Genomic DNA, 243,169 nt, shown 5'->3' on the forward strand with positions numbered 1-243,169 from the left:
GAGCGCGCCGCCGCTTGAGCCACATCCCCAGCCCCAGCCCCCTTGTTTTTAACATTTTTTATACAAAAATGAGGTGGTGGACTTACCTAGTGTGCCCAAGGTTCTGGGTTTGATCCTCGATGCCACAAATAGGTAAATAAAAGAAAATCTCTAGTTCCCCATAATGCTTCTTACTCTCCAGATAACACACATTCTGCTCTGAGAATGTTTCTTTTTATGTTTGTACAGTACTGGGGATTGAACCCAGGGGTACTTTACCACTGAGCTACATCCCAGCCCTTTTTATTTTGCCCAGGCTGACTTCAAACTTGCCACCTTTCTGTCTCAACCTCCAGGGTCACTGGGATAACAAGTGTGTACCACCATGCCCATCTCATCTTTCACTTGGTAGTAAAACTCTTTGCTAAAACCTGACTTGTCCTTTTTTTTTTTTTGCACTAGGAATTGAACCCAGTGCTGCTTAACCACTGAACCACATCCCCAGCCCAACACACCCCTAGCACCTTTTATTTTTTGAGACAGGGTCTCAGTTGCTGAGGCTGGCTTTGTACTTGTGATCCTCCTGCCTCAGCCTCCCAAGCTGCTGAGATTACAGGCATGGGCCACCACTGCTATCACAGTTTTCTGTGGAACAGAGGTCTCTGCCTGTGAAGAAACCTCCTCAACCCTAGGGTAGCAAAACAAAAATACTGCAGTAAACATTCTTTTTTTAAATATTTTTTTAGTTGTAGATGGACACACAATATCTTTATTTTTTATGTGATGCTGAGGCTTGAACCCAGTGCCTCGCACCTGCGAGGCAAGTGCTCTACCACTGAGCCACATCCCTAGCCCTAGATCTGAGCTATTTGGAAGGCTGAGGCAGAAAGATTGCAAGTTGCAGTAAACATTCTTGATGAAACCGTTCTTTTCCTCCAAGGCCATTCCCTCAGGATGCATCCCAGAAGGAGGACATCACTGAGCCAACCAGACATGCCCAGGTGTGGTGTGAACCCCACTGCCTGGTTGAGAGTAGCAGCTCCTGTTTTCTGCACTCAATCTCTCTCCCTTCTTCAAAACCAGCGACCCCCCTTACAAGGAAACACCATGCCAAGTGAGGGTCTCAACTCAAGGCTGCAGACACCGCCAGCAGACTGATCCTCTCACATTAGGAGGAGCAAAAGGGGGCCTTAGTGCTTGGAACCTGTCCTCCCAGAACTCGAGTGTTGGATTCACAGCTCCCCAGGTGGCAGTACTTCTAGGTGGGGCCTTTGGGAGAAAGCGAATCCTTGCCTTGGGGAAGGAAGCAGTCTGTACCAGACACCAAACCTGCCAGTGCCTGATCTCCACTTCCAGCCTGCAGATCCTGGAGAATTAAGTAAATGTCTGTTGTCTGTAAACTGCTCAGTCTCCGGTCCTGTTCAGCAAGACAGGACTGAGCCTCATCAGGAGACATCGCAGCCCACTGCACTGCAGTTCTGTATGGCTCTCAGCGCTGGGGATCAGATCCAGGGTTTTGTGTATGCAAGTGTTCTACCACTAAGCTAAATCCCCAGCCCTAGAATCTTAGAAATTCTGGGCTGGGGTTGTGGCTCAGTGGTAACCGCTTGCCTGGCATGCATGAGGCACTGGGTTCAATCCCCAACACAGGCCAGCATGATGGTGCACACCTGTAATCCCAGCAGCTCAGGAGGCAAGTTCAAGGGCAGCCTCAGCGATTTAGCAAGACCCTGAGCAATTTAGCCAGATTCAAAATAAAAAGGGTTGGAGGCAGGGAAGGCCTGGGGCAGTAGCTCAGTGGCAGAGCATCTGCCTAACACATGAGGAGCACTGGGTTCCATCCTCAGCACCCCATAAAAATAAATAAAGGGGCTGGGGCTGTAGTGCTTGCCTAGCATGTGTTAGACACTGGGTTTGATTCTCAGCACCACATAAAAATAAACAAATAAAGGCATTGTATCTACAACTACAATTTTTTTTTTTTTAGTTGTAGTTGGTATCACAATACCTTCATTTATTTTTATGTAATGCTGAGGATCGAACCCAGCACCTTGCACATGCTAGGCAAGTGCTCTACCGCTGAGCCACAACTACAAAAATTTCTTTAAAAATAAATAAAAGTATAAAAGGGGGTGGGGGCCGGGGAAGTGACTCAGTGGTAGACCACCCATGGGTTTAATTCCAGTTCCAAGAAGAAAAAAAGAGCCTGAAAAACAACAAATGAAGCTGTGTCTCAGTGGTGGAGCGCTTGCCTAGTGGCATGTGAGAGGCATGGGGTTTGATCCTCAGCACCACATAAAGGTAAACAAAATAAAGGCATTCTGTCCATTTACAACTACAAAAATAAAAAAAAACAAATGAACTAAAAATAAACAAGAAAGAAATAGTGTGTGGCACACAAGCTAAATCTGAGCTATTTGGAAGGCTGAGGCAGGAAGATTGCAAGTTGAAGGCCAGCCTGGGCAATTTAGCCTGTCTCAAAAAAAAAAAAAAAAAAAAAAAAGACTAGGAATGTAGCTCAGTGGTACATTTCCCATGGGTTCAATCTCCAGTACCAAAGAAAGAAGGGAAAAGAAAAAGTAGAAAAAGATTCACAATACAACCAAGGAAATATTGACCAGACATTTAAGATTTTTGTAAATATTTTTGATCGCTAAACCAGGTACCTGTTATGTAAAAAACTCCAACTGGGCATAGTGGCACACGTGTGTAACCCCAGCTACTTCGGGGCAGAGGCAAGCAGATCCCAGGTGAGGCCAGCCTAGGCAACTTAGAGAGACCCTGCCTCAAAATAATTTTTTTTTTAAAAGGGCTGGGGGTGCTGGGGATATGGCTCAAGCGGTGGCTGCTCGCCTGGCATGCGCAGGGCGCTGGGTTGGACCCTCAACACCACATAAAACAAATGTTGAGAGCCACAGCCGAGTCAGGATGGCGCCTGGCATTGCCAGAAGGAGTGGTTGAGAGGTGACGCCAGCGAGCCATTAAGATGACGATAATTAAGTTAAGCTGTGTATAATTGCTGTGACTGGAGGATGCTGGATGGAAACGGGCTGTGTATTCAGTTGTATAAAGACCCCTGAAGTCGGCAATAGGGCGGCTCCTCCTGAGCCCGGAGAGAGCTCAGAGTTCCCCGGGAGTCTGCGTGGAGTGCCAGTGGATCCTGTTTGAACCTACAAATGGCTCCTGACCTCCGGATTTGGTGCCCAGCCAGACTGCGGGCAAATAAAGATGTTGTGTCCACTGAAAACTAAAAAATAAATTAAAAAAAAGAAAAGGCTGGGGTGGGCTGGGGCTGAGCAGTAGAGCACTTGCCTAGCATGTGCCGGGCGCTGGGCTGGGCTCTCAGCGCTGCGTATAAACAAACATCTACTGATAACTAAAAAATAGAGAAAAATTTAAAGGGCTGGGGTGTATCTCAGCGGTAACGTACTCAAGTACTAAAAAACGAAACACCAGAGTCCCCGCTATTTGGAATGGTTTGTCACAGAGCAGCAGACACCTGAAGCAGGCGAAGATCGGCGAGGGCCCTTCTCATTAGGAATAAAAATGCAGGCTGAGGCAGGAGGATCGCCAGTCCAAAGCCAGCCTCAGCAACTCAGGGAGACCCCGTCCCGGGGATGGAGCTCTGAGGCTGAGTGGCCCCGAGCTCCATCCCCGAACCCGCGCCTCAAAAAACAACACTGCTGACATTCACAGGTGGACAGCGAAGGCCGAGGTCGGGGACCCGGCGACGGGGCGCCCACAGGCCGCCCTGAGGGACCGACGCGCGCAGAGGCTCTGGGCGGCGGCTCCACGGCACCTGGCCGGGAAGCGGCAGCCGCGCACCCGACGTCGGGGCGGAAAGCGAGGCCACCGGCGCCAGTGTCCTTTCCGGGCAGAACACGCAGTCGCGCGCTGTGGCCGCTCGGGGCCGCTAGGCGTGGGCGTCAAGCAGGCCGGGGGCCGCTGGGAGACCCGAGCCCAGAGGTGCTGCGCGGCCTCCAGGGGGCCGAACCCCGACGCGGGGCCACGCCGGCCATCCCCGCGGCCCGGAGGCGGAGGCCAGGCAGCTCACCGAGGCCGACTCTGCCATCACACCAACAGGGCTGGGGTGCGGCTCCGTGACGGGGGGCCCGAGTTCAAGCCGGCACCTACAAAGGGAGGGCCCAACTCCCTCCAGCTGACCCTAGGTGGGCGTGGGACAAAGGGACAGAGTCGCGGGCACCGCAGCCACGGTACAGAACGGGCCGAGGATGCGGGCCCTGAGCGCAGGGTCGCGCCCATTCGAGGCTACCCGGGCAGGGCGGGAAAGTGCTGCTCTCAACCGACACCGCCCACGCGAGACGCGACGGCGAAGCCAACGCAAGATGGCGGGCGCACAGCCTTCTGCGCACGCGCGCCGGCCCCGCCCGCGGGAGCGGAAGTCGCGTGACCCCGGAAGTAGCCGTCCGGGCGGCGGGCGGCCGACGACGTTCGTCATTTGCTGCGGGAGGGAGTGCTAGCGCGGCGGTCGAGCCTCCGGTGAGTGGCCGGCGGCGCGCGGCGCGGCGAGGGGAGGGGCTGCCTTTGTGCCGCCGCCTGGCCCGCGCAGGGTCTCGCGGGCGGCGGCAATGCGGCGGCGGCGGCCTCCCGGCGGGCGGGGCGGGCCGGGGGCGCTGCGCAGGCCCCGCCTGTGCGGGCGCCTCTCTTCGGGCCGCGGCGCGGAGGCTGGGGTAGGGGCGCCCCCAGGGCTGCACGCCGGGCCTCCGGGGTGGGCGCCCGCCGCCTGCTCCCGACGCCAGGCCGCGCCCCGCCCCGCCCCGCCCGGATTGCAGGCCCTGCGGAAGCGCGGGCCGCGCCCAGGGATGCTATCGCCTGCGGCCACGTTCGGGCGGCGTCCGGCGGCGTGCTTGCGGGAAGCGGTGGCGTGGATGGGCTCACGGGCCACCCCCGCCTCGCGAGTCCCGACGGCCCTATATTACCGCGTTTAGGCCCCTCCCTGGGCCCGAGGAGGGAGGCGCTGCGCCCCGACCCCTCCGTACCCCCTCGGAGATTGCCGAGTGGGATTCCGGGTGTTCTTAGAGCCCCTGGGGGCTGATCGGTGCCCAGGCCGAAGGAGGCTCGTCTGCGACAGCGCTGTCGCTGCTTGGTTGGCACCGCCCTAGGCGGCTGCTCCACTTGTCCGAGGGTCCTGAGAAGACTGATCCTGCAGCAGTCCCAAGTTGTAGCCAGGAATGGTGACGACCTCGTGCCTCTTTGGGGCCTGTGAGGTCCGGAGGTCCCGGACATCCGAGCTGTAGCACAGCACATGTTTGCCTGCACGTGGCTCCGACAGGGAGCTTCCCTCTTCGGGGCTCTCAGCCCCAGGGCTCAGTAGGGATCCCTTGGGTGAGGGCCTGGAACTTAGAGGCATAGCAGACAGTAGGGGTTTAGTGTTGGCCCTCCAGTTGGGTCTGGGGTCTGTGCCTCTGCTGGGGAAGGAAAGATGTGCCTTTATCTCCCCGAGGAGCAGGCTGCGTTCCCATTTAGTCTCCTGCTTGGGGTGGGGTCCTTTCAGAATGCCCCCCTGAGCCGGAGGGGCAGGTGGCTGGTGAGTCTGAGGGAGCAGCCCCTGCTATTCAGACTCACCAGCCACCCCTTGTCCTGCTTCCTGCACTCTGAGGCCTGGTACTGTCCAGGCTGTCATAATCCTGCCTACCCACAGGTGTCCCATACCCAAGCTAGAGGTGAGCATGGCAGAACAGGAACCCACAGCCGAGCAGCTGGCCCAGATTGCAGCTGAGAATGAGGAAGACGAACACTCAGTGAACTACAAACCCCCGGCCCAGAAGAGCATCCAGGAGATCCAGGAGCTGGACAAGGATGATGAGAGCCTGCGCAAGTACAAGGAAGCCCTGCTGGGCCGCGTGGCTGTCTCTGCTGGTGAGTAGCCCCTTGGAGTAGGGACAGAGTGGGGGCCCATCAGAGCAGCAGCTCTCCTGCAAGGACACCTGTCACTCTGCTTAAGCCTCTGCTCCACTCCACTGCCTGCCTATCTGCTGAAGGAGAAAGACCTAGTGGGTGGGAGTGGGGCTCCAACTTGCTGTCTTTCCCCAGACCCCAACGTCCCCAACGTCATCGTGACTCGCCTGACCCTGGTGTGTAGCACTGCGCCAGGCCCCCTGGAGCTGGACCTGACAGGTGAGAGGGGGAAGGGGACACTGAGGTCCCTGGGTGGGGCTGGCTGGCACCCTGCTGCTGCCCCTAAAAATAATTTCCTGTAGCACAGGGGCCCTCTGGTGGGGCATGCAGGAAGTGCAGCGAGGTGCTACTGGAGGTTCTGCTTTGTGTTGGGGGGAGGAGATGGGAGGGGGTGGGAGTGAGGGAGCTGGACAGTCGGCTGAGCCTCTTCCCCAACACAGGTGATCTGGAGAGTTTCAAGAAGCAGTCCTTTGTGCTGAAGGAGGGTGTGGAATATCGGATAAAAATTTCCTTCAGGGTAAGGCCAGGACTTGGGGAGGCACTGGGGGAGTATGGCTGGAGAACCTGGCTGACCTCGCCCTGGGTTCCTACAGGTGAACAGAGAGATCGTGTCAGGCATGAAGTACATCCAGCACACATACAGGAAAGGTGTCAAGAGTGAGTAAGGGGCCAGGTGTGGTGGTGCTCAGCTGTAATCTTGGTAACTCAGGAGGCAAGAGCAGGAGGATCACAAGTTTGAGGCCAGCCTCAGAAACTTAGCAAGACCCTGCCTCAGAATATTTTAAAAAGATCTGGGGGTGTAGCTCAGTGCCTCTGGGATCAATCCCCAAGACTTGGCGGGGCATGTAAGAGCGGGCAGCTGTGGTCTTCCCCAGAGGGCCATTGGCACTGGTGACCGTACCCTTTCTTGTGTTCTGCAGTTGACAAAACTGACTACATGGTGGGGAGCTATGGACCCAGGGCAGAGGAGTATGAGTTCCTGACGCCCATGGAGGAAGCACCCAAGGGCATGCTGGCTCGGGGCAGTTACAACATCAAGTCCCGCTTTACAGATGACGACAAGACTGACCATCTGTCGTGGGAGTGGAATCTCACCATTAAAAAGGAGTGGAAGGACTGAGCCCCTGCCAGGAGGCAGGCAGGGCAGACGGACAGACGGACATGTCCCACCCCACTCCCCTCCCCATCCCAAACCAAAGTGCTGACAGGGCCCCTTCCCTGCCACCATCCCACCTGGCCCACAGGAAGCTCCTCAACCCTCCCTCTCCCACCCTCCCGCCTGCAGGCCCTTGTGGTCTCTAGTGTCATGTTGCTGCTTCTGCCTGTGCAGGGGTGGGGGGGCATCCAGCCCAGGCCACTGCCCCCTCTGTGTCTTGCCAGGTTCTTTCTGCCTGTCCTACCCCAGATTCTGGCTTTTAGGGAGTGGAGCACTGTCCAGGTGCTCAGCCCACTTTGTCTCTGCCCAGTTGAACTGGGGTACATAGTGCAAGCCCCTGCCAGCTGGCCTCTGCCCCACCACTCCCTGGCCACTTCATCCATTGCTGTCAGTCACCGTCTAACCATGATGCCTTAACATGTGGAACGTGTATTGGGGGGCCTTCACTAACTCTTAACTCCCCCTGTCTGCATGAGCATGTGGTCTCCCCTGTCCCTGCCCTGTTTGTGATCTTGGTGACCCAGGGAGGCCTGGGGTGTGCTGCTGCCCAGCCTGCCAGGGCCTAGGAAGCCCCTTCCCCTCTCTGGACTAGGGTTTGAGGTGATGCCAGCAGTTTGGGGAGGGCCAAATTGCCAAACTCCATGCCTCCAGCCCCATCTGGGAGGCAGGTATGCTCACACCTCTGCCTTCTCTGACCCAGGAGGCACTGCTCAGAGCCCTTGAGGGATAAAGCCAGCGGCAGAGCCTTACTTGTCCCACCTGGGCCCTGTGGCCTGGAACCTTGTGCCTGGCCTGTCAGTATTTATTGCCTCCATTTGTGCCGTCCTCTGGGCTGGCTTGCCTGCTGCCTCTGCCCCGGCTCTCAGTGCCACCATCCTGGGCAGGCCCTCCTTGGACCCAGCCAGGACAAAAGCGGGACCAAGCACACACAACTGTTGGGAGCTGTCTCCTGTGCCTCCCCTCCCTGTCCCCGTGTGGTGTCTGCCAGGCCCAGGCTTCGACAGGCAGAGGAGCCTCCCCTGCTTCTCTTCCGACCGGGAAATAAACACCCTTGAAGGAGACTGGATTTGCTGCTTGGGGTTGCGGAAATTTTGTGATCCTAGCAGGGAGGTAAAGCAGAGGCCCCTCGGGTCACAATCCCTTGTTAGGGGTTGAGGTCCACCACTCCCAACCCTGTGGGGATACAGCTAACTCTAGTGAGAAACACAGAATTCCCCTTCTATCATATCACCCAAGCGCCATAAATCCAGAACCTCTAAGAAAGCCGAGTGGTGGGTAGCCCACCATGCATTTTGCTAACATAGTGGTAGCTTCCCCTCCATTATCCACTGAGGCCCCATGTGTTGCTCACATGGCACAGCCCAGGCATCTCAGGAAATGTTCAGTTCTGCTGAAGGGGGGGAACACAAGAACCCCAGAGAGACCCTGTGTGGGGCTGCCAGATGTTGGTGAGAGGCTGAGGCTGGTGCAGGATGGCAGTCCCCCATTGTAGTCAGGGTCCTCTGAGATGGAAGGGCCAATGACCTACATGGGATTGAGGGGACCACCACACAGCAGGAGAGCTGCTGGGATACCCTGAAGGTTAACAGGCTGCAGATTGGGAGCTTCCCACCTGCAGTGATCTCATTCCATGCACCTGTCCTGGACAGATAGGGTTAGACCAACCACCAGTGACAGGAATCACTCCAGAAACTCCCCTTGGCCTGATGCCAGCTTTGAAACCTGTCCTCTGTGTCTGTGCTGCTCAAGAGAGGCGGATTCTTAGCTTAGGCAGCTGCTGCCACAAAGCCATCTGACCCTGCCTCCGTGGACCCATATAAGTGTTGGTGCTGAGCAGTCAGGGATCCTTGGCAGGAGCTTGTTGCCAGTTAGTCCAGGAGATGCCCACTGAGACCCACCTCAGGCTGCTAGCCACCTTGGTCATCCTTGCTAGGTTCATGTGAGAACCAGAACTGACCTGGAGCTGGCCCTCAGCAGGATGGCCTACCAACAGCAGGGAACTGTAGGAGTTGGCCAGCCAGACCAGGAAAGACCTTACCCAGTCTCAGAATGGGTTCTGGTCCAGCTGAATTGACAGGCAGGGTGAGGCAGTGCCCTGAGGGTTCACCCAGGCTGACCATCTCAGCTCAGAAGGAATGGGCGCCTAGGCAGCAGCCTTGGGCACAGGGGCTCACACCTCTCCAGCTCCTTAAAACGTTCCATCTTATTGCCAGCAGTTGTTTATTGGGCAAGGACTTCTGAGGCTCACATCAGGCCAAGAGGCTTGATCTTTTTGCTCTGGGGTTTTCCAAGCTTGTTAGACATGTGAACTCAGACCCTGAGTGCCAAGTTGTACAGGCACATGGCCAACAGCCAAGACTTTGCTCGAGCTCCTAGGGGAGGATAACAAAGTTGCACTTGCAGAAGGTGCATGACGTGTCTCAAGTCCCAAGTCTAACCTGATCCTCCTGGTCCCACCCTGACCTGTTGTACAGCTTGATGCTGCTCCAAGGCTGGCCTCCCAGGTCCACAACCCATGCCCTCTTCTCACCTCCCTTTATCCACAGGCCCCAGAAATCCCCAAGCTTCCACCTCCTCAGCATCCACAGACAGGCCCTTCTTCTGTGAAGAGGCCATAACTGGTGCCAGCTGAGGTCAGGATCTAGATGTGACCAAGCAATCGCCAGGTACTGATTTACCACCACTGCCCTGCTCTCTCCCGCACGCCTGTCTCAGAATTGGGCACAGAAGCCTAATACAGCAAAAACCTGCAGCCAGTAGCCCTCTAGGTGCCCATGAACTTGCTGGTGACCCCTTTACACATCTAGCAGGATAGCAGGTGCAGGCTAAAGGAAGCTGTGTTCTAAGAACGCTTGCTTTTTTTTTTTTTTTTTTTGGTAGCGCTGGGGATCAAATACAGGGCCTTGTGCGTGCAAGTATATTTGAGGCTGGGAATGTAACTCAGCTTAGTAGCAGAGTGCTTGCCCAGCATATACAAGGCCCTTAATTCACTCACCAGTAACACACACACACACGCCAGGGAGGGGGTGGTTGAAAGTAGCTTTTTCCCCTCAGTACTGGGAATTAAGCCCAGGAGCACTGACCACTTAGCTACCTCACAACCCTTCTGATTATTTTGAGATCAGGTCTCACTAAATTGCCCAGGCTGGCCTGGAATTTGCCATCACCTACTTCAGGTTCCTAAGTCCCTGGGATTACAGTTGTGCACCACTGTATCCAGAGAGGGTAATAGTAATCAAAACATGTTGACTCAGCAGGAAACCATGTTTAACAGGTAACATACTCTGAGTGTGACACTCCCTGGAAGATGTCCAGAAGCACCTATATGGCCAGTCACTGCCCCAGGGAAGGCCGACCCCAAGGACATACTCCTTGAAGGCCTGAGCACAGGATGAGTGACCCATCTCATCAGCCCTCTGCTCTGGGCTGAGGCCTACAGGTATTCAGACAGGGTGGCCTATATCCAGGGAAGTAGAATGCACTGTGGGTGCCCAGGGGTCTCTCAGGCCTCCTGCGGGGCTCATAAGAACCAACTTTGCTGTACCTGCTTAAGTTGAAGAAGGCTGATTCAGGAAGGACAAGGTACCAGCAAGAGCTAGCTGCCAGGGTAGCCATGGCAGCATGATCACCTGGGGGGAGTGCTGCTGGATGCCCTGATTTTCATAGAACATCAACTTAGCCACAGCCACCTAGGCCACAGAACAGCAGCCCTGCTCTCTGCTACTCTGGCTGGGCAGTTCCCCAAACTGAAGCGTGTTCAACTGCCCTTGGCACGAGCCACTGTAGGCCCAGAGCCCACCTTAGACGGTAGAGTCTAAGCTACTTTGATCCTTGTCTGATCTGTGCACCTGCAGTGGCCTCTGCTTGTTTCTGGTGATGTAGATGTGCACATTTCTTCTTCATAGTTTATGTTCTGGAACTAAGATGCCTTCAAACCATCACGAGCTAATCCACAACAGTACCCTAAATCCCTTCACTTCCCATCAATGGACAAAATACTAACCTCCACAGTTAGAAAATCTGAACTCAAGTCTTTTGTCTTGGGCCCCAAATCTTGGTTTGTAAAACAAGTCAAGGCAAGCACAAAAATAGACCAGTTCATCGGATCTGAAGCAGTCATCACCCCACAGTGGCATTATGAAGAGCTGCAATTCAGTGGAAAAGCACCTGGTCAATCCTATTGAACTGGGGCGCGACACTGGTTCATAGTCCGCCAGGCCTGAAATGTCACACCTGGGAACCTGGGAAAGACCCATGCTGGTCTCCATCTTGCAATATGGGTTTCGGCTTCCACAGTTGCAGCAGTTTCAGGTATGAGCTACATGAAGGTAGCACTGGGTCTTGAAGGCAAGGAACTCACACTCCAAGTGGAGTGCCACGCAGGAAAGGTGAGATGCACACTCTCAAGAACAAGTCTCTGGGGGCTGGGGATGTGGCTCAAGCGGTAGCGCACTCTCCTGGCATGCGTGCGGCCCGTGTTCGATCCTCAGCGCCACATACAAAGATGTTGTGTCCGCCAAAAACTAAAAAATATTAAAACAAACAAACAAACACAAAAGAACAAGTCTCTGGGCAAGGTGCCCACGCCTGTACTTCCAGCTAAGTGGAGGGCCGAGGCAGGAGGACCACAAGTTCGAGTTCAACCTGGACAATTTAGCCAGATGCCGTCTCAAAAAGGCTGCGGGCGTAGCTCAGTGGTAGAGCATTTGCCTGGCATGCGCGAGGCCCCGGGTTCCATTCCCAGTTCCTCCAACAAACGTCCCCACACGCACCAAGCCTCAGAAGTACAAGAACACCCTCCTGTACTTCACCCTCCCGACCATCGGGACGGGGCTCGGCCGGGCGCATCTCCGCGGGGAGCTGCCCCTTGCTGCTGCTGAGCGCACCAAAGGGGCGGCGGCCGAGGCCACGCGGGCAGCCCCACAGACACCGGGCGTGGGCCTCGTGTGCGACTTAAGTTCCTAGGAGCCACGGAAAGAGGAAAACGCCACTTCGACAGGCGGCCAAAACCGCGCTACCGTCGACGGGGTTGTGTCCCGCCCGCCCGCCCGGCCTCCGGGTCTGGCACGGACCAGCCCTCGCTCGGAGACCGCGGAGATGCTCGGAAGCGGATCCGAACCGCGCCACCGCCCGCTGACCCCGCAGGCGACACAGGCCTTAAGACCGCCGCCTGGCCCACCCCGCCGAAGCCGCGCCAAGCACTGAAGGTGCCCACCTGTCGGACCCCACGCCTCTGCAGGCGCTGCACGGGCCGCACGCGCGACGGAAATTGCGTCAGCCAGGCTTCCGGCCGGCAGTCCGGGGGCGGTGCCCGTTACGGACACGCGGTCCAGTCAGAATGCAACACGAGGGGTTTCGGAGGCGCAGGCGCAGCTCCGCCCCGACCCGGGACTCCGCCTCACTGCCACGTTCGACGGAGGGACGCGCAGGGTGCGCGCGAATCTCGGCCAATCAGAAGCCACAGAGCCCCGACAGCCGAAAGAAGTAGCCATTCCAGAACCGCGAAAGGTGTGGATGAATATCACCAGTCAGAAGTCGAGGGAGAGAAAGTTCTCCGCTCGGAGCCAATCAAAATCTGGAGAGCGGAGCGAGCGCGAGCGCCGCGGCCAATCCTGGATGAGGGCGAGGAAGGACTCCGTAGCGTTTCCGACTCCGGGGCCGGGCCTGGCATGGGCGACCAATCCGTGCACGGCGAGGGCGGGCCCCGCAGCTCGCCGGCCAATTGGAGGGCCCCTAGGGGCGCGTGCGCGCGGCGGCTGGCGCGCGCGACGGGTTATTGGGCGCGTCCCCGGACCAGGATTTATAAAGGCGAGGCCAGGACCGGCGCGCGCTCTCGTCGCCTCGGCTGTCCCGGCGGCGCCAACCGGACCGCCCCGCCCGCTCCGACGTCCGACATGCTGAGCCGCGCTCTGCTGTGCCTGGCCCTGGCCGCGGCGGCCCGGGTGGGCGCCGACGCCCCCGAGGAAGAGGACCACGTCCTGGTGCTGAGGAAGAGCAACTTCGCGGAGGCGCTGGCGACGCACAAGTACCTGCTGGTGGAGTTCTGTGAGTGGCCGGCCTGGCGGGCGGGGGGCGCCGCCGCGGTGCGGCCCTGCGCGCGGCGGGCCGGGTCGGCGGGCCTGCTGGCTGTGCTGGCCCGTGGCCGCGCCGAGCTCGGCCTGGCCCGTCGCGGCCCGCCCCTCGCCGGACGCGCCTGCTGTCAGCTCGCTGCCCCCGGCCGCCCGGAGGGCATCCTTCCTGCCCGGATTGGAAGCGTTCGCGTCCCGGGCTCCTCGAGAGTGGCTGCCCGGCGGAGAGCCAGGGAGCTGTCTTTGTGTCCGACGTCCACATGGCAGGAACCCTCGGTTAGCTGGGGGACGCTGGACGGACCTGTGTGAGCCGTGGCAGACCCCACAAGCCGGGCTCCAAGCCGGGTCCGGCTCTGCTGATTACTCAGCTGGACTGACCCAGAAATGCCCAGCTCCTGCCCGCGCCACCCTTAACCTGCCCTGGCTTTCCTGTCGTGTAGCCAGTCCGTCTGAGGCTTTTGCTTGTTAACAAGTATTTGGGCTCCCACTGTCTCTGGGCTGGGAACCTTATGCCACCACATCTGCTACCCTTCCTTGGCAGATTGTGTTATCCCCACCTATAAAGAACGGTTTTAGATGAGAATGTGACAGGTGCAAACTTCGCACAGATGTGTGTCACATACTCATAAGCATTTTTTGGTTGGTGTAAGGTTGGGCCATCAAACCTTTGACTTGTCCTGGGTTCTTAAAGGGAAATCCTAGGGACACATTGGTCGTGATGGCCTGCAGGTTATAGGAAGTTACCAATCTAGAGGGTGTGTCTTCCTGTGCTGGTGGTGACGGAGCAGAACAGGGATGGTGTTGGTGTGTCGATCGTTGATGGCCTCTGTCCTGAAGTTGCCCAAGAGCAGCAGCTATCAGCTCAGCCTCCTGGGTTAGGAGGCCTTATCTTGGTGTGCAGATAAGGTTTTTATGAAGGGAAGAAGCAGTGGGACGGGATCGAGGGCTGCTTTCCAGTGTCCCACTTTCTTTTCCAGATGCCCCTTGGTGTGGCCACTGCAAAGCACTGGCCCCTGAGTATGCCAAAGCAGCTGGGAAGCTGAAGGCAGAAGGTTCTGAGATCCGACTAGCAAAGGTGGATGCCACTGAAGAATCTGACCTGGCCCAGCAGTATGGCGTCCGAGGATACCCCACAATCAAGTTCTTCAAGAACGGAGACACAGCCTCCCCCAAGGAGTACACAGGTGTGACCGCGGTGCAGGCCTTGGAGGCGACCTAACTGAAAGCTCATCCAGTAGTGTATCTGAGGTGGGGGCCCGTTTTCAGGGGCTCTGGGGGGGACTGTGTTTGCAACTGATCCACACCTGAGGGTCCTGTGAGGAAGTTCTCTCCCTGGAAGACCCTCTCAGGTGGAGCATGCTATGTCTGATGGCCTCTGGGGGGCCTGCTGGCAAAGCTTGTCTGGAGATGGACTAGAAAGGGGTGACAGCCACCACACTCAAGCATCCAGGCAGGCCCTCAGCTACTGTCCTGCCACCTCCGGGGCAAATCAACAACTGGTGGCAAAGAAGCGCTTTCTGGTCTCAGATCAGTTCTGCAGAATGTCTGTCAGGCCCATGTGCTGAGCAGCCTGAAGCTGCCCGTCCCAGGGTCAGCAGAAGTACCGTTCAAGCAGTCTTATCCTAATCAGCATCAGCCACTCTGGTTGCCTCACTAGTAGACCCCACTATTTTTTTGGTACCAGACATTGAACCTGGGGTGCTTAACCACTGAGCCCCAGCCCTTTTTATTATTTATTTATTTGGTGCCAGGAATTGAATTGTGGGCACTCTGTCACTAAACCACATCCCCAGCCCCATTTTGTATTTTATTTAGAGACAGGGTCTCACTGCTTAGCACTTTGCCATTGCTGAGGCTGGCTTTTTAGTTTTTATTTTTTAGTTGTTTATAGATCTTTATTTGTATGTATGTGGTGCTGAGAATCGAGCCCAGTGCCTCACACATGCCAGGAAAGTGCGCTATTCCTCAGCCCCAGCCCCTGGGTCCCCACTTTTCAATGTGTGTTTAATCTTGCAATAGGGGGTGCCTTGTCCAAAGTTACCATCGTTCTCCACCAACACTTAGGTTTTGTAGATGAGACACCTGCTCCTAAATCCACTGGTAACTGCCAGCTCAGCTTTTTGTAGGCACTTGGCTGAAGAATCCTTGTCATTCTTGGGTGGAGCAGCACTTTGCCAGGTAGTCACACCCCAGGAAAGGAGGGGAGAGCAGTTTGTTGGCCTCCATCTGGCAGGAGCAGGCCTCTTTCTTATACCTGTGTGGCCTCCTGGCCTCCTGGATGGCATGCGGATACATATTCTTTCTCTAGTTCTTACCAGTCAGGGAAGTGGGTAAGGCTGGCCTTAGAAATAACTGGCCCACCAGGGAGTGTCAGAAAGTCAAGTTGAGCCTGTTTTCAAGGAAGGAGACCTGGCGTGGAGGTTGACATAACTAACCACATCTCAGGACTGGGGATATAGCTCGGTTGGTAGAGTGCTTCTCGCACGCACAAGGTCCTAGATTTGATCCTCAGCCCCCCACACACACACCAAAAAAAAAAAAAAAAAACGCCATATCTCCACGACTCAGCTTGGTATGAGAGTACTATGGGGAGAAAGTGTATGTGAGTTTAATGAAAAAAAAAATTTTTTTAATATTTTTATTTTAGTTATTGGGGATTGTTGAACCCAGAGGCACTTTATCACTAAGCTATATCCCCAGCCCCAACCCACCCACGTCTTGGGGTTTTTTGTTTTTGTTTTTTGTGGGAGGGGGGGACATGGTCTTACCAAGTTGCCTTGGCTGACTTTGAACTTATGGTCCTCCTGCCTCCGTCTCCCAAGTTGATGGGATTACAGGTATGTGCTACTGTACCCAGCAGAGTTTAACCAATTTTAATGTCCAAGAAAATTTAGAAAATGCAAGGAATTAGAAAAGGAAATCCTACCTCCCAAGGATGACACTCTTCCCTTCTTTAAGCATAACTGTGTTCTCAGGAAGTGGGTGGCCAGGGTATAGACCTACCTGTGGAGAGAACAGCTTGTTCTAGGGGTCAGTCAGGTGTCCTCAGCCTGCTGGGTGGAGCTCAGGCGAGAGGGTGCCAGGCATGGTAGGGGCACCCTGTCTGACTCTGGAACCTGCCTTTGTTGGGGTGCAGCTGGCAGAGAAGCCGATGACATCGTGAACTGGCTGAAGAAGCGCACGGGCCCTGCTGCCACCACGCTGCTCGATGGTACAGCTGCAGAGTCCTTGGTGGAATCCAGCGAGGTGGCCGTCATTGGCTTCTTTAAGGTAGAGCTTCAGAACTTGTAATCTGCTGTCACTTTTGAAGGAGGGGTCCCCATGGCTTGGACACTGCAGTGTCGGCTTTGCTGCTGTGCCAGGCAGGCTCCTGGGTGTCGGCGTGCAGCACCTCTTGTTTTCCTTCCGTTACAGGATGTCGAGTCAGACTTGGCCAAGCAGTTCTTGCTGGCTGCAGAGGCCATAGATGACATACCATTTGGGATTACGTCCAACAGTGATGTGTTCTCCAAATACCAGCTCAGCAAAGATGGGGTGGTCCTCTTCAAGAAGGTGAGTGGCCCAGGGCAGTGCAGGCGTTGCTCTGCAGGGGGTGCTGTTGCTTTTCTTACTGCTGGAGGCCTGTGGCTATCCTGAGTCCTGTCACAGATTGGCAGAGCCGGACTACAGGAGCCACTCAGTGGCCTTTGGACTTTGGAGTCTTTGGAGTGCAAGGCCTTTGGCCAGCCTCCCATGTTCTGGACCTCCTAAAGGACACAAGGGGAGTTGCTTTTTACTGGTAGCTTTTTTTTTTTCCACTGTGGCAAAGTTGATTATTTTACTTTGGGGGGGGGGGGCGGTAGCAGGGATTGAACCCAGGGTGCTCTTAACCAATGAGCCACATCCCACCGTTTTTTTTTTGTTGTTTTGTTTTGTTTTTTGTTTGTTTGTTTTTTTAATTTTGAGACAGGGTCTTGCTATATTGCTTAGGCCTTGATTGGTCACTGAAACTGGCCTCAAACTTGGGATCCTCCTGTCTCAGCCTCCATCATACCCAGCATTAACCATGCCCAGCATAGTTAAATGGCCAATTTGGTGACATTAATGGTGATCACAATGGCGTGCCACCATCACTGCTGTCTACTTCAGGTCCTCACACTAGATGGAAACTGGTGTGAACTCCCTGGGTATGTTCCCACTGGACAGGCAAAGCTGCAGTTCCTGGGCCTCCCACCTTGGAAACTGCTGATTCTGACTCTGTCCTTTCTCTTTGTAAGCCAAGTGTCCTTGAACCGAGTCTGCCTATTACAGGGATGCAGCAGGCTCCTCGTTGCCCGTTGTTGCCTGTGGGTTTGCTTGGAGCACAGCTGTACCTAGGTGTGTGTGCTCCGGGGTTAATGCCATCCAGGTGGCAGAGTGCACAGGGAAGAGGGAGAGGAAGCTGTATGAGAAGGAGACCACAGGAGCAGAGTAGGTGGGTGTCCTGGGTTGGGGAAGGATCTTGGAGTGCTGTCCTGTTCTGCTCCCAGCAGGAGGAAGCCTGCAGACAGTCGACTGTTTAGGAAGGATGCAATGTTGGGGGGAGAGGCTGCCTGGCTCCGTGCTGACCTTGTGTTTATGCAGTTCACCTATGAAACAGTTCTCAGGCTGGGGCTGAACACCTTGCATCTCCAGACTGGGGTGAGGAGGAGGAGGGCCCCTCCTAGCAGCTGCAGCTAGGGGGTGGGGTGTCCTTGCTCTTGGCATTTAGCCATTTTGCTAACTCCTTCCTCAAAAGAACCCCAGCCAACTGACATGCTGTACTCAATAGAAACCAGGGGGTAGAGCTGCTGTGTCACAGACACATAGTGACTCTTTGACACTCAACTAGAACGGGAGAGTGCAGAGTGCAAACACTGCGAGAGAAAGTCGCCGATGTCCTGAGTTGGAGGTTGAGGGACAGTTTCTCTGAGGCCTATAGGAACCTGCGGATTCCACTTTCAGCTCCATCCACCAATCTGCCCCTGGCGCTGTGTCTGAGTAGCCATGTTAACCCTGGATGGATGGCGGTGGCCATCACATATCCTTGTAGGCTAGGATGACAGTTGCTTATTCTTGCCTTTGAAGAATGAAGTACATTGAGGCCCCCTATTCAGGCTGTTGGTGTATAGTTAATTTTTTATTGGGGGTTTTTTTGGTTTGTTTTTGTTTGTTTTTTGGTTTATAATCAAACCTAGGCCACTTGACCACTGAGCTATATTCCCCAGTCCTTTTTGAGACAGCCTTGCTGAGTTGTTGAGGCTGGCCTCACATTTGTGATCCTCCTGCCTCAGCCTCCCAAGTTGCTAGGATTACAGGTGTGTGCCACCATGCCTGTGATTCTTTAGTACTCAGCCGTCTGCTCTCCACTAGGCTGGGCATACCCTTGGATCTGGTGCTGGCTAGTGGGTGGCAGTTTTCCTTGCACAGAGCCGAAGACTTGCTTCCTGGCAGTCCTGCCGAGGGGGTCAACAGGGGACACGTCTGAGGTTGGACAGAGGACGTGGTGCTAGAGTTCATCTCGGGTTTCTGGCTATTGCACTGCCCACACCCACCGCTTATGTCTGGTTTATTTATTTACTTATTTATTTATTTTTGCCTTTGTTCCTCCTCTGCAGGCTGCTAAACCCACTTTGGCCAAGTGAACTGGGTCTTGCTCTCTGCCTGGGGAACTGTCCTAGGCCTGGCCTGTGGAGCCAGAGGCCTCCCTTCTAGCAGGCCAGACTCTGAGGCAGCCAGCTGCGCCTGCTTTTCTGTCTTCCCTGAGGAAGACGGGGAGAGCTGAGTTGGAGAATCCTGGCTAGGACTGGTGGCCCTGTTTGTTATTTTGTTTACTTTTTTTGTCTTGGGGATTTAGGAGTGAGGGTGGGGCCAGGGGCCTCTCCACCAGCCTGCAGCATCTGCCTTTTAGTGAGACCTTGTCACTGTGACCTGGCAGGACTGGTGTCCACAGCCAGAGGTGTAAGTGGGGGCACAGAGGTCTTCACTCGAGGCTCCTGGGCAGGCCTCTCGCAGCCACCCCCCAGCTGAACCAGAGCAGACGGTAAAAAATGGGCTAGACATGGTGTCGCACACCTATAATCCAGTCACTCCAGAGCACAAGGCAGGAGGAGCACAAGTTCAAGGCCTGCCTGGGCAACGTGTCAAGACTCTTGTTTCAAAATATTAAAGAGCTGGGAATGTGGCTCAGTGTGCCGCTGGGCTCAATCTTCAGTACCCAAAAATAAGAAGAAAGTGGACAGTGACCACGTTAAGTGGCCACATTACCAGGAGGATTTGCAGCCTGGCACAGATGCTCAGCTGTGCTCTGAGGTCTCAGCATGAGCCTGTGCGGGTGACAGCTGGTGCTCTGGTGGGAGCAGAAGCCTCATTCTGCAGGTCAGAGTGCCCTGTGGCTCAGCATGGCAGGTGAGGGGAGCAGTTCTTGTGGACCTGGGCCAACAACCCCCTCAAGGGGCTTCTTGGCCTTTCCACCCCATCATCCTCTCCGCGTTTGCTGATTTGGGGGACATAGAGCATGCCTGGAAGCCTCTGACCCGCAGGCTCTGGTGGGGAGTGGCCCACAATGTGGAGGTGACCTGGGTTTAGCACCTTTCCAGGGCTGAGTTGGAGGGTCTGGCTGGCACAGGCCTCCCCTGGACGTAACCTACCACAGGAATGGGAAGTGGCCAGTAAGAAAAGCTGAGTGCTGTCAGCCCTCCACATCCTCAGACCACCCAACCTGGAACAGAACCGTTCACCAATAAGCCAGGCCTGTGGTGCAGGCCTGTCTTCCAGTGGGAGGTTAAGGTGGGCGCAAGAGTTGAGGCCAGCCCAGGCAACCCAGCAAGACTCTGTCTCAAATACAAAACATAATGGTAAGCCCCCTCCGCCCTGCACAGGGAGCAGCAACATGTGGTTATGGAGGTGCCTTTGACACTGGATCTGCTCAGGGCCAGGCTCTGTGAGTGCTGTCCTGGAAGCTGGAGTTGAGGAGCCTGAGGGACTCCCTCATACTCGACTGCTAGAGGATCTCAGCCTATGGGCCTTGGTGGAGCCTCTCGCACGGGGTCCTGCAGTGACTTCTCAGCCTGTCTTGGCTGGCTCGGCTTTGCAGAACAGCAGCCTCCCTTGTCTGGCCTACAGGGACAGGATCTAGTCATTCCTGTGACTGTCCTGCCACACATGCCCTTTTGGGGGGCAGCTAGAGGACCTGGAGGTGTCACACCTGACTTCTGGACAAACCAGGACTTGCTGGTGGCCATGGTGTAGTGGCTGAAGCTGGTCCAGGCTGTCGGGGAGCAAGCATGTTCTGCCCTCATGGCTGTGTTCTCGGTCGCTGCCTGGCTGAGCCCAGGAGCCTGTGGCCGGCTGGCTCACAATCCCCCTTCTGTCCGCAGTTTGATGAGGGCCGGAACAACTTTGAAGGGGAGATCACCAAAGAGAACCTGCTGGACTTCATCAAGCACAACCAGCTGCCCCTGGTCATTGAGTTCACTGAGCAGGTGCGTCTCTCCCTCAGGCTCTAGCGGGAGTCAGATGGTGCAGGTGGGCTCCCTGGACATGCAGGAGGCACATTTGTCACTGTCATCAGAGTATTCTGTCAAATATTATCTTGTGGCTTAGACGAAGCAATTCTATGTGTGACACAGACAGCCCCAAAGATTTTTGGAGGTGAAATCAAGACTCACATCCTGCTGTTCCTGCCCAAGAGTGTGTCTGACTATGACAGCAAACTGAGCAACTTCAAGAAAGCCGCCGGGGGCTTCAAGGGCAAGGTGGGCCACCTGGGGATGGGTGGCTTTCCCGGGTAGTCAGGGCCTCTGGACTTCGTTGCTCCCCCTTGGGGTCTGGGTGATGGGGTCCCCTAGGCCAGGCCTTCGGCTCGAGGCCGCCTGTGGGCCAGTCTCAGTGCGCCTTTTCTCCCCCAAGATCCTGTTCATCTTCATCGACAGCGACCACGCCGACAACCAGCGCATCCTCGAGTTCTTTGGCCTGAAGAAGGAGGAGTGCCCAGCCGTGCGGCTCATCACCCTGGAGGAGGAGATGACCAAGTACAAGCCGGAGTCGGACGAGCTGACGGCAGAGGGGATCACAGAGTTCTGCCACCGCTTCCTGGAGGGCAAGGTCAAGGTTGGTGCCGGGCCCACTTGGGCGCATGGCTGGCCTCGGGGAATGTGCTCCGCTCCTGGACCCTGGGCCCTGGTGTCTCAGGCTTCACCTTCCAAGCCTGGAGATCCTGGTACCAGAGCCCACACACAGCCCTGGCAATCCTCGCACTGCAGTCCCGCCGCGCACAGAGGTGGCCTCAAGGCTGCGAGGGTAACCTCATGTCCTCTCATTGGGCCGACCTTGACGGCTCCTCTCCTTTCACCAGGCTCCTGGCACTGTTCAATCTGGCGCCCTCGGAGGACAGCGTGTGCCTCATCCACGCCAGGGGTGGGTGTGGCAGGGAGCGCTGTGGACCTCTGGGCAGCGCTGCCTCTGACCTGCTCTATTTGCCCTCTAGCCCCACCTGATGAGCCAGGAGCTTCCTGAAGACTGGGACAAGCAACCGGTCAAAGTGCTGGTTGGGAAGAACTTTGAAGAGGTGGCTTTTGACGAGAAGAAGAACGTCTTTGTGGAGTTCTGTGAGTGCTGTGTCTGGGCCCTGGGTGGTCTGTTGCTCAGGCAGCTCGCAGGCTGTGCAGAGCCAGAGGCAGCATTTGCAGGTGGCTCCTGGTCCAGGGTGGACCCTCAGCCCAGTCTTCTTTTCAGATGCCCCGTGGTGTGGTCACTGTAAGCAGCTAGCTCCCATTTGGGACAAACTGGGTGAGACGTACAAGGATCACGAGAACATCGTCATCGCCAAGATGGACTCCACGGCCAACGAGGTGGAGGCTGTCCGGGTGCACAGCTTTCCCACGCTGAAGTTCTTCCCTGCACGTGCAGACAGAACGGTGCGACAGCCGTGTGGCCAGCCTTGGGGCTGGGAGAGTCCTGTCCCCACACCATTTTGCGGCCTCTCTGTCCACGAAGAGCTGGGGGCCAGGAAGGAGTGGGGCAGGAGAGGCCTCCAGGGACCCCTCTTTAAGAACCCCCCTTTCTGCACCAAGGGGAAGCTGCTGCCCCTTGGGGTCTGGGAGGCCTAGGGCTGGCTCCATGTCCCTGGCCCTTGTCTTCCACAGGTCATTGACTACAATGGGGAGCGGACCCTGGAGGGTTTTAAGAAGTTCTTGGAGAGCGGTGGTCAGGATGGGGCAGGAGATGATGATGTGAGTGTGGTCATGTGGACCCTGGGCTGGCTTCTGGGGACACAGGCCTAGGTCCACTTGGGAGGTGCGAACTCAGACTTTGACTTGGGAGTGGGGAGCCCATGGGAGGTACAGCTGTGCCTCCCAGGCCCCTGGCGCAGCACCCTGCAGGGTGACTTTGAAGACACTTGTGAAGTCTAGACCTTGCTTAGGAAGTCTCAGCTGCAGGCCACAGGGCCCTCACATCCCTGCTGACTTGGGCTCAAGTGTCCCACCACTGGCTAAAGCCCACCATTGCTTAACAGATGTGACCACTTGGTTACTCTGTGGGGCAGGCACCCTGCTGGCCCCAGGCTGGACAGTGGATTTGGGCTAGTCCTCAGAAGCTCAGTCTTGTCCACATGAGCTCGTGGCCAGGGGTGGTGGTGGTAGTTATTCTGGGGGAGGTGGAGGGCAAGTCAGGAGAGGCTGGTGGGGGTGGGAGTTAGTGACTCTGGTGGCATTTGAGGCAGGGCGTGGAGGGTATAGTCAGTGTGAAGTGGAGAGTGGGAGCAGGTCTGTCCTGAGGGAGCCACTGTGGCTGCTGGGGGTGGATCTGGATCAAGGTGACAGCAGGACCATGCTGCTGACACCATCAAGTGTCACCAGTGGCCATACAGCAAGGGACCGAAGGGCTGAGTCACCCAGTGCTCACTGCGCTGGGACTTTTCCCCCCACTGGGATGTCCCCGCCAGGAGGCCTGTGGCCACCTCCAAGTGCTACACTGCCTCCAGCCCTTTCACCACCCTCCCTCCCACACCCCAGGACCTAGACCTCGAAGAAGCTGAAGAGCCAGACGTGGAGGAGGATGACGACCAGAAAGCTGTGAAAGACGAACTGTAGCACCGCAGCCAGACCTGGGCACCCCAACCACACCTGGTGGGCCGCGCTCCCGCAGCCCAGGCCCTCTGCGCCGACCCTCACCTGAGCAGGGAGTGTCATCGGAAACCCAGGGACTCATTCTAACACGCGTGTGCACCTAACCTGTCTCCTTGCTTTTCAATGTTTGGAAAGGGATTATCTCCAGGCAGCCCATCCTGGTGGGCCCCTTTTTTTAAATTGTGATGTACTTTTTTGTACATGGTTTTTGTCCTGAGTGCTCGCTAAAATGTTTGGGATCTCACACTGGCAATCCCTTTCCTGTTGGAGAGGTTTGTGCTCTCCATCTGTGAGACTTTTAGACATTTTTCGACATCAGGGTATTTGCTCCACCTTGGCCAAGCCTCCTTGAAGACCCCTGTGCCCTATGTGGGGAGGGACAGATCCACTGGATATGGTCACTCTCCATGCACGTCGTGCCAGTGTGGCCACGACTGAGCATGGTTCTTAAAATTCTTGGTTAAATGGAGACCTCTGGATCCTGTCAGGGATGCCTCACATCTAGACAAGGGCACTGTGGTTGCCGGCTGCAGGGCCCAGGACAGGCCTGAACAGCTCACCTGTTCTTCCTCAAGCAGGGCTCCCACCCTATCTCAGGCGCTCCACGCTGACTGCGGGTTCTGTTGCAGCATGGCTGAGGCCTACACAGGCAGAACCAGGCCCTGGGTTCCCAGGCCAGGAGACAGCCGGGGATGCCGGGGCTGAATCACATGTTGACCATTCTTCGGGCATTTCTACCACAATATTGGAATTGGACACATTGGCCAAATAAAGTTGAAATTTTACTACCCGCTGTGGCCTCTGCTGTATTTCTTCAAGTCACAGGAGCTGGGCTAAAGAGATTCAGCCAGCTTTGAGGGGCCACTGTTGTCACGACCTCTGTGTTGAAGTGTCACAGTGCAGAAACAGCTCAGGCACAGCTTGGGGTTACCCAGGGCCTGAGCACCTGCAGGCGGCCAAGCAGGGGCGTGTTGATCTGCCCATGGACCAGGGCCACGATGTTGACTCGACCTTTGTGCAGCTGCCCTGGCCACCAGGGACATGCTGGCCATCTCATCCCCTGCCCTCACCTCAGTGATCAGACAAGAATTTGGGTGGATCAAACCTCAAGAAGAGGTAAGATGACGGACTGGGATTGTGGGGCACTGGGCTCGATTCCCAGCACCACATTAAAAAAAAAAAAAGGTCCATCAACAACTAAAAAATATCTCAAAAGAAGAGGTAAAATGGACACGTTGTCATGATTATTAACCAAACCTTGATAGAAATAAGACGGGACGTTCGCTGGGTTTTACACTGGCCTGATGCAGCAGTGCACACTGGTACTCCCAACTTGCAAAGTTCAACCAGCCTCAGCAACCTACCCTCAGAATTTAAAACAAGGGGCAGGGGACTGTGCTGGGGATTTGGCTCAGTGGTAAAGCACACCCCAGTTTAATCTCTGGTACCAACAATAAATTTTAAAAATTTGACGTGCTTGTGGGTCACATACAGGAAAAGGACAATTGGAATCCACTTTGAAGACAATGGGCTATGGGGCTGCTGAGCCTGGCCATCTTCCCCTACCCACTCGGGTACATCAGGACCTCTGTAGGACCACACGGGAGGGGCATGGCAGCATCTGAGGGAGCCCAGCACAGCCTCCAGCAGGCTTCTGTCCCACACTCGCCAGGTGGCCTGCTTCTTGAAGGAGCCTTCAGCACCACCAGCCTCCTGGTCCCCCCTACTCATGCCAGTGGCCCTGTAGAGCCCTCAGATGTGCTGGTACAGACCCAGCTATTGGGCCAATGCAGGGCTCACTGGGAGTATGATTCTACACTGGGCACCTACCCAAGGGCACGGTGGGTGGGCAGACCCCCACGCCCACCCTTGCAGTGCTACACAGGCCCTCACAAGCCCAGGGCCCCTGCTTGTGTGCTGTTGTGCAGTACACAGCCGGCAGGTGATGGAGACTGGTGTCAGGTCCTTGGGCACACTGGCTTGCCCAGGCACCCATGGTCCTGACACTGCCCACTCCAGCCTGTCCACTTTGCTGGCTTCCGGGTGGCCCATGTTGGGGGTGGTTTCCAGCCAGTTGGGCTTCAGGTGCCTCAGCAGGGTTTGTGGGCTGTGCCTGGGTCCTGCCCACACAGTGGGGTGCATCTCCATTGTAAAGTAGGCACAGGCAATTGGAGGGGGTGAGAGGACACTAACTGCCCCCCAAAATGTGAGCTGAGGCCCTGGAGATGTGACTCAGGCAGGAGCCACGGGGCCTTTGGGGGAAGGCAGGCAGCAGGGCCAGAGCAGGGGGCCATCTCCAGCCACAGCTGAAAGGGGTGGGCTACGCTCCCTCTCTGAGGGACAGGGTGTGGGTGACCCTGCTTCCCAGCTGTGCAGACGCTTGGTCTCGGGATAGAATGTTGGGACCAGGCGGCCACCATCACGCGCTCCTGGGCCGAGAGTGAGTCACGGATACCTTTCCCCTTCGCAGAGGCAGCTGATGAGTGCATTCCTGGGCTAGGCTGTGCTGAGGCTGTGGGGTGGTGTCCAAAACCTCTCTGGCTGGCCAGTGGATTAGCAAGGCAAGCCTGAAGGCTCTGGGGGAGGCAGTGAAGGCTTAACAGTCTGGGACTTCCCAATCCCTCGCTCTCTCCCCAGATGACCAGAAGCCACTGAAACCTAAAAAGCAAATGCCAGGCTGATGGTGCTCACTGCCCCAGGGTCCTCTGGCCTCAGAGCCTTCCTGGGAGGAAGGACTACAGCCTGCCCTGGGCCGCCACCCTTCAGCATGCCAACTTTCTTTTTTCTTGTTGGTACTGGGGATGGAACCAAACCCAGGGGCGTTTTACCACTGAGCCACATCCCCAACTCTTTTTGTGTGTGTGTGGTGCTGGGGATCGAACCCAGGGCCTTGTGCACATGAGGCAAGCAACCTACCAACTGAGCTGTATCCCCAGCCCCCTTTTATTTTGAGGCAGGATCTTGCCAAGTTGCTTAGGGACTCAGTAAGTTCCTGAGACTGGCTTTGAACTTATGGTCCTTCTGCCTAAGCCTCCCCAGTCACTGGGATCATAGGTATGCCCTGCCGCACTTGGCAGATGGTAACCTCTTTTTTTTTTTTAAGAGAGAGAGAGAGAGAGAGAGAGAATTTTAGTATTTATCCATTTTTTTTTTTTTTTTTTTTAGTTTTCGGTGGACACAACATCTTTGTTTGTATGTGGTGCTGAGAATCGAACCCGGGCCGCACGCACGCCAGGCGAGCGCGCTACCGCCTGAGCCACACCCCCAGCCCCAGATGGTAACCTTTTTGCATAAATGTTTTAATTTGTCCTTGAAAAAAATTGAAACTTAAAATCATGCAGACCAGGTCACTTTTATCACAAGTTCATACCAACTGAGACAAATTAGGGACAAAGCTTTTCATTTCACCCATGATAGCAGAGGGTCCTCCCCTGCTGAGGTGCTCCAGGCAGCCTCTGGGACTCAGGATGCAGACACATGATTCCCAGCAACTACAACAAAAGCACATCCATTCCTCTAGGGAACCTGTGGTGACTGAGAGGCCTTGGGGACCAGTCCCTTCTCTGATCCACACAGAAGCCTTCAGGGCACTGGTTGCAGGATGAGCCACTTGGGGTCCGACTTGGGGCTGCCAAACAGGCTCATCTGACCCATTCAGCTCAGTCCTGTCCAGCCTGAGGCCCAGAGCCTGCTGGAAAGGGCCATTCTGGGGCCCTGGTCAGCGCTGGACAGAGGCATTTTCACCTCACTGTCACCTTTCTTTCTCTGTTAGGGTTGGAACCCAGGTCCTTGCCCAACAAGCCAGCTGGCCACCGGGCAGAATGTTTAGTCTCCTGGCTTCCTGTAAACAAGGGAGAAGAAACTACTGACTCTTCCCAGGTGGCCAGGAGTCACGACTGCCTAGCACTCCCCGAGTCCCTGAAAATGCAGCACCCAGGCACCACCCAGCAGGGTCCCCACAGGTCAGGCCTAGACAGGCTGGGTGTGGGGTGCAGAGTATGCAGCCCTGTGTGAGGCCCAGCGGGCACGGCGGCAGGGAGACGCTGCCAGGCAGGGTGGCCTGCAGCCTGTGGCTCAAGGCTTTGCACCTTGAGGGGGTCCGACACACCTGTTGACTGGACTCTGTTGGCTGGGGCCCAGCTAATGATGGAGCACTGCCTCTCCTCCCTGCCTGCAGGGCTGGCCAGTCTCGGTCCTGTTATTTAGGCCTCCAGTGGCCACCTGGAGCATCTCACCAGTGGGATGTTGAGCTTCGTCTCCGACTCATGTCCTATCCCCCAGTACCTTGGAATGTGACTTTTTTGGGGGGAGAGGGGCAGTATTTAGGATTGAACTCAGGAGAACTCTGCTGCTAAGCTATATCCCCAACTGTGCTTTGATATGGGTTTTTTGTTGGTTTGAGTCAGGGTCTTGCTAAGTTGCCCAAACTGACCTTGAGCTTGCATCCTCCTGCCTTGGCCTCCTGAGTCCCTAGGGTGACAGGCGTTTGCCACCATGCCCAGCTAGAATGTGAAATTATCTAGAAACAGGGTCACTGTTCCTGTAATTGGTTAAGATGAGGTCACACTGGAGTAAGGTGGCCATAAGTCCATTATGGCTGCTGGCCCTGTGAGAAGGAGATTTAGCCAGGTGCAGTGGTACAGGCCTGTAACCCCAACAACTCAGGAGGATGAGGCAGGAGGATCAAAAGTTCAAGACTAGTCTTGGCAGCTTAGTGAGATCTTGTCTTAAAATAAAAAATAAAGAAAGGCTCAATGGTAAAGCACCCTAGGTTCAAGGCCCACCACAGCCATCCAAAAAAAAAAAAGCGCGAGGTACTGACAGCCTGCGAGGGCTGGGCTGAGGGTCACACCACCCCACATAGTCCCTTCACTAGGGACACAGACTGGACACCACCTTCAATGTGAACAGTTTCTGGCAGCATTCCAGAACCCAGAGAAGGTATGGCAGGCAGTGGAAATTGCGGGAGGGAGGGCTGCCCAGGGCAGGCAGGATCCTGGTGTTGGAGCGCCCAGCATGGGGAACAGGTCCATGCAGACAGAGCCATCAAGGCAGCTCCCAGGAAACCACAGCACCAGAAGCTGATGAGGAAGTGACAGGTGGAGATGGCTAGGCCTGGCCTCCCCCACAGCAGACAGACCAGTGCTCCTCGGATGTGGGGAGGCCCTCCCTCTCCAGGAGGCAGAGGCCACTCATCCCCAGGTGCTTGGGCCTCCTTACAACCTTGGCACCTACCTTGCCCTTGAGCCCGCATCTGAGGCCTTCTTCATGGGCCCTGTCCTTCTCCTGCCCTCTGTTAAAGCACCTTCTAGGTCCAGCTGTGGGGCAGGGAGCGGTGGCCAGGAAGGATCTGACCCCTTTGGCCGGACACAACGACAGGTGGGCTGAAAGATGAGCCACCAAACATGATCCGGTGCGCAGGGAGGGGGCAGCTCGGTTTCAGCCTTCTCGTCCACAGGCATGACCACGCAGCTTTATATAGCTCCGCAGACACTATATAAGCCGGAAGCAAAGTCTCATCAGAAGAACCTTCACGCTGACCTGGTCTGGCTGGAACACTCCTCACCCCAGTGCAGTCGGGTCCCCAGGGGGCAGCCCACCCCAGCCCCCAGGATGCCCAGCAGAACAGTCCGATATACCCGCTACAGCCCCCGGCAGCGGCGCCGGCGACTGCTGGCTGACCGAAGTGTGCGTTTCCCTAATGATGTCCTCTTCTTGGACCACATCCGCCAGGGTGACCTGGAGCAGGTAGGGCGTTTTATCCGGACTCGGAAAGTCTCCCTGGACACCATCCACCCCTCAGGTGAGTGATTCCCAGAGGGATTGGCCATGGGCCTGTGGGGATACTGGGGAAGGCCAATGTGGAGGACTCCAGCCTTGACCCCTGCCCTCCCACCTGCACAGGTCTAGCTGCTCTGCATGAAGCAGTGCTCTCTGGAAACCTGGAGTGTGTAAAGTTGCTGGTCAAATATGGGGCTGACATTCACCAGCGTGACGAGACGGGGTGGACACCTCTGCACATGGCCTGCAGTGATGGGTACCCCGACATCGCCAGGTGAGAGTGGGACCTGGTGCAGAAAGGTCCTGGCCCAACCTCTCCAGGCATCCACTGGTCCCCAGGAGGTGGGTCCCCAAAAGACAGCTCTGATGGTGCAGGCATGAACCCTAAGGGTTGTCCCCTGGCACCCTGTTTCTATCCTGTGTTGGCCCGTAACAAACTGGAAAGCTGGCTGCAGCTTCCAAAGGGTCAGGTTTCCTCCTCAGCCTGAGTGGAAAAACAAACAGGTGACCCAGGGCTCTATGCTGGGGTGGAGACAAGCATGCTTCAACCAGGGCTGCCCTCTGCATCCAGGTACCTCATCTCTCTGGGGGCAGACAGAGATGCAGCCAATGACGATGGTGACCTGCCCTCCGACCTCATTGACCCGGACTTCAAGGACCTGGTGGAGCTCTTCAAAGGAACCAGGATGGACTGAGTTGGAGCTGCACTCCAGGGCTCCTGCCTCCTGGAGAAGGGGCCTGCACCCTGTTCCAGGGAACAGGGCATTCTTCATTTGTGGCTCAGGGCTGCCACTGGGCTGGCCAGGACTTGTCCTCAGGCGCGACCCCTGTCCCCTACACCCATGTCTCTGGCTTGGCTTAATCACCAGGTGAAATTATTTTGTGGTGCTGGGGCTCAAACCAGATCCGCACACGTGGTAGGCAAGTGCGCTGTCACCGAGCTGCGTCCCCAGCCCTCTAGGTGGATTTTTTATTGTGACACTTTGTACTTTTTCAATAAACGTGATTCCCAAGCCTGTGGTGGTGGCCTGATTCCTAGGGTCCAGGGCCGGACGCTCAGCACCCTCGCCGGGCGGGGCCTCCCGGGGCCCCTTCGGCCCGACTCCCGGCTCCGCTCCTGCTTCCCGGTCGGCGCGCCCGCCGGGCCCGCCACCTTCCGGGGCCGCCCCCCCCCGCCTCGGCGTGGTCACGTGCCCTCTGCGCCTGCGCGGGCGCCACTTCCGGCCGGCCCTCGGGAGGCGGCGGCGCAGCGGGCGAGGTGAGGCGGGCGCGGCCGGCTGCGGGTCTGGGCCGCGGGGCGGGGCGGGGCGGGCGGCGGGCCCGAGGCTGCTGCCAGGCTGCTCCCGCCGCGCCCCCGGGCGGCAGCGAGTGGCCGGGTCCGAGGCGCGTGGCGGGCAGTGTCCGCGCGCGGCGGCGCCGCGGGCGGGTGCAGACAGGGCGCCGGGCCTGCCGCCGGCCCCGCTGGCCCCGCTCGGCCGGTGGTCGGCCCCAGGGGATAGAGAACTCCGAGGGGCAGCGGCGGCTCAGAACTGCAGAGGGAGGAACGCGGCCTCCGCACCGCCGGCCCTGCTCGTGGACGCCCGTTGTCACTTTGCTGGACAAGAGTACCACCTGGTGCCGCGTCCCCGGCTCGTGGCCGCGAGGGGAGCGGTCTAGGCGCGATCCGGCCCCCGCACTCACTCTCGCCGTTTCCGCCGCTGCCTCGCCCAGGACGCCTCTGAAGCCCTGGGTCCCGTGGAGCAGGCCGCTTCCGCCGACGCCCCTCGCAGCCTGCGGTGGACGGCCAGAGCGAGCAGAGGCAGAGGGATGCCCTGGGCATCGGGCCTGTCGGAAGGCCAGGACCCCGCCTTGGGGTGCCGGCAAGCGTTGAGGCATGCTGCAGGGGGCTGGGGCCAGCCTCAGCATTTGGGCTCACCCAGCTGCTGACCCGGGCAGGATGGGGGTCATCAGGTGCCTTCTTGCTGTCCCAGCTGTAGGTACCAGAGCAGTGTGTGCAAAGCACCTTTGTGTCTGCTGTGACCACGCAGTCTCTTCAGTACCCTGTACTTTTCTGGGTGGTGGTCATTACCAGTGGGCTGGCTCTATCTTCTGATCTGCTCAGAGCTGTCTTGTGTCCTGCTTAGTAATCAACAGCATCCCCTTTCATTCTTAAAAGTGTCCAATTGGACAAAATGGTGAGTGATGACCTGCTGTGGTTCTGTTGGTTAAGGAGCTGTGGAGACCTTGTTTGAGGCAGGGGCTTTATGTGTTACTCCAGATGAGGATGCTGAGGCCAAGAGGGACTTTCCTGGAGGTGGCAGAGGAGGGATGGACAACCTCTGGCCAGGGTATTTCTGGCCCTGTGGGCTGCACAATCAAGACTACAAGCAGTTGAGTCCTGCACAGCATGTAGACTGGAAGGTCACTTGCTCTGAGGGGTGGCAAGTGGCAGGCAGTTCTGTGGCAAAGACTGCATTTGGATTGGGGTGGGGGTGTAGCAGTAGGTGACACCTGAGAGAACATGAAACACCTGGGCCTTGGGCTTGATGGCAGAAGAGGCCATTGGCATCTCTCTGGTGAGTGACACGGAAGGTGTCCAGAATGTCCCCAGCTCTGGGAGGCCGATGCAGCAGGGCTGGACTGAGTGTCCGCAAGGTGGGGATAATGAATGGAGGAAGTCTGTTGGTGGAGGGACTCTGGAGTTCTCAGGTCTGAGACACTGCTTGATGAGCTTCCTCTTGTTTCATGGACTGTAGAGAAAAAAAAAAAAAAAAACTGCCAAACTTTGACATCTTAGCGATTGTTAGATACCACCCAATTTCAGAGTCATGAGGGAAAGATATCTTAGAATTGCCATGCATGATTCATGCCTGAATCCCAGCTACTCGGGAGGCTGAGGCAGGATTGCAAGTTCAAGGCCAGCCTCAGCAACTCTGCGGGAACCTGTGTTGAAGTTAAAATTCAGCAGGCTGGGGGTGTCGCTAGTGGTGGGACGCTTCACTCGCATGTGGGAGGCCTAGGTTCAACCTTTGGCAGCACATAAAGAACAATTGCATGTAGGCTGAGGTGTTGGGCCTCAGTGTTGAGGAAATGATTATGGAAGAGAGAAGGCAAAGTCAGGGAGGGATGCAGAGCTTGCCCCTCCTCCTCCCCTGGTGGTGGCCCCAGTGGCGTGGAGGCCTGGGAGAGCTGTGCTGAATGGGCTCTGGAGACAGCCTTCTCCCTGGCTGCTCACTGACAGCCTCTCCTTCCACCCGTCCCTGTCCCTTGGTCTGCCTGGACAAGACCACCACTCACTGCTTAGGCTGCAGAGCAACGGGCTGCAACCTGATAGCTCTCTGAAGCCTGGAGGGATTTTTGTGTGTGTGCTTTCTGGCACTTCTGCTGCCTGAGCCATTTTCCCCCCGCCCATTCCCCTGCTGTGGTCCCAGGCTCAGCCCCCTGCCTGTCTGCGTCTTCAGGACCCTGCTCATCTGGTGTTATGCTTCCCTCAGGCCTGGCCAGTAAACATGCTCAGGTGTCCTTACTTGGCCAAACACAAACATCATTGCCAGCCAGGCTGGTGCCAGCAGGGGGACCCAGGTTGAGGGCATGGCATTTGTGAAAGCCAGGCAGCCACTGGAGGCTGTGGCCACCGAGCCTGAGGCTTCACTGGGAAGGGAGGCACTAGAGGAGGGTAGGCTCGGAGGTAGGAGTCCCTGGACACAGCAGTCGGCGTGGGACAGCAGGCCTTCTGGGCCCTGGGAGCTGAGGCGGGGTGCTGAGTGCCTCCCTTCTCTGAGGCTGTCCACCTGGTCTTACTGCCTCATCAGGCCCACAGGGCTTTCTCTGTGCTCTGGCATTACCAGGCTGGTAGCCTTGGAGGACCATGGGCAGAGAGCCCCTGGAGTGCAAGAAAGCATGAGCACGTTGGGGGCGCACAGGGTCCTGGGCCCCCTCAGCTAACTGTACCCTTTTTGTTCTTGTTTTGGTGGTGGGCTATGTTCACTTGTGCCACGTTCAGTCGATGAATCATTATATGACCGCTTGGCAGCTAGGGCGGGAGAGCCCAGAATGTCAATCTCCTGCCCTTCATGAGGGGCTGCAGCTGTGTGCTCTGGGCTGCGTGGAGCCCCTCACCCTGGGGATGGGCGGGTAGGGTTCTATACTACAGGCCCCCTTCTGGGGCTGCCTTGTCCCTAGCACATGGGTTGCATCCTGTGTGGACCATATGTCCACAGCTGGCCACCCCCAAAATAGAATCAAGCTGTGAAAATCCCCTGAGCTGAGACTAAACTGGCAGTACCCCCCTCAGTCTTGTTCCCTGGTCAGGTCTGGCAGCTCCCCACTGCCCCCGTCTTGATAGGTCTGTTCCTGCTCACAGCCCAGCCCGAGGGGACCAGGCAGCCTTGGGGCCTCTGGTGTGTGCGGGCTCCTCATCCCCATTGTGCAGCCAGTAGGGGGCACTCAACCTGGCGCTAAGAGAGGCCCCTGCCTACTGATGGGGCCGAGCACCAGGCCATCTCACTCTCTGTGTCCTGCATGTGTCTGACCTAACCTGGTGCCCCTAACCTCCTCCAGCTGACCCTGCCCCAGCCTTAGGCTGCCCAGGATTGCTTGGAGCCCACTGGCCACCCAGGGCTGGGCCCTATTCTGTTGTGTCCCCTGGATGGTGACAGGTCCACATAGTTTGACCACAGCTTAGAAGGAGGCAGTGGACATGCCTGCACCCTGCCCCTCTGCTGGAGGGGTCATGCTCTGTCCCACTCCTGTGTTCTGGGGCTTCTGTTTCAGAGGCTGAGGGGATCCTGCAGCAGAGCACCAGGACCAGAGGACCAGCTATGACCAGGTGTGTTCTGGGCAGCATGATGGCCCTCACCCGGGGTGAGAGTGGGCCTCCTCTGCCCTGCACCCAGCCTCATGCTCTGTCCTCTCCTAGTTCCCCCGTCTCCAGAGTCGTCTACAACGGCAAAAGAAATAGCAGCCCGCGCTCGCCCACCAACAGCAGTGAGATCTTCACCCCCGCCCACGAGGAGAATGTGCGCTTTATTTATGAAGGTGGGTATGCCTGTGCAGGGGCTCCTCCTCCTGGGAATGGTCAGCCTCCCTGCTCTGCCCCAGTGCCCAGGAGCTCCCTTGGGCCCTTTCCTGCCTCCACGTCACCACTCTGGGTGTTGGTGCCCCATCAGTCCTTCCAAATCTGGGGGGAGGGAATGGCAGATTGAGTGACAGGGGACACTTAAAAGCCCTAGAGGAGGGTGAGGGAGTAGGCATTACCCCAGAGGAGATGGCCTCTGCAGCCTGTCCTTGGCAGCCTGTCCTCGGCACTGGGGGTGCTAGGGAGAGGAGGGAGGTGTGGAAGATGGGTGCCCCCAGCAGTTGCTGACCCAGAGTCGGGGTGGGTGGAGGATGTGGAAGGAGGGCTGAGCCAAGGCCAAGCACTCCTGGGAAGCCAAGCTGGGTCAGATGGGTCGTCTCTGAGAGTCCAGGCCCATGGTGAGGAGTGCTGGGTGCTGGAAGGTACCTTCAGCTGGCAGAGGGAGAGGGGTGTCTCCTGGCTGGCCTCTGCCTGACACTGACCCCACTGCCCTCGCCTGTGGCAGCCTGGCAGGGTGTGGAGCGAGACCTGCGCAGCCAGCTATCAGGTGGCGAGCGGGGCCTGGTGGAGGAGTACGTGGAGAAGGTTCCCAACCCCAGCCTGAAGAGTGAGTGGGGCCATGGGGGGCACAGGACAACCACCTGCTTCCTGCCCACACTACCAACGTGCTCCAGGGGCTTCCAGAGGTGGGGGTGGCCAGGGGCCTGTGCCAGCACTGACCACACCTTTCCCGGCAGCCTTCAAGCCGATTGACCTGAGTGACCTGAAACGCCGGAACACGCAGGATGCCAAGAAGTCCTAGAGTGCCAGCGCCCTCCCCTGGCCGCTGGAAGATGAGGGTGCACTTGATGTTGGCTTCCTCCTGTCCTGCAGGCCTTCCCAGGAGGAGGGAGGGGCTGTGCTCCAGTGGGCTGCAAGCCCTAGGGTCAGCAGAGTTGATGGCTGAGGCCACTTCTCTCTGCGCCCCTCCTGTCCTCTCTGGGGATCTCAAGCTGCCCCTGTCACTTGGAGGGGGGTCTGGCCCTGCCTGCCCCCGCCAGAGGCCCTGACCCCAGTCCCTTCTCACCTGCTGCTGCCCCTCCCTTCTGTTCCTGTGCACTGCGGGATCAGGAAGGAGAAAAGGGGGCCTGTTTCCCAGGTTGGTGGGACTGGCTGGTTTTGTCCTTGAGATGACCAGGAAGTGGGACAAGCACAGCTGCACCTGCACCCAACTTGGGTCCCCCACAGACCTCTGCTGGTCCTCTGGCCTGGACACTTGGGGAGCCTCCCCCACCCTGCCCCCACTGTCCAGCCTCCCCTTCCCTGCCTCAGCTTCAGGATGGCACCAGGTTTCGGCCTGAGACAGTACTGACCTCCCTAAAGGGGTCCCCAGCAACCAGACCCGGCCTGGTGCCTAAGCCCAGTGGCCACAGAGGCACCCTTGGGCCAGGGGTGCCAAGGCTGACCTGAAATGGTGCTGTTGGGCCTGTCCTGGCTCTCTGGAGTGTGTGGGAGGGTCACCAGGGCCCCTTTTTTTCATGTACCCTCTGGAAGCCAAGTGTCTGTGTGGCCCTGGAGCCGGGGGGTCTGTGAATAAACATGGGTGGCACTGGGAGTGGCCTCTTGGCCATCTGTCAGCCCTCTGCCCTGCAGCCCACACACCTGGACAGGGGACTCCAGCCACGGTAGAGGCTCTGCCTCGCACTTCTCAGCGTGAGTCAGGGAACAGGGCAGGGGTCTGAGGGTGTCCAGGAGGGGAGAGATGAGCTGCTCTGAACAGTCAGCTCTTGTCCAGACTAGAGGCTCTCCTGAGGCCATTCTCTCTGGGGGTAGGAGCCTGGGGCAAGTGGGCAACCATCTGCTGCCCTGGACCCACCTTCTATGGCCTGGCCTACTGACAGGGAGTTGGCTTCCCCAGTGTCCACGTGGAAGCATGCTGCTGGGCCCCCAAGAGCCCCAGTTGCACTTGGCCTTCAGACATGGAAACAGCCCTGGAACGCTTCTGCCCCTGAGACAGAGCCAAACGGAAATTTATTTCAGGAACACCCTTTCCCAGAAGGGTATTCCAAGGCTTGAGTGACCCCATGGGCTTCTGGGGGTGGGCTGGGCAAGTCTCCATGGGAGAGGACAGTGCCTATGAGGATCAACTCCACCTTGGTGCCAGTGGCACTCACTGGAGCCAGGTGCCAAGCCACCCCTGGAACATGTGGCCTTGTTAGGCCCTGGGGTTCTGCAAGGCCTTCCATAGAGGCTTTGAGTGTCCCAAGGTGGGGTCACCCAAGCTTGCTACTGGAGAGGATGGCACATGGCGTGCTCGGGTTGCGTAGGAGCACATCTCCACACCCTGTACCAACCAGTGTCTCCGAGCACCCTGGACCACCCAGGTCAAGGCAGTGGACAGGGCAAGCAAGGCCCCAACAGGTGTGCTTTCCACCCCTTGTGTTTGCCAGGGCCCGCAAAGGTGCGAGACCCACCTGCACATGAGGCCTGCTGGGGGCTTCCCACCCTTCCCAGAGGCAGAGGAGTCCTTGAGCCAGTTGCCAAGTCTCCGGCCTCAGGTTCTTTGGTTAGTGCCTACCTCAGTGCCTTGCAACGAGTTCCACCCACTCTTCTTCAGGTGAGAATCTAGTGCCTGTGGCCATGATTTGCCTCAGGTTCCCCAGGTGCAAAGTGAGTTTGAGCTGTGGTGATCTGAAGGCCCCTCCTTGAATGGTCACTGGGCAGTTAGTGCCCGACATGAGCTGGAGACAGCCTGAGGGAGAGAGTGCTGACTTGGGCTTCCAGCCTTCTGGGGCCTGCCCTGGGATCTGGCCACACCCAGGGTTCCTTGGGGCATGCATGACCCAGCCATCTGAGCCTGCACGTCTGTGCCCCCTCGCACACCTTAAGGTCTTCCCTGGCACTCTGCCAGCTAGAGGTCCTGGGCATGGTCTACAAGAACACCTGGGCGTTGGAAGGAGGGCTTGCCACACACCCTCCTGCAGCAGAGCCCAGTGCACGGTGACAGTCCCGGGTTGAAACTGTTGTGGCCTAGGCCAGGGGTGAGCAGGGAAGGGGAGAAAGAGCCTGCCAAGATGTGTCCACTGGGGTCCACCCAGCCCCGCAGCAGGCCCACCAGCCTTCCACCTAGGGCTGCCAGGGACCACTGCAGAGCCAAGTCCACCTCATGCGGCCAGTGTTCCTGTAGCCACAGTGGCCCGAGAGCGCAGGCGTGGTCCAGGGAGCTAGAGCAGCGCTGGGGCAGGTTCACCCCTGCTGTCCACCTCACACCTCCGTTCCTTAGGGCCCGTGGGCCTCCCGCCAGACCAGCCCCCTGCCTCATCTCCCTCCTCCGAGGTGCCTGTGACTACTCCCGCCCAGCCTAGTGGCTCAGGGGGACGGCTGGGGGAGATGAGGTGAGCATCCTTGTGAGTTAGGGTCCGTCCCGTGTCACCTGTGCAGGTTGCGCAGGAACCCACACAGCACTCTTCGTTGGCCACTACGTGGGGAAGTTTTAACTACCCTCATTTACACATCAGGAAACAGTGACCTTCAAGGGAATTTTAGTTGTGGGGCTTTTTTGTTGTTTGTTTTTGTTTATTTTAAAGTACTGGGGCTCCACCACTGAGCCACCCCTTAAGTGTTTATCCCTTTAAGCACTTATTTTGTTAATTTTTTATTTTTGTGGGGGACCAGGGATTGAACTCAGGGGTGCTCTATGACTGAGTTACATTTCCAGCCCTTTTAAATTTATTTTTTCAATTTCGAGACAGGGCCTCACTGAGTTGCCCAGGCTGGCCTCAAAACCTGTGATCCTCCTGCTTCAGGCTCCAGAGCTGCTGGGATCACAGGCATGCACCACTGCACCTGGCTGGGCTTCGTGCTCCCTGCCCCCTTAATTTACATGAACACAATACCTTTATTTTTATTTTTTTAAAGATAGAAAAGAGAGAATTTTTTAATATTTATTTTTCAGTTTTCGGTGGACACAACACCTTTTTTTATTTTTAGGTGTTGCTGAGGATTGAACTCAGTGCCCCACAGGTGCTAGGCAAGTGCTCAACCCCTGAGCCACAGCCCCTGCCTCTTTCTCTTCTAAGTTTACTTATTTATTTTTGTGGTTCTGGCTGCGGCACCAATGCCTGGCCCAAACAAAGCTCTATTGCCGAGCTACAGTCCCCCCTCCCTAGGAACATGTGGCCACACATGTGAGCTTTTGCTGTCCTCCACTTTCCCTATGTAGCTCTTCCCCTTAACTTCAGTTACATCAGTGCTTCGGTTAGGCCTGTTTGTACTCAGCACTGAGCTGTAGGGCAGATGAGACTTGTTTTCTATTTTCTGTCCAACTCTGTTTTCCTGGAGTTCCTAATAAGTTCTGAACTCTGCCCTGTCATTTAATTCTCCCCTGAGTGTGCTCAGTCACTTCCATGTCCTCGAGAGGTCCCCCCAGGCCTCCTGCCAGGCTGGAGGTGCCCTCCCCAGGTTCCATCCTGACTGCTGAGGTCCACCCTTCCTCAGCAGTGCCCATTCCAGGGGGTCACAGGACACACGACTCGCTCACACACATCCCTCTGGGAATGGGCTTCTGCTGCCTGGCCCTACACAGGGGAGCCTGGGAGCTCCCTCTGCGGCACACTCCTTCAGACTCCCTGCAGGAAGGGAGTGGGCAGCAGGGCAGGAGAGGCAGGGGGCACTGAGAGATGAGAGGGGCAGGGCCTCTTCTCTGTGGGCACCTGGCTATGTTGGAGAGAGGGTCCCTCCACTGCCCATCTACAGGACTGCCCATCAGGACCAGTGTTTATTGGTTGATGAGTCCAGCCCTGGCCAGGCCCCACCTCCACCCTTGACTCCAGCAGCCTGCTCCATCCAGTTCCCTTGGGGATGGGGATGGGGCAGGGTTGAAGGAGGACAAGGGGAGGGACTTGGGGTAGGGAGGGCTGTCAGGAGGCCCCAGGAGAGCAACTTACCCCCAAGGCAGTCCCCAACCCTGAGCTCAGCTGCCGTGAAGGAGAATTTGCCCCTCCTGTGCTAACTCGGTGTGGCTTTGTGCCCATATAGGCAACTCGGGCTCCACAGAGAGTCAGGACGCAGGCCTGGGCACCTGGCATGAGAGCTGGCCAAAGCCTCAGGTCAGGTGCCTCAAGCCTCCAGCAGATACAGCGACTTCTAAACCAGCCTCTGTCTGTGCCCTCTGACTTCCCTCCGGCCTCAGGCCTGCAGGCAGGGTGCGGGGAGAGGGCCTCCCTGGGAGGGCCCCGCCTGGCGGGTCATTCTATTTACCTTTCCTGAGAGGCCTCCTGTCCTTTCATCTGCTCCAATTAGCCCAGCTCTGCCTGAGTGGCTCCAGCCGGTGCTCCAGCGGCTGTGGCACTCCTCCCCCAGGGCCCAGTGGCCACCTTCCACCAGCTCCTTGGAACAGGGACACCTGTCTGGCTCCTTCTCCACCCCATGCATGCATACCACCAGGCATCATGGTACCCACTGTAGGCCACCCCGGAGGCTGACCAGTCCCCTCACGGGCTACCACTCTGGACTTGCTTCTGCCCAGCAACGTGGTCCTGGATGGCACATCTAAACTCATGGGTGCAAAGTTACCATTCTGCACCGTTCCTCAGCTTGGACTCAGGGTGCACCCCTGATCTGGACCTCCCACCCCAAAGCACTTCCAGGCCTTTCCTGCATCCAGTCCTGGGGCAGCTCTTTTCTAGCTGGTGTCACCCCACCTCCACCTGGCAGGGAGTGTGCCCACCCACCCCAGGATGGGCCTGGACCGTTGTGGGCACAGCATCTGCTAGGTGACAGGGGCTGTGCAGAGGTTGGGCAGACCCTACTGCTACCTCCACCTGGACCCACAGTGATTGGGAAGCTATTTCTTTCCACTGCAGACACTGTGTGGCCCAGGACGCACCAAGTAGCTAAAGCTCAGGAGCAGAGGCTGGGCTCCAGGAAGAGCAGGACTGAGCCAAGTGTCCGTGGTCCTTCTGTCTCCAGGTAGAGGCTTTTGGAAGACACCCTCTGAGTAAATTGGGTGTTCATGTGAGGCTGTGTGCCTGTGGCCTCCCTCAGCCCCCACTGCCCCATCATATCCCTTTGCTGGTGAATGGTGACCTGTTGGGGGAGTGAGGCCAAAGCCTCCAGAGGGGCCCCTGACCTGATCCAGCATGGGAGGACAGGCACTGCTAGCCACCCTGGGGACCCTTCCAGCTCCCTGTAGAACAGGGATCAGAGGGGCCCCTCCAGGGAGTGCACCAGCCTGCGCCCATCCACCCTGCGCCCATCCACCCTGCCCACACGCACTCGGGCCTTCCCAGCTGAGCCCTGCGATCCACCCAGCCACTACTCAGCTCTTTATTGGAGGACACACCTTTCCACACGCACAGGACAGACCAACAGGCAGGCATGCCTGCAGTTCATGCACAACTTCCCACCACTGGGCTTGTGCCCCAGGGACAGCAGGGGGGACATGGACAATGGCAGCCACTGTCCAGCTGTCCTGCCCCTCTGGCCTCAGCCAGGTGTCCAGTCCTGGGGTGTTCGGTGATGCCCTGTCTGGTGCCTGAGTCCAGCAGAGATTCAGAAGGGGCTCTCAGCCAACTCAGGGAGGCCACAGGCCAAGGAGGTCTCTGCAGAGGGGTCCTGGCCAGCCCCATTGCTGCTGCCACCCTTCACAAGTCGAAGCTTCTCGCAGGAGGGGCCACGGCAAGGCCTAGCTGGGGCCGAGGGGCTGCTGCTGCGTCGCGGGTCCTGCAGCGCTCTGCCCTCGTGCCAGCGCCGCCAGCGCTGCAGCAGCTCTGCCTGTACCTGGGGGAGGGGTCCCACCTGGTGTCCCTGAGCCTCAGCCCCCACACCCTCCCCCCCTCACCACAGGGAAAGCCAGGGCCTGCAGAGGCTGGAGACCCCCACGCTTGTGCTCCCTGAGGACTCTGGGGTCCTGACACCCACTGCCCTGGCAACCATCTCAGTTAAACACAGGAGGAAGGGAAGGGCATATGGGGGGGCACTGGCACCCGTGCCACTCCCTGGCCGAGCCCCCACCTACCTCTTTGCTGAGGAAGCAGTAGAGGACAGCCACCAGCAGGCCCTGGAAGGAAGGGGCAGTCAGGAACCTGTCCCGGGTCTCTGAGCAGGGGGAGGGTGGGGCGTGGGGCTCACCTGGAAGGAGCTGAGGAAGAGGTCAAAGAAGAGCTTGGCGGAGCGCAGGGCCCCCTGAGCCTGCTCATCGGTCACAAAGGCGAAGACCACTTCGTGGACCCCCAGCAGGGGGATGAGGGTCAGGGTGGATCTGGCCAGCCTGCAGGAGTGGAGCTTGAGTGCCCGGCCTGCTGTCCAGAGCCAGGTCAGCCCACAGGCCTTGGTGCCCCCTCTCTGGCATCTGCAGCTCTGTGCGCCCCGGCCACTGCCCACACCCACCGGAACTTGTAGTCAGCGTAGTGCATCTGGCGGGCCTGAAGCTTGGTGATGAGAAGGTGGACCACGCGGACAAAGATGAAGGAGTTGATCTGGGAGGAGGGCCCAGGTCAGGGCCACCCAGGGTCTGTGGTCCCCACTGGGCCCCAGCAGGTGGGCCCACAGCCATGTGGCCCTGGGCTGGCTGGAGCCCAGCCAAAGAAGGCAGCCTGCTGGCAGCCCAGGCCAGCGTCCTGGACAGTGCCGGGGCCCCCACTTCCTCGCAGGCCAGATGCTACCTCTCCTAGGGCTCCAGAAGGCCAAGGAAGGGGGAACTGGGGAGCCCCAGCCAGCAGCCCCTCCTGCTGGGACAGAGGTGTCCCGTTTCCTCACCAGGATGGCCAGGAAGACCGGGGCTCGCAAGATCCACCAGACGCCCATGTTGGTATTGCTGGTCCAGCACCTGCGGGGTGGCCACTCACGACCTGGGGTGCACACAGCCCCCACCCCAAGTCTCTCAGCCCCCCATCTGATTTTGCTGGGATCTACTTCAGGACAAGGAAGGGGAAAGGCCACAGTGACCCCTTGCCCAGGCACTAGGTTTGCACAGAAGCCCCTCCCACACCTCCCTCAGCCGCCCCGCCCGCCCCGGCTGCATGGCCCTCCTTCACCGGCCCCTACTCACTGAATGTTCTCAAACAGACACTTGACCACTGCCCAGGGGATGATGAACAGCAGGGGCGCACCTGTAGGGGGCAGCGGTTGTGGGCCTACAGTGCTGCCTGGCCCGCCCAATCCCAGCACCAGTGGACAGAGCCACTCCCTCACTCACCCCAGCCAATGCCCAGGTAGAGGGTGAAGAAGCTTCGCTCAGGGAAGGAGGCCAGGCCCAGCAGGCCATGCAGGTACACGCCCTCCACCAGCAGCCAGCAGTAGTTGGCCACCACGCCATACTGCATGATCACTGCGGCCACACGGCAGCCGGCCACCGCCTGGGCAGGGCCAGTGTGGGCAGCTGTCAGCACCCTGCCTGCCCAAGGCGGCAGCAGTCTAGGCTGGTCTGCTCTGGCACTCACCCCATCGCTGAGCCAGATGCTGACACTGAGGTCATCCCCGATCTTCTGGCTGTAACGGGTCTTCAGCAGCCAGTCGATGACCAGCACAGAGCTGGCCTTCAGCACAAAGGATGCAAACAGGTTCACGTGGATGTAGTTGCGGGTGCAGTGGAGTTTGCTGCAGGGACAGTGGATCAGTGCCTGGCACCTGCCCTGGGGCTGCCCTGCGCAGGACGGAGGAGGCGGCGTACCTGAGGCCCAGCATGATGGCCAGGGCGAGCAGCAGGGCCCCCAGGGACAGGGAGTAGCCCACGGTGTACATCACCTGGAAGCTGCTGTACATCTTGGCTACCTCCTTCTGTGAACCACAGTGGCTGCTCAGGGCTGGGGGCCACTCCCTGCCTCTGACTGGTCCCACGGTGCCCACCCACCCTGCTGACCTGGCCCTCGAGCTCCTCGTCCTCCATCTGGCACTGGGAAGCGTTGCGCCATGGCTGTCCCCGAGGCCCACGCACCCACTGCCCATCCGGCCCACACTTCTTGAAGACCAGGCGGTGCTGCACTGGGGGGACAGGCTCTGGTCACTCCAGCTCCAGGCCCAGCCCCCCAGCGCCCCCAGACCTTTCAGGTTACCTTTGTGATACCAAGGCAGGTACCAGGGGCAGGAGATGTTGGCCGTGGTATTGGGAGGGGTGTCTGGCCAGCAGGAGTACTTGTCGAAGGTCCTGTTGCAGACCAGGTCTGCAGAGGCGGGTTGGCAGGGGCGGGAGGCTCCTGGAGGGCCTGGCCAGGACCCTTCCGCCGCCTCCTGGAAGCTCCTGAGCTTCCCTCTCTCCTCTCCAGGCCTGCAGCCCAGAGCTTCGGCCTCCCTCACCTGACCACCCCTGACTCCTCCCCAGCTCTCTGCCTCCCTCACCCACCTGGTCTCCAGTCCAGCCTGGCCCTCAGGGCACCTTCCCTTAGAGACCTCTGTCCCAAACCCACACTGGGTCTCCTTTCCCCCACCTTCCTCCAGCACCTTCCCCTGGGGGCTGAACCCCAATTCCATCCAGAGCCCACCCTACGGCTGCCACAGGCTGCTGTCCCTCATCTGGCAGTGCAGGACCCCAAGGTGTGCTCTCTGGCCCCGTTTCTCCCTGCACCAGACTGACCACCAGCCTGTGTCTGCATCTGACCATCTCCCTCCCACTTGCCTGGTCTGGGGGCTTTGCCAGCCATCTCCCCTGAGCACTGGCTGCCCTCTGTGGGCTCGGGGCACTGTGGCAGCAGCCAGGACAGTGAAGCACACCAGTCCTGGGGCCACTCTGCCCTCTCTGTTGGTTCCCACTTTGTGGGCCACCTGGGCACCCAGGACGCCTTCCCGGGAGCCAGCTCCAGGCTGCACAGCCCGGCAGGAGCTGGGGCTCACCATTTGGGGGAGGCAGCAGGCTCATGTTGCGGTGGCACTGGTCACTGTAGAGCTTCCACTTCTCGAACAAGAAGTCCATTACCTGGGCAGAGAGGGCCTGCGGCTGGTGGACCAGGGGACAGCAGCCAGAAAGGACAGAGTCAGAGAACCAGCGGCGGTCAGCACCGGGCAGACTGGGGCCCGCCGCACCGGGCAGAGGCTGTGCAGCCTCACCTGGCAGGCCAGCAGCAGCAGCAGCAGCAGCAGCAGGTTGGGACGCCAGGGCTGGACGGGGGACATGCCTCTGGGTAGCTGTCCCCCACATCTGGCAGGGGCTGCACAACCGGCTCCTTGGGGGTGTTCACAGGTCCCCTTGAGCTGCAGAGGGTCAGAGCAATGGGTTCTAGGGAGAGGCCTGACCCGGGGTCCTGCCCCCCAACAAGCAGCCTCTGAGTCTGCTGAGGTGGAGGACACAGAGCGGGGAGCCGACGTGGTCTGTGCCAGTGAGGGGCCGGAGGAGCTGGAGGTCACTGTCCACCCCGCTAGGCCGTCTGTCTGTCGACAATTCCAGAGCCCTCCCGCTTGCGGGTGGCAGCCACCCTCCACCCTCTTGTGTGGCCACCCAGAGCTCATGGAGGGGACCAGGCCCTTAGCCATCTACTTCCTCCCTCAGCCTGGTGGCCTCAGCCGGGCCCAGCCCCCACCAGCCCCCACCCCACACCTATTCTTAGCCCCTGGGAAAGCCGGCTCACCAGGCAACCTGCCCTGCTTGGGGTGCCGAGCAGGAGGGTGGGGTGCCCAGGCCTTCCATCACTCCTCCCCAGGCCAGGGGTCAGGTGTGGGGGCACAGGCTCAGGTGGTCTCTGCCACACCCGTGCCCCCTTACCCAAGACCAGCATGCCCATGTGACCCATGGCCCTCATCCAAGCTCAGGCTGGGCGTCAGGGTCCCCTGGGCACCACAGGCTGGCTGGCAGCACATTCCTTTGAGATCAGCGCTGCCGGTGACGGGGCCAGGGGACACCCTGCTTCTCTGGGCCCTCTCCCACAGGAGAGGCGGGGAGCTCCCTGGGTCTGCAGGGCTGGGTGGGCCTCACTGCAAGCCTGAAGGCCGTGACGGGCCTCTCCTGGGCACTCCAGAAAGGAGTGAGGAGTGTCCAGCAGGATGGACAGACAGATGGCTGATTGGAAGTCAGAGTGAGGAAGAACAGGGGCGTAGGGATGGAGAGGGGTGCGGCTGTGGCCAAGGTAGGGGTTCTAGGTGGGCCTGGGCACCAGGCTGAGGGGGACAGCCTGGATTTTAACCCTCTGCAGTAAGTCCAGTCCAGTGCTGGGGCCAGCTCGGCCACAGGGCTGCCCTGCCCTTCAGCCATCCTGCTGCAGCACGGCGTTGGCTCACAGCCTGCTGGGGGCTCCTGACCCCAGCTGGAGCCTTGGATCACACAGGGCCTGGAGGGATGGACCCAGGAGTGGCAGGTCCCCAGTCCCTGACCCCTGGGGAGCCATCCAGGCTCAGGATTAAATGAAAGATCCACAGAGTAAAGGGCTCTTTTTTTTTTTAGTTGTCAATGGACCTTTATTTTGTTTATCTATGTGTGGTACTGAGACTCGAACCCAGTGCCTCACACATGCCAGGCCAGTGCTCTGCCACGGAGCCCCAGCCCCAGCCCCACTTTTGTTCCCCTCCCCGCAGGGCTGGGGACCGAACTCGGGGCCTTGTGGGCTAGGCAAGCACTCTGCCACTGAGCTAAATCCCCAACCACCCCTCTTTTTTTAAATTAATTTATTTATAGTTGGTTCCGGGGTTTGAACTTAGGGGCCCTCAACCTCTGAGTCACATCCCCAGCCCTTTTTTTTTGTATTTTATTTAGAGAGAGGGTCTTGCTGAGGTGCTTAAAGGCTAAGTTGCTGAGGCTGGCTTTGAACTCATGATCCTCCTGCCTCAGCCTCCCAAGCTGCTGGGATTACAGGTGTGGCCGTGGCGCCCTGCAAGTGAAGGGCTCTTGCTGGGAAGAGGGCAGCTGGCAGGTAGGTGGAGGAGGAGGGAGAGTTTGGGTATCCCCTGCTCTGGGGTCGCCAAGGGGACGTCTCCTCTTCTGGTTCTGATCAAACAACCCCATCTGCTATTGCTGCCCAGTCTACTGAGCTGGGCGGGGTCAGTCCAGCCAAGAGCAGGCCTCCCATCTGAAGACTCCTGACCACTGTGTCTGGGCTGCAACTGAGGCCCTGGAGGAAGAGAGCTGATGGGTGGGCATGTTGGTGGGGCAGAGGGAAAGGACAGGGATGGCCAGGGTGGATGGACAGTGGAGAGACAGGCAGGGGGCATAGGAGGATGTGGCCTGGGCACTGAGGGAGGGTGGCCCACTCCAGTGAAGAAGGACAGCCAAGGAGGAGACCCCAAGACCCCCAGAACCCAAATTCACCCCCAATCCCTGTTGGGAAATGGGAGCATTCGACACCCTTCTTGCTGACCTCCCAGGGCTATGAGGACCTGAGAAGCTGACTGTGGGAAAGAGTGTGGCTGGCCCACTCCAGGGGCTGCTCAAGCCACCAGGAGCCCCAGAGTAAAGGAAGGTTCAGAGGCAGAGTCGAGGGGACATGGCTGTGCTGGCCCTCGGAGGCCCCTGCCTCTCTCCACGGCAGCTTGCCCAGGAGGAGCATGCTCCATGCCCCCAGACCACCCCACAGAAGGTCAAGCAGGTGGGGCTGGAGACCCTTGAGGACATCCCTCTACACAAGCTCAGTGTCCCAGGCCACAGGCCAGGCGGGCTCAAGGACTCCCCGGCCCCAGGTCCCTGGGCATCAGAGCCCCAGACCCCTCCTCAAAATATCAGAGGCCCAGGCAATCCTCCTCTGGACCCCTGATAGGAATGTGGGAGAGGACAAAAGCTGTCAGTCCTCCACCGCGGGGTGGTGAGGACGTGGGGGCGACAGCTCTGGGAAGGGGTGACGGGTGTGGCTGATGTCCAGCCGTGTGAGGCTGAGGTCTCCAGGGAAGAGGACAGGCAGGTGGGGCTCGGGCCCAAGGGCAAATCATCACACTGCCCAAGTTAGGGTCCCCGAGGCTGGACAACCTCCAGAGGGCAGAGGGCTGTCCCCTACAGGGAAGCTCTGATGGACCTGAACAGCCTGTCCAGGCCCCCACTGTGGGGCAACACGGGTGCCCAGAGACAGCTCTTCAGGCCGTGATGGATATCTGTCAAATGAGTGAGTGAGCAGGAACCTGGCAGGACCAGCCAGGGATATGGAGGTGCCGCTCGGGACTCACACTGGCCGGCCTGGCCCTTTTTCCACCTTATTCCCTCCTTGGCTCGGAGCAGGGTGCAAGGGTGACAGAGGACAGGTCCGACGGCACCCACCCTTCTTCCTTCTTGCCTGTCGCTGGCCCCAGACTTCAAGGGGCAGAGGGTTGGGTCTGATGGCTGGCACACCCGAAGCTGCCCGCCAGTCTGCCGGGCTGCTGCCAGCAGGCTCCTCCCCTCGTGACCTCCTCCGCAGCAAACACATCTGGCCACACAAGCCACCTGGGTCTGACCTGGCTGGTCCACTACTTGTGGGCTGGCACACCCCCCATGCCAGTTCCAGCAAGACACATGACTCAGGTGTTCCTGGCAAGGCCAATGTCACACCAGTTTCCACTGGGGGGGGGCGAGGGACCCCAGATCCAGTGGATGGCAAGGAAGGCAGGGAGTGCCCTTGGTGCCCCCGGATCCGAAGGGGTAGGGAGGGTGTCTCTCAGGCACCCTCCGAGCCCCAAGGAGGTGGGAGGTGGGAGGTTTCTGTGAAACCCAAGCGGCTGGAAGGTCACGGCCTGGGGGCGGGATCAGCCTACTGCTGTTGACAACAGGGCAAGCCTGGGATGCAGGCCAGAGTGTGTTGAGATCCACCCCCAGCCCCCAGGTCCCCAACACAGAAGGACAGCAAAACAGCCCTGGCTGGTCCTCAGAGGATGCCTGGCGCCAAGAGGACAGGGGTCAGTCGGTTCTGAGTGGGGCATAAATCCCCCTGACCCAGAAGAGGGACGGGGACTCCAGAGAGGCTGGAGCAGGGCAGTGACCTGCACTGGCTGCGGGTCAAAGTCACAAGTGGAAGGACAGCCGGGCCAGGTTCCAGTGCCCCTCACCCACCCTGGGAAACCCCGGTATTACTGGGGAGTCCTGGGGAGCAGGGACAGGACACAGTGGGAAGCCGGAGCTGCCTAGGACCCTGTGCCTCGCCCCGCAGCCATCTGCACCCAGGTCCCCGAGGCCGCGGTCCCAGGGACAAGAGTGCAAGAGCAAATATTGAGACCCCTGAACCGACGGTGCTGGACCAGGTGACCGTCCAAGAGCTGAGGGCGCATCCCCGGGGCTGGGAAAGGAGGTGTCCGACGTGGGCAAGGACCTGGGGGACCGCCCGCTCCCGGGAGCCCAGCTCTGAGCCTTGGCGGCGCCCGCCCACTCCCGTGCCCCGGCGGGGTCGACCCGGGCCGTGCCCTCGGGCCTCCCAGTGCTCACCGCGCGGTGCCGCTAGGCTCCCTCGGTTCTCCGCGCGCTCGGGTCTGGCGCCTGCCGCTGCGCGCTCGGGGTCCGCGCCGGCTCAGTCCCGCGCCCGGCGCCTGCTGCGCTCGAACTTCCCGGCGGTGACACTGGGCGGCGGAGGGGAAGGGGGCGGGGGCGGGAGCGGCCGCCGGGTGGGGGCAGCCGAGGGTCCCCGCCCGCGCACCGGCGCTGCTGACTGGCGGCCGGGAGGCGCGGCGAGCGCAGACTCCAGGCCCCCGGAGCGCGCTCCTAAGACCCTGCTCACAACCCCGAGGGCCTCTCCGCCGCTGACCCCCCGCTTGAGACCCACGTCGCTGGACCCTGATAGCAGGCCCTCCGCACAGGCCCTGATCTGGACTGCGACCCCGCGGACCCTTGCCCTGCAAACCTTAATCCCCCGCATCCAGTCCTGTAGGTCCTCGACCCCATGGACCCTGCTTGGTGGATCTGGGCGCTGTGGTGTGGACTCTCCCTGCTGATCCCTGCCCTGCTGACATGGCCTGCAGGTCTGAGCTCCCTGCAGGGACACGTGTGCCAGCGAGGAGGGGGGCGCACTGTCGGGTGTCTGACTCAGGCCCCTTCCTCTTGCTTCATCTGTGTTTCCTGTGGTCTCCCCGCTGTGTCTGGGTGGCCTTCCTGACTCTCTGGAGGGAGTGACCCTTTACTTATCCCCACTGGGCTCCTGGGCGACATTATCTGTCTCCAATCCTTCTTTGCAGGTGGGGGGCTACTGGGGCGCTGGAATGTGAGCTACCCAGGAGGTCTCTGGCCAAGTGATCCCCTAGGTGCCCCTTTAACCCTTTCTGTGCCACGCCCTGGTCTCAGGGCCTTGTTCTGTCCCCTTGAGCCTCCTCCAGCACACCCATTGAGTAGCCCCACTGAGGGGGCCCCCGGCTCCCCGCTGTTGCCCAGCCTGCACCCTGCCACTGTGCCACCCTCCTCCCAGGTGCCTCCCTTCCTGAGGACTGCCAAAAGCTCTGAGACACAGGCTTCTGCCAGACACCCTGGGGGGACATTTCCTCTCCCATGCCCCCCAAAGCCAACGTCCAAGGTGCTGTGGTCCTTCTGCAGCCCCTCTGTCACCTCCCCAGCTCACCTCCCAACAGGCAGTCCCCAGCACCAGCAGGCCTGCTCCTGCCAGGCCTGGGCTTCAGCGTTCCTGCCTGTACGCGTCCTGGGATACCCGGGGTCCTGCCTTCTTCTTGGATCTTTGTGTGGCTGTGGTTTCCAGGATGGGCACCTCCTGCCCCCTCTCCCCTCTCTCTAGACCCCCTAACACACACACACACGCACACACGCACACGCACACGCGCGTGCCAGGCCCACCGAGAGCCCTCTCCCTGACCTGATCCTCTGCGGCTTCACTCCTGTCCAGGGGCTCTCCTCTGCCTCACCTTCCTGGCACCTGGCACTGGCCCGAGGCCTCCTCCTGAGCAGCCCAGTCGTCTCCACGAGCTTCCCTCCCGTTTCTCTGGAATCTCTGCTCTCTCCATTGTCACCCACTGTCCTGGTCACCCCCCACAACTCCCCTGCCTCCAGTCAACCCCCTGAGTCAGTCTTTTGTCTTGGGCCCTTCTCCAGGACTCTACTCCTGCTTTAGGGGGCACTGGAACCCCTGATCCTTCCCCCCATGGCCCCACCCACGGGCTTCTCCATCCCTGACATGGCTGCCCTCCTGGGTGCCTGCAGGGCACTGGGGCTTCGACACTCGGTGCCCTCCGCAGCTGCCCTGCCCGCTGTCCTTGCCCCCAGCCTGGCCCAGCACTCAGGGGAGTTCTGGCCGCCCACACCCCCATTCCTGCCAGCCCATCTGCAACCCCGTCCTGGCCCAGCCTTTTTACTTTGGCTCAGGAAAGGTCAGAGGGTAAAGGTCTCCGCCTGCCCCAGGCCTCCTGTGCCCCCTTATCTCACCCTCCTTGGAGCCCAGATTATGAGCTTTGCTCTTGGGGGACTGAGTCCTGCAGCCTGCGTCTGCCCCTGAAAGTGACCACCCCTGGGACTGTGAGACTCGGGTGGGCGGCATTGCTGGGATGGGGAGCTGGAGGGACTGTCCCACAGCAGGTAGGGGATGGGGAGTGGGCTCTCTCAGCTCTGGGACCCCGACTGTGCTCCTGCCCCCTACCCAGGGCAGGCTCTTCCTGGAGGTCAGGGAGGAGGGCCTCGTTTTCCTGGAGACAGCGTGGGGAAGCCCCTCCCTCGTCCTCCTCCTCCATCACCCTCGTCACCTGGCCTGCAGCAAGAACCCTGTTGGGTGCTTTAGCCAGATCCTCACCCTCCGTGTTCCTGGCAGTAGTTTTCCATTCACTGACCCCCTGGGCAGTCAGTCCCCACTGGCCAAGCTGTGCCCTGAGTCCAGGTGCACACCGAGTCTCTTGGCCTCCGCCACGAGAGCCCTGAATGAAGCCTGTCTCGCGGCCTGGTCCTGGCTGCTCTGCGTCTCCCACTTTGGAGACATAAACAGTGAGAGCTGGGAACGAGGGGGGCGGGGCCTTCCCACGAGCCAGGGGCCTGGGGACCAGGACCACGCCTGCCCTCCACAAGTCCCCTTCCTCCTCACTGAAGGGGTCTCCAGGGAGGTGTCTGCTCCTGAACATGGGGAAAGCTGTGAATGTCCTCAGGGCCCAGCAACGTGGACACTAAGGGGAAGGACAGAGAGAGCAGGGTGAAGCAGACCCGGGGTCAGCGTCCACCCGAGGAGGGCTCCTCCTTCCAGGACTCTGAGCTGCATCAGCACATTGTGGACTGAAGGGCTGGGCTGGACCCAGGGGCACTCCATCACTGAGCCACAGCCCCAGTCTTTTAATTCTGAGACAGGACCCACCCGGCAGGACTGCTGAGGCTGCTCTTGAACTACGATCCTCCTGCCCCAGCCTCCCGGGTCTCTGGGATCATGGCTGAGCCCGCTCCCTGCACGTCAGAATTCTTGTAGAGTTCTGCAGCCAGATTTTCTCCCCACAACTTACATGAACGTCCCCCACATGGATAGGAGGCATCTCCGTGATGCTGGCACGGCAGCTGGTACTGTGCCCTGTGGGTCCAGCAGGGTCTATCCACTGCTCCCAGGCTGCAGGACCAAAAGAGGTGGACAGTGCGAGGCCTGGGCCCTGGGCGTCCAGCTGCACCCAGCACCTGGCCCTCACTCCTGGGTGGGAAGAGTGCCTGGGCGACAAGCAGAGGAGAGAGGGAGCAAGCCAGGGCAGGGACAGGAGGGGACCAGGGAGCATCTGTCCCGACATCCTGAGGAGACAGAAAGATGAAGCAGCCATGAAGCTGGACGGCCCCCTGTCGACCACTCACAGGGCACAGCTGTGGCCCAGCCCCCTGGGAGTCTGAGGCAGGAGGACCCCGGAGTCCAGGCAGTCAAGGCCAACTGGGCAGCAGAGCCAGAGCCCATTACAGAAGAAGAAAGGGGGGTTAGTGCTGGAGATTTGGCTCCGGGGTGTAGGTGAGCGAGCCTCGGGGGGTGACTCCCACCACCCGGGTTGAGATGGGGGAATGAGAGCTGGGTGTGTTCACCCACACCCCAAATCCCAGCTGCTCAGGAGGCTGAGACAGGAGGATCGGGAGTTCAAAGCCAGCCTCAGCAAAAAGTGAAGCACTTAGCAACTCAGTGAGACCCCGTCTCTAAATAAAATACAAAATAGGGCTGGGATGTGGCTCAGTGGTCCAGTGCCCCTGAGTTCAATCCCCAGCACCAAGGGAAAGCAAACAAAGATATAGTATACAGAGGCTGAAGTCTTCAGTCTTGCTGAGAATGTTCTGGTTAAAATAATAATGATGCCAGGCGCTGTGGCACACACCTATAATCCCAGCAGCTCAGGAGGCTGAGACAGGAGGATCATGAGTTCAAAGCCAGCTTCAGCAAAAAGTGAGGCACTAATCAACTTAGTGAGCACTGACTCTAAATAAAACACAAAATAAGGCTATGGATATAGCTCAGTGGTCGAGTGCCTCTGAATTCAATCACTGGTACCCCAAAAAGTAATCTGTCAAAGTGCGAAGTGAGCCGGCACAGTGATGCACACCTGTAATCCCAGCAACACGGGAGGCTGAGGCAGGAGGCTCGTAAGTTCTAGGTCAGCCTCACAACTTGGAAGAACCTGTCTCAAAATATAAAGGGCTGGAGTGTAGCTTGGAGGTTAAGTGCCCCTGGGTTCAACCCCTGGTACCAAGAAAAAGGAGGAGGAGGAGGAGGAGGAGGAGGAGGAGGAGGAGATGTGAAATAAAAGAGAGGGAATGTGGGAAGCTGAGCCCCTGAGGGCTGGAGTTCTGCAAAGGGCCAGAGGATGCCCTGGGGGAGGGTCAGGGAGGACCAAGTCGCTGCCTGGACTCTCCGCACTGCAAGAGCCCCGTGCCAGCAGGTAAACACCCCACAACTGCCTGCTGTGGGTCTCAAAGTCCAGCCAGCCTCTGCCCAGGCTCCCATCTGGGGCTCCACCAGCCCAGGGTTCTGTGTGCAGGGGAAACCTGGGAAGGGGCGGGGGCTACTGTACATTTTAATTGGTCTCCCACTCTCCCCTCTGGACCTCCCGCCGCCCTGGATCTGTTGCTTCTCTGCCAGTGTCTCTGTACCCTTAATGTAACATGTGGATCCACAAATACTATCACATGGTGGGTTTTTTTTTTTGGGGGGGGTATTGGGCATTGAAGCCAGAGTGCTTTATCCCGAGCTATAGCCCCAGTCTTTTGAGACAGGGTCTCACTAAGTGGCAGAAGGTTTCACTAAGTTGCTGAAATTGGCCTCAAATCTGTGATCCTCCCACCTCAGCCTCTGAGTCACTGGGATCACATACAGACACCCACCTGTGTACGAGGTCTTCTTTTCCCCCTATCGTACCAGGAATCTAGACCAGGTAGGCTTTTCCTCTGAGCTTTAGCCCCGGCCCTTTTCGTTTTCATTTTGAAACAGGGTCTCACTGAATTGCTGAGACTGGCTTAGAATTTATGGTCCTCCTTCCTCAGCTGGGAGTCTAGGTGGGCGTCACTGAGCCCAGCACATTGACCCTTCTTATCCATGAGTATGCTCTACTTTTCATTTATTTGGATCTTTAAAGTCATTCAGTAGTGTTTTACAGTGGTCAGTTTATGAATGTTGTGGTTTTTTGGTTAGATTTCTCCCTGTTTCATGATTTTTTGTGTATCATAAATGACATTTTTTTTTCTTTTATTTGCCTCCACTGATTCCACCAAGCCTATTCCCTTACTGTGGTCTGGCCTGATGGTAGGTCAGGTCAGTGGGACAGTGGCCCTTATGCATGTCACTAATTAGATGACCTGGCCTTTGTTGCCTTACTCCTGCTGTTGATGGGAACCTCCTTGCCTTCCCTCACTTTGACATTCAGAGCACTGGGCCAGACCTACATGGTGCCACACCATGGGCCTTCACGATTTCTTTAAATTTCCAGTTGTGGGGCTGGGACACAGCTCAGTTGGTAGGGTGCTGGCCTCGCCTGCACAAGGCCCTGGGTTCAATCCCAGCACCACAAAAAAATAGTAATAAAAATGAGATAAAGTTTCCAATTGCTGGGTGCTCATATACAGAAATACAATTAAAGCCAGGCTTAGTGGCGCCCCTGTAGTCCCAGTACTCAGGAGGCTGAGGCAAGAGATCACAAATTAGAGCCCAGTCTGGACACCTTAGCAAGGTCCTGCCTAAAAAATAAAAAGCTACCCACGGTGGTGCACACCTTTATCCTAGTGGCTCTTGAGGCTGAGGCAGGAGGGTCACAAGTTCAAGGCCAGCCTCAGCAACTTAGTGAGGCCCAAGAAACCAATGAGACCCTGTCTCAAAAAAATAAAAAATTTAAAAAAAGGGCTGGGGTGTGGCTCAGTGGTTAAGTGCTCCTGAGCTCAGTCCCCAGCAGCACAAAATAAATAAATAGTCAATAATAAACCCACGCCGGCCGAGGCTCAGAGAGGAACGCCGCACGGGCTCATGGGAGGCCCCAGCTCGCGCACGCGCTCTCTCACGCACACACGCACATGCGCACACGACACACACACGCACACACATACAACACACGCACACATGCACGTACACACACGACACACACATACATGCACACATGACACACACGACACACACGACACACGCATACATGCACACACATGACACACGACACACACACGACACACACGCACACACACGACACACACGCGCGCACACACACACGCACACACGACACACACGACACACACACGTGCACACACACGCACACACACGACACACACCACACACACACACGACACACACGCGCACACACGCACACACACGACACACACATGACACACACACACGACACACACACACACGACACACACCACACACACACGACACACACGCGCACACACGCACATACACGACACACATGACACACACACACGACACACATACACACGACACACACACCACACACACACACACCACACACACACGACACACACATGACACACACACACACACACACACACGACACACACACACACACACGACACACACACACACACACACGCGCGCGCGCGCGACACACACGCACACACACGCGCACACACAGGACTGACTGGCCATGACTGGTTGTCTCACTCCGCAGCACTTCTCCACCCTGCAGTGTCGGCTGTGGCTTCCTGCTCCTAGACCCTCGGGTTTTCTGAGGACGAAGGCGGGTTTTCCTTCTGTTAGTCGGGGTCACTCCTGGAGGAGCCGTGACCTCACGGGTGGCAGGGGCAGATTCCGGGGCGGGGAGAGCACCAGCTTTTCACCATGAAGAATAAGTGTGGTCCGAGGGGGGCTCTGGGGCTAGGGTGGGGTTTTGGCGGCACCCTACCTCTGAGCTCCACCGCCTCCAGCTCCCGCCCATCGCCCTCTTCTGTTTTTTCCTCTGGTCCTGGGGATGGAACCCAGGGGTGCGCCACCACTGAGCCACACCCCAGCCACACCCCAGCTTCTTCTTTGTCTGCAGACAGGGTCTCTCCAAGTTGCTTAGGGCCTTGCTAAACCCATGAGACTGGCCTTGAGACTGTGATCCTCTGGCCTCAGCCTCCGAGTCGAGTCGTTGACATGGCAGGGAGCAGACCCCTTTTCCTGAACTCTGTTTTGATAGGGTCTAATTCGAGGCCTCAGGCCTTAGCCTCCCAAGCAGACGGGATCCAGACGTGTGCCATCCTGCCTACTCTTTTCTTTCTTTCTTTCTTTTATGAGATGATCTTATAATTTTTCTAATTTAGTTTATTACTATGGTGAATTACACTGATTTTGAAATGTTGTCCGGCCCGGCCAGGCTGGGATGATCGCACCTGGCAATAATGGGTAGGATTTGCCACATTCTATTACGGGTTTTTTGTGTCTATGTTCCTTAAGGACAATTAGTGTGTGATTTTATTTTCCTGTAATAAGGAAATCGCTTTTGGTATCAGGGTGATGGCAGCCCCACATAATGAGCTGGAAGGCTTTCCGCCCTCTTCGTTCTCCAGGGTTTGTGTGGCACTGACGTCACCTCTTCCAAGGCTGGTGGGGAAGCCGCTGGGCGGAGGTCCCTCTAGGATCTCTGTAGTAGATAAAGAGCTGTTTAGGTGTTGAGATACTGCTCCTTGTCACTCTGCCCACTTTTAGGGCCACTAGGAGGTTTGTGGGTTCCTTCACCAGAACTGGGCTCCACCCCGTAGATGGGAGGAGGGACTGGAGGTCCCTCTGCCCAGCAGTGGAGGACGCTGGCCTCCAGCCTATGGCTTCCAGTGGCGGCCAGCTCTGCTGGCCATGGGCAGGGATCAGAGACTCCTTGGGGGATACGTTCCTCCCCAGGCTCTCAGGCTGACAGCCGCTGGCTCCTGGCCACAGCACCATCTAGCTGCCCCGGGGCCCTGCTCTTCCCTGCCTGGAGACAGGGCTTGTCTGGGCAGGGAAGGTGGCTGTGCGAGTTTCTGAGCCCACAGGCACCAGGGAGCTGGGGCCAGCCACAAGGAGCCCCTGGGCCTGAGGTTCTGCTGTGTGCCAGAGTCCTAGGGCTCAGGTGGAGGGGCTGGAGGGGCTGAGTAAAGTTCTCAGCCTGAAAGACAAGGAGGTTGGGGGTAGGAAGTAGCTGCCTGATGAGCCTGGGGCCTGAGTGGGCCCCAGCTCAGGAATCTGCAAAGCACATGATTTTTGACTCAAATCTGGCAGCAAGGTGTGGGTGTCCCCCCCCCAGCCCCAGTGATCACTATGCTTAGACCCTTATTCTGGCTTCTTTCATTCACCCCTGTCCTTCTGGTCACCATAGCTGCTTCCCCTAAGGCCAGGGATCACTGCCCAACCTGAACTCCCCTGAGCCTCCATCTGCAGCTCCAAGGTAAACAGAGTCCACTGTCTCGTTCCTCCACTAAACACTCAGGGTCGCTCCAGCTGAACTGGCTGCACCACATAACCACACAGAGACAGAGAGACCTTTTTCTTTGGGTCCTGTGACAGCTCCTCTGACCCTAGGGTCCCTGGAAAGACAGAGAGACAGAGAGAGAGAGAGAGAGAGAGAGAGAGAGAACGTGCTGAACCCTTTTATTGGGGAGAGGCCATTCAATGAGGCAAGGGGTCAGGTTGCGGGGGCTGAGTCTAGCTTCCTGACGTCTGCTGTCAGCAGGTTGACTGACATCTAGGAAGGCCGTGCCCATCTCAGGAGCTGTGCGGGGGTCATGGCAGAGCGAGGCCTGCCCAAACAGAGGGGCCACATGGGTTCGGCCCACCCTGTGTGCCCAGTGCCCAGAGTCCACGCACTCAGCCCACGGCTGGCTCGCCACATCCACATTCCCATCTCTCGGGGCCAAGGGGCGCTTGTTCCTGTGTGGCAGCTCCCGACAGACCACCCCTTGCCCAGAGCCCCCATTAGACTGTGAGGTCACATTGGGTGGCACTAGCATGGCTTGATTAAATCAGGCCCCTCAGAAGGATGTGGAGGCAGAGGAAGGGCCCAGGCTCCAACCCTGGGTGGGCCAGACTGTGGCCAGCCACAGAGCAGGCCGTGGGGGGCGGCGGCTCTGCTGGGCACAGGGGCTGGGTCCAGAGGGCAGACAAGCCATGGCACCCCCATCTGGTCTTCAGAGCTGGCCCAGGAGACGTGGGCCCCAGAAAATGAGCCAGGCTGGGTAGCACCAGGCCAGGAGGGAGTGACCAGTGCCCTCCCTTCAGTGTGGGGCTTGGGTGTGGAGGGAGGCTGGAAAAGATGGGGAGGGGTCTGCCTGAGGAGCACAGAAGCCCCTGGGGCTGGGCCTGGCCATACGCAGGGTCCCACCACAACATCAAGCCTGTGCCCCTGTGGTGGTGGGTGGTGACAGCCACAGGGCTGTGGGGCTCCCTCGGGTAACTGGCCTGGGACACAGGTGGATGGAGACACACTGGCCACTGGGCAGCACTTGGGAGAGGCGAGCGGGCAGTGGTGAGACTGGGCATCCACTGCTGTGGCTTGGGAGGCCTCGGGTCCCCCAGCACGAGGTCCCAGAGGCCCTCCTTGGTCTGAGTCGTAGGAAGTCCTGACCCAGGGCCTCCAGGGTGCAGAGATGAGGCCTTGAAGAAGTCACTAGGGCGGTCCTACTCCTGTCTGCTGGAGGGGAAGGCGGTAACCAGGACAGACAGGTGCAAAGGGACAGCCCTCTGCAGATGTGGGGAGGAGACGGCCCTTGAGCCAAGGAGGGCTGGGGAGCAGCTGCCTGCGGCACCCTGATCTGAGTTCCAGGCCCAGGCCCCACAGTGCTGGCCGCGGGCAGCTAGCATGGTCCCTGCAGGGGTTCCAAGACAGCCTCTTGGAGCGGGGCGTGCTCAGGTTGAGCTCTGGCTCTGGGTTTGTCCCCATCACCTCAAAACTAACATCAAATGAAGCAGAAGCTTGGCTTCTAGGGGCAGAGGTGGATGCCACGCCTGGCCGCACCCGCTGCCGGCCAGCCGGGCCCAACACAGCCGAGATGCCTGCATCAGCCCATCTCCCAGTGAAAGCCGGGAGCCCGGGCTGGTGGGGTCCGGGCAGGGCAGCTTCTGAAGGTCCAGTGGCCTCCATGGCTGGATCAAGGCTTTGCCTGGCCCGGGTCTTGCCCATGTCTGCCCTGCCTCGCGGAGCTTCTGGGCCAGCGGCTCAGGTGGGGACTGTGGGTGGGGCAGGTGGGACCCAGGTGGGGAGGCCAGTCTAGTCCAGGACATGCCGCACTCCCCAGAATGGCCGGGCAGGTGGGCGCTACAAGACCTCTAGGTAGGGCGGGCAGGGGCTGCTGGGGGCAGAGGAGGCTCCAACCCAGGCGCTTTCCAATCCCAACAGGGACGTCTGGAAGCGGTGCTAATGCGAGGCGGGGTGGCTGCCCGCAGCTGGAGGTGACTGTGGCCTGTGGTTCACAGGCGGCCTTGGCCAAGGAAGGGAACCTCCAGGGACACTCCTGTCACCAAGCAAGAGGAACCCTAGGGAGGGGCTGTCAGCCTCATGAGGAGCTCGGTGTCCTCCCTGACCAGGTAGCACAATGGAGTGACCACTCCATAGGGGGAGAGGCAGCGTGGCTTGGAGTTGGCCCCCAAGGGCAGGACCAGGTCTTGGTGTCCTCAGGACTAGATTCCCTGTTTCTGCTGTGTAACAAGTTACCCCAAAAGCCTTTCCCTAAACAGCAAATGTCTATTATCTGGCAGTTTCTGTGACTCAGGAGTCTGGGGTCCGTGCTGGCCTGGGCTGTGGACCTCTCCAGGTCTGACTGTGGAGGCCATTTCCAAGCCTGTCCCCTGACCAGCATGGACCTCGGGTCCTCTCTGGCTGCTGCTGGAGACAGTGTCTGCCCACAGGGACACCCTGAGAAGGAAGGAGACTCACATACGCTGCCAGCAGGTCCCCAGGGGCAGGAAGCAGAAGGCAGAAGTTGCCCACCACTGGGGTGGTGTCACGAGCAGCTTCTCAGCCTTGTCTGGTTACCAGGAGTTCCCTTCCGGATATCTGCACTGGACCCCGGACCGCGACGTACGCGAACACCAAGCACGAACTCGATTGCCTTTTGAAATGCTGGTTTATTCGCACACCACACAAAGCAATACACGAGGTGACTGGCTCACACTGCACGATCTTACTCTCAGGCGATGAGAGTTGATTGTGAGCAAATACATGGAGTTTCCCTCGCGCTTATATACTCTATATGTTTACAACAAACTTGTTTGTGTCTAACTTATCTAACATAAGCACACTACCTAGTTACATCATCAACTTATCTAACATGGGCATACTATCTAGTCGTCCTATAACCAAAAACATGTTTACAACTAAAAAGTCACTTAGTCACTGCAAAGTCCAAAACAAGTCCAAAACAAGTCCTTTTGCTGATTCATGTTGTTTGTTCATCCTTGATGTTTACTCCTGTCAGGTGGGGAGTGGAGTGGGCATTTAATGGGGACAGGGGTTTCAGTCTAGGCCTGGACGGTGGGCAGCTGCTCAGGTCTTACTAAGATCTTATTAATCTTAAGCTTGTGATCTTCCTGCTTCAGCCTCCAGAGTAGCTGGGATTACAGGTGTGCATCACCCCTCTGAGCCCTAGTGGCTCGTTAGTGTTCCTGCTGTCACCGGCAATCCTATATTTGAACATGTGCCCTATTATTTAAAATGTTTTTGGTTGTAAGTCATCGGAAACTCAAGAGAAATTGCCTTGAAGAGCAAATGGATCACGGCTCTAGATGACTCGACTCCAGGAGAGGCTGCTCAGGGCTCTGGCTCCTCGTCTGGGGGTCCTCTGTCTTCTGCCCACCTCTGTTGGCCTCATCCTCAGCTGCTGCCAGTCTTGCCTTCAGCACCTGCCTGCCACACACACCCTCGAGAGGGAGAGTGTCCCCTACCCCAGACATGAAACCAAGGCCCGGAGTCGCCCAGGACTGCACTAGCGGAGGTCTTGCATCCTGTGCTGATTTGGTCGTGGGCTGGGGAATTCCAGGGTCTGTTAGGCAGGAGGAAGGGGAAGTGGGGTGCTGGGGCTGTGCGTGGGAACATCCACCACTGGAGCCGCTGGCCTCGGGGAGTGGGGGTGGAGCAGGGAGTTCTGTCCCCGAGGTTCCCAGGCCGCGCCTCCACTCCCAGCTTGGGGAAAGGTCGGGAAGACACTTGGCTGGAGTGGGTGACTCAGCAGGGACAGAGCTCTCCCCGAGGAAGGGGCAGGGGTTGCAGCAGGGTGCTGGCCAGTGCCCTCTTCCTATTGGGTAGGAGTTCAGGGCACCTAGATGGCAGAAGCAGGGCATCAGAAGGGAGCCCCTGGAAGATACAACAGGAAGAGGAGCCGTCCCGTGGAAGACAGTCCCATTACCATGACAACTCCACCCGAGGACTTGTCTCCTTGACAACTCCTGCCACAGGTTCAGTGTTTTAAAATGACCAGTGGGATAAAGTGGGCAGTGTTCTAATTAGGTTTTCTAAAGTAACCAGTGGGGGAAAACTGGACCATATTCTAATCAGGTATCATAAGGCAACCATCAGGGACAAATGGGTGAGGTTTTCAATCAGGTCCGGGTAGAAAGAGAAGGCCCCACGGCTCAGCTCAGGAGACACTGGTCTCTAGTCACCGGGGCCTTGAGCCTGCCTCTCCTGCTGGGCCCACTCGTCTCCACCCTACAGGGTGACACCTCCATCTTCACCTCAACAAATTGGAACTTCGCCTGACACTTGGGTGTGTCTTGCTCAATTTGCTCAGTTCTTTGTTCGGGACACCAAGGACCTGGAGCCCAACTGGACACCCTGACAGTAACATTTCTTGGAACCACAAGTCAGGCCCAGAGTGTGGGCCTGCACTGAGGAAGCTCTGAGCCCTCCAGGGGGAGAAATGGGGCCCCAAGTCTGGCCTGACTCTGGCCAGGGATCAGGTGGATCCTCCAGGAAATGGTATCCCATAGAGCCCACAGTGACCAGGGCTCCAGGACCCACAGGGCTCTGAGGACCTGTTCTGAGACAGCAGGGCCACCTGCTGAATCCCTGCCACCAGTGTGGCCCTGCATTGACCCTGGGTGGTCATGGTGGCAGGTCCTGGGATTCCTATCACTGAGGACTCTCAGGATCAAATGCTGGGGGGGGGGGCGGGTGGAAGGTCCCTGACATCAGGCATGTGGGGTCTAGTCCACCTGGGAAACAAAGTGGACCTGAGTGTCTGAAGGTGAGGTGATCTGCTGGGGTCTGCTATGAAACCCTCTGCTGCCCGCTGCTCCCTCAGACCTCCCACACAGGACAATCCCAGCTGGACAGATGGGCCTCACAGTCTGGGCCTCGCAGGCCTGCCCCTTCCTTTCTTCCCTACAGATGGAGCCCCCCTGGCTGGCCCACGTCCTCGCCCAGGGCTGGCCTGGCATCAGGAACCCCTTGGGGTTCTGCCTTCCTGTTTCCTGCTGGCCCAGCGGCATGATGGTGCATCGGGAGCTGCCCTGGATGCAGACGCCTTTAAATCCTGATGCACCAGGTTCTGACCCATTACTGCCTTCAGTCTAGCAGGCAGTGCCAGGTCGCCGTCACGTGGGCGTTACCCACTCAGATAATGAGGTTGGCTCCACGGAGGTGTCACCCACGGGGGTTGAGTTACACTCACCTGTTCCTTTGTAAACCTGACCCCTTGCCTCATTTGAGTGGTTTGTCCCCAGTAAAAGGGTTCAGGACCTGCTCTCGCTCTCTGGCCTGCCTTGCCCCTCTGTGGGAGCTGCAGCTGAGGAGTGATCCCTGAACTCAAAGAAAAGGTGCTTTCTGTGTCTGTATTTAGTCCCCAGATTCATCACGAGTGACACTGATCGGTGTAGTCGTGTGACATGACAATGGTGTCCATCACCAAGTCGGCTGATGCTAGATGCTGGAGATGCTGGTGACCGTGACCTTGATGGGGCCACCTGGCTGGTGGAAGCAGATCTCACCCTGTCCCTGGGGCTGGTGAGTCCAGGATGTCTGGGTCTGCAGGAAGCCTGCCTGAAGCCTGAGTTCTAGTGCCCCTGGACTGGCTGGCCCTCTCTGGAGCTCAGGGGGTCCCTCCTGTCAGGTGGCGGCTAGGACTGGATCCACATCCCAGAGTGTGGCAGTCACATTTTCCAGGCCATTAATGTTGCCAACCAAACCTGGAAAACATTTCAGCCAATCTTCCTTGGCTGGCTCCTCCACTGACCAGCTATAACAGGTTGTCCCTGTGCCAGGCTCTGAATCTGACCCTTCGCATGGACAGCCACGTCCTGGCCCAGGGCTAGCTTGGCATCAGGAACCCCTGCCCCAGCCCAGCACCTCCATCCGCTGGGCGGGGCCCTTCTCTGTCCTGCTCCTCACTGGGTCCCTGGCCAGTCCTATGGCCGCCAAGCCTTCCGGGTGCATTGGCGCCACGTGGCTGCCACCCGGAGGTCATCCGGGGAGCGGCGGGCTGCCCTCACGGCCGCGGCCACCCAGCCGAGGGCCTGGCTGGCTCATTCATCATTCCTGCAGGGACTGTCAGCTCCGCGGGGCCCGGGCAGCCGAGGACCCGGGAAGACGGGCCTCGGTGCTGGTGCTTAGCCGTGCTCCGCGCGGGACTCTGGCGCGGAGACAGCCGAGAGGGGACTTTAGAATAAAGTCCTACAGTGGAGAGGTCAGCGAGTGAGGAAATGCCGTGGTGTGGGGGCCGCCTGGGGGGCGCGCGGGGCCTGGGCGGCGGGAAAGGCGAGGCGAGGGCTGGGGGCAGCCGGCGGGAGCTACGCCGCTGGGGGGACACTTCAGCTCCTTTCCCGGAGGGAGCCGAGGCGAGTGGGCGTGGCCGGGCTGACTGTGGGCGTGACACGGGCGTGGCCGGGCAGCGGAGCCCCTCTGGGCTGAGGGGACGTGGGCGTGGCCGGGCCACCGCGGGGCGCTCGGCGCGTGTCCTCGCGGTGGGTCCCCCCCCTGCTCCCCTGGTGTCCTCGAAACCCAGCGAGGCGGAGACTCCGGACTGCGCGCAGCCCACCCTGTGGCCTCACAAATGCTAGACGTGTGCTTTGCACTGAGCAGATTACTCACCCTTATTTTATTTTATTCCATTCTGAGACAGGATCTTGCTAAGTTGCTGAATTCAAGGCTGATCTCCAACTTGAGCTCCTTCTGCTGCGACCTCCAGGGTAGCTGGGATTACAGGTGTGTGCACCAGGCCTGGCTGGGGGGGTTGTTCTCAAACAGCTTTCTGGAGGCAGTTCAGGGAGCAAGCCAAGGCAGCGGTGTTAGAAGGAGAGGCAGCTGTCAGGGCACCCAGCCCTCCCTCCCCATGAGTGTGCTCTGTAGACTTTGGGGAGGAGGGAGTCTGGCTTCTTGCACTGGCCTGGGCATGAGTGCTTCTGCGGTGTGGCCTGTGTCAGCGTGTCCTTCCTGTGCAAGGCTGGTGTGGTTCATGGTGTGGTGTGCCACAGATCCCATTCCTGTGTTCCATTCCAGGACTTAACACTCAGGTCGCTCCAGGGGAACTGGGCTGCATGAAATAGGGGTCCCTGGAGAGAGAGAGAGAGAGAGAGAGAGAGAGAGAGAGAGAGAGAGAGAGAGAATGTGCTGAACCCTTTTATTGGGAAGAAGCCATTCAAATGAGGCAAGGGGTAGGATTACAAGGGAACAGGTGAGTGCAGCTCAACCCCTCTGGGTGCTGCCTACCCCTAGGGCCACTCCCAGGGCCACTGCTGCATAGACTACAGTGATCTTTCAGATCCCCATGGTGCATCAGGACTTAAATGTGCGAGCATTTGGAGTGCTTAGGGTCTTGCTAAATTGCTGAAGCTGGCTTTGAACTTATGGTCCTCTCCACACCTCTCTCCATGGACACTTGTGTTGCTTCCACATTTTGGTGACCGAAGATAGGGCTGCTAAATACACGAGTGTACGTGGGTGGCTGAAGGAGAAGGACCACAGGTTTAAGGCCAGCCTGGGCAACTTAGCAAGACCCCATCTCAGAATTTAGGGCTGGGGCTGGGGCTCAGTGGTAGAGCGCTTGCCTAGCATGCGTGAGGCCCTGGGTTCAATCCTCAGCACCACACAGAAATAAATAAAGAAGATTGTGTCCATCTACTACTAAAAAAAAGTTTTAAAAATAAAATATGAATTGATCTGGGGATGTAGTTTGATGGTAGAACATACCTCTGGAGTTTAATTCCCAGCACCGCCCCCGCAAAAAAAAAATGTATCCAGCTTTCACATGGACATGTTTGCATTTTTCTTAGGTACAGAACTAGGGACAGGTAACTTAGTTTATTTATTTATGATACCGACGATTGAACCCAGGGGCTAACCACCGAGCCACATCCCCAGCATTTTTTATGTTTTATTTAGAGACAGAGTCTCACTGAGTTGCTTAGGGCCTTGCTAAATTGTTGAGGCTGGCTTTGAACTCACGATCCTCTGGTCTCAGTCTCCTGAGCCACTGGAATTACCAGCTGGTACCACCGTGCCCAGCAGCTTTTCATAACTGTCACAAATACCTGGGAAAAATCAAAGGAGGAAACATCTGCTTTGGCTCACAGTCTCTAAAGTCTCAGCCCATGGTTGGGCAGCTCCAGGGCTTTAGGCAGAACATCCTGGTGGAAGGGCATGGCTGAGGTGCTTAGCCCATGGCAGTGGGGAACGGAGAGGCACAGCCCCACCACCTGCCCACAGTCCATTCAGCTGTGAAAAGGTTGATCCACTGATGACCAGTATAAGGTCCTTGCTTAGCATCCGGGTGGCCATCTTAAGTGACAGCTGCCATTTTTTTTAAAATTTAATATATTTTTTTTAGTTTTCTGCGGACACAACATCTTTGTATGTGGTTCTGAGAATCGAACCCGGGCCTCGCGCTACCGCTTGAGCCACATCCCCAGCCGGGACAGCTGCCATTTTAAGGGAAAAGTTTAGCTTTCCCGCCCAAGGGCATTTCTGAGAAAGACTTACCACTCCCTTGCACCAACCCAACCTTTAACCTCTGGCATTAGGACCCGCCGGCTCTGGTTTCTGAGCCTCCCCCACAAGAGTCCCAGGACTTGAGCCTGTTCCTGGGCCTCTGTCTCCTACAGAGAGGGCCTGTACTGTCAGCTCTGATAAGCTGCCTCTGCTGGTCTCCATCTTGGTTGCTCCCTTCACCAGAGCCCAGCTGGGAGCACTGCCGCACGGGGAACCTTTGGGGGACCCTCCAGACGCCACCTTAGCACAGATTGTTCTGTCCCATGAACATTTAGTCAAATAATAATCGTTCTTTCTCCTCCTTTTTTTTCCTTTGGTCATGCTTGGAACCAAGACCAAAGCCTCACACATGCCAGGAAAGTGCTCTACCACCGAGTCACACCCCCAGACCCAGTTTAGTCAAAATTCCCCCATTAAACTGGGAGTGGTAGGATCTCAGAGAGGGAGACCCTTCACATGGAGCATGACTGGCCACGCCTGTCCTCCAGTTGGATGAACAAACCTCCAGCCATGCATGGTGACTCCCAGGAACTCGGGAGGTGGGGCAAGACGATTACAAATTCAGAGCCAGCCTAGGCAATGTAGGGAGGCCCTGTCTCACAATAAAAAATAAAAAGTTCTGGGAATGTAGCTCAGGGGTAAAGTGACGCTATGTTCAATTCCTAGTACTGAAAATAAAAACAACCACCACCATCAAAAACCTCCATGTGTTCCTGTACGAGACCAACGAGAACAACAGCCTGATCCCTTTAACGCCACCAGATCCAAAGACCCACACCACAGGCTGAGGCTGAATTCTGAACCCCCATATCAAATGACACAGGACTTGGTATTCATGAGAGTGTGCCTGAGGGTTTGCAGTCACTTTCCCTCTGCACAGTCCGGAGCTCAGCCTGGGCGGTCACCCCACTTCTGAGGGGCTGGGGAGATGCACCCTGTCTTGGGTGTCTGTACCTCTGCTGCCTGTTGGTGGATCTTTGCTTGCACTTTTCTTCTGATGCAGCTTGCAGTCCTTTTTAGGAGCATATCCACTCAGGCTGGGTTGAGAACCCACTGACCTTGGAGGGATCTCCTGGGATCCCTGTCCAGTGACAAAACCAGCTAGATCTGGAGCTGTGTGGGGGGGATTTTGGTAACTTTGTGGATAGATACTGTTTTGGTTTCCATGTGAAATGTCTCTGTAAAAGCTGTGTTGGCAACGATCTCCAACGCAGGAATGTTCAGAGGGGATGATCAGGCTGTGAGAGCTCTGACCTCATCAGTGGATTAATCCATTTAAAGGATCGAGAATGTGAACGGATCACCGAGTGGTAACTGTAGGCAGAGGTGATGTGGCTGGAAGAAGTGGGTCACTGGGAGTGTGCCCTTGGGGATTGTGTCTGGTCTCTTGTTCTCTCTCTGCTCCTGACTGCCATGAGCTGAGAAGCTCCCTTCTCCAGTCTCCTGCCACGACGTTTGCCTGACCTCAGGCCCATAGCAACAGTGTCCACTGACCACAGACTGACCTCTGAGATCTTGAGGTCAAATAAAATCTTCCTGTGAATTGCTCGTCACACAGAGCTGACTATCCCATAAGTGAAGACCGTGCGAATGAGAACCAGAGAAGCTGGCTCTAAGGAGCCCAGCCTGATTGGCCGAGGTGGAGAGGCAGGCCACGGGGAGGCTTTAGGGAAAAAGAGAAGGTTCAGGGGAGCCCCGTGGCAAGGTCCCAGCAGAAGTGGCCCCGGAGCCCTGTGGGTTGGGCAGGGGAGGGTATTTGTCTTCCTCTGGTTGGTTCTGAAGAGGGGACTAGAATGAGGGAAGCTATCAGTGATGGATCAAGTCCAGCTGCTCTGGGCCACCCGCAGCAGAGGGTGTGGGGCAGGGTCTGCGCAGCACACCCAGCTGCTGCGTCCATGCTCAGCCTTGACTTGGGTCTGGAACACCCCCCATTCATCGTACCACTCGCACTCTTGGCATGAAGTTGTTGCAGTGTTCTCTTATGGCTCCGTCTTTAATATTGTCTAGAATGTTCTCTTGTGGCCAAGCATGGCTATCCATGTCATGATCCCAGTGACACGGGAGGACGGCAAGTTCAAGGCCAGCTAGGGCAACTTCCTGAGACCCTGTCTCCAAGTAAAAGACAAAAGGCCGGGGCTGTAGCTCCATGGTAGAGCCCTTCCCTGCATGCACCTCAGTGGCCGCTGCCGGAGGGAGGAGGCTTTTGGAGGCCAGGCGTGCCCACTCTGGACTGGGGTGATGTTTGCAGAGCATGCCTATGACCAATAAAACATAACTACGTGCAGTTCGTCGTCTGTCGTAATAAAGTTCAAGTGGTCTTTCTGAACTTGCTCTTGACCCAGTCACACGGGTGGGGCCCCCTAGCTCTCGGCTCTACCCTGTCCAGGAGCTGGACTCTGGGCTTGGCCCCTCTGCAGCTTCAGGCTTGGGAGGGACAGGCACCCTAAGAGGGAGAGGAGGAGGAGGAGGAGGAGGAGAGGGAAGGAAGGAAGAGGAGGGGGAGGGGGACTAGGCTTCTGCATAGGCCAAGCTGAAGGTCCAGATGGAGTCCCTCAGGCCAAGCTCCCATCAGGACCTGAGCTACTGACCTGACCTTCCCGGAACCAGCCCTGGAGGAACAGCGGCCAGACCACACAGGCCACCGTCGACTGGCATGGGTGGAGGTGTCAGGAGGGCCAGCCGGTGGCTGCTTTCCTTTGCTGTCTCCCTGTCTCTGCGTTAGAAAGCAGCTTTGCAGGGATCATGGCTGTTCTGATGCCGGTTCTTTTCAGCCCTCTGTCTGGAACCCCTACCCCTACCCTTCCACTCAGTGCCCCCGACACGCACTCCCTCAGGCAGTGGAGGGCCACCCAGTCCAGGTTCCCGGTGCTCCCAGTCACCACGTGTCAGTTTCGGTTGGCTGGCCTTTGACAGCCCCACACAGCGCCCAGGGCACTCGGGGCCTTCAGTCCTCCACCTGCTCGCACAGCACTGACATTCAAGCCAGAGAACTCTTTCCTTTAGGTTCTTTTTCTTTTTTTTGGTACCAGGGACTGAACCTGGGGTCACTTGATCACTGAGCCACATCCCCAGCCCTTTTTAAAAATTTCATTTTATTTAAAGACATGGTCTTGCTATGATTTGCTTAGCACCTCACTGAGTTGCTGAGGTGGCTTTGAACTTGCAATCCTCCTACCTCAGCCTCCCAAGCCATTGGGATTCCAGGTGCGCATCAGTCTTCGGCTAAGTTCTTTTCTTTCTCTTTGGTACTGGCACTGAAACTAGGGGCGTCGTACCACCGAACACACCCCTAGCACCTTTTATTTTTTGAGACAGGGTCTCACTGAGTTGCTGAGGCTGGCCTTGAACTTGTGGTGCTCCTGCCTCAGCCTCCCAAGTCACTGGTGTGTGCCACCACATAGAAGGGCAATTTCTTGATCTGATGAAGGGGCATGTTCCTTTTTTTTTTTTTGGTGCTGGGGATTGAACCCAGGGCCTTGTGCATGCAGGGCAAGCACTCCACCAACTGAGCTATACCCAGTCCGAAGGGGCATATTCTTTAAAAGGTATAGCACAATAAAAAGCCATAAAGTATAAGAAAGAGACATTTGGTCACACATGGGCAACCATGCACAAATATGTATTGTTTGAAGCATTTTTTTTCATGCCATTGGTTGATTTACAACCACATCTAGCCACTATGAATTCAAGAATTTGACCTTTTTTTTTTTTAATATTTATTTACATTTTAGTTTTTGGCAGACATAACATCTTTATTTGTATGTGGTGCTGAGGATCGAACCTGGGCCGCGCCCATGCCAGGGGAGCGCGCTACCACTTGAGCCACATCCCCGGACCCTTGACCTATTTTTTAAAGAGGTTTCACCTCTTGGAATATTCTTCCGATTTGTTCAATAGATGAATTGATGGATTAAAGTGTCTATTTCTTAAGTAGCTGGTGTCTTATTGTAAAAAATCACGCAGGAAATACAGACCCAGAGTTGTCGTCAGTAACTGCCACTTGTCTCTAGGCACCACAGAGATGGAAGCCAGGACACCCCAACCCAGCTGGGTGCTGTCCAAGCCCGACAAGAGGCACAGACCCAAGGCTGGTTTTATCTTGAAAAAGTACACTCTGCCTGTTTTCTCTTTTGTTGCTTGTGTTTTGCTATCAAATCTAAGAACCTTTTACCAAATATGTGGTCCTGAGAATCTGAGCCAACAGACAATGCAAGCGGCCACACAGAATCCAAGGAGAGACTACGGTGTACTTCAGTGGTGAAGCATGTGCTCAGTGTGTGCAAGGCCCTGGGGTCACCCCCAGGGCCACATAGATATATGCATGTATGAAGAGAACTCTGACCCACCATCAGCCACAACCCAGTCAGGAGGCCAACTGCCCTGCAGTAGCTGGCCCAAGGCGACCAGACTCGGTTAATAACTGACAGCTCCTTAATATTCCTGGTCATGGACCCAGGGCCTCCTGCACGCCAGGCAAGCGCTCCACACTGGGCTCTCCCCGGCCCTTCCCTAACCTCCTGGCTCCTGACTCCAGACCAACCAGAGCAAGCCAAGCGTGCTCCTGAGGCGTCCCACAGGAGGCCCAGCCTCCCTGGTGACAGGGTTCACCTGAGCCTCCCTTTGTCCACTCCAGAGCCTCCCCTCTTCTCTGGCTGCCCCCTTGCTGGGCGAGCCCTGAACGCACAGTCTCCAGGCTCCTGGTGCGTCACAGCTCCCACCAGTAGGCCTCTACTCCACAGGTGGATCTGGGCCATTTCCAGGGACCTCCTGTGTGTGGCCAAGAAGGCAAGGTCCACTGTCCCTGTGCATGTGGGGCACCTGCTGTCCTGGAGCCCTGGCTCAGCTGTTCTCCCAGTGGAGCGCCTTGGCACCCAGCTGATGGCTGTCTTAGTAAATGACGGCTCTGTGACTGGTAAACCATAGAGTACGTGCGCAGGGCTGCAGCGGTGGGCAGCCCAGGGCTGGCAGGCGGGGCAGGAAACAGGACCGGGTGCTGGCCAGCCCACCACTTCTGCCTGGTTTGACTCCCACAGTGGCACTGCCCTCCGACTTGCCCCCACCCCCTTCCTGCTGGGAACTTTGCCCACAGCCCTGCCCTGTGGTTGGGGCCCCTCCCGCCCCACCTCTGCACCCTGCCCTGCAGGGATGGCTGCCAGGCCACCCCACCAAACCAGACCAGGCACTTCCCTCCCTCCAGGGAGGCTCTGTCCAGGCAGGGCTAGCTTCCATGCTGAAGAGGCTGGGGGACGGGCCAGCTTCCCGGTTGGCCCTGACAACCTGACGTGACGAGGGATTCTTATTCCAGGGCTCCCTGAGATAGTGCGAGCAGGTTTTGTGGGGCCAGGCCTCGCCTTGGCTCTTCCCAGGGGTGAAGAAGCAGCGCCTCCCTCTACCCCACCTGCCGCCCCAGCCAGGCCCCAGCTGCAGACCCAGGGAGTGCAGCAGCTTCCTGCCAACCAGGACCCACCAGGCCCTCGGCCCAGGGCACCACCCTGGTTCTGTTGCCCACAGGTGGGACCCCGACCAGCGTTAGGAAATGCAGGAGGGCAGTGCTCGAGGATGGCGTCAGGACTGCGAGCCCTGGCTGGGCATCATCACCTGCAGCGATGGCGACTCTGTCCTAAGGTGCATGGTTAAGAGACATGCACTGAAGCACTTACGTGACAGGTCAGCAGATCAAAGGGTCTCTCTGTGCTGCCCATCTGGCCTTGAGCTCCTGGCTCTTCCTGCCTCAGCATCCTGAGTAGCTGGGACCACAGGCCACACTGCTGGAGCCTGGCAGCACCTCCCAAACTGACATCCCCTTCCCCGACAGGCTGAGACTGCACCCCAGTTCCCCAAGCCTGCCCCGCCCCATGGTTCCAGCCCCCACCTCTCAGCTCCCAAGGTCTCCCTGGTCCCTTCTGGGCTTCCCAGACAACTGGGCAGTACCCAGGGCTGGCTAAAGCGGGCACACCCAGAGAGGCCCTCCTGCCCCACTTGGAGCAGCTCACCCAGCCTGGGACCAGCCCAGTGTTCCAGGGTCCCACACCAGCCACCTGCATGCCGGGGCTCACTCCCCACTTCTCCCTCCTGCTGGTGCTGGGGAGGCTGCCCGACCCCAGTTTCTCTGTCCACGTGTGTTCAGGCAGGGCCAGGTGCCTGCCCCACAAACCAGCACATCCTCCCGGCGCGGTGCAGAGGGGGCCCACGGCCCCTGCCAGTAGTGTGTGTAGGGAAGAGGCATGGAGCAGGTCTCTGTCATTTATTAGGCCCCTGCAGAGCTGCGCCACGGCACCCCTGGATCCACTAGCCCCATCCCGGGCCCAGTGCCAAGGGACCAGGGAGGCAGACCGGTGCCCAACCCCACTGGGGGGAAACAGGCAGCTTTGGTGAGGGTTTTTGGCTACTGGGGGGCTCTGGCGAGTGACCACCTGCCATACAGGGAAGAAAGTCCTGGAGGACACTCTGCAGCACATGGATGTCCCAGCTGCCCCCTCTCTGCCAGTGGGGGCCTGTCTCCAGGCTGCCAGCAGGGGAAGGCGCAGGTGGGCTTGGGCTAACCCCTGAAGGTAGCAGCGGCCTGTTGGTACTGAGAGGTTTTGGCAAAACTGACCAGTAAAGCGGCTGGAGCTGGGTGTGGGGAGGGCCTGGGGCACCAGGGCTGGCATCCTGGAACTGGCCGGTGATCTGGCATCTGGGCTCCTTTCCCTGCAGCAGGTCTCGGAGGGGCACTACCTCTGAGGACACCAAAACTACAGCCCCCTGGTGACACAAAAGTGCCCATGTCACAGCTGGCAAGCCCTGCCCCACCTGTCGCCCAAGGCCTGGGCAGAGGCGACTGGGAGCTGCTCTTCAGGCCCGGGCTGCCACCTAGTGAGCAGGAACAGGGACAGGAGCCCTCCCAGCTCCAGCAACTGGAACACCAGGGGACCTGGGGCCGCCCTCAGCCCAGAATCGGCCCCCTGTGGGGGGAGGGGCAGGCTAAACACCCACTGCGGGTGGCAAGGGGCCTGAGCTGGTGGGGCTCAGAGGGGACCAAGCCCCTGGAGGCAGCCCTGGCCCAGGCAGGGTTGGGAGGCCCAGGCAGCCCCAGTGTGGGGGTGGCACAGTGTGGCCCAGGCTGGGAAGGACAGGAGCCTGAGCCTGCCTCTTCCCAAGGGCTGCTCCTGGGGCCAGCCCCGCTGCCCAGCAGCCTGGGGGTCATCAGGTCAGCACTTTGACACCGAAGTGTTTCCGCAGCTGCTCCAGAAACACGAAGGTGAGCACAGTGTGGGGGATGAGCCGGACACCTGCGGGAAAGAGGCCCTGGGCCGAGACAGAGGCGTGAGGCCAGGAGGCCCGTGAGGCCAGGAGGCCCGTGAGGCCAGGAGGCCCCGCGGCCTGCCACCCCAACGCACCTTGTAAAAGGCCAGTGGTCCAAGCTTCGCGGTCTCCACAGCACAGTGGAAAACACCCTGCAGGAGATGCAGACAGGACAGAGCAGAGGTGAGCCTGGCACTGGCCGGCATATGGCCCCAGAGCAGCCCAGGACAGCAGCCCGTGGTTAACAGGAGCTAGAAGCCCAGGGCACCAGGCCCTGCTGCGTGAGCCCTGAAGGGGCTGCGGGCAAAGAGAAGGGGTCCAGGAAAACAGGACAGCGGGGCGGGAGCGGATGCAGCCTGAGACAGGAGGCCAGCAGGACAGGCCTCATCCCAGGAGAAGGCACAACCCTCCCCCACCCTGGCAAGGGAAAGCCCTGCCTCAGTCCCTCCCATCGCCAGAGGGGACACTGGCCAGCGGCCTCACCTGATACTCCCCCTTGGAGTTCATCAGGCGGGTTTTCAGCACGTCCAGGGGCTGGCACAGGAACGTGGCACATCCACCCTGGGGAGGGGGCTTGTCACCAACTGGCCTGCGGGCACCTCTCATACCCCGGCCCCACTCCAGGAGCTGTCTGCAGGCTGCAGGCTCAGGGACCTCAGGGGACACCAGGACTCATCCTAACAAGTTCCAATGCCCCGGAGCCACTTGTGTGACCCAGAGAGGCAGCACCAGGCTCACCCAGTGCCTCCACCTGCCCACCTCACCTCACAGGGTGCCCTCAGCCCTGGAGGCAGGGCCAGGGACCCAGCCCTTGCTATACCGGGCACTGACCGCAATGAAGCTGGCGATGAAGTGGGTGAAGGTGTTGTCAGACAGGTACCCGGTGCTGAGGACCAGCTGCTTGGCCTGGTCATAGCAGGACAGCTGCAGTGGGGGCAGGGTGGTCAGGGCCCATCACAGCCTCAGCTGGGGAAGGCCGTGACCAAGCACCGGCTCTGCCCACCACCTACGCCAGTGCCACACTGGGGACAGGGAGGCCCAGGCCCAGACCCAGGCTGCAGCCCTGACCACCTGTGCCCACAGGACAGCAGGTGCTCTACAATCCCCCAGGCATGGCAATGGTGAGGGAGGCTGCCCACAAGCCCCACCTTCCACAGGAGCCCTACCTGACCCACGGTGACGAGGGCCCCGCGGCTAGAGGCCATCGTCGCGCCGGAGAACAGCTTCCTCAGACCCTCTGCAGGAGGAAGGCCAGCCCTGAGCACACAGCGCAGCCCGATGCCCACAGCACCCCAGGTCCTGCACACCACTCCCCTCCTCAGGCCCCTTCCCTGGGGTCCCAGGGAGCCGGCTCCTCTCACCTTCACGCGCCACACGGTACAGGCCATCCAGGGCATGGGCATAGCTGCCAGGGACACAGAAATGGACCACCTGAGGCTCACCTTGTCCACTAGCTCCTGGGGGTCCTCCCTAGGCCCTGGGAACTGCTGGGAAACCATGATGGACATGCCCCTGGGGCTCCTGCAGAAGCCTCACGAGGACAGCCCCTCCTAGCTAAGCCACCCTGCCCTGTCTGTCCTGGGGGAGGTCCTGTTTTCCCAGAGAACCCCAGGCTCGGTGTGGCTCCCACCACAGAGGTCAGCACCTGCCCTCCTCCAGGCTGGAAGGCCAGAGGGACACCAGCAAGAAACCAGAAACTGCCTGGGAGTCTCGACCAGAGAGCGAGATGGCTCAGGCTCTGGCCAGGGATACTGCAGGCTGCTGGGAAGGACTGGGCTGCTGCAGCAGGAGGGGTGGCTGCACCCCAACCCACGTCACCACAGCTGGCCACCCTGAGAGCGGACAGAGAGGTGTGCCTGGGAGCCTCTTGGAGGGGGCATGCTTATCTCATGTGCCCTGCTCCAGGGTCTCTGAGGCTCTGGGCCCTGCACACACACCCACAGGGACGCCCGGGTGTGGCTGTCCCTCAGCCACGATCCAGGCTTCCAAGTCCATCCCCAGGTGTGGGCAGGTGTCAGCAGCTGGGGTCCAGCTCTCAACCTAGCAACACTCTTCCCATAAGGAAAGAATCGGGGGGCCAAGTGACTCCTCTAGCAGCCAAGTATGGTGTTTGCTCCCGAAAAACCATCAGCCCCCAACACCTGTTCCACAGGACCCCACAGGTGATGTGGCCTGCTGGAGTCCTGGCCAGGTGGCGCAGGGCTGCCCAGGGTACCCTGCCTAGCCCTGGCCCCTGCTGGCAGAGCCTTACCCACTACTCACTTGCGCCGCTGATTCGAGGGCAGCTTCATGTCGTTCTGCATCCTGAAATGGCAGGTAGGTAGACACGTGGCCTGAGGTCCAGGGCAGGCCCCGGGGCATTCACGCCCCTCCACCCCATTCCCAGACGCCAGGGTCTGAGTTGCCTGCTCCAGGGTGAGCATACTGCAGACTCCAGCAAGCCACAGGGCAAGCCCTGGGCTGTCTGGGGACAGGAAAGGGTACACACAAACCTGACATTGACCAAATCCGCGGGGGTCCCCACAAAGCCTCCGGTTAAACCTGGGGCAACAGAACCATGGGGCCACAACTTGTGACGCCTGGAGGCATCCGCCCCAGCCAGCCCCAGCTCAGCCAGCCGTGCTCACCACTGAAGCCGCCCAGGAGCACCTTGGTGGAGAAGGGGAGAGGCCCCTGGCTGCCCCTGGCCAGGTGGTCCCGCGCTGTCTCATAGATGGCAAATCGCGTCAGGGAGTAGGTCATCTGGGGAAGAGGGCCTGGCTCAGGACAGGGCACAACCCAGCCAGCCTCAAAGGCACGGCCAACACCCTGTGGTCCCTGGGGACATGGAGGGGCTGACCCCAGGCCACTCAGCTAGTGAGCGTGGAACCTGTCCACAAATCTGCGGTTGCACCACCCCCACCCACCTCAGCTCCCGCCCACCTCTGTGAGTGGCAGCCTGGGGTCCAGCCCCACACCCACCCTGGGGTCACTTGCTCCACATACACCTTGAAAAAGGCTGTAAGCAGCTTGAGCTCCCTGGTGTGCCCAGCAGGTCCAAGCTCAGGCTGCCCAGGAGGTGCCCACCTGTCTGCAGAGCGAGGCGCTCAGGCCGTTGTAGAGTGCCAGGACACCGTCAGAGCGCACCACCTGCAGCGCCATGCCTGTCATGCGCAGTTTCACCTCCTGCTGTGTCTGCAGGTGCACCTGGGGCAAGGGGGACAGGGACGAGGCTGTGGGGTGCTGCCTGGAGCCCCACTCCAGCGCTGAGGACCCTTCCAGGAACGACCACCGTGAGACCCCCTCAGAGACCCTCAGCTCAGCACTACCCGTGCCCCATCTCTAAGGCAGGGACAGTGGAGTCCCCCAGGGACTGTGTGCAGGGTGTCCCCGCCACACCTACCTGCTCTGATGGCTTATATCCCATGCAGAAGCTGGGGGCCATGGGCCACAGGCCAGCAGCCAGGCCCAGGATCTCACTCCCCAGGTCCCACCCTTGGCACTGACCTCAAGGAAGCCTGTCCACTGCCAAGCATGGTCCCCCTTAAACTTACCCAGGGGAGCCCCCAAAAGGATACGGGACAGCAAACATGGGTAGGGACCGAGGGGGGCCTGGAACCCAGATCAGCAGCAACACTGGCCTCCCAGGCGGGACAGAGGGACTGGACCCCAGAACAGTGGCCACATGGATAGCAGTCCCCGTTCATGTGACAAGCAACCACAAGGACCAAGCCAGCATGTGGGCAGAGTGAGACAGATCAACAAACTTCAAAACAGTTTCTCAAATGGCCACACCCTGAGGTCCTGGTGAGTAACCCTAGAGGAAAGCTCTGACCATGCTCCCCACTGGTGGGACACTGCTCCTGCCCATCCTTCACACTTCCCTCAATGGCCACCTCCCCTGCTGGCTCCAGGCAGTGTTCTGTAGCAAGAGAGCACCTAGGTGGGGTCAGGGGCAGGGCAGTGACGCCCAAAGGGGCCTGGACAAGGGACAACAGCAAAGGATTCCAAGGTCACAGTCTATCAACACCAGAGGGCTGGTGGGGAGGGGACTGTGGCCATCTGGAAGAGTAGAGAGAGCAGCCCCAGGGAGGTGCCCTTCCAGCCCCACTGCCCCCTGCTGCTCGAGGGCTTCTCCTTGGCCCACAGGCCGGATCCGTGCAGGCCTCTCGGGGCACACGAGTCAGCCCCATCCGTAAGGGGTGGCCAGCTTTCTTACTGATTAAGAAAGCCCACCTTCTCTTTAGAAAGTAGAAGTCTGCAGGCCCAGCAAGGGCCTGGACACCCAGGCACAGGAACCACCCGGAGGCTGGGTTACCAGCCCAGGTCACAAGGGCCAATCCCAACCAGCTCTGGGAGGAGGGGAGAGGCAGAGGGTGGCCAGGCCCGCTGTAACCTGCCCAGCGGCCACCGCGTGACCACAGGGCAGAGCCCCCTGGGCAGACTGGGTACAGCCTCAGGCCCTTCCTTTGTTCTCTGTTGGGGGTAGGGTCAGAGAAACACCCCTTGGCTGGCCCTGGGGAACAAGGGGAGCTCTGTCTTCTTTTGTTCCATAAGCACTTTTTTCAAAGGAAAAAGTGAAGCATGTATACTTCTGGTGCTGAGATGCCCACTCTGCTGGGAGCTGCACATATGCAGGGTCTCCTGGCATCTCTCCAGGGGCTGCGTTGACCAGACAGCCTTCCCGGGGCCTATACACACCTAGCAGAGGAAGTGCCCAAGCCAAGGGCCCGGGTCACCCCACTAACCTAGGCCTCAGCCCTCATTGCCTTTCCCTTCTAGCTCAATACAGTCACCTACCAGGCTGGGGGCAGCTGGGCCCTGGGCCAGGTGTGGGGTGCAGGCAATCTCTAGGACCCAACACCTGTGCATCCCAGACTTTTTTCCCCAGGGTACTGGGGACAGAACCCAGGAGTGCTTGCCTTGGAGCGGCATTCCCATCCCTCTTTAAAATTTGGGACAGAGTCTTGCTAAGTCACAGAGGCTGGCCCCAAACTTGTGATCCTCCAGCCTCAGCCTCCCAAGTCTCTGGGACCACCCACAAGTGTGTGCCACCGATCACGCTCACGCAGGTATTAAAGCGCAATCTGGACAGTCCCCTGCCAAGACCGGGAGCCGGTTGGCAAGTTGAGGGGCCAGCTGCAGAGGGTCTCTGGGGTTTTTCCACCCGGCCGGCAGGCCCAGGCCCTGGGCGCTGCGCAGGGCGACCGCCGCGCCGGCGCCACTATCCTACAGCTACGACCAACACGGGGTGCGCGGCCAGAGCGTCCCGGCGGCGGCCCGGCCGGCCTCACCTTGAGCAGGTCCAGCGGGTGTGTGCAGCAGGCGGCCCCGCAGGAGGCCAGTCCTCCGAAGTACCAGCGCGACACGCGCGCCTCGGCCGCCATGGCCCGATTAGCTGCAGTTCGGCCTGCCCGACCCGGCCAGATCTCGGCCGCTACCGCGACCCCGGCCGCAACCGCCCCGAGCCCGGTTCAAAGTGCCACCGCGCGCCCGCGCCCCGCGCAGCCAATGCGCCCGCGCGGCCCGGGGGCGGGACCCGCGGGACTCCGCCCCGGCGAGAGGGCCTGCGAGCCACGTCCCAGCGGGCGGACCCAGCGTCTTAAAGTGGCCGCGGGGAGGAGCCGAGCCTGGGACTGTCCGACCGAAGTCAAAACCGGGCCCTGACCGAATGACCACCTCCACTCCCTATATCCCGGCTTAAGATGCGGCTTCCAAAATCACTCTGCCATACCACATGCACTGGGAGGCTTGGCCCCTGGAAGCACCCTGGCTTCAGCGCAGCCTGAACTTGCAACCTGCACCACCTGTACCAGCTCATGTGCCACAAAGGCGAGGCCCTCGACCCCCCCCAGCACCCCTCAACCCGCCCACTGTGGAGGCGGACAGGAAATTTCTTTGGAGCCAGCTTGCAGATGAAGTAAAATCCAGGGGCAAAAACAATTAGTTAAGACAATTGCACCACCCTCAACGTCCAGAGCTCGCAGCAAGTGTCCAGTTCAGGCTTTGCTCTGACAGTCAACCCCAGGCAGCCACCCTGGGGGAGGCTGAGAGGTGGGTTCCAGGCCCCAGCAGGAGAAACCAACCGACATCTAGGCTCCCACCTGACCCCACTTCCTAATAGTGTGAGGAAACAGATGTACTCCTGGTTCAAGGTGCACCTGAGGCAAGGTGAAACCCAAGTCCCAAGGTTGCTTTAGGGGTAAGGCTTGGCCACTAGTGCCACCCTATTCCTGCCCAGACATAAAGGTGAGGCACTGGAAAGAAAGCCCTGGTCTCATGAACCAGCCAAACACCCATATAAGGTGACCAGCCTTGTCTGAGGGCCCAGTGACCCTCCACGTGGATGCAGAGCAAACCCCACCATGCCTATGCTAGTAGCCCATGTGAAGATGAGGAGACTGTCTTGTAGAACTCCAGGTGGACTCTGACCCTGCGGTCATGTCCCAGTCAAGCGCTCCTGTGTTTTCAGGTGTGTTGGGAGTACCGCCCACGCAGAGAGGTGTCGGGTGGACAGGGAAGTCACAGGAATTGTCAGGGGGACACCAGATGAGAGTGTGAACTGCGACCCACACCTAGCCAAGGCGGGGAACTGCAAGGAGATGTGGAAATGGATTTCACAGGTAGGACACAGAGTTAAGCAAAGGTGACAGAAGGCCTGGGGCAAGTGGGACCTAGAGATGAGGAATCAGGGCAAACAAATGCACCCAAGACTAGAAGCTCTAAGGTAAGTGGATTTTGCAAACTCCAGGTGTGCAAGCCCACGAGGATTCTCAACTGAATCCTCCAACAGAACATGTTTGTTCATAGGCTGAGGACTGGCTACCCAGCTAGGCCCTGGACCAGGCCCCGTATCCACAGCATGGGGTCCAGGTCCCTTGGCACACACTTCAAGGTGCTCTATATGGGATTTGGAGCCATACAGGTGGCTTAGCAGATCCCTGAGCAGGGGGCCTGTGGGGTGGGGTTGGTCAGTTACGGACTTTGCCCTGTCCTGTTAGACCTCTGCCAACCTGAAGAGAAAGATGCTTGTCTGATCTCTTTCAGGACTTGGTGAATCAACCAAGGTTTGGTTCTGAAGAAGGGAGCTCAGAGCACGTTGTGGTGGCTCAGGAGGCTGAGACAGGGGGATCCCAAGTTCAAAGCCAGCCTTAGCAAATGTGAGGCACTAAGCAACCCAGTGAGACCCTGTCTCTAAATACAACACAGTAGGGTTGAGGATGTGGCTCAGTGGTCGAGTGCACCTCCCCCCAAAAAGAAGGGAACTCAGGATTCCCAGTGCCACCTCCAGATGCGAGGTCCAAAGGTCAAGGCCAAGAGGCCTCCAGGGACGCCTGGGACACACTTCACCAGAAAGTAGTATCACTCTTCTATTTTCAGATACAAGACAGTTCCTTATGGACCACTTACAGTCTGGAGCAGGTGAAAGGGAGCTGGGGAGTCCTGGACTGTGGGGAGCCACTCCAAATGCACACACCTTGGTCCTGATGCACCACGGGGACCTCAAAGATCACTATAGAGTGGCTGGTAGTGCCGTGACTCAGGACTCCAGCTTTTCCCTTGCTTGGATATCAAGGCATGGCCCTAGGAGCAGGGGACGCTCAGAGGGGTTGAGCTGCACTCACCTGTCCCCTTGTAACCCTAACCCTTGCCTCATTTGAATGGCCTCTCCCCAATAAAAGGGTTCAGCGCGAGCTCCTCTTTGTCTCTTTCCATGGACCCCTAAGGTCAGAGGGGCCATCACAGGACCCAAAGATAAAGGTCTTTCTCTGTCTCTGAGTGGTTATTTCATGCAGCCCAGTTCACTGGAGTGACCCTGAGTGTCTAGCTGTGAACATGACACTGGACAATAAAGGGCCTGATCAAGGAGCCACCTGAAAAGGCCCAGGGTGGTCAGGGGAAGGACACCAGCAGACACAACTTGGAGGGACGAGTACCCGAGTACCTGCTATCAGGGATGGCCCCTGCTGGTGAGGTGGGCTGAGGCTAAGGCAATGGCCTGATGTCACGGTCATCTCCACCTTCAAGCAGTCACCCTCTGGAAGTCCAGGAGTGAAAGGCCCCCTTATCTGGGCAGGGAGCCACCAGTCCATACTGACTAGACTATGGGCTCAGCTCTCTAAGATGCAGGGGCCTGTCCCTGAGCTGGGACACTCAGTGCCTTCCCCAGGGTCAGCAGCATGTCTATTTGCACCCAGGCCCAGGCCAGCTCACCTTAGCTGAGGTGAAGCCAGAGACGTGCTGCTGGATACTCATTAACCTGAGGAACTGCCAGGGCCAGAGGGAGACTCCAGGTGGAGGCTGGAGGGCAGCAAGGACACTGAAGGCCCTTGGGAGGGGCCCTCGGGTGATGTTAGGTAGGCTTGACAGAGCCTGTCTGGCACTCCCACCAAGTGGGCAGAGCTGGGTGTGCCTCCCAGGGGCCCCTTGCCTAGCACTATGTTCCCCAAAGGGGGCGCTCTACAATCTATAGCCTCTTGCTCACAGGAAGTGGAAGTCAGCCTATCTAGGGCCAGAGAAGGACACTCACTGTCCCTCTCCCAGTCTTGCTGAACATGGAATTGTCTGAGAAGAGGAAGCCAAGGGTCCTCAGAGCAAGGCCCCTGGCCATTACAGCCAGCTACACAGCAGAGGCACTAAGGGGCCTGCAGCCAGAGGGTGGGCCAGGCCTGTCCAACAGCAGCCACTCAGTTCCTAGCTTGGCCAGGGTACTGCCAGGCCCCTTAACCCAGGCCTCTTCACACTCAGACATCCTGGTGGAGGGGGCGAAGGGGCAAGACCAGTCCTGGGAAAGTTCCGACCACACCACCCCAGGGGCCCTTCGTACCACCCACCCTGGGCACACTACTCCGCACACCCAAGCCTCAACAGTGTATTTTTCTCAGCAGCCACCAGAAGAACTCCTGTAACCCCATACCTTCTGAGGTGGCCTCCTGCGCTCTGCTCAGGCAGTGGCTTCCCTCCCCCACACCATAGCAGGTCCATCTTGTCCCTCCCAGACAGACTGCCACTAGGGCTAGTAACTCCAGCCCCCTGGAATCTCCATCTGGGAGCCTGGTGCTGGGGGTGGAGAGGGCAGGCAGGGCCTTGCCGGGTCCCAGGGACCCCAGTCCATAAGTCCTCAGAGGTGGGGCTATTCCAGAACCACCGTGCCGCCCACGGCTTCCAGGGCCGCCTTTATCTTCTCTGCCTCAGCTTTGGCGACGTTAGCTTTGATTTCCTGAGGCAGGGACTCCACCAGCTTCTTGGCCTGCCAGAGACAGACAGCAAAGTCAAGAGATTTGTGAGCCCTAGGCCACCATACCCAAGCCCATGTTGGAAGGGACCACCCCAGGTAACTGTCAGCTTATGCTGGTCCCAGGGAAGAGGGTTCAGGCACAGGAAGCCCACCTGGACGAGGTTTATGCCCTGGATGTAGTTCTTGATCTCTTTGATCAGTTTCACTTTGTCTACCGGCTTTGCCTCTGTCAAGCGGACAGTGAAATGTGTCCGTTCTTTCTGTTTTGGGAGATCTTCCTCCTCTGCTACCTTAGGAAGCAGAAGAAAGCAGGCAAGGTAAGAAAGGGTGGGGCGAAGGTGGAGCAGCTTCTCCTGGCTACCCCATGGGAAGTGCAGGTGAGCGAGGACAGGCACATTGCCAGCTTCCAGCCCCAGCAAAGTCTGGGTCGTGAGTAAACTGCCTCTGGGGGTCTTGTGACCAACGGATGCATTTCCTCCAGCACAGGCTAGTCAGGGTTTAGACCTGGCTCCTTCACCTAGAAACACTCCATTCCCTATGGGCCACTCTGAAGCCTGCCTCACAGGCCGGCAGAACCCCACATCCCGTAAAAAACCTCCTCATGAGACAGGGTGAGCAACACCAAAGTGCACTGTAGATGTGCAAGGTTCCAGGGAAGTAGTACTGGTCCTGTCCTCAGCCATGCAGGGGCAGGTGCCGATGATGAGCTGGATGATGAGCTGACTGCATTGACCTCGACCTTCACCCAGCAAGACTATGGGACAGATGGGCAATGGTGTTCCTGAGGTGACACACAAATAGCCAGGGCCACCATGAGCACCACAGTGTGAGATGCCCTAGTTTGGGCCTGCTGCCAGGTCATCAACAGCACTCTGTCCATTCTCAAAAGCACTCCAGTTTGGACAATGGATCGTATGACAATCCTACCCTTGCTTTAGGTGTCGGGCCTGAATCTGGCAGCCTTCTGGGTGTTCACAAGTGTTGTTCACAGGGTCGCCAGCAGGCCAGGCAGGTGCTCCACTACCACCTGCACCTCCAGCTAACAAGCCTTTAAAGACACTTCCCAGGTCTGAGGTGGGAGTGTGAGGATGGCCCCCGTGGAATCACCACCCATCCTGAGTGTGGGGTGTTCTGTAGGACCTGGCCTGGTGCAGACCAAGAGACCTGAGGGTAGGGACCCAGATGAAAGAGGCTTATCCCCAAGCCAGCCATCAAAGGCTGGGTTTGGGCTCCTTTCAGAAATACAAACTTGCTCCCAGCTGCCCAGGGGACAGAGCAGCCTGTTACCTGCCCTTTGCCCCCTCTAGCTCCCACTCGCACAGAAAGTCATGCTCTTGCCTGGGAGCCCTCCTATCTGGCCTCTCCTCTGGAGTAGGTGGGGTTAGAGGAATATGTCAACATGGCTGGCTGGGAAGCACACTTGTGACAATTTACCAGTCTCCCAAAAGAGACCAAGACAGGGCGGCCCCCAGGCCTCACCAATCTGTCATCTGAGCTGAGTCTCCCCCTTACCTTCAGGAGTTCATTGAGGTCTGAGATCTCCAGGAATGCTTGGACCTTTTTTTTTAACTCCCTTCAATTTTCCATGATGTTCCCTCCTAATCAAGGACTTCCTTGAAATTTTATAAACTTCTTCCCTAGTTTTTTCCATAGCACTTGCCCCATTTTACCAAGTGACACAAACATTCTTGGCAGGGAATTCCCTGGGTGTGCAGGGAAGCCCACAGTGGGAACCTGCAGAGGTGTAGGGCACAGGGGATGGCAGCTACAGGACCCCGAGATAGGACAAGAGAACTGTGCCACATAGTATGAGACAGGAGGTGAGCTGGGCATACAGAAGGCTTTTCTGTCCAGAACTGGCCTGGCCTTACCTCAGGGGCTGCTGCAGCAGGGAGAGCCCCAGGTATCATGCCACCGGTCGGCATGAGGCCGACATCCTGGATCTTCAAGGTTTTCTGTGGGGACAGAGAACAGTCTCAGTAGACGGCTGTTACACTCCAATTGTACTAATGGGGGGAAAGCCTAGCTTAGTCCTTGGACCTGGGGAAGCACCTCTGGGGATTGAGCCCAGAGCCCTGCACATGCTCTATCACTGAGCCACATCCCCAGCCCTTTTTAAAAATTTAAGACAAAGTCTTGCTAAGTTGCCCAGCCTGGCCTTGAACTTGAGATCCACTTGCCTCAGCTGCTGGAGTAGGTGGGGGTAGAGAAATATGCCAACATGGCCGGCTGGGAAGCACACTTGTGACAATTTACCAAACTCCCAAAAGAGATCAGAGACAGGGCAGCCCCCAGGCCTCACGAGTCTGTCGTCTGAGCTGAGTCTCCCGGTTACCTTCAGGAGTTCGTTGAGGTCTGAGATCTCCAGGAGCGTGAGGCTGGCGATGTCCTGGACGAGTTGCTGGATCTTGGGCGGGTACTCCTTGGGGGCGTTATCCAGGGGTGCCCCCGCCAGCGCCTCACCCCTTCGGTGGCTGCTGCTCCTCATCTGTCGCACGGCACAGACACCTGGCACCTGTGGTCTAGTCGCCCCATGCAAACAGCGTCAGCTCGGGAAGGGAAGGGGGTGCGCAGACATGCAAGCAGGTCCTCCAACACCGGGGCGGGAGACCACCTCGATCCTTGGGCCCAGCCAGGGGTGGGTGGCTTCCGAGCCACCTCGGGTTCCTCTGGGGAGCCCCCGTTATTTTGTGCAGTGACACCACCCGGAACGGCGGGCTTCTGGGCGAGCAAACTCCGTCACCTGGCCCAGGCATTTCGTTACAAGAACCCTTCCTGAAGGTGGGCCAGCGGCCGGCCGCCACCCACACTGACTGCACCCTGGGGACCGGGACGCCAAGGTCGCCTAGGGCCGAGCGGACCCCGCGGCCAGGCCCAGGAGGGTGGCCGCGCGCCCACCGTCCCCTTGCCCGATCGGCCCCACCGTCCGGCCCAGTGATGGCGCCCAGGGCCCTGCAATACCTGGCGAGACGGAGCGCGGAGGCCCGAAGCCCGAGGGGCGGCCCCCACAGGCGGCGGGCGGCCGCCGGTAGCATCGCTCCGGGAGCGAGAAGGTCACACGCGGCTCTGCGCGGAGGCGACGCTCTAGCCACGAGCAGGCGAGCTGGGCGGCCGCTCTAGCCCAGAGGCCTCCAGGCATTCGAGCTGGGCCGGGCCACTCTAGCCTCGGCGGCCCCGAGATTACCCACAAGGCGGCGCGCTGCGCCGCGCAGGCGCAGACTGCCACTTTCCCCCCGCAGGAGACCGGGGGAATCGTCCTGCGATCTCCAGGATCCCGTGCCTGACCGCCGGGGTCTTCAGAGAGGTAAGGGACGCCGCATGAGACTCGCCGCAGAGCCCACCCACAGCGGGCCGCAGCTCCGGCCGTGGCTCCTGCGCCGCAACCAAAACCCAGGTTGTTAGCTCCACTTCCGCTATGGCGTTGAAGGTGGGACCTCCAGGAAGGAGGCATAAGGGCTCTTCCCGAGTGGGTCGCCGCTTCTGCACCTGTCGAATGCCCCTGCCACGTGATGCTCTGCGCCGTAGGGACGCCCCAGAGTCCCCACCTACAATAAGGCTAAGGCCTCCCAACTTCCAGAACCGTAAGAAATAAATTGTTTTTACTAACTGTCCGGCCTCAGGAATTTTGCAATAGCCACAGTAAGCACACGGAAGCAGTGCCCAGCTGCCACTGGGGCTGAGCCAGGGCATGTTGGCCACCAAACAGCAAGTACTTTTTGAAATATATTTTATTTTCTGTTCTGCGTTGGAGGACAGCTGAAAAGCAGAGAGCCTGAAGCCCTCACCCTGCTGAGAAGTGGGGAACCAGGCCTGGATAGCTCACTGCCAGCTCAGAGTGAGACCAGAGCGGGCTGCATCAGGGCTCAGGGTCCCCACTCCAGCCACCTCTTGCAGGTTCCAACACACAGAGCTGAGGACTCTCGAGGACGGTCCTTTTCCTACCCGCTCCCGTCCCCGAGGCCCAGCCCTGGGGAAAGAAGTCAGAGACCAAGACAGAACCAAAGCTGGGAGCCAGTGGCAGAAGCCTGGGCTGAGGGCAGGGACGAGGACTGGGGCTAGAAGGGTCACACGAAGCAAGGGAGACAGCTAGTTAGACACAGGTGGTTTCGGTTGAACTGTAGTGTTACTGTGGATGGTCTGAATCTCCAGCCCAGGGTCAGTCGAAGGAGATGAGCTGGGCCTCACTGCCCTGTGCAGGAGGCCCCTGTGCAGGGGGCTGCTGAGCCACAGGGGGCTGCTGCTGGGGAGGGCCACCCGAGGGTGCCATCTGTGGGGCAGGAGAGGAGAGAGACCTGAGCCACAGTTCCCAGGGGCTGCACTGCAGCACAAGGTGGACTGTAGAAGCCGTCAACATGGTGCACGGAGCCCGGGAGCTCCAGCTTTCACACAGCTCCACGGGTCTGCCGTCTACATGTGAACCTGTCTCCTTGGCTTTCATGTCCTCATGTGTCTGAGAGGACCCTAAGCATGACCTTGTCTCCCCACGGGACTGCAGCCTAGGATGGCCCTACAGCAGTCAGGCGCTCATCCCTAACCCATCAGGCAACACAGGGGAGGTGGACAGGGAAGGGCTCACCTGCTGGTACACAGGCTGCTGTCCTGTGATGTAGGGCTGCTGGGGTGGCAGGGATGCATCTTGGCTGGGGAGGGTAGTCATAAGGTTCTGTGGAGAGTAAGATGAAGCCAGACACTGGGAGAATAGCACCGTGCCCTGACAGATGTGGGGCCTCTTGGCTTGCAGCAATCTAAAGCCCAACACCAGGAGCGTCCTGCCCAGTGCACCATACCTGCATGTTGTATGGCTGGTAGCCCATGGACACTGACTGGCTTCCCATGTAGCCCATGGTGCCTGGCTGTGGAGGCTGGGAGATGGCTGGGAGGCTCTGCGGGGCCTGGGAGGCCACGTTCTGTGGAAGGAAGTGGTGCAATGGGAAATGGGCAGGACCTGGGCCCAGCTGGGAGGGGAGCAGTCTTGTCTACATACCTGGTAGCCTGGGGTGGGAGTGGGCTGGTAGGATGAGTAGGCTGGACTCGCTGTGGGCCCCGCCTGGGCCTGGGGGGCTGCCTGTGCCCCGGGGGCCCCTGCCGGGTACATGTAGGCACTCACCATGCTAGGATCTGTGACAAACAAGATAGATGAGCTGCTTCTGAGGAGTGGCGAGGGCAGGGAGGCTGGACTCCCTTTTCTGAGGTTTTCTTTCTTTTTTGGATGGGGATACTGGAGATTGAACCCAGGGGCGCTTCACCACTGAGCCACATCCCCAGTTTTTTTTTTTTTTTTTTTTTTTTTTGAGACAGGGTCTTTGTAAGTTGCTTTGGACCTTGCTAAATTGCTGAGGCTCGTCTTGAACTTGCAATCCTCCTGCCTTAGCCTCCCAAGTCACTGAGATTACAGGTATGTGCCACTATGCCCAGCTCCTTTACACTTTTTGAGACAGGGTCTCACAGAGTTGCCCAGGCTGGCTTTGAACTTGTGATCCTCCTGCCTCAGCCTCTTGAGTGGCTGGGATTACAGGTATGTGTTACTGTGCCTGGCTCTGAGATTTTTTAGAACTTCATTTATCTTCATAATTTCAAAAGAGGACAATAAAGCCAACAAGGATGGGAGATGGTTCTAAAGTAGAATTAAATAAATGAGCCAGACTGTATTTGAAATGAGAGACAGTCACACTGCAGGAAGTAGGGGGAGCTGATCCTAGAGCATTGAGCCCAGAACCTTGACACCCTGACCTCAGGTCACAGACAACAGGAACTACAGATAAACGCTCAACTCTGGCCAGACGTGGCTTTCCCACTGCAGTCCAGCCTTCATGGGAACAAGCAAATAGATAACTATGTTGAAAACAAAGAAGAAACCCCACACTGTTGGATGGGGGACACTGGGATAAGCTTCTGGTCTCTGTGCAGCATGAGGACGTGTTCACATGCCACACGGCACACACACTTCCAAGTTCATCAGCCAACAGGACTGAGAAGCACAAGCACACCCAGAAGCCAGACCATGGCTTGTAAAGGCCACTCTCCACTAGAAGGAAGCAGGCTGTCCAAGAATGGACAGGTCAAGCAGAGTATGGAGTTGACCTGCCTCAGTCAAAGTCATAGGAGCCAGCCCAGGGCTTCCACAGGCCACCCAAGCTGGTGTGAGCAAAACCAACAGCGATAATGAAGGATTGTCTTCTGAAGGAGGAGCCAGTGAACCCATCTGACATAAAGAACAGAAATGGAGAGGGAAAAGCCCCTCCTTCCACTGGAAAGTCAACGGCACAATTAGGCACTGTCTGCCAAAGGTCAAAAAGAGCCACTGTGACGCACACCTGCAGTCCCAGATACTCAGAGGCTGTGGCAGGAGGATCTCTTGAGCCCAGGAGTTTGTGGCCAGGCCATGTAGCACAACAAGCAATCATACATTCAGGCAAAATTTAGCAAGAACTACTGAGGTGAGGCAAAAAGATTAAGGAGTACAGATATCTGCAGAGTGTTCATCTCCCTCCTCAGACACCTGCTGACGACAGAGGAATAGGCACTGTCTGCAGAGATGCATCCAGAGGCGTCAAGCGGCCATGCTGGGACAAAACAACACACTGTGTCCCCCACCTGACAGCTCCCTCCATGCCAGAAGTGCGGCCCAGAGCACCTTCAGGCAGAACACACCTGCATGGGGCAGTCTGCTCACATGCCAGGGCCAAACAGCCCATGTCTGAGGGATGAATGTCCTGGAGGAGCCGTACAGGGCCTACATGCAGTGCATTGTCACTAGCGCCTTCTGTGATGCCCTCCCAGCCTGTGAGCACACGCCCTAGTATCAGTAAACATGTCTGGGTGAAGGTATCGCCTGCCCCTTACTGTCAAGGCAACTGAGGGCGTGCACATGCGGAGGAAGGAAAAAGCAGACATGAGAAAATGTTCATGTTTAGGAAATCTAAAAAATTATTTGCCTCATTCTCTCAACTTTCTGTTTAAGTTGGGCTAAAATAAAACCTAAAGAAAGCTGTGGTCTGGGGCCACCTCTGCCCTGTGGGTACCTGCCGTGGTGCCAGGCATGCTGGGGTAAGGGCTGGCAGCTGGGGCTGCCTGGCTCATGTACACGCTGTGCATGGGGGAACCCTCCACTGAGCCTGCTGGACTGAAGGTGCCAGGGAAGCTGGTCGGGCCCGAAGGTTGGTAGAGCACGCCCCCGGCTGTGGGCATGGCCTGGAGCTGGGGACAAAGAAGACATGGGGTGAGAGAGAGCCTCAGCCAGCAGGGGTGGGGGCAGATGTACATGGGTATACAGCAGGGGGCAGGTGGGGCGGCACATGCCTGGGCATAGGGCAGGGGGAAGGCAGGCATCTGGGCACGCATCTGGACAGTCTGCTTCTGCTGCTCCAGGCGCATTTGCCGCTCCTTCTCCTGCTCCTGTAGGCGCTGGATGGCCAGCTGCCTCTGCACCTCCAGATACTCCTGTGACAGCCACACGGTGGGCGGGTGTCAGGCAGGCCCAGGACCCCCCCACCCCCACGTGGGGCCAGCCACTGCACCTGCTTCTTCTGCCGCATGATCTCTAGCTTCTGGGCTAGCTGGATCTGGCGCTGGCGCTCAGCCTCTTCAGCTGCCCGGCGTAGTTTCTCGCGGTGTTCCTCACGCAGGGCACTCAGTGCACCCCGGGCATCACGGATCTGTGCCAGCTTGTCCTGTAGCCCCTCATAATACACTGTTGGCAGAGGGTAGGACGGCCCTGACCACTACAGCATAGGGGCAGCCCTGTCAGCATGGGCTCCTGCATTTCCAGCTGATCTCAGCAATCAGCAAGGCCTAGCCCAGCCCACCTCCCTAGGGGCTGCAGGCCCTGGGCTTCTGGGTTGGAGGGGACAGACAGTCCTGTGCTTGGCAGAGTACAGCAAGGCAGAGCCCTTCGCTGCGCTGCGGCCACTTCCCATGGCAGCCCCATGGTGGAGCCCACGGCTTTAGGGAAGGACAGGAGAGGAGCGCTAGCTCTCCTGGGGCAGGCCCTATGTCCAGCAGTGGACAGGGCTGAGCACGCAGCGCTGCTCCAGACACCCCACCACCCGGGAGCTGACAACCTCGAGGTCCAAGGCGCGGGCACCTACACCTGCGCTCATCCAGCTGGTTGAGCAGCTCGAGCAGCTGCGGGTGCATGCTGGTGAGGGACTGGAAGAGTGACAGCACGGCCGAGTCGTTGGTGATGCTGCGGCCCCGCACATGGTTGCTCTTCATGCGGTTGACAAAGGTGGTGACGGCATTCTGCAGGGCCTTCAGGAACTGCTCGTGGCTCTCTTCTGACCCTCCATTCTGGTACTGCTGTTGGGGACAAGGCAGACAGCTGAGCATGGCCATGATGCTGACTAGGCCAGCCTCCCTTGGGCACCGGCCAGTCTATAAGGCCTCAGCAAACCCCCTGCGGAGGTGGCACACGGGCATCTGGACAATGCCTGTTGTGCTCAGAGCCTGGAGCAGACCATTAATTGGGTCTCCAATCTGCTCTACCAGGCAGGCACCATTAGCATCCCTGGTCTACAGACAAAGCAATGAGGCCCAAGGTTGGGCTTCTGTCCACCTGCTCAGGGACAGTCAGGTTGGAGCTGGCTGGGAGCCCCTGCCCTGGTAACACGGGCCTGGTCTGACTCAAGGCAGACAAAGCCCAGAAGCCCCAAGGAGAGGGAGGAACTCCTCTGGGTAGGCCTGGGCTGCTCAGAATATGGGGTTCATGTTAAGTCCACACAGAGTACACAGGTTCTCTTCTGAGAAGCCACATAGGCATAGCACGGCAGGGTCAGAGCTGATATCGGGACTGCCGGTTACAATGGGCCCTGGAGGGAGACATAACTTACCTCACTAAAGGGGCCACTAGAGGGAGTTATGGGCTGAGAATCTGTCTCCGGAAGGGGAGCCTGTAAGAGACCAGAGGGTTAAGGGGGCCTCCATCCAGCCTGCCCTGGACACAAACCCCCGGAGACAGGCACCAGGAGTGCAGAGTGGCCTCTCACCTCAGCCACACCGGCAGGGGCTGCGTGCCCCTCCCCAGGCTGGGTGGCTGGCTCCGTTAGGGGCACAGGCGCAGATGGCGTGGGGCTCTTCCGAGCCTCCTCTTGCTTCTTCTCCCAGTAATTCCGGTTAAGGTACCGCGCAAGCTGCATGGCAATAAAGGGGTCACTTTCATAGTCTGGCAAGTGTGAGAGGACAGCGTGAGATGCAGGGCCCTTACCTCAGGGTCGATGTCTTCAGCCAGCGGTGCTGATGAGTTCTGGGGAGACAAAGAGAGGCCTGAGGGGTCACAGCCAAGAGGAGTAGCACAAGGCTCCCAAGTGACCCAGGCAGGGGCCTGGGTAGTGCCACATGGCCCTGGCCCTGAGTCCCCATGCCATGCCTGCTTGGTGCTGATAGCCATGGCTTTACAGGCTCCCCGTGGTACAGGCGCCAGGGCCACCCTCTCCTCTCTGGGGTGGCACCACCTTAAAGTCTTAGAAAGGCTCTGACATTGCCACCACTGGGCTCTGCAACATTGCTAGAAGCAGCACAAGTGACACCTAGCTGGCACTCCCATTAATTCCCAGGGCCAGGCCAGAACAGGGACGGCCCACTTGGCCCTCACACAGCACTGCCTGGGCCCTGCCGACAGAAGGAAGGAGGAAGCGCCACAGCCGGCCAGTGGTAGGGTTGCTCCTGGCCCAGAGGCCCAGCTGTGGCCCAGACCCACCAGAGCCCAAAGCTTGCACGTGACTTCCCTGACCTGCTGCAGCCTGCCTGATGAAGAGTGAGGCTTGGCCGGAGGAGCAAGGTGGCCCTGTGACCAAGGGCTTTAATGCTTGAGGGTGCACAGGTGTGTGAAGGGACAGGGTCTAACCTGCGGGGCCTTTGTTCATATCCTCAGCCCCCACAGGGAAGCCCCGAGCCAGGACAGCCAGGCCCTTGGTGTCCTCCCACCTGCCTCCCACCTCCCATAAGCAGCATCAAGCCACCTGGCTGGGCACACAGCAGACTCACCACGGGTGAAGAGTACAGGCTGCCAGCTGGGGGTGCCGACGACGCCAGTGGGGTGGGATCTGCCTTGGGATGTGCGCTGTATGTTGACTTCTGTCTCTGAAGCAGAATGGGGAAACAGTGTCACTGGGCGAGCACAAGGCACAGCAAGAGAGGTGGGCACTGCACACACGTGTGGCCCCCAGGCACAGTGCGGGGCACTGCCTAGCACCTCCAGGGAAACTGGGGGTCCCCTCCTGAAGGCTGACTCCCACCACTCACCAGCCTCTCCTTCTCCTCTGCCTCTGACTGCGACAGGGCCAGTGCCAGCTGCAGCTCCTCCTCCTCCTGCAGAGCAGTCTCATCCCGCTTAGGGGGTAGCTGAGGACAGCAGGGCAGGTGAGGGAGGCCCAGGGGAGGGGCATGCTGGGGACTGTGGGGGGACTGCGTACCTGCGACTGCTGTGACAGGGGGCTGGTCAGGTACTCCGGGGGCAGCTCAGTGGTAGAGGTGGACTTTCCTTCTGCTTTCCTGGAGGCAAGATGGGATGCTACAGGTAACTGTCCACTGACACCTGCCCCATCCCCACCAAAGTTGTCAACCACCCAGAGCTTCCTGCACACTATTCCCATGAAGTGAGGACAGGGATCCCACAGGCACATGTAGCCCAAAGGCCATGCTCCAGGGAACAGTAGGAGCAGCTGTGGACCCTGAGCCAGCCACAGGGCACCAGTAGGCGTAAGCCATAGTCCCTCTCCTGGAAATGGTGACTCAAAATCCCACCTGGCCAGAACACCTGGAACTGCCCTCGGTGTCCTACCTGTGACCAGCAGCAGGCCTCATCCCCAGCAGGTTCTAGGAAAGGCTGCAAGACCTTTCATGATCACAGAGCCAGACCAGGCCTTTTCTAGAATTCGACCTGGAGCATGCAGACCTTCTCCAGAGCAAGTGGTGGCTGAGGGCCACAGACTTGCAGTGCATTCAGAATTCCCACAGCAAGGGCTGGGGTTGTGGCTCAGTGGTACAGCGCTTGCCTCGCATGGGTGAGGCACTGGGTTCAATTCTTAGCACCACATAAAATAAATAAATAAAGTAAAGGTGTTGAGTCTGTCTGCAACTAAAAAAATTTAAAAAAAAATAAGATAAAGAATTCCAACAGCACGTGCAGACCCCTCTCCAGAGTGAGCAGGTTCATGTGGACCAGAGAGGGGAGGAGAGGGAAGGGTGAGCAGAGTCAGACAAGTGTGGAGCCCTGAGCCCTCCCGTAGAGGACACTGGTCGGGCTCATGTGGGCTCTTGCCAATCACAAGGTAACAGAGCTTTCCAGGCGTCGTGCTTGGGTCTGAACTGTCCCCAGAGACTGCTGTGCTGAAGGCTTGGGCCCCATGCAGCAGTGACCAGATCTAGGGGCTCTTACCTCATCAATGGATTAACCCATTTAGAGTCCATATTTCTCCTGTGTGTCAGAGCTGGGGATTGAATCAAGGTTCTCCAACACTGAGCTACTAGCCTGGAATTTGAGAGCCTCCTGCCTCAGCCTCCCAAGTTGCAGGCATTACAGGTGTGTGCAACTGTGTCTGGCTGGATTCACAATTTAACAGGCTATTGGGAGATGGTGGAAACTCTAGCAGGTGAGGCCCAGGAGGAGGAAGTAGATCACTGGGGTGTGCCCGAGGTGAGATTTCTGTCCCCAATTACTTTCTCTCTCTCTGCTTCCTAGTTGCCATGAGGTGAGCAGCTTTGCTCCACCTCATGCTCCCTACCAGGCTGCTCTGTCACACAAGCCCAAGACAATGGAGCTGGCCATCATGGACTCAATCTCTAAAACCCTGAGCCAAAATACATCTTCCCTAAGTTGGTTTTTTTCCTCAGGAATTTTGTCACAGTGGCGGAAACCCGACAAACACGGGGAGCGATCTCCAGATCCAACACACCAAGTGTCAAGGTCCACAGGACCGGGGGCAGACTCAGACAGGGTCTCCACCTCATTCCTGGGGTTCCTGCCAAAAATGCAGGTCCTGGCCAGGCACAGTAGCACATGCCTATAAGTGACTAGGAGAGTTGAGACAGGAGCCTCCAAGCCCAAGGCCAGCTTGGGCAATGGAGCATGATGCTGCCTCAAAACAAAAAGGGAGGATGTAGCTCAGTAGTTGAACAATCTTGGGTTCAACCCCCAGAATCACCAAAAAACAAAACAAAAAACCTATAGACCCTGAGCAGAAAGTAAACTCAGACCCAGAGACGTGAGACAGGCCACGATGGCTGGCACTGCAGAAGCATCTGTGTCAGGGACAGCAGAGACTGAAAGTTCCAGGTCAGGGGTGGGGAGGTACAAGGACACATGGAGTGTGCTCTGTGGGCACCAGTGGTGCTTTCAGGGTGATGGCAAAACTGAACCACCTCAGCAGAGCAGGTTTAGTGCCACAGCAAGGTCAGATGTCCCCACTGAGAGCAAGGCTGACCTGCCTCAGAGAAAATCCTCCTCAGGAGACATGTGGGAGCGCTTAGGTACAAAGGGACACGTGGGCCACAATTCACTGCAGATATGTGAACACGTGCACACACAAGCAACGGGAGGGAGGGAGAACACAGGCTGCACAGACCTGGCCATGAGCCCACAGCCGAGGAACACAGGCAAAGGCACCCGCCCCCCCCGCCCCCCCCAAGTTCTTCTGAGTACACCTGCAACTTTTCGCCACACCTACAACTTTTCCAAGTTTTATCCCCAAAAGTTGAAGTACAAATAAACCAAAAACAAAAATAAGCAACTGGCCTGCTGGGGTAGTGTCAGGCGGCTCTGGGGCCCCGCCTGCCCACCTGGCCTAGGGCCTGCCCCTCCCGCCCTCTGGCTGGCATTCCCTGTCCACCTAGGCCTTGAGCTGGGGCACTCAGCCAGAGGTGGGCAGGCAGCCTGCAGAGCTCATGAGGGGACTCACTTGTTCAGCTGCTCGTAACAGGGCTCGCAAACGCGCACCTCCTTCTCAATGCCGAACTTGGGGATGGTGGAGTACTTGGAGGAGCACTTGCCGCAGAAGATCTGTCCGCATGCCCGGCAGTGGTGCTGCGAGTAGGGTGGGGCAGGCCTGGTTATAGGGCTGGGGCATCTGCCACACCAACTGGCCAGAACCACCCTGGACAACACTGAGGCTGGGCCTCAGTCTGGGAGCAGAGAAGAGATAAGGACAAGCAAAACAAATGCCTGGGAGAACATGAAGCCCCTGGAGAAACATTTTCAAGAGACTCAACTTCAGTCACAAGTTTGGGGAATATAAGGGGAATTAAAAACAAAGGTCAGCCAGGAGAGGTGGTGCATTCCTGTAATCGCAGCGGCTCGGGAGGCTGAGGCAGGAGGATCCTGAGTTTAAAGCCAGCCTCAGCAACAGTGAGGCACTAAGCAACTCAGTGAGACCCTGTCTCTAAGTAAACTACAAAATAGAGCTGGGGATGTGACCAAGTGCCTCTGAGTTAAAAAAAAGAAAAAAAAATCCCCAAAGTCAACAGAAAGGGTGCAGGGATCCTGAGGAACAGGAGCTCTGAGTGCAGCATGTTGCTCCAGGATGGCTACTCAGACCTCTACACCCCTCAGGCCAGCCTCAGGGGTCTTGTGAGAAGGGAGAAAACAGCCTCACGTAGCAGAGTGCACATGGGCTGTCACCTGAAGCACTGAGTCAGTCACTCAGCCCTGGCCAGGTCTGTAGCTCTAGGCCTAAGCCTTCTATAAGGCCAACTTTGGCTGAGGGCACTGACCATCTACTACATGGCTGCCAAAACCACCACATTTCAGCAGAAAGGACAGGACTGTGACAATGGGGCAGTGGCTTCAGTGATGACAGGTGACCCGATGTCTGTCCAGCTATGTGAGAAGTTAGCAGGGGCTCGGCCACAGGGCCCCTTTTCCCCTTAGGGCAGGCACTCACCTTGCGGGTCACCACCCCGAATTGCACTCTGCACCGGTGGCATTCCTCAGCGTCCACCCAATCAGGTGCCTATGGGGACAGCAAAACTTAGGACCACACCCCCAGTCCCCACCAAGCTCCCAGAGGTGGCAGAGCCTTCCCCCAGGTCCCACGGACAGGAAAGGAACAAAAGATCTGTGTGGCCAGAGCAGCTGCACCAGTCTGACCCCTCCTAGTGGCCCGAGCCACAGGGCCCAGGGCTGAGCTGCTTCAGATAGGAAGCCCCCAATTGGACTTCTTTCTTTGCCAAAGGCATGGCAGTGACACTTCCCACAGGTTTCCAGCTCTCCTAATATGTTTTCTCTTCTTCTCTGCAGAGCTGGAGATGGTACCAGGGCTTTGTGCATGGAAGGGAGCACTCTCCCACTGAGCTCATCCTGTGCCCTGCGCATTTATGTTAAGTACCCAACAGCTACATTCCAATGACACCATGAACACAGCCCCGTCCCCACCTCATCTTGCAGAGTCACAGCCACATCTTGTCCTCAAGGAATGCCTATATTCCCAGCTCTGGCCCACCCACGCCCAAACAAGACGCAGAGGCCTTCCCTGCCTGGCCGTGCCCCGCCCAGGACTCACTCTCTCCGCAGCAAACATGGCATCACTTTCCTTGAATTCCGGGAAAACGTGTCCTGAGAAAGGAGACTGCAGTCACCTTCAGGTCCCACCCTGATTTAGCTGCTTTCTGACTCCTGACATCCGTTTCTTCAGACAAAACCACCAGAAGACGCCCAAAGCCCTCAGAACCCTGAGCCCAGCTAACACCTCTACATGTATTCTCAAACCACTGCCCCGCTCTCCAGGGCCACAACAGCCAGAGCGATGGAGCCGAGGGGCCCTGACACACCTCAGCAGCCACAGCCCAACCTGAACCCCACCAGTGACTTGCTGCCATACACAGGGCCATGACCAATCCTGGCCTAGCTCTCCTCTGGGTATGTGTCACCTTTCTATCCTTCAGTAGCCAAGTGAGCTGTGACCCCAGGGCCTCAGAAGCCAACAGTTTTTGTTTCCCTATTATGCCCAGTCTCGGCACCTAGGGCAGCCGCCTACAAGGTCTTCCTTGGCCACTCATCCAGCACTGCCCCCCAGGACACATCACTTCCCAAAATGCAGTTGTCTTTTTATCCTGGGGTGGTATGTCCAGAAGGCAGGAGCTTGTGGAAGCCCACTCTCCCTCCACGGGGGCTCTCTGTGGAGTTCCCAGAACACCATCCTCCTTGCTTCCAATGTCAGCCACTCAGTGAGGACTGGCCTATCCTCTTTTGCCCTGCATCTATGGGTCCAGCTGGTTTGACTCTGCCCAGGAGGGTAGCCCTGTGGCTTCTGGAGCAATGTTTCCGCCTTAGACAGGATCCCATCCCCCTGCCCCAACTCACCCTCCACCTTCATGATCTGGTAGGTGTCCTGGACCACTTTGTACTTGGGCTCGTTCCGGAAGGCATGGGCCCAGGCTTGGATCAGGTACAGGATCTTGTTGCGGACATTCACTTCCACTTGCCTCTGTAAGGCAGGGAGGAGTGGAGAAGGTCTTAGGATATTCGCGCTGCCACAGGTCTCAGCGAGAGGAGGTAGCTGCCCTGAGCAGACAGGACTGGCATAGAGGTGGCGGGGTGTCTGGGTGAGATGTACAGGACAGGCACCATCCTGTGCCCAGGTTCCCTGAGCAAACACTTGCTCAGGCCATGACTCTTTAAACCCTATAAGGAGCCAAGGGACTCCCTGGAGCTAAAATGCCCCAAGTCTGAGAGCCTATAGCTGAATGTCTCCTTCCCTCTCCCCACAGACCCAGACTAGCCATGGAAGTCGCTGGCTCCTAACAGTCTCAAACAGCTAGAGTCAACTAGGCCCAGCCACGAAGTACTGCCTCAGGACCAAGGATAGAGGCTGCTTTTGCTTCCAGTAACAGCCTGGGAAATGCAGCAGGCATTGCCCAGGAAACTTCTCCACACACAGTAGAGAGACACCATCTCCACTCAGTGAGCACACAGCCAGGCCTCAAGTCTGGTGCTCTCTCAGGGAGGCTGTGACATCTGACACTGAGGACAAAGGGTAGAAAGCTGCTTCCAGGAGACACAGTGACAGTATCCACACTGGGACTCAAGTATCTCTCCACAACCTGGTCCTCCAGCAGCCACTCCCTCCCCATCACCACCCTGACTCCCCAGTAGAGGGGCAGACCAGCAGAGGACCCCCACAGTACAAACAGAACACAGCAGCCACATGAGGACACCTCCCCTCCTCCAACCAGGACCACATAAGAAACTGGCCAAGGTACAGTAACGGCCTCACAAAAGCCCAGCTGTCAGCTTGGACATGCAGGTGAGCTCTGGGAAGCATGGGTCCAGGATGGGGTCTCCTATGAGACAAGGCCAGGCCCTGGGTCACAGCAGAGGAAGAGCAGCCTTACCTTGGTGGGATGTCCTTTCACCTCAAACAACAGCCACATCACCCCCACTCTGCATCACTATCCACATCACAATCCCTACAGGTGGGCCTGGGGACAACCTCCCAGGGGTCTGAAAAACTTTCCCTTCTCTCCCAAAGGGGGGTATGAAACCCACCCTCTCCAAGGAGCTCCTTCCACTGCTGTCTGCCCTTCTGATTCTCCCCTAGACACAGCTACACACCTGTGTCCCCTGCTCAGATCTCCCCATCTCCACATGGCTGCCGTCCCAAGCCTCCTCTCCAGGCTTCTGCTCATACAAAGCACCACCACCATCGCTGCCATTCAAGACTCAGCCCCAAGCCCTGGCTCTGGCAGGCCTCCCCTGGCACCTCAAGAAAACCAGGAGTCAGCCCTGTGCTCCGGACACAACTGGACTTCAATCCAGAGCCTGTGTCTTCCCAGGTCTGAGCCTAAGTGCGAGCAGTACTGGGACCGCCACTGCTCGCTTCACACCTGCTGCTGCACCCAGTACTGTTCCTGTCATAGATGCCCAGTAAGCACCAGGAAAAGTGGAGTGACCTGCCCCCAACCCTGACTCATGGTTCCTGGGGACGCCTACCTTCAGCAGCTCCTTCAACTCTTCCATGGTCTGCTTGTTAGCTACCTCGTCATGAACTGTCTGGCCACAGTTCTTTACCACAGATTCCATGACCTGCAGACCCCAAGAAAAGGAAAGGTCAGGCCAACGATCAAGGCAGTGTCCCCTCCTCTTCCTGGATGTACCCACCTCCCCATGGGAATGCAGGCCTCCAAAAGGCCTCTCAGACCACCCAGCCTGCCAGGAACCTTAAGTGGCAGCTTCACAGACAGGCAGCAAACCCACATACCATGACCCCTACAATATCATGGCTTGCAGCCACGAACTGAAATTGAGAGCTGACCCTCAGGGCTCATGTACCAACTACAGCCAGAGTACCAGTGGCATCATTTCTTCCCCTGTCACCCCTCAGGGTGACCAAGCTCAGTGACACTGCACACAACTGCACTCAAGGCTAGAAAGGACTTCACCTGTTGCTGTGTGCCCAGAAAGGAGACAAGGCTGCCTGATGCTGGGGGTGGGGACCCTCAAGGCTGAAGGCCAGAGAATAGCAGCAAGGGTCTAGTTACCTCCAGGGCATACAAGGCTACATGTGGATTTTTATCATTGACTTTCTTCTTGATGGAATTTACAGCATATTTTGCTCTGAAAGAAAAAGACCATAGGTAGCAACAGAGAGGCGGGGGGGAAACACTTTCAGCAAGAAAGTTGGGGATATCTGCCTACTGGTTTGGTCCCCAGAAACTCTAAGCAAACATTAACACAACCAAGTATCCCTACGTTGCATGGAAAATCCCCTAATTGTTCAAAAACATCAGAACTCCCAGCATGTGGACCATGTGATTGCCCACATGAGGTCTCATGTGGTCAGCTGAATCCTGGAGGATCAGTGGGTACTCAGGATTGTGCAGGGCTGCACCCGTTTTACAGGACAGACTCTTATCACTTACTGTGTGTCCCCCTGACGGATCAGGTCACAGATCTGTAGGATGGACTCCCAGTCGGTCTCCAGTAGGAGCTGGCTGGTGGCTTTGTCTGAGGGAAAGAGATGTCATTCAGGATTTGGTCTGTGATTCCCTAGGCAGCCCTTAGGCTCAGCAAAAAGGAAAAGAGAACTTGCCTCTTCCCTTTTACACATCTGGACTGAATAGAAAACCACATGAAAATCCTTCCAGAGCACACCATGGAAGGACCATCCTTCCCAAACAAGATGCAAATGGAACGCTGTGACATGCTTGTTACACATTAGGTGCCATTTCAAACACTCGATTCAACCAATTCCCACACAACCCCCTGAGCTAGGCACTTCTATGTCCCTGCAGACAGAGAAAACCAAGCAGGCAGGGGGTATAGCTTGCCACACACACAGCAAGGATTCATTCTGAAATGCAAAGCTCTGCTGCTTCTCAGAAGACTCACTTAGTCCTTCAGAATCCCTGTCATTCAGATATTTTAACCCTTCAACTAGATATTAGCTGAACAAGCCATGGGGAGGCTTGTAACATGAACTCCAGTCCTCTACAAGGGCTCTGAGGAAGGCACAACTGACTCCAGAGGACTCTACAGCTGACACTCTTCTCTCCACATCCGCGTGGCCTCGGACAAAGGCTCTCTGAGGAGCTACCACTCAACTACCGCATCACCTTCCCCAGCACAGAGGGGTCCACTTGGGGACTGATTCAGCAAGCTTCTGATTCCAACCTTGAAGCGCTGAACCATCCCATGAGCATGTGATGCCGGGCCTGCCTGTCCTACGGGCAAGGAATGTTCCATCTGAGGTCTCTGCCAAAAGCACGCTTCAGAAGGAGGCAGCCTGGAGCCGATCGTGACAGCACCCGGGCGCCTGTCCCCAGAAACAGAGCGTTTTCACCAGGAGAAAGAACCACGCACATTAAACACATTCCCTTCTGAAGCTGGCTCTCTCCAGGAGGCTCGGATGGCTCAGCTGGCGCCTCCACCGGGGCGGAAAGGCCTTCTGAACCCAGGGACGCTTTCAGGGCCGGGCGGACAAACGGGCCTGGAAAGGTTCCGGGAGGACACCACCGGCTCCACCCTTGGGGCCGACATGCGGTCACAGGCCCCGCGTGAGGTCTGGCTCCGTCACCCACTTCGAGACTCAGACTCGGCCCGGTCGGCCCCGCGCTGGCGAAAGGGGACCCAAGGCAGGCCCCGCGCCCACCCTCGCGGCGCCGCGCTCGCTGGAGCCCAGGGACGCGCCCGGCCACACCCGAAGCCCGCAGCCAGGAGCCATGGGAGGGCAGCCGGGCGCTGCCCTCGGGTCCTGGGGGCCGCGCAGGGCGGGCGCGTTACCTAGGAGACGCTCGAAGGTGCCGCTGCCTCGCCCCATGGCGACCCCGCTCTGGACCGACGCCGCGGGCGCTCCCCCTCCGCAAGCTGGCGCGCCCCCACTTCCGCTTCCGCCTTCCTGCTCCGGCGCGCGCACCCGCACGTCGCCGCACGCTCCCGGGAGCCGCGAGGAGGCAAGGCCTTCCGGGGGCCGCTGACGCTGGGCGCTGATTGGGCCGCGTTCGCCGCGGCGGCGGCGGCGGCGAACCCGAGAACCAATGATCAGCCCGCAGGCGAGGCCTATCCAATGGGAGCGGGACGGAGGCGGGCCCGGCGCCGTCCGGTGCGGAGCCGCGGTTGCCTGGCTCAGGGTCTGGATGTGTCTGCTGCTGGGGGCCGCGGGCGTCGGGAAGACGCTGCTGGTGAAACGCCTGCAGAATATCCTTCCGCGCCGTGGGGGTGGGCGGGGGCTTCGCGTAGCCCGGAGCCGGGACTCCGCCCTGCGCCGCGACTCTGCCCTGCGCCGCCCTCTCCTTGACCACACGCACAGCTGAGCTCCCGCGACTGTAAGGGCGACCTGGGGGAGCCCCCGCCTACGCTGCCCACGGTAGGTGTCGGCCGCCGCAGGAGTCACCTTTGCGACTGACGAAGCCCACCGGCCCCGCAGAGTGAAGTCGCGGTCGGTGTTGGCGACAGCCTTCGGGATTCCCCACTCGACGAGCGGAGCCTGTCGGGGCCCTCCTTGGGGCGGGCACGTTTCCTCCCCCCTCCGGAGGGACCACTGTCGCCATCGCCACCTGCGCGGACCCCCCTTGTGGGCTCTGGGTCCTCAGAAGTGCCTTCTCCCAGTTTGGTGGCTGGCTCTGCCTCGAGCCTGCGGGTAACGCTGGCGCACTGCTATCGGGGTTTCACGCAGGACGGCGCCTGCATTACTGTGTGTGATGGTTTTCCCTACAGGTGGGTACCAACCTTACTGACATCGTGGCCCAGAGAAAGATTACCATCCGGGAGCTTGGGGGGTGCATGGGCCCCATCTGGTCCAGTTACTACGGAAACTGCCATTCATTGCTGGTGGGTCAGCATGCTTTAAACTTCTTTAGAGCCCTCCGGTCCCTGACCCCACTTGGCATGGAATAGGATTTGGGTTCTCAGGCGGCTGTGCTAGTCAAGGAAGCAGGGCACCAATCTTCTCTCTGGTGTTTGTGCCCCAAAACTGACATTAGAGCACAGGATGGGCTTGCTGAGGCCGAGTCTATTCTCTTTTCTGTCCCTGGCTGTGTTCTACATTTACATCTGATTTCTACACTTCTCTGGTTGGTCCCATCCTGACAAGGCCTGTGCCCTAAATTCCAGGATAGGGAACTGATGACCCCATCAATACAGATTTCCATGTAGACAAAACCAGAAATGAATGACATCCAGTTATCTGTCTTACAGCTCATTTTCCTCTGCTTCTGCCTATTCCCAAAGCCCTCTGTTTAAAAGCCACTGTGGTGGATGGGATGTGGCACAGTGGTAGAGCACTTGCCTAGTACAGTTGAGGCCCTGGGACCAATCCCCAGTACTGGGGAGAAAAGTGGTGGTGCGCTATGTATGCCTGTAATTCCCAGATGAGGAGGTGTGGCCACAAATGTCTTCAAAGCAGGGTGTGACTGATGCTTTTCATCTTCCCCAGTTCATGATGGATGCTTCCAACCCCACCCAACTCTCTGCATCCTGTGTACAGCTCTTGGGTCTCCTTTCTTCAGAACAACTTGCAGAAGCATCAGTCCTGATACTCTTCAATAAGATGTACGGGTTTACTTGCTGAGAGGGAACATGGTGCGGGTCCTATGGAGGAGCTGCCTTAGTGCATGTTTGTTGGTGAAGAGGTGCACCTGGGGGACAGGCAGGTTTTTGGCAGCCATCATTCTAACAAGGCAATTCTTTAACTACAGCGACCTTCCCTGTTACATGACCATTGAGGAGATTAAGTCATTAATCAGGCTCCCAGACATCATTGCTTGTGCCAAGCAGAACATTACCACGTTGGAAATCAGCGCCCGGAAAGGCACTGGGTTGGCCAAGGTGTTGCACTGGCTCCAGGATGAGCACCGAAGCAGCCGGTGACCACAGGGTGGAGAACTGTGCCGGAGGCAGAGGATGGCATTGTTGGGCCTCCACTGGAATGTTCTTATGGGTTCAACAAGGAGCCTCGCACGATAGGGCTCTGTGTGGAGATGCAGCAGTGGGTCAGCTGAGGCACACGAAACTAGAAGCTCTTGACGACTGGAAGAAAAGACTGTGTCCACGGCTGGGAGAAGAGGACTGCCCTGCTGCTGTCCTGGATGGTGCTGTGACACATTTTCCTGCCACCAGGAAATCTGCTTGCCCCAGGGTATTTGGACTGCATAGTGCCACTGAGACCTAGACTCTTGTCTGCAGTAGAAGCTCCAGGCTTCTAGTTTCTCACCCCCGACCCTGTCCCTTAAGACCTCATGGCATGGTGGATGAAGTGAGCCCAAGTCAGAAACGAGCTTGGTTCACTTGTTCAGCAAGTGGCTATTGCTCTGAGGTGCCCAGAGCATGCATAGGTTCTTTCCTATGCAGGAGGCAAGGAGGGGATGGAGGCCTGGGGTCTTGGTGTCCTGCCGGGGCCTGTCACCTCAGCCAAGCCAGCTTGTGGGAGAATGCTTACTGTGCTGATTGGTGTGTCCGTGTGTTCTGAGGCTTCTTAAAACAAATGACTACCAACTAGGGGAGCTTAAGCCATAGAAATTTGTTCTCACAGTTCGGAGGCCACAAGTCCAAAGTAAAGGTGTCAACTGGGTTGGTTCCTTCTGAAGTGCTGAGGGCAGTGTCCATTCCTTTCCTCTTTTCTCTAGTACTGCTGCAGTCCTTGGCCTTCTGTGGGTTGGTTGTGGACTCCCCCTCTGTCTTCCTCTCCTGGGTCAGTGTTCTCTCTTCTTTACGATGTCTGTAATTGGAAATCTGGGATGATACGTAAGCCACCTGCAAAGAACCTTTTTCCAAATAAGGTCATGTTTGCTTGTTCTGGGTCTATGGCCTGGCCATACCTTTGGGGTCAACCACTCTACCTACAATAATTGAATAAAACTCATTCTGAGTGAGGTTGTGAGTTTTATAAAAATGGCTCTGTCTGCTAATTCTTCAAGCCCCTGTAGCCACAGAAGGAACCCAGGGACCTGCTGTCTCCTCCTTGGTAAAGCCATGGGAACAGATGGGGGCCTCAGCCTCTGCACAATTCCAGTTGTTCACTCTGTTGGAGAGAGATCATTATTCAAATGAAGGGCTATGAGCCAGGTATGGTAATCTCAGTGACTCAGAAGGCAGAGGCAAGAGGATCACAAATTTGAGACCAACCTCACAACTTGGTGAGATCTGGTCCTTAAAGTATTCAGGGCCATACTTTGGGTTTTCATGCTGTGGGCCATGATGGCAGGTCCTGGCAGAAGATAGCTACATTTTCATCTGCCATGTGACACTTCCCAGAGGACCTCACCATACTGAGCTGGTGCCAGTATCGTGCCCTTAAAATCTCCAGTTTTATGAATGAACCTCTTCTTAAGTAGTCTGCCTGAGGTATTTCCTTATAGCATCAAAAACTAATGGAGTCCAAGTTGGGCTCTCAGAGGTCCCTCAGGTTCACAGGACTTAGGCAAAGCCTAGTTAAAATCACCAAGTATTAGAGGAATCGCTTCAAAGTGAAATTTGTCCGTTCTTTAGCCGAGGGTGTGAGGATCCCCGATGTGGTGGGAGCACTAGTGGTGAGTTCTGGCCTCCCCCAGGCAGCCCCTGTAGCCAGAGGCCCCTCAGTCCTTCCAGACCCTCACGGTACCAACCCATAGCTCTCACTTAGGCTCAACATGGGTTTTGCAGCAGCATTTCAGAAATAGGCTGGGGCCAGGAGGTCGGCCAAGGAGCTCATGAATAGTCCCCACAGGACCTGTGTGCTCTGACAGCTAATGGTCTAGCATAGGGGGACTGTCACCTTGGCCAGTAATCAACCAGCCCACCTGTTGGTAGAGGGCAGTGAAACTGCGGCCACTCTACATCCCCCCACCAGTATAAGAATCTTCTGAGCAGATGAGCGTGGCCTGAGTTGTGAGGTATCACTGAAAAGAAGTAGGGCTTTTGCCTCATTTCTGCCATAGAGCATGAGAATGTGGGCCAGAGAGGCCAGGTTGCTACCTGTTACTCAGATGGGTCGTGTGAAGCCTCCAGGTCACCAAGCTTGAAGCTCCTGCTTCATATCTTGCTCACGTTGTCATATCATCTTAAATGCTTCTTTAAAGGTGTGGTGTTTCTTAAATGTGTGGTGATGCACGCCTGCAGTCCCAGCTACTTGGGAGGGTGAGGTAGGGGATAGCAGGTTTGAGGCCAGCCTGGGCAACTTAGCAAAGCCCTATGTCAGAATTCTCAAAAGGGCTGAGGGTGTATCTCTGGTGGAGCACCTCTGGTTTTAATCTGTAGTCCCTTAAGTCAGAGGATGCTCCTTTGGCTGGGCAGGAGGGCCATCGCTGAAGAGCTCCTCAGGCAGAAGAGGCGTCCTGTGTTTCAGCAGCCTGTGCTCCTGGCTAGTGCTGAGTTTCAGGCTGGCCAAGTGTGGGGAGCCACTCCAAATGCACGCCAAATTAAGTCCATGGGGATAGGAAAGATCACAGCAGTCTGGCGGGGTAGTGCCATGACTGGGGATTCGGTCTTTTCCCTGGCTCAGATAATAAAGTGTGGCCCCGGGAGTGGCCCTGGGAGTAGGCGGCACCCAGAGGGATTGAGCTACACTCACCAGTTCCCTTGGAATCCTGGCCCTTGCCTCATTTGAATGGCTTCTTCCCAATAAAAGGGTTCAGTAAGTGCTCGTTCTACTTGCTCTGGCACACTCTCGCTCTCCCCCGCCCCCGCCCTCTCTGTCTTTCCACGGACCCCTAAGGTCAGAGGAGCTGTCACAGGACCCAAAGAAAAAAGTATTTCTGTCTCTGTGGTTATGTGGTGCAGCCCAGTTCCCCTGGAGCGACCTGAGTGTGCAGTTGTGAAACGCCACAGCAGAGCCCCACTCCACAGGGCCTAGCACTGCAGCAGTCATTGTTAGGGTCAGAATTGATTTCGTGGATGCTGTAGCAGAGCCAGGGCAGGTTACTTAGAGGCATTGCCAGCTTGGAAGGAGCCTGTACTCCCCACTCTCCTGCTTTTTCCTGTCAAAGGGCAACAATGCAGGCGCTGAGGCCACAGTTCATCATCATGGTGGGTCGGAGGTGTGTCCTTGAAACCTGATGGAGGTGCTGGTTGCTCTCTATTAAGAATGAGCCACCCAGGGCTGGGGATGTGGCTCAAGTGGTAGCGCGCTCACCTGGCATGCATGTGGCGCTGGGTTCGACCTTCAGCACCACATACCAATAAAGATGTGTCCGCCGAAAACTAAAAAATAAATATTAAAAAATTCTCTCTAAAAAAGAAATGAGCCACCCACTGTTTAGCTCACAGAGGGTGACAGTGAACTGCTGAATGTGGGGGGTCCCACCAGGTCCTTTGAGGGGCCCATTGTAGCTTTGTGGGCCTCGGCCCCAGGTGTGTGCCAGCACCTCCTCCAGAGCTGGCTAAAGAGATTACTGCCTACCCTCCTGTGCACGCAAAGCCTCCAGGAAGCAGGCAGGCGTGGTGGCACATCCCCTTAACCCCAGCTGTTGTGGAGGCTAGACAGGATGATTGCAGCCCTAGAGTTCCAGACCACTTGGAACAACAAAGCAGGTTTCTGTCTCAAAAACATAAAGGAAAAATGACTGGCCCCACCCCCAGAACTTGTCACTCGGGGCTGGGATGTGCCCACGTGTGAGCAATTTCTAGCCAGTTCCCCACAGCTGCTGCTCCTACTGGCTCTGCACTCCTGGCAGCCCCTGTTTTGCTTTTTCCTGCCACTGCTTTGGCTGGCCAGTACCTCTTGGACCTGCCAAGTCCCACTGGCCTCCTACAATCACTCCGGGTCCAGCTCTGAAGCCCCACCCTCCACGTTTTCCTTAACTTGAGACCTCCCAGGCAGGCACGCCCTCATCTCCACTCAAAGGCCAGTGTGAGAAGCCCAGGTGAGCCAGGGCTTCAGGCCTCAGTGCTGACAAGTAGCGTGGACGGGGAACCTTCCTTTCCTACCTCTCACAGATTCCTGGGGATGGTACTACAGAGCAGAAGAGACTCAGGGCATGGGGACCAAACCTGGACTTGTGGGTCAGGCTGCTTTTGGCAGTGAACTTCCTTCTCCCACCCAGCACATACCCCTGCCCTGGGGATTGAGCCCCAGCCCAGCCCTTTTACAAAAACATTAAGACAGGGCTGGGGATATAGCTCAGTTGATAGAATGCTTGCCTCACATGCACAAGGCCCTGGGTTCAATCCCCAGCACCACAGACACAGAAATCAAATCAAATCAAAACAAAACAAAAAAAAAACCATTAAGACAGGGTCTTGGGGCTGGGGTTGTGGCTTAGTGGTAGAGTGCTTGCCTAGCATGTGTGAAGCACTAGGTTTGAGCCTCAACACCACATAAAAAATAAATAAAATTAAGATATTGTGTCCATCTACAACTAAAAAAAAAACAAAACAAAACAAAAAAAAAACCACCACAGGGTCTGGCTAAGTTGCCAAGGCTGGCCTCAAACTTGTATCCTCCTGCCATGGTGTCAAACTGATACATGCTCCTCTACAGACCTTGGAAATGAAAGAGGTGTCTGTGAACAGTGGCCAGATTTACAAAACCATTAGCTCCCAAAGTTGTTCACTGGGGTGTCCTGTGAGGTGGGTGAGGATGGAGAGGGTTCACCCTAGCTGTTCTTCATAGGAAGGGTTCTTGCCCTGGGGCTTGAGGGTCTCTGGTCTCAAGCTGTTCTGGGTCCAGGCACCTCGAGTGTCACAGCAGTGCACATTCCAATGGCTCAAGCTGCCCCCCAACCATTGAGGACCGCCCACAAAGGACAGCTGTGGGTCCTCAGTACTCAGCAAAGGACGGCATGACTGCTGGACGCAGCATTGACTTCAAGACCTTTCTGACAGAATTGACTGCTGGAGGAAATCAGTGTGGAGAACACAGCCCCACGTGAGTTTTTAAACAGGGTACTGAACCAAACTCAGGTTTTCCCTTCACACAGAGAGACCAACCCAACCTGTGGGAGTAGGTGGCCTCAGAAGCTCCTCTCTGACCTTCACCTCTTCAGTGGAACATCTGCCCTGGACTGAGGTATGTCCAGCCCTCGCTCCCCAGAGATGCTGGGAGAGAAGGGCAAGTTGGAAAAGGAAGGTGGTGAGATGAGCTCCCTGAGCTGTGCAGTCTGAGCCGTGCTTCCTGGACGACCACGGCCGCCCCTCTGGTGTCTGCTTTTGTCCCCTACCCAGGCTTTGCACACATTTAGTTCAGGGGACTCCTCTCTGCCAGGGTTAAGGACACGAATTCAGACTTGGCTGCATCTGGCCGTGGCTGGGAGACCCCACACAGCCCCTCCACAGGCACGGGAACAGAAGTGCACCTCTTGGATGCCAGGAGGGAGGGGCCAGCAGAGAGGAGGGTTCAAGCATCACCTAAGACCCAGAACCAGAACAGCTGTGATTTTGTCCTGTACTAGAGGAAGCCCCAAAGGGGACTGCCCCAAAGCCTCCCAAGATGGCACTAGTTGAGAAGCCAAAGCAGCACTGAACACCAGGGTTATCTGTCCAAAGCACATTTGGCAGAACTCAGTGCTGCAGCTCATCCTGGAGATAGCAAGAAAAGGGGTCCTCTGCCTGTGTCTGCAGCCAGGGGAGGTTCAAGGTGCTCCAACTTTCAGCGAGGACACAGCGAGGGGCTGGGAGACCCCATACGTACCCTGCATTTCCCACTCCCTCCAGACCCTGGATTTCCACGTGGACACCGTGGGGCAACCAACAAGCCAGTACAAACAGCCCCAAGGGATGCTGCACAGGGCACGGTGGCACACCTGTGATCCCAGAGACTCGGGAACTTAGGCAGGAGGATCTCAAGTTCAGGGCTGGCTTGGGCAACTGAGACCATGTCTTAAAATAAAACTTTTCTTTTTTTTTTTTTAAAGGCCTGGGGATACAGCTCAGTGGTAGAGAATCCCTAGGTTCAATCCCAGTACCGTCCCCCAAAAGTGGCAATGCCACCACCAGGCTGCCAGCAGGAGTACTCAGGCAAAGACCAGGCCCCAGGGCTGATACAGGCAAGCAGTGCCAACTGCTGCACAGAAAGCAAGGAGAGCAGAAAATCCGCCAGACACCGGGCAGAGAGCCAGCCCCCAGACAGCCTGGCCCAGGTGTGGGGAGCAAGATTCTGTTAAGGTCTCTGAGAGGAAGGCTTAAGGAAGCAGAGAGGAGATAGAGTGCCTAATCCAAGACAGTGGCTACAGAGGGCCCATCACATACATTAGGCGGAAGGTCACACTGCTTCCCGTAGACTCGGAAGCCTGTGTCTTCAACAGGACTGTGCCTGGCACTAGCGTCCTGATGCAAACTAGGAAATCCGGTGGCAAACAGTCTGACTTGTGCTTCTCTGGACTGCCCCAGGCCATCAGTGCTGCCAGATGTGCCTCCAAACAGAGCCACCCACTCCTAATCACCCTTACATGGTAAGGGGACACCAGTGAGTTGTCACAAGGTGGCAAAAACACTCAAGAAGGCAATAGCCCAATTTCCAAGAAAATAAAACTTTAATACAAATAAACTTCATTCTGGAAAATGCAAGCCGGGGAAGGGCAACACATAACCAAACCCCTTCTCAAGTTCTCCTTGGCCAACACAGTCTCTGCTGAGCTCTCCGAACCACTTCTCCAGGGGCAGACAGGGAGGTGTGCAGCTGGGAAGACTGCTCACTTCCCAGCAGGGTGCCACAAGGTGCTAGGAAGGAACCCAGGGCCTCACATATGCTAGGCAAGCACTCTGTCTCTGAGCCACACCCTCAGTCCAGACTTGGGTTTTAAGTCTCTCCCAATACACACCATCTGTAGCTGACAGCAGGTGTTCCCTCCTTGGATGCCAGCAGGAGATTCAAACCTGGCAAGATCCTGCTCCACATGGGAGCTCTCACCAGTCCTGCTCTCTAATCAGAGTCTGGGCCCTCTCTCGAGGCCAACCCCATTTCCCAAAGACCTATTATGTGGCTCAGAAACCTGTTCCCACTCTCCTGGCACATGGACAGTCATCTGTCTCCAAACCATAGCTGAGCTGGGGCTCCCCCGCCTCTGTGAGGAGCATTAAGTGGGCTGGGGTCCTGATCCCTACAGACCCTGTAAGGTGGTCTAGGCGCTGCCCGTCAGCCCTGCCCCAGGGTCTGCCTGCTACTTGCTCAGGCTGGCCCCTGCCTGTGTTGTGCTGATGAATCCACCAGAGCCTCTTAAATTCTGAGCTGACCTGAATCAGCAGTTTCAATGAGTAACAGGTGTTTAGAGGCAGGTCATGGGATTGGGCCCACGCTCAAGTGGCCCTAGGTCATCTCAGTCTGGACTCTTGTATTTCAGAATGAAGCTAGGCTCAGGAGCACAATGAGACCTGGCTCACTGGCTGGGTCTCAACCAGGTATCAGCACCAAACTAGGGGTCAATCCTGTGATCACCCCACTGGTGGTCAATACCGAAAGGACAGTCCTTAGGGGGAAGAACAAGAAAAGACCTAGAGACTCTCCTGCAAGGCCAGCCGGCGTGCAGGCCTGTCCAGAGAAATCCGTCTGTGTGGCCTGCCTCTGCCTAGGTGCAGCACCCGCAAGGCAGCTTTCAGGGTCCACACAGGCTCTGGATCTCTCCATCATGGCTGTGCCCCAAGTGTCCTCTGGGTGTGGCTAGGCAGCTTTGGAGGCAATGTGCTCTGCTTTTGCTGCTGCTGCTTCAGAGCTCTGTAGGCCTGCACAGCCCGATCCCGCTCCTCCTGCATGATTCGTTGCCGGGCCAGCGAGATGGTCAGGGGCTGGGACACATTGCTGGGGATCAAAAGCTTCCTCAGCATCAGTGACTTCTGGCAAGGCTGAGGAAGAGAAGGAAGGCTGAGGTGCAGGCTCAGGAGATGGCAAAGGCCACACCTGGTCCAACAGCTCCAAACCCGGTGTAGAGTCCTGAATGAGGCCCCCCATCAGCCAGCACCCACAGGTCCTGGCTCTCATTCCCGGGAAGCCCTCAGGGAAATCCAGCAACTCCTCCTCTCCGTGTACCTGGTCCCCCATACCTGGTCTCTGGTTTCACTCCTCCTGGGCTTGGCGGTCAGCTCTGGGGGCTGCAAGACGACCTCTCCAAACTTTACCGTATCTGGAGAAGCAGAGTGGACAGAGGCCTGCTGCCCACACAACCACCACAGCCTTTGTGCGCTGCCCTATCCTACAGGCCAGGACACAGAACATGGGCTTGTTCACTGGCCCGCTCCCTGGCTGTGAACCCCGCAGGAGAGCATGGGCCCACCAAGAGGGCTGGTGCAAAGAGCAGGCCCAGGCTCAGCCCTGTTGGGAGCACCGTGGACATGGCCACTTGGGAAGCAATACCTTGCAGCAGCTCCTGCTCCAGCCTATCTGCTGCCCTTGCCTCCTTCTTCTGCCGGGCTTTGTCCAGTCGTCGTCTCTGGAAACTGGGAAGAAAGCAGGATGCTGCAGAGTTCCTAACCTCTCAGTCCGCCTGAGAATACAGAGGGCAGCCTGTCCTTGAGGGGGGTGCCTGGTGGCAGAGGTGAGACCTAACCCCAGATGGCCACTCCTCACTCCCATTCCCCTCCTCGCCTCCAATCCACAGTCACCACCAGAGCCTGTTTTGCACCCACCAGGCCTCTCAGGGATTTCAACAGTGGTTCTCAGCCACAAGGAATCTTGACCATGTCTGCAGACATTATGGATTGTCATATTGTTTGGGGCTGGGAGCAGGGACACTGCTGAACACCCTACAATGCATAGGACAGCAGCTCTGAAGAGAACCATGCTGCCCTGAGTGTCAGCTATGCTGTTAGGTCCAAAAGACAGGAAAGTGGCAACACCAGACAAAGCACCTCATCGTGACCCTGAATTTATGGCTTCAGAACAGTTGTGTAGATCACTGAAGCTTCAGGCTATATCTGGGCTGTTTCTGTGATATAATTTTTTTTTGGCTAAAGTGACTACAAGAATCATGAGAATTCAGAAGCAGAAAAACTCTACAAAACCAGAAACAATCTAACTACCCTTTGTAGCTTTTGGAGAAGAATCAAAAAGATGTGACTTGCTGGATATGGTGGTGCACACGCGGCTGCAGTCCCAGCTACTCAGAAGGCGAGGCAGGAGGAGCCCTTGGGCTCACAAGTTTAAGACCAGCCAAAAACAAAGGTGGTCCTCCTCGTACCAGCAAAGAGGGAAAACAGGCAGCTGCAGAAATATTTTCTTAACTTCAACAAAAGCTGGAGTTGGTTCATCTGGAAAAGCTATGGAGACACCTCTCAAAGACACTTGCCTGCTCACAGCAGGCAGGCATGGGGTGGGAGAGCTGGCCCTGGACCTAGCCTGGCTATTGGACCCCTCTGATGCTTTTTCAGAGAAAGGTAAAGATAAAGCAAAGATCTTAGAGTCCAGAGTCCTCTCCCCCAGGTTAAGAAATTGCTATGACCAGGGCTTTAACTCCTGCAATCATGGTCAGGTGGGCAGGGGCTGACCTTGGCAATGAAGTGCTGTCACTGCAGAACAATTGTTGGAACCCATAGCCCCGCCTCCCTGGTGCCTCCAGGTGACCCTGACCCCACCATCCCTCAACTCACGATTTCTTCCGATCAGACTTCTCCTTCTTGGAAGCCACCTGCACTTCTGGATGACGGCTGGCCTGATTCTTACTGAGGAACATCACATGCTGGGCCTCCTGCTCCATGCGCTGGATATAAGCCCCATCAGACTCCCCCTTCCTCTGCTTGAACTTGGGGACAACAATGTCTGGTTCCGTTCCCCTTGCTTCCTTCTCTAAAGTCCTCCTGAAGGCCACCTGAGCTGAGGACAAAGGGAGACACCAGAGGAGCATGGCATGAGGGTCAGGAGGCCCAGGCTCACTTCATCTTCCAAGGTCACAGGAAGGGAAAACAGCCAGAAGACCTAAAATGCCAGCTTGGCCATCCCTGGGTCCTAAATGCAACCCCACAGCCTGCTGGTACAGGTCAGACCCCACCACAGCACAGGTGAAGAAAGTCAGAGACAACTTCTACATCCACTCAGAGCCGTCTGGTTGAAGGAGCCACCCTGAAACAAGTCCAGGAGAGCTATGTGCAGGGATGCAGAGACATACATACAATCCTTTGTAAATGAGTGTGGGCCATAAAATGTACAGCATGAAGGCAAAGATGTGTGGATAGATGGATATACGTTTCCAGGGCTTATACAGAAAATGAACAGTGGTTCCCTTCAAGGGGAGCCAAGGCCACACTTCACTCAAACCTCTTGCAGAGCTGTTTGACTTTACTGTGTGGTGTGAGTGTGCATATATATTATGTGCATAACAAGAAACTTGTACGTGAATATTTGCTTTCACAGCACAGGGTCTTACACATGCTCAGCAAATGTGCTATTAGTAACCTATAATACCAGCTTTAATTTATAAATTTATGCTTGTTTGTTGTGTGGTGCTGGGGATAAAACCCAGGGCCTTGTAATGTAATTGCATTGTTCTACCACTGAACTATATCTTAAATATATCCCCAGCCCTATTCCCTATTTTTTTTTTTTTAAAGACACATTTTGCTGTGTTGCTTGGGGTAGCTTCAAATCCATGATCCTTCTGTCTCAGCTTCCCGAATAGCTGGGATTACAGGTGTATACATTTGGCCTGAGTTTACATATTAAAAATAATCTAACAGCTAGGTGCAGTGTGCACACCTGTAATCCCAGCTACTGAAGAGGCTAAGGTAGAAGGATCACAAATTCAAGGCCTGCCTTGGTGACTTAGCAATATCATGTCTCAAACAAAATACAAAAAAGACTGGGGACATAGCTCAGTGGTAAGGTGCTTGCCTAGAATATGCAAGGTCCTGGATCAATGTAGTGCAGCACAGTTCAAAATGTGCCATCCTGGGCTGGGGATGTAGCTCAATGGTGGAGCACTTGCCTACCATGAGACCCTGGGGTGGTTCCCAGCACTACAAAAGCAACTGTCATCCTCCATTTGGGCCAGTATTTCCTCTACCTGCCCCCCTTTCCCAACTTTTTATTTGACCATCCTGTGGTGAAAAGTCCAAAGTTTACATACAAATTCTAAAACAGCACTATGTAAAATCAGTCCTGTGTCTGGGAAAACAAATGTGTATATACATAAGATACAGCCGGGCTCCTGTGCATTCCTGTAATCCCAGCTGCTGGAGAGCCTGAGACAGGAGGACCCCGAGTTTAAAGTCAGCCTCAGCAACTTAGCAAGGCCCTAAGCAACTGAGCGAGAACCTGTCTGTATATAAAATACAAAAAGGACTGGGAATGTGGCTCAGTGGTTGAGTGTCCCTGATTTCAACTCCCAGTACCAAAGAAAAGAAAGAAAAAAAGAAAATCTCACCGGTTATTGCAGTTTAAAACTCTGATAGATCTCCATCACTTTTAGGAAGAAAAATACCAACACTCCCTCCCATGGCTCTTTGAGGTTCCCTGAACCCGTCCCGGATCCTCTCAAGCTTCTTCTGGAGCCACACTACCACCAACACAGCTTTGGTTCCCGCAACACTGGCCTTTGCTCGGTCCTCCTGCCCAGGCCCTGCGCCCAGAGCACTGCGTCTGGGTGAATTTCCTGACTGCAAGGCTCACACCTAAGCTTGTGGCCACCCAGCAGGGGCCTGTGCATACCCTCCTTTCTCCTCTTCTTGCTGCTGAGAGGGTTCTTCATCTCCTGTCGGCTCCTCATAATCTCTCGGAGCCGGAAAGGGATTTCCTGTTCATCCTGGTTCTTGGGCTTGCAATTTACCACCTTCTCTCCTTTGCTGGGAAGGAGAATCCGGGGGTGAGACCCGCACCAAGAGCAGCCTAAGCAGAATCAAAGAAAGGGAGGCCGGGCCTGTGGAAGGAGTGGCCCGGCCACCGGGAGAGAGCCCACGCTCCCACCCCCGCCGAGGCTGTCCGGTGCGGAAGGCGCTGCGAGGGCCGGGAAGGCCCACAGCCGGCCTCGGAGCGGGAACGAGGCCCGTGCGAAGCCAGGCACTCACGCCCACTCAGCCGACCGACGTTCTCGGAGCCGAGCCAAGCCGGCACCAACGACCCCGGCCCGGCCGCCAGGGGGCGCGCGTGAAAGCTCGCTGACTGGGTCCCCTCCCGCGACTCGGCACCCACCCACGCTGCCCCGGCCGCAAGGCCGAGCGCTGCTGCTGCTGCCCGCGCCGCCGCGTCTGCGGCCGCCCTCGACCGCCAAACCTCGCCGACCCCGCTAAAGCCGCGGCTCGGCGTTCAGCTCCCTCCATCGCCGCTCCTGGCACTTAACCCGTGAAGCCACTTCCGCTCTCCTTACAGCCCCGCCTCACGAGCACCTCTTCCGCTTCCTGCGCGCAATCCCACGCTCATTGGAGCGGCGCGGCTTCCTGGTGGGCTGGGATTGGCCCGCGCGGCCGCCGCTCACGTCTCAGCCCGGCCGCCGCAATGCTGCTTTGGAGCGTAGCGCCTGGAGGTCGCTCGCTAAGCGTCACCGTCCGCCGCTGGGCAAGTACCGGCGGGCGGGCGGGCGGGCAAATGGGGCCGAGGACTCTGGCGGGGGCCGGCCGCGGAGCCCCCCCGCCCCGGTCTGGAGAGGCCGGTTAGCCGTCCCGCGCGTCTGCTGAGCGCCCGCTGTTTGGAGCCCTCTGGGTCCTGGGGCTTGGCGGCGAGGGGGAGCTGAGGCGCCTCGCAGGAGGAGCTAGTAAACGGGTGTAGACTGCCCACGTAGAGTGCCAGGCAGTGACCTGGGCCTCGGGAGGAGACCGACCGAGGGCTGGGGCGGTGGAGCGGGGAGGCCGCCCGCGGGGCCCTGAGGACAGGATGACCGAGAGCCTTGCTTCTCGGGTGGCAGAAACCGGCACGAGACTGATCAGGACGTTCTATCAGGAGGGGCACGGCACACCGGTTGAAGGAGGAGAGGCATCCGTGTGGCCAGGAGCTTGGGGTCTCCCCATTCCAGTCCAGGACTTCTCAGCTAGTGGTCTGAGCTGGGGTCACCACCCCTCCCCTGCCCTGTCTACTGGAGTGCACACCCGGTGCGGAGCTCTGAGCTCAGTCCTCACACCAACCATTCTGTCTGGCTTAGGTATGGGAAAACTGAGTCTAGAAAGGTGAAATAATTTGTCTGAGGTCATGCAGAAAATGGGGAAGTTAAGAAGGACATGGAGCCAGGAAAGCTGAAAGCCCCCCAGACCTGGGGACAGGGAGGCCTTACCAGCTTCCTGCACAGTCATGCTTATCTGCATCCACAGGGTGTGGGCTGCATCCTTCACAGGCGCCATGCGGGAGTGGGAGCCAGTGATGGCCACAGAAAGCTGGAGACCGGCCTTGTGGAGGGGGGCTCCCAAGCATGTGCAGAAGACACCAAACAGCCCAAGACCTCCCTACTCCTTGGGGGCCCCTCAGGACCCCCATACTCTCTGCCACCTGAACTCCAGCTTCCCACAAACTGCTGCATGAGTGGCTGCCCCAACTGCGTGTGGGTAGAGTATGCAGAGGCCCTGCTGCGGCATTACCAGGATGGTGGGGAGCGGGCCCTGGCTGCCCTGGAGGAGCACGTGGCCGATGAGAACCTCAAGGCCTTCCTCAGGATGGAAATCCAGCTCCGCACTCGAGGTGGGGACTGAGCCAGCCTGGCCAAGACACCCTTACCCTGGACAGAGGCCAGTCCATCCGCTTCTGCCTAGGAAGCAGCAGTGATTGTTGTTCACACCTCCTGTCTGGGTTTGATGTATCTGATGGGCTCAGGAGGAACTCTTTTATTGACTTTATCTGAGAATAAATAAAATCTCTCTAGTGGGGCTGGGGATGTGGCTCAAGCGGTAGTGCGCTCGCCTGGCATGCGTGCTGCCCGGGTTCGATCCTCAGCACCACATACAAACAAAGATGTTGTGCCTGCCGAAAACTAAAAAATAAATATTAAAAAAAAAAATTCTCTCTCACTATCTCTCTCTCTCTGTCTCTCACTCTCTCTTTAAAAAAAAAAAAAATCTCTCTAGTGGTTGAACAAGAGACTTTTGTATTTTTCCTAAGGCCTACATTGCCTTCTCAAAGAAAGCAGGTGCAGTCAGGTGTGTTGGCGCACACCTGTAATCCCAGCCACTTGGGAGGCTGAGGCAGGAGCATCAAAAGTTCAAGACAGCATGGGCAATTTAGCAAGGTCCTGTCTCAAAAGAAAAAACAAAGAGTTGGGGTTTCGGCCCAGTGGTGAGTATCCTGGGATTGTCCCAGTACTGCAAACAGAAGAAGAAAGCACTGTGTGTGTGTTGGTACTGCACCTCTGCCAAGCAACACAGGCCTTCCAGCATGCAGGGGTAAGATAAGACCCCATCAATTTGAGTGCCCAAGTGACAGGCTCCCTCAGAGTTCCAGCATCCCCCAAGTCCTGCTGAAGGCCAACTCTGGTTAACACTCCAAGTGCAGCAGCAGAAGGGCCACTTGGGCTTGTGAGGGACTGTGATCACATCCTTGCAGGCAGCCCATCCCTCCATCCACTCTTAGTCCCCTGCTGGGTCCTACCAGGTAGAGACTGTGGACACCCACAGGAGCCTGATCTCTGCTTGGAACTAGTCCTTCCAAATCCACTAGGTTGAGGCTGCCAAAGTAGTTGGGAGGCCTGGGGCATTAGTTCCAATGCCAGCTGCCTGGCACCAGCCTGGTTCTTAGCCACAATCCTAGCCATTGGACTTTGGCCCAGTATAGGGGTTGATCTTGGGGTCCTAACTGACCATTTCCCTCCCCATTCCATAGAACTTTCCCCACCCCAACCTCTCCCACCAGCAGTTCCAATTTCCATGTTGCCAGTGGCCAGGTTAGAACTGGGCTTGAGTGTCTATGCTTATCATTTAGGGAAAGCTGGGATTATACAGTAGCTGCACGGAAGTCTTCCATATCCCAGCTTCATGTAGGAATCTGTGGCAATAGGACTGTGAGGCCACAAGGTGGGGTGCCTCACTAGAGGGTGATTAGACACTGTGGGTTCAGGCTATTGTCTTGAACAGCTGATGCACACCATCCAAAAGCACTGAGTCCTTGCTGGACTCGAGAAACGTGAGTGCAACGACTATTAGATCCTAAACTTGGCAAATATGTGGTCTAACCCAGACCTTATATGGAATGAGAAATGGCCCAGAAATAGAAACAAGTTGCCCAGAAACAGGGCAGTGCTGTGGGATTTGGTGGCCCTACAGTAGTGCACAACATAGAGGGGGTTTGTCTCCAAAATAGAGACAAAAGAAGTCTTCTGCTGGGCACAGTGGCCCATTCCTGTAATCCCAGCCACTCAGGAAGCTGAGGCAGGAGAATGGCAAGTTCAGCCTGGACAACTTGGCAAGACCCTGTTTCAAAATAAAAAAAACAAAGGCTGGGGTTGTGGCTCAGTGGTGGAGCACTTGCCTACCATGCATGAGGCACTGGGTTTGATCCCCGGCACCACATACAAATAAACAAAATAAAGGTATTGTGTCCATCTACAACTAAAAAAATATTTAAAAAAGAAAAAAAATAAGGCTTGAGATATAGCTCAGTAGTAAAGCACTTGCCTGGCACAAGGCCCTGGGTTGGATACCAAGTACAAAAAAAAAAAAAAAAGTGTTTGGAGGGGGAAATGGCATGGTGGTGCTTGCCTATAGTCGCCTCTACTCAGGAGGCTGAAAAAATAATGACTTGAGATGTAGTAGCACATATATATGTATATATCTATTGAATGATGAGGTCTTTTTTTATTTTTCACTGTGCACACATGTAAGTAGGAGTACATACATCCTACCCTGCAGGTTATACAAAACCAGCCTCATTCTGGAATTACAGTGGCAGTCTGGTCAGACCACACAGTGAGACATCCCCAAAGAGAAGTCACTGGCCTTGCCCCTCACAGTGAGGCCAGATCTCTCCTGGAGAATTTGCTGACTATCACACTGGCTCCAACATTGTCTTCATTTTTCGGTCTCCAGGTACCTACCTGCTGGGCATCTGTGAAGTGCCTAGCACTGGACTGGCCCCCAGGACTAGTAGAAAGCCACCTGGCCTGCTCCACTCCAGTGTGGAAGACAAAAGTTAACAAAAACCATCCAAATAAGCACAAGATGTGTGAGGAAGGACAGTTCTAGCCAAAACAGGCATCTGGTCCAGCTTGAGGGGCTGCCCTGAGAAGTGACCCTGGGCACAGAGATCCAGAGGCCCAGCAAGAAGCACCAGGGTGGGGGGAGGGGCACAGGAACTGCATCACCCAGGGGCAGGGCAGTGATCCTGGGTCAAGAGGCAGGAGCAAAGGGTAAGACCAAAGAAGTGGAGACAGGCCAGGTCAGGCCACACAGGCATCGGGGGCCTGAAGGCAGGTTCTTCAGAGATTGTGGCCAGAGCCAGAGCCATCTGTAAGACAGGCCGGTGGCGTTTGGAGGTGGAGTCTCACCCACGGGCTGCTCAGGACCACACTTCGCCTCCTGGTCTCTGGCCATCTTTTAGGCCCTTAACTGCTCCTAAGTGCCTCTGTCCGCCCCTGGTATCCTTGGCGGGATCTCTTTCTCGGGGCTCCAGGCTCATTAGTGGGTGTCAGAGAGAGGAGTCTTAATCCGATCAAAGGCAGCAGGATAAGTGGCTGGACCAGCGCCCTGCTGAGCCAGGTTCAGCCCTGGCACCCGTGGCTCCCTGAGGCCTGACCGGCACCTGGTGAGTACTGACACACCCAGCTGCTTTTCCTGGCAATTGGGCATCTGCCCATCTGCCCTGGGGTCGGGAGAGGTGATGGGCCTTCACCCGCATGGCTGAGGTCTGTGTCTTCAGGAGTCATCCCCCTTTCCCCTGGTCCTTCAGAGAGGACACCCACCAATGTCAAATGGTGGTGCCAGTGTTCCTGAGTCCAGTGATGGTCTGGGAGCTGCAGTTCCCATGTGACCAACCAGCTGGCTGGCACCAACCACAGCCTAAGCTGCCTGGGGCCACTCAGACAGCATTGCCATGGGAACAGCATTTGATAGTTGGAGATCCCTTTGGGCCCAGAGCTGCCCATGGCCTGGGCTGGCAAAGTGGACTGACTGGGCCTGTGCTGTCTAGAAAGTGAGGGATGGGTACCACCAAGGTCACGCAACCAGAATCACCAGGCTTCTGAGCCCTGGTTTCTCCCAGGCTGGTGCTGGCCCCAGGGACAAGGCCTCGTGGAGGGAAAGTAGGTCCCCTGGGATTGGGTGGACCCTGTCATGCCCTCACAGCAAGGCCATGGTCAGTCTTAGCCCTAGAGCTCCAGAAAGCATCCAGCAGTAGCCCAAGGCTGCAGTCAGGTACCCCAACCCAAAAGATGGGGGAGCAGGAAAGGGGACCCCATAAGGTAGTCCCTGGGGCACCTGGGGTCATGGGCAGTGTCCTCTGTCTGTGCAACGTGCACAGCCTCAGCTCCTCTGGCCCTGTGTGGGGCTTTGCAGTTCCCTGGGAGATTAGGAATTTCTCTCTGGTGCTAATAGGCTTAGAGAAAGCCAAGGTGCCCCTGGCCAAGGTCCCTGGGGCTTGGATAGCAGATCTGGGGAGGGGTATCATCAGCCTTCAAGGACATGGTTCATCAAGGCACAGCAGCAGAGGCCAGCTCAGCCACGCCAGAGCCAGGGCGACACTGACCAGAGCAGGCCCCTAGCCAGTGGAAGTGGGCCAGCCTCACTGAGCTGGTGAGGCCTCGGCTTGTCCCTCCATGTAATAGAGCCAGGAGGCACAGGATCTGGTTCTGAGATGGCTCCTTCTCCAAGGGAACCCCTGTCCTCCCATTTTGTGAGCCATTGTTTATCAGCTCCATGTCACAACCCCAAGGGCTGACAATAAACACAGAAAAAGCACACAAGTGACCATAGTCAGTCACGGGTTCGCATTGACAAATCAGGAATTTGGGCTTACATATGATGTAAAGAAATAAATCAGGGCCTGAGGCACAGAGTGACTGTAGGGTAGTGGGCAGGGTAGGCCTTTCTGAGAGGGAACTGGAGCCCTTGAGGGCAGCCTGGGGCAATTTGTCAGGAAGGAAAGGCCAGCGGACAGTGTGGCCAGAGCAAAGGCTGGTGAGCCTAATCGGAAAGGCTTGGAAGAAGGGCTCATTTGAGTTGCATCCCAGTCCTAGCAGGAGCCCCCAGAAGGCCTTCAACAGAATGACATGGTTGGATTCAGTCACTGAGCAAAGGGGAGGGATGCAGGCCTCAAGTGTCTCTAGAGCCACCTGCAGAGACCAAGGCAACAAGGGGTCCTGCCAGGAGGGGCCAGGAGGATGGTTTTGGCATGGACTGGTTGTGTGGGGCTGGATGAGCAAGACCAGCAACACCAGGGATACAGGGAGACAGCCTGAGTTCTGTGTAGCAGTGGGGGCCTCTGGCAAGGCCAGTGGGAAATGAAAGTTCTGGGGGGTATACCTAAGTGGAGCTGAAGGTGTTCCCGGGGTGGGGCTGCTGTCCTGGGCACACCAAAGGATGGCAGGTAGTGCCGTCTCAACTTCTCTGTTCTGTGGGTTGTGACCCCAACAGAACAGGAGGGTTGACCAGAACCCCTGGCTGGTCTGATCTCAGCCTCATGAGGAGTCCAGTTCACTCTGAGGAAATCCAGAAGCCAAGGGTCACTGTCGTGTCTCTGCCAGCCTCGCCATGAACCTGGAGCCACCCAAGGCCGAGATCCGGCCACCCACGAGGGTGGTTGGAGGACCTGTTACCCCCAGGAAAGGACCACCCAAATTTAAGCAGCGGCAAACCAGGCAGTTTAAGAGCAAGCCACCCAAGAAGGGCATCCAAGGGTAAGCAGAGCTGGGGGGGGTCTCAGAAAGCGGTCCCCCAGGCTGCCCAGGAAGGGGAGATAGGGGCTAGGGAGGGGCTCAGCCACCTCGTAACTGGGGACAGGCAGTTTCCAAGGCTCTGAGCAAGCCAGAAATTCAGCCACTGCCTCACCTCAGGGATGTGTGTGCACCCCACCGCCACACTCTCTATGCACACACAATCATGTCACATCCCACGTGCACACGGAGAAGTGCTGCTTTTCATTGTGCAAGGAAGACTGGCACTTAATGCAGGAAAGAGGTTTATTTGGCTCACAGTTCTGGGGGCTGAAAGTTTTCCTGGTAGAGTTGCTCCCTCAAATCAGCCTCCGGTAAAGTCCCCGGGGCTACATCATAGTATGGTGGATGCTGTCATGGCAACGCTGCCAGTGATAGGGACAGATCCCATGGTGAGATGGGACACCAGGCTCCTCTGTTCTGCAGAGTTATAGCCTATTAATCCCACTGACCTAATCCCCTTCCACTAGGCCCCTCTTAAAGACCTACCACCTCTCAATACCTAATTCTGGGGACCCAGCCTCCAGCGCCCAGCCTTCAAGCACAAGCCACATCCCAACCAGACCAGCACACTTGAACACACTGCCCTCTGCCCACCCAAAAGTCCTCATGCTATGCTCTTGCAAAGGCACACACCTGACCACTTGGCTCACTCCCTCTTTGCTGGGCCTCAGCCTGTGTTTGTGGAAGGGACCCCTCAGGCCTAGCGCAGCAGTGGGAGATTGGGGAGGAGACCCACATCTCTGCCCACTGTGCTCCCAGCCTGGACCTGGTCTCCTGGGAGGGCTGGGTCCTGACCTCGGACCACTGTCCCTGACTGTTCTGTCCTTGCAGGTTTGGGGATGACATCCCTGGAATGGAAGGCCTGGGAACAGGTATCCCCATGGCTAGTGTTATGCTGAGGGGTTTCCCATGTCCCCCCAAGGCATGCCTGGGGCCCACAGCCCCAGCAACCCCAGCTTCCCCCAGCTTCTTACCTAGGGCACTGCCCCCCTGGCCTGCCTCTCCCAACATCAAGCTTCAGTTCCCACTGAGTGGGGCTGTTCCCACGGGGGAGCACATTTACCAGGCGTGAGGATGAGAGATCCTTGCTGCCCCTCCCCCTCAGCTGTCCACGAGGGCATGTGGGAAAACAGGGTGGGGGATTCCTGGGCTATGGATCCTCTCTGACCACATGCTTCCTGCAGACATCACAGTCATCTGCCCCTGGGAGGCCTTCAACCATCTGGAGCTGCACGAACTAGCCCAGTACGGCATCATCTAGCCAGACCTTCTGGGGTCCTGGACTCTCTGCACGGCCTGCTGTGAGCCCTGCTCAGGATCCCTGCAGGGGCCCCCAGCACAGCAGGCACCTGACCTCCAGGCAGGGTGATCTTAGGCCCTGGATGCTAGTTGCCAGGAGCCCCCCTCCCCAGGACACCCTGCTGGCCCCCTGGAGACCCTTGCCCACCCCCAAGCCTTCACCTCCTCCTGACTGGAACAGAGAGAGAACCCACACGTGTCCCCCACTGTCAGCCCCATGTGCTGCTTTGTGCAGGTGAGGAGGACCCCCCCTCAGCTCTTCCAGCTGGCATGGGTGGGCCATGGTGGGTGTCGGGAGTCCTGCTTTGCAGTGAGAGAATGAGGCCCTTCATCATCAGCCTTTCCAAAATGACCCACCCTTCTTGTCTCCATACCATAATAAAATGAGCATGTCCCTGCTTGTCTGGGGGCACCTCTTTTGTTAGGTCAGACCCCAGGGTGAGGGCTCTGTTGGCAGGAATGCATGGAGGAAGGCTCAAGGCAGGGGTGGGGCAGGAGGGGCTGGCCTGGTGGAGAGGGTAAAAACCAGGGACAACCTGTCCCACTGAACCTCGGCCTGGAGGCCTCAGACACACAAGCCATGCTGTGTCCCTCACTTACTCCAGGGACCATAGTCAGTGACACATGTGGGTGGTCAGAGCAGGCCTCAGCAAGAAGGAGGGGGTGGACAGAGCCCCTGGCATCAGACACCATGAGGCAGGAGCTCTGTGTCCACCTCACATGGGAGGAAACCCAGGCCCCCAGCCTACACTGGGACTGTGCCCACACAACTAGCACACATCCAGGGTGAGCTGGGGCTTCTACCCAGAGCCCAGCAGCAAGGTCCACACAGCAGGACCCATACTGGCACTCGTGCCCCAGAGGCTGGATGGTTGCACTGTGTGCCTCCTCAGGAGGGCTGAGGGTCGTGAGGTCCCTCCTGCAGCAGTGGCCAGATGAGACTCACAGAGTGCCCTCTGTGATTCCTCTTGCAGGACATCAGACACAGGTTTCACTGCCCCTGGAGATGAAGCCAGGGCAGGGCTGACAGAGATGAGGGAGTCTGGGTGGCTGGGGACTTCCCATTTTGACCAGGTGGTGGCTCCACCATATAAAAGTCCTCACGCAGACACTTGAGATTGGCAGTTTACTGAATGAATATTACACCTCAGCAAGTGGCTTACTCCTCCCCTAAAACAGACTTCTGGCAGAAGCCCGGCCTCACCCTCTGTGGCACCAAGGACCAGAAAGGACCTCAGGGAAGTGCTTGCAGTGAGGGGGTGGGGTCTGGGGGCCGAGCACAGGCAAGGCAGTGTGGAGTGGAAGAAGGGTGGGGGAGGCAAGAACACCCACCAGGCGCTCTTCCCACCAGCCAGAGGCAGACACGCCAGACATAAGCCACCGCAGCCTTTGCCAGGAGCAATGTGACTTAGGTGGGTCCTGGGGCAGCCAGAGCTCAGTTGGGCAGGTGGCCAGTCCAGCTGGCCCTTGGGATGACAGGTGGCAGAGGCCAGAGGCCTGTGGGGCAGTGGCCTGGCCGGGGAGGAGGGGTGTTTCTCTGACCCCCAACCCTGCAGGTGAGAGAGGCCTGGAGCCCTGTCTATACCACAGCCTCTCCTCCGCTCTGCCTGGCAGGGAGGTCACACAGGAACCTGTGCTCACAGGGGACCAGCCTCCACAGCCTCCACGGTCTTGTGAGCAGCCAGGGCCTTCAGCAGCCAGGTGGCCAGCAGGAGTTCAGCTCCCTGGACCACCACGATGGCAATGGCACAGCTGCCCAGGGCCTGGATGTTCCTGTGCAGCCACTGCAGCATCGCAGGCCCGCAGCCCTCCAGGTGCACAACTTGCCCCGCCGCGTCCTCGTCCAGGCGCAGTGCCCCCAGACCACACTGGGTGTTCACCAAAGCCCCGTCTTCCCAGGGACGGATGCAGCAGGACGCAGGGAGGCTGCAAGCCTGCATCCCAGGAGAGTCGCAATTAAAGGACCTGTAAGGTGCACCAAGCTCAGTCCTGAGCAGGACATCTCCTGCGGGCTTTCAAACTCACGTCCACACACACGGGCACTCACACAGGAATGCAGGCCCACATGGGAACACATGCATGCACACACATGTGCACACACACACACACACACTTGCACACGCACATACAACACCAGCTTCCCGGGGCCCTGTGCCTGACAGCCCTCTGCTCTTGCAGGCAGGCAGAGTGGCTGTCCGTCTGGAGGGGACAGTTCAGTGAGAAGGCGGAATGGACAGATAGTGTTTGAGGAGGTGAGACTTCCCTCCGCAGGTGCTGCGAGCTCATCTGAACAGGCAGGGTTGAAGCAGAAGGTGGACAGAGTCCACCAGAGGCTTTCAGAACAGTCTGCACATCTCACGGGAAGTGGCAGCACTGAGCAATGACAAGGGACGGGGACTGAGGGGGGCCCAAGGTGGTTGGGGATCACTAGTGCAGGGGGTCTTCAAGGGCCCTGGGCCTCCCATGGGCATGCAGAGGCCTGCCCACAGGCCTGGCTTTGTGGGGCTAGACCTCATCTATGGGGCCCCTGCTGAGAAGACCTGCAGGTTACACACACCTTCTCATAGGCTGGCTCAGTCATCGATGGAGAGCACCTCACTGTGTGTGTGGGGGTACTCACAGTGCACCTTAGCATCGAAGGGCCCAAATAGTCCTAGAAACTCTTGGGAACAAATGATTAGTGTCCTTTGAGTTCCTCTCTTGTGGCCATCTGTCCTGGGTATCTCAGGGAGGACAGGCACTGTTCAGGGTGTCTGTGCACTGGGGGAAGCTGACAAAATAGATACCCAGGAGCAGTGCACAAAACACTGCATTGAGCCTGGGGTGCAACTCCGTGGTTGGGCACTTGTCTTGCATGTGCAAGGTCCTGGGTTCCATCCCCAGAAGCATACACAAAAAGTAGTGCATCTTGTCCCCAGACAGACAGTTGTTTTGGTTTTGTTTTTTGTGGTACTGGGGACTGAATGCAGAGGTGCTCTATCTGTGAGCCAGATCCTCAGCCCTTTTTATATTGAGACAGAGACTCACTAAAGTTGCTGAATTGGCCTTTAACTTGAGCTCCTCTTGCCTCAGCCTCCTTAGTCGCTGGGATTATAGGCCCTTGCCACTGCACCCAGCACAATGTTTAATCTCTCTCTCTCTCTCTCTCTCTCTCTCTCTCTCTCTCTCTCAATCTCTCTCTCCTTCTTTCTCTCTCTCTCTTACACACACACACACATACACACACACACACACAGGAGGAAAAGCTGTGGAGTCATAAACTAGGGTGACATCCTGAGTTAACCTGAAAGTTACTTTCTTTTGATGTTGAGACAGCCAACTGTTGAAAAAAGGTGAAGTCTGTTGGTGTGGTTTCTCCATAAGGACCCTGTTTCTGCAAAGCCCTGTCTGGACCAGGACTAAGGAGGCCCATGAGCCAGTGGCCCAGAGACCGTCAGGTACCCCTGCACTTCACAGGTGGGGGTGCACATTCATGTGTGAACTTTTTGGAGGTGAGTGTGTGGCTGAGGACACATGAGTGCATATGCTTATACACATGTAAAGCCCAGGAGTGCGCCCTGTGAACCTGTGAGTGTGTGCACACAGTGTGTGGGCACATGTGAGCACATGTAGGTGAGTGTGAGCCCCCGGCCGTGCCCCTCCTCCCCCAGGCCAGGACTCACAGATTCTGCTGCCAGTCCTGGTAGGATGCCACCCCGCAGCACCGCAGCCCCAGCTGGACTTGGTCAAGGAGGAAGCGCAGGTCTGGGCTGTCCTGGTAGTGGGTGATGGCCACCTGCAGGGTGTGCTCCAGCCTGTCCTGCAGTGGGCCCCAGAGGGCTGCCACCAGGGCCCCTGCCATGGCCTCGAGCACCAGGAAGAAGAGGACAGCCCCGCAGAAGCAGCGCAGTAAACAGCTGTTCTCGCAGAGGGCGCCCAGGCAGCCGAGCAGGCTCACCGTGCTGACTGCCAGTGCCCCCAGCACCAGCACCAGCATGGGGTCTGGGGGCACGATACCCCCCCAACTGCCCCCCAGAGACCCCTTGACAGCCAGGCCCCAGAGTCCCACAGCCAGGGCCAGCAGGGCTAGCAAGGAGAAGAGGAAGTTGGAGAGAAAGGTCAGATACTTGAGGCAGCTGTACCCCATGGGGAGGGAGGGGGCTGGGCCTCCCCCCAGGCCTTTCTTCCAGCCTTGGTGCTTGGCCCCAGAAGGACAGCGGCGGCGACTCCAGGCCCCCACCTGGTCCTCCCTAGGTGGAACAGTGTGGCTTGTGGTGGGTGATCTGTTTGTGAGGACGGGAGGCTCCCAGTGGGCAGCATCCTGCAGAGGGAAGAGGAGCTGGTAGACCTTGCTGGCAAGACCTCATGATGGTCAGCAAGGGGTGAGGCCTCAGCAGCAGGAGTCAGGGCGGACCAGGAAGCTGGATGGTGGAGGGAACGGGAGAGAAGAGGCATGGGGGCCTTTAGGCTTGTCCTTCTGGGCTGGGTAGTAGAAGGGACAGCAAGGGTCCTGGTCTGCTGCTTGTGTGGGCCCAGCCTCCTTTAGAACAGAGCAATGACCATACCCTAAAAGGTCTGCAGTAAAGATTCATCAGGGTGGTGCTCAATAAATGCACTTTCTCCCCTTCCCTGCATACTTGTGCAATTCAGGGGCTGACTTGGGCCTTGCCCGGGCCTGACCTTTGTAAGTCAGGCACATGGCAGGCAAGGCTATTTTTTCTGTGTTTGAAACAGATCTGTTTAGGTCAGCAGTGACTTTGTGTAGTCACAAAGGGGGCTTCCTCACCCAGGCCAAGAAAGGCAGGCCCGCAAAGAGAGGGGCCGGTCCCAGTGGCTGCCCTCCTGCCTCCCCCTCTGAAACCAGTTCTTACATCCCAGGATCTATACGGTTGCTTCATCAGCTGAACCCTCACCAAGTGTGGATGCTAGATGGGCCCTGTGGTAGAAGATGCAGGAAGGGACAGGCCAGGGTCTGTCTGCCTGGTTCCCAGGGCAGGGAGAAAGGTAGTCAGGAAACTGGGAAGGTCATCTGTAAGAGGCAGTGCCTTCCAAGGGGACACTTGGCCTTCTAGCAGGGTGCTCAGCCAAGCAGGCAGGCATGAGAGGGGCTTCCTAGCCTCTCTGCTGGGTGAGGGAAGCCCCTCAAGTGTCCAGTTCTGCTGGTGAGAACTAAGAAGCTGTGGCCCGGAGCCTGGACCAGGATCCCATGCCAAACGGTGCTACCAGGGCGAAGCTGTCTGACTGCACTGAGACCTGTGTACTCAAACTTGAGCGGAGCTGAAGAGAATTATTTACCCCCTCCCCGGGGTCCCTGCAAATCAGTAGGAGCAAAGAGACAGGCTGCTAGAGCCCAGCTGGCTGGACTGGTGCTCTCTGAGGCAGTGGGCATCCACAATTGGCTTCAAGGAATCTTTGTCTTCCCCTTCTGCTATGCGCTGGGCCAGACTTGCCCCCAGGGCCACAAGACCTGCCAGAGGCTGGCATCAGACTGAGAGAACCACAGCAGTGGGCAGGGAGCTGGCACCTGATTAGTGAAGCCCCCAACCCTAATTTCGGCAGCTTGTCCTCTGGCGTCTGCCCAAAAAAGGTCTCAGCACACAAGGCTGGGTGGGTTGGGAGCTGGGCAACCCTGCTAGGGGATTCAGGGGGAAACTTTCCACCCCAGAGGCCATGGGCACTGGCTTACCTGGGACAGCAAGGGGCTCCTTTCCCCTCCTTCCATCCCCTGTGCCAGGAGAAAAATCCTTCAGCACGGGAGCTAGCCCAGGCTGCTGGCTCTGCGGTGCCACTGTGCTCCTGGGCTGCTCTGCAAGCTGTGGAGTCCAGGGACTAGGGAGCTGTGAGCCCGAGTCACAGTGGGATCATGTGAGGAGTCACACTCTAGAGTTAGAGCGGCCCCTGCTTGTGCAGGGGCAGATGGTCTTTCTTCTTGGCCCTGAACCCATTTATTTTTTTTTTTAGGTGCTGGGGATTGAACCCAGGGCCTTGTGAACGCAAGGCAAGCGCTCTACCAACTGAGCTATGTCCCCAGCCCTTTGGCCCTGAATTCTTGGCCTGGCTTTACGGATGCCCTCAGCTCTTCACAGGTGCCTGATGAGTAGAGCTGCCGGGGTGTGTGCCTCGTGGCTCTGACCGAGGGCCCTTTTTTTTTTTTATGGGTTTCAGTTTTGCAGTTTCACTGGCTGCTTCCTCAGCTCCCCAGGAGATCAGACCCACAGAAATTGGTTCACAGTACCAATCCCAGTGGACCACCAGAGTCTAAGTGCCAATTTATTTCCCCAGCATATGCATTGCAAGGAAGGAAGAGCTACTTGTCAGTTACATCCTTCTCGGTTGTAAGGTACCAGGTTTACAGTTCCACCCTCTGAGCTTCTCAGGAGCAGGACTTTGTCAGGGTCATTGTTGGGTCCTTGCACCTGGGATAAGCCTGGGCACATATTTACCATGTGGACAAAAGTATATTCTGGGCTGGGGATGTGGCTCAAGCAGTAGCGCACTCGCCTGGCATGCGTGCGGCCCGGGTTTGATCTTCAGCACCACATACAAACAAAGATGTTGTGTCCGCCGAGAACTGAAAAATAAATATTAAAAAAATTCTCTCTCTCTCTCTCACTCTCTCTTTAAAAAAAAAAAAAAAGTATATTCTGAGGCTCTCAAGACTGGATCCCCACCCACCACCAGCTCTAGGCACACCCGGGATTCCCTGGGCTTTTTGGGGTGTGGGAGGTGGAAATGAGCTTTTCAAAGTAATCATGATGGTCCCACAGGTCCTCTGGAAGCCTCAGGGGAGGGGTGTCAAGGAGCCTCCTGCCCATGTGCTTTTATGGCAGGAGGAAGGGTGGCCTGCGGATCTGTTGCACATCCCGAGCCCCCCACCCCACCATGGGCTTCTATCTTTGCCATTCAAGGCTCCTCCTCTCCTGGAACTTCAGAGCCACCATTGTTCTTTTTTGAAGTACTGGGGATTGAACCCAGGGTCCACCACCATTGCCCTTGGTCATCACTTTATAATCCAGCCAAATGGACTGTTTGATGGCCCCATTGACCGCACCTGGGTGCCTTGACTTTGGTCATCCCTGAAGTACCCTTCTTGCACTGTCATGATTGGCAAGAGCTCTCCCATGTTCTCAGCCAGCTTTAGACTATCTCCTCCATGTAGGCCTCCTCTGCAGTCCAGGGAGCAGTAGTCTGCCCTCCAGTCACACATTACATTCTTTCTTATTTTTTGGTATTTGAAATTGAACCCAGGGGTGCTTAACCATTGAGCCACATTATTTTTATTTTTTTATTTTGAGACAGGGTCTTGCTAAATTGCTTAGGGCTTTGCTAAGTTGCTGAGGCTAGCCTTGAATTTGCTCTTCTCCTGCCTCAGCCTCTCAAGATGCTGGGATGACAGGTGTGTGCCACCAAGCCTGGCTCCAGTCACATTTTATATAATTCCACTATGTAAAACATTTACTGTCAGGTTCAGGTGTGGCTCAGTGATAGAACACTTGCTTAGCATGTACAAAGACCTGGATTCCATCCTCAGCTCTACTAAATAAATAAATAAATAAATAAATAAAAAAGAGTTCTTGACATGCTATGACATGGATGAAGCTTAAAAACACTGTAAATTACATAGGTTGTGTGCAGTGGTGCACGCCTGTAATCCCAGAGGCTCAGGAGGTGGAGGTAGAAGGATAGCAAGTTCAAAGTCAGCCTCAGCAATTTAAGGAAGTGCTAAGCAACTCAGTGAGACCCTGTTTCTAATAAAATACAAAACAGGGCTGGGGATGTGGCTCAGCGGTTAAGTGCCCCTGAGTTCATTCCCCAGTACTCCACCCCTCCCAATTTATAACTGACAGGAGAGAGTGGGAAGTAGACACGGAAGGAGAGGTCAGACAGATTCTAGGTGGTTGAGAAAGTGCAGAATCACAACATCATTCAAACAAGATGGACTTTATTCAAAATGTGCTCAAAATCATTCTCTGTGTTGAGCTGGGCTGTGGCTCAGCAGTAGAGCAAGATTGTCTAGTATGTGCGAGGCCCTGGGTTCCATCCCCAGCACCTAAAAAAACCCTATTATTTGTGTTAAGACTTGGCATAGCGCTGTGTCAAGCACCTCACCAGATGTGTCCTCCATCTTGACAACCCACACATCTAGAGCCCGCCAAGCTGCTCCCCCAGCAGGAATCCCAACAAACCCAATGACTGGGCTCTGGCTGGTGTTTCAGTGGGTGACTCTCAGGCAGTCCTCTCATTCCCTCAGTGCTCATTCTGGGTCCAGCCACCTTTGGTCCTTGGCTGCCACCACAGGGCATTAGCCTTCTGCCCCTTCCTTACTGTCCATTCTCCATTCAACCTCCACAAGAGCCTCAAAAATGTAACAGAAAGCAAGTCTCGCAGCCCTCCAAAGGCTTCCCACCATGCCTAGAACAGAATCGACGCCTTCCTATGTCTGACAAAGCTCTTCCTGATAAGCCTCCCCTCAACCCCACTGCCCGCTGGCTGCCTTGCTGGCCCTCATTGTCCTGGACCACCCAAGGGCACCTCAGGCTGCTTCCCACTGCTCTTCCTTGGACTCCTGCCAGCATACTTCGTCGGGGACTCTGCTCCAACCTCCCCTTCTGGGAGGTCTTTCTTGATCTTCTTCTGTTTTCTTTTCCTTTCGATGCTGGTGATTAAACACAGGGACTTGAGTAGACACTCTTCCACTGAACTACACTCCCAGACCTGCCCGTCTTATTTCAGATAGCTTGCACTGTCCCCAGTCTGCTCTGCTTTGGTAGTATTGCAACCTGACATTACAGATGGGCACGGTGATCTGCCTGCTGGTAAGTCCTACCAGGACAGAGGTCTATCACCAGTGTAAAAGTCATACCACACACCGGGAAAGCAATCGGCACATTTTTGTGGATTTGATGAACAAGCCAAATAACTGCTGAAGTGGAAGTTGGAGAACACGTTATCAACACTGACATCGTGATAATAATGACTATATCAAGGAAATTAAGAGGTGGGTGTGGGGAGGAAAGGAGAATAACAATTTAATTTTTAAATAAGTATGATCTGAAATTGAACAATGAGGTTAAAAGGAATGACCTTTCAAAAGCTCCCAGAGACTCGTAACTTTTTTTTTTTCCCATAATCATACACGAGATTAGCTACAAAATTCGCAGGGCCCAGGACATCTGAAAGTTAAGTGTCAAAACGGAGCATGAAATCAAGACCAAGGCCTCCGAGCAGCGAAGACTCGGCCGGTGGACCGCACTGAAGCCGGTCCTGGAACATCTACATTAACTAAAATGCGGTTTAAATTCTCTGGAGTGCTGTTTCCCTCCGTAGAACCCACCGAGGGTTATTCTTGCGTGAGATTTCCGGCGCGTGTCTCTTCCGGGTCTTTACTGTGCCGCCCGCACTGACGTCTCTCAGACACCTGCTGCGTTGAGCCGCGGGGCCTCGGCGGCGCTGCCTGCGCCTGCGCGCGGCCGTTGTGGGGGCCGGAACTCGGTTTCCGCACTGCGCGCCCGGCGGAGTTTATTAGGTGACGCACCGGACGCCGGCGACTGGCTGAGCCGGGCGGCGAAGCTGGAGCGGCGGTGGCGGCGGCGGCGGGAGGCCGGGGCCGGGGCTGAGGCCGGGGCCGGGGCTGCGAGGCCCTTGGGACGGCAAGGGGCGGCGGCGGCGGCCCGGGGCCCGAGCGCGGAGGCCGGAGCGGCCGCCATGTCCGAGAGCATCGTGAGTGCGGCGGGCGGGAGCTGCCGGGATGAGGCAGCAGATTTGCCGGCGCCGCGGCCGGGCCCTCCGCGCCCGCGCTCGGCGTCCGGCCGGCCCTGTCCTGGCCACCGGGGAAGGCCAGCGGGCGCAGGCGCTCCGGAGACCCGGCCGGCGCCGGCGCGACTCCGCGGCCTGCGGGTGCGCCCCTCCTGCCGTCGCCGGGCCCCTCGGGGAGAGCCGGGCCCAAGGCGGCGGCGGGGAGCGCCCAGGGCCTGGCTGCCCGGCGCAGGGCGGACTCGGCCGACGGCTTAACAGGAGTGAGAAAAAAGGGTGATTTCACTTCTGCCCGACGTTAGGGATCGCCAGGCTCCTCTTCCTCTGAAAGTGAAAAATGTCAGTGCAAATTCGAGGGAAAAAACCAGAGAGACCGTCGCTGGTGGACTTGGGGAGTTTCCCCTCCAGCGTAGACGTGGGCCGGGAGGTACAGTCCGGTGGGACAGTTGTGGTCGACCTTACGGAGTATTCGGAATTTCTGGGGTGGCAAAGCAGAGTTCAGCCTTCAGCCCTGGGAAGCCTCTGCAGCTGTGCCGGGTATCCTGAGGCACTTCGGCTCTTCTTTCTGGATGTCTTGGTCTCTGGGAAAATTCAGCTTTTGCATTTAAGGCTTTTCTCTAAGGGTTGCCTCTCCGTCCTTACGGCTCGCTTTAGGGCTCCCTGTCCGACCCCTCGGTGTTTCCCTGCTTGCAGATGGTGCATGAATTCGTGTTCCAAGAGAAACCTCAGAAACACTCCTTTTAAAAATTAAAGTTTTACTGTCATTGGTGACTTGCCTAGAAATAGGTTAGGGTTAACAGATCTACTTTCAGACTTTATATTTAGTTTAATAGAATTTTTTTTACTGAGTCAAAGCAACCTTGTACAGGCAAGACCATTTTCCACTAGTGAATGTAGGCTGGGCTCCCACAGATAGCTTTGTGTGTCTGTAATAGAGTCTCTCAGGTTGTGAGGGATTAAAGTTGACCTTTCTTCTGACATTGAGTTTAGAACTTTAAAAACTTTTTTTTTTTTTAATTTAAAGGGAAGTCTCTTGAAAATCCCTGTGGGAAAAATGAGTTTTATGAAGATTTTTGGGCTGATTTTTTTGAAATTTTTTTATAATACTGGGGATTGAACCCAGGGCGCTTTACCACTGAACTACAGCCCCTGCACTTTTTATATTAGTTTGAGATAGGGTCTTGTTATGTTGCCCAGGCTGGCCTCAAACTTATGATCTTGCTGCCTTGATTCCTGAGTCACTGAGATTATATGTGTTCATCAACACACCTGGCTCATTTTCTTTTTTTTGACACAATCTATCTATGTTGCCAAGACTGGTCTCAAACTCTTGGATTCAGGTGATACTCAGCCTCCTGAGCAAATGGGACTGTATGCATGTGCCACTAAGTTCAGCCTAATTTTCTCACAAACAGGGAAACCTAAGTTACTAAGAGGCTGTGGCCAGGTCTGTCTCTTCTCTGTGTTTTGCTTTGTAGCTGTCAGGGCCTAAGCCAGTATATTCCTCAGTACAAGTTATGCTTGTTTTTTGTTAAACCCAAATGCTGCAAAGCCAAATGAAAGTTATTAAAAAATGAGAAGGTCATTCTGTATAGGAGAGTCTATGTTATTATTAATTAGTTCCAGTGGAATAGACAAAGTCCAATAGACCTTAATCCACTCTGATGTTTTATAGAGTATCCTTGGAAATCTTTTTTTGGACAATGTCTTTTGACTTTTTCTTCTGCAACAGGTTTTTTTTTTTTTTAAGTATAGTGCCTGCTGAGAGGAGAGAGGAAAGAATACAAGGTTTGCGTTTTCTGGCATGTTCCTATGTCTCCCCTCCCACCCCTCAGGGGGTTTGGCAAGAGCTGCCCTGTTTGCAGCAGGGCATGCCAGTTCATGCTCCCTAACTAGAATGGGAGCTGGCACAGTGGCAGCATAATGTACCCTCAGAAGGGCTTGATCACATAAAAATCAGAAAATAATGCCCTTGTCCAGTAGCTGGGCAGTCCTTCTATCCTTTTCCAGCTTGCTATGAAAATGTTTTTAAAAACCTAAAGTTTGGGGCTGGGGTTGTGGCTCAGAAGAAGAACGCTTGCCTAATATGCATGAAGCACTGGGTTCGATCCTCAGCACCACATAAAAATAAAAGATATTGTGCCCACCTATAACTAAAAAATAAATATTAAAAACCCCCCAAAGTTTACAGTGGTGTTTAAGATCTTAATTTCTTTAACTTCACTCTTTTTGTTAAATAAATTAGGCTTTCTGTGATTCTTATATTTGTCAGCCTAATTAATGTCTATGCATATAACAAAGTGAGATGCCAGTTATTTGTTGGGTGTGGTGGCACATGCCTGTAATCCTAGCAGCTTAGGAGGCTGAGGCAGGAGGATCGCAAGTTCAAAGTCAGCCTCAGCAACCACGAGGTGCTAAGCAACTTAGTGAGACCCTGTCTCTAAATGAAATACAAAACAGGGCTGGGGAGAGGCTCAGTGGTAGTGCTTTTGCCTCATATGTGTGAGACACTGGGTTTGACCCTCAGCACCACATAAATATTTAAAATAAAGGTATCATATCCCCCCACCAAAAAATAAAAAAGAATCCAGTCATTCATAGTTTGTGGTGGGTCTTTTGAGTTTTTGGGATCCTCCTGGGACTTTGATCCTTGCTGGGATCACACCCAGCTCTTTCATGTCACTCTGTGCTAATGCAGAAGTATGTGTGCCTCCTGGGCTGGGGCTGGAGTTGGGGCTCAGTGGTAGAGCGCTCGCCTGGCACGTGTGAGGCACTGGGTTCGGTCCTCAGCACCACATAAAAATAAATAAAATAAAGGTATTATTAAAAAAAAAAGACAGCGTGACAGGAGCTGGGGCTCAGACTAGAGCACTTGCCTGGCATGTGTGAGGAAATGAGTTTATTCGTATAAATAAATAAAAAGTCTATCAATAATTAAAGAAATATTAAAAAAAAAGAAGTGTGTGTGCCTCCTAAGTTTGAGGAGAGAAGATTTCAGATGTACCTTTATAAATAAAGATTAAATATTGAACTTGTATTTTTGGGGGTGAAACTCTTAAGGATTTCTCTTAGACTGCTCTGTGTGTTAATGAACCTCATCCCTCTGCTTCCTCCTAGGAAGATTTGAATTGGGTATTGAGGGGATGGCAGGATTTGGTTTTCAGTTTCAGTGACTGCAAATGTAAGTTTTGGTAATAAATCAGGCCTCACTAGGCTGTGCACTAACTGTCTTGTGTCATTTATAACAGATAATTCGTGTCCAGTCTCCAGATGGGGTCAAGCGGATCACAGCAACAAAGAGAGAAACAGCTGCAACATTTTTGAAAAAGGTGTGAGCATTTACCTTAAGCTGCCACCCAGATCACTCAGGCTGAGCATTTACCTTTCAAGGTCCAAGGTCTTGTTCATTGTTCACCCCCCAACTGTTCCCACCTGTGTTTTCTCTTTTCCACATTTCCTCTCTTTCTTAAGCTTTTTTTTTTTTTTTTTTAAGAAGGCGTCTTGCTAAGTTGCTCAGATTGGCCTCAAACTTATGATCCTCCTGCCTCAGCCTCCTGATTTGCTGGAATTATAGTAGTATACCACTGCTATAATACACAACTTGGTCACAACTGATCACTGCTTAAAATGTAGGACCAAGAGCCAAAGTATTTTGCAGGAATAATATTTATGAAAATGAAAATTTGGAGGGGAATTGTTAAAGGGTAATTGTTAAAAATGTGTAGAATGATTCTATTCTGTGTTGTCCTTCAGGGCTGGGGTTGTGGCTCAGCGGTAAAGCGCTTGCCTCACACATGCAAGACCCTGGGTTTGATCCTCAGCACCACATAAAAATAAATAAGTGAAATAGATATTGTGTCCAACTACAACTAAAAAAAAAAAAAATTGTAGAATGATTCCACTGTGTTTCAGGGAAATTAAAGGCATATACATTTCTGTATGAGCACAGAAAGTGAGTCATGTGAAACACCTGGGTGTGATTCCAGCAAGGATCGAAGTCCCAGGAGGATCTGAAGTTTAAGGCCACCCTGGGCAATTTATCACGACGCTGTCTCAAAATAAAAAGGGGCTGCTCTGCCAGGTGTGGTGGCGCACGCCTGTAATCCCAGTGACTCAGGAGATTGAGACAGGAGGATCGTGAGTTCAAAGCCAGCTCAGCAATGGCAAGGTGCTAAGCAACTCGGTGAGACCCTATTTCTAAGTAAAATATAAAATAGGGTTGGGGATGTGGCTCAGTGATCCAGTGCCCCTAAGTTCAATCCTCAGTAACCCCTCCCCCCAAAAAAAGAAAACCCCAAAAGGTACCCGGGTCTTTTTTATTTTGAGATGGGGTCTTATTATAAAAGAGCAAGCTCAGGGCTGGGGATGTGCCTCAAGCGGTAGTACGCTTGCCTGGCATGCGTGTGGCCCGGGTTCGATCCTCGACACCACACACAAACAAAGATGTTGTGTCCGCCGAAAACTAAAAAATAAATATTAAAAATTTCTCTCTCTCTCTTTAAAAAAAAAAAAAAAAGAGCAAGCTCAGTGGTAGAGTGCTTGCCTAGCATACACATGGTCCTGGATTCAATGTATGTGTGGTACTGGGGGTTGAACCCAGGGTCTTATGCATGGTGAGCAAGTGCTCCACCACTGAGCTATATCCCCAGCCCTTTTTTATTTTTTATTTTGAGATAGGGTCTTGCTAAGTTGCTCAGGCTAGCCTCAAAATTGAGATCTTCCTGCCTCAGCCTCTCGAGTAGCTGGGATTATAGGTGCTTGTCACCATGCCTGTCCTAATTAAGTTTATATCACTAATTCCATCTTAAAAGCCAGGTACAGGGCAGAGGTTGTGGCTCAGCGGTGGAGCGTGTGCATAGTGTGTGCAAGGCTCTGCATTCAATCCTCAGCACCATGTAAAAATAAATAAGTAAAGTTATTGTGTCCAACTACAACTAAAAAATAAATATTAAAAAAAAAAAAAAAGGCCAGGATCAGCAGCATGCATGAGGCAGGAAGATTAATTGAGTCTAGGAGCCTGAGGCCAGCCTGGTCAATATAGCTCTCATGGGGGGGGGTGGAAATAGCATATTGTAGGATGTCAGTTGTTGGTAAAGAGCAACAGGCAGAACAAGTATTAATTGTGGACAAGACTACAGCTGACTTGGAGAAGCCTGTGTAGCTCCTACCGGGAGTCACTCCTGACCTGCATCATTTTTTGTCAGAATTTCCGTGATGAGTCTTTTTTTAACCAGGCACATCATTTTGTTTAGTGGGGTAGTTCCATGTGGTAGTTCTGAGTTATCCTCATAATCCCCATCCTGCTTGCTTTTCCTGTGTACTCTCCCGGTCTGCTTCTGTCTGGTGTTTCTCCTTAGCCTGATCTATCTGGACCTGCTGGTGGCACTCTGAGGTTTTGTTGACCTAAAGTTGTTTCCATTTTACCTTGTTTGAGGGTTGTTTTCATCAGATGGAGAATTCTGATTCACCAGGCTTTTATTTCCCCATTTCAAGATGTTCCATCATTTTCTGGTCTCCACTGGTTTCTGGGATTCACTGGTTTGTCTTTGACGTGCCCAGCAATGATTTTCTTTATATTTATCCTACTTTGGTTTTCTGAACATCCTGGATTTGTTGTTTGATGTTTTTTTAACTTTGGTTTTTGGCCATTCTTCTCTCTTTTTTGTTGCTGCTGGGGATTTAGCCCGAGGTGTTTTACCACTGAGCTACATCCCCCTGGGTGCCACCTTGCCTGGTGACCACTTTCTCTTGAACTTCTCTGCCTTATCCTCACTCTTCTCCTGGTGGTCATTTGTGACTGTCCTGTGGCTGCCTCAAGTTCTGTTTGGTTTTCTTTCATTACATCTTCAGATCATGTAGTTTTATGTCACCTCTAGAAAGGTTCCTTTCTCTTTTTGTGTCACCACTTATCTCAGTCTGCCCCATCTGACGGTAAGATCCCTGATGGCAGGGAGGGACCTTGTCTTTTTAAATTCAGTGTTGTGTTCTCAGCACCCAGAACTTTAGCCCAGGAAGGAGTTTCATATTTGTTGAATGAATGGATGAATGTTCCCAGTATCTCACAAAATGCCTGGCTTAGTGGATATTTCTTACTGAATTTGCAGTATTTTGCATTCTTATTTTCTCTCTGTAGTTTGGTTTCACAATTGAATTGAGTTTTTATAGTTGATTCAGAGTAGAAATTAATCTCTTCACTCATGGCTGTGACTCTTGCTCGTTTCAAGCTCTTTTTTTGGTATTAGGCATTGAATCCAGGGGTGCTTGACCATTGAGCCACACCCCCAGCCCTTTTTATATTTTCTTTTGAGACAGGGCTTACTGAATTGTTGAGGCTGAGCTTGAACTTTAAGTTTTCCTTCCTCAGCCTCCTGTTTGCTGGGATTATAGGTATGCACCGCTGTATCAGACTCTTCAGTGGTGTTTGATGGATGGGGTTGCGTATAGTGAAATTGAAACATTTTACTAAATCTCTGTTGTTTTGGGGCTTGTTGTAGGTTGCAAAGGAGTTTGGCTTCCAAAACAATGGCTTCTCAGTGTACATCAATAGAAACAAGACTGGGGAGATAACGGCATCGTCCAGCAAATCCCTCCACTTGCTAAAAATCAAGTAAGTGCTCACCTAGGAGAACACAGGGAACGGGAGGAATCACCACTTCTGATCGACCTGGGGCTGCCCAGATCTTGCCTATCTCCTCACTACTTCAGTTATGGTCCTGCTGACTGCTAGCACTATAGGTGGTGTGTTGCTCTGCAGGTGTGAAGCACTCAGACTGGGTCGCCTGTTGAGTGGGTTTGTTATTGCTTTGGGTTTTTTTGAGATAGGTTCCCTCTGACTTGTTCAAATTGGCCTCAAACTTGCCATCCTTTTACCTCAGCTTCTCAAGTAGCTGCCGTCACAGGCATCATCCCCTGCTCTGGGCTCGGTTGAGCTGATGTGGTTGAGCAGGTTCTGGTTGTGTGTCACCAAGGAGAGGGTTATTGTCTTGGATTCCTGTCCACACTCAGTTGCCTGTCCAGAGGGAAGGACCTTGGAGGCAGCTGTGTGCGGCAGTTACACCTCACCAGCCTGCTTGCTGGGATGGAGGACCTCATCCATGATTTCTTTCTTTTAGTTGTAGATGGACAGAATACCTTTATTTATTTATTTAACTATCCATCCATCTATCTATTTATTTATTTAATGTGGTGCTGAGGATCGAATCCAGTGCCTCACATGTGCTAGGCAAGCACTCTGCCACTGAGCCACAGCCCCAGTCCCCTCGTCCATGTTTCTAATGGTGGTCTTGACTTTCTTGAGGCTCTGTATAGATCTTTCTCCACTGTCTTCTGGCTCCATTTCTGATGCTCAGAGTGCACTGTGATTCTAACCGGAGTTCCTTTCTAGCTGGTGTATATTTTTTGTTCTTGCTGTTTGTTTTTTTTTTGGACTATAGTGGGGATTGAACCCAGGGGCACTCTACCATCAAGCTACATTCCTGGCCTTTTAAATTTTATTTCGAGACAAGGTTTTGCTAAGTTGCTGAAAAGCTTTCCTTGAATTTGTAATCCTCCTGCCTCAGCCTCCCGCATATGTGGAATCACAGGTGTGGGCACCACCATGTTCAGCTCCTTCCAGCTGCTTTTGAACTGAAGATTTCACCTAGGGGCACTTGACCACTGAACCATACCCTCAACCGTCAACCCTTAGAGTCTTGCTGTGTTGCTCAGGGCCTTGGTAAGTGGCTGAGGCTGGCTTTAAACTTGAGATCCTCCTGCTTCAGTCTCCAGAGTTGCTGGGATTACAGGCATGTGCCACTGTAACTGGCTATTTAAATGTAAAACTTGAAAAAAAATTCTTAAGTTGACATAAAAAATTGTACACGCTTATGAAATGTATGGTTTTGTTGTATATATACATTGTATCATTCAATTCAAGGTAAGTATGTCTAGCTTCTCAAATATGGATGATTTCTTTATGATCAGAACTTTTAAAATACCTTCTTCTGGTTTTTTGACCCACCTTTCCCCATCCCTCCCTCCTGCTCTTCCCCAGAGTCTGGTAACCATTATTCTACTGTCCACTTCTATGAGATCAGCTTTTTGTGTGTGATGGGGAGGGACTGGAAATTGAGTCCAGGGCCTCACACATGCTAGGCAAATGCTCTGCGACAGCCACAGTCCCAGCTCCAAGACCAACTTGTTATAATATGTAACATTTTAAACGTATGTAAAAGTAAACAGAATACGTGGAGGAATCCATAGTCCCCTCCCTCAGCTTGAGGGACAATTAATTCATGGCCACTTTTGTCCTATCTGTGCTACTGTCCACCTCCCATATCTTTCATTGTTTGGTGTTTCTCCCTCCTCTCCTTTTATTATTATTATTATTTTTTAATGGTGCTGGGGATTGAACCCAGGGCCTCATGCATACCAGGCAAGCATTTTACCACTGAGCTACATCCCTGCCACTCCCCTTTTTATTATTTAATTAGGTGCTGAAGCCTAGGGCAGTGTGTGTTGATGTGTTTGGGCTTGTTCAAATTGGCCTCAAACTTGCCATCCTTTTACCTCAGCCTCTCTTTGGGTGGGCACCATCACACGCAGGTCAAGATGGAGGGTGCTGCAGCTACTCTGGGGTAGCCCTTTTTATTTTTTATCTTGAGACAGGGTCTTACCTTTTTAAAAACAAACAAACCCAGGATCATCTTGTTGCCCAGGCTGGCCCTAAACTTTTGGGCTGAAACGATCTTCCTGCCAACCTCCCGAGCGCTGGGACTGTAGCTGGAGTCCCCTGTGCCTGGCCGTCTTCACTTCTGTTTCAAAGTCTGGTTTCCTTCCTCTCTGTCTGTTGGTATCAAATGCTCAGGGCCATGCTGTCCACAACTCCTTCCAGAAAATTTCTCTTTTGCTCTTTGCATTTTGCTTCTGCGTGTTTCGATTCAAGCACTGAGTCCTTGGCCTACCTCTCAGTTTTGTGCTGTCATCTTCATCTCTGCCCATGCTTGCTCAGAGTGCTTGTTTCTTTTGTGTCTGTGGGGTTTTAGTTTTAGAGGTTATATTTGACCAAACTTCATCTTGGGGAATTCTAAGAGTTTAATGGCTTTTTTGCAGAGAAGGCTCCTGTTTATTTTTGTGGGCACAAGGGGACCTGTGGAGCCAGGACTCCTCACAACTCTTACCATTGGGTTTTGGCCTAGGTTTCTTCCAGGATGCATGGCCCACTACCCCTGGGACCCTTGGAGGTGGCTTTTTCCATACTGTGTGGAGGGAGGCAGGCAAGATTTCTCTTTGTGTTTTGAGCCTGTGGCTTTCCCCAGTTGTTCAGATGTCCTTCTGATTTCACATGGAAGTTTCAGGCTCAGCAGCCCACCTGGGGCAGGGAGGCTCATGGCCTGTCTCTTGTTGTTCATTGAATGACTGTAGGCCCAAAACCCTGAGTTCCTGATCACAGCCTTGGCCCTGCGGCAGCTCTGAATTGTATCTCCTGGTTTTGTTGGCTGTACTGCTGGATTTTGGACCCCTGGGGATTTCCTTTACTTTCTTGAGAGCTCAGTTTGTTTTTAGGGTATATTTGTTAAAATTTACCTCAAGTCTGGGCCAGGACTTTGTAGCTGGAGGCTGTTTAGGACTTCTTAATGTGCTGTTAGAAACAGAAATCTCTGATTACAAGTTGGTAGTTTTGTCACCCTTGAGTTATAGAGCAAGGCCAAGGCCAGAGCGGCTCCTTCGTGTTTTGCAGTGCATGTATCCTCGGGGTTAGCTCTCCTGGCCACTGCTCTCCCTTCAGGTTGCTCCTCAGTGCTGTGGTGGGCCATCCTGTCAATCGTCTTTCCTGTCCTCCTAGATAGCTAAGTGTCTGCCAGGTGGTTCATGCAGCTTCTCTTCAGGGCTGGCCCTGTTTCAGTGCTGTGCGGCACCTTGGTCCACGTGACCCGCAGAGCTACTGTGAACAGCCTGTGAGTTGAAATGCTCACTGGTCTCTATTCAGCTTCCACAGGTGACCGTGTGTGTCTGTCCATTACACACAGAGTGACAGATACCAGCCATTGCTGTAGAAAATGAGGCTTATAGCAGCAGCCTTGGGAGCAGACTTGAAAGAGCTGCTTCTTGGAGCCACCCCTGTGGGAGGGGAGGCGCATGGCATCTGTTTGTGGACGTCGGTGGGCGGCAGAAGTGTCTCTCATGTTATAGGGAGTATTAAGAAGTCATCTGAAGTCACGATTGGATAGGAGCATCTTTTGTGAGGGGTGTTGGGTGAAAAGAGTATGATGTGAAAGTGGTGCCCTCTTGAAGAGCAGTGACCTTCCCTCCAGTTCTGCGTGTATGTTGAGCTGGCACATGGTGTGCGGGCCCTAACAGAGGGCTGAGGGTGAAAAGGGAGGTGGGGGCTGCATGGAACAAATATGAGGAGCTGCCTAAGGCCTGGGTGACCACAGTGTTGACTCCATTCTTGTATGTAAAGTCACACACAAGATGTGTGTATGTCACCGCTTCTAAAATAAAGTGGTAAGTGAAATTATATTACAGCGGTCCTACTGCTGAAGCATGTAGAGAATTTGGCTGGGTGTGGTGTTGCACACCTGTAATCCCAGCAGCTTGGGAGGCTGAGGTAGGAGGATTGTGAGTTCAAAGCCAGCTTGAGTAATTATATGAGGTTTTTAAGCAACTTAGCGAGACCCTGTCTCTAAATAAAATATAAAAAGGGCTGGGGATGTGGTAGAGTGTCCCTGGGTTCAATCTCCAGTACCAAAAAAAAAAAAATTAATTATGGTCTCTTACTTTTGGAAACTTTGTGATGTAGGAGTTCAGGACAGTGACAGTTGCCTTTTGAAGATGTCAGAGTTTGCATATCCAGGTTGATGGGCACAGCCAGGTGGTGTACAGGACGGCTTCTGCTTTTTGTTTTTTTGAACAGACATGGCGATTTGTTGTTCCTGTTTCCCTCGAGCCTTGCTGGACCCTCATCTGAAATGGAGACGTCAACTTCACTAAGGTTAAAAGGCTTTGGAGCCCCCAACGTAGTGGAGGATGAGATTGATCAGTACCTCAGCAAGCAGGATGGGAAGATTTACAGAAGCCGGGACCCACAGCTGTAAGTGCTCTGTGGAGCCCCCACCATGGTCTACTGGGTCATTAAAGGAAACGCTGCTGATAACATGTCCTGTGTGTGTGTCTGGTAGGAGGTTTTGAGTTTGACCATGTATTTTCAGATTAAAGTTTACTTCATATTATCTTTTTAGCTTTTCATCAGTTGAAACTTCAGAATATGTTCCATGTAAATTTTTTTGGGGGGGATTGAACTTGGGGGCACTTGACCACTGAGCAATTTTCCCAGCCCTATTTTGTATTTTACTTAGAAATAGGGTCTCACTGATTTGCTTAGTGCCTCGCTTTTTTTCTTTTTTTAATTTTTTTTTTTTTTAGTTGTACATGGACACAATACCTTTATTTATTTTTTATGAGGTGCTGAGGATTGAACCCAGGGCCTCACCTGCGTCAGGCAAGCACTCTACCACTGAGTCCCTGCCCCAGCCCTTCAGTGAACTCTTTAAATGTATCACCCTGTAAATGTGATGGGGTGCTGATACTGAAATAGATGTTGAGGTTCCAGGTGCTGCATTAGCAGCTTTTGTGTTTTTTTTTTTTTTTTAATTTTTTTTAGTTGTATAGGGACACAATACCTTTATTTATTTATATTTTATGTGGTGCTGAGGATTGAACCCAGTGCCTCACACATGCGAGGCAAGTGCTCTACCACTGAGCCACAACCCAGCCTGCTTTTGTGTCTTATGTGAGAGAGTCACCAATGTTGCTCAGTTGCAGTTTGCCTGGAGCTACTGGGCAGTACACCCCTTCTGGTTCCTGCCAGGGTCCAGTGCTGACTCCCTCAGGATCTGGGCCCTCATGGCTTTGTTCGAGATCTTTTAGTGTATGTGCATGCAGTGTGTTAATTCTGACCTGTCATCAGTAAGAATGTGCTTTGGGAATAGAATGAAACAGGCATTATTACTTTATGTATGTATGTGACTGTATGACCAATGTGATTCTACAGTATGTATAGTCAGAAAAATGAGAAGTTATATCTCACCTATGTATGATATATCAAAATGTAAGTGCACTCCTCTGTCATGTATAACTAACTAAAAAAAAATATGCTGTTGGGAGGCACTGAAGCCTTCTCCATTCTGAAATGCAGAGCTCATTTTCATTGAAGGATCCTGACCCCTTTAGTGGAATTGGCTTTGCCCCCATGGGACAGTTTGACTTTCCCAGCCGCCTCACCACTGCCTCCTAAACAAGCACATTTTTGCGTTGTATTACATGTGTTGAGCTTCTGAGGTCTCTTTGGCTGTAAGTGTCCAGAACCCTGGGACCATACATCCTTTGTGTTTCCAAATGTGCATGAAGTGGGTATTTTACCAACTTGGGTTAATGCACCACTTTTAGGGTTTTTGCCATATTTGTGTAGTACTAGTTTTCTTCTTTTTAACATTTTTATTGACTTAAGTTGACTTTAAATCCTTGTGTGTGTGTGTGTGTATGCAAGTGCATGTGTACTTGCTTGTGTCCTAGGGATTGAATCCTGGGCTTCCTACATGCCAAGCATTACTTTCATTTTTTGTTAGTGCTGTTTTAAGTGGTTAGATTCTATGAAATTATAGATTTGTTCTGCTGGTTGTTTTTTTTTCTAATAGCACATAAAAACACATAGTAAACTATTACAAGTATTCATGTTTTAGAATTAAAACATGAATTTTGGAATTACTTAAAGTAATCCCTCCTGGGTGGGGCAGCATTTTATTGAAGTGTGGTACACATTTTGGATATAAAGCATGTGGGAGGAAGTAACCCGCACACTGCTGTGCCTTTCTCTGCCTCTGTTCTCCTCAGGTGCCGCCACGGCCCCCTGGGGAAATGTGTGCACTGCGTCCCACTGGAGGTGAGTGTGTAGAGGGAGTTGCCAGCTGACCAGTGACAGCAGTGCTGTCCAAGCAGTTCTTGCTCTCGAGTGTTGTGGTTCAAAGACATATCTGTTACTGTCCTGGGCCTGCTGTGCCCACTTGAGCAGGCAGCACAAAGAGGCTGAACCTATATTTATGGGAGTGACCTTCAGGGGGGATTATGAATGACTAGCGCTTTTGTGTTGCTGTGATGAAAGGGCAGCAGGTACAGGAGCTCCTGGACAATCCTTTTAAAATCTGACACAGAGCTGGCCGTCGGTTTGTGCCTGTCATGGTTTTGATTTACCATGCCCTGAGTCTCACATCTCCCTGTTGCATCCTGGCGAGATGGAGACTTACCATAATAATGCTGACTGGTGATGTCCTGCACTGCACTTAGAGCAGCAAGGCCAGCCTGAAGTTCCTCTGGCTCCATCTCATGGCTATCTTCTTGGTCCTTTGGCGGTGGAGAGAATCAAACCCAGGGCTTCGATATTATACTACTGCATTATATCCCCAGCCCCCTTGTGGCTTTTCATTTTGCAAAATTTTCCTAAAATTTATCTGGTTTAAAAGAATTTTGTGTTCTATTTTTAATTGTTTTTTTGAAAAATTACACTGTGGGCTGGGGTTGTGGTTCAGTGGTAGAGCACACACCTTGCACGTGTAAGGCATTGGGTTTGATCCTCAGCACCACATAAAAATAAATAAAGGTATTGTGTCCATCTACAATCAAAACAAAATTTAAAAAAAAGAAAAAAGAAAAATTGCACTGTACCACTGGGCTACAATCCCAGCCCCGTTATTTTTAAAATCAGGGTCTCTCTGAGTTGCCCAGGCTGGCTTTGAACTTGTGATTCTCCTGCCTCAGCCTCCTGAGTTGCTAGGAGTGCAGACCGGCACCACCATGCCTGGTGTATTTAGTGAGTTAACGAAGGTTCATTCTATTTTTAACTTTTGTGGTATTGGAGATTAAACCTGGAGCCTTATGCACGTTAGGCAAGTGCTCTACATCTAGGCCATATCCCCACCCCTAGAAGTTCCTTTTAATATTGAAAAGATAACTAGCACATAGAGAAGCTTGGTTCTTACCTAGAACAAGTGAGGACCCAGCTCCTGACCCCCTCCCTGCCTAGTAGTGTGGACCCTGACTGCAGAAGCCTTGCTCCCCCTTCTGCCTCCATGTGCAGTGGGCCCTTGCCGCCCCTGCCCTGGTTGGTGTGTGACTGGTTGCTTCTCATGTGTTCTGGCAGCCGTTTGACGAGGACTACCTGAACCACCTGGAGCCCCCAGTGAAGCACATGTCCTTCCACGCCTACATCCGGAAGCTGACGGGAGGAGCCGACAAGTAAGTAGCCAGCCTGGCCCCAGCATAATGTTCTTTTCCGTGTCTGTCCAAGTTGTTGCATATAGCCACTGGGTCTGGGGATGAGAAAGCGAAGATCAGGGCAGGGCACAAGCCATGGGACTGTTGAATTTTGTTGATTGTAGAAGTGGGCATGAAGAGTCTGACCCCCTTCTACATGTCCACTGTTCTCAGAGCGCAGGGCAGACACCTGGCTGGTGGTGGATCCTGCCACCGATCTTGCCATGTGCACAGCACCCTGTGGGTTCGGGTGAGTGGTGGTGGTGGCCTGTTGTGCCTGTGGGTTTGAGTCACTGTCTGCTTTTCAGAGAGATGGCCATGCTGTGGTAGTCTCGGCTCACCCACGTCAGCCTGTCAGCCCTTTCCCCAGGTCCTGTCTCTCAGCTTTGTTTTCAGAGCTGCAGCAGGGACTGATGCGTCAAGGTTGTCTGAGGGCTGTATTCTGGTGCTGCAGGAGTTGTGGTCTACCGGCTTGGCCCGGCGGACAGGTGGGCAGCAGCAGTGGCCAGAAAGGGGTGAACTGAGAGCATTTTGATTTCTTTTAGCCCACATTGGTGCTCATTTGTGCAGCTCCCTCTGTACACTTCTGAACCACAGCAGGGTGCAGTGGACCACAAGGATGGCCTCGTCATTCCTGTCAGTGTGATAACAGGTTGTGGCCGCTGAGCCCAAGTCAGCAACATTTTGTGAAGAATATTCCATTTGCCTGATAGTAGCTTTTTTCTGAAAACCTGCTGACATCCTAAAATGACTTGTTAAAAAGTGTTAGGCCAGGCAATAAAATCCACCACAAATACACTTTGCCTGTCAGTGGGAAAGCTATGGGGCTTCCTCTACTAGAGTTTGGGTGGAGATTTACTGAGATGAGTGGAGCTGCTCAGCCTTTGTCAGTTTGGGTCAAGGAACGCAGCCTCCTTGGGCACGCCTGTAGGGCTGCGTAGCTGCTGAGACATCAGGTGTGTTCTTGGCTTGTGATAGGAGAGTGATAAGTAACCTGGCAGTGCGTATGTTACCTAGCAATTCCGCAAGGTGGATGTATTTCAGAAATTGTGAATGCCAGTTGGGTGTGGTGGCACACAACTGTAATCCCAGCCACTCAGGAGGCTGAGGCAGGTCAGCCTGGGAAACTTAGGGAAACCTTATCTCAAAATAAAACATAAAAAAAAGATCTGGGGCTGGGGTTGTGACTCAGTGCTAGAGCGCTTGCCTAGCATGTGTGAGGCACTGGGTTTGATTCTCAGCACCGCATATAAATAACTTAAAAAATAAAAAGGTCCGTTGATAACTAAAAAAAAAAATCTGTGGATGTAGCTCAGTGACAGAGTGCCCCACCCCTGGGTTCAGTCTCCAGTACCACATACACAAAAAAGAACACTAAACATGTAGTTTTTATTTGTAAAAAAGAAAGTATCACACTGTACACTTTAAATACACGTATAACTTTTTTGTCAGTTATATCTCGGTAAATCTGGGAGGAAGAGGGAAAGAAATTTTAGATCATTTTGTGAATGGGAAGACAGTCCTGACTTACACAGATTCACCCTGGGTTCAGGGCAGGGTCTAGGACTTCTCACTGACAAACTCCCAAAAGTAGTTTTTTTTTTTTTTTTCCCTTTCCAACTAATAGCAGAGTGAAGGGATCACTGTGCTGTACTCTAATTGTGTTTTTCCTGAGTCAGAAGTTTTTGCAGCTGTATAAAATACTGGGCTGGTTTTGTCTCGGCTGCTGCTAAGCTGATGGAGCTGCCTTTGAGTGGCACAGGTTAAATCGACAGCCGCTTGGCCATTATTGAAAACCTCATGGGTGTTAGAGTAGATTGAAGAATAGCAGTAGCTTCTCTACAGGAAGAGAGCTGTGTGTCCCAGTGCAGGACAAGCTGGGCTTAGGCAACTTGCACTGGAGTGGTGACGGCTTGTTCTCCTGCATGCTTGGCCCCAGGGAGTGCTGTTCAGCAGGTGTGAGGAAGCTGGCTCCCATGCCATTCCTGTCTCTGCCAGCTGTCACCACCATCAGTTTAATTCAGTTGCTGTCCCTCAGGGGGAAGTTTGTTGCCCTGGAGAACATCAGCTGCAAAATCAAGTCCGGGTGTGAGGGACACCTCCCATGGCCCAACGGCATCTGTACCAAGTGCCAGCCCAGTGCCATCACGCTGAACAGACAGGTGAGACGGCTTGATTTTCGTGGCTGTGATGTGGACGTCCCCTGGGAGAGGGTCTTCCGTTGGCAGATCCTCAGGCATGTGGGGTTCCTGAGCTGAGGATGTCATCTGTAGAACTTCTAGCTTGTGGCCTTGGTGCAGGAGCTTCATTCTGTTTTGTGGGCTCCCGTAGTTGTGGAATGTTTTGGAAATTTTGTTAAATGCTCAGTGACTTTGCCTCTTAAGAACCTGTTCTGTGGAGGTGTGGGGGCTGGTGAGGGAGCTTCCTGAGACCGCATAGGGATCCTTTGCAGGTTCTGGGGCGAACCTGGCTCAGGAGTGCCGTATTGGCCATGTAGCTCAGCACAGTGTCCTGAGAGTGGCGTGTGCATCTGTCTCTACCACTTCTGCCCACGTCTAGCCCTTCACAGAGGGCCGTGTCTCCTGACTCTGGAAACCAACCTCCTTTCCTCCTCTCCAAAACCATTTTTCACTTTTTGTCCTAGAGATTGTTAAAACCTCCTTTTTTAGGTGAAATCTCAGTGAGATTAATTTTAATTTATTGACTGGTAGTGTGCCCCTACCCTTACCCTGGGCAGATCAGGTTCTTAAAACTTGGGTTTTGTTTTTTGTTGGTTTATCTTTTAAAGAACTAGGTTAAAAAAATATTTTGGGATGGTTTGATTTAGAAAAGCAGGTTTTGGTGGACTGTTTTAATTTCGCCCCTTGTTAACTCTACAGAAATACAGGCATGTGGACAATATCATGTTTGAGAATCATACCGTTGCTGACCGCTTTCTTGACTTCTGGAGGAAGACGGGGAACCAGCACTTCGGGTACTTGTATGGACGGTACACGGAGCACAAGGATATTCCCCTGGGCATCAGGGCTGAGGTGGCTGCAATTTATGAACCTCCTCAGGTACAGTGTGCAGGGTCTCAGTCCCTGAGGGCCATGGGCTTATGTCTGAGTGCTGTGCAGATGACACTTTGCAGAGGTGGCAACTTTCCCCATGTGCCTTGTTACTGGTACGCCCTGCCTCTCTTCACGTGCACGCATGCTTGCTTCACCTTTTGAGTTACTGGAGAGAAAGACTACATCCCAGGTACCTTGTGTTTCTTTGGCCATGGGTGCTCTCTGATGCAGTGAGTCGGTAGCAACTGAAGCAGGTGGAAGTAGTCACAGGCTTGACCCGCAACGCATTGCAGGTGTGCAGTTGCTGTAGCTCTTCTATTTGTTCTGTTTCACCCCTGTTCAGGTGGCCATCCTCTGAGTGATAGGCCAGTTTCAGAGTGACCACAATAACTGAAAACTTGCCACCAAGATAGGGCTACAAAGGGTTTGAGATTTTATTAAACAAAATTTGGAGGGCTGGGAGGTTGGGGCTCAGTGGCAAAGCGCTTGCCTAGCATGCATGAGGCACTGGGTTCAATCCTCAGCACCACATAAAAATAAAATAAAGGTATTGTGCCCACCTGTAACTAAAAAACAACAACAAAAAAATGTTAAAAAAACAAACAACAAAAGTTGGAAATAAAACAAAACCATTTGCACAGTTACAAAGTCAGCTTTACAAAATGGTATATTCTCCTTTACCTGGTTCTCTGCCTCCTTTTGGTCTGACTTTTAAAGTTTGACCTTTTTTTTTTTTTTTTTCCGTTGTGCTGGGCATTGAACCCAGAGGTGCTCTACCACTGAGCTGCATCTCTAACCTATTTTCTTCTTAGACAGAGCCTCGCTAGGTTGTTGAGGCAACTTGCCATTGTCCATCTTACCGTTGTCCTGCCTCAACCTCCTGAGTCTCTGTGACTATAGACATATGTACCCTACACCCAGCTGAATTTGACTTTTTCATGTAAGCAGGTGCACAGGTATACAGGCTTGTGCTGTGCCCCATCTGCTGCCTGCTGTTTTCACCTCACTCCTTGCCAGCCTACCTTTTGAGCCTCCTAACCCAGGGCAGATGCCTGGCAGTCATTGCTGGGATGCATGTTTCAAGGTCTGCAGATGGGACCTGGAATTGCAAAGAGTGTATTTCCTGTGGTGCGTGTCTGCTGTGCTGTGGTCCAGACTGACCCTTTGACTTGGGGTCATCCCCGGCATGCTTGCGTGTCCCTGTGCTGATCCAGGGGTGAATGCATCTTACAGCTGCAGTCTTGTCTGTCAGCAGAACCCATCTCGGGCCGAGCCGCTTATGGGACAATAACTTTATTCTCCAGTGAAGGGATCTCTCAGACAGCATGGACAGCTTTCCTGTATCCTGAACACACCTGATTCAGGACTTGGTGGCGCTCCCAGCATTCAGGCCACACCAGGTTTCAGCACATCACAGCCTCAGGACAGAAGGGGAATGGGCTTTGTTCTTTAGTGGCTATACATCTCCAGGGAGGAGACAAGCATGCCTGTGACCTCAAAGGTGGACACCAATGGAGGTGCTGCTCTTTCAGCCTGTCCTCTGACTCCATCTTCTCCTTGTGATTCCCAATAGATTGGCACACAGAACAGCCTGGAGCTCCTTGAGGACCCGAAAGCTGAGGTGGTTGATGAGATTGCTGCCAAACTGGGCCTAAGGAAGGTATAGGACCTTCTGTCAACCAGGTGGCCTTTGGGGGAGCCTGTGCCCTCTGCTGGGGACATCTAGGTGGGTGGGGTGGCCAGGCCTGATCTGGGATGCATTGTCCTCACCTGTACAAGGTCAGGTGCAGGCTTGACCCATTTGGAAGCTTGCTTGTGTTCCTTGGATGCTGATAGCTTTTGTGATCATCTCACTTAGAGTGAGGTAGGGACATTCCTTTGTGCCTAAAAGTGTGACCGCAGCACAGAAGCCATCTTCAGCTCTGTCAGCCACACTGCCTGGGGGCCATTGCTTGGGAGCTGCATAGCTGTACTGCGTGTGCCTCTGAGGGGTGCCTGCCCCTCTTGGTGTGGCTGTCCTTGTCCTTGCACTTCTTGTCCATTAGCAGACTTCCTGCCTGTGATTCTGGCACCTGATTCTGGAGTCTACTTATTTTCCAGGACAATTAGAGGGCAGGAGGGGACTTTTCTTCCAGAGTCTGTTGATTTGGTTTGGCTTACACTCCTGATAAAGTTTCCAGGAAAGTGGGGTTTGCAGACACACTAGGCAGTGCATTTGAGGTCATTTTGGAAGTTCAGTCTTAATAGCCATGTCAGGGTTATGCTTTATCCCTAGTCAGTTTGGACAGTGAGAAATAATCTGGGTTATTTTATCATTCTGCAGATATGTGGGAAGTCTGGAAATGTAATTTAAAGCCTAGGAAAATTACAAGGTCACAGGGCACTTAGGTCCTACAGCTTCCAATGGGAGACAGTTTCTTTTTTTTAGGTATTTATTTTTTAGTTGTATTTGGACACAATACCTTAATTTTATTTATTTTTATGTGGTGCTAAGGATCGAACCCAGGGCACCGCGTGTGCTAGGCACACGCTGTACCACTGAGCCACAACCCCAGCCCAGGAGACAGTTTCTTAATGTAGTGTTAGGGTTTGGTTCAAATTCTGGAAATTTCTTTTATTCAGAAGAGAAACTGGCCCAGTGAGTTGACCTGTGTTTGTTGTAATCCGTTGTTCATAACATCATGATAAGAGAAAATGTCAGGGGCTAAGGTTGTGGCTCAGAGATAAAGTGGTCACCTACCATGTGTGAGGCACTGAGTTCAATCCCCAGCATCACATAAAAATAAAAAAAATAAAGATATTGTGTCCACCTGTAACTAAAAAATAAATAATTAAAAAAGGGGGAAATGTCAAAAGTTAAGTGTGTTTCTCAAAACACACTTGCTCTTACTAACTTTAGCATAATTTCAGCTGCTTTATGTACTGCCTGGTCACCCTCTACATCTCCATTGCTTTTTTTTTTTGCTTTGGAGCAAAAGCAATGAAGACATAACTGAACTTTTCATTGTTATTCCTTGGGGTATTTTGGGGCATTCTGATGATGGTGACAGTCCCTGGTGCACCCAATGGCCATGCTGGGGAAGGTGGCAGGCACCTCTCACTTGCCCTAAGGGTAGAGGCAGATACTGTGCCTGGCCTCTGGCACTGCTCAGACAGCCTCCCTTAGGCTTGCGATTCAGGAGGCCATGGTGGGCCTAGATCAGAAAAGGCAGGTGCTATTGCTGTAGGACATGCGGAAACGGTACCCTGCCCAAACTCTGGGACTGACCTTTTGGGGTCCCTAGTGGCCGATTTTCAGATGCTGGGCCTGTCCTGGAGCTTGGGCACAGGAGTGCAGTCCCCATTGTGGTGCCCTCTAGTTCTTCTTCTTTTTTTTTTTTTTTTAAGAGAGAATTTTTTTAATGTTTACTTTTTAGTTTTTGGCGGACACAGCATCTTTTTTTGTATGTGGTGCTGAGGATCGAACATGGGCCCCATGCATGCCAGGCGAGTGCGCTACCACTTTAGGCACATCCCCAGCCCCTGCCCTCTAGTTCTTTGTCCTTTTCCCCTTACAGAGGAGTCTAGCCCCAGAAGCTGCACAGTGCTTCTCCTTGTCTGTCTGCTTTGGAGCAGGAACAGTTTTACCCCATCCTGTTGGTCTCCTTCACACTGGGTTCTTGTACAGTGCTGGGCACAGTTGGTGCTGAGCATAACCCTCCACCCCACCCCCACCCCGCCCTTTTTTCTTTCTTTTTTTTTTTTTTTTGTAGTGCTGGGGATCGAATTCAGGGCATGTGCTCACTGCACCATTGAGTAATGCCCCCCAGCCCAGCAGAACCTTTTTTTTTTTTTTAATATTTTTTTAGTTATAGTTGTTAATGGACCTTTATTTTGTTTATTTATTTTCACGTGGTGCTGAGGATTGAACCCAGTGCCTCACATATGCTGGGCAAGCATTCTACCACTGAGCCCCAACCCTAGTCCCCCAGCAGAACCTTTTTAACACATAAAGAATTGAAGTCTGCATTTGCCCAACCAGTTTCTGCTGAGTGGGTTGTAGAAGCTGTGGTGTGGCCTTGGTAGCTTGGTTGGGGAGCCTTTCACAGAGTTGGCCCCGGTGGGGGAAAGAAGGCTCCTGACCCGAGACCTCTTGTGTTTGTTGGGCGGGGCCAGGAGTCTTCTTTTTGTCTGTGGCGTAGACCTTCTAAGACACTTTGCTTTTTTGTTAAGGTTGGCTGGATATTCACAGACCTCGTCTCAGAAGATACCCGAAAGGGTACAGTTCGATACAGTCGGAATAAGGTGAGGAGACTGGGATGTTGGCTAGCCTCACCGCCCTGTACAGGCAGTGCTGATTCACAGTGCTGACTCACATTTCGGGGTCTCTGAACAGCTCCTGTGAGCTTCTAAGTCAAGTAGTTTTCAAGATAACCTTGATAAATCAAGGCCAGGTCTGTGGGCTCTGCCTGTAGAGCCAAACCTACTCCCTGTGCAGACCTTTCTGGGTGGGTCCTAGTGCTTCAGTCTTTTCTGGTAGTTTTGAAGGAGCCACAGTGGCCAGAAATCCTGGGGGTGTTTCGTTGTAGTTTTGGAGATGTTTAGTTTTGGGCATCTGTTATTCTCTAAAGAAGAGAGGTCCCTTTTGACATGATGCTGTAAGGTCTGGCATGCTGCTCCTCTCATTTTAGGACACTTACTTCCTGAGCTCAGAAGAGTGCATCACTGCAGGAGACTTCCAGAATAAACACCCCAACGCCTGCCGGCTGTCTCCCGACGGGCACTTCGGGTCCAAGTTTGTGACTGCAGTGGCCACAGGTGTGAATGGGACAGAGTAATGTTGTCAGTGCTACTGCCTTGGTAATGCATTTTGACCTTCTCTCCAGCTGCTTTTTATCCCTAACTTAGTTGTCACAGGGTTCTGAATAGACCTGAGGGGCATAGATTCCTCCTGTTGTTTCATGGTAACAATTCTGAACTAGCAGCAGCATCTGCAGAACTGACAAAGCCCTGGAATCTCAGCACAGCTTTCCTCCTGTTCAGTACTCTCCTTACAAGTCCAGGTTTACTTTTGTTTGTTTTTGCAATGATGGGGGTGAACCCAGACCTTGCGTGTGCTAGGCAAGTGCTCTGCCACTGTGCTATATCCTCAGACTCTTTTATTTCATTTCAAGATAGGGTCTCACAGTTTCCAGGCCCAGCCTTATGAGTCACTGGTGTTACTGGCGTGCACTACTGCGCCTTGCTTTTGGTCTGAGTTAAGCCTACCTGTGATCCTGTGAAGACCTGCTCTCTGCCCTCAAAGAGGTGTGATAATCCAGTTTTTTTAGTAACTACCCTTTTCCTGGTTCTATAGAAGCACCCCTATGTCCCAGCCTGTATGACATGTAGGGAAGGAACTAGATCCGGTTTCCATTACTGTGGACCTTTGGTAGGAAGATTGCGCGCTGCCAGAATTTTGTCGTTTTTCATCACTGGGTAGAGCCCTGAGTTTTGCACATGGTAGGCAAATGCTTCTTGGCTGAGCTGCACCTCAGCTTATCACTGACAGAATTTTTAAGCTTTGCTATATGTTAGCAAGCTGCAGGTCCTTGATTTAAGGTCCTTTTTTTAAAAAGTGAACAAGGAGTAAGCAACACTGGCAGTAATGCCACATTATGTGGGGCACTGTGGTGCATGCCCGTAAATCAGCAATTTGGGAATTTGAGGCAGGCTGGGGGATTGCAAGTTTGAGGCCAGCTTCAGGAACTTACTGAGACTCTCTCTCAAAATAAAAAATAAAAAGGGATGGGGATGTGGCTCAGTGGTTAAGCACCTCTGGGCTCAATTCCCAGAACACACACACAAAAGTCCCACACCTGAATTTTTTTATAAGTTTTTGCTGTGGTCAAGTGCTGAAGGGAAGGATTGAGATTTTTGGCTGGGATCGAAGGAGGTGGAAGGCCCACAGGGAGTCCTTTCTCATGGCAGGGGCTCTGGTAACTGCTGAGCAGGAAGTGAAGGCGTGGCCAGATTTTTTTTATTTTATTTTTTTGATACTAGGCATTGCGCTCAGGGGTGCTTAACCACTGAGCCATATCCCCAGCCCTTTAATGTATTTTTTAAAAAAATATTTATTTTTTAGTTTTAGTTGGTTGAATACCTTTATTTATTTATTTATTTATTTTTATGCGGTGATGAGGATCGAATCCAGGGCCTCGAACGTGCTAGGCGAGCACTCTACTGCTGAGCCACAACTCCAGCCCCTAATGTATTTTAATTAGAGACAGGGTCTCACTGAGTTGCTGAGGCTGGCTTTGGACTCGCAATTCTCCTGCCTCAGTCTCCTGAGCTGCTGGGATTACAGGTGTGCACCCCTGCGCCCAGCAGCAATTGGTACTTTCTTAAAATTATGGGGTCTGCCACCTTCAATTATAGAGTCACACCTCTTGTTTGGAGTTTGGAAACCATGAAATTTTTGCTTTAGGAGTTGGCACTTACAGAAAGTACTGGAACCATGAGGCAGTGACCATATCAGTTACAGTGAACTCCACAGGCAGCATCCTTTTGCATCTGGGTGTTGCATCATCCCTTTGGGGCTCTGGTGTCCCCCTCTCTCCAGAGGGGTGTGGCTGTCTGTGGCACTGCAGATCTTCTCCTAAAGTGTGCTCCTTACCCTGCTTTAGGGTCTCTTGGCCAGAGGGCAAGTGGGGACCTGTGGAGCTGCTGGAAAATGCACCCTTGCTAGACAGCTGGGTGAGAGCCTCCCAGAAGCTGAGCCCCTGTGGCTCAGGGCCGGTATTCCTGCAGCTGGAGCCCAGGCCCCCTTGACTCTGCCTGCTCTTCCTCCCCTCCCCTTCAGTTGTACACACCCTCTGGTGAACTGGCAGTGTGCTCAATGAACCCCAGGAGTATGTGGAAAGAGTGCCTAATTGGAGCCCAAATCTGAGTTTCAAACTGTGAGTTCATCATTTAGCACACACTTGGCTCCTGGGCTGTGAAGATTATGGACTCTGGTTTCAGAAAGCAGAAATGCACCTGAAGTTCAAGAGCAGCTCACGTCCTTCTACCTCTGCCCCTTTTCTGGCCCTGTGGTCCGTCCCGCCTGGGATGCAGGCAAGGACAGCCAGCCTCCTTGGCCTGCCGACATGGAGGGACATGCACTTGGTGCTGCTCTGTGGGGAAGGGGTGGTTTGTCGTCCTTTCTCAGAAATGGCCTTTGGATGCCACTCATGGACTGATGCTGCTTTTTAAATAGGCTTTAGTTTTACAAATTCAGCTTTCCATTTTTCTCATTCTCAAAAGAACAGGTTTTTTTTTTTTTCCTTTAATGACTACCACATGTGGATGATTGTAAAAACCAATGTGGGTCCACAGTGGCGCATAAGGTGGCTCCTCAACACTCCTCATCCCTCACCTCTACGCTTCCTGAACCAGTGCTTTGTCGTTGTACAACCAGACACACTGTAGAGCTGAGCCTGTGTGCTGCTGAGGTGTTAGGGAATGAGAGAAAGTTGGAGACTCAGCATTTCACTGCCAGCTCTGGTTGGCCTGCTGGGTGTGAAGGTGAACAGACAGCAGCCTGCCTTGTCCGCTTGCTGGGGGCTGGCTCTGCCTGTGCCTTCTACCTTTTCCAATTGCCTGGTCATCAGGTCTGGTTTTTGATACATGTTTGAAAGCTACATGGACTAAATTTTTTTTTTTTTAAAGAGTGCAACAGTGCATTTGATTTCTTTTTTCTTTTTAAAGAGAGAGAGACAGAGAGAGAGAATTTTTTTTTTTTTTTAATATTTATTTTTCAGTTTTCGGCGGACACAGCATCTTTGTTTGTATGTGGTGCTGAGGATCGAACCTGGGCCGCATGCACGCCAGGCGAGCGCTCTACCGCTTGAGCCACATCCCCAGCCTGATGGACTGAATTTCTGTTCTCTCATCAGTAAATTACTCTTCTTTGTTAAATTGAAATAGAGATACTGAGAGATTTTTATTCTCCAGGATTATTAAAAACACTGCCATTGGAGTTGCCCTAGTACATAGCCCTGATTTTTTTTTTGAGAGAGAGAGAGAGAAAGAGAGAGAGAGAATATGAATTTTAATATTTATTTTTTTAGATACAACATCTTTCTTTTTGTGTGGTGCTGAGGATCGAACCTGGGCCGCACGCATGCCAGGCGAGCGCGCTACTGCATGAGCCACATCTCCAGCCCCATAGCCCTGATTCTTGGAGCACATCTGGTGGCAGAGGTCTGCCCCAGGCCCAGATCTTCATTGCCTTGCCCACCCCCAGACTTTAAAGATCTGGGTTAGCTGGTTGGGTTCTTCTTTTTTTTTTTTTTTTAAAGAGAGAGAGAGAGAGAGAGGGAGAGAGAGAGAATTTTAATATTTATTTTTTAGTTATTGGCAGACACAACATCTTTGTTTTGTATGTGGTGCTGAGGATCGAACCCGGGCCGCACGCATGCCAGGCGAGTGTGCTACCGCTTGAGCCACATCCCCAGCCCCGGGTTCTTCCTTCTTATCGGCTGTTTGTGCTCCATGTTTCTAACTTTAAGGTTCTGTGGAGTGGAACTTGGGAGGAAGGGAAAGAGGGAAACATTGGAAGGTAGTGCAGGGGCCATGAGTGTAGGGGCCATATGTCCACCATACCTCCTCACATGAAAGGCAGTGCTTAGGACATTAGCCTTGTGTTGCCGTGCAGGTCTCTGTAAGGCAGAGACTCCTGCATGTGCAGCATGGGTGCAGGGTTTTTTGTACTGAAGGCTGGTTCTGTGTTGTTCCTACACCTGGTACCCTCCCCACCCCAGGTGAGTTCATCTTCTGCCCAGTCTTTTCATTCCGGCACTGAAGCATGTGGAATGCAGAGCTATGTTCATTAACCCCACTGTTGATAAAAACCAAGAGCCTGCGTGCTTGATGACACTAAGCACAACTTTGGGGGTGGCTATTGGGGATCATTAATGTTCAGTGCCTGGATTTCTGACGGACTGACAGGTGTGGTAGTGCCTGTGAGGCTGGGCAGCTGTGGAGGAATGTGCTGAGTCTGGTGCGTCAGCCACCACCAAGCTTCCTGGGACAGACTCCCCAGCATCTGCTTCCTGTGGGTCGGCAGAGAGCAGGCATGGACTAATTCTGGATCTCCTTTGGAAGATTCTCTTTGAAGCTCTGTCTCTTGCAGGTGGTCCCGACAACCAGGTCCACTTTGAGGGGTATCAGGTATCCAATCAGTGCATGGCCCTAGTCCGTGATGAATGTCTGCTGCCGTGCAAGGATGCCCCTGAGCTCGGCTACGCCAAGGAGTCCAGTAGTGAGCAGTACGTGCCTGATGTTTTCTATAAGGTAAGATGCAGTAGTACAAAAGGAATTTGTGCACACAGGGCTCTGAGCCTGCCTGGACTCTGCTCATCTTGTAGCCTTCTGATGGTATCCGTCACTGGTCAGCCGTGATGGCCTGGAGTTCCACTTGTGGATTGAGGCTTCTGTTGCGTTTCTGGGGGTTGTTTTTAGCTACTCAGGCTTGGTGAGGCATTTAATTTGGAGTGGAACCACACAACATCAAACCATACTGTGGCAGCTGGGGTGTCAGTGTCTAGCCATGAGAAGGTGGTGAAAGATGCTTTGGGTCTCTTTCTTGGCTGCCCTCTGGAGACTTCCATCATGAGCATCTTGGCTACTTCAAATCCCACAGTGCACGCTGGTCATCTTCTTTCAGTCTCTTTTCTCTGATTCATTTTGGACAGTTGGTGTTGTTTTCAGATTCATGAATCTCTACTTCTGCAATGTCTGATGTGCTGTTGCCATCTAGGTTGTCTCAGGGTGGTTTTCACTGCTGGAGGTTTCCCTTGATTGTCTGTCTCTCTCTCTTTTTTTGGTACTGGGATTGAACCCAGGGATGCTTAGCCATTGAGCCACAACCCCAGCCCACCCTTTTGATAATTTATGTTGAGACAGGGTCTCAATGAGTTGCTTAGGGCCTCGCTAAGTTGTTGAGGCTGGCCTTGAACTAGCCATCCTCCTGCCTCAGGCTCCTGAGCTGCTGGAATTGCAGGTGTGCGCCATAGTGCCTGGCTTCCCTTGTGTTTTTGATGTTTCCCTATTACCACTTCCTCTGAACACACAGATGCCATTGTGACGACTGTTCCGGCATCCTCATCTACCATTGCTGTTGCCTGTCACTTTGGAGCAGCTCCACTGCCCTTTCTCCTATGCAGTTGCCGCTTTCGGGGTTGCCGCGGCTCTCTGTGTTCAGTCTCTGGTTGTGTGCTTTGTGGGCCATTCTGCCCTGTTTGTGGGGGTATTCATTGTCCTTATGTATGAAGGAGCCAGAGATTCCAGGGCCTCTTCCTGCAGCTGGGGCTCTGCTCTGCACTGTGGGGAAGTAGGTCGTAGCTGTCATCTACATTCCCATGACAGGTGGCTGACTCAGTCTGACTTGACTGTTTTTTGTTTTTTGGTTAAAGCCACCAATTTTTTTTTATTGGTGCTTTATAGTTATAAAAAATGTTGGGGTTCATTTTGCCATAATTATACCAGTATGGAATGTAATCTGCTCTAATCCAGTCCCCCAGTGCTTCCCCTTCCCTCCCTCCTCCCTCCCCCTGTTCTCTTACCTCCACTCTACTTGTCTGTCTTCTTTATGTTTACAGTTTTTCTTTAAATCAGTGCAGTACAGATATGCATAAAGGTGAAATTCATTGTGGTGTGTTCAGATACACACACAGGATGGTTTGGTTGATTGCATTCCTTCCTTTTCCCATCCCTCCTTTCTCCTCCTCAATCCCCTTTCTGTACTCCACGTATCTCTTCTTTATTTTCATGGGATGCTCCTGCCTTTCCCCCTTATTTTGGAATAGCTTCTGCTTATGAGAGAAAGTCTTGGATCCTTCACTCTGTATCTGGCTCAGTTCACTTAGCATGATGCTCTCCAGAGACTTGGCTTTGGTGAGGCCCAGTTGCCCTGCCATCAGAAGTGGGGCCCTCCAGGTTTCCACTTACAGGCATACAGGTTCTCAGGTAACTTGTAAGGTGCCAGCCCACCTTAAGGCTTTATCTCCTTGGCCTGAAGAGGCTGTTGGAGGTGCAGTCTGTCCTTTAGAAGCCTGAGGTTTGTCTGGGCACAGAGGCGCACACTTGTAATCCCAATGGCTCAGGAGGCAGGAGGATTGCAAGTTCAAAGCAAGCCTCAGCAATTTAGTGAGGTCCTAAGCAACTTAGTGAGATCCTGTCTCAAAAATAAAGAATTGAAAAAAAAAAAAAAAGTTGAAAATGTAGTTCAATGGCTAAATACCCTTGTTTAATCCCTGGTACCAAAAAAAAAAAAGAAAAAGAAAAAGTGAAAGTTTGGGTTTGGCTCCTGCTTCATGAAGCCAAAATGGTGAGCATCCTGCCCTGTGCACCCTAAGATTTTGCTGACATCTCAGAGAATGGCGGCATGATTGAAACCCCTGTGTCTTTGACCTTTTCACAATAGCCCTATGCAGCAGCCACAATGTCTGCATTTCTGAGGTGGCCACCGCCAAGAGTGGGGAGAGGGCTTCTGTCTCATTGCCATCGGCCCCTCCTGGTGGTGGTTCCTCATCTGCTGTGTCTCCACGCAGGCTCCGAGCGGGCTGTTGCCTTGAGGAACCCTGCTCACAAGGAAAGCCCCTTCAGTGCCTCTCTCTAGTTCCTAGCCGTGTCTGAGGTCCCTTCTGTTGAAGGAAAATCCCTTTGTGAGCATGCTCTGCCTCTCTGCCATCAATCATTTCCACAAGTCACGGGCGGGGTTCCAGACCCTGTTTGTCGCCCAGTTTTCCTAACCCAGCACCAGTGCCATGCTGTCTTATCACAGTGACTCTGGCTGTCTTGCATACCCGGCTCCCTGCTTCCCCACTCTGCTACTCCAGGGGCTTGATTCTCCTCACCCCAGTGTTCCAGAGCCAGCCTTCCAGGTTGCTCCAGAGGGGACGTCGTCCTCCAAGCCTCGCTGGGCCTCCCAGGGCCTTCTCTGCCTCCAACCCTCTCAGATGTTGCACTGGTGCTCTCCAGTGTCTCCGAGGCTACAGGGTCTCTCTGAGGAGGCTTTGATCCTTGTCATTCCGGATCCTTCCCAGGTGGTGGGAGGCAGGCAGCTTTGCTTTGCAGCTTTGCCTTTGGTGGTGCAGCCCTAGGTTTCTATGCGTGCAGCCATGCCATTCATGTGCTGCAGCCTTGTTTCTCCCTGTCTCTTCTCTTTGGCTTACCTGGTCCCTGTGATTCCCCACACAGTGTCAACAGCAGTTGCTGCCAGCTTTTTATCTTAAAGACTACTTTTTTTTTTTATGTGGTGTTGAGGATCGAACCCAGCGCCCCGTGTATGCCAGGTGAGCGCGCTACCGCTTGAGCCACATCCCCAGCCCCAAAGAACTACTTTTTAGGGTTTTGTCCTTTAACTGAGTTTGCTCTGGGGCTTTTTTTTTTTTTTTTAGGTGGTCACAATATCTTTATTTTTTAAGTGGTGCTGAGAATCGAACCCAGTTCCTCACGCATGCTAGGCGAACGCACTACCACTTGAACCTGGGGCTATTTTTTTTAATACCTTTTCATCAGGTTGGAAATCTGCTCCCCGACCCCTAGTATTGGGAATTGAACCCAGCAGTGCTTTACCACTGACCTGCATCTCTAGTCTTTCTGTTTTTTATTTTGAAACAGGGTCTCACTTCATTGTTGACACTGACCTCAAACTTGCAATCCTCCTGCCTCAGCTTCCTGAGAAGCCAGGCAAATGCAGTCCTCCAGAGTTACACCAGCCCTCATTGTGTATTTCTTGCACTTAAGAATTGAGCTCTCTTTTTGTCTTGAAATGTGGTATTCTCTTAGTCACCCTGCTGCTTTCATAGAGTGCTTATCTGCCCACTCGTGAGAGCAGACAAAAAGGGAATCCCAAATTTTTTATAGTCCTTTAGGGTTTGGAACACTCATTCATCAGGGAACATCAGTCTGAGCAATGAGAATTATGAATTATAAAAGTAGACATTTTTAAGTAAGTCTTTTAGTCCTCCAGTGGACTCTGCAGTTGGCTTTAAAATGTGTGTTGTAAGCGAGACCTGCACCAACTGGATACAGCTGAACATTTGGTAACAAGGGGACATTGGTGCATAGTGCATGCGTGGCAGAGTCCTGTGCGGCACTGGAGGCCTGAGATGTGGCTGCAACTCCTGGTGTGAGTTAAAATGAACCGGTAGAGTATAATACCATTTTACCTTTTTTTTTTTTTTTTTAAAGAGAGAGAATTTTAATATTTATTTTTTTAGTTATTGGCGGACACAATATCTTTCTTTGTATGTGGTGCTGAGGATTGAACCCGGGCCGCACGCATGCCAGGCGAGCGCGCTACCGCTTGAGCCACATCCCCAGCCCCAACTTTTTTTTTTTTTTTCTCTTTTTGCAGTGCCGGGGATGGTGGTACCCAGGGCCTCTGGCATGCTAAGCAAATGGTGTACTGCTGAGCTACACACCAGCCTCCAGTTTTCCTTGTTTTGGAAGATGTGTGGGAATTTATATATGTGTGCACACCCTTTTCTACATGGTGTCACACCAGGTGGAAGTGGGGGTATTTGTGTGCACCTCTGCCCTCTGTCCTCTGCAGCCACTGAAACAGGAAGAGGAGAGGTGGGACACAGAGCTGATGCTGAAGGAGGACTTTGAAGGCCTAGGGGTGCAGCACCCCATGTGTGCTCTTTGAAAATAGGTGTGCACGAGGCTGTATGTAGACATGACTTTCCCTGAGGACTGAGGGCTGCTGCCACTCAGCTCTGACACTCAGGCTGCGGCTTCCCTGTGTTCCATGCTGCCTTTCCTCCCCATGGGAGTTCTTGGCATTGGAAACTGGCTGCACACATTCATTATGGACACTTGTTCCTCTGCAGAAAAGTAGAACATATTTTTAGCCCAGTCTCTCATTTCTTCTTGTGTCCTTAAATTAAAAAGAAAAAAAAAATTGTAGTTCTGCAGGATAAATGAATACATTTATTAGTAAATTCAGAATGCATTTAATTAGTGGAGTATTGATGGCTACTTGAATTATTTCTGGTTATTGTTACTAAGTGGCCAGTCTCACACCCTGATGCACATGTACTCAAAGCAGAATTCCTGGGTACTAGGCTTCTTGAGTTTTTTATTTTTGTATTTTTGTTTTGTTTTTGCAGTACTGAGGATTGAACCCAGCGTCACCCAACCCTGAACTATATCCACAGTCCTTTTCATTTTCTATTTTTTTAAAGTATTTTTTTAGTTGTAGATGGCCACAATATCTTCATTTATTTATTTTTTATATGGTGCTGGATAGAACCCATTGCCTCACACCTGCGAGGCAGGGCACTCTACCATTGAGCCCTAGCCCCAGCCCTTCATTTTCTATCTTGAGGCAGTCTCAAATAAGTCATTGAGGCTGGCCTTGAACTTGAAGTCCTCCTGGTTCAGCTTTCTGAGTAGTTGGGATTACAGGTGTGTGCCACTGTGCCTGCCTAGAGGTTTCTGAGTTTTGATAGATGTTCTGCCTTGCCTTTTAAAAAGTCATACTAGGACTGGGGATTTAGCTCAGTGGTAGAGCGCCTGCCTCGCATGTGTGAAGCACTGGGTTCGATCCTCTGCACCACATAAAGATAAATAAGGGTACTGTGTAGTCATCTACAACTAAAAGAAAAAAAGTCATACTCGTTTTTTCTTTCTTCTTTTTTTTTTTTGTACCAGGTATTGAACTCAGGGGCACTCGATCACTGAACCACATCCCCAGCCCTATTTTGTATTTTATTTAAAGACAGGGTCTCACTGAGTTGCTTAGTGTCTCACCATTGCTGAGGCTGGCTTTGAACTCACAATCCTCCTGTCTCAGCCTCCTGAGCCACTGGGATTACAGATGTGTGTCACTGTACCCTGCTTCTTCGTTTTCTTAATTTTTTTTTATTTTTAGTATTTCTTTTTGTAATTAGGGGAAAAAAAAAAAAAAAACTCTTAGATCCCAGCTCTAAGTACACACATAGGTGTGTTATATGCCTGTAATAGCAGCTGCTCTGGTGACACATGAGCTGGATGGTTGCAGCAGATGGTCCTTTTAGGCAGGACACCTGGCCTTAGATCAGGAGGGGGGTTATTGCTCCACATACCCACCTTGAGGACTTTGGCTGCAGGGCCTCATGCAGGCCCCAGGCTGGTATGGGGTTGGTTTTCTTGGTGTGGCTTAGACTTCTTTCCTGTTTGTTTGCCAAGTGCAAACAAAACCCACCCCAGTTTTAGACCAGACATACAACCAGGTATGAAGTATTTGACTGTTTCCTGCCTTTCTCTGTAAAGATGAGCTGTTAGATCCCTAGACCACACAACCTGCTGCTTCATGTAGCTGCTCACTAAGGGAAAGCTTGATTCAGTGCCTCTTATTTTGCATTATGTCCTAATCCTAAAATTGCAGGTGTAATGCACAAAGGTTCATCTTTTCCTTTTGAATGCTCAGCTGCTCTGCTTCCAGGACCAGTGTCTTAAGGTACTTTATAGGCACACCCATCCTGCCACCCCTTGCCGTGTTAGCAGCCCATCCCTGGTGGAAGGCAGTAGCCTGAGGGCAGTGCTGGAGCTCTGGTGGCATGGCGCTGGAGAATTGCCCCCACGAAAACTGTTGGCTGGAGACCACGTGTGGTGCGGCAACCTGGCCCCTGTGTTCTCTGCACAGGAGCCCACATAGGGCTGTTGCCTCCACCTTGGGGCTTGCTCTGTTGGCACCTGCGTGTCTCCAGTGGTCTTAGAGCTGGAGCTACCTAGGGTGTGGCGGGTCTGGCGGTCCTCCTGCGCCTCTGCTCCAGGAGTGTTCTTTCCAGGCACTGTGGTGTGTGTGTGTGTGTGTGTGTGTGCTGGAGATGCTACACAAGAAATGGCTCAGGCTCTGGAGCTTTGTTTCGACTCCTCGAGATGTAAGAGTGTACCCTCCACCTGCATCTGTACTAGTGGCTTGGGCAGTGCCTCATGTCCTGCTGGCTTCACTGGGAGGACACTCTGCCTTCCTGCAATCATTTCCGTGGGAGGCTTTCCCTGAGCATGGTGGAGACAAGAAGAGGCCATCTCCCATGTTCTTCCTGCCCCTGCCAGGTCTGGAGCAGAGGTGCCTTAGGCCCCTAGGCCACTAGGGCAGGGGTCACTTGTTGGTGAACTTGCAGGAACCATCCAAGAACAAGTGACAATGATTCACCCTTGAAAGGGGACTGGCTTTCAGTTCTGTTGTGACATGGTGATTTTGTTGACTTCTTTTAAAAATGTCCATTTTCTTTTCCTTTAAGCAATAATCTGGCTTTGGTGAAAACAAGCTGGCAGACCCAAGAGCTGGGTGGTGTCTAGCCCAAGGATCTGCCTGCAGCTTTGCAGATCCACACAGCGTCTTCCTCAGGTTGCCACTCTTCACTGTGGCCCCCAGTGAGCTGAGAGACTTCAGAGGCACAGCCCCTGCTTGGGTGCAGATGTTGTCCCTGGGGCTGTCAATGCTGACTGTGAGCAGCTGAACTGGATTCCTTTCCTTCCCTCACCCTAGAGAGTTCCCTGGAGCTGGGGTGTTAGTCTGCTGCTGTTCAGCTCCATGGACCATGGTGAAGGTTGGCCTCTCCCTCAGGCCTGTGTCACCAACAGCACTCCGTAGCACAGAAGACCACCTGGGTCTGTGAATAGGGAATACCCAGGAAGTACTGTGCACTGTTTGGGGAGCCTCAGAGCCAGTGAGAATAGACAGGGCTCCTGGCATTGGGAAAACTGCTATAGCAGAGAGCAGCAGCCTTCAACCGAAGTCGGTAGGCTGACAGGTCAGGAGTGCGGTCAGGGTGGAGTTCAGTAGAGTGGAGAAAGTATCAGTTGAATCAGCCTTGTAGGTCAGGACTATCATTCCAGACAGGCGGCAGCCCGTTCCCAGTGAGCAGAGTATGAGCGAGGAGCTGATGTTGCTGGTACAAATGCGGGGGAAGGGGTGCATGTAACATCACGAGCCACTGTGAGTGGGATGGGCAGGACACAGCACCCAGGCCTGGACTACAAAAGGTCCTTCCAGGAGACAAGGCGTAGCAGCAGTAGTGACAGAAGGCAGGCCAGGCTTCTAGTAGTGCATGCAGGTGGGGCAGTGATTCGAGTCTGGGTAGGTCTAGAGGCTGGGTAGGATCTCCTGAGGCTTAATGTGCAGGTTGAGCTGGAACAGAGACAGGAGGGCTCTGAGGTGTTTGGGACAAGCAGCTGGAAGACAACCTGCCCTCAGGTGGCTTTAGTGGTGTGCAGCTGCTGAGTGTGTTGCTCAGGAGAGGGGGCCACCAAAGCTGTGCACTTGGAGGCAGGCTGCTGAGTTGGTGCTCAAGGCCAGTGGTGCAGTTGTGGTTGTCAGAGAAAGTGAAGGTAGGGTGGGCTGCAGAGAAGGGGGAGGGGAGCTAGCTGTATGGGAAGGGAGAGTGGGGGCCATTAGCCAGGAGGACGGAGGAGTTTGGAAAAGGGCTGTACTGTTGTAGCTCTGAGCTAGGTCAGAGGCAGGTTGGGGCTTGCTCTGTTGGCACAAAGTAAAATTAAGCAAGGTGGAACAGCACATAGCATCAGTGGCGAATGGGATCCAGCTTTCCTGCTTGGGGTTTTTTGTGTCCATTACTGATGCTCTTGGTCCCAGAGAGAGGGGCGAGTAGATATAGAGAGGAAGGAGTGTGCAGAATGGTACTACTCACAAGCTCTGGAGCACGTGTGGAGAGGTGGGGGTGGGAGAGGAGGCAGGTGTGGGCTGGGAGTTGGTGGAAGAGGGTATGGTGCAGGATGCTTGGAGGTTCTGCTGGCTCACGGGTGGTGAGAGTGAGCCTCAGATAGAGGCTCGTAGACCAAGAACCTGCCCATGGAGCATCGAGGTGGAGGGAGGAGCTGGCAGCAGAAGACATGTGGTCTTGGATTCAGACTCAAGTGCATCAGGCAGTGCCAGTCTTGAAAGTGAACATGAGGAACACTTCTGTTTACATCAGCTTGTTATGAAAAGTAAGGGTTGGAGCCCCAGAAGACGGCCTGGAGCACCCCTCTCCTGCCCTCAGGTGGCCATCACTTGCTGCCTACCCCTGTGTTTGTGGCCTAGGTTCCACATGAGCCAGGCTTCTAGGGGACAGAATGTGTGCCAGTCAAGTCAGAGTACAGGTGGTAGTGGGCACGGCAGGCAAGGAAGCTGGGGAAAGAGGGTGGGGGGTGGGTTCTGGAGCATTCCTTCTGGATGTAATGTGAGGAGTGGTCTGAAGGAGGTGGTGATCGTTCAGGCATCAATGCTGTGGCCTGAGTCAGGAGGGGTAGGAGGTTAGAGGGGTGGGATGGGTGGAACCCACATCCAGTTAGAAGATGCACTGGACAGGTGCTGACGTCTTCTGGATGCAAGGTGGAGTTGGGTCATGATGGAAAGGCTCCTGCTCCCTTGTTCCTGTGACCTTCAGGGATGCAGAGGTCGGCAGGGGTGCAGGAGTATTCTGGTGAGCGTCTCTGAGTGAACAGGTGGATTGTGGTGCCCACAGAGCACAGAACTGGGTCTGTGGGAGGAAGGTGAGTCCAAGTGACAGCATCAGTGACAGGGTGGTATTCCATGGGCAATTGTCACTGAGACCTGGAAGCTTAGGCAAGAGATGTGGGTCAGTGATGCCCATCTCATGGCTGTCTTCATAAAATGTCCAGATCAAAGGCTGGAATCTTTGAGGTGAAGGAGACAGCATGTCAGGCACCCCTGAGAATGCTGTCCAGCAAGGGCCAGCCACAGAGAGGCCAAAGGTGATTTCCCAGTAGGAGGGGAAAGTGCTAAGGTCAGGAGCCCTGAAAGCTGTGCTGACCAGCAGCTTGGGCAAGGACCACGCTGTGCTGAAGTTCCATGTGTTGTGGGAGGACATTGTTCTTTCTATGAAAGGGGATGTCCTCAGGCTGGCAGCTGCTTCTCAGCAGGATGCAGGTTGATGTAGCATCTGCTGGGAACAGTGTCTGATGAACTGTCCTAAACTTGTTATTTGTATGTGCTCCTAACTTCTTGGGACAAATTCCTGGAGCTGATGTTACTTTGTCAGATGCCACCATTTATTAAAACGGTTCTGTACATTCTCTTGAGATTTCCTTCAGGAAGATAGCGCTTTACCTGTTCTGGCCGGGCTGCCTGTCAGGCAAGGCCTTGCACGTTAGCTTGTAGTCTCTGCTGGCTTACTCTCAGGGAGTCCAGGGTTCACCAGCTGTCTTCATTGTGAGCCTCCTCTTCCTGTGCTAGGTACTTATAAGATGATTCATCATTTTTTGCATTAATTTGTGAGGTCTCTGTGTCTTGACTGTTTGTCATATGTCACAAACACATGCCAGGTTTTTATGTTCTTCATATTTTATATTTAGAGGAGCTGAAATATTGTTTGACTTCAAAAATACCTTAATCTTTTCAACATCATTTTGGCCTTGGAACTGGGTAGTAATCCCAGTTGCTTGAGAGACTGATACAGGAGGATCACAAATTCATGGCCGGTCTAGGCAACTTAGTGAGACTGTGTCTCAAAATTTAGAAATAAATAAATAATAATAGCTGGGAATGTGGCTTGGTGGTAGAGCACCCCTGGGTCCAATCCTCAGCACCGTAAGTTAATTAAAAAAAAAAAAAAAAAACAGGAGCTGGGGCTATAGCTCTGTGTGTTTATGTACAACTAAATAAATATTTAAAAAAAAAAACACCTCTGCCTGTGTTGTCATACATTCAAAGTAATTTGTCACTTAAAGTTCTGTCTTTATTCATGTATTCTTTTAGTGCTGCTATGGTTTAATTTTATTTCAAGACCACTTATGTTGTTTGTTGCAAGGGGGGAGTCTAGTTTTCCATTTCTCCAGATATTTGTGCACCTAATCCTGGACCATAGCACCCAAGTCTCCCTAGGTTTTTTTTTTTTTTTTTTTAAATATTTATTTATTAATTTTTAGTTCTCGGCGGACACAACATCTTTGTACGTGGTGCTGAGGGTCGAACCCTGGCCGCATGCATGCCAGGCGAGCGCGCTACGGCTTGAGCCACATCCCCAGTCCGTCCCTAGGTTTTGACAGTGGTGTAGTTGTGGTCTAGGAGGAGGCTTTTGTGGTCCCTGATATCTCTTCTTTCTTTCCCCCTCCATGCCATTGGAAGTGGCATGAGTGCTGTTAGTGCTAGAGCCTGAGGCTTCAGATCCACATGGGCAGGAGTCAGGTCTGAGTGTGCCTGCCCTTAAAGCACCAGAGTTGGGTGAGGAACCGAGAGGGCTGTGGCTGAGAGGCCTGGCTATCAGTGTGAATGAACTTGCTCTGTAGCTTTCCTCTTGCTCTGCTGGCTGCCAGGTCTTGGGTATGACTAGCCCCTCGCTCCTCAGGATTTGCTAGGCACAGTGGCCGTGCCTGTGATGCCTGCAGTTGTGAGGGCCAGGTGGGCCTGTGCACATGGCATCCAGACTGGAGCAGGCATGGTGAGTGCCTGAGAAACTCCAGCTGTTGTTTCCGTGTGACTCTGACAGGTGCCCTGTGGACGCTCATGGACTACACTGAGCTCTGACTCTGACACCTGTGCTGAGAACTCCCAGGTCAAGGGCTGATTCCACTTGTCCCCTTCTGCCTTGTTTTTAGCAGAGAAGCCTCACACTGGGGGCTTTGCCATATTCTCTAAGGGGAGGCCCACAAAGCCCAGGTGCCTTGGGCTCACACAGTCCTGCTTCCAGACATGGTGTGAGGCTGGTGGTGAAGCAGCAAGGAGCCACGATTTCTGACTTGCCTCATGTCTTGCTCCAGGTGGAATCGGAACTACTGACACTTTGGCAGCTGCTAGACTCAGAATCAAGATGGCATCCTCCTCATATGTTTCCTGACATTTGCTAACGCCATAAAAAGTAATTGCCATCAAGAGTGGTATGTAGGGCTAGTGATTGTCTGGAAGAAACATTTGAGTGAAGACTTGGGGAAGATAGAAGTTACCTGTTTTTCCCCAGGGAAGAAAGGGAGATAGATACAGTACCTTTATTTTCTTAGAGGAAAAAAGGTACAGTTGGGTAGTTAAATTTGAACGAGAATCAGCATGACACACAAAAAAGAGAGGGCATTTAACAAGAGCATTCCCTAGAGGGGAGATTCAAGTGAACAGGTGCTGCAAAAATGTTTCTGCATATTATCGTTTAATTAGATTTGAAGATGAATTCCAAATGGACTAATTATGTGTGAGTTGTTCAGATTATTTCTTGTAGAGGCAAGCATGTATTTTTGGAAATTGAAATTTAGTTTGATTGGACTTGATTCCTGCCTCTGCATGGGCATAGGATCCCGCTCCTCAGGCCCACACTTTTGGGGCCTGTCATAGCAGTAGGCTGCCTCAACTGCACAGCTGCCATGTGGGGAGGGGCAAGGGGTCCTTCCCCAGGTTGGTGGGTGCACAGTCGCTTCAGCTTCAGGGGACTCGCAGAACACAGCCCGTGTTTGCAGGAAGGTGGCATTTGTCAGGGTAGGGAACAGCCTACTCAAAGTGTGGAATGGAGTTGGGCTAATGCTTCCTCAGTAACGGACTGGTTAGAAGTGTTTGGCCCCTTGCTCTGGAGGGGAAGGGCAAGTCCTTCAGTGGCAAACAAGGAACGGGGTCATTTGGGCAGTGACATCCTGTTAGGGAGATGGGCTTGGTTTGACTGAAGAACAGCTTGTGATGATTGTCTAAAGACAGCACAGTTCTCCATGTCCCCAGAACGTGCAGATGTGCTAGTAGTGACTTCAGAGCATACCTTGGGGACATATCACCACTTGAGGATGCACCTTGGCAACCAGTTCATGTCTGAGAGCCTCCATAGATGTAGACTTTTATGTAAAACCTGCGATTGAAAATTATGGATGTATAATTTATATATGGCTCAACGAGTGATTTGCATAACATTAAGTGATGATTTAGAATGAAAATATGATCCTCTTACAAAATCTATAATAGAAAGCATGGGGAATGTACTTGGAGAGCTCTGTTGGAGCTCAGCATGTCTGACATAAATCATATCTAGTTGTCATCTTATGATTAATGAACATATGCTGGCCATTTTTCCCCATAATTAAACTTTATGTCCCGCTCATCTGACAAAAGCAAAACACCTACTTTGACAGGTAGGTGGAGGGGGTCTTCCACATCTGCATATTCTGTGTATGTGTACTCATTTGTGCATGCCTATGTTTTATTAACGTGTGGGTACTCAGTTTCCACAGATTCTGGTTTTCAGAGGCATGAGTGAAAATTTTGAGTTGGCCTTCAGATTGTGTGACTGTGTGGTTTAGAGGGTGGAATGCACAGGTCAGCCTGCTGCCACCATCTCTCAGCTGGGCCTGGTGCTAGGCTGAGCCCTGCAGAGGGAGTGGGCCACGTGCTCTCCTGTGGAGGTGCCTATGGCCAGAAGCGTAGCTGACCTCAGGTCCTGGCATAAGAGCACTCTATCTCAGTGCCAGGAGCAGTGGCAGCCACGGCATGACTGTTTGCCATCTGCTTTTCATGCACTTCAGCAAGAGTCAGGTGGTTTAAAAGGTAAGTGATGTTTTTGAAGGAGCACTGTCGCTGTCACCTTCACTCAGTAGCCACGCACCTTTGACTATTGCAGGACATCGACAAGTTTGGCAACGAGATCACCCAGCTGGCCCGCCCCCTGCCTGTGGAGTATCTGATCATAGACGTAAGTCCTCCCCACTGGTCCTGCACAGTGACCCTGCTGGCGCCCAGGAGGTCAGGACTCTGGGGGAGGGGAGGGCCCAGCCACACGCTGTGCCCTGTAGTGCTGGGGATGTCTGTTCTATCCTTAAGCCCCCAGGGTTCCTTGGACATTCGCAATTTTAAGGACTTTTTTTTGTTGTTGTTTCAGGTTTTTATGTCCTTGAAAACAACCTAGTTAACTTTCTGGGTACCATAGTTCAAAGGACCTCCAACCCCCCACCTCCTACCCCAGGCCCAGGGCCCACTAAAAGGCCTAGTCCTAGAGGTCTCTGAGCAGTATCGCCACAGATGATGCATGGCTGGTGGTTGCCTGCTCTGTAGCATGTGCAGGTGCTGCCCTGGTGGGAGCACACTGCCACAGGCGCAGTGCCCTGGGGGCTGATCTTTCCAAGCCTTTTTTGTTTTTATCTTAATTTTTATTAGTTATTGATGGACCTTTATTTATTTATTTGTTTACATGTCGTGCTGAGAATTGAACCCAGTGCAAGCGCTCCGCCACTGAGCCATGACCCCAGCCCCTCCAAACTGGTTTTAAGAACACCTGTGACTGAATGTTCTTGAGCGGAGAGGGTCATAATGGTTTCCTGGGAGGAATTGCAGAAGCCAAGGGAGGCTCACTCTACTGCATCTTCCCAGAACCCCTCCTCCTCTCTGGAGGCATCACGTGGTCACAGATGGCCATGCCATCAGCCACAGGGCAGCAAGTGCCACAGAACAAAGCCCATGTTTGAGCACCTGGCTGCCTGCCAGAGCTCTGTCTGGGGGTATGGTGTGGGGGGGCTATGCTGCTGCCGTACCAGGATCTGTGCGGGCTGCATTGGATTTGGGATGGGCATGTGAGTCAGGCAGTAAAACATCATTGCATTTGAAGCAGAGGGTCCCCTGAGCCAAACCCATCGATGCTCCATTCCATTGACAGCTCTCGAGAACATATTTATTACTCAGGCCATAAAGGCATCTGTTTTTTAGACTGCCTGGGGTATAATTAAGACGAAAACAGATTGATGGCACATACCGTTAGGAGGAGTCGGCATGATTTAGTACTTCTTCCTAAGGCTTTCTCCCTTGCCACACCTCTCCACCCTGCTTTCCTTTCACATAGGAAGTTAAAGACTTGCCAGTGTGTTCTCTTCTAGCACTGCTTAGTTGCTGTGGAGCATGCTGCCCTGTGACCTCTAAGTCCTCTGTCCCTGGGGAAGTGAGACTTGGAATCCCTTGAGAACTGGTGCCCATAAAAGTACATGTGGCTCCTGGGCAGGTCCGTAGGCCCTGGATGCTGTTCTTGAACCCAAGAGAGGGGCAGCTGTTGCAGGCAGGGAAAGTGAGAGCCAGCACTTTCTGGGCCTCTGTGCAGGTATCAGACATTATCCAATTGATGACCCCACAACGGTCTGGGAAGGGAGAGGGCTTTAGCACAGGACAGGGTGGGATGTAGGATGGTCACACAGGGCTGAGTATACTTTGGTCCTGTCACTGTGCAAGGGCCACTCACAAGGCTGGCACCTAGCCTCTCTTGATGTACTAGTTTATTCAGTGGCGGGTGCTCTTCAGTCCCTCTCCACTCTTGCTGCTGAAGGACCCGAGTGGTCCAGGCTATTGTCTCGCAGCGTGGACACTGCCCACTATTAGAGCTGACTGCAGCTAGGGCTGAGTGCTCCTCCCCTCATCTCTGCCTCCCAGAGGAGCACGTGTCACTGTGGCCCAGCACTGCGCCTTGGGCCCCTGCTGCACAAGCTTGTCTGCAAGGATCGGCCAGCTTGGGTTAGGGCACTACCAGTGGCTCAGCCTGCCTTCCAGAGTGCGGATGCTGGTACAGCCAAACCAGAAACAGCTCCCTGCCTTTGCTGATGCCAGAAAACAGAAGAGAGCAATGTTTTTATTCTGTAGAAGTACTCCTACAGGAGCCAGAATAGCTACCCTGGATCTGGAAGGTGTTGGCCCAGTGCTGCTAGAGTCACATGCAGAGGGAACTGCATCAGCCAGAGGAGGGTTATTACTCACACTGGATGCTCTCCCAGGGAGGGCATTTGCTAGGGGGAGTGATGCCTATGTCCACCTCAGCTTCTGCACAGTCACCACTGTACCTGGCTTCTACTGATTCAGATGCCCTCTGCTATTCCTAAGGGATGTCAGAACCAAATGGAAGACTTGGCTTACCTTTAGTGGAAGCTCTCCACTCCAGCCAGCTCATCTCCAAGGGAGAGGGGGGCTGTGATTCTCACCTGCCTGGAAAGCCCATGGGCTCTTTAGGCTGGCTTCCCAGTGGGCTGTTATCAGGAGGTCATTTTCTCAGGCCCAGCACTGGTTGACCCAACACAAGCCTCCAGGTCCGGTAAGTAAAGTTTGCAACTCCTGAGACAGCCTTCTGCCCTCTCTCTGCTGAGTCCTGTTACCCTGGACCAGGGCAGAGCGCGCGTAGAAGCAGGAGTCTGACCAGTCTTGGTGCAGCGGTTAGGTGTCTGTGCCGCAGAGACAGGTACTGCCCAGATGTGTGCACTTTAAGAACATATGCTTCTCTTGATTCCCCAGTGCCAGTTTTCAGATTTCCCAAGAAACACTGATGCCAACAGTGAACTTTCCCTCAGTATGAAGCTTGCAGGACTCTGGGGAGCAGTGTGTGGGACGTGCTGAGGGCTGGGACTGGTTGGAGGTTCGCACCATCTTTAGCACAGTTCATCACAGTTTGTGTTTTTGTTCATTAGATCACAACAACCTTCCCCAAGGATCCAGTTTACACTTTTTCTATTTCACAAAATCCATTTCCTATTGAAAACCGGGATGTGCTGGGTGAGACACAGGTAAGCTCATTGTCTCAGAAGCTGCATTTAGTGACCTGTTTGTCCAGTGACAGTCTTGCTTTCCTGGAGTGTGCTGTGCTTGCAGCTTCTTCCTGTGTCCTGTATCAGGCCCTGTGGAGGGCACAGAGGTCAGGGCGCTCGCTCTAGCAAGGTGCTAGTTAGCCTTGAATCCTGGGTCTACGGACTTGCCAGGAACACCTTCTCAGTCTTGTCACTTTGTGTTCTCTGCTAACGGCTTCCTCTGGTTTGTGGGTTACAGAGCCAAATAGTGGACGTGGTCTGCTTCTCTGCTGATCTGTCTGCCCCCAGCCCCAACACATTCCTCAGGCTCCATCAGGGCTGGGTGGGTCGCACCGGGGTCTGGCATGTTGCTTGTGTTATGCTGGCCCTCTGCTCCCGCCACCTGCACAGTCTTGAGTACTCACAGTTGTTCTTGCACAGGGGAGTATCTGTACCAAGGTTTTCTTTTAATGTGGCTTCTTTGGCAAAGCTGCTTCTGATACTGTGGTTGCTTATTGTCCCCAGGAACGGACATGGGATGCATGTCAGGGCACAAGAGCTGCTTTCCGGGCTGTCTTCTCAGGCTCCCATTCTCTGTCCTGCTGCCCTCCTCATTTCTCTTCCTTACTCTGCTGGTCCAGCTTAGGGGTGCCGCCAGACAGAAGGGGCCATATGGTCTCCTGCCTACCCTAGTGGGCCTTCCCTCAGCCCTCTTTCACCCTGAGGTAGAGGGATGGATTCCATCTGTCCATCTGTGTGTCCTTTCTTGGACAGTCTACATACCTCCTCACACCACGGACAGTCAGGTGTGCCAAGAGCTTCCCCTGGGCAGGAGGGTCAGGTGCTCACCTGCAGCTGTCTGTGTCCCTTTGTGCCCTCTCAGTAGTTCTGGAAGAGATGTGGGATGTCTCAGCGTGTGCGGGGGTGGGGAGTACGGGGTGGGGCTGGTTCCTCCCAGCTGTGGCTGTGAGGACTGTCATGAGATCCCTGCATCTTCCCTTCTCTCCATCACTCTCGGTCTAGGACTTCCACAGTCTGGCCACCTATTTGTCCCAGAATACTTCATCTGTGTTCTTGGACACCATCTCGGATTTCCACCTGCTGCTGTTTCTGGTCACCAATGAAGTCATGCCTCTACAGGTAGGGCTTACTCAAGAGACGTCCCTCGTCCCACTTTCCTTCCTCAAGCCAGAGAGTGGGGGATTTGGGGCAAAGCTTGATGTGCAGGGTCATCTCCCCCTGGGAATTTTGTTGGCTGTGACCACTTGGAGAGCAAGGTGAATATGTTCTGTCCTCTGGCCTACGGTCCTGGGGGGTACCATGGTTGAGGCAGCCCTCAGTCCCATAGCTTTAGAATCTCAGCCTGCTCGTTACGGATCCCTCCCTGCCTCCTGAGTCAACGCCGACTTGTTGCCTTGGCCCAGAAGGCTGGCCAGCTCCCAAGCCCTGCCAAAGAGGAGATAGATGTTGAGCAGACAACAGTGCTCCCGAAGGGGTGGGCAGCAAGTCCTGCCAGAGGCCTCACTATGTGCCACACATTTTGGCCTCCTGTGACCTTTTCTTCTCTGCCTGAGACCCCCAGGAACACAAGGAAGGAGGGAGGAATCTTTCTGAGCTCAGTAGCACTGACTTGGCACCTTCCCCACCGTGACAGCAGCGCTCTCCCTCCCAGGGCTTGTCTTTGGCGGTCAGCCTTAGCTGTTGTTGCATGCTGCCCCATTTATCTTGTGTGTCTTCCCACTGTCCCATCCCCTCTCAGAATCCCACTGTACCTCTTCTCTCAGGGTTAGCCCTTCCATCCGAGATCAGGGGTGACAGTTGAGGCTCCCTCTGTATTGGGCCACCCTGCTTGTAAACTGTTTTGAAGTTGACTCTGGAGGTACTGAGAGCCCTTAAAGGCTTTACCAACCTCTCACCACAGCAGCTACTTTAACTCTCTGTGCGCTGACCCTGGAAACTTAGGATATAGCACGCAGTTTCCAGACAGATGGAGAAGAGAGGAGGACTGGTCCCAGTCTAGGACCAGGGACAGGAGTTTCTGTCATCTGGGCTGCCAGCCCATGGCCGAGGGAGCACAGGAGCCCCAAGGGGCGCTTTGGGAAGACGTGAGTTCTAGCTTACTTTAGCACATGGATTTATAGACCTGAGCAGCAGTCTGTTTCATGGTGATCGTGTATGTGATTTTTAAAAATTCCCTCTGAAATGTTGTTGTTTATGTTAGAGAAACCTGTTAGCGAGAGTGTGACCCCATTGCAGAGCAAGGTGGACCTTCCTTTGGCTTTTTGCAGGACAGCATCAGCCTTCTGCTGGAGGCGGTGAGGACCAGGAATGAGGAGCTGGCACAGACGTGGAAGAAGTCCGAGCAGTGGGCCACTATTGAGCAACTTTGCAGTAAGTGTCCTACGCTCTACCCTTATGCCCTGGGCTCGTGGCCCTGGGTGCACACTGGGGGTTGTGGTATAAGTAAAGGGACAGACACATGGCTGTGTTCATTGATGTAATAACATAATGTTGTCCAGGTCAGACCCCAGGTGTGTATAGCAGATGCATCCAGCTGTAGGTGTCCCAGGAGCCTCCATTTGGAAAAGATCTGTCTGAACATCTAACATGTCCTTGCTATCCTTATGGGACACTTGGCACTACCCCTTATACTTCGATGGTATAAAAAGAAACCCAACTCACACAGCAGCAGGTGACAGGGTCTAGATTCATTACCTGGAGCAGCTTATGCCCTAGAGCTCCTTGTGTTCAGTACTCACTCTCCTAAAAAGTTGAGTGTGCGATTGTCCAATCCTGTGTCTAGGACTGGTAATGGAATGATAGTGTACATTTACAAGAGCTTCACAAAACATGAGATACCAGGCTGCCTCAGGGGCACACAGTGTGATCCCAGCAACTTGGGAGGTCAGTAGGAGGATTTCAAGTTCTGGGACAGTCTCAGCAACTTAGTGAGACTCTGTCTTAAAAAATAAAAGGAAGGGCTGGGGTTGTGGCTCAGTGGTAGAGCGCTTGCCTAGCAGACGTGAGGCACTGATTTGATCCTCAGCACCACATAAAAATAAAGATATTGTGTCTACATACAACTAAAAATATATTTTTAAAAGTTATTAAAAAATAAATAAAAAGGACTGGGGAGATGTGTCCAGTGTCTCTGGGTTCACTCCCCCGTACCCTTCCCCCCAAAAAAGAAGTAGATCCAGGTGCAAGTCCTGGGAAGCCCAACATGCATTCACCTTGACCTGCCTTTCCTCGGCTAGGCTTTTGCCAGGAAAGGTGAAAACAGGTCCATAGGAGAGCAGGATGCTCATGGTAGCTTTGTCCTAATAACTCAGAACTGGACACCACCCAGATGTCTACAGTGGGCATGATGGTCCTCACAGAGGAGTGCTTTTCAGCAACAGAAAGAAACCATACCCACAGGTGCAGAGAAGGGCAGGTGTTTGCTGGCTGTGTGCACCACAGTTGCGGGATGGCAGCCTTGGTGCAAGGAGTAGGCGTGTTCAAACTACCCTGCCCACAGTATAGAGCTCAGGCCAGGCAGAGCACCCGTTCTGCAGAAGTGCTGAGTGCTTGCTTCTCTTCCCACCTACAGGCACCGTTGGTGTGCAGCTCCCGGGCCTCCATGAGTATGGTGCCGTCGGAGGTTCTGCACATGCCGCCACCTCTGCCATGTGGGCCTGTCAGCACTGCACCTTCATGAACCAGCCAGGAACTGGCCACTGCGAGATGTGCAGCCTCCCCAGGACCTAGGGCTCCGGCCCTCTGCTGGGTGGGACTGGGCCAGCCCAGCCCTCCAAAGCCAGGAGCTCAAGGTGTGCCCCGCAAGGCTCAGAGCTGGCAGCCCTGAGGGGTGGGGCCCGCCACCCTGGCACCCAGGGAAGCTTCTTGGCACCAATCCCAGAGAGGGAGCTCAGCTAATGTGCTGGGGCTGAGTAAAAGCCGACTGGAAACAGTGTCCCTGCCTGAGAACACCACGCACGCCTCACCCAGTCAACAGCCCCCCGCCGTGGAAGGATTGGGCACCTCCAAATAATCACTTGAAATTGGTGGTGCAGGGAGGGTTGCTTTCTTTTCCTTCCTCTTCGATGCTTTCTGTTCTGTCCCCCGCTTGATTTTTTTTTTTTTTTTTTTTTTTTTTTTTGGTGGGGGGAGTGCCTGGCTACCTCTGTTCTGTTGCTCTGGAGCAGAGGTCCTGCCTGTGCCGGCCACAGCCTCCTGCTCAGCTTGCAGGCTAGTGCGCTTTCTCATCTTGTACCAGGCGGAAGTTTAGAGTCTGTGCTGGTTGCAATAACAGTTTTCAGCAGTTCCTTCCCAGAAGACTTTTATTTATTGTTTTTAAGATAAAACTGCACAACAGGGATATGAGAGAGACTAGTTTCCACTTCTTCCCCTCCTTAAGCGCAGCCCCTCCTGGGAGTTCAGGTGGTAGTGGACGGGTCCCACTGTCAGTCCTCCTATGAAGCAAACCTCAGTGCCTGAGACATTTCTACCAAGTCACACAGCTGTGGCAGCTGGCGATATGGGCAGCTGAGCAGGAGCAGAGTGGTGGCCCTTGCCTGGTGGGCAGTCCCTCTAGATAGCCTGGATGGGTGAACACCAGGGCCCCGATTTCCTCCCACAGCACCATTCCTCTACCCATAGCCTTGCCAGGCCTTGGTCTGGAATAGTGCTTTGGCCATTGAAACAGGACCTCTGTGGAGCCTGGAAAGTTGATAGCATGCACACAGTGTGAGGACCAGGCAATCCATAAGAGTCCTAATGGTCTCTAAGTGTCCTCCACAATAGGACTGGGGCACAGGCCTACCCCAGGCGAGCCGAGGGCGTCTTGATGCCTCTTTGCCTTAACAAGAGCCAAATTAGCTGTGCTGCACCTAGGGAAAGGCCGGCCCAGCCAGACTTCCTGGAGGCTTGTGTGTCTGTCGCCTAGAGAGATGCACCCACAGCCCTCCCCATCCTTGGCCATGTAGACAGAATGCTTGCCTGCTGGGCTCTCTCATGGCAGGGCTGTGGCCAGAACCCTCAGGTGTACCTGGCATGGCATCCCCGCTGGAAGGCCCAGGTTTCTTCTGATCCTGGAGCCACAAGCCCATTAGGTTGACCTGGCTACAGCAGGACTGTAAAGCAAGCAGTCTCCCCCCATCTGCCACACATTATGGAGGTGTGGAGGGTCATCTGGTCTGCCTGCTAGGAGCTGTCTTGGCTGGGGCTTTGCCTTCCCTGTCTTACCTGGTCCCTGAGGTCAGCTGTGAGCCAAATGGCCTGGCTGGCTGCTTACCTGTCTCCAGGGCCATTCACACCAGTGCTGTTGCCCAGCCTGGGCAGGTACTGGACAGCACAGACTTGTGGAGACTCACTGCCCCAACACCTGTGTTCCTCTCCACTTGCTCTCTCGTCTTTATCCACCAAGCTAATTTCCATTTCTCAACCAATAGTTTTTCTCACTCTGCAGTTCTGGCATCCATGCAATCCATGTTTTCTTTTTGTCTTTTAGCTAAAGAAAGTGTTGTGATATCGCTGCTTATGGTTTTGAGTTACTCTGTTCAATAATGCACTTTATTTTATCGTCCAAAGAGAGTCAAGCTCATGCTGCTGGCTTGGGGTGAGCCCTGCTGAGAGCACAGGCCTGGGAGGCCCAGGCACCACCTCCTGCTCAGGAGTGACCCCTGCCCATCTTGCATTCCTGTGGACATCCCCTCATGTCAACAGGCACCACATTCCAGAGGGGTGCCTGAGCACACACCTTCCCAGGCGAACACAGTGGGTGCCTCGGTCCCCTCTTGGCCCTGGTCGGTCCTGCCTACCCAGCCCACCCCCAGCCAGTCTGTTCCTGGGACATAGGTGCTCTGCTTTGGGCTCACAGGTGTGCATCACCTGGGTTTGGACTAGCATTACCCTGACCCCAGCCCTGCAGTGGAACCTAATAAAAAGCGCCTGAAGCGACTGCCCGCTCCCAGCGTGTCCTTCCTGTGCGCTGAACAGTTGTCCACAGGCCCTGTCTGGTGTCTAATCTGGGTAAGGTGATTAGATGACTTGCCCCCAAGACTCATTGTTCTCATTGATGTGTTTGGGCCATTTCAAGCTGGGACCCAATTTGCCTGGCCCATTGCTCCGCTGCAGGGCTCCTGGGCACTGTTCGTATGTGGGTGGAAGGGAGCTGTCCAGCCTACCTGAGATGCCTTTTCTGCCTTGAGTCTGTATGTCCTGGACAGGCAGATGAGGCCAAGCAGCAGGTGAAAGTGTCCAGGCAACCTAACTGCCCAGGTGCAGTGAGGAGCAGGGCTGGAGCTTACTGCTGTCTCCCAGGGACAGCCAGAGAGGTCTGGCCTGCTCCTCTGACTTCGGTGTCAGCCTGCTTCCACAGCTCAGCACCACTCAGTCCTCAAGGCAGGGACTCATCTGCACCCTGGGAAGCCACTAAAAAATAGCAGCTGTAGGGGCTGGGGTTGTGGCTCAGTGGTAGAGTGCTTGCCTCACATGTGTGAGGCACTGGGTTTGATTCTCAGCATCACATAAAAATAAATGAATAAAGGTCCATCGACATTAAAAAATATTTTAAAAAAAGTAGCTGTGTCTGAAAGGGCTCCTCCCAGTAGGTGACCCAGCTGCCTTTGAGCAGCTGAGTGGTGCTGAGTGCTCATCATCCACAGCTCCCTGGTGTTGCTGGAGCTGCCATGCTCAGCCCTCGTAGGGCTTGGGCTGTTCAGTATGACCCAGCAGCTGGCCTTCACACAGGGCCTATGAAAGCCCGAGTAAGAGGGACTGGAAGTCCAGATGCCTTTGTCCTCCAGGTGCTGCAGGCCAGGAGGCTCTGGGAGGCGCCTTCCTCCCTATCCTCACCTAAAGAAGTGAGACTGAACTGCTTGCAAGCAGAACTGGGGACTCTGGCACCCAAAGTCCCGGTCCCCACCCTGCAGGTTTTTGCACCTCTGCTGTAATCTACAGCTTCCACACACCATGGTTTTTCTTCCCACATCCGCCCCTGTAATTCTTGAGCTCCACTATGCTTGTCCTTTGTGAGGCCACAGTGCCCCAGTTTGGCAGAGTCACTGACCTCCAGTGACAGGCTCTGCAGTAAGGGGTGTGTGCACTTTCCACTCCCCTGGCAGAGCCCCGGCTAGGGCATGGCCTTGGGCCCTTCCCTCATGCCTTTCTCACCCCAGGCACCCAGTGCTCAGGTCTACTCTGTTTAGACTGGAGGGAGCCAAGAGCTGGCCAGCCCCCAAGCCAGAGGAGTGACATACCATGAGGCCTGCTGGCTCGCCCACCTCCCATATCCACTTCCTCCCCACATGGTCACCTTCTCTATCGGCATGTTTTCTCCTATTTTGGAAGCCACCTGGTTATCCTGAGGCGTGTGTGAGCTGGTGACTGACAAGAACCAGGGTCAGGCTTGGAAGGTTAGAATTGGTGATGAGAAGACCCCCAAGGGATACTTGTGTGCTCTGGGGGAAATTCAGAGTGACAGGCTGCTGAGGAGTGCTCTCTAGCCCACCCCCATCCTTCCCCTCAACAAGGGAAGCATTTCCAGGCAAAACGCCATCAGACTAGCCCAGGAGTGCAGAGTGAGCTGAGACCCCTCACCTGGTTAGCACCTGGCACAGATACACTCGGAGCTAGCCCACCCCCTACTCACTGGGGGGTCTGGACTGGCCACTGGTCATGTTGGCCGGTACACCGGGACTGGGTCATATTCCAGCCTGGCACACATTCTGGACATTCTCCAGCTGGACCTTTTACATGTCAGGCCTGCTGTGCCCCAGATGGCTCCTTGACTTCCGAGTGTCTGGCCTTGAGACTTTTCTGATGAAATAATAATAACTACTACTACTATTATTATTTAATAAGAGCTATGGTCTTGCTGTGCTGCTAAGTCTGGCCCCCAAACTCCTGGGTTCAAGTGATCCTGCCTCAGCCTCCTGAGTAGGGGGAAGCCCAGTCTCTGCCTGGCTTCAGGTGGGCTTTATGGAAGGTGGAGGATCCTGGTCTTTCACTTGGGGGATTCGTGTAGAGCTGCTCTCTTGGCCCCTGGTTGCAGCTTCTGGAGCAAGTGGAGAGAACTGCCAGGAGGGAAAGTGAAGATGTCCCCTGGCCTCCCCCTTGCTTCCTCCCCCAATCTCAGCTGGTCATTTCCTTTGCGGTGCTCTGACCCTAACTCAGAAATCCCTTTGGCTTCCCTACGTCCCCACGTGTTCAAGCGTTGCGCTTGTCTGACTCAAAGCCCCTAGAGTCCTGAGAACGGGGTCCTGCGTGGTGCTGCTCAATGAGCAGAGGGAAGAGACCCAGCCCCAGCTGGACTCCTCGTTGCCTCCCAAGTCCTAGAGATTCCAAAGCCCGTTGACACTGCGCGCGGGAGAGCGGGCAGCGGCCACTCCTCCGCGGCGCGGCGCATCGGAACGGCCCCAGCTCTCCAGGAGCTCCCCGCAGCGCGCAGCCCGGCCCCGCCCCCGCAGCAGGCCCGCCTCCGGGCCGGCCCCGCCCCCGCAATGCCGCTTTACGGCGGAGGCCGCGCCACGCCGTGGGCGGCCGTAAAGCGCCCCCAGGCGGCACCGCCCCCGCCGGGCTCCGCGCTGGCCGTCCGCCCGCTCGAACAATGGCTGGCGGTACGCCCCGCGTCCACTACCTGGCGGGCTTCAGCTGCCCGCTGGGCGGCCTGGCGGCGGGAAAACCCCGCGTGCTGTGCCACGAGGCGGACGTCTTCCTGTCCACCGGGAGCGAGTTCGTCTACGTGTACGACCAGGAGGGCGGGCTGCTGACCGTGAGCGCCGGGCCGCGGGCGGGCGGACGGGCGGCGGGCGGGGCTCGGGTCCGCTCAGCAGCGAGACCCCGCCAGGCGTGCGCCTGGCCTGACCACACTCCCCTGGCGTCCAGGCGGTGTACCGGTTCCCGGACCAGGTGTGGCACCTGCAGCTGCTGGCCCCTCGCAGGGCGCTCTACGTCCTGTGCGCCCGGAGGGGCATCTACTGCCTGTCGCTGGACACCCCCAGCAGGTGAGGGGTGGGCGTGGCCCCGTGCGTCCTTGTCCGCCGTGGGGCCACTGTGGCCTGCACGGCATCTACTTGTTCACACATTCCCCTGTGACTGCACGGACTTTACTCCTGGATGGGTCCAGAGGGACGGCCCACCATCGCTGCGCTGGAGACGGAGGGCTGTGCGGGGCGTGAAATCTCGGCGGGTTTTTGCCACACTTGCAGCCCCTCACACCCAGCACCTGTGCTGCCGTGTTCTCCAGGAGCTCCTGCTGGCAGGGAGTCCTTAGCTAGTGGGTCCAGGAGACACCTCCCCAGCCCGCCAGCAGGCCTGCTGTTGGTCTGGTGGCTCTGGCCGGGACCCTTAGAAGCAGGTGTGCTGGCTGCTGCTGTGTGAGGTGGAAAGGCAGCTTGTGCAGCCATCTGAACTGTCAAATGTGTCCTGAGCCGTCCGTGGGAGTTGGGAGGTTGTGTGGCCAATGGCCTGTTGAAGGGCTGATGGTCACTGTGGAGACCCTTCGGCCCTCCCTGTGAAGACCCCTGCCCAGCCTGTTCCCAGGCGGGTTTTCGTGAACAGTCTGCCCCGTCCATCCTGACTGGTCCCATTGTTCCTGGAAGGTCTGTGAGCCAGGCCAACAAGGACAGTGAAGAGGATGAACTCCCTTACCCTGTGATGCCCGTGGACCCGGATGCCTGCGTCCTCCCCGATGCCACACTCTGTGCGTTCACTGTGCTGGACGACATGCTTGTTGCCCTGGCGCAGGGCCCCACCCAGTGGAAGATGCAGCTGTTTGAGCACCCCTGTTTAGGGGAAGACCCCCAGCCAGGGGGCCAGATCGGTGAGGTGGAGTTGTCCACCTATACCCCCGAAATTGGTATCCCAGGAAAGCCCACAGCCCCCCACTTCCTGCCAGTGCTGTGCTGTTTGTCACTGCCAGGCTCCGGAGCACCACATGGTCACCCCCAGGCCTGTGGAGGCTTCACACTAGAGGAGGCCCTCTTTGGGCTACTCTTTGGAGCTGATGCCACCCTCTTGGAGTCGCCTGTGATCCTCTGTGGTCTTCCTGATGGCCAGCTCTGCTGTGTGGCCCTGAGGGCCTTGGTCACCTCTAGGTCAGCCCCTGGTGACCCCAAGGCCCTTGTCAGGATCCTCCATCACCTGGAGGAGCCTGTTGTCTTCATTGGGGCCTTGAAGACAGAGCCACAGACTGAGGAGGCTGTGGAGAGTGAGCTGTCCAGTATGGAGGTCCACTCTGACTGCCTCGTAGCCCTTGGTCACCATGGCAGGACGCTGGCCATTAAGGCCAGCTTTGACAAGTCAGGGAATCTGGTGCCAGAGCTTCAAGAGTACTTCCTCCCGGGGCCAGTGCTCTGTGCTGCCTGTGGTACGGGTGGCCGCATATACCACAGTACCCCCTCGGACCTCCGCGTGGTGGATTTGGCTCAAGGAAGCGTCCCCTTGGACCCTCAGCAGCCCAACAGAGCCCCTGGAAGCCTGCCGCCCACACTGTGCCCAACCAGCTTGAGTGTCTGCAGTGTCCTCACTGTCTCTGTGTCACCCAGGGCACCTGCAGGTATGAGTGGCTGTTCAAATGTGGAGAGCCAAAGCTGTCAGGGGCTCCCTCTTGGCACTCTCCCTACGGGTTGGCCTGTCCTCTTCTGTTTTCTCATCGGCCACAGCCTGCTGGCACAGGGCCAAGGAGCAGCATGTGTGTCTCCTTCCGGGACTTGAGCAGGCCACTGCTCTGCCTGGATGGACTATCATCCCTCACTAGAGTGGCTGCTCAGAGCATGTGGCAGTGCAAGAGCACCTGTGGCGGGTCTCAGAGCAGGTCATGCCTGCATGCGTCTTCTGAGGGCAGGGACACACTTTCAAGCCTGCATGTGCTTATGGGCTGCTCCAGCGAAGGCAGGGCTCTTGAGCTAGGGAGTGTTTTAGCTGTGTGTGCCCAGTGTTGGCCAGAGCTGTGTTGGGGCAGGCCAGCCTCAGCAGAGGCAGACTTTGTCTCCTGTGGTGGCCCTGGCTGTCTGGAAGCCCCATGAGGATGGAGAGGAGGGGGACCTGGCCTCCATGGAGCACTTGTATTTGAGAAGCTCAGAACAGCCTTGCTCTTTGTGGCCTGTTGAGGGCAGACTGTGCCCAGAAGACATGGCCGCACACAGTGTCCTCCTGTAGCCCTCTTTTTTTTTTTTCTATTCACATCTAACAGAACCAGATGCTGCCACGGTGCCACCTCTGTGTTGGGCTGATAGCCCATCTCAGGGAGGCCTGTCAAATGTGTCAAAGACCCCTGGGCAGCGTCTCCCTCCTTGGGACAGTGCCTTGGCGCTCTGCCAGTGCTTGTCTTGGCACCTGGGACAAACACTTCTGAATGTCCTCGCAGCTGCCAACCACTGAGCAGCCCTATTTGTGTCCATTGTCAGGTGAGACTGAGCTCCTGGCTCTGTCTGCCAAAGGGCGCCTGATGAGCTGCAGCCTAAGACCCAAGAGTCCTGGTCCCACCAGAATGACTTCAGCAAGTGCAGACCGGAAAATCAAGGAACTGCTCTCCGGCATCGGCGACGTGTCTGAGAGGTGAGCAGTGGTCTCCGGCTCAGTGGAGCTGGCGTTGCACCCTGAGCAGAATGTCCTTGACTGCTGTGGTCTGTGTGGATCCCAGAAGAGAGACCCTTCTTCTCAGGTAGGACCCCGCTCCTTTTCCCCGCTAGGGGGCACAGGAGACCCCACCACTTCCTTAGCCCACAGACTCCCCTGCTCAGAGGACTCTGCCTTCCTGCTGGCCCAGGGATGTAGGAGAGTGCACTCCAGGTCCATGGGGCTCCTCTTGTCTTCCCCTGGCTCCTCTGGTCCTAGAGCATACCCCATAGGCTCCAGGTCCCTGTGCCCTCCATTCCTCCCTGCCCTTGTCACTGTGGAGCCCTGGAAAGGAGACAGGCTGATTAGGAACATTTCTGGGGCAGCTGAGGACAGTGCCAGGTAAACCCCATCTGTAGTCGTGACCCTGAGTGTCTGATGTGGGTGGAAACTTCTTTGAACCAGGGGCTGGCCCAGCCCCACAGAGCACTGCCCAGCCCCTGACGTGCTCCATCATGTGCCTTGCCTTCTGTGGCCGAGAGGAGGGGGGGGCAGCTTCCAAGGGGTCCTGGTGTGGGCGGGACGAGGCGAGATGCTCTCCAGGCCTCACCCCTGAGGCTTGGCTCACAGCCTCGCTCTGCTAGCTGTGGAAGCAGGTTCCGGTCCCTCCCCCTCGGAAGTCCAGGGGCTGGGCTCCCTGCGGTCTCCTCCCTTCCCTGAGCACCATATCTGCCCTTCGCAGAGTGTCCTTTCTGAAGAAGGCAGTTGATCAACGGAACAAGGCCCTGACGAGCCTCAATGAGGCCATGAACGTGAGCTGTGCCCTGCTGTCCAGCCGGGAGGGCCCCCGGCCTATCTCCTGTACCACCACCACCTCCTGGAGCCACCTGCCCCTGCAGGATGTGCTGACAGCTACCTGCCTGCTACAGAACAGCGGTGACTTCAGCCTGGACCGGGGCTGGACCTTGTGCATTCAGGTGCTCACCAGTTCCTCTGCCCTTGACCTGGACGCAGCTGGCTCAGCTGTCACCTACACCATCCCTGTAGACAGGCTTGGCCCTGGCAGTCAGCGGGAGGTGACACTGCCCCTGGGCCCGACTGAGAGCGGTGTGCTTGACCTACCTGTGACCGTGTCCTGCGCACTCTTCTACAGCCTCAGGGAGGTGGTGGGCGGGGCCTTGGCCCCCTCAGACCCCCTGGAGGACCCCTTTCTGGAGGAGCATGCCCTCGACCTCCTTCCTGAGCAGGAGGGCATCTGCCTGCCTCTGAGCAGGCTTACAGTGGACATGCTGCGGTGCCTGCGCTTTCCTGGCCTGGCCTCACCCCACACACAGGCGCCCTGCCTGCTCAGCCCGGCCCGCAACCCTGTGGACACTTTCCTGGAAGCCTGCTGTGGGCCTAGCAGTGAGCCGACTGGCCCTGCCTCCCTGCGGGCCAAGTACTTGCCCCCATCGGTGGCCTCCATCAAGGTGTCAGCTGAGCTGCTCAGGACTGCCCTGGAGGATGCTCACTCAGGTTGGTGGAACCAACTGGCTTCACCTTGGCCTCAGGGCCTCTCCCCGTCCCCCCCAAGCTGCACCCCATAGCTGGCCTCTTCCGCCTGCGCTGCCGCCGCATTTCTCTGTTAAACTGGGCTTCTTGAACCCTGCATGTGGAAGCCCGGCCTGAACAGACAGTCGAAGGCATCACCAGGGAAATTTTGCATGGCAAGCACCCAGGGGCCAGCCGGACCAGCCCCCAAGCCCATGGCCCAGCTTGGCAGAACTGTGTCTGGGCCCTGCGTCTGCCTTGCATTGCCACCGGGTGGGTGAACCCTTCACTGTGTGGTGCTGGATCTTCTATCAGGATGGTGCCCTGTGTCACTGCTGCCGCTCTGCTGCTGGAGGGTGTCTGGCAGCCTCTGGGGCTGGCCTGCACAGGGAGGGAGTGGCAGCCACCCTCACTGGATGCATCCCTGCAGCAGAGCTGCCTGCTCTCAGGGCCACACCCGGGCACTGGCAGGCTTCCTCCACGGTGGAGGTCTGACTCAGTCAGCTGCACTACTTTGCCACCACCCCTTGGAAAGCTGCTTCTTGGGGAGCTATCCTGGCTCTCTGCTTGGGGTGAGCTGCAGAAAACTGGGACACTTAGATGGCACTGAGAAGGGGACATTGCAGGAAGCCACCCAGGTGTTAGCAGGACCCACCTGAGCTCCTGATGGTGCTTCTGCCCTCCAGGTGTCCCCCTTTGCAGTGCCACCTTGCAGTGGCTGCTTGCTGAGAATGCTGCTGTAGACATCGTGAAGGCCCGGGCACTGTCTTCCGTCCAGGGGGTGGCCCCCAATGGCACTGACATCCACCTCATCATCCGTGAGGCAAGCAGGGGGTCAGTTCACCTGTCCGTGGGGAATCGGCCTGACTGCCAGCGACTCTCAGAAGGGGGTCCCTGGACCAGTGTTGCTGGGAAGTTCAAGAGGAATCAGACTCCTGATTCCCCTAGGAGAAGCTGAGCCCCAGACCAGAGGAAGCCCAGCACTTCTCTCTCACACCCTGCTCCCCCACCTGCTGGACTCACTTCCAGCAGATCCTCTGGTGCTACTTGCCACTGTCAGACGCTGTTGCTGAGTAGTTTGGGGTGCCCTTAGAATCAAATCGATCCATTCCCCCAGACATTGCCTCCTTGCTGCCCACTACTCAGCCCCTTCAGACCCAGGCTGGACTGGCATCTAGGTCAGAGCATCCCTGCAACCTGAGGCTGGGGTCAGGCAATAGCTCTGTCCCGTGGAGGGGTGCTCGCAGCCCTGTGGAGGAGCCTGCAGTGACCCAGGCTCCAGGTCTTGCCCCACATCTGTGTCTGGAGAGCCGGTTCCTGAAGGGCACTTGGTGGTGGCAAAGACTCCACACCTGATCCTGCTGTCAGAGGTGGGCTGTGGCACCCAGTGTGGGTGTGGGAGTGTGGCCTGCTCTACAGTGGACTTTCAAGAGCATGGGCATTGCCCAGATGTACAGGGCCTGGGCACAGCTCCACAGTGAAGTGGTTTCCACAGTCTGGATCCTGAGGGTCTTCCTGGACGTGTTCTTCTCAGACAACCAAGTATCTTGCTATCAGTTCTTGGCTGTCCCCAGGCCAGGGCCCTTCTGACCCTACCCCTACCCACCTTCAGGGTGCAGAGTGGTGCCCAGGCAGGGAGTTGGGGCCACCCAGGACCTCCCTTACTGGCAGCTTGGGAGGCTCTGTTAGCCTGAGCCCTCCAGGGCAGCACAGGGGCTGCCAGCAAGACCTGCCTGTGTTACAGGTGGCTGTGACTGACCTGTGCCCAGCAGGGCCCATCCAGGCTGTGGAGATCCAAGTGGAGAGCTCCTCCCTGGCAGACATGTGCAGAGCACATCACGCCATTGTTGGGCGCATGCAGGTACAGTGGTTGGTGTGGGCTGGGGAGGGAGGCTCTGAGGACTGCAGGTGGGCTGTGGAGACTGGCTGAGGTACCACACGGCTGCAGGCCATGGGGTCTGTGACCACCACTGCCTCTGCTGGCAGATGCAGTGCTGTAGAGATATGTGAGTGAGCGCTTCCTCGCAGACAGGCCACTTTGCTGTGCCATCAGCCCCATGTCACCCCAAATCCAAAGCCCACCTACACCATGCGTGCATGGCTGCTAGGGCATCCTGAGGCTTCCTGTCTTCCCCTGCTCAAGCAGGGCTGCGTGGACTGGCACACTGTGGGCATGGGTCCCAGGATAAGGCATCTGCCTGTGCCAGGGAGAGCGAGCAGTCTTAAGGGTTTGCTGGGCAGAGGCACATGCTCTGGTGCTGTGCCCAGGCTGCTCACGCCAACAGCTTCCAGGTCTGAGAAGCTCCCATGTTCCCATTGAGTCTAACCAGTGCCCAGAGCAGGGTGGCCTCAGTCCAGAGCCTGTGGCCCCTGTCCACCTGTCCCAGCTCTGTTCAGCCTTGGTCCTTGCAGCAGAGACTGCAGTGTCCTCAGTAAGCCCGTCCTGAAGTGGGTTCTCAACTCTGGCCTCTGTGGGCCTCTCGGGAACCTGTCACCCCGACCTGCTACCTGACGGCAGCTGGGACCCACAGTGTGCCCAGATGCACTAGGAGCCAGGCAGGAGGCATTAGCTGCCATCAGAGCTCCGAAGGTCAGCCCTGGTGATCTCAGCATGTGGCTCCAGTGGCCAGTGCTGGGCCATGACCCCAAAGCCCACCCCATGCAGCAGGCCATGGTGCAGGCACTTCTGCTTCCGTGCTGGCGTCAGTCCAGACACCATGACCAGGAAGAGTGGCCTCCAGGCAGTGCTGCCACCGTCAGAGAAGGCACTTCCCAGTGTTTATCTGGCCCCTAAGAACGTTGTCACCACATCCAAACTTCCCCATCAAGGACAGTCATGTGGGGTTAGAGCCACCCTGATGAGTTTGTCTTGGTCATGTGAAAGGTCCCCATCTCAAAACTCACATTCAGAGGCACTGGGGTTAGGACTTCCACGTGTGAATCTGGGGCGCCACATGCTTTCCCTGGATGGGACTTCAGTGTTGTGGTGGCAGTGTGCCAACCTCCACATCCATAGGTCAGAGCTCCCAGGACTCCGCCCAGAGGGACAGCTCCCACTGCAGGCCAGCACTGCCTGGGGTGCTCTCAGGTGGAGGCTCTACCGTGGGCCTCACTCACCCCTGGAGAGGGCAGCAGGGCCTCGCTGTCTCGGTCACTCAGGCCTGTAGCCAGCTGGGCTCCTTCAGAAAGCGGGAGTTGGCGACCAGCCCCTCAGCCTGCTGAGTGAAAGGGCAGCTGGGTCAAGTTGGGCCCTGGCTGAGGTGCAGCAGAGGCAGGCTCCAGTCTGTCTGGTTCAAGGACAGAGCCGGCAGAGGGGGACTTTGGGTCTGAGCACAGCAAAGCTCTTTAGGGATGAGTGGAGAGAAAGGACCAAGTAGAAATTTATTGTCAGTAACTGATCACCAGGTGGGGCCCATGTGCCGCTGCTCTGAGAGGAGAGTCCCGGCAGGTGGGAAACGAAGAGTCGGGGAAGAGCCCACACAGGTGGTCAGAGTCAGCAGAGCAGGAGACTGTGCTGGAGGGCCTGGGGGCAGCCAGAGGAGGGCTCACCCTTCCCTGATGGTCACGAGGGCCTGCTAGTGCCGACATCTTCCTCAGGACAGACAGTGGGCACCACCTGCCACATCCCCACTCCCACTGTCTCCCCCAGGCAATGGTCAGGGAGCAGGCTGCCCAGAGCTCCAGCCCACCCGACCTCCGCATGCAGTATCTTCGCCAGATCCATGCTAACCATGAGGTGAGCACCTGTGCAGGGCTGTCCCACCAACCTGGGCATCAAAGAGTGACCCTGGCAGGGCCCCTGTGCAGACAGATGCTCAGCAGCTGCCCAGCCTGGTGGGGCTGGCCTCATCCTCAAGTGTGGGCTTGGCCCTGGGCAGGGCAGCGCGGTGGGGTCACGCCTCTCTCCTGCCTGCCTGGCTCCACCTGTTCCCCTAGCCACGCCTGCCTGGCTGTGCTGTGTTCTTGGACCACCCACCACCTCCCAGGGAGGGGTCCCAGGGAGAGGCAGAGGGCCTGAGCCATGTTGCTTGCTCCTAGGCACTGCTGCGGGAGGTGCAGGCCCTGCGTGACCGTCTGTGCACGGAGGATGAAGCCAGCTCCTGCGCCACAGCGCAGAGGCTCCTGCAGGTGTACAAGCAGCTGCGCAGCCCCAGCCTCGTCCTGCTGTGACCAGGTGGGCCCAGGCCTCCACCCCACTGCCTTCAGCCCTCTCCAGCAGCCGAAAGACCCTTGATGGTTGCTCAGAGAAAGAATACCACGGGTGACTGTCCCAGCCCTGCATATGACCTGGCCAAAGGCACCAGAAAGTGGAGGAAGTCGGTGGGAGGCAGTCCAGGGGAGCCCGAACCTCTGACCTCCACCAGCTCACTCTTTCCCTTTCTCCCAACAGCTCTGGCCGCACTCTGCCACACTGCTGGGCGCTTTCCACCCCAAGCACTGAGGCTCCCCTGGCAGCATCCTATCTACTGAAGTTCTGGACCCCCAAGCGGCAGTCCATGAGGGACACAGGGCTTCTGGGCTTGGGACTTGGGGTGGGTTCATGACTTGTTGCTGCTATTCCCCCCCACACCCCGGGAGCACCAGCTGCCCCTCTGGTGCCACCAGGTGGGAGGGTACTCCTGCAACCAAAGCACAGAGATGTGGGGCTCCTGCAGGTGCCAGTGGCTCCTTGCCATACTGATGAAGGGCTATCAGGGTGGCCCGTGGCCAGGAAGCTCAACAGTGAGGTACCGTGCCTCAGCTGCACTGTGTGCTGCTTTTAGGGTCACTTGGGGCCAGGGGCTGCAACCCAGCATCCCCATCCCCATCCCCACCTCTTCCTTCAGCTGGGCAGTGCCCAGTCGCTGGTGCTGTTTTTGCTATGGGGTGGGGTTGCTGTGTGTCTAGACGTCTGTGGAGCGAGCCACTCCTGCTGGGAGCACTGTCGGCAGTGTGCACAGCAGGTGCTGTGAGGTGCTTTGCTGACAAGTGACCCTTCGTGTTGAGCTCAGCTCGTGTTGGCTGTTTTTTTTACCCCCTCCCCACCCTCCAACAAGCACGCACCCCCAGCTCTGCTGGACTCCTGCCAGAGCTGCTTTCTCCATGGCCCTGGGGCTGGTAGGAGGCCCCTGAACTGGGGGACTCTCCAAGAAAGGGCATCCTCTGCAGCACCCAGGAGCCCTCAACCAGGCTGCTCGACTGAGGGTCTGCTCTGTGGTGCCTCTGGGCGGGCCAAGAGGGGTCCACAGGAGGGAGGCTGAGGTTGGAGGGGCCTGCCTCTATGAGAGCCCGGAGTCTCCACCAGATCTGGCTCTGGTAACAAGCTGGGGTTTGCAGGGAGAGCCACCTGCTCCAGGGCTGATGAGGGCTGGCCTTCTCGGGGGCTCTGGCCTGGCCTGCCCAGGCTTATCTGCAGCTGTCCCAACAGGACAGGCAGAAGCCTCTGGCTCCAACCCTTGTCCAGTGCTCTTGTCCATGTCTTGCAAGGATGAAGAGGCCAGTCCAGCCCCCAGGATGTGCAGGGCCTGTGTTCACCTGCCTTGGAGAAGGGTGACGTGTCCTAGGCTGTCCAGACTTCTGCCTGTCCGACTTGACATCTCCCAGGCCTCCCTTGCCATTGCAGGCTGTGGGGATCCCAGAGCTGACAGGTCTGGACTGCCTGCCAGGCTCACTTCCCCAGACCCCCAGGTCCCAAGAGACCACTGCCTTAGAGCAGTGATGCCGTCCAGCCTTGGCCGCCTCAGCTGGGCATAACACACAGACCCAGAATGAGACGCCAGGCCAAGGGGGCTTGGTGTGCCATCCTTGTAGAGCCAGGGCAATGCCCCGCACCGCTGTGCAGGCTGAGGCCACCTCCCAGCCAGGCTGCCCTGCAGGGGTGTTCTTCAGGAGGAGTTACCTGAGGCATCAGTGCTGTTTAGTTATGTGGAAAGGACACTGGGACCAAAGCCACATGGTTCCAGGCTGGCTGACAGTGGGGGACACCACAGACCATGGGGCACGTTGAGTCTACCTGCCCTCCTGGCCACTCAGCTTCCCCATGTCTGGCCCTGCAAGGGTTAACTGATCTGCCCAACACTCGCCCCAGGGATAGTCCCTCTGGACCTGAACAGGGGCAGACCCTTGTTCCTGGAACTGGGCAGATCCCAGTCCTCGACTCCTCCCCTAGGACTCTGCTTGGTTCCTTCCTCTTTGGCCTGTGCCCCCGCTCCCAGGGGACGCTCTCCTCAGCCCAGACTCCTACCCCTCATTGGGCATCACCTGTCCTTGGGCAATGGACTCATTGGAGGACACTCCAGGCCCCAGAGAAGGGCAGGGACTGCCTAGGTCAGCTGCAGGGGTTTGGGGTGTGTCTCCTGAAGGAGGATCTGTGTGCCTAGACATGGTGACACCTGGGGCAGGTGCGGAAACCAGAGGAGGCCCAGGGTGGTAGCTGTCCAGGTCATGGGGCTCTCTCCTCTGGATTCCCAGCCATGGCCCTTTCCCTGAGATGGATGGGGGAGAGAAGGGTGAGTGGCCCACTGCAGGAAGTTGTCCCTGGACAGAGGATGCAGGGAGGGACTGCAGCGGGCCAGGGACAAAAGTGCCAGTGCTCAGCAACGTGGGCCAGCGACCCTGCCCCCGAAACCCTTCTGACCCCCCGGGGGGCACCCGGAGCTCACAGCAGTTGTCAGACAGGCGGCTTAGAACACGCGCCCGCTGGTCCTCAGTACTCCCAGAGCGCGACCGCGGAGGGCGCGTCGGCGTCTGCGCGGAGCAGCCCCGAGGCGCCGCCGCGCAGGTACTTGCCGCTGCGCGCACGAATGGCCAGGCGGCCGCGCTCGCGAAACTCGAAGAGAAAGTCCTCGGCGCTCTCGCCGTCGCTGCACACGCTGCCGTGGCTGCCGGTGTACCAGAACCCGCCGCCGCGGCCTGGGGCGGGGACGGGGCGTCGGCGTGGTCCACCCCCCACGCGCCCCCCCCCGTGCCTGTGCGCCCGCGACCCCGGTGTGTGCCCCACTCACTCCTGCGCACCTCGGATCTGATAGGCGCCGTCGCTGAAGCTCAGGTGGAAGACGTCGTAGACAGAGCGGTTGGTGTCCAACTGGTTGGAGCCTCGGCGGTGGCAGACGAAGCCGTCCAGGCCGCGCAGCACCAGGATGGGCCGGTTGATGAGCTTGAGGATGAACTCCTCGTCCTCGCCTGCAGGAGAGGGCGCTGTGGAGCCGCCCTCCCAGCCCCTTCCCTGTCCAGGCACAGTCCTGCCCAGATCTGCCATTGCCTGGTGCGCAGCCTTGGCAAGATGCCTAATGCCGTGGAATCTAGGAGTCTCCAATTGTGCAAGGAGTCGAGGAGGTTCCCAGGGTTCCCAAAGGTGCGATGGAGAAAACCAGACCCTCTGGGAGCTAACTGTCCCCTGGTGGATTACCCAGATTAGGATGACTTGCCCTGGCAGCAGCAGCTCCCCTGAGAGGGGAGAGGGCCTGTGTGCAGGCACCGGCCTGGGTGGAGAGCCTGCCCCCAGCACCTAGGGGGCAGGAATGCTCACCCACAAAGTCACTGACGGCTGCCAACTGCCCGTTCTTCTTCATGCACACATAGCGCCCATTGCTGGCTTTGAGTGCCACCCGCCGGCCACGCCACTCCACCTCAAACATGGTGCTGGCAGAACTGAAGGGAACAGGGCAAGGTCCCCTCAGTGGCAAGCAATGGGGGTGCAGGCCTCCCCTTCTTCCTCGGGTTCCAGGGCCCTCCACTGACACCACCATGAAGAGCTGCCCCATCCAGAAGGCGTTCTTCCCTGACTGGGCTCCAGCAGTGGGCCGCAGGGTTGAGGTAGCAATGATGGTTGGTGCAGTGTGGGGAGCTGACTGTGGTGGCAGCGATGGTGGTGACCTTAGTGGAGGTGACGGTGTGATGGGGATAGGGGACACTCACACTTGTGTGGCTGTGGCCTGAATGCCCCCATGGGTGACCAAGGTCCAGTAACCTCCAGTGCTGGAATAGAAGGTACACTTCTTTGTGTCCTGATCAATTTGCATCAAGAAGGTCTCGTGGTCTAGCTCTTCATCCTGATTGGCTGAGACGTTGACCCCTAGAGGGAGGAGATGGGGAAGTCCCTCACAACTCTCCTGGGGGGCAGGGGTTGAAGAGGCATGCTGGGGCACCCCCAAAGCCAGAGAGTCTCATCTAGAACCTCTGGATTTGGGAAGATCTGGAAAGCGCCTGCCAGGACCATGAGGCCCGGGCTGCTCCCACACAGGGCCCCTAGCTCTTCCCCAGGAAGAGAGCTCCTTCCGTGCCGGCAAATCTCCCACTCCGCTAATCAGCGGGTAATCTGCTTGCTCCCGCTCTCTTGACCCAGGACTTACACCAGCTTCTATTTATAGCTCATTTCTAAGCTGCCAGGTGGGCACAGCAGGGTTTTTGCCCTACCCCATGTATGGACCCAGGTCACTTCCAATGCCTAGGGACCAGGAAGACCCCCATACGCACATATGCTTGGTCTCCCAGGAGCCCTAGAGGTCAAGGCTGCCCAGGGCTCTGCTGGGGTTCCCAGAAGAGGGCCGAAGGGGGCACTCTCTCTGGGCTGGCAACAGCCCCAGGCCTGGAGCCTCCCTGGGATCTGCCCACCCATGGCACCTCCAGCTCCCTCCCGAATACTGCATCCCAGTTCCCATGGCGACTGGGCACTCAGTGGTATGACAGGCTGCAGACCCCATGAGGCCCAGGGGTTCCAGTGTGGGCAGCTGGGGAAGGGGAGGAGTAGTGGACAGAGCCCTACCCAGTCCGGCCCCTGGGAGGAAGGGCATCAAGCAGCAACCCCTAGGGGAGAGCCCGGGTCTGCTCCTTCACTGGTGTCCAAAGGCCACCCCTAGGCCAGGTGCGACTCACACTCAGGTCACAGCTCTGGTGCAGAGAAGCAATTGGAAGGGGCCTAGCATCTTTGCCACTGTCCCCACCACCACCAGCTCCCTCATCCCAGCCACAAATACTGAACTGAATGGGCAGCACCTCTGTCCCGACTGGCTGTGAGCCAAACATGGCCCTTGTCCTCGTATGCCTGGGCCTGGTGAGCAGAGGACGAGGATATCTAGTGAGGGGTATGAGCCACTGTGGGAGACGGCGACAACTGGCCTCCCTGTGGGGACTGAGAAAGAAGCCAGGTCAAAGGACTGGCTAGGCAGGTCGAGTGGCCCACTGCGGCTGTCTCCCAGGCCAAGAATACCGGTGTGTCCTCCCACGTCACTCCACACACCATACTTAGGCAGGATGCTGTCCGACATCTTTCTGGACACACAGTCACCTGCTTCTCGGAAGCTGACCTCACAGTGGGAGGGACACAGAGTTCAAGTTGGTATGGTGATGTTGGTCTTACCCTACTCTGGGGGATTGGTTGAGCCAAGCAGTGTTCAGTCCTGACCAATGAATGTAAATGGGGTATCTGCTAGGATTTAGGGGAGATATTTTACTCCTAAGAAAACAAGAAGGGCCAGTGATGCTTTTTTCTCTGGATTTTGTCTTGTCTGGATGTGAGGCCTGGAGTTGCAGCAGCTATTTTGTGAACATAAAGTCAGCATTGAGTCAGGAGAGTGGTTCGACAAGGAGGTAAGAACAAAGGCCCTCGGTGGTACCACAGAACTGACCATGGTGCCCTTCCAGGAATCGCACCTTCCCTGAGGCCTCTGGACTCCACTTATACGTGACAATCATGTCTTTCTGACACCAGACAGTCTGGTCTTCCTGCCGTGCTACCCACCAGCACTGCCATACCAGAGAGGGCAGACAGACTGGCTGGCAGGCTGATGGAGGAGGGAAGGGAGATCATCAGAAGAGAGAAGAGCACACTGGGTGCTCTCACACCCCTCCAGGGCGAGGAGACAGCCCAGGGTTCTGCCTGGCCATGGCCCTGCTCTGCCGCCACTCCAGGACATAACCGACAGGAGATGGGGCAGAGCTCACTGCTGCCCTGCCTGGAAGTCGAGGCACCCGCTCCCCAGGCCTCTCCTTCCCCGCAGCCTGCTTCCTCCCACCACCGGCTGCCCAAGTCCATCTGACGCCTCTGCGGGCCAGGCCAGGTAGCCTCAGCCTTACTGCAAGGTACCTACCTCCCATTCCCAAGGTGCGAGGGAAGCAGGTGGTGGCCCTTGGTAGGGGATCCCCTCAAACGGCAGTCAGATCCAGGTGGTGAAGAGACTAACACGACCCACGTGGCCACCATCACTAAACCTCCTCCACCATCACCATCACCTCCACCGTCCCTCCAGCATCACAATTTCATCTGCACCTCCACCACCACCAACTCCACCTCCACCATCCCTCCATATGATCATCACCATCAACACCTCCACCTCTACTATCTCTCTACCATCACCTCCACATTCACCAAGCTTCCATATCTCCTCCACCGAACTCACCTCCACCACCACACTGTCACTAACATCACTGCCACCCCCATACCGTGCTATCAATATCAGCACCAGTGTCGTCACCCCCATGAGCCTCTTTCACAAGTGTCACTCACAAGCACTTGGTGCCCAGCACCTCCGCTGGCTCCACGGGACGCCCCCTCCACCCGGCTCCCAGGTAACTCACATTGCTGATTAAGGCCTGCAAGCATCTGGGCCTTCATGAAGGGCAGGCAGGAAGGAAGGACCATCACTGTGTGTCCACCCGGCCACATGCCAGGACCAGGCGCCTCTAACGACCGTTGATGTTCTCACTGGCCTGAGGGCTCTGAGTGCAGCCCCAGGCCCCCTGGGCATGGCTTACTTCTGCCATCTGGGCCAGGCAGCCAGTGCCCAAAGCCCTAAGGTAAGGCAGGTGCCCAGGGAGGCTGACATCCACAGGGTAGGGACTCGATGGGCACATGGTAGCTGCCCTTGCCTGGGGAGTGCTGGCCTGGAAGGACCTGAGTGGGTAGAAGCAGCTCTCCCCATCTCACCTCTTGTCCTGACCTCAGAGCCGCGGATCTGGGCATGCCCGGCCACTCGGGGGTGCGTGGAGCAGGAGCCCACGTTGGAGCAACGGCGATGGCTGGCCCGGGCCAGGGCCTTGCTCTCAGCAGCATGGTACCATTCCGAGACCCTTAGCTTCCTCGCAGGAAGTGGGGACTGCTGTGTTCGCCCCACAGGCTGCTAGGGGGTGTCACATGAGATAGGTGACCAGTGGCTGGGAAATGGGGAGAGCCACTGGAGCAGAGATGGGCTGTCCCACCAAGGAGCCAGGCCTGGGCCACGGCAGTGTGCCCCAGTACCCACTAGCACTGAAGGTGACCAGAACCCCATTCCTGGGGCTGCCGAGGCTCCCCCTGGCCAGGCCTGCGGAGGTGCCGACCCCTCTTCACTGTGCCGTCTTCTTGCCCTGCCCTGGCCCCTCCCCAGTTTCCTTCAAAGTTCAGACAGTGGGATGATGGGCAGAAGGGGAGTGGCAGGGCCTCCGTGGCCTCCTGTCCACCCATCCTCACAGCCCCAGGCTGGGCACGGCCCACCCCCACCCAGAGGGGCACGGCCCACCCCCTGCCCACACCTCTCTAATCTTGGAGTCAGCAGCTGCCCGACAGCTAAGACAGTCTCCGGCTGGCCGGGATAAAGGGCTGCTTGTTAGCCCTAGGCCCACTGCCCCGCCGTATGCCAGTGTCCACCAGACACACAGGAGCCCAGCAGACACGCACTGGGCGGCCAGCCGCTGTGCCTACCTTGCCGCACAGAGACGTAGCGGTGGTTGGCGGCCACCAGCACCACCTGCGGGTGACTCTCCTCCAGGTCAAAGAGCTCATCCTTGCTGGGCCGCGTGTTGCGTCCAGCCTTCAGCGTGCCAGCAGGCCCCGTGGGTGCCAGGTAGCGGCCATCACAGTCCTTGAAGGCCAGCTTGCCCGCCTTGAACTCCAGTGTGTAGCAGGCATGGGCCTCGGGCTCCCTGACCAGGCGGCCGTCGCTGCGCAGGTAGCGGCTGTCGCTGGACTTGAGGCAGTACCGCCGGCTCTGGAAGATGAGGGTGAGCAGCGCCTCCACCCCCCAGGGCATGTCTCCGTCCGCTGCCATCTCGTCCTCCTGCCGGCACAGGTGCACATAGCGCCTACGGCTCACGCTCAGCAGGTGGGCCTGTGGGTGGATGGCCAGGTGCACAGTCCACAGCTCAGCCGTGGAGATGGTCGTGGCAAAGCAGGATAGCTGGTCCTCAGTGCCTCCGAAGAAGCGGCCGTGTGGCTCTGACTGGAGCACCCAGCGCCCATCCGGCTGGGGCAACACCAGGAAGCGGCAGTCAGGGCCCGGCCGCTCTGCTCCACAGCCCACGCGCCCGTCCTCTTCTGCTGACAGGTAGCGGCCCAGGTGGCTGCTGCGGAACAGCACGGCCGTGCCCTGCCCTGGGTCGGGCTCCAGCACCCACATCTGCTTCCTCTTGAGGCTGGGTGCCGAGGCATTGACCTTGAAGCCAAAGCTCTCCGCTGTCAGGTAGCGGTCAGTATCATTGACCAGGCCAAACTGGATCTTGAGCACCTGGTGCAGGCCGTTGGTGGGCATCTTCCAGGCTGGCCAGGCCTCGCAGGCTGGGGAAGCTCTCTCTGAGTGCTCACGGGTCCTGGGGCCTCCCAGAGGCCCAGCTCTGCTCCACTGGCCTTCGGCCCCCAGGGCCTGCTGTCGTCATGGACCCCACTACCTGCTGCAGCACTGTCTGACCAGTGGCTCGGCCACCCAGGCAGCTCTTACGTGGCCAGTGGGCAGCAGAGGGCGGGTGGGGAGGACGGATCAGGAACGTGCCGGCTTAGTGGCGGTTCATTACCCCAGCTTGGACTGCGGTGTTTCCTGGCTGACACGGGGGCTGGAGCAGGGTGCCCGGCAGGACTGGACACAGGCTCCCCAACCTTATCTTCTCCCACGGCTGCTAGGGCCCAAGTCCAGGGCCCTATGCCCGTACCTCTTGGCCTCTCACCTTCCTGCTGCCACCAAAAGGCCCCTTGGACTCACAGCGAGCGCTCCCAGCCGCGCAGCTCCTTCCCAAAGCAGAAAAGGCACCAGTGGAAGCCCACGGCACAGGCGCAACCCGATCACAGCCCCCGCCGCAGGGCCACCAGATCCGCGGCAGGATCCAGTTACTGCTCCTCTGACTCTTGCTGCCAGGAGCCCAGAGCCCCCCCAGGCAGGCTCCCCACCCAGTAGCCTGCAGCGCGTCCTGGGCTGCCCTGCTCGCACCCCAGCCTGCAGTCCTGGGGCCCGGCTCTCCCTTTGGGTGGCCTGGAAGTGGCAGGAGGGGTGTTAGTGCCAGTGGCAGGGCCAGCACAGGCGCACTGGCCCCCGTGGAAGGCCTGGCTCGGGAAGAGCAGCCCGCACCAGGGGAGGCCAGTCACCCTTAGGGAGGAATGTTTGAGCAGGAGCTCCCTTGTCCTGTGGTCAGCGGCCCCGGCCTGTGTGGCTTCCAAGTGCCCCAGGCAAGTCTTGGAGCCATGAGGCTGCTCCCCTCCCTCCTCATGTGGCCTCCAACAGACCTGCAGGGTGGCCTTGGGGACCCTATAACTGCCACTTGAATCACCAGGGTGACTGGCCTGACGGGTCTTTAGAGACTGTTCCCTTGGTGTCTGGCCAGCGGGGGACCCATGGGCTGGCCCTGCTCAGCCATGCCTGTCTCCTGCACCTGCCTCAAGGGCCAGGTGCCAAGGAAGGAAACCAGAGCTGCCCACCCTGGGCTGGGTCCAGACCTGGTGTCCTCTTCCTTATGACAGCGTGTGACCCTCAGGTCTCCCTGGGGACCAGGAACAGGGTGTTGAGGACTTCCAGCATCGGTGCCCAGTCCCTCCACTGTCCTCCTGGCCCTCCATCCCTTGAGTGGCCATTGTGGCTCCACACAGGGCAGCCAGGCACAGCAGTCCACTGTTAGGGCGTCAGGGGCGGTTCACGGAGGGACTGTCAAGTGCAAATCCTGGCTGACTGCACCCTCCCTGCAGGCCAACTTGGCCACCCCGTGGGCCACAGGTATCTCGAGGCCCTGGCTGTGTGGCCAGGCATCCCCCAACGATGCCCACACCCCAGCCTCCCCTCAGGTCCCAAGGGTACAGCTTGGTCTGTGTGTGTGTGGCGTGGGGAAGCCATGTCCACTGTGTCCTCCAGGTGTGGACACTGGCTGCTCCTCCGCAGTCCCTGGCCTCAGCCAGGTGCAAAGGGAACTGGGATGCCACGTCCTTCTGATGGACAGGAAGGCCTCATTGGCACTGACAGGTGCTGGCAGGCCCTCGAGCACCGGGGGAGGAAGCCCGGTGGCCAGGCACTAAGCAGCTTGGCTCTGGGCAGCCTCTGGATGGCAGGGCCAGAAGCGGCAGTAGCTCCTCCTATGTGGCCCACAGCTTCAGAAGGGGTGGGGCTATTGGCACAGATCCAGGTGTGCTAGCCAAGGGGACCGCTGGGTCCCAGGGGAGGGGCACTTCCTTAGAGGGAGGCAGTTTGCCAGGTCCTCCACACCAGCCTTCACACAGCCCCAAGGGAGGGTCAGCTCCCGGATAGGGGAGAGCTTCCTTCTGGGTCCCAGCAAGGTTTCGGGCACACAGTAGTGCTCACACGCAGTAGTGTGCCTGAGACTGTTCAACATGGGGGTCTGTTTTTTGTGCAGTGGGATGAGCCTCTGCAGAAAGATGCAGCATTGGACATGCATGTCTCTGTGTGTCCAGATGCCCTGAGGTGGGGGCTGGGCCTAGCTGTCACCTGCTAATCCGGTTCAGCCCCTGGAGATGCTACTGTGGACCCCAGCCTTAGAACCCCCTCAGTGCTGCTCAGGGTGATCAGATTGTGCACTGCTCAAGGGAACCTCTTTTTTTAAAAAATATATATATATTTTTATAGTTGTAGATGGGCACAATACCTTTATTTTATTTTATTTTATTTTATTTCTTATGTGGTGCTGAGCATTGAACCCAGGGCCTCGCACGTGCAAAGCGAGTGATCTATGCTGAGCCACAACCCCAGCCCTCAAGGGCACCTCTGTATAGGGTGCCAGTCACAGCCCAGATGTACCCTGCACTCAGGAGCCCACAGCAGGCCTGGCCTGGGTCCTCCGGCTTCCCTTCATAGCACCCCCACCAGGAGCACACAAATGTGTCTGCCCTGAGGCCTGTCCTGGCTGGGCTCTGGAGATGTCCAAATTTACTGGCATTTGGGAACCCCGTTCACCTGCACCACCTACCTCTAAGCCCAGAAGGAAGACAGTGGCCCAAGTGTGTGGCCACATGTGGCTGGTGCACTAAGCCTGGACACAGAAGGTCAGGCCACCTGATGTCCCATCTTAAATGTCTGTCTTGAGGGAGGGGCACGTCTCCCTGATGGGTGCTAGGAGGTCATTTGGGTGGGTGGCACCCCAACCCCCTACTACAGTGAGCAGCTGGTGGTGGGTGGATGTGGTCAATGGACCCTCCTGACTGCACTGGGCCAGAAGGTAGGGACCGCTTCAGCTGTCGGATCCCCTGGCAGACAAGGCCAGGCCTGAGCCTCAGCCCTGCCCCTCAGTGAGGGTCCAGCTGGGCTAGGAGCAGAGAGCATTGCTGCCCCCAGGCCTCTGGTGCCCACCCAGGATGCTGGGAGGTGAGCTGCCCTGTCACTCTAGGGTCTCCCTTCTCCTCCCCTCCCTGGGACCAGTGGAGGACAGACACTCACCACCTCATTTGGACTGCCAGCCTACACAACCAGAGCCCAGCCTGGGCACCTGCCAGCAGGCTGCCTGAAGCCATGGCGACCAGCACGTGCACCAGGCTGGGTGCCCGGGCAACGCTGATGCTGTTGGTGTGAGCTGGCATGGGCCTGTGTGTGCTGGGAAGGGGCGGTGCCCTCCTCCGCTGGCCTGGAGCCCTGGAAGCTGGGAAGTGCGGCCAGGAGCCTTTTTGCTGAGGGTGGCCTTTCACAGCCCCAGTGCCCTCCCTGCAGAGACCAGGGAGGGCCCAGCTCCCCACCCACTTCCCAGGCCCCAGCTCCGCTGCTCTGGTCGGCCTCTCTGCCCTGTCCCGTGGTCAGCCCCTGCTGGACCTTTGCCATCCCCTTGGCCTTCTGTCCCCAGGCTCTGACTTCTTCACCCCTGGGTCCTGTCACCTCTTCCCAGCCGGGGTCTGGCTTGGCAGGCGCCCAGGGCTGGCTCCAGGGCTGCTCCTGAAGCAGCCGCCTGCTTGTGGCCTCATGTTTTTTTCATGGCTGAGCTCTCTGCGCCCGCAGTTCTACTTTCAGGGCCAGCACGGGCCGGGCTTCTCTGACTCTGGCCCGGGTAGGTTTACTGAGGCCTGAAGGCCTGGTTTAGAGTGACAGGTTTGCTCGGCAGGGGGTCTGTGTTGGAATGAAGAGTATGGGGAGGGGGCTCCCAAGACTCCCAAGCTGCACACCCACCGTGCAGTGTGCACATCCTCCCCTCCACCCCACACCCCCTGGCAGGGCGGCTCAAGGAAAGAGCTCTTTGCAGGGCGTAGTTCAGTGGTCAAGCCCAGGGCCCTGGTCTCCATCCCAGCATTGCTCACAGAAGCTACTCGAGGATCTGTTACTGCCCCCCCTTCAAGCAAAAGCTTTGCAGTCTCCCGTAAAACCACAAGGAAGAGCACCTGCAGAGGTCAAGAAATGGGTAGGGGAGACCAGAGGCCCCTGGGTTCTGCTAGAAAACCTGAGGCCCCAGCAAGGCTAAAAGTCTCCGGAGGGAGCACAAGGGAAGGACTGCGGGTGTCTCAGCAAGCCCAGCCACCCATGTCACCGGGTGATCCTTCAATGCAACCCTAGGACCTGCATACGTTACGGGGTGGGAGGGGGCATTCACAGGGGTAGTAAGCATAAGCCCCTGGCTGCATGAGGCATGAGTGAGGACCAGATCCCCAGCCAGAGGAACATGGTTGTTCCTCCCCATCGGGTGTCACAGACACAGAAGTGCACAGCACAGGTGTGTCTACACCCACTGTGCACAGCCACGAGCTCGAAGCTGTGCTCGGGCAGTGCAGCCCCCTGTGCATCTGCACACATGAGCACACACACAGGCATGCTCACACAGACACAGATATGGCCAGACACAGAGTGCCTCCTCCATCTGCAGAGGCTCAGCTCACCCACAAGAGCCAGATTCCCATCTCAGACCGACTGGCACTTAGCAAGCACCTGCTGTGTGCCAGAAACCGGCTGAGGATTCACGAGGGAATCAGCCCTGTCTCTGACTTCTGGGACAAGACAGACATGAACCATTCACTGGAAAAGGGTGACAAAGGTCCTGAGCCTGGTCACTGTCATGATCTGTCCTGGTGCCCATGGTATGTGCCTCATTTCTCAGCCCCACATGTGTGCGCTGGTCTGCTTTCCAAGAAAGTCTCATCACCTACAGTTAATGCCATAAACAGTCCAGAGAACACATGATTCTGGAGAAAAGGCTACATTGCAGGGATAAGGCTGTCACTGAAGCACAGGCTGCAGAGGGAGCCCTGCTGGACTGACGTCGACCTGCCTGACTTTGATGCCTGTGCGGTTATTTAGATGGCACAATGCCTTGTTAGGGAGAACTGAACTGCTAAGGGCGTCCTGCCTGCAGCCTACTCCCTTATGGCTCAGAAACAGAGACAAAGAGAATGATTAAGTGTTGCAAAATGTTTAAAGCCAGATAAGTCTTGAATTATTTCCAAACAATAAGGTTAAAACTATAATAAATGAAATGAAAAATTCCACCAGAAGGCTAGAGGTCAAGGGGAAAGCCTTCCCCCAAAAAAGACAAAGGGGGAGAAGAAAACCCAACCGCTGGGTCGGGGTGGGAGCTGAGCGCCCTGAGCCCCGCCCCTCCAGTCCACCTTTCCCTGCTGTGCCACCGGAAATGGTGGTCATCAGGGGCCCTCTGCTGGAGGGCAGAGCGGCCTAAATGACCCCGTGGTGCCCCCTAAGGCCGAGCTCCCCTGTGCCAGCCACACACACACCAGGCCCGGGGCCGGCCGCCACGCCCTGGAGCTCCTCTATGGGCGCTCGGGACCTCGGGTGGGCTGGCCCTGCCGGGCACTGAGTCCAAGTGGACGCGGGCTGACCCCGGCCCCTCCTTCTGGCGCGTCAGCACTGGCTGAGGTCACGGCCGCTGCCTGCCGCTCCCCCTGCAACCTTGCCTCCGTCACCCGGGCGGCCAGCCAGGAGCGCAGCCCAGCCCGAGCCATGCCAGTGGCCGCGGGGTCCCTGCTCCTGGCCTGGCTGCCCCGCGGCGATGGCGGGACCCGCCTGGCGGCCCACCTGGGAATGACACCCTCCAGCCCCAGCTGGGTCCTCCTCAGGGCCCATGGCGGCGGCGCCATCTGCTGGCCCCTGGCTGCAATCTCGTGCTCTGGGAAGCATCTCAACTCCCAGTCTGTGCCCGACGGGAGAGCTGTGGGCAGAGTGCCCGCGAGCCCTGTGCCCACTGGCCGCCGACAGGCCCCAGGTGCCTGATCCCAGGAAGCAGAGGTGAAGCTCGAGCAGATGTCCCGAGCCCCGGCCGTGCTCGCCCGCACCTCGTCTGGCCGACAGCCGAAGGTGCGGGAGAGGCGACGAGGGCCGGGGCAGCGGGCTGCAGCAGCCGTGGCCCCCAGGGGGCGCCAGGCCTCAGGGCCCCAGTTTGCGCCTTTTCTGGCAGGCGCACCGCACAACCCCCGCCGCCCATGGATTTTGCTGGTGGTATCCACCAAGTCCTCAGGGAACAGCTGTTTCCCCAGGTGACCTCAAAGGGAGCAGCTGAGAGCTTCAGCATGGAGGACCAAGATCCCGCTAGTGGGGCAGCCCACGAGGACATGCCGCCCGTGTTGCCCCGCAAACCCCGCATAGTCCCGGTATGTTACCGAGTGCAGCCTCCTCGGCTGCAGGCACACGGAGGCCTCACCCAGGCCTCTATCTGCATCATGCAGGCCATACCCTCTGGGGCTGAGAGCAATACTGTCCACCCCTGCCCGCAGGGCCCGCCTGGCCACATCCCTTGAGGTTTCCAAGCCGGTTAGATCTGTGCTGGGACACGGGAAGGGGCAGCCCAGGCCGGTGCACTCCGAGTGACCTCAGCCTGGCCCCCACCTCCCAACACTGTGCCCATCAGCGGCAACCCTTGGGCTGGTGGCCAGTGGCTACAGGGCATCCAGAGCAGCACTCTTCCTTGTCTTGCTCAGCCTGGTGCTAGGCATCCTAGCAGGTGTGGGGTGCCTAGTCTAGCTTTGCTGTCTCCTTGGGAGAGCTCCATGTAGCCCATGCCAGAGTAGGATGTCAAAAAGGCCAACTGTGAGCCTCCTGCATCCCTTCACCCATGTCCCCTGCAATCCAGGGCAAGGCACTGTTCCCCAGCCTGCCTGTGTGACTGGCTGAGCAGAACCACCACTGCGGCCAGGAAGAGGGTCCCTGGGAAGAGTCAAGCCTAGGACTCCTCTTCCAGCCCAAGAACCACACCCTCCCTGTGCAGCCAGGGGTCAGGAAGGGTTCTGCTGAACCTGCCCCCCCCCCCACTCCCTTGTCTCCCCAGCCCCTCTGCCTGACTTCCTCTTCATCAGCCTCCACTTGGGCTTCTCACCCACATATTGGCACTGTTTTGGGTACAGACCCCAGTTTCACCAAGGACAGGGCTGCTGTGCCCCCAAGAAGTACTGCGGGAAGAAGTGGGGACACAGAAGCACCACGGGATGGTACAGGGCCTGTAGGGAGGAGGGAGCCAATGGGAAGGGCATGAGAAGTGGGGCAAGAGGGTGTGAGTGTGTGTGTGTGTGCGCACACGCGCGTGCTGGCTTCTGCTGTGAATCATGTGCTGAAAGTGGAGAATGTGGGGTTCAGCCGTTGGAGGCTGGGCCTCCTGTTGTGGCCCGCAGTTTGGTCCCAGCAGAGGTGGAGATATCACGTATGGATAGTGCTTGCCTCTGGAGGCGAGGGCTGGGAAGGGGACAAGGTGACTTCCTCCCAACCATTCTGGGTGTACATACTTACCAAGTGCATGCAGCAACCAAGTGAGGAGTGAAAGATTTTAGGGCAACTGAGGCATTCTGTGAGGCCGACAGAGAAACAAGGCCCCAGGAGTGAACCATCCTCTTTGGGGGCAGTAGCTGACCCTGGAGGTGTGACCCTGAAAGCAGCCTGAGGAGCTGGCTCCCTGTTCCAGGCTCAGGTCTGACATGGAGGTGCTAAGTGCCAACTCATCACTGAGAACAGAGAGCCTGGGGACAGCAAGGCTGAGGCTTGGGGAAGGTTCTCAGGGTCACCTGATGGCCTCTGTGCAGACCTCTTACCATGCAGGAAGACCCCCTGCCTCAAGCCCCCCATGGGCCACACGCCCTCTCAGAGCTGAGGTGTCCTGACTCCCAGCCCAGGGTTCTTCTAGGGCCTTCTTGGGTCCTGTGGCATCAGTGTGCAGATGGGACCCCTGGATAAACTCCAATGGGCATTCTGTCCTCCAAGGCCTGGACTCAGATGGCGAAGCCCTCAGACTTCATGTGGGGTGCCCACAGAGCCCTCCATAACCTCTGACCTCCAACGAGGTCACGTGCCCTGTCTGGCTCAGTTCTTTGAGCCAAGAGCCTGTTAAGCACAGTCTCAGAGCCTCCACAGGTGGCTGGAACAGAGGCCCAGCCCATGCCTCCTGGCCCTGGACAGACAGACACACAGCATCCACTCAACTCTCAGCCTCCAGAATCAGAGACCTCCAGCGGCAGGACCCTCTGGGCTTCAGTCTGGGCAGTCCTGGCAGGAGAATGGAGCCCCTGCTGGACCCAGGGGGCAGAAGTGAGTGACCATGGCCTTGTCCACCAGGGCAGCCCTTGGGATCACTGTTCCAACAGGCAGAGCCCACTCCAGGAACTGCCCTGGTCCCTAGTAGCACTGTGAGAGGGCCCTGGGAAGGCTCTAGGAACAGGAGCATTGTGTTGCTTTTGGTCTGCGGCAAAGGCCTGCAAGAACTGGGAGTCAGTCAAGAGCAGATAAAGGCCAACTTCCTGGGTTTTAAAAACTTATTTTATTTTATTGAGGAATAACTTAAGATTTACAGGAGAGTTGCAAAGGCAGAGTAAGTGTCCCCTGATGTTGGCATCTTACAGAAACATGGCGTGACTGCCACAGCTGGGAGTTAACAATGGACTTACTTTTAAACGCCAGGCTTCATTTGGTCTCCCAGCTCCTCCAGTGTCTTCCCTATTGAGCTGTTGCACTGGGTGGAAGAAGGAAAGGCACTCACCAAGAGGCAAAGGCTGGGGGTGGCATCTCATTACCAAGTTCCCTGCTGTCTGCCCAACAAGAAACCAGCCAACTGGGAGGTGGTTAGAGGTGCCAGCACGGGGTGAGTGCTGGGGCACAAGGGTAGGGCGGAGGTGGCCTGGAGTCCAGGGAGAATCCCTGAAGGCTGAGGCGGGGAGATGAGGAGCTGAGCCCGTGCAGAGGAACACAAAGGAAGGACCCAGACGCAGCAGGCCCTGCCTGGGCTGTCCCACCTTTGCCACACTCCCTGGGTTAAGGAGAGACCACCTCCTGGGCCACTGCTTTCTCATCCACCACATGGGTGAAATATGAAATGAGTTACTGCAAGGTCACAATAGAAAGCCACTAAAATCAGCACTGAACTACAAAAATAAATCACAACATTTCTCTGAGCCCATCTTCCTCCCCACAATGGGAAGACACACCCACTTCTGGCAGAAGTGGAATTGCTGCCCGGGGCCTCCCAGCTCACTGAAGCCAGGGGCTGCCACATCTACAAGGTCCCCTCCCCAGAGAGGGTCCAGCTCCAGTAGGGGATTCCTGCACCACCTCTTCCAGAGCACAGTCCAGAACGGGCCCGGCGTGAACTTGGGCGAGGTCTCTGCCCAGATACAAAACAAAAAAATCAGTGCACACACGGCACCTCCCTCCCCGGCTCGGTGCGGGCACTCAGCTTGCAGACCCTCCCGCTGAGGGTCGCGGGCACGCGCAGGGCTGGGTGGGCTGGGGGCTGTCCGCCCACTCTCGGGCTTCCCCGCCGACGCCCTTTGTCCCGCGGGCCAATGGGCGGCCTGCTTGACTAAATAAGGCGAGGAGCAGTCGGGTGCCCCGTCCGTTACGTCCGCCCGGTGACTCAGGGTGGCCGCGGACCTCCCGGCGACGGGCGGGGCACCGGCCGACTTTGCCAAATATGGCCGCGCGGCGCGTTTCCACCCCCCCATCCCCCGCCCGCCCGCACACCTGGGCCACACCTGGGCTCCGCAGCGGGGCGCGCCCAGGAGAGAGGAAGGGAGGGGCAGGCGGCCCCGCAGGGAACAGCCACTGCCCGACCCCTCGCCGCCCGCAGGTGGGCAGAGGTCGCCTGGAGCCGCGCCAGCACATGCGCAAAGGTGTCCGAGGCCACGCAGGTGCTCCCCGGCCGAACTTGGGGCTACCTCCCACCTCCCCATGGCTCTGGTGTGACACTGCACATTAGGTCCCCGTCAGTGAAAGGCCTCAGCGAGGGTCAGCGGGCGCGCGGCTCTGCCCGGCAACCCGAGTCAGGGTGGGTTTTCTGGAAGTCCACCCCGCGTCCTCCCGTGGGTGGGGCACACTTGGTAGTCTTGCGGGTGCCCCTGGAAAATCTTGAGGGTTCGCACACTCAGCAGCCTCCCTGCTAGGCATGGTGGCCGTCCTCGAGGGTCTTCCGGCCAGCGGTGAGCCGTGCTGCTGCTTGGACCCGAGTCCCGGGTACGCGGGGGGGGGGAGGGGGGGCACGAGTCGACCTTGCAAGGCCGAAGTGGCCCAGAGACAGCGAGTGTGGAACCTTCCTGGGGAGCCCGACCCCGCCCCCTACCTGTCCGGGTCCGGCCGAGCGCCCCGTGACCTTGAGTTAGTCCCCCGCGCCACTGCCGGCTCCTCCTCCAGCGCTCTCCCCTGCCGCCAGGCTGGTAAATTCTACCCGAAACCATTCCAAAAGCTTACGAATGAGCCCGCAGAAACCACAGGGCCCGCTCCCCCTCCCGGGATAATCAAGGGCACACGCCGGCAGGTGCGGCCAGGGCGCTGCCAAAGGTGACAGGTTCCCCGACCTGGGTTCCTAGGGTCGATACGCTCTGTGCCCAAGCCCACTCCGGTTCCGACCCCAGGTCTTGCCTAGGAACGGAGGAAGGCCGACAGTTAGAAAGCCAGGGTTCCTTCCTCGCCTCATTTCCCTGGAATGTCCACAGGTGACCAAAACGAAACAAAGCGCCCGCCACACCACCTCCTACGAGGAAGAGGGGTGGCGAGACCCCAATCCCGGGCGGCGCCCGCGTCTCGGGCCCGCGGGACCTGCGGCCTGGGCGCCCCCTCCTCCAGCGGAGGGCCGCTGTGGTCGTGCTGCGCCGGGACGGGCGGCCCCTCCCAGCGACCAGGACGGGCGCCGGCTCCGCGGGCCTGGGGACGCCCACCCACTACCCCCCAAGGGCGCCGGCCTTCGCGACCCAGGCCCTCCGCGGACCCAGCTGGGGAAGCTCGCGGGGGCGTCAGGGGCTCAAGGGCCCCCGCGAGCCCGGAGCCGCAGGGACTCACCCCAGCTCGGGGCGCGGCCCGCCCGGGGCCCGGCAGTTTCGGTGCGCAGCAGGCCCTCCCCGCGGTGCGGCAGTCCCGGGGCGGGGCCTGCCGGTCCTCCGCGCCGCCCTCCCCGCGACCCCCGGAGGCCGGCCCGGCCCGCGCAGGGTCGGGGGCGCGCGGGGGCGGCGCGGGCGGGGCGGTTGGCGGCGGCGGCGCGGGCCGGGCCGGGGCCCCACGTGTCCCAGGCGGGCGGGCCAATGGGCGCCCGGCTTTCGGAAAGATCGCCATATATGGACATGTTCTGGGGCCGCGCGCGCCCCGCGCTCGCTTAAGTACCGGCGGGGGAGGCCGCGCTGGGTCTCACTCGCTGCCGCCGGCCCGCGCTCCGCGTTCTCTCGCTGCTCCGCCGTCCGTCCTCCGCCGGTAAGCGGCCCGCGTCCCCGCGCCCTCGCGCCCCGACCCTGCTCCCGCTCCCGCTCCTCCGAGAGCCTGCTCGCCGCCCGGGAGCCCCGGCGGCTCCGCCCGCGGGAACAAAGGCGCTGGCCAGGCCGGCGCCCGCGGGCGGGGCGGGGCGGGGCGGCGCAGTGCGGACCCTCCGCGCCGCCGCCGTTGTGCACGGTTGCTGCTCCCTGGCTCCCGCCCTGCGGGTCTGGGGCGGAAGGCTGACTGTCCTCCTTTGGGGAGGGGCCGTTCCTGAGCGCGAGGGTCCCCCTGAATGAGTCACATCTCTGAGCAGATCGCCATGGAAGAGGAAATCGCCGCGCTCGTCATTGACAATGGCTCCGGCATGTGCAAAGCTGGCTTTGCCGGCGACGACGCCCCCCGGGCCGTGTTCCCCTCCATCGTGGGGCGCCCCCGCCACCAGGTGAGTCGAGGCCCCCGGATCCTCCCTTGTGCACCCTGTGCGCGGCAGGACGGAAGCCTGACGCCTTCCTTTGCAGGGCGTGATGGTGGGCATGGGCCAGAAGGACTCGTACGTGGGTGACGAGGCCCAGAGCAAGCGTGGCATCCTGACCCTGAAGTACCCCATCGAGCACGGCATCGTCACCAACTGGGACGACATGGAGAAGATCTGGCACCATACCTTCTACAATGAGCTGCGCGTGGCCCCCGAGGAGCACCCGGTGCTGCTGACGGAGGCCCCCCTGAACCCCAAGGCCAACAGAGAGAAGATGACTCAGGTAGGGCAGAGCCCGGCCGGCGCCCTGTTCACAGTCATTTTCTGTTGAGCCTCATTTCCTGACGGTCAAGTGTCTCTTTGCTGTTCCAGGCTTCTGTTCCTCTCCTGGCATTTCCTCCCTGAGGCCTCCAGGTTTCTTGTGTGTTTCTGCCTGCGTTCTGTTCTTTTTCCACACATCACATTTGTGGCATGCGGCATGTAGTGTGTGGGCAGGGGTGGCCTGGGGTTCCTGCCTCTGACTGAGCTGCTCCTTGTCCCCCCAGATCATGTTCGAGACCTTCAACACACCGGCCATGTATGTGGCCATCCAGGCTGTGCTGTCCCTGTACGCCTCTGGGCGCACCACTGGCATTGTCATGGACTCTGGTGACGGGGTCACCCACACAGTGCCCATCTACGAGGGCTACGCCCTTCCCCACGCCATCCTGCGTCTGGACCTGGCTGGCCGGGACCTGACAGACTACCTCATGAAGATCCTGACAGAGCGTGGCTACAGCTTCACCACCACCGCCGAGCGGGAGATCGTGCGCGACATCAAGGAGAAGCTGTGCTACGTTGCCCTGGACTTCGAGCAAGAGATGGCCACTGCTGCATCCTCCTCCTCCCTGGAGAAGAGCTACGAGCTGCCCGATGGGCAGGTGATCACCATCGGCAACGAGCGGTTCCGGTGTCCAGAGGCACTCTTCCAGCCCTCTTTCCTGGGTAGGTGTCTGGATGGGGCACAGAGTTCAGGGCCTGGCCACACGGAAGTCTTCAGGCTGCTAAGGGAGAGCTTTGTTCCCTAGGTATGGAATCTTCCGGCATCCACGAGACCACCTTCAACTCCATCATGAAGTGTGACGTCGACATCCGCAAAGACCTCTATGCCAACACCGTGCTGTCGGGCGGCACCACCATGTACCCAGGCATCGCTGACAGGATGCAGAAGGAGATCACAGCCCTGGCGCCCAGCACCATGAAGATCAAGGTGGGCGTTTGCCTGGCCTGGCGGGTTACCTGGGCTGGGCTCTTGTGGAGAGGGCAGCTGCTTGGGCGTGGCCCCAGGATGTAGGGAGCAGGGTGCTGACTGTTGTCCTTTCCCTCCACAGATCATCGCGCCCCCTGAGCGCAAGTACTCTGTGTGGATCGGCGGCTCCATCCTGGCCTCGCTGTCCACCTTCCAGCAGATGTGGATCAGCAAGCAGGAGTACGACGAGTCGGGCCCCTCCATTGTCCACCGCAAATGCTTCTAGATGGACTGAGCAGGTGCCAGGCACCTGCTGCCTGAGCCGAATCTGAAGTATAAATTTGCTCTGGCAAATGTATACACCTCATGCTAGCCTCATGAAACTGGAATAAGCCTTTGAAAAGAAATTGTCCTTGAAGCTTGTATCTGATGTCAGCACTGGAACGTAGAGCTCGTGGCTGATTTTGACCTTGTATTCAAGTTAACTGTTCCCTTGGTATATGTTTAACGCCCTGTGCATATCTTTGATTTAAGCCTTTAGTCCATGTGGCTCGGTCACCTGGTACCTGAGGTGAGAGCGTGCATAAAGGAGAAGTCCACAGGAGTGATCTGTGCAGGGTATTCATGTGTCGGCTGACAGACTTCCAGGATTGCTCGGGCTGGCAAGAGTTCCTGGGCCAGCTGTCACTTCTTGCCGGTCTAACAGGGTGGGAAAGTCCGAGCCTTAGGACCCAGTTTCCGTTCTTACCAATGTTCTCCCGCCTGACCACCATTGGTTATTACTTGCCTTGAGTTGGAAACGGTTTGCATTTACATCTGTAAATTTATTCATTTTAATTTATGTAAGGTTTTTTGTACTCAATTCTTTACCAGATGACAAAATTTTTGGTTTTCTACTGTTATGTGAGAACATTAGGCCCCAGCAACACTTAATTGAGTAAGGAAAAATAAAGTGCTACAGTACACTGAGGGTCTGCTCTTGTGCACATGTGTGTGTGTGTGTGTGTGGGAGGGGTGCAGGTGGACAGCGGTCTGGGAGGGTGGGGTGGGATGGGATGTGCTGTGCTGGGCCCTGCACTCAACCTCCCTCAAGCCAGAGATGGAGCCTCTGCTCTGGAGTGGAGCTCCCTTCTTGGGATGTCTGATCCCTAACCATAGACACTGCTTGCCACTAAGAGGTACCTGAGCAGCAAGGAGTGGTGCCTCCTGAGGGCTCACAGGTCCTCGGCCCCCAGGTGGTGGGGTTGAAACTGAGGCTTGGAGGTTGCTTCTGGCTGGCCAAGCAGCCATCATGGGGTCACTGCTGGATGTGCTAGTTGTCCAAGAGGGATGGCTCTGACTGGCCTGCAAATTGGACCTTGAAGGAGCCTGATCCCAGTTGAAGCCCAGGTAAGAGCAGCCAAATGTGCTTCTAGGGCAGAGCTGCCAACCTGGGGTTGGGGTTTAGGGTAGCCATGTCCTTATGGACCCCTTGCATTCAATCCCTAGCACCAGGAAAAAAAAAAAAAAACTTGATTGTAATTAGAGGTGGTGAGTGGACGTGTGAATAGTTGGAATGGCGACTTTTATGTCACGTATTTTTTACCACAGTAAAACCATATCACAGGACGTGCACATCCGGGGAGCCCTAGGAGTGGGAATTAGGATGAGGCGGGAGGGGTCAAGTAGGAAAGTCCAGTGGGTGCTGGACCTGCTGGGAGCTCCTTGACCTAGTTCCATCCCACTCCAAGAACCTCTGGTTCCAGGTTGTAAATGCCGCTTGGCCTTCGCAGATCCTGTCCCCTGCTCCAGTGCAGGTGGACCTCATGGGTCTCCTGACTCTTGAGGCCAGGTCACACCAGCTTCAGATTAGACCAGCACTGGTTGACCCTTAACTTGCCCTTATGGTATGGCCAAAGCCTGCTTGGCATTTTGGGGTGTATGGCAGCCACCAAGGCCAAGAGAGACCTGGGCCCAGTGTCACTCCCCTCTCCTGGCACCAGCGTGGCTCAACATGTGTTCCTAGGTGATGGGGAGATGGCCACATCAAGGCGTTAAGTTTTGCTTTGCAAGAGCTGTATCTCAAGTCAGAGAGAGGGACCTGTGTGCCCCAAAGGGCAGAGAGACTCCCACCCTGGCTCTGCATAGCCAGAGACTGACCCCCTCTGTCCAGATTTCAGATGCAACCTCGGCAGTTCTGCCAGGACTAGTGCCAAGAGGTTGATGCCCCCAGCATCGCAGCTAGCCTGTCACACCCCATGGCAGCATTCAAAGACCATGGTGCCAGATCCACCTTACAGATATCACATCTAATGATTCTTTTGGTGGGGGGGGAGTTTGTCTTGTATTGAGGATGGAAGCCAGGGCCTTGCACATGCCAGGCAAGTGCTCTACGCTGAGATGCTCCCCAGTCCCCTCACTTTTTTTTGGTATCAGTGATTGAACCTGGGGTACTTAACCACTAAGCCACATCCCCAGCCCTTTTAATATATCCTAATTAGGGACAGGGCCTCGCTGAGTTGCTTAGGGCCTCCCTAAGTTGCCAAGGCTGGCTTTGAACTCATGATCCTCCTGCCTCCGCCTTCCCAGTAGCTGGGATTACAGGAAGGTACCACTGTACCTGCCAGGGGGCAGATCTTTATTCTAGAGAGTTCCTCCACTCTGGACCTTGCTGATGGCACCCTTGAGGTGCAGTTCAACTTTCTTAATACTTGATATTCTTTCTAAACTTGCAGTCAGGTCTGGCTTTCAATGTCTTCAGTGATCAGCCTGATTCAGGTTTAACATATTATTATTTTTAAATTTTTTAGTTGTAGATCTTTATTTTGTTTGTTTATTTTTATGTGGTGCCGGGGATCAAACCCAGTGCCTCATGTGTGCAAGGCAAGTGCTCTGCCACTGAGCCCCAGCCCCAGCCCGGGTTTAATTATTTTTAACAAGAATATGACTGGGTAGTCAGGCACAGTGGCACATCCTATAATGCCAGCAACTCTGGAGCCTGAGGCAGGAGGATTGCAAGTTCAAGGCCAGCCTGGGCAATTTAGCAAGCCGGCTTTCAAGACAAAAAAAGGGCTGGGGTTGTAGCTCAGGGGTGGAACATTTGCCTTGCACGTAGGAGGCCCTGGGTTGCATAAAAATACATAAATAAATAAAGGTGTGTGTCCATCTACAACTAAAAATGTTTAAAAAAATAAAAAGAGACTGGGGAGAGAGCTCAGTGGTAAAGCACCTGCCTTGCATGAATGAGGCCTTGAGTTCAATCTCCATCACCACATAAAAAATAAACAACAACAATAAAAAATATTTTAAAAAAACCAAAATACATTTAAAAAGGCGGGGCTGGGGAGGTAGCTCATTGGTTGAGATTCCCTGGGTTCCATCCCCTGTACCCTGAAGAGAAAGAACAAGAAGGAGCAGCCTGGGGCCCAGTGCCCAGGCAGGGCTGGGTCAGCAGCCACTGGCACTTTCATGGAGGACTGCACGTGGCAGCTCGGCCTCTCTCCCGTCCTCCTCCATCTGTCAGAACACCTCTGCAAAGAGGGCTTGGAGTATGGTCCACAGCAGGACAGAGCTGGCCTCTCCCTGCTTCTAGACAGAGGAGCCTGCAGCCCAGGCTCAGTCTGCCGTGGCCCGTGGATCAGGTCTGCCCAGCTCCCCGCTGGGGGCCTGCCCCAGAGACTCCATCCCAAGCAGTCCCGAATCTCTACCCTGTCTCTGGCTTGGCTTTCTAGAATGTCACACAATGGAATCGCACACTGGGTAGTGTTTCCAGCTGGCTGACTTCCCTTGGTGAGGTGCGTTCCCAATCCCTGGGGCTCTGCGTGGGTGCCGTGCCGCCGGCATGCCTTTCCTCGCTAACTGGGACCCTCGGAATGGAGGGCCGCCGCCGGCTCACTTGCCTATGGAACAATGTCTTGTTTCCTTAGTTTTCATTGATCATGAATGGACATTGTGGTCGAGGTTTTTGTGTGAACATAAGTCTTCAGATCACTTGGGTAAAATCTCTATGTGTATAATTCCTCGGTTGGACAGTAGGATATGTCTATCATTGTAAGAAATTGCCAGATTAGGGCTGGGGATGTGGCTCAGGCGGTAGCGCGCTCGCCTGGCATGCGTGCGGCCTGGGTTCGATCCTCAGCACCACATACAAACAAAGATGTTGTGTCCGCCGAAAACTAAAAAATAAATATTAAAAAATTCTCTCTCTCTCTCCCTCTCTCTTTAAAAAAAAAAAAAATGAAATTGCCAGATTGTCTTCCAAAGTGGCCTACCATTTCATTCCCACCAGCAGTGCGCAAGAGTTCCCGGTGTTCCGCATCCCTGAGAGCTATTGACGTGGGCAAGTTTTTTAAAATCTGTGGCAAAGGGGCTGGGGCTAGGGCTCATCAGTAGCACATTTACCTGGTCTGTGTGAGGCCCTGGGTTGGATTCTCAGCACTACATTTAAATAAATTAATTGATTAAATAAAGGTCTATCAACAATTTAAAAAATAAAAAAATCAGGGGCTGGGGATTGTGGCTCAGAGGTACAGCGCTTGCCTAGCATGCGTGAGGCACTATGTTCGATCCTCCTGGGTTTGATCTCAGCACCACATAAAAAAAAATAAATAAATAAATAAAGATATTGTGTCCACCTACAATTAAAAAATGTTTAAAAAAATCTGTGGCAAAATGCACATAATCTAGAATCTTCCACCTCAACCGCCATAGAGTGTGCTCCAAGTGCTATTAAGTACTCTCCTCCAGTCCTACAACCAACCTTGGAACCCTTCCTCACGCAAGACCCAAAGCCTGTGCCCTTAAACACAAGCTCTCCCCCACTCCCTGGCACCTGCTGTCCTTCCAGTCTCTGGCTTCCTCTGCTCTAGGCCGAGTCCTGTGGACTATGCAGGGTTTGCTCTTTGTGTCAGTGGACTCTGCCACATTCCGCGACTGAAACACTCAGGGTCATTCCAGGTGAACTGGGTGCACAGAATGACCACACAAAGACAGAGAGACCTTTTCCTTTGGGTCCTGTGACAGCTCCTCTGACCTTAGGGGTCTGTGGAGAGAGAGAGGAGAATGTGCTGACCCCTTTTATTGGGGAGAAGCCATTCAAATGAGGCAGGGGGTCAGGTTTTGGGGGGCTGAGTCTAGCTTCCTGATGTCTGCTGTCAGCAGATTGACTGACATCTAGGAAGGCCACACCCAAGGGCAGAGCAAGAGAAGGGGACACACAAAGGGCGTTTCCATGGAACATTCTATCCCAAACAGGGCAAAGGGGTAGGATTACGAAAGAACAGGTGAGTGTAGCTCTACCCCAGGGTGTGCCTACTCAGACAACTGGCCTTGCTGTCCGAGTGGGGGAGAAGACCGAGTCCCCGGTCACGGCACTAATGGCACTACCGCGCCAGACTGCAGTGATCTTTCAGATCCCTGGTGCATCAGGACTGGAAGGTGTGGTCTCAGTGTGGCCCCCACAGGACCCGTTTCACTGAGCACATCTAGGGCTGTGTCTGAATTTCTCCTTCACCTCTGCTGGGGACAGAGTGAGCCGCTGGACAAGCACTCTGCCAAGGAGATGCATGAGCCCATTTCCCTTTTGTTTTTTAACTATTTTTTTCAGTTGTAGATGGACACAATACCTTTATTTAATTTATTTATTTGTAGGTGGTGCTGGGGGTTGAACCGGTTGCCTCACATATGGGAGGCAAGTGTTCTGCCACTGAGCCCCAGCCCAGCCCAGTTGTACCTTTTTATGTGTGGGTTGGCACAGTCTGGATCTTCTAATTGTGAAATGTTTGTTCTAGTCTTTCGCCCATTGTGATGTGTGTTTTAATGTGTGCACTTGACTGGGCTAAGAGCTGCCCAGATAGCTCGCAGCACATTATTTCTGGGTGTTTCTGGAAGAGATAGCATTTACTAAGAAGATTGATTTCCCTAATGCGGTGGCATCATTCAATCCTTGAGGGCCAGATGGGATGAGAACCTGGAGGAAGGGAGGACTCCTGCCTTCAGGTCTGCTGACTGGGCTGGACTGACTGCCCCACCAGCTCTCCAGGGTGTCCAGCTCGAAGATGGCCACCCATAGGAACTTTAGTGTGAATAAGCTACACCCCCAGCCTTTTACACTTTGAGACAGGGTCTCAGTAAGTTCCTGAGGCTGCTGCAAACATGCAAAGTTAAAATTTGTTGAAGTGTAATGACTTTTTTTTTTTTTTTTAATGAGGTCTCACTGTGCTGCCCAGGCTGTCCTCAGACTCCTGAGCTCAAGAGATCCTCCCACCTCAGCCTACAGTGTGCGGACCAGAAGGGTGTGACCCACACCCTGACTCAATTGCCTTTTATCATTTGTGCTTTTTTGTGTCCTATAAGACCTTCACAGTGTCCTCCAATGTTCTCTTAGAGGTTTTATCGCGGTGACTTTTCATTTAGATGTATGATTTGCTTAAAGTTTTGTGTTTTTTTTTTTTTTTTTTTTTTTTTGTGGTACTGAGGATTGAACCCAGGGCCTTGTACATGCTAGACAAGTGCTCTACCAACTGATCTATGTCCCCAGCCCCTCGGTTAAAGTTAATGAGTGTGAGGTAAAATTCTGGGTCAGGTAGGTGTCTTTTGCCTAATGCAGAAGTCCCTTTGTCCCAGCACCATCTGCTGAAAAGGTTTCCTTATCCCTATCAGCCAGTCAGGCCTGTGGGGTAGCTCCTGGTGGACGGTGGGCTCCGCCCCCTTCCAGAAGAGACCTACTGACTGCCTCTGTGGGCCTGTTCTTTCCCTCCCATCTGTGTCTTTATCCGAGGCTGATAACACGCGGGCTTTACATCAGATCCTGAAATAAGGTAGTGTACATCTTCCAACTTTGTTCTTCTTAATATAATTTCATAAACCAAGGGCAGCGGTGCACACCTGTCACCCCTGCTACTCAGGAGACCAAGGCAGGAGGATCCTGAGTTCAAGGCCAGCCTGGGTGATTTGACAAGACCAGGTCTCAAAATCAAAAATCATTTCAGCTGTTCTAAGTCCTCTGCATTTCATGTAAATTTTAGAATCAGCCTGTCATTTCCTATAAACGAGAGCTTCCTGGGATTTTGATTAGAATACAGTAAGCCTACAGTTGGACGTGAAGGACCGACATCCTAACCAGACCGACCCTCCAGACAGCGAGCATGGCAGTCCCTGGCCCACCCAGCCTCCCCAGCTTGCCACGGCAAGGCCTGCGGTGTTCGGTTGAGGGTAAGAAGACCTTCTCCTCCTAGCTGCTCCAGGCTGCTTGCTGAGTTAGTTTTCTGGTGCACCTAATATAATGGTGGCTAGGACAGACTGTAAAGAGGAGGGCTTGTGTTGGCTCACGGCCCCTCTGCTCTGCTGTGACAGCACAGTGCCCCGGGGTGGGGGGTGGGTGGGGGTTGGGGGGAGCCTGCGGTGGAGCAAGCGCTCAGCTCCAAGCAGCCAGGAGCAGGGAGAGCAAGAGGGCCCAGGCCCCAAGGTCCCCTTCAACAGCATGCCCCATGTCACTGGGAGGCTTCCAGCTCGGCTCCGCTCGGCCCAGTGTCCACCAAGGCTGCGGAACAAGACTTCCACAAATGGCCTTTGGGGACACTTTCCTGAACCCCAGCACTCTGTAGTCCTCCTCCTCCTCCTTCATTTTTCCTTTCTTCAGTTCTGAGGATCCAGCCCAAGGGTTGCTCCATCAGTGAGCTGCACCGCTGCCCTCTCTATTTCTATTCTGAGCAGGGGTCTCGTTGCTGAGGCTGGCCTTACGCTTGCAATACTCCTGCCTCCGCCTCTCAAGAGGCTGGGGTCATAGGAGTGTGCCACCGTGCCTGGTTCCTAGGCTTCACTTTTTAAGACCCCTGCTCCGGTTCTTAAGCGTTTTATGACTGGTTTTCAAAGCTTTCAGATGTCATGTCATATGGTCTTACCTGTCTTTATCCTTCTTGGGCTTTGTCAAGTTTTTGAATCTGTGGGTTTATGGTTTCTCAACAGTAACTGTCTTCAAATGCCTCTCTGTCTTCTATCCTGGAATTCCAGCCGTGTGTTAGATGGCGCCACAGTCCCTGAGGTCCTGGCAGTCTTCACAGTGGCTTCTTCCTGTGGTTCAGTTTGGATACTTTCTGTTACTGTGTTTCAAGTTTGCTGATCTTTGGTTTGCTTATCTAATCAACGGTTAAGTACATATAGTTAATTTCCAATTTCAGATATGTTAGTTTTAAAAGTTTCATTTGGCTTCCTTGATATCATTCCTCTCTCTTCATTATGTTCATATTTCATTTTATTTTTAAAATTTTTTCATTTTATTTTTTAGTTATGCTAGGACTTTATTTTTATTTATTTATACGTGGTGCTGAGAATCAAACCCAGCACCTCACACATGCCAGGCAAGTGCTCTACCACTGAGCCACATATTTTAAATTCATGAACATAGATTCCGATTCATAGGCAGCTTGTGTATGATATAACATATCTGCAAACATATACTCTCCTTCATGGCTACGTGACACTTATGCTGGCTAATTTCTTGCTAGGCTGATTGTGCAACCAGTCTGCTTTCAGTCACTAATACCTCATAAGGTTTTGCCAAGAGAGCCACAAGTCCCTCCTGTCCTCTCCGACGTTTCCCTGACTTGTTGAATGTTCTCTGTAGGATGCCGGCCCAGGTTCACCTACCCACTTCCATTGCTGTCACACCTTTGTGCTTCGACCACCTCGCCATGATGACAGGCGTCAGGTCCCCACTCCCTCCACCATCCTCAGGAGAGAGGACCTAAAACAAAGTTCCTGGGCAATGGGCTATGGTCATTTCCTGGCTGTTCATATACATGTTGCCATATCCCCCCCAGAAGTTGGGCCAGTGTGTGCTTCTAGCAGGCATGAGGAATTCTCCTCACTGAAAGACCATTCCTAGCTCACAAGGCTAAACCAGTCTCCTAGTGTAAACCCGAGAAGCACGCCAGGTGTGGTGGGATGCCCTGTGATTCCAGCCGCTCAGATGGCTGAAGCAGAAGGGTTACATGTTTGAGGCTGGCCTGGGCAACTTAGAGAGAACCTGTCTCAACATAAAAAATAAAAAGGGCTGGGGGTGCAGCTCATATAGAGCACCCCTGGCTCGATCCCCAACACCAGCACTAAAAAAAAAAAATAGAATGCAAGACACTTCCCCTGCGTCTCTTGGGACCTGGGTCATGGCCGAGGCTCCCCCAGACAGGAGCACCCGTCCCCAACCTTGACTTGAAAGCACATGATGCCAACACACCAAGCAGGAGAGAACACCAAGCACTGGCTCTGGCAATGGGCCGTGGCAGGGCTGAGGGCAGGCATGGCAGCAGGGTGGCAGCAGGTACAGTGTATGTCTGGAGTTCTGGGCCAGTGGCACCCCTGCCCTAGATGAGGTGGCTGAGCCAGTGGCAGCAGCAAGGCAGGTCTCGTCTGTCCAGCTTTTTGGCAGGACCACGGAATACACAACCTTGACCCAGAGCTCCCTCCCCTGGGTGACCAGTGAGGCCCCCAGCATCTTGTCTTGCCACCCATGGAGGGCAGCCTGTCACCCACCTGGTATTCCACCCCATCTCTTTCTAGCCTGCGGACTCCACTCTGTTGGGGCTGCCAAGCCCTAGGTAACGGAGCAAGGTAGGTCAGTGCCAGCTCTGACAGCTGGGGTCTCTACTGGCTCAGCGCCCCTCACAGCATGAGTGGGCAGCTGCTCTGGCCAAGGAGCCCTGTGGGGATCCACTGCAGGGGCCTCTTGGGGGTATCCTTCCCCATAGGGGGAACAGTGTGACTCACTGAGTCCCTTCAACCCCCCCCCCGCCCTTTTTTAAGTTACAAAGAAAACTCTTTAAAGTTATAAAGAGAAGAGGCTTATTTTGGATCATGGTTCTGGCCCAAGGTTGCAGAGCTGCCTCTGGTGATGAACTTCTTGCTAGACCCAAGATGGTGCAGGGTGAGAGACGAGGGCCTCCTGTCCTTTCCATCTTCCATGTCTATGAAGGTGTGTGGAGTTCCTGCAGCAACTTGCAGATCATGAGGACAAAAGCTCACCTGGGAGGACATTGCTGCAGAAAGACTGAAGGGTCTGTGTCCCCAGTGGGGACAACCCACCTTTGGATTGCTGGCTAAATGAGAAAAATAAGACCGTGAGCTGAATCCCCTGTCATCTGGGTGAGCCTGCGTTCAAGCTCCGTCCCAGCTGGTGCTGCCCTCCCACCTGGATGCACCTGGGCAAGCTGGGATAAATGCAAGTGTGTGCACCATGCTTCCTGCTGACCCAGGCTAGTCAAATCACCGATACCCAGGCCTGAACAACCAAGTGAGAAAAGATGGATCTGGGGACAAGATCAGGTGGCCCGCTTAAGCCACTGGGAAACTCAGATCTCTCCTCAGAAGGTGGGCAGGAGCCCAAGGAAGTAGGTACCCTGTGCCAAGGACACTCCAGTCAGGGGTCCTCCTTGCTCTTCATCCTCTCTGGTGGGGCCCAAATCTCTCACTACAACTAAATTTTGAAATCTTTCCTGTCACTGTCTGGAGACTCAAAGTCTCAATGGAAACGTCTGATCTGCTGAGCGCGGCTCAGCGGCCTCGTGGGCCGTCATATTCGCCCGTTTGGATTCAGAAGCAGGGCTTGCGTTGCTGGCCTCCAACCACCGGAAGGTGCAGGCACAGTTTGCTCAGGACTCCGCATTGTTCTGTTCTGGTGCTGGGCATGGAACCCGGACCTCATGCACATCCCAGCCCAGGGCGCCCGTTTCTCGGCTCCGCCCATCGCAGGCACCAGCTTTGCTCACGCGGACTCCCTCGCCGTGGTGAAGTCGCTGCAGCACCTCCCGACCCGCACCGACGCGCCGAGCTGCTCCGGAGGAACAAAAGCCCAGAGCTCGGCGCGGATCCGCGGTCGCAGAGAAGCGCGTTCTGATTGGGCGGGCCCGGCTCGCTGCACCAATCACGCGGGAGGAGGCGGCACCGGTCCCGCCGACCTGCACTGGTGCCGGGCGGGCTCGCTCCGGCTGAGGCTCGGCCGCCCCGTGGGGCGCGGGGTGCGGCTGTTCCCGGGCCGCCCCAGCCATCTGGTGCTGGTGTTCCAGGAAGTAGCGAGCCGCGCTGGGAGCGCGACCCAGACCCGCTGCAGGATGTCCCGGCGCTGCCGTGCGCTAGCTGTGCCATCACCCCCCAGGCGCCGTGCCTCTTCCCGCGTGCTGGCACATCTGCCTCGCTGGCAGCTTTGGGGACCCCCGAGTTAACCGGTGTACAGAGCGCTACCGCCGCCGCCCTGTCTGCTTGCCCCCAGAGCTGGCCTCCCGCGCTGCAGTCCTGGGTGACGCCCTCTGCCCACTGCGGGGCGGGCCGGCTCCAGGTTGCGGGAAGCGCCCGGAGGTAGCGGGTAGCCTGGATACTCAGGAGGGCCAAGAGTTCTCTGCGCCGAAGGAACTACACCTGCAGCGGACCCCGGGAGGCCTCCAAGACCTCAGGAGGGTGAAGGAGATGAGAACCTGCAGAACCTGGGCGGGGCGGGGGTGGGAGGAGGTAGAGGCTCTCACCCAGGACTCTGACCCCCAGTGCAGGACTTCCCAGCTGTCCTTTGCAAAGAAAAGGGGTGTAGCCCCGGGATTTCCTCTTTCCCCCAGTCCTGGTGTTACAGCCAGCTCCTGCTGGATGTGTGGCTACATCTCATCCAGCTTATTATTTTCTTTTTCTTGGTCTGTTGCCAAAAGCTCGCTCCTAGTTCTTGATGCCAATCCAATCCAATAACGAGGACAGTTTTGAGAAAAAGGAAAAAAGAAGGTGTATGTGTGTGTGTGTGTGTGTGTGTGTGTATGTATATGTGTGTATATATATATATATATATATATATATATATATATATATATATATTTTTTTTTTTTTTTTTCCTAAGCAAAGGAGAAAGGGACACCTGTCCCAGAAGCTGTGATTCTGCCCATCAGTAAGAACAAGGGTTTTTTAAAGAGGTGGTTCAGGCCTGTAATCAATCCCAGCTGCTTGGGAGGCTGATGCAGGAGGATTGTGAGTTCAAAAGCAGCCTCAGCAAGAGTGAAGGCTCAGGAACCCAGACCCTGTCTACAAAACAGGGCTGGGAATGTGGCTCAGTGTTCGAGTTCCCCTGAGCTCAATCCTTGCCACCGCCCCACCTCAAAAAAAGTTAAAGAGGTGGTTCAAAGGCTACATTCCACAGGTTCTGTGTTGGAGCTGTAATTCACTTGTTGATTTGGGAGATAGTCATTTCTGAGATCTTTTGGTACCTTCCCCAAAGTCTGGATTATTTTCTTCTTAAAGTGGGTGTGTACTCAAGGACAGGTAAATCTGCTTTGGATGGGGAAGAAAGATAATCCTGTTTCTCCTGAGATTAGGGAGGAGCAGGGGGAGAGGAAGAGAAAGAAAGTCGTCCATTTTAAAAATAAACTGCAGGCTGGGTGCAGTGGTGCACGCCTGTAATCCCGGAGGCTCAAGAGGCTGAGGCCAGTCTAAGCAATGGCAAGGTGCTAAGCAATTCAGTGACACCATGTCTAAATAAAATACAAAATAGGGCTGAGGATGTGGCTCAGTGGCTGAGTGCCCCAGAGTTCAATCCGTGACACTGCCCCCCTCCACAAAAAAAAAAAAAAAAAAAAGTTGCCGTGGCAGAGCAGCAAGGGCTACATTCAAAGCGCAAAGTGGACCTCTGCTACAGTACTGGGGACTGAACTAGGGTCTTGCACAGGCTAGGAAAGTGCACTACCACTGTTTTTCACCCCCAGCCTTTTTGTTTTGAACCAGGGATTGAACCCAGTCATTTAGCCACTGAGTCATATCCCCAGGACCCCCTCCCCTCTATTTATTTATTTATTTTTGGTAGGGGGGGGATTGAACTCAGGGGCACTCAACTACTGAACCTCATCTCCAGCCCTGATTTGTATTTTATTTAGAGACAGGGTCTCACTGAGTTGCTTAGCACCTTGCCATTGCTGAGCCTGGCTTTGAACTTGAGTTCCTTGGATCTCAATATCCTGAGCTGCTGGGATTGCAGGTGTGCACTACTGTACCAGCCTTAGGTTTTATTTTGAGACAGGGTCTTACTAAGTAAGTAGGGCCTTACTAAGTTGCTGAGATTGGTTTCAAATTTTCAATTCTTGCCAGGTGCAGTGGCTCAGGCCTGTAATCCCAATGGCTCGGGAGGCTGAGACAGGAGGATTGGGAGTTCAAAGCCAGCCTCAATAATGGGGAGGCACTAAGCAACTCAGTGATACTCTGTCTCGAAATAAAATACAAAATAGGGCTGGTGTGTGAGGCACTGGTTGAGGTCCCCTGAGTTCAATTCCCAGTACCAAAAAAAAAAAAAAAATCATTCTCTTGCCTCAGCCTCCTGAGTTGCTGGGATTACAGGCATGGTTCCCCGGCCCCTTTTATGTTTTAAATTAAAATAATTTATTAGAGCTTTATGGTTATACATAGTAGTTGGGTCCATCCCAATAAACTCATTCAGGCATGAAAATCAATTTTGTTCATGATTCCCCAGCTTTTCCCTCCCCTTTTTCCTCTCATCCTCCCCCCCCCCTTTCCCAGCACTTTTTAAATTTTTTGAGACAAAATTTTTTTTTTTGAGGCTAAATTGCTCAGGCTGACCTTGAACTTGCCACCCTCGTGCATTGGCCTCCTGTCCTCCAGGTTTTCTTTGGATGGTTTGGGCATGGTTGGTCCCCCAAGGTTCATTGTTGGAGCCCCAGTGTGGAGGAGGTGGAGCCAGGGGCGTGGGAGGGAGGGCAAAGGTGAGCACAGGAGGCTGGCCCCTGGATAGCTGCTGTTGGGTCTTCTGTGTGTCTGCCTGCTTGTGTCTGCTTTAGTCTCTAACTAGCCAGGTTTGTGGTTAAGAAGCCTCAAGCTACTTGCAGCAGACTGAAGGGCACACCCAGAGAACCGACATGGCTCTTCCCAACCCTTCTTGAGATGCCCTGCAGGCTCAGATGGCCTCAGTCTTTCCAGTGTGGACAACTTTCTCTTAAAATTTTTTTTTCTGAAAATGCCCAAATTTGGGGCTGGGGATGTGGGGAGAGACTGGTCTGCCACTGAACTACACCCTCAGCTCTTTCTATTTTAATTGTGAGACAGAGTCTCACAAAGTTGCCCAGAATGGTCTAGAACTTGCGATCCTCCTGCCTCAGTCTCTCAAGTCTCTGGGCTGGGACTGTTTGAATTTGCATTTCTTTGGCTTTGGAGGCTTCTTCTTCTTTTTTTGTACTGGGAATTGAACTCAGGGGTGCTTAACCACTGTGCCACTTCCCCAGCCCTTTTTAATATATTTTATGTAGAGACAGGATCTCACCGAGTTGCAAGTGCCTTGCTAAGTTGATGAGGCTGGCTTTGAACTCGCAATCCTCCCATCTCAGCCCTCTTTTCCTTCTTTGGGGGCCACTGTGGAATGTCTTTGTCTATTTTCTATGGAAGTGCCCCCATCTGCTTTCCCTGTTGACTGGACCCTCTGGTATTTTGGGAATGGAAACCTGACACAATGGCCAGTTTGCTGCTGCAGCAGTGGCCCTGCTATGGGGTTGGAAGGTGACCCCACGCTCAGGTGGCATGTTGCAGTGGCTCCGACTACTTCTCTGGAGCTTCCCTGGGGCAAGGCAGGGTACAGCCGGAAAGGAAAAGGGCCCAAAGAGCCTGGAGCCTGGCTGAGGAAAGGACTGAGAGACAAGCCACCTGTGCCCTGGGCAAGGTGACACCTGCAGGAGAACCAGAGGGAGGTACCCGGAGAGGACAGCAGGACTGTGGTGACTGAAGGTATATATGGGGGTGGGAAGGCCCTGGAGAAGAGGACACTGGAGCAAAGATTAAGAGGGGATGGGTGAAAGCAAATTAAAGAGAATACAAACAGAAAGAGGGGAGGCAGACCTCAAGGTCAGGGACGCCTTATTAAACCACGGAGGGGCACATTTTCAAGGGAAGATAGGGACTGGCTACAACAAGGGTCTGAGTTTCATAGGTTTGGCAGGGCCAGGTCACGGGAGGAATGCTGTTGGCAGCTGGTGGCTGGCTCATTTAGGGTGGGGCAGAAGGGCAGGTAGGGGAACTGTAGATAAGGGAAGTTCCCTGGGGCCTGTTCCCCTTTTCTCCCTGGGTATAGTTATTTTCCATACCCTCCAAGGGGGTCCTGAGTGTAGGGAGAAGATAAACCCGGAGTGGCAGTGCAAACATCCTGAGGTGAGCGCAGCTGGCTTACTCCTGGAGGCAGCACAGGGAGGCAGGCAGGTGGGCCTGGTTTCCCAGGTCTCTGTGGGTGCTGGGTGGGTGGATGGGTTGACATCTTTCAGCAGGGCAAGGCAGGCAGGTGAGCAGGATTCCCCACCTGATGCCCAGGCACCTACAAGCTTACCTACAGCCCAGCTCTGGTCCATGGATCAGCACTCCACAACACTTGGGGCTCCTGACCTGCCTGTCCAGACCAGTGAGGTTATAATAAGGCCCCTTACGGCCCACAGCAACAGGGAGGGGAGGGAAGGACGGTGTAGTGGTGAGTGTGTGGTGGGGGTCTTCACTTTGCGCTGGTAGGAGGTAGTGGGCCTGCTGGTGCTGGGTCCCTGCTGTCTCTCGTGCGTGCTCCTGAAGTGCGGCCCCCTTTACTGCACTGGGGGGCAAAGTGCCCGCATTCAGCTGGGCTCCGTAAGGCTCAGCCTCCATCTTCTCCCTCTGAGCAGAGTCGCGACAACAGCGGGTGGCCCTTCCCGGAGGCCCCACCCAGTCTCCAGGCCACAGTCCGGGCTCTGAGTCAACTCGACCTCCGGCCCTCCCCGGGGCGAGGCCGACTAGCGTCTGGGGCCGCAGGGACTGCGCGGCGGCCTGGCGCTTTTGTCCTGCAATGAAGCCGCGCTCGCCGAAGGCCGCCGCCGCAGGTCGCGGGCTCCGAGACCGTGCCTTGTGGATTCTGCGCCTCGCTTTTGTACGGAGGCGGTCATTTTCACAATAACGCCAGTTCCGCGGCAAATCAAAATGCTCCCTGCTCCGGGTGCGGGTCAGGGGTGGGGGGACAGCAGGACCCCCCGGGGCAAGACGCCGCCCGGGCTTCGAACGCAGGCGCCGAGACACGCCTAGGAGGGGGTCGGGCAGACTCTGCAGACCACAGGGGGAGGGCGGACCGCGCAGGTCCCACTGCGCACGCGCTCATCTTCCGCCGCGCTCCCATTGGGCATTCGCCCGCTGCCCCGTGATTGGCTCTGGCCGCCGCGCTCTCGGCCAATGGGTGCGCTGCTGTTGTCGTTGGGAGGATCTGACCGCGTGGAGAGCTGCGCTAGCCGATTGGGAGCAGCGTGGGTCTGGCTGCGATCCTGGCGGACCCCGGCGGTGCACCCTTGCACCCAAGCGCGGTGTGCGAGTAGCGGAGCCCTGCTCGGTGGCCAGACCGCTCCGCCTCGCCGGGCTCACGGTGGTGCCTGGCCTCCTGCACTCTCTCCCAGCTTGCATCCTGCCAGTGCTTGTGGAAAAAGTGTCACCAAAAATCAGCAATGGCCATGGCTCAGATATTTGTCTAATTTGTAAATTATTTCAACGGATGTGTTGTTCGTAATGAAAATGTTAGTGCTTTATAATAACAGCTGTAAATCCGGAAAGCAAGTATTGATGAGGATGTGGAAAAACTGAAACCCTCGTGCAACGCTGGTGCACGCCGTGAGAAACAGTTTGGCTGTTCACAAAGAGCTAAGCATAGAATGGCTGTGTGACACAGCAATTCCATTCCTGGGTACACACTCAAGGGACTCCGCTGGAGTCCTGGATACTGGTCTTTCCTATGTGCACTGCAGATATTCATAACAGGAAAAGGTGGAACTGACCCGCAAGTCTGCCCACCGAGGAATGGATATAAACAAATGTGGAGTATACACACAACGAAGTGGCCTTAACAAGGGAGGAAATGCCGACGCGCACTGCCACTTGATGACTTGGAAAGCCTTATGAAGGACACTACTGAACTGACATCTAGAATAGGAAAAGTCATAGAAAGTAGATTAGAGGTTGCAAGGGCTGGGGCGTGGGGGTGGGAAGTTCTTGGGTAAGGAGCACAGTTTCTGAGATGATGAAAAGTTGTGGCAATGGATAGTAGTGGGGTGTACAACAAACACCGTGAATGTACTTAATGCCCTTGAATTGTACACGTAAAGGCACGCAAACTAGCTAACACACACACTGTACACACACACATGTACACACAATTTGAAAATGAATGATGTCATATACCCAGGACACGGAACTGTACATTTTAAACGGTTACAGGCTTTACAGCCGTCCCATTGGGAGCAGTGTGTGCTTCAAGTCTCTGCTCCAAGCTGGCTCTGGGTGTGGCAGGATTTCGTTCCCGGAAGGGGTGATCAATTCGGGGTGAGCCAGGGAGTTGCTTCCTTTCAAGAGAATGGGTAGCAGCTATTGGGTGTGAGCTCCACCGCTAAGACTGAGCTGTGGGCCAGGGCAGGATGCCTCCCTACGTGAGGAGGCGGGTCCATTGCAGAGGGAGGACAAGGCTGCCGAAGGCCTGGACTTCCTCAGGTCACAAAGCTCCAAGCGATGGGGATAAAACCAGGCCGAGCTCCTGGCCTGCTGCTCCCCAGCTCGCGGCCGGGTGCCCCCAGCTCCTACCATCACCTAACGAGACCCTCCCACCACCCCCCCCACCCCCCCCCACCCCACCCCCCAGCTTCTAACTTGTGCTGCTCGCATTTCGGCCAGCAGACCTTTCCTGGACCCGCCTCTTCGGGACCCTAGTGAGGTCGCTCAGGAGACTTCTTGCTTCTCCCGCCCCCAGCACAGACGCTCGCTCCAGAGTTCCTAAGTAGCCCACGCCCCAATCAGGAACTCACTGCGTAGACGTCCCGTCCCGAGGCCTGTCCGCCTGCTCTTCACCAGCTCGCTATACCGAATGAGACCGCTGGAGGGCGCCCCCGCACTGCGCCTACCGGCCCGTCGGCTCCCGCGGGAGTAGGGCGCTGGAAGTTGATCTCCTGGTTCACGCCAGAATCGTAATCGAAGAGCCAGAGCGGGAGGCTACAGAGTCGAATTTAGACCCAAGCTGGACTCACTTGGTGCCCACGGGAAGTCCTAGACTGCACGAAAGCTCACCAAGTCACCAGATCGGGGAGAAAACAGAGAAACAGTGCCGTAAACTAAGTATTAGTGCCGTAAACTAAGTTCATTTCTCCCAGCACTTACTTGTGGACTGCTTTGGTGCCCACCCCTCTATGGGCAGCTGGAGTTATGTCCGACATGCATGAGTGAGTGAGTGCTTCAGGGTGCTTGCCCGGTGGCTCAGGCATCCTTTCTCCCCATTTGGCTCACCCCAACCCTGTGCACCTAAACATCTTACTCAAAGGCAGAGGTGTGCTTCTCACTGGTGACTTCCAAACAAGAACTTACAGCACCACTGCCCCTCTCCCCACCACTCCTGCCTCTCCGCACTCATCCCCCCTGCAGTATGTCGTCCTGCAGCAGCTGAACCTGGTAGCCAGGAAAGAGATCAGCACCCACATGGGTCTCCTGGCCACAAACAGGACACCTGCAGAGGCTGTTCAGCACCTCTCCCAGTGGCAGACAGTGGCACTTTCTAGTCCTAGTCCCCAGATATTTTTTGGACCCTCAGCCAGCCCCTGACCTCATGCTGGCCAATGCCCCTCTCAGTCTCCCAGCCTGGGGCTCCTGAGCTGCAGATGAAGGCCCCCTCTGGCCATTCTATCTGCCCCGGGAGCTTGCCGAGGAGAGTCCCAGGTGACCCAGTAATGGCTACTTGACATCAAGGGACAGACCTGGTCTCGCTGTCCAGGGTAACAGAGTAAGGATAGCTGTTTGGCTAAATGGTGGCCAGTGGTGGCCATGATGGGGAGCTTGGCCTGCTCCCCTGTCCCACCCTAGCAGCAAGCAGTGTGAAGAGATGCCCTTGGCCCTGGGTTTTGGGGAAAGGCATCTGAGGAGGTTACTTTGCTGCCTTTGCATTGAGTCTGGGCCTAGGAGCCACTTGGGGGAGGGATGCTGCAGCAGATGCCAGGCTCCCAGGCAGTGGCCGTCCCTGGTCAGTGGGGTCCCAGCAGCAGGCACCTACATCATTCTCAGCCTGTCTGAGGGGAAGCTTCTGCTCCAGGTGGGTGACCCTGGCCCTGGCTATCACTCCTGTGATCGGCCGCCTTTTTCCTCTGCCGCCTCCCTCCCAGCTTCCAGAGGCCTCCACGTGAGCCTTTGGAAGAAGCCTGGTGCCCTGAAAGGTTTAAGGAGGTAGGCAGCTGAGAGGCCTCGCACTGCTTGCCCCCTGGATGGAAGGGCACCAGTCCCCACCCAGTCTCCTCCTACACCAACCACCTCTGGTAATGTGCCCTCCCTTTTGTCATCACAGAGGGTCCCCTGCCCACAAACAGCAGGGGAAAGGGAGTATGTCTGAACCTCAGAGCAGAGCGGGGAGGACACCCCTCACAGACCCAGCCATGCTGCCCTGACTCTACCCCCCTCTTCCTTCCCACTCACCCAGCTCCTAGCCACCCTGATGGGGCCTGTTTAATTGATTCAATTTGTTCAGCAGTAAAAACACTCCACAGATGTCAGCCTCCCAACACCCCATCCCCGGGGAGCTGCAGACACCTGCCAAGGCCCTAGGGCTGGGAGTCCTTCCAGGGGCCACTAGCCCATGCTGCTGAGGAGGCCCTGGTCCCCGTGCTGCTTGCTGGGAGCTGCAGTAGGTGGCCCAGTGCCCCAGAGCTGAGGATAACCCTGTGGCTGGGGGCATGCTCCACCCACAGGTATCCCGAATGCTGACTGCATTCAAACATCATTCTCATGGAACTGGGTGCTTTTACAGACTCCCAGGACTGGAAAGGTGACCTTGGAGCTGACCCTGATTTTGGCCAAGCTGCCATCTCAGGCCCTGAGCCATCATCAGGGCTCACTCTTCTCCACCAAAGCCCCCGGACTTGGAGGCTTTTCCAGGTAAATCAGTGTTGGCAGGGGGACTGAGGATTCCCAGTCCTTGATCTCCTTGGCTGCACACCCCCATGGGGAGATAGGGAGCCTATGTCCACAGCTGGCAGCACTGCCATCTACAGCTTCGCTGGGAAATGCTTCAGGCAGTTTCCAAGGGAAGGTGGTGGACTCTGAGGTCAGCAGATCCAGACCTGAACCCTTGACCCTCCAGCCCAGCCCAGAGCCCTTTCTCCCTGTGAGGGCCCCTGGGGCCACCACTTTCCACCCCAGAGGGAGGCCACTGCCATTGATTGATGGAAAGGATGGTTGGAGAGGGGATGATTTAGGGAGAGTTTGCACAGCTGGCCAGGGTGAAGCAGGGGTTCTGCCCCATTCCCATCCAGCCCATCTGGGAGAAGTAGCCTCCCCACTCCTGGTTAGAAGAAACGCTCACCCTGAAGACAGGCTCAGGTTGGAAAAACTTGGAAACCGCGTCTCTCCTGCTAGACAATCTCCTATGTGCCCTAGCTCTGGAAAAACCCAGAGCCTTCTATCATTAAGGTTAGATTTTAGAAACATCCGAAGCTCATGTGGTAGGGGCAGTTCTTCGCCACAATTCCCAGAAGACAGGGATAAAACCAGGATAAGGAAACCAGGGACAGAGAATGCAAGGGCTTGTCCAAGGTCAGAGCCCGCGCCGCTCGCGTTTCAGGAAGCTGGTTCTCGCTTGCGAGTGCGGGCTAGCCGGGGTGCGGGAGACGCGCGCAGGCAGACCCCAGCCCGCAGGGCGTCGGCGCGGGCGCAGAGAACAAAAGAGCGCTCCGCCCCCGTCCCGCCGGCCGGGCCCGGCCAGGTCCGGCCAATCGACGCGGCCGCGGCAGCCAAAGCTTGATGATTGGCTGAGCGTCAGCCAATCATGCACCCAAGCTGCGAGCCCGTGCGGCCCCACGTGGGGCGGTGCGCGCGGATACGGGTTGCGGCGCGCGTGGATCGGCCGCGCGCAGCGCGCTCGAAGGCTCGGGCCGACTCGCACCGCCTCCAGCGTCCCGCTGCCTCGGGGCCCGCGGGCGGTGCTGCGGCTTCCAGAGCGCGGGTGGAGCGCTGAGCCTCCTGCTCACAGGCGCGGCCCGCGTGGTGGCCGTGGTGGTCGTCCCCTGCTCGCTCGGGAGACGGGCGCCCAGGGACTGCGGAACAAGGGGAAGGAAGCGGAGCGCCGTCTGGGCTTGGCCTGGAGGCCGAAGCGGGTGGCTTGGAAGGAAGGAACACGCTGCCCTGGTGTTCGCTGTGGAGGGATCAGTTCATTCATTGATGGAGTTGGTTATTGACACCTCCTCCTCTGATGCCCTGGGGACACAAATAGCAGTGGCCCCTGCGGAGGCTTGGGGGCTAGCCTCCCCCCCCCCCCCCCCCGTTTCCATTAGTCTCCCCTCCAAACTACTCCAAGTGGAACATGCAAGAATGTTTTTGATATGGGCAATTGACACGGTCTTACATTTTTATGGCACCCTCAGACGGGGCATTTGAGGAGAGCTGAATAAATGGAAAATACATGGGCTTAAGGAGAGGCCTGCAATACCCAGGGCCAGCAACAAAGGGGAGCTGTTATCCCCCAGACCTGAAGGACAGCTGCTGCAGAAGAAGCCCCTCTCTGGGAGCTGTGACCTTGGAGAGGGGACGCTGTGACCTGGCAGGAAGGAGCCTGTTTTCCTATGTGGACCTCACTTTCCTCCTGTCTGCTGGGGCTCCCCATTGGCTAGATCTAGGAAGGAAAAGCCAGGCCCACCGGTATGGTGCCTGCAGTCAGCCTCTGGGGCCCAGGGCAGGTGGCTGGGGCAGGGCAGTGGGAGGTGACTAGCACTGAACTGTGAATAAAAACCTCCTAGGACACGTTGCTGTTTAGTCTTGTCTTGTGGGTGACAACTTGCCACGCAAGTGGGAAGAGAGATGTGCGTCCTCTGCCAGGGCCTGGAGATGGCTGGTTGGGGCTAGGCTGAGTCCCTTCCTGGTGCAGAGCCTCTGGAGCCTCCCTGGACCAAGGGGGCCTTCTCTGGAGGGTTCCTCATCCCCGTCAGTGAGGAGTCACAACAGGAGCCAGAGCAGTGGATGAGGAGGACCTCGGGCCTGTCAGTGCCCTGGACGATGCTGTCCAGGCTGCTCCTCCTCCAGGTGGCCCTCTTGGATGTTCCATTTTCCTTAGACGCTCAGCTTGTGTCACCAGGCACGATGGGACCGGAAGTCCCAGGGCAAGGGTGGATACTGCTCACTGTTGTTCCTCCACAGGGCCTGCTTTTCTGAGCACTCAGCACATAAGGAGGAAGCACCGTGAGTTTGCTTGCACGAAGCCTGACGTGAGGGCTTCCCTCCAAGGCAGGGGACATTTATTACCTCAGCAAGGCTTTTCGGAGAGGTCTTTCTGCACCAGGCTGGGCTCAATCCTGAGAGTCCCAAGGAGGAAAGGGTGTGTGCAGTCCAGGGTGGGAGAGTGCAGTGGTCTAGCAGTGCAGCCACACACAGGTCCAGGCTGCAGCGTCTGGAGCCCTGAGTGGTCAGGAGGGGGAGGGCTTACAAAAAGGGGACAAGGGGAGGAGGGCGCACTAGAGGTGGCTTTGAAGGGCAGGTAGGAGTCGGTGGTGGAAAAGGTGTGAAAGGCAGGGCTGAGGAAGTGACACCAGGGGCTCCAGCCGTGTGGCCTCAGTGGGGTCTGGTGGTGTGCACAGCTGTCCTTGGCCACATGGGAGCCAGGGACCCTGGCAAGCCACCCTCACCCTCCACACCTGTCACATGGTGATGATAACGGGCCTCTTGGGCAGCCTGAAAGGGCACACAGCCATGTGCATGGCACAGTGCCTTGAGCTTGGTGGTCACAGGCTCTACAAGCACACAGGAGCCGTCAGTGTCTGCTGTGGGCAGGGAGGTGGGTGCAGACGACCTGTGTGCAGACAGTAGGGTTCCAGTGAGGATGGCCCTCAGGAACATCATTCGGCAGAGATCACTAGACAGTCAGCCACCCTGTCCTGCAGCACCCAGAGGTGGCCTCAGAATCCACAGTATGTTCTCCAGGCAGTCCCTGCTGCAACAGCACATAGATGACCTGTTTGCCATCCCTGGATGGACCTGTCAGAGCTTGGGATCTGGTGGCCTGGAATCAGAAGTGCTGGTTCTGGACCCTGAGGCTCCAAGTCTAAGTCTTCTCTGAGCCTGTTTCCTGGTTGGAAATGCATCCTGCCGGTGGGCAAAGTACACCTAGAAGGGGCAAAGAAGGCTTCAGAAGTCTGTGCTTAAGAGGAGCAGCCTCTTAGCCAGGTGTGGTGATGCACGCCTATAATCCCAGCAGCTTGGGAGGCTGAGGCAGGAGGATTGTGAGTTCAAAGCCAGCCTCAGCAAAAGCAAGGTGCTAAGCAACTCAGTGAGACCCGTCTCTAAATATAACACAACATAGGGCTGGGGGTGTGGCTCGGGGGTAAAGTGCCACTGAGTTCAATTCCCAGTACCCTCCCCCTCCAAAACAAAAAGAGAGCAGCCTCTGGCTTGGGGGTTCAGGGTGTGCAGGTGCTCTGCACAGCTGGGACAGCCCCACATGCTGCAGGCAGGCAGGGAGACCGGTCAAGGTCAAAGAGAGAGGATGGACCAGAAGAAGTGGCCAGAGCTCAGGAACAGAGGGCTCAGCCAGGGGACAGCAATGCATAGCCCCTCAAGGAAGCTGACCTCAAGGCAGAAACTAGGCCTGCGCTAAGCAGAAAGGGACTGAGGGAGGAGGGCTGGACGGGGGTGGAGGCCATACTCTGCATCCCACACTAAGCCCCATTTCTTTCTTTTTTACTTTTTCCGTAGTTGTGCTGAGGGTGGGACTCGGGCCTTCACCCCTGGCTCTCTCTCCTCATTTTAAAAATGCATTTTGAGGTAAGTGCACCAATTCTAAATTTAGAGATGGATGGACTTTTACACCCGTGGGAATACCATTATCATCCGAGCCCCAGCCCCCAGGGGCTCCTTGTGACCTCCCATCCCCGGGGGCAGGATGCCCCCACTCCTAACCTGTGGGTGGGTTTTGCCTGGCCACCACATGCACACTAAGGAAGCGCCCTGCCTGGCCTCCTGGAGGCTCACCTCTCTTGCTGGGCGACGCGGGTCCTGGGGCCTCTGCAGGTCTGGGGTGTGCTGTGCGTCTCCGCCCGGGATGTGGCTCAGCATATCCGCCCTGCTAACAGACACAGTGCTGTGGACGCTCCGGCTGTCCCTGGGTCTGTGTAGTGTCGGGTGCCAGGGAGGCGAGGGTCCAGCTGGAGGTCCCCAGGAGGCTGTCCTGGCAGCCACTTCCTCCGCAGCATGAGGGGCTTCTGAGGTCCCCACACCCATGCCAGCACTTGGGACTGTCTGTCCCTTCCTGTTGGCCATGTGGGGGCCAGGGGAACATGCTCTGCCCTTGATTCCCAATGCCCCTGTGGACAGGGTGCCCAGCTGCTGCCAGCCCTGGGCTGCTTCTGGAGTTCTGGCCTTGATTCTTCCCTCAAGTCTGAAGGCGGAGTTCAGAAGGCGCCATGCGGAGGTGTGGGCTGCAGGAAGGCCTCGAGGCTCGGAGCTGCAGCACGAGGTCAGGGCTGGGCAGGGCAGGAGAGGGCAGCAGAGGGGGCTGGAGCCCGTGTGATGCTGTGAGGCTCGTGGGGCGATGCCCAGGGTGGGGGTGCTGTGAGGTTTAGGGGGGCGATGCCCAGGGTGGGGGGCTGTGAGGTTCAGGGGGGCAATGCCCAGGGTGGGGGGCTGTGAGGTTCAGGGGGGCGATGACCAGGGTGGGGGGGCTGTGAGGCTCAGGGGGGCGATGACCAGGGTGGCGGGCTGTGAGGTTTAGGGGGGCGATGCCCAGGGTGGGGGTGCTGTGAGGTTTAGGGGGGCGATGACCAGGGTGGCGGGCTGTGAGGTTTAGGGGAGCTATGCCCAGGGTGGGGGTGCTGTGAGGTTTAGCGGGGCGATGCCCAGGGTGGGGGTGCTGTGAGGTTCAGGGGGGCGATGCCCAGGGTGGGGGTGCTGTGAGGTTTAGGGGGGGCGATGCCCAGGGTGGGGGTGCTGTGAGGCTCACCTGGGAGCACTCACTGGCCCCTGCTATGCCGTCCTGGAGCTGGGCGCTGGGGACACCACAGTGGACACTGTGGCCCGTCCTCAGGTTAATGTCGCCCTGGGGGGCAGCAGTTGGATGCATACCACAGCTATGCCAGGCCCTTTGTGCCAGGAGAGGGAGGGCCTGCCTTGGGCTTGACATCAAACTGGGGATTTCAGCCTCAGAGACCAGAGTGCCCTGAGGGCTCCTGAGTCCAGTGCTAAGGCAGCCCCAGCGGAATGACAGTGGGGCTCTGGACAGAGGGAGAGGGCGTGGGGAGAGGTGGGTGTGGACAGGCAGGGCTGGTAATAGAAGGAGAGCTGTGGAGTGAGGCCAGACTGAATTATGCCCCAGGCATCAGCCATGATCAGATGTAGGCACCACAGAGACTCTACAGAAATATGGTCACTCCATAGTCACCAGGACCCAGCATCCTGTCTTGTAGCTCTGTTGTTCCTATGTGGTTTCCTTCTCAGGATCTAAGGTGGCTGCCCATGCTCCAGCTATTTCACCGACAATACAACCAGCTGGAGGGGAGAAAGGGCACAGTCCCTATGTATTAGGGCACTTCCACTGTGTGTGGCATCGCATCCAGTCTCTCGGCCAGAACTCAGTCACGTGACTGCCTGTAGCTGCAAGGGAAGCTGGGGAATGTGACTTTCATTCTGGATGGCCGTGTGCCCACGTGGAGTTGGGGTCTGTTACTGGGAACAAAGGACAGGGCAGGCACCGGCCCTCCCGGTTGGAGAGGAAGGGCTGATGTCGAGGCGGAGGTGCCCTCCCTGGGGCGTAGCCTGGGCCCCTTCTCTCTTCACTACCATAGATAAGGAAACCAGGTCCAGGGGGCCACGGCTGGCCCAGAGACCCCCAGCCAGGAGGCAGCCCAAGAGCAGCGGCCGGGCTAGGGCAGCTCGGAGCTCTGGCCCTGGGGGCCCAGGGGTCCCTCCTCCCTCCCCACTCCCTCCTTCTCTCTGGCCCCTCCGCGGCCGGCTGTCCATGCCACCTCTTTACGTGGGGCGCAGGTGTGGCCACAGAGGTCTTCCCATCTTCTCTGTGCACTGCGGGGAGAGCAGGGCCCGTGGCCAGGAAGGCCACGCTCTGGGAGACCCAAGTGCTCAGCACTGGCAACCCTCTGGCCACCCAGCAACAGCAGGCAGAGAGAGACAGAGAAGGTCTCTCCCCGGCCTCAGCCTCCTCCCCAGTGCCAGTTGGGGTCTGCGCCTTATCCCCAGTGGCAGCTGCTCTTTCTGCCTTCCTGCTGTGACACCTGCGCTGGAACTCACAGAAGGGCACATTCCATGAAAATAAAACCAGACACTCGGAGGGGGACGGTGCAGGCAGAGGCGAAGCCGGCCTGGCCGTGCATACCTCCCGTCCCAGGAGGTATGCTAGGAGGCTGAGGCAGGAGGGTCGAAGGAGCTCACAACCTTGAGACCCTGTCTCAAAAACTAAGGTAACTGACAAACCAAAAAGAAAGAGAAGGAAAGAAAACAACAGAAACAAAAACTATGAAATCCTGCTCCTGTCCTGTTGATGGGGTGCCTGCAGGACCCGGCGGGCCTCACACAGCAGCTTCCCAACCCCGCCCCCCGCCCTCTGCCTTCAGGAGGCAGGGTCTTGCTACCCTGCCCGGCTGGCCCCACGCTCCTGGGCTCACGAGAGCCACCGTCTCCCCAGCAGCAGAGACGACAGGCCTGCCCACTCCCGTGGGACATTCCCCATGCTCTGAAGTCCTTGTGCACACGTGTTTTTCCTGCAGGGGCCTCACTCTACCCCTGGTCCCGGACTCTGTGCTGAGCAGCTGGGCAGTCACTCGTGGGGTCGGACCTCAGCGATTAGGAAGTATCTGTGTGTGGGTATGTGGTCTCCTTCAGACTCCCACTGGCCCCACCCCTACCAGAGTTTTTGTAGGACCCAGAAGCCCAGAGGTGCTCAGGGTGTGACTCACCAGTGGCCACAGCAGGCTATCGCTGTTTGTGAAACGGAGGAGTCACAGGCACCTGGCACCAGGGCTGGCACCCCAAGAGTCTTTTGGTCCTGATGGAATACTGACTAAAACACGTTCAGCCAAAAGGAAAGTCACCCCCAAAATGACTGGGGTCAGCGCTGGCCTCTGGGCCTCTGAGGACTTAGCTGTCTAAGTCCTGCCTGCCTGTCCAGCTGTCCCTCGGTCTGTGACTCTGTGTTGCCTTCTTTCCTTACATGGCAGGGGATGGGACAGGAGCATGGGGATGCGACCCAGACAGGGCCAGCCTGCCTCATCCCACAGGCCAGCTGTGTGGCTGCCGGATTTGGTCTCGGGCAGCAGCTCTACCAGCACCAATTCCTGCCTGGGGGAGGGGGTTTGTAACCATTAGAAGTAGACAGAAGGGGCTTGGGGGAGTGGCTCAGTGGCAGAGCACTTGCCTAGCATGTGCAGGTCCTGGGTTCAGTCCCAGCACCGCCCCCCCACACACACACACATAGGAAGTGGCTAGGAGGTTCCAGAGCAGACCAGCTTCAGCGGTGACCCTGCCCCAGCCCCGTGTGACCACATGCTCACCCTTAGCTCATGTCCTATATTCCTGGGCACCTGGCCTGACACTGTGCAGCTGTCTAGAGGTCAGCATTACTCTCCCCCAGTCCCAGGTGTTGACCCAGGCCACTTGACTGTGCTCACCGTCCATGCATGCCCATCTTCCAAGTTCTGGTGAGGCTTTGCCAATATCTGCAGCTGGGAGCACTCCTGGGGACTACCCACTGCAGCCTATCTGATAGCCCACGGTGGGCAGGGGGAGGAAAGAGGAAATAAAAACCTCTGCCCAGGCAAGAAACGATGCATGGGGTGCCTTCCTTTAGTTCTGAGTGGTCAGAAGACACTGGGTCTTCACAGCTCCTCAGGACTGGGCCAGCACTGGCTTCACCATGCTGCCAGCTCATCTGGGCAAAGCTGTGCATGGGGGTTCTTTCCCTGATGGTTACCCCAACCTTTATTTCCGAGGGAGCCTGTGGCTCCTGGCTTCCCAGGGTCATTAGCACATCAGAGAGGAAGCTCCTGAGGTCCCCACTTCCGCCCATGGCCCCTGCCTAGCTACAGGCCAGCCTGGCAGCTTGCCATCTTCCTCCCATTCCCTGCAATGACTTGATGGTTATGGCTCCCAGTCCCTGGACTGGCATGTTGTCCTCCTGTGGGTGCGACGCTGCAGACCAGCACAGGTCTGATGCAGGACAGGAGGTGGAGTCCAGGACCCTGGTGTGACAGTGGGAGGCTCTGATTCCTCCAACTCTACCTCTGGCTCCAGCTCTTTGCCCCACCTCAGAATGGTCAGGCCCTGGAGCCTGGACACCAGGCCAGGGTGGGATGGAGAAGGGTCACAGCTCAGCTCCTTGCTGGACCTGTACTTGGAAATGAGCTCCTTAGTCGCAGGGGTGGGGTGGGGTTTCCTGGGCAGGCCTAGCTTGTCCAGGCCCATGGCCTGTTCAAATCCAGAACTGAGACTACTCCTGGTGAGGACAAGGTGAGGACATTCTGCCCACACTACAGTGGAGGGAGTCCAAAACTGTCAGCAGCCCCACAGCTGGAATTCAAGGTCTGCTCTCACTCCTGACATCTGCACTGGGGACCCGCCCGAGTTAGCCATGGGCACGGAGCCTCATGGTGGGGTCCTGGGCATGATCGTCCTGCCTGACCCCTGCAAGCCCTGAGCAAGCTCCAGGCTGGCTAGCTGGGTCATGTGCCCTGACTAGTAAGAACTTAACTGGCAGTTGGGCCTCTGGTGATACTCACATGGGCATGCCAGCTGGGCGCAGCCCAAGATGTTTTCCAACTGAATCCTGCCTGGCTCTTGTCTGCCATGTTCTCCTTCCTAGTCCCTCGTGTCTGACTAGATGGCCAGGCACTACTGGAACTCTGCACTGACCTTCACCTTGGACATGAAGACAGCTGCTCAATGTTTGTATCCTGGGAGGGTGGTGCTATAAAGGGGGCTATA

General features: G+C 55.9%; 17 protein-coding genes and 4 long non-coding RNA genes across 44 annotated transcripts; 12 read left to right on the forward strand and 9 right to left on the reverse strand.

The window, feature by feature from the left end:
• Positions 1-4,331: 4,331 nt before the first annotated feature.
• Arhgdia (Rho GDP dissociation inhibitor alpha) lies at positions 4,332-7,175 on the forward strand. Its single transcript, XM_046463304.2, has 6 exons — positions 4,332-4,479; positions 5,642-5,859; positions 6,034-6,117; positions 6,339-6,415; positions 6,492-6,555; positions 6,819-7,175. The coding sequence occupies exons 2-6, from the start codon at positions 5,670-5,672 to the stop codon at positions 7,016-7,018; spliced, it is 615 nt and encodes a 204-aa protein (XP_046319260.1). The 5' UTR covers positions 4,332-4,479; positions 5,642-5,669; the 3' UTR covers positions 7,019-7,175.
• Positions 7,176-9,255: 2,080 nt separating this feature from the next.
• LOC124105891 (uncharacterized) lies at positions 9,256-12,889 on the reverse strand. The gene is made up of 2 exons (XR_009228517.1): positions 12,270-12,889; positions 9,256-11,577 (listed from the first exon to the last, which is right to left on the reverse strand). It is a non-coding gene; the product is annotated as an uncharacterized LOC124105891 (long non-coding RNA).
• Positions 12,878-24,039, forward strand: P4hb (prolyl 4-hydroxylase subunit beta). Its single transcript, XM_046463231.2, has 11 exons — positions 12,878-13,099; positions 14,100-14,306; positions 16,259-16,392; positions 16,537-16,674; positions 20,499-20,603; positions 20,751-20,876; positions 21,031-21,231; positions 21,608-21,728; positions 21,856-22,037; positions 22,266-22,352; positions 23,136-24,039. The coding sequence occupies exons 1-11, from the start codon at positions 12,949-12,951 to the stop codon at positions 23,211-23,213; spliced, it is 1,530 nt and encodes a 509-aa protein (XP_046319187.1). The 5' UTR covers positions 12,878-12,948; the 3' UTR covers positions 23,214-24,039.
• A 4,724-nt stretch (positions 24,040-28,763) lies between these two features.
• On the forward strand, positions 28,764-30,043 carry Ppp1r27 (protein phosphatase 1 regulatory subunit 27). The gene is made up of 3 exons (XM_046463312.2): positions 28,764-29,052; positions 29,154-29,304; positions 29,602-30,043. Exons 1-3 carry the CDS (start codon positions 28,863-28,865, stop codon positions 29,723-29,725), a joined length of 465 nt encoding a protein of 154 aa, XP_046319268.1. The 5' UTR covers positions 28,764-28,862; the 3' UTR covers positions 29,726-30,043.
• A 37-nt stretch (positions 30,044-30,080) lies between these two features.
• On the forward strand, positions 30,081-35,680 carry Mcrip1 (MAPK regulated corepressor interacting protein 1). 7 transcript variants are annotated; one of them, XM_058585249.1, is made up of 5 exons: positions 30,081-30,288; positions 33,783-33,837; positions 33,928-34,046; positions 34,592-34,693; positions 34,824-35,680. In XM_058585249.1, exons 2-5 carry the CDS (start codon positions 33,830-33,832, stop codon positions 34,886-34,888), a joined length of 294 nt encoding a protein of 97 aa, XP_058441232.1. In that variant the 5' UTR covers positions 30,081-30,288; positions 33,783-33,829; the 3' UTR covers positions 34,889-35,680. The 7 variants fall into 7 exon arrangements, with proteins under 7 accessions (XP_058441232.1, XP_046319262.1, XP_046319264.1 ...); XM_046463306.2 differs by lacking the exon at positions 30,081-30,288 and adding an exon at positions 30,490-31,006; XM_046463308.2 differs by lacking the exon at positions 30,081-30,288 and adding an exon at positions 30,497-30,980.
• Positions 35,681-40,378: 4,698 nt separating this feature from the next.
• On the reverse strand, positions 40,379-50,139 carry Gcgr (glucagon receptor). Of its 4 annotated transcripts, none has more exons than XM_046463234.2 (14): positions 48,780-49,965; positions 44,107-44,250; positions 43,894-43,996; positions 43,119-43,226; positions 42,926-43,047; positions 42,737-42,843; positions 42,507-42,663; positions 42,263-42,422; positions 42,116-42,176; positions 41,824-41,893; positions 41,455-41,543; positions 41,197-41,335; positions 41,084-41,125; positions 40,379-40,845 (listed from the first exon to the last, which is right to left on the reverse strand). In XM_046463234.2, exons 1-14 carry the CDS (start codon positions 48,792-48,794, stop codon positions 40,618-40,620), a joined length of 1,545 nt encoding a protein of 514 aa, XP_046319190.1. In that variant the 5' UTR covers positions 48,795-49,965; the 3' UTR covers positions 40,379-40,617. The 4 variants fall into 4 exon arrangements, with proteins under 4 accessions (XP_046319190.1, XP_046319193.1, XP_046319192.1 ...); XM_046463237.2 differs by lacking the exon at positions 48,780-49,965 and adding an exon at positions 48,368-48,509; XM_046463236.2 differs by lacking the exon at positions 42,737-42,843 and having other exon boundaries at positions 42,507-42,709; positions 42,926-43,042; positions 48,780-50,139.
• Positions 50,140-71,470: 21,331 nt separating this feature from the next.
• Slc25a10 (solute carrier family 25 member 10) lies at positions 71,471-77,931 on the reverse strand. The gene is made up of 11 exons (XM_046463356.2): positions 77,799-77,931; positions 75,592-75,711; positions 75,153-75,267; positions 75,018-75,066; positions 74,788-74,829; positions 73,887-73,930; positions 73,692-73,762; positions 73,357-73,449; positions 73,009-73,086; positions 72,621-72,677; positions 71,471-71,985 (listed from the first exon to the last, which is right to left on the reverse strand). The coding sequence occupies exons 1-11, from the start codon at positions 77,889-77,891 to the stop codon at positions 71,530-71,532; spliced, it is 1,218 nt and encodes a 405-aa protein (XP_046319312.1). The 5' UTR covers positions 77,892-77,931; the 3' UTR covers positions 71,471-71,529.
• Positions 72,517-80,268, forward strand: LOC124105925 (uncharacterized). 4 transcript variants are annotated; one of them, XR_006855923.2, is made up of 5 exons: positions 72,517-74,375; positions 74,678-76,311; positions 77,577-78,558; positions 78,977-79,127; positions 79,885-80,268. It is a non-coding gene; the product is annotated as an uncharacterized LOC124105925 (long non-coding RNA). The 4 variants fall into 4 exon arrangements; XR_006855924.2 differs by lacking the exon at positions 77,577-78,558 and having other exon boundaries at positions 74,678-75,797; positions 76,153-76,311; XR_006855922.2 differs by having other exon boundaries at positions 77,577-79,127.
• Positions 80,269-81,360: 1,092 nt separating this feature from the next.
• On the reverse strand, positions 81,361-84,860 carry Mrpl12 (mitochondrial ribosomal protein L12). The gene is made up of 5 exons (XM_046463362.2): positions 84,704-84,860; positions 84,078-84,264; positions 83,614-83,697; positions 81,895-82,032; positions 81,361-81,754 (listed from the first exon to the last, which is right to left on the reverse strand). Exons 1-5 carry the CDS (start codon positions 84,775-84,777, stop codon positions 81,638-81,640), a joined length of 600 nt encoding a protein of 199 aa, XP_046319318.1. The 5' UTR covers positions 84,778-84,860; the 3' UTR covers positions 81,361-81,637.
• Positions 84,861-84,938: 78 nt separating this feature from the next.
• LOC124105926 (uncharacterized) lies at positions 84,939-88,735 on the forward strand. 2 transcript variants are annotated; one of them, XR_009228521.1, is made up of 3 exons: positions 84,939-85,046; positions 87,041-87,137; positions 88,238-88,735. It is a non-coding gene; the product is annotated as an uncharacterized LOC124105926 (long non-coding RNA). The 2 variants fall into 2 exon arrangements; XR_009228520.1 differs by having other exon boundaries at positions 87,041-88,735.
• Hgs (hepatocyte growth factor-regulated tyrosine kinase substrate) lies at positions 85,453-101,097 on the reverse strand. 4 transcript variants are annotated; one of them, XM_046463355.2, is made up of 22 exons: positions 100,953-101,097; positions 99,593-99,677; positions 99,212-99,287; positions 98,664-98,756; positions 97,035-97,158; positions 96,235-96,287; positions 95,617-95,685; positions 94,636-94,760; positions 92,152-92,230; positions 91,982-92,047; positions 91,724-91,819; positions 90,945-90,983; positions 90,727-90,870; positions 90,571-90,630; positions 89,830-90,040; positions 89,260-89,432; positions 89,042-89,182; positions 88,765-88,939; positions 86,727-86,860; positions 86,530-86,649; positions 86,319-86,405; positions 85,453-86,009 (listed from the first exon to the last, which is right to left on the reverse strand). In XM_046463355.2, exons 1-22 carry the CDS (start codon positions 100,987-100,989, stop codon positions 85,899-85,901), a joined length of 2,298 nt encoding a protein of 765 aa, XP_046319311.1. In that variant the 5' UTR covers positions 100,990-101,097; the 3' UTR covers positions 85,453-85,898. The 4 variants fall into 4 exon arrangements, with proteins under 4 accessions (XP_046319311.1, XP_046319310.1, XP_046319309.1 ...); XM_046463354.2 differs by having other exon boundaries at positions 89,830-90,037; positions 91,982-92,080; XM_046463353.2 differs by having other exon boundaries at positions 91,982-92,080.
• Positions 101,098-101,227: 130 nt separating this feature from the next.
• Arl16 (ADP ribosylation factor like GTPase 16) lies at positions 101,228-104,039 on the forward strand. 2 transcript variants are annotated; one of them, XM_046463361.2, is made up of 5 exons: positions 101,228-101,366; positions 101,477-101,535; positions 101,886-101,999; positions 102,604-102,719; positions 102,866-104,039. In XM_046463361.2, the coding sequence occupies exons 1-5, from the start codon at positions 101,306-101,308 to the stop codon at positions 103,035-103,037; spliced, it is 522 nt and encodes a 173-aa protein (XP_046319317.2). In that variant the 5' UTR covers positions 101,228-101,305; the 3' UTR covers positions 103,038-104,039. The 2 variants fall into 2 exon arrangements, 1 of the variants encoding a protein (XP_046319317.2); XR_009228519.1 differs by lacking the exon at positions 101,886-101,999 and having other exon boundaries at positions 101,248-101,885; positions 102,604-103,006.
• A 5,554-nt stretch (positions 104,040-109,593) lies between these two features.
• Ccdc137 (coiled-coil domain containing 137) lies at positions 109,594-115,369 on the reverse strand. Of its 2 annotated transcripts, none has more exons than XM_046463360.2 (6): positions 115,192-115,362; positions 114,712-114,845; positions 112,659-112,881; positions 111,427-111,509; positions 111,117-111,196; positions 109,594-110,918 (listed from the first exon to the last, which is right to left on the reverse strand). In XM_046463360.2, the coding sequence occupies exons 1-6, from the start codon at positions 115,317-115,319 to the stop codon at positions 110,703-110,705; spliced, it is 864 nt and encodes a 287-aa protein (XP_046319316.1). In that variant the 5' UTR covers positions 115,320-115,362; the 3' UTR covers positions 109,594-110,702. The 2 variants fall into 2 exon arrangements, 1 of the variants encoding a protein (XP_046319316.1); XR_006855920.2 differs by having other exon boundaries at positions 110,850-110,918; positions 111,117-111,265; positions 111,427-111,556; positions 115,192-115,369.
• Positions 115,370-115,409: 40 nt separating this feature from the next.
• Positions 115,410-116,969, forward strand: Oxld1 (oxidoreductase like domain containing 1). Its single transcript, XM_046463363.2, has 2 exons — positions 115,410-115,554; positions 116,301-116,969. Exons 1-2 carry the CDS (start codon positions 115,495-115,497, stop codon positions 116,673-116,675), a joined length of 435 nt encoding a protein of 144 aa, XP_046319319.1. The 5' UTR covers positions 115,410-115,494; the 3' UTR covers positions 116,676-116,969.
• A 2,438-nt stretch (positions 116,970-119,407) lies between these two features.
• Pde6g (phosphodiesterase 6G) lies at positions 119,408-123,532 on the forward strand. 2 transcript variants are annotated; one of them, XM_046463365.2, is made up of 4 exons: positions 119,408-119,715; positions 121,584-121,804; positions 122,675-122,715; positions 123,028-123,532. In XM_046463365.2, exons 2-4 carry the CDS (start codon positions 121,659-121,661, stop codon positions 123,102-123,104), a joined length of 264 nt encoding a protein of 87 aa, XP_046319321.1. In that variant the 5' UTR covers positions 119,408-119,715; positions 121,584-121,658; the 3' UTR covers positions 123,105-123,532. The 2 variants fall into 2 exon arrangements, with proteins under 2 accessions (XP_046319321.1, XP_046319322.1); XM_046463366.2 differs by having other exon boundaries at positions 121,652-121,804.
• A 736-nt stretch (positions 123,533-124,268) lies between these two features.
• Tspan10 (tetraspanin 10) lies at positions 124,269-129,081 on the reverse strand. The gene is made up of 3 exons (XM_046463367.2): positions 128,808-129,081; positions 126,805-127,442; positions 124,269-125,107 (listed from the first exon to the last, which is right to left on the reverse strand). Exons 1-3 carry the CDS (start codon positions 128,841-128,843, stop codon positions 124,780-124,782), a joined length of 1,002 nt encoding a protein of 333 aa, XP_046319323.1. The 5' UTR covers positions 128,844-129,081; the 3' UTR covers positions 124,269-124,779.
• Positions 129,082-131,046: 1,965 nt separating this feature from the next.
• Positions 131,047-132,576, reverse strand: LOC124105929 (uncharacterized). Its single transcript, XR_006855927.2, has 2 exons — positions 132,456-132,576; positions 131,047-131,777 (listed from the first exon to the last, which is right to left on the reverse strand). It is a non-coding gene; the product is annotated as an uncharacterized LOC124105929 (long non-coding RNA).
• A 155-nt stretch (positions 132,577-132,731) lies between these two features.
• Nploc4 (NPL4 homolog, ubiquitin recognition factor) lies at positions 132,732-181,603 on the forward strand. 4 transcript variants are annotated; one of them, XM_046463369.2, is made up of 17 exons: positions 132,732-132,841; positions 136,123-136,203; positions 139,369-139,481; positions 143,769-143,945; positions 145,745-145,793; positions 147,048-147,142; positions 149,199-149,322; positions 150,040-150,219; positions 151,787-151,873; positions 154,426-154,497; positions 154,884-155,010; positions 159,347-159,507; positions 172,755-172,826; positions 175,567-175,662; positions 176,686-176,802; positions 177,951-178,053; positions 179,255-181,603. In XM_046463369.2, exons 1-17 carry the CDS (start codon positions 132,827-132,829, stop codon positions 179,410-179,412), a joined length of 1,827 nt encoding a protein of 608 aa, XP_046319325.1. In that variant the 5' UTR covers positions 132,732-132,826; the 3' UTR covers positions 179,413-181,603. The 4 variants fall into 4 exon arrangements, with proteins under 4 accessions (XP_046319325.1, XP_058441237.1, XP_046319327.1 ...); XM_046463368.2 differs by lacking the exon at positions 132,732-132,841 and adding an exon at positions 133,134-133,301; XM_058585254.1 differs by lacking the exon at positions 139,369-139,481 and having other exon boundaries at positions 132,827-132,841.
• Positions 181,604-184,207: 2,604 nt separating this feature from the next.
• Positions 184,208-193,723, forward strand: Faap100 (FA core complex associated protein 100). Of its 2 annotated transcripts, XM_046463373.2 has the most exons (10): positions 184,208-184,417; positions 184,531-184,649; positions 185,247-186,202; positions 187,053-187,203; positions 187,946-188,718; positions 189,420-189,556; positions 190,478-190,594; positions 192,383-192,469; positions 192,772-192,907; positions 193,124-193,723. In XM_046463373.2, exons 1-9 carry the CDS (start codon positions 184,253-184,255, stop codon positions 192,901-192,903), a joined length of 2,637 nt encoding a protein of 878 aa, XP_046319329.1. In that variant the 5' UTR covers positions 184,208-184,252; the 3' UTR covers positions 192,904-192,907; positions 193,124-193,723. The 2 variants fall into 2 exon arrangements, with proteins under 2 accessions (XP_046319329.1, XP_058441238.1); XM_058585255.1 differs by lacking the exon at positions 193,124-193,723 and having other exon boundaries at positions 192,383-192,895.
• Positions 192,086-201,786, reverse strand: Fscn2 (fascin actin-bundling protein 2, retinal). Its single transcript, XM_046463374.2, has 5 exons — positions 200,390-201,786; positions 196,630-196,786; positions 196,241-196,362; positions 195,727-195,894; positions 192,086-195,624 (listed from the first exon to the last, which is right to left on the reverse strand). Exons 1-5 carry the CDS (start codon positions 201,213-201,215, stop codon positions 195,419-195,421), a joined length of 1,479 nt encoding a protein of 492 aa, XP_046319330.1. The 5' UTR covers positions 201,216-201,786; the 3' UTR covers positions 192,086-195,418.
• A 10,594-nt stretch (positions 201,787-212,380) lies between these two features.
• On the forward strand, positions 212,381-215,206 carry Actg1 (actin gamma 1). The gene is made up of 6 exons (XM_046463192.2): positions 212,381-212,534; positions 212,848-212,976; positions 213,053-213,292; positions 213,555-213,993; positions 214,077-214,258; positions 214,380-215,206. Exons 2-6 carry the CDS (start codon positions 212,854-212,856, stop codon positions 214,521-214,523), a joined length of 1,128 nt encoding a protein of 375 aa, XP_046319148.1. The 5' UTR covers positions 212,381-212,534; positions 212,848-212,853; the 3' UTR covers positions 214,524-215,206.
• The last annotated feature ends 27,963 nt before the right edge of the window (positions 215,207-243,169 follow it).

This window comes from Marmota monax, unplaced genomic scaffold, assembly GCF_021218885.2.
Source record: "Marmota monax isolate L192 unplaced genomic scaffold, Marmota_monax_Labrador192_F-V1.1 WCK01_AAM20220418_F8-fsc00220, whole genome shotgun sequence".
NCBI lineage: Eukaryota > Metazoa > Chordata > Mammalia > Rodentia > Sciuridae > Marmota > Marmota monax.

Bases quoted from the DNA above. Each gene is read 5' to 3' on its own strand.
- Arl16 (XM_046463361.2), top strand. From the start codon at position 101,306: ATGTGTCTGCTGCTGGGGGCCGCGGGCGTCGGGAAGACGCTGCTGGTG. The intron at 101,536-101,885 runs GTAGGTGTCGGC...TTTTCCCTACAG, and splicing joins CCCCGCCTACGCTGCCCACG to GTGGGTACCAACCTTACTGA. The intron at 102,000-102,603 runs GTGGGTCAGCAT...CATCTTCCCCAG, and splicing joins GAAACTGCCATTCATTGCTG to TTCATGATGGATGCTTCCAA.
- Fscn2 (XM_046463374.2), bottom strand. From the start codon at position 201,215: ATGCCCACCAACGGCCTGCACCAGGTGCTCAAGATCCAGTTTGGCCTG. The intron at 195,895-196,240 runs GTGAGCATTCCT...CCTCTCCTGCAG, and splicing joins AGCCGTCAGTGACTTTGTGG to GCGAGGACGAGGAGTTCATC. The intron at 195,625-195,726 runs GTGCGCAGGAGT...TCCCCGCCCCAG, and splicing joins CGGCGCCTATCAGATCCGAG to GCCGCGGCGGCGGGTTCTGG.
- Mcrip1 (XM_058585248.1), top strand. From the start codon at position 31,288: ATGAGGATGCTGAGGCCAAGAGGGACTTTCCTGGAGGTGGCAGAGGAG. The intron at 33,838-33,927 runs GTGTGTTCTGGG...GTCCTCTCCTAG, and splicing joins AGAGGACCAGCTATGACCAG to TTCCCCCGTCTCCAGAGTCG. The intron at 34,694-34,823 runs GTGAGTGGGGCC...CTTTCCCGGCAG, and splicing joins TCCCAACCCCAGCCTGAAGA to CCTTCAAGCCGATTGACCTG.
- Hgs (XM_046463353.2), bottom strand. From the start codon at position 100,989: ATGGGGCGAGGCAGCGGCACCTTCGAGCGTCTCCTAG. The intron at 90,631-90,726 runs GTGAGAGGCCAC...GGTCTCTTACAG, and splicing joins CCCCTGCCGGTGTGGCTGAG to GCTCCCCTTCCGGAGACAGA. The intron at 86,010-86,318 runs GTGAGCCCTTCC...CCTGCCCCACAG, and splicing joins AGCAGCCTGTGTACCAGCAG to ATGGCACCCTCGGGTGGCCC.
- Faap100 (XM_058585255.1), top strand. From the start codon at position 184,253: ATGGCTGGCGGTACGCCCCGCGTCCACTACCTGGCGGGCTTCAGCTGC. The intron at 186,203-187,052 runs GTATGAGTGGCT...GTCCATTGTCAG, and splicing joins GTCACCCAGGGCACCTGCAG to GTGAGACTGAGCTCCTGGCT. The intron at 189,557-190,477 runs GCAAGCAGGGGG...CCTGTGTTACAG, and splicing joins TCCACCTCATCATCCGTGAG to GTGGCTGTGACTGACCTGTG.
- Ccdc137 (XM_046463360.2), bottom strand. From the start codon at position 115,319: ATGGAGGGAGCTGAACGCCGAGCCGCGGCTTTAGCGGGGTCGGCGAGG. The intron at 114,846-115,191 runs GTGGGTGCCGAG...TCTCCTTCCCAG, and splicing joins TTGCGGCCGGGGCAGCGTGG to CAAAGGAGAGAAGGTGGTAA. The intron at 111,197-111,426 runs GTATTGCTTCCC...CTGCTTCTCCAG, and splicing joins GGAGCAGGAGCTGCTGCAAG to ATACGGTAAAGTTTGGAGAG.
- Actg1 (XM_046463192.2), top strand. From the start codon at position 212,854: ATGGAAGAGGAAATCGCCGCGCTCGTCATTGACAATGGCTCCGGCATG. The intron at 213,293-213,554 runs GTAGGGCAGAGC...TTGTCCCCCCAG, and splicing joins ACAGAGAGAAGATGACTCAG to ATCATGTTCGAGACCTTCAA. The intron at 213,994-214,076 runs GTAGGTGTCTGG...TTTGTTCCCTAG, and splicing joins CTTCCAGCCCTCTTTCCTGG to GTATGGAATCTTCCGGCATC.
- Ppp1r27 (XM_046463312.2), top strand. From the start codon at position 28,863: ATGCCCAGCAGAACAGTCCGATATACCCGCTACAGCCCCCGGCAGCGG. The intron at 29,053-29,153 runs GTGAGTGATTCC...CCACCTGCACAG, and splicing joins GGACACCATCCACCCCTCAG to GTCTAGCTGCTCTGCATGAA. The intron at 29,305-29,601 runs GTGAGAGTGGGA...CTCTGCATCCAG, and splicing joins GGGTACCCCGACATCGCCAG to GTACCTCATCTCTCTGGGGG.
- Gcgr (XM_046463234.2), bottom strand. The intron at 43,227-43,893 runs GTGAGCCCCAGC...CCGCCTCTGCAG, and splicing joins CCTGCTGCCTCCCCCAAATG to ACCTGGTCTGCAACAGGACC. The intron at 42,177-42,262 runs GTGAGTGAGGGA...TGCCCCCTACAG, and splicing joins CTACCTGGGCATTGGCTGGG to GTGCGCCCCTGCTGTTCATC.
- Oxld1 (XM_046463363.2), top strand. From the start codon at position 115,495: ATGCTGCTTTGGAGCGTAGCGCCTGGAGGTCGCTCGCTAAGCGTCACC. The intron at 115,555-116,300 runs GCAAGTACCGGC...CTGCATCCACAG, and splicing joins GCGTCACCGTCCGCCGCTGG to GGTGTGGGCTGCATCCTTCA.
- Nploc4 (XM_046463368.2), top strand. From the start codon at position 133,212: ATGTCAGTGCAAATTCGAGGGAAAAAACCAGAGAGACCGTCGCTGGTG. The intron at 139,482-143,768 runs GTAAGTGCTCAC...TTTTTTGAACAG, and splicing joins CTCCACTTGCTAAAAATCAA to ACATGGCGATTTGTTGTTCC. The intron at 150,220-151,786 runs GTACAGTGTGCA...GATTCCCAATAG, and splicing joins CAATTTATGAACCTCCTCAG to ATTGGCACACAGAACAGCCT.
- Pde6g (XM_046463365.2), top strand. From the start codon at position 121,659: ATGAACCTGGAGCCACCCAAGGCCGAGATCCGGCCACCCACGAGGGTG. The intron at 121,805-122,674 runs GTAAGCAGAGCT...CTGTCCTTGCAG, and splicing joins CCCAAGAAGGGCATCCAAGG to GTTTGGGGATGACATCCCTG. The intron at 122,716-123,027 runs GTATCCCCATGG...TGCTTCCTGCAG, and splicing joins AATGGAAGGCCTGGGAACAG to ACATCACAGTCATCTGCCCC.
- Tspan10 (XM_046463367.2), bottom strand. From the start codon at position 128,843: ATGGAAGGAGGGGAAAGGAGCCCCTTGCTGTCCCAG. The intron at 127,443-128,807 runs GTAAGCCAGTGC...TTCCCTCTGCAG, and splicing joins GGAGCCCCTTGCTGTCCCAG to GATGCTGCCCACTGGGAGCC. The intron at 125,108-126,804 runs GTGAGTCCTGGC...TGCACCTTACAG, and splicing joins CAGGACTGGCAGCAGAATCT to GTCCTTTAATTGCGACTCTC.
- Slc25a10 (XM_046463356.2), bottom strand. From the start codon at position 77,891: ATGGCGGCCGAGGCGCGCGTGTCGCGCTGGTACTTCGGAGGACTGGCC. The intron at 75,067-75,152 runs GTGAGCACGGCT...CTGTTGCCCCAG, and splicing joins GCTCCTGGGCGGCTTCAGTG to GTTTAACCGGAGGCTTTGTG. The intron at 73,450-73,691 runs GTAGGGCTCCTG...CCCCCACTGCAG, and splicing joins CCCTCGTCACCGTGGGTCAG to CTGTCCTGCTATGACCAGGC.
- Mrpl12 (XM_046463362.2), bottom strand. From the start codon at position 84,777: ATGCTACCGGCGGCCGCCCGCCGCCTGTGGGGGCCGCCCCTCGGGCTT. The intron at 83,698-84,077 runs GTAACCGGGAGA...CTGTCCCCACAG, and splicing joins ACCTCAACGAACTCCTGAAG to AAAACCTTGAAGATCCAGGA. The intron at 82,033-83,613 runs GTAAGGCCAGGC...CTGCTTCCTAAG, and splicing joins CTGCTGCAGCAGCCCCTGAG to GTAGCAGAGGAGGAAGATCT.
- Arhgdia (XM_046463304.2), top strand. From the start codon at position 5,670: ATGGCAGAACAGGAACCCACAGCCGAGCAGCTGGCCCAGATTGCAGCT. The intron at 6,118-6,338 runs GTGAGAGGGGGA...TCCCCAACACAG, and splicing joins CCTGGAGCTGGACCTGACAG to GTGATCTGGAGAGTTTCAAG. The intron at 6,556-6,818 runs GTGAGTAAGGGG...TGTGTTCTGCAG, and splicing joins ATACAGGAAAGGTGTCAAGA to TTGACAAAACTGACTACATG.
- P4hb (XM_046463231.2), top strand. From the start codon at position 12,949: ATGCTGAGCCGCGCTCTGCTGTGCCTGGCCCTGGCCGCGGCGGCCCGG. The intron at 13,100-14,099 runs GTGAGTGGCCGG...TTTCTTTTCCAG, and splicing joins GTACCTGCTGGTGGAGTTCT to ATGCCCCTTGGTGTGGCCAC. The intron at 22,353-23,135 runs GTGAGTGTGGTC...CCCACACCCCAG, and splicing joins ATGGGGCAGGAGATGATGAT to GACCTAGACCTCGAAGAAGC.